The sequence below is a fragment of the Pseudophryne corroboree genome, chromosome 6 (genome assembly GCF_028390025.1).
Source record: "Pseudophryne corroboree isolate aPseCor3 chromosome 6, aPseCor3.hap2, whole genome shotgun sequence".
NCBI lineage: Eukaryota > Metazoa > Chordata > Amphibia > Anura > Myobatrachidae > Pseudophryne > Pseudophryne corroboree.
Window position 1 is genome coordinate 709,191,363 of NC_086449.1, and position 288,358 is coordinate 709,479,720.

The 288,358-nt window shown below is 45.4% G+C and overlaps 1 protein-coding gene and 1 non-coding gene across 4 annotated transcripts; both read right to left on the reverse strand.

Moving 5' to 3' along the window:
• Positions 1-60,389: 60,389 nt before the first annotated feature.
• Positions 60,390-209,285, reverse strand: LOC134933276 (LON peptidase N-terminal domain and RING finger protein 1-like). Of its 3 annotated transcripts, XM_063928352.1 has the most exons (12): positions 208,534-209,285; positions 160,237-160,355; positions 150,572-150,694; positions 147,863-148,009; positions 113,962-114,115; positions 109,363-109,465; positions 91,516-91,630; positions 91,267-91,388; positions 87,126-87,284; positions 77,322-77,634; positions 65,960-66,021; positions 61,506-61,589 (listed from the first exon to the last, which is right to left on the reverse strand). In XM_063928352.1, exons 1-11 carry the CDS (start codon positions 208,838-208,840, stop codon positions 65,998-66,000), a joined length of 1,686 nt encoding a protein of 561 aa, XP_063784422.1. In that variant the 5' UTR covers positions 208,841-209,285; the 3' UTR covers positions 61,506-61,589; positions 65,960-65,997. The 3 variants fall into 3 exon arrangements, with proteins under 3 accessions (XP_063784421.1, XP_063784420.1, XP_063784422.1); XM_063928351.1 differs by lacking the exon at positions 65,960-66,021 and having other exon boundaries at positions 60,390-61,589; positions 113,983-114,115; positions 208,534-209,281; XM_063928350.1 differs by lacking the exon at positions 65,960-66,021 and having other exon boundaries at positions 60,390-61,589; positions 208,534-209,281.
• On the reverse strand, positions 81,871-81,985 carry LOC134938668 (U5 spliceosomal RNA). Its single transcript, XR_010181182.1, has one exon. It is a non-coding gene; the product is annotated as a U5 spliceosomal RNA (small nuclear RNA).
• Positions 209,286-288,358: the final 79,073 nt, after the last annotated feature.

Genomic DNA, 288,358 nt, shown 5'->3' on the forward strand with positions numbered 1-288,358 from the left:
TGTTCATGGCTAGTGGTTCAGCTTCACATGAGGATGGAAGCACTCAGCCTCTCGCTAGAAAAAAGAAAAGACTTCAGCTGGCAAAAGCACAGCAAAGAACTGTGCGTTCTTCGAAATCACAAATCCCCAAGGCGAGTACAATTGTGTCGGCTGTGATGCCTGACCTTCCCAACACTGGACGTGAAGAGCTTGCGTCTTCCACCATTTGCACGCCCCCTGCAAGTGCTGGAAGGAGCACCCACAGTCCAGTTCCTGATAGTCAAATTGAAGATGTCAGTGTTGAAGTACACCAGGATGAGGATATGGGTGTTGCTGGCGCTGCGGAGGAAATTGACAAGGAGGATTCTGATGGTGAGGTGGTTTGTTTAAGTCAGGCACCCGGGGAGACGCCTGTTGTCCGTGGGAGGAATATGGCCATTGACATGCCTGGTCAAAATACAAAAAAAAATCAGCTCTTCGGTGTGGAATTATTTCAATACAAATGCGGACAACAGGTGTCAAGCCGTGTGTTGCCTTTGTCAAACTGTAATAAGTAGGGGTAAGGACGTTAACCACCTCGGAACATCCTCCCTTATACGTCACCTACAGCGCATTCATCATAAGTCAGTGACAAGTTCAAAAACTTTGGGCGACAGCGGAAGCAGTCCACTGACCACTAAATCCCTTCCTCTTGTAACCAAGCTCCTGCAAACCACACCACCAACTCCCTCAGTGTCAATTTCCTCCTTACCCAGGAAAGCCAACAGTCCTGCAGGCCATGTCACTGGCAAGTCTGACGAGTCCTCTCCTGCCTGGGATTCCTCCGATGCATCCTTGAGTGTAACGCCTACTGCTGCTGGCGCTGCTGTTGTTGCTGCTGGGAGTCGATCGTCATCCCAGAGGGGAAGTCGGAAGACCACTCGTACTACTTCCAGTAAGCAATTGACTGTCCAACAGTCCTTTGCGAGGAAGATGAAATATCACAGCAGTCATCCTGCTGCAAAGCAAATAACTGAGGCCTTGGCAGCCTGGGCGGTGAGAAACGTGGTTCCGGTATCCATCATTAATTCAGAGCCAACTATAGACTTGATTGAGGTACTGTGTCCCCGGTACCAAATACCATCTAGGTTCCATTTCTCTAGGCAGGCGATACCGAAAATGTACACAGACCTCAGAAAAAGACTCACCAGTGTCCTAAAAAATGCAGTTGTACCCAATGTCCACTTAACCACGGACATGTGGACAAGTGGAGCAGGGCAGACTCAGGACTATATGACTGTGACAGCCCACTGGGTAGATGTATTGCCTCCCTCTGCAAGAACAGCAGCGGCGGCACCAGTAGCAGCATCTCGCAAACGCCAAATCGTTCCTAGGCAGGCTACGCTTTGTATCACCGCTTTCCAGAATACGCACACAGCTGAAAACCTCTTACGGCAACTGAGGAAGATCATCGCAGAATGGCTTACCCCAATTGGACTCTCCTGGGGATTTGTGACATCGGACAACGCCAGCAATATTGTGCGTGCATTACATCTGGGCAAATTCCAGCACATCCCATGTTTTGCACATACCTTGAATTTGGTAGTGCAGAATTATTTTAAAAATGACAGGGGCGTGCAAGAGATGCTGTCGGTGGCCCAAAGAATTGCAGACCACTTTCGGAGTTCAGGCACCGTGTACAGAAGACTGGAGCACCACCAAACACACCTGAACCTGCCCTGCCATCATCTGAAGCAGGAGGTGGTAACGAGGTGGAATTCAACCCTCTATATGCTTCAGAGGATGGAGGAGCAGCAAAAGGCCATTCAAGCCTATACATCTGGCCACGATATAGGCAAAGGAGGTGGAATGCACCTGTCTCAAGTGCAGTGGAGAATGATTTCAACGTTGTGCAAGGTTCTGCAACCCTTTGAACTTGCCACACGTGAAGTCAGTTCAGACACTGCCAGCCTGAGTCAGGTCATTCCCCTCATCAGGCTTTTGCAGAAGAAGCTGGAGACATTGAAGGAGGAGCTAAAACAGAGCGATTCCACTAGGCATGTGGGACTTGTGGATGGAGCCCTTCATTCGCTTAACCAGGATTCACGGGTGGTCAATCTGTTGAAATCAGAGCACTACATTTTGGCCACCGTGCTCGATCCTAGATTTAAAACCTACGTTGTATCTCTCTTTCCGGCAGACACAAGTCTGCAGGGGTTCAAAGACCTGCTGGTGAGAAAATTGTCAAGTCAAGCGGAACGTGACCCGTCAACAGCTCCTCCTTCACATTCTCCCGCAACTGGGGGTGCGAAGAAAAGGCTAAGAATTCCGAGCCCACCCGCTGGCAGTGATGCAGTGCAGTCTGGAGCGAGTGCTGACATCTGGTCCGGACTGAAGGACCTGCCAACGATTACTGACATGTCGTCTACTGTCACTGCATATGATTCTCTCACCATTGAAAGAATGGTGGAGGATTATATGAGTGACCGCATCCAAGTAGGCACGTCAGACAGTCCGTACGTATACTGGCAGGAAAAAGAGGCAATTTGGAGGCCCTTGCAGAAACTGGCTTTATTCTACCTAAGTTGCCCTCCCTCCAGTGTGTACTCCGAAAGAGTGTTTAGTGCAGCCTCTCACCTTGTCAGCAATCGGCGTACGAGGTTACTTCCAGAAAATGTGGAGAAGATGATGTTCATTAAAATGAATTATAATCAATTCCTCCGTGGAGACATTCACCAGCAGCAATTGCCTCCAGAAAGTACACGGGGACCTGAGATGGTGGATTCCAGTGGGGACGAATTAATAATCTGTGAGGAGGGGGATGTACACAGTGAAAGGGGTGAGGAATCGGAGGATGATGATGAGGTGGACATCTTGCCTCTGTAGAGCCAGTTTGTGCAAGGAGAGATTGATTGCTTCTTTTTTGGTGGGGGCCCAAACCAACCAGTCATTTCAGTCACAGTCGTGTGGCAGACCCTGTCACTGAAATGATGGGTTCGTTAAAGTGTGCATGTCCTGTTTATACAACATAAGGGTGGGTGGGAGGGCCCAAGGACAATTCCATCTTGCACCTCTTTTTTCTTTCATTTTTCTTTGCATCATGTGCTGTTTGGGGAATATTTTTTTGAAGGGCCATCCTGCGTGACACTGCAGTGCCACTCCTAGATGGGCCAGATGTTTGTGTCGGCCACTTGGGTCGCTTATCTTAGTCACACAGCTACCTCATTGCGCCTCTTTTTTTCTTTGCATCATGTGCTGTTTGGGGAGTATTTTTTTGAAGTGCCATCCTGTCTGACACTGCAGTGCCACTCCTAGATGGGCCAGATGTTTGTGTCGGCCACTTGGGTCGCTTATCTTAGTCACACAGCTACCTCATTGCGCCTCTTTTTTTCTTTGCATCATGTGCTGTTTGGGGAGTATTTTTTTGAAGGGCCATCCTGCGTGACACTGCAGTGCCACTCCTAGATGGGCCAGGTGTTTGTGTCGGCCACTTGTGTCGCTTAGCTTAGTCACACAGCGACCTTGGTGAGCCTCTTTTTTTCTTTGCATCATGTGTTGTTTGGGGAGTATTTTTTTGAAGTGCCATCCTGTCTGACACTGCAGTGCCACTCCTAGATGGGCCAGATGTTTGTGTCGGCCACTTGGGTCGCTTATCTTAGTCACACAGCTACCTCATTGCGCCTCTTTTTTTCTTTGCATCATGTGCTGTTTGGGGAGTATTTTTTTGAAGGGCCATCCTGCGTGACACTGCAGTGCCACTCCTAGATGGGCCAGGTGTTTGTGTCGGCCACTTGTGTCGCTTAGCTTAGTCACACAGCGACCTTGGTGCGCCTCTTTTTTTCTTTGCATCATGTGCTGTTTGGGGAGTATTTTTTTGAAGTGCCATCCTGTCTGACACTGCAGTGCCACTCCTAGATGGGCCAGGTGTTTGTGTCGGCCACTTGGGTCGCTTATCTTAGTCACACAGCTACCTCATTGCGCCTCTTTTTTTCTTTGCATCATGTGCTGTTTGGGGAGTATTTTTTTGAAGGGCCATCCTGCGTGACACTGCAGTGCCACTCCTAGATGGGCCAGGTGTTTGTGTCGGCCACTAGGGTCGCTTAGCTTAGTCACACAGCTACCTCATTGCGCCTCTTTTTTTCTTTGCGTCATGTGCTGTTTGGGGAGTATTTTTTTGAAGGGCCATCCTGCGTGACACTGCAGTGCCACTCCTAGATGGGCCAGGTGTTTGTGTCGGCCACTTGGGTCGCTTATCTTAGTCACACAGCTACCTCATTGCGCCTCTTTTTTTCTTTGCATCATGTGCTGTTTGGGGAGTATTTTTTTGAAGGGCCATCCTGCGTGACACTGCAGTGCCACTCCTAGATGGGCCAGGTGTTTGTGTCGGCCACTTGTGTCGCTTAGCTTAGTCACACAGCGACCTTGGTGCGCCTCTTTTTTTCTTTGCATCATGTGCTGTTTGGGGAGTATTTTTTTAAAGTGCAATCCTGTCTGACACTGCAGTGCCACTCCTAGATGGGCCAGGTGTTTGTGTCAGCCACTTGGGTCGCTTAGCTTAGTCAAACAGCTACCTCATTGCGCCTCTTTTTTCTTTGCATCATGTGCTGTTTGGGGACAATTTTTTTGAAGGGCCATCCTGTCTGACACTGCAGTGCCACTCCTAGATGGGCCAGGTGTTTGTGTCGGCCACTTGGGTCGCTTAGCTTAGTCACACAGCTACCTCATTGCGCCTCTTTTTTTCTTTGCATCATGTGCTGTTTGGGGACAATTTTTTTGAAGGGCCATCCTGTCTGACACTGCAGTGCCACTCCTAGATGGGCCAGGTGTTTGTGTCGGCCACTTGGGTCGCTTAGCTTAGCCATCCAGCGACCTCGGTGCAAATTTTAGGACTAAAAATAATATTGTGAGATGTGAGGTGTTCAGAATAGACTGAAAATGAGTGGAAATTATGGTTATTGAAGTTAATAATACTATGGGATCAAAATGACCCCCAAATTCTATGATTTAAGCTGTTTTTTAGGGTTTTTTGAAAAAAAAACACCCGAATCCCGAATCCGACAAAAAATTTTCGGTGAGGTTTTGCCAAAACGCGTCCGAACCCAAAACATGGCCGCGGAACCGAACCCAAAACCAAAACACAAAACCCGAAAAATTTCCGGTGCACATCACTATCCAAATCATGTCCAATCAACTGAATTTACCACAGGTGGACTCCAATTAAGTTGTTGGAACATCTCAAGGATGGTCAGTGAAAACAGGATGCACCTGAGCTCAATTTTGAGCTTCATGGCAAAGGCTGTGAATACTTATGTACATGTGATTTCTTAGTTTTTTATTTCTAATAAATTTGCAAAAATCTCAAAAACACTTTTTTCACGTTGTCATTATGGGGTATTCTGTGTAGAATTTTGAGGGGGAAAAATTAATTTATTCCAGTTTGGAATAAGGCTGTAACGTAACAAAATGTGGAAAAAGTGAAGAGCTGTGAATACTTTTCGGATGCACTGTAGGGTCTAATTCAAGGTAGATTGCAAAACATTTTCCTCTAATGGGCAAAACCATGTGCACTGCAGGTGGGGCAGATATAACATGTGCAGACAGAGTTACAGTTGGGTGGGTTATATTGTTTCTGTGCAGGGTAAATACTGGCTTCTTTATTTTTACACTGCAATTTAGATTTCAGTTTGAACACACCCCACCCAAATCTAATTCTCTCTGCACATGTTATATCTGCCCCACCTGCAGTGCACATGGGCCCTCATTCCGAGTTGATCGCTAGCTGCCGTTGTTCGCTGCGTAGCGTTCGTTTAAAAAAGGGCAAAACTGCGCATGCGTATGCACCGCAATGCACAAGTGCTGCGTACGGGTACAAAGAGCATCGTGGTTTTGCACAGGTTCTAGCGCACTGCCGAATGCAGGGAGATTGACAGGAAATGGTAGTTTCTGGGTGGCAACTGACCATTTTCTGGGAGTGTTTGGAAAAACGCAGGCGTGGCCGGGCGTTTGCTGGGCGGGTATCTGACGTCATTACCGTGTCATCCGTTGCAGCAATCATCGCACAGAATAAGTAACTACAGGTCTGGTTTTGTTCTGCACAAAATGTGTTTGCTGCCGCTCGGTTGCACAGGCGTTCGCACTCCTGCAAAGCGAAATTACACTCCCCAGTGGGCGGCGACTATGCGTTTGCATGGCTGCTAAAAGTAGCTAGCAAGCGATCAACTCGGAGGGCCATGGTTTTGTTCATTAGAGGAAAATGTATTGCAATCAACCTTGAATTAAGACCATAATCTTTCACTGGAGCCAATATATTGTGGCTTTTACAGACAGTCAATTTATACCTGTTTGAGTGGGGCTTTAGGAGATGCTCGAAACAGAATAAAGCAATGGAACTACACCACAAAGATGAACAGATACAATATAATTTCAGTAGTATAAAACATTAGATTTTTATTTGTACCTAAGGTGTGACTACAGTGGTTTTATCCCAGACTTTAACATTATTTTGTAAACGTTGCAACTGAATGTGCTACTGATTACTTATGTTTTAACCAGCTATTGTCAACATTGTTATCCTATTATATTTCTTTAGGGCAACAAAAATAATTTTGAAGTTCTAAATAACTAAATGAAGCACCATTTAATTAGATTATTCGGAAAAAAAAGTAGGTGTTTAAAGGGACTACTTTTGTAAGCTTCTATCCAACTTGAGCTTAAACTTTAAAGAGGTAAATAATATTAATATTTGCGCTTAGCATTTTGTTTTATCACAGCCGCAGCATCTAACCGTGCGCTATTCAATGGTCTTTGGGCAGAAACTTGACATTGGAACAATTTTTGCTCACACCTCAGGAGGTTGCGGGCCGAAATCTATGATAAGTAACGGGCACCCAAAAATAATTCAACAGCTCCTGGCCACTGTAGACTGGAGCTGTGGCTGCGGTAAACAATTGAATTTCCCCTCTGAGCTCACACGAGCTATACGAGTACAAAAGTTCTCACTTAATAACTATATACCCAAGTTTTAGATGCAATCCCGGGGCCGAAACTAGGTTTGTGCAGAGTGTGCCACCACACATAGCGCTGCAGGGTAGGGGGCGTTTTTGACGGCACTTGTCAATTATCTGTTTTAATTTCTTTCATTTGCAGCTTCTTTTGAAGCCCAGTATCTCCTGACCGCCTTTGTCTCCTTCCCCCACTCCTTCCGCTGCTAATACCTATACAATATTCATGAACTTAACTTAAGAACTCTTTGTTATTCAGTCACACTGTCCTTTATTACATTTCAAGATGCTGACATACCCGGGATTCAAGCCCATTGCCCGTGGCATTGCAGTAAGGCAATCTATTCATTGAACTATCTTCCCTTGCATAGAAAGGTAGATCATTCTAAGCTAGAGAATTCTAACTATTTGAAGCTTACCTTGTAGACTCAACAAATGATCTGTATTGCCGATGAGCAGATCTATGTAGTGTGTGACTGCAAGTGATTGGTTTTGTGGCTGCACACTACATAGATCTGCTCAATTGCAATGCTAATTATTATTATTTTTACAAAGTACAAGTAGCTCATATAGTTAGAAATCTCATAGTTTTTATAGAAGATCAAGTAGCTCAATGAATAGGGTGTTTGACTGGAATGCAACAGATTATAGGTTTAAATCCTGGGTATGGCAGTATATTGAAATGTGTTACTTAATAAAGGATATTGTAACTGGATAATTACGAGCTCGCAAGTTAGGTGCATGAATGTGATATAAAGAGGATTTGTGTCCAAAGTTTATCATGCCCCTTCCTCAAGGGGGCATATGTCTTATGTCCCTATTGGAAAAATGTGTGTGTGGGGACGGGGGGGTCTGGGGGGAATCTTTTTCTGGTACAGGGCACCAAAAAGTCTAGTTACGGCTCTGTCCAATCCTATCAAGGTCACTTTACATATGCAATAAAACCTTTAATTATTTCATCAGGCTCATCCACGCTTGGATTTATATTTTCTGCCCAAGTTTACTTTTTCTGTGCAACCTTCCTACAGCTCTGTTTGGTTCCAATCCCCACTAAGCCTTACTTTGTTTACTAAATAAATATTTGGAAATGATCCATCCATAATGTAGGAATATAAGGATTATTAAAATACAAAATACGTCTCTATCCAGGGCATCTATACAGATCAGAATATGAATTTAACCAACACTAGATGGTTATTGAGGGTTTCAGCTAGGGGACCAACCACAACTTGCAAGCTCTTGAAATGCTCTCCCTAATCTCCCGCCATACTTAAAACTGCAGTAGAAATGAATACTCCCAAACTGAATTATGTCTGCATTCAACAGATAAAAATATAGGAACCAAAGGTTAAAAGTTTATTATATATGTAATAATAAATTATTAACTTTCCTTATGGAACAGGAGGAAGTGGAAAGTGAGCAGAGTGCTGCTAATCCACTACTGCAACCCTAAGCAAAAGCATGCGTGTCCTATCACATGTAATAATGTAAGCACTCTGTGACAAAGTAAAAGAGCGTACAATTGCAATTTTGTATGTTTGTCAATGAAGTGCCTGAACTGTTATTGCCCTTATGGCAGCACAGTTTTCTTCTGATCGGCTCCATAGATTTCAATCTCGTTAGTTTGTCACATTAAAGGTTATGTTCCCAAGATTATTAACAATCATCAGCAGATCACAGAATATATATATAGCAAAATTCTCAATGTATGTGGTTGGGGAAAAAAGGATTTAGAAAACCTCAATGCTTGCTCCATGTGTGCAGTCATTTTGAGGGCTGGACTAGTATGAGAATTCAGCCAATCAATTCACTAGGAACCAGTGATATCATAATCTCTCATTCATCAGTCCCTATTCCTTATGCTGTTTGGCTGCCTTTTAATCAATAATTATTCGTAAGAAACCAATTGTGGGTCTATGTTAATATCTTTCCTGTCTGGATAATAACAAACTATGGACAAATACGGATACATTTAAAACATCCTTTACAACAGATAGAAGTCTTTGCATTTTGGTTATCATGTCCAGACATAACATACAGTTCAGTTTATAAAGTCTATTAAAGGATAGCTTACTTACTATACATATTCCTTCAGTATGGCAAACTACATGGCCACATGGCCATTACTGCACACATGGCAGAATAGCTCTGATTTTCATACTGATTGGAAGTGTTAGTACATGGCTGAACAGTTTCTGTGTTTGAAAGAACTGCACTAATTTCCATGGTTTGATTACTGCCGTCCAGCCACTTTAGAGCCCCAGAGGGTAGGTGGGAAACCAGATGACTTCCCAGGGCCACTTTGGCTCTTCTCCCCGTCCGCACTGAGAGGACCAATGTGAGTCTCTTCTAAGTACATGTGGCTGGATGATGGCTGCCTCTGGGAAACTTTTGCCCAGTTTCCTTTGGGGCTTGGTCGTATTGTACCGCTGATAAAACTATGGCCCTCATTCCGAGTTGATCGCTCGTTGCCGTTTTTCGCAGCGCAGCGATCGGGTGAAAAATCGGCATTTATGCGCATGCGCATGGTACGCACAAAAGTTTGCAGTTTTACAGAAGCTCGAGTGACGTTTTTCTGTTGCTCGAGTGATCGTAGTTTGATTGACAGGAAGTGGGTGTTTCTGGGCGGCAACTCAGCGTTTTCAGGGAGTGTGCTAAAAAACGCAGGCGTGCCAGGAAAAAACGCAGGAGTGGCTGGAGAAACAGGGGAGTGGCTGGCCGAACGCAGGGCGTGTTTGTGACGTCAAACCAGGAACTTAACAGACTGCAGTCATCGCAAGATAGGAGTAGGTCTGGAGCTACTCAGAAACGGCATGACATTTTTCCTGTGCAGTTCTGCTAATCTTTCGTTTGCACTTCTGCTAAGCTAAGATACACTCCCAGAGGTAGGCAGCCTAGCGTTTGCACTGCTGCTGAAAGCAGCTAGCGAGCGATCAACTCGGAATGAGGGCCAATATGTACTGTATATTGAAGAAAAAAGGGGGGTGTTGTAGGTGCACTGTCTCTAGCATTACTGATATCATATAGCTTAGCATATAATAAATAGTGGAGTTTAGTTATGAAATGTACTGTATATTAGCTACTGCTTTTTTATATTAAAATAACAAACTTCAGTGAGTTGAGTTTATCCTTCTAGTTCCCTACTGCAAAATGATTACAGATCTCTAATCCATTCACTGGTAAGAATTTCAATGGGGTCGATTCTATTCGGCAACTAATGAATAGCGCCGGGAATTAGCTCCCGACGCTATTCAATTCAGCAACTAATTACCTGCAATTGTCGGGAATTCTTCTCTCATCCCCGGGGGATGAGAAGAGAAACCCGACAAAAGTGCTGCCTCGCGGCCGGCGCGAGGCTGATTCTGTCGGGAATCAGCCTCGCGCCGGGGAGTTAAGTCGGAGAATGCCCGTTCTCCCGACAAAACTACCTGTTTTGTCGGCGAGAACGGGCCATCGCCGACGTAACTAGTTGCTGAATTGAATAGCGTCGGGAGCTAATTCCCGGCGCTATTCATTAGTTGCTGAATAGAATCGACCCCAATGTATACTTTTTAAAACATCACCAATATAGTTGGAGGTAATTTTTTATTATCTTTCACCGTCACAAAAACATTACAGAAAATTGTGATTTTATCCGGAGGTGTGTCTACTGCATAGTAACATAGTAACATAGTTTCTGAGGTTGAAAAAAGACAGTTTGACCATCGAGTTCAACCTTTTTGTGGTCTTCTATACTGTATTATTTGTAGGACTAAATTTATCTGTTGTGAATGTCGGCCGTTCTGTTTATTCCTCTTTTTTTTTCTTAACTATAGTGCGTGATCTACCCACCATAACCCTGTATATCCTTATCCATTAGGAATTTATCTAGCCCATTTTTTTTAAAACAATAGTTTATTAAGGAACTGCATATGTACATAGAAGATTTTTGTCAATACAGATAGTCTATGTGACTTCAAATATATCGCATGGGTACATAATAGTGAACAATAGAAACAATGAATACATATAATGCCGTATTTATCATATAAAGACACATGTTACAGAAGATAGGAGTCATCTTCATATATTATCCAAAGCTAAGTTTGGTTAGAAAGGCCTATTGCCAGTAGCAAGTACCTCTAGGTTATACCATGAGGTCAGCTGTACGTAGGGAATATTTTAGTGGTGTGGGGAGAGATCTCACATGGGTCAACAATATGTAAAAAAAATTGTCCACCCTTTTCTCCTTATTAAGTGACATTTCAAGCCAGTCCATCGAAAACAGGTATGAAACCCTAGGTATAAACAATGATAATGTTAGTGTATCCGACAAAGGTGGTCATTCCGAGTTGTTCGCTCGCAAGCTGCTTTTAGCAGCTTTGCACACGCTAAGCCGCCGCCTACTGGGAGTGAATCTTAGCTTATCAAAATTGCGAACGAAAGATTAGCAATATTGCGAAAAGACATCTCTGTGCAGTTTCTGAGTAACTCGAGACTTACTTGGCATGTGCGATCAGTTCAGTGCTTGTCGTTCCTGGTTTGACGTCACAAACACAGCCAGCGTTCGCCCAGACACTCCTCCGTTTCTCCAGCCACTCCCGCGTTTTTCCCAGAAACGGTAGCGTTTTTTCACACACACCCATAAAACGGCCAGTTTCCGCCCAGAAACACCCACTTCCTGTCAATCACATTACGATCACCAGAACGATGAAAAAACCGTGAGTAAAATTCCTAACTGCATAGCAAATTTACTTGGCGCAGTCGCAGTGCGGACATTGCGCATGCGCACTAAGCGGAATATCGCTGCGATGCGAAGAAATTTACCGAGCGAACAACTCGGAATAACCCCCAAAATCCATTGTGATAATATGGTCTTTCGTCCCGCTGCTGCCAATAATAATCTTTGTCCCAATGTTGGCCTGTTCCCAATAGGGGTCGTGTATATGTCCCATAAAGCCCACTCTGCGGTAGGGAGAATTGTGATATTATAAGAATCTTTTATGTATTGGCCTATTGACATCCAGAATTTGTGAACCTCAGGACAGCTCTACATGCAGTGATATAAATCTGCATCTGGAGCTGCGCACTTGAAACACTTGTGGAGGCACCCATTAGTAGACGTCGTTTCGGGGTGTAATATGCTCGATGTAGTAACTTGTACTGCATCTTCATATAAGAGGCTGAAATTAAAGTTTTATTTAGTCATGTAAATGCAGAAAGGATGGACTCAAGGGGGACATTGGGTAAATCCATAGTCCATTTCGCCATTACACCCTGTAGACCCTGTAGAACAATTTATCTTTTGATATGTGTGTATAACAAAGAGGTGTTGCACTCTCTACCATCAACTTGACTAATCAATACATCTAATTTATTCGAGGAGTCTTTGTCAGTAAATTTGGAAAGGACACTGGAAGTATAACTTCTTATTTGATAATATACAAATAAGGGAATGGGCAAAGTTGGATATTTTTCTTTTAATTGTTGAAGAGAAAGCATTGTTCGACTTTCCTTATCTAAAACATGTAGCAGTAAACAAAGCCCTTCCCTGTTCCAGGCTATAGACAGTGGGGAGTTGTCGCATTAATGGGCTATGTGTATTAGTAGTACAGTAAAGTGGTAAGAATATGGTGTTGTGTGAGGAGAGTCCCTGGTTGGAGCGAGACAACTGCCAGGCGGTACAGGTGGTTGTAAGCAATAAATTACCGGTTATGTTATAGGGATATTTGGAAGGTTTCAAATGTAATAAACCAGATAGAGTGATGTTTGGCAGAAGGCTTGTTCTATGGCTGTGTTTGCATAATTGCTGGTGGTTTTGATGCAGTCTACCACATAACGATAGTTTGCTGCCAACGTATAGCTTCGTATGCAGGGTAAATTTATGCCACCTAGCAAAGTTGATTGACATAACTTAAACATTATGTGAATAAAGATTTAAAAACAAAGCTAATGTGTTTTTCCCTTCATATATTTTCCTGTGTTTATTTCAATTGTGCATTCAAATACATATATTGGTGCAGCACTGTATCAGTGCTATCTTTATATGAGACCTGCAGTTTTCATATTCATTGGAGCGTGTTATGCTGCGATAGAGGGAAATAGGCTGTCTTACTTAGAGGTTACAAAACTGTTACATCGAATTGTAACCAAATTTTTCCCCACTCCTACCCTTAGGGCTGTAATAATGATAACTTGATTGTAATGTTATGAATGGAGGAGTGAAACAATGTTGCTAAATATGTAACTTATGCCTGAAATCCTAGAGTGTCACATAATGCAGAAAATGCTAGTATGACATTATATAAATAAACTCAGTGTTTGAGATAACTGATGGGGATAAGCCTGGGTAAATAGTCTCACTGCCCTATATTAAAGGCTATCTACTTTATAGATCTTAATAATCTCTGACCCCAGTTACTGCTATTAATAATGCATGAATAAATGTGCAGGAAAGATGGGTTTAATATATCCTATATGATAAAGTTACAATAGTGTAGCTTGCACTGGCGCTCAGTTTTAAAAATGTATCCCTTAATTTCAATAGGGGATATGTGAACCAACAGGGAATTTATAACAAATAATTTGTTACAAAAAGAGTGTGTTTATTTAAACGCATAAAATCACTGACATTTACATACATAAAGTGCATAGGTGAATCTGGACCAGTTTAAAGTGACTGTGCAATAGATGTAAATCTCTCACCATATTGTGGGATTGCGGTGGGCTAGCTTAAAGAAGCAACATGGGTCCAAGGCTGAAAATAGCCTAGGCACCACCGCAGAGGGTTTATTCAGTGTATCAGTCCTTTTGCTTACTTCACTGGTCCTTGCCACCCGGTTCCTCCGTCCAAGAACAACGCGTTTCGGTCATGTAGCTATGACCTTTCTCAAGTTTTGGATGGAGACTACCTCTTCCTAGGGGTGTATTTATACCCCTGTTGATAATTACAAATATTTCCACCTGTTAGGACAAAGTCCGCGGTTGGCGGACGATCTATCCCGGAAGTATCGCGGTTTGCGTTCCAGCCGCAACCGGAAGTGACGTCCCGTGCGTTCCAGCATTACCGGAAGTTGTACGATTTACCTTACAACGCTGGTGCTGTTAGCCTGGCTGTTCTTATTCTTGCCATTCGTTTAATTAATTATGCACTGCAACACTTCTCTTATTCCTTCCACATGCAAATCCAGTCATTTATAAAGTAAATGAATAAACCTTTTAGGCTGATGTCAGTTCCGCCTTCTTTAAACAGGGAAAATAGCCATTTTCCTAGAACCATCATTCAGGATTGAGTAAATAAATGAAATCCTTTAGGTTGATGCCCATTCCGCCATCTTTAAGCAGGGAAAGTAGCCATTTTCCTCAAATCGTCATTTAGAAGAGATTTTCAATACTTGTCGGATTTTTGTCTCCTTACGTATTCAGGGACCCCCTCTGACCAAACTTTGTGGTACTTCATGTTCCCACTAGTCCATCCCTATTACCCGAGAGGGGTCCCTGTTTTCTTTGTAAGGAGTTCACCCCAATAGTTAGCATGAGATATGGTTCATAATATGTGGAAGAGAAAAAAGAAGAAATCATTTAAAAAAACTATTTGTAAACATACTGTGAGATGACCAACATCTAAAAAAGCATAATTAAAATGCATAATTAAAATGTATCATTACGATAAAATTCTATCATTAAAATATTGTCAAAGTCAGAAAAATATCCCTATACATGCTGCCATATTTGCACCTCACGCTGGTCCGCGCTGCGCATGCGTGCGCTTTCCCGTGATAGCGCATACCCGCTGATGCGTGCACCCGCTCGCATCGGTATGCGTATTTACGGTAAAGAGTATGTAGTCGTAGCGTGCGACCCAATCGTTACATATTTCCACAATTAACGTAGTTTATAGATCATGGTCCCTTTGATAGATTCTGAAAGTTTGGTTAATATAGAATGTCCCTGAACGGAGGAATCCCTCTTTGTATTGTAGGAAGGGTCTAACAGGAGTCATACAGTAGTGTTTGGTACCCGTCGGAAGAGTATTTAAATAGCAATATTCCGGTGTTGGTTTGGAGCGTATTAATCGCTCGTGCGAATAGTTATGGACATAAGAAGTTTATGTCCATTACTATTATTTACTCTTACTCAGGTATGCGGCGGGAAACCCAGTTTCCCACCCACCTGAGCTGTTTGAAATCGTCACAGCCCACCTGTATGAATTACCCAATGACCTTTTGTTATGATGCGAAGCTGAATTCCTGTGTCCAATGGACGACAAGATTGTAGGGACCATTGGATTGCATTGTGTGTGGAGCATAAAAGACGGGTCTGTGGCGTCCAGCTTTGACTTCTCATCAAACGGTTCTCATTGCTGATAATCGGGAAGCTGGATGTCCAGAAGCGCTTGCGATCGTTACCCTTGTGCGTAAGTTTTTCTCCGTGATCATATTGTCTTACTGTGAGCCATTTCTCTCGTCTCTATCTCTCTCTCTCTCTCTCTCTCTCTACTCTTTCTCTCGTATTTTCCCTTGATTAGATTGTATTGTATTTTATTGTATTTATAGTGTAGTTATTTGGTTAGGAAGTCTCTGTTATATTGTAGTGTATCATTTGTACTGTGATTCCTTTTTACAAGTATATTAGTTATAATACATTTAATAGGCTTTGGACCCTAAACAAGTATCTGTGTATTTTCTCATAGTGTTAAGTGTTCACAGAGCGTCGGTGACGCTCAAGCAGCTTTGTAGTTAATCAGGTTACACCAGGTTGCACTTACACACTGTCTCTACATAAAGGTATACTGTGTATCTCATTGTTATAGGTATAGATATCAAGGTATAGCGTTGTGAGCGTCTGCGCCGCTGGTGATCTCCTCGTGGTCTCGAGCGTCCGCTACGCCATAGCGAATCGTTACGTTTGCCTGTAGCCAATAGTGTGCCAGTCTGTGATCTCTGGGCCGTGAGCGAACGCGACGCTTGAGCGTCTCGTCTACGGCTGAGCGATCGTTACGCAAGTAGCGTACCCTTACGGTACTTCTTACGTAGTCAGCGTATAGTGTTCTTAGACCTCTTAAAGGGATATTTATACGATAAATAGATTCAGCTTTATCAATTGGCGGCTCGTCCTGTCCTTCACATATCTGCACTAGGTAGATCAGCAGACATTATCCCCCAGCAAAGGGTGGGAGGTTGTCTCGCAGTGCTGACGGGATAAGCGTCTGCTTCACTTAGATAAAGAGTGCTGAAGGAATCCGGGAACCGGAGGTAAGAACAAAACGCTTGTGTCTTTTAAAACTGTTTATTTGTCTTCTGTCTTGCGTACACACGCACGCATACATATATCTGCATTTCTTTTTCATTTTTCGTATATCACTATCCTGTTTGCCAATTTTATAGTTGATAGAAAAGTGCTAAAAGAGACTTGCTGTTATTTTATAGTTTAAGAATAGAGGTAATAGTTAAAAGTGTAGAGAAACACACAGGTTTGCCTGGGAGATAAGGCAAAGCCAGTGGGGTACGCGGTAGATGATCAGGGATCGTCTACATTGATAAAAGTACATTGTGTTACGGTGGATCTTTGCATTGCGTACACGTGTCTCTAACAAAGACTAGCGTACGCAATCCAAAGGCCGACGCACGCAGCGTACATTACGCAACGGAGCGTCCGGTTACGCCCACGTAGCTCAAATCACGAAAAGTTGAAATTTTAGCGCAAAGCGATAATTAACGCAAAGGCGATAGTTAGCGCTAAGCGGTAAATAGCGCAAAAGGCGATAAATAACGCAAGTCTATTTTTGGAAAATCTGAAATTTAGTTTAACAGATCCTGCTCCTAATTGGTAACACAGCTGGGCTGAAGAAAATTTCTGCGCAGAAATAGATATTGAAACGAAAGTGTACATGTGTTGAGTGAGTGTGTTTTTACCACATAAGAGGTTGAACCAAAAAGAAATCGGGTACTCGTAAGGGACATACGTGTAAGTGACATATACGGTGGCTAGGGAGGCATCCCTGGTTAAACATAATATTTGAGCATTAGAGTATAGCGGACCAGTACAAGACCAGGAGGTCAGACCAGGAGGTCGTACAGACAAGACCAGGAGGTCATAAGGAGACAAAGAGGTCCGCTATAAAGGTAAGAGGCACAACCCCGGGGGTTGGTGCAGAACCCATATAGGCCATATAAGCTCTGGCTGAAGGAATTCGCAGCCGAAATTTTCGATTCCACTGATCTCTCAGTACATAACAGGTAGTGTTTATGTACTGAACGATTGTACCGCACGTCATTGTGTGCATTAGTAAACCTGACTAGTATCATTTTGCGTACAAAAGTCATAAACGCTAGTTGTACATTCTGACGTGATTTGTGTAATTTTTTATTTTTGAAGGGAAGTTCGCTGGTCACTCAGGAACTATCTAACAACCCCACCTTTACTGGAAAGAGTAAGTGTCCTGCGGGTAACCCTCATATGTTCCAGTAAACAGAAGGTTTCTGGTAGGGCCCTGTATCGAGTACGCCAGCACCATATCGGTGTGATCAGGTCGTATTGGTCGAGGTGGGCGAGTGAGTGGGGTACTCGGTAAACCGCCACCGCCGGCCTATTTTGAATAATTTGGTTTGCTGTAAGGGTTCGCTGAAGACCGTGATATAAAGATCAAAGGAGTAGTAAGCAACACCTGCAGATTATGGGGGCCAGTTGTTCAGGTAGGGGGCGATCAACCTCGGTTCGGGTTGATTCAGAGAACCGACCAGTCGGGTCGGCAAGGTACATCATGTGTGAGAAATACGGAAGTCACACAGAGGTTTTATGTGATGAATGGGAGAGAATGACTGTACAAGACAGGGAGAAATTCCCAAGAATAGGTAGCTTCAGTCCAGAAGTGTTACAAAATTTAAGGAGGAGGATATGTCTCATAAAATCAACAAAGAGACGAATCCAGCATCATGATTATTTACAGTTATGGCAACAGGAAGGTGAGATACAGAGAGGTTTGGCTCTGGCGGCGGGATCTGGGGCAGTCAGGAAACTGATAGCCACAGCCCCGCCTCCACCATACATTGCAGGAGAGAAGTTGATTGCGGAGAAAAACGCACTGGGGTGTAAAACACAAACTCTTAGCAACCCTGTAAATGTTAATGATGTTAACCAAGTAACCCATGCAATTATTGACCCGTGCAAGTTGTACCCTGTTCTGAACTTTCCTCAGGAGTGTGATCAAGAAGACGATTCGGCAACAATTTCAGCGCTCTCTCTAGCGGCCACCATATCAGAAACCACAGTAGGAACTGCACCACTCACGAGATTAGTGAAGGCCCCTAGCGGAGGGATAGGTGAGGTCGTGTCAACGGGTAAGTACGGCACCATGCATTATACCGAAACAATCTCACCACAAGCTGTAGAATCTACACAGAATGAGGTTGTTAGAGTTAACCCTGTTAGAGTAATAGCAGTTCCCAATGGGAAAACAGATGTATCAGGAGCCACTCCCATAAGGAACATTGCCATGTACACACCATTTTCCCGAATGGAATTAAGAACCATAGTGTCCGAATTTCCTGACCCCAGGAAAGACTTAGTTGCTAGCCAAAAATACATCAGGGATCTAGGGAACACTGTAGAGCCCAACCACAAAGATTGGCAGATACTGCTAAGAGCTTGTTTACCTTCAAATGTCGACTCAGTTCAATTCTTGGCTGATTGTGGACTAGATAAAGATGTACCGCTTTCAGATGTGTACAACAAAGATAACGTAAAAAGGATAAATTTACAGCTAAAGGAGTATTTCCCAGCCGTTGTTAAATGGAACAAAATATTCTCCATTAGACAAAAAGAGTCCGAAACGGCAGCAGAATATTTTCACCGGGCACTATTAGAAATGGCAAAATACACTGGTATAGAAGACATTAGGACCAACCCAAACCATCAAGAAGTAGCAGTATCTGTACTGATGGATGGTTTAACGGAAACATTAAAGACTAGGGTACAGACCACGCAACCATGTTGGCGAGGTCTGTCAGTGTCCACTTTGAGAGAGGCTGCTATTGATCACGACAGAAACATCACCAGGCACAGAGAATCGCAAAGTGATAAGTTAATGTCAGTAAGTATACAGGCGCTGACCACAAAGCAGCCTGCGTATGTACCATCGAATCCTGTAAGTAAGTCAACTGAAATAACTTGTTATTCCTGTAACAGACAGGGACACTATGCACGAGACTGTAGAATAAAGAGTTTACAAAGATCTTTTCAACCCCCTAGACAACGACACAACACAAGACATTGGGAGCAGGGTCCACAGAGGCGGAGTTTTGAGCCACATACAGGGGAAACAAAAAGATACCCCCCGGACAGAGATTGGCATGCCTCTGGTAGTTCCCAGCTAACTCCCTCACAAGTAGTTGCTGCCAGCGGGATTCAGGGAGGTCAGCATACCCAATAGGGGTGTGGCCATACCTGTAATCTGCAGCCAGTTAAATTGATTGCCAGTCTTGGAAGTGAACCAGAGATTGCAATCAATGTAGCTGGTAAAACTTTAAACTTTTTTGTAGACACAGGGGCGGCCAAGTCAGTGATAAATTCGACAGTGGGCATGAGAACCACTGGTAGGACAATTCCAGCCATGGGAATAACAGGAGTAGTCCAGCACTACCCTGTTAGCAAACCAGCCGAGATTACAATAGGGCCTTTGCATACCAAGCATTCCTTTTTGCTGGCTGCATCAGCACCAACCAATCTCCTGGGAAGAGACCTACTATGTAAAATGGGGTGCGTCATTTATTGTACTTCTGAAGGTGTATTCTTGGACATACCTGAGAATCACGCTCAGGAAGTACGAGACATGTTAGACTCCCCATCAAAATTAATGTCACATTCCATTATGACAAATAGGAATCCATCCCAAGTAGAAGAGATGACATCTCAAATACCAGAGTCACTTTGGACAAAAGACGGACAGGACACTGGATTAATGGCAAACGTAGCTCCAGTAGTTGTACAAGTAAAAGATGGTAGGATAGCTCCAAAAATCCCACAGTATCCTCTGAAGCCAGAGGTGGAGTTAGGAGTTTTCCCAGTAATAGAGCGCTTGCTACAACAGGGCATTCTGGTAAGAACGTCCAGCACTGCCAATAGTCCCATCTTCCCGGTTAAAAAGAGTGGGGGGAGGGGTTACAGGCTAGTGCAGGATCTAAGGGGGATTAACAAAATAGTTGAGAGTCAGTTCCCCGTAGTGCCAAATCCAGCTGTCATCCTAATGCAAATTCCTCCCACTGCCAAATTTTTCACTGTTATTGACCTCTGCTCCGCTTTCTTTTCGGTACCTCTGCACCCTGACAGCCAATATTTGTTTGCATTCACATACAGAGGAGTCCAATACACGTGGACTCGACTACCCCAAGGTTTCATAGATAGTCCAAGTATATTTTCTCAGGCTTTGCATGATTGTTTACAGTCTTTCCAACCAGAGAGTGGATCAGTATTGATACAGTATGTGGATGATTTATTACTGTGTTCAGATTCACTGGAAGCATCCCTGAAGGATACGAAACAGCTCCTGTTTCATCTTTCAGACACAGGACATAAGGTTTCCAAAGACAAGTTGCAATTATGCCAAACTAAGGTAAAATATTTGGGACACTGTCTAACACAAGGACTGAGACACCTGACCGCTGATAGAATCCAAGCAATTAGAGACATGACTCTACCACAAACCCAGCAACAGATCAGAACGTTTTTAGGAATGTGTGGGTATTGCCGTAATTGGATCCCAGGGTTTTCCATATTGGCGTTACCTTTGCAGGAAATGGTCTCCTCAAACAAACCTGATAGGATTTCGCATACCGACGAATCCGAAACAGCATTTGAGAGACTCAAACAGTGCCTAACGCAGGCGCCAGCACTAGGTATGCCAGACTATGGGAAACCCTTTGAACTATACGGAACAGAAAGTGCTGGTTGCGCAGCAGGTGTACTAACCCAAAAACACGGTGATGCCAGCAGGCCAGTTGCATACTACAGCGCTCAGCTAGACACGGTAGCGCGATCCCTCCCCACATGCTTGCGAAGCGTTGCTGCAATAGCATTGCTAGTAACAAAAAGCGAAGATGTCGTGCTAGGCCACAACCTCACAATCCATACACCACATGCAGTGTCAGCCTTATTGAATTCTGCCCAAACCAGACACGTCTCATCAGCGAGGTTTACAAGATGGGAATTGGCACTAATGGCCCCAGTAAACATCACCATAAGGAGATGCAGTGCATTAAATCCTGCAACATATCTCCCAGGTGTGCCTGGTCATGCACAAAGGGTGGAAGGTGAGAGTGCTGGGGAAGGAGGATTTAATACAAAGGAAGATACACATGATTGTATGAAATATTTGACCCAAAATTTTACCGCAAGGCCTGACATCAGTGACAATCCACTGGAAGATGCAGAACTCACGTTCTACACGGACGGTAGTTGTCACAGACAGTCAGACTCGGGAGACTTGTGTACTGGATACGCAGTCGTAGATGACCAAGACACCATAGAAGCGGAACCGCTAGGCCCACCTCACTCAGCCCAGGTTGCTGAACTGGTCGCCCTAACCAGAGCATGTGAATTGGCTAAGGGTAAGTCAGCCAATATCTACACCGATTCTAGATACGCATTCGGGGTAGTCCATGATTTCGGAGCCCTATGGCGCCTCAGAAATTTCATGACGGCAGCTGGTACACCGATAGCGCATGCAGCTCACATAAAAAGGCTTCTAACAGCGATACAGGAACCCGACAGAGTGGCTGTTATCAAATGTAAAGCACATACATATAGTCAAGACCCAGTATCACTTGGTAACAGCCGAGCAGACGAAGCTGCTAAGTTAGCAGCTGCTACCCCCATACCGACAGACACCACACAACTGATGGTATTCAATACCATCAACACACAGAAGTTGTGTGAAATGCAGAATTTGTGTTCCGCACAGGAAAGAGCAGTCTGGAAGGCAAAGGGATATGGCCAGGAGTCCTCAGGGCTCTGGACGGATGGACATGGTAAACCAGTGGCCCCCAGGACATATCTTCCATGTCTGGCTGAAGCAGCTCACGGGCTGACTCATCTAGGCAAGGAGGGGATGTGCAAATTGGTAAGAGCATACTGGTGCGCCCCAGGATTCTCCTCTCATGCGAGTAAAAGAGCAATGTCATGCCTCACCTGTCTGAGAAAGAATATTGGAAAGGCAATACCTACAGAACCATCCCATATCCCACCTGCCGGCGGCCCTTTTCAAGTAATACAAATTGACTTCATTCAATTACCCCCATGTCGGAATTTGAAATATGTACTTGTTTGTATAGATGTTTTCTCGAATTGGGTCGAAGCATTTCCAGCGGCTACAAATACCGCTATGTTTACAGCTAAGAAAATTGTGCAGGAATTTGTATGTAGATATGGTATCCCTAGAATAATCGAAAGTGATAGGGGTACCCATTTTACAGGTGATGTCTTTCAAGGAATGTGTAAGTTGATGGGAATTGATAGCAAGCTGCACACTCCGTACCGTCCACAGGCGAGTGCGAAGGTCGAAAGAGTGAACAGCACTATTAAAAATAAATTGAGTAAAGTAATGGCAGAGACAGGATTGACATGGCCAGAAGCTTTACCCATTGTTTTGTATAGCATCAGAACCACTCCCAGGTCCCCTCTTAATCTGTCCCCTTTTGAAATCTTGTTTGGTCGACAACCGCATGTCATGATTAACCCTCAGGATGATTTGAAATGTAACAATGAAGTAACTGTAAAGTACTTAATTAACATGAGTAAACAGTTGAGGAATCAAAATGAGAATCTGAAGTTGGTGATTCCTGATCTACCTGATAGTAATTGTCATGACATTGAACCTGGGGATTATGTAATGATACGAAATTTTCTACGCTCAGGTTGTCTTATTGATAGATGGGAAGGACCATACCAGGTCTTATTGACTAGCACCACAGCATTGAAGGTTGCTGAGAGAGAGACTTGGGTCCATTCATCCCACTGCAAGAAGGTTGCTGATCCAGAGAAGTCCCGTGATAAGGAACAGACGGTAGAGGTTGTATCACTGGAGTGTCTGTTCCAGGAGGACTGAGGCGGCACCTGAGCCTTGAAGACCGAAAGCAGTTGTCGACTCCCCAATCCCTTTTATTGTTTTTCTCCACTTCCCATCCCCTCTCCCTTGAAATTTATTTTTCCCCCTTCTCATACTTCTCCATTTCCTCCTCAAAGATGGACTTGCCCCAAGAGACTGTGATCTGGATTTTCCTGTTGACCATGATGTTGACCAGAGCAGTCTGTTCCGGCGAGAGTACCATGGAGGTCGAGAGAGGTTCTGGAATGGGTTCCGATTATGATGATGAAGGCGTAGTTTTCCAAGATCAACCTAACCAACAAGCAAAGGCGAGTATCAGAAAACGATCCGATAGAAGAAATTGTGATGGATTGTTAGCTGAAGAAAACTGTATCTGTAGGCTCTGTGACAATTTGGTTGAGGATGGGTGCATAAAGAAATGCCAATCCAGTTTTAATATCCATATGGACCGGCATCCATTGAGTGACTATCACTCCTTAGCGGGTAATGTGTTAAACAAAACAGATTGTTGGGTATGCTCTCAAGTACCTCAGGGTCATAGCAAATCAGGGCTAGTACCATTTCCTTTAACGATAGGGGAGGTACTTGAGTTAAATGGTGGGAGACCGGTGGACAGGAGGTTTAATATCTCCAGCCCTCCTAGTTTGAAGCTCCACCAATACCATGTGGATAGGTCCCTCTTATGTTTCAACATCTCCAATCCCCGACAGCCGGGAAATTGGGAAGTGTCATGGAGCAACCTGACCATGACCTTCTCGCATAGAGCAGATAGAATGCCTACAGATACAGAGCTTGTACGCCACATAGCCAGTAGAGGAAAATCTTTCCGGTATAGATACACCTTAGGAAATAGGATTACTAGAGTTGGAGAAGTATCACCAGGATACTGTGCACATATCGTACAACCTGATACGTGCATTAAGCAGATGGAAGAATTAGGGCTAGGAGATTTCACCTGGAAGGTGTGTAATATGGTAATGTCCTACTCCGTCCCATATGTTCTCCCCGATGATGCATATTTCATATGCGGGAGAAAGGCGTACAAGTGGCTTGCCCCAAACTCTGAAGGATTGTGTTATATTGGAAGAGTATTGCCTGAAGTAATGACTGTAACACATGATAAAATGAAAGACATACACCGTGGTGCCCAAGCTCCTTATACTCACACTCATTACGAGCACCGAGTTAAAAGACACCTATCAGAAAGGTTAGAGCATCCGGCCTCTGATCTGATCCATGAATCCACCGGGATTCAGGTTCTGGTGGCGTTAGATTTCACTCGCACCGCTCGAGGAGTGATGAATTATAGATACATCTCTGCGCTTGCAAATTTGTTAGATAATATCACTGAAATGTATGATGACACGTTTAGATACACTGGAAGAGAACTCCAAGCTTATAAAACAGAACTGGTACAGCATAGAATGGTTCTTAATTACCTCACAGCAGTGACAGGCGGATATTGTGTTACATTGGCAACACAGTACGGCGTGAAGTGTTGCACGTATATCACAAATAGCACCGAGGATCCGGTCGAGGTCATAGACCAAAAGATGGACGATATTCTCCAATTGAAGTGGGAATTTCGCCGAAAACACAATCTCACTCTTGCTGCTGTAGGTAATGAGCTGACTGGTTGGGTGTCATGGTTGAACCCGCGAAATTGGTTCTCCGGTTTGGGAGACTGGGCTCAAGGAGTCATAATGGATGTTGGAAAGTTTCTCCTATGTATTTTAGGTGTCGTTATATCTATTGGATTGATATTTAGATGCGGGCAGGCTGTAATGAGGTGCAAACAAAGTACAAGAGTGATGAGTTTGAGGAGTGAGGAAACTGTAATTAACCTGGATTTGATTTATGACCCAATGATAGAAACCAGGATGTGATGAAAATGCGATTATACGGTCCGTTTCTTTCACCTGTTTTTCTGCTTTTCTCCTAGATAAAAAAGGACCCCCTTGGACGAGGAAGTTGACGAGACGCTATACAGACAACGGATGGACCAAAGAAAGAGTTTTGACCACTTGAGAAATGGACACTTGATGAACTTTGCCATGGATCCCCAGTTTCCCTAGTATTTTTAAACTCACGCTAGCCCAACATTTTTTGTAAATCTGATGGCACTGACAAAGCTTGTTGCTCATGCCTAAGGAGCAAAACAGCGCAAAGAAGACGACTTTCAACTGATACCGAACAAAACTTCGACGACAGATGTACATTTACCTGACATAGAATATCATTGCATTTTCCATAAGTGTTCTTCATCTTCATCTCTGCAACCCTCAGGTAATAACACACATAGTATAGGGAATACAGGCACAGATATCAGCAATCACATATTCCCCCATTCATGTATCATCAACTAAAATGTGCTCCCCATTTTGTTCAAAAAAAAAAAAAAAAAAAAACGAAAAGAGCTCGGTAAAGTTTGACAGCCCATCCACAGACCTGTACCACAGGATAAGAAGGAATTCAAATGTATACTTCGCAATACCTCGAAGCTTGATTTACAACACGTACGGCACGATGATACATGACCCCCCAAACATGGACTCATACACACATGCTTCTGCTATATCACTAGGTCATACCCTCTTCACACCTACTCCTCTCTCCTCCCCTACCCAACCATGGAAATGAATTAACCCCTGACATATATTTTTCTCCTTTTGAAATGTTTTAGAAGGTGGCAGTTATTATTGACTGCCAAAGGGTGGACTGTCAAAGTCAGAAAAATATCCCTATACATGCTGCCATATTTGCACCTCACGCTGGTCCGCGCTGCGCATGCGTGCGCTTTCCCGTGATAGCGCATACCCGCTGATGCGTGCACCCGCTCGCATCGGTATGCGTATTTACGGTAAAGAGTATGTAGTCGTAGCGTGCGACCCAATCGTTACATATTTCCACAATTAACGTAGTTTATAGATCATGGTCCCTTTGATAGATTCTGAAAGTTTGGTTAATATAGAATGTCCCTGAACGGAGGAATCCCTCTTTGTATTGTAGGAAGGGTCTAACAGGAGTCATACAGTAGTGTTTGGTACCCGTCGGAAGAGTATTTAAATAGCAATATTCCGGTGTTGGTTTGGAGCGTATTAATCGCTCGTGCGAATAGTTATGGACATAAGAAGTTTATGTCCATTACTATTATTTACTCTTACTCAGGTATGCGGTGGGAAACCCAGTTTCCCACCCACCTGAGCTGTTTGAAATCGTCACAGCCCACCTGTATGAATTACCCAATGACCTTTTGTTATGATGCGAAGCCGAATTCCTGTGTCCAATGGACGACAAGATTGTAGGGACCATTGGATTGCATTGTGTGTGGAGCATAAAAGACGGGTCTGTGGCGTCCAGCTTTGACTTCTCATCAAACGGTTCTCATTGCTGATAATCGGGAAGCTGGATGTCCAGAAGCGCTTGCGATCGTTACCCTTGTGCGTAAGTTTTTCTCCGTGATCATATTGTCTTACTGTGAGCCATTTCTCTCGTCTCTATCTCTCTCTCTCTACTCTTTCTCTCGTATTTTCCCTTGATTAGATTGTATTGTATTTTATTGTATTTATAGTGTAGTTATTTGGTTAGGAAGTCTCTGTTATATTGTAGTGTATCATTTGTACTGTGATTCCTTTTTACAAGTATATTAGTTATAATACATTTAATAGGCTTTGGACCCTAAACAAGTATCTGTGTATTTTCTCATAGTGTTAAGTGTTCACAGAGCGTCGGTGACGCTCAAGCAGCTTTGTAGTTAATCAGGTTACACCAGGTTGCACTTACACACTGTCTCTACATAAAGGTATACTGTGTATCTCATTGTTATAGGTATAGATATCAAGGTATAGCGTTGTGAGCGTCTGCGCCGCTGGTGATCTCCTCGTGGTCTCGAGCGTCCGCTACGCCATAGCGAATCGTTACGTTTGCCTGTAGCCAATAGTGTGCCAGTCTGTGATCTCTGGGCCGTGAGCGAACGCGACGCTTGAGCGTCTCGCCTACGGCTGAGCGATCGTTACGCAAGTAGCGTACCCTTACGGTACTTCTTACGTAGTCAGCGTATAGTGTTCTTAGACCTCTTAAAGGGATATTTATACGATAAATAGATTCAGCTTTATCAATATAAAGGTATCAATCTAAAAACCACTTCAGTTCGAAGTCAACATTGTGTCCATTTGGTCTCAGGGAATTAAGATCAAAGATCTGTCAAAGTCAGAAAAATGTCTCTATGCACGTTGCCATATTTGCACCGCACACTGGTCCGCGCTGCGCATGCGTACGCTCTCCCGTGAAGGCGCATACCCGCAATAGCGTGCACTCGCAGGCGCGGTATGCGTATTTACGGTAGAGTTTATGTAGTCGTAGCGTGCGACTCATTCGTTACAAATGTTCACAATTAATGTAGTTTGTAGATCATGGTCACCTTGATAGATTCTGAAAGTCTGGTTAAAATAGAAGGTCCCTGTTTAAAGGAATCCCTCTTTGTATTGTACGAAGGGTCTGACAGGAATCATACAGCAGTGTTTGGTACCCATCGGAAGAGTATTTAATTAGTAATATTCCGGTGTTGGTTTGGAGCGTATTAATCGCTCGTGCGAATAGTTATGGACATAAGAAGTTTATGTCCATTACTATTATTTACACATACTCAGGTATGCGGCGGGAAACCCAGTTTCCCACCCACCTGAGCTGTTGGAAATCGTCACAGCCCACCTGTATGAATCACCCTATGACCTTTTGTTATGATGCAGGGCCGAATTCCTTCGGCCAATGGACAATGGGATTGTAGGACCATGAGATTGCATTGTGTGTGGGGCATAAATAGGCAGGCCGACCACATCCAGCTCTCACTCTCTCATCAACGGTTATCTGCTGATAGCCGGGAGCTGGATATCGAGGCGCAGGCGATCATACCCTTTGTGCGTAAGTTTCTCTCCGTAATCATTGTCTTTCTGTGAGCCAATTTCTCTCATCTCTCTCTCTCTCTCTCTCTCTCTCTGTTCTGTTCTCTCATATCTCCCCTAGACTAGGCTAGTATTGTATTGTATTAGATAGTATTGTATTGTATTGCATTTAGGTCAGTGTAGTATTGTCTTTTTGTATTTATTGTTTAGTTCTGTGGTTAGGAAGTCTCTGTTATATTGTAGTGTATCATTTGTACTGTTATCCCCTTTTACAAATATATTAGATATAATACAGTTAATAGGCTTTGGAACCTAAACCAGTATCTGTGTATTTTCTATAGTGTTAAGTGTTCACTTGAGCGTCGGTAACGCTCAAGCAGCTTTGTAGTTAGTCAGGTTACACAAGGTTGCACTTACACCCTGTATTCACATTAAGTTATTCTGTGTATTTCATTGGTATAAGGTTTAAACATTAAGGTACAGCGTTGTGAGCGTCTGCGCCGCTGGTGACCTCCTCGTGGTCTCGAGCGTATGCTACGCCATAGCGAATCATTACTCTAGTCATAGCCAAAAACGTGTCCTGTGATCACTGGGCCGTGAGCGAACGTGACGCTTGAGCGTCTCGCCTACGGCTGAGCGATCGTTACGCAACTAGCGTACCATTACGGTACTTCTTAAGCAAACAGCGTACAGTGTTCTTAGACTTCATAAAGGGTTGTTTATACGACAAAGGAATATAGCATTGTCAATTGGGGACTCGTCCTATCCTTCTCATATCTGCACTAGGTAGATCAGCAGACATTATCCCCCAGCAAAGGGTGGGAGGTTGTCTCCCAGTGCTGACGGGATAAGCGTCTGCTTCGCTTAGATAAAGAGTGCTGAAGGAATCCGGGAACCGGAAGTAAGAACAAAACGCTTGTGTCTTTTAAAAAAACTGTTTTATTTCTCTTCTGTCTTGCGTATACACGCACGCATACATTTATCTGCATTTCTTTTTCAATTTCGTATATCACTATTCCTGTTTGCCAATTTTTATAGTTGATAGAAAGTGCTAAAAAGAGATTTGCTGTTATTTCATAATAGAGGTAATAGTTAAAGTATAGAACAACACACGATTTGTCTGAGATACAAGGCAGTCAGTGTGGATTGCGGTAGATGATCAGGGATCATTTACATTGATAAAAGTATATATTGTGTTACGGTGGATCTTTGCATTGCGTACACGTGTCGCTAACAAAGACTAGCGTACGCAATCCAAAAGGCAGACGCACGCAGCGTACATTACGCAACGTAGCGTCTGGTTACGCCCACGTAGCTCGTCACGAAAAGTTGAATTAGCGCAAAGCGATAATTAGCGCAAAGGCGATAAGTAACGCACAGCGGTAGATAACGCGAAGCGGTAAATAACGCAAATCTATTTTTGAAAAAAAAAAAAAAAATCTAAAATTTAGTTTAACAGATCCTGCTCCTAATTGGTAACACTGCTGGACTGAAGACAATTTCTGCGCAGAAATAGATATAGAAACAAAAGTGTACATGTGTTGAGTGAGTGTGTTTTTTTATACATAAGTTTATACAACTTTAAGGTGGAACCAAAAGGAAAGCCGGGTACTCGTCAAGGGACATACGTGTAAGTGACATATACGGTGGCTAGGGAGGCATCCCTGGTTAAATAATATTTGAGCATTAGAGTATAGCGGACCATAAGGTAACAAGACCAGGAGGTCATAAGGTAACAAGACCAGGAGGTCATAAGGTAACAAGACCAGGAGGTCGTAAGGTAAAAGGTCCGCTATAAAAGTCCAGTGGCACAACGCCTGGGGTGTTGGTGCAGAACCCATATAGGCCATAAGCTCTTGCTGAAGGAATCGCGGCCGGAAACATCGATTCCATTGATCTTTCAGTACATGACAAGTAGTGCTTATGTACTGAACGATTGGACCGCACGTAATTGTGTGCAGTAGTTAGTAATCTGACCTAATACCATTAGAGTAAAGTGGTCACAAACGCTATTTGTACATTCTGACGTGATTTGTGTAATTTTTTATTTTTGGAAGGGAAGTTCGCTGGTCACTCAGGAACTATCTAACAACCCCAACTTTACTGGAAAGAGTAAGTGTCCTGCGGGTAACCCTCATATGTTCCAGTAAACTGAAGGTTCCATAGGGGCCCTGTATCGAGTACGCCAGCACCACGTCGGTGTGATCAGGTCGTATTGGTCGAGGTGGGCGAGTGAGTGGGGTACTCGGTAAACCGCCACCGCCGGCCTACTGTGGAGTAATTTGGTTGTCTGTAAAGGCTTGCTGAAAACCTTGATACAGAGATCCAAGGAGGACTAAGCAACACCTGCAGACTATGGGGGCCAGTTGCTCAGGTAGGGGGCGATCAACCTTGGTTCAGGTTGATTCTGTGAACCGCCCAGTTGGGTCGGCACGATATGTAATGTGTGAAAAATATGGAAGTCACACCGAATCTTTATGTGATGAATGGGAGAGAATGACTGTACAAGACAGGGACAAATTCCCAAGAATAGGTAGCTTTAGTCCAGAAGTGTTACAAAATTTAAGGAGGAGGATATGTCTTGTAAAATCAGCAAAGAGACGAATTCAGCATCATGATTATTTACAGTTATGGCACCAGGAAGGTGAGATACAGAGAGGTTTGGCTCTGGCGGCAGGATCTGGGGCAGTCAGGAAGCTGATAGCCACAGCTCCTCCTCCACCATACATTGCAGGAGAGAAGTTGATTGCGGAAAGAAACGCACTGGGTTGTAAAACACAAACTCTTAGTAACCCTGTAAATGTTAATGATGTTAACCAAATAACTCATGCAAGTATTAACCCGTGCAAGATGTACCCTGTTTTGAACCTTCCTCAGGAGTGTGATCAAGAAGACGATTCAGCAACAATTTCAGCTCTCTCTCTTGCAGCCACCATAGCAGAGACCACAGTAGGCACAGCGACACCCACGAGATTAGTGAAAGCCCCTAGCGGAGGGATAGGTGAGGTCGTGTCAACGGGTAAGTACGGCACCATGCACTACACTGAAACAATTGTACCACAACAAGCTGTAGAATCTACACAGGAAGAGGCTGTTAGAATTGCTCCTGTAAGGGTAATAGCAGTTCCCAATGGAAAAACAGATGTGTCTGGAGCCACTCCCATAAGGAACATTGCCATGTACACTCCATTTTCCAGAATGGAATTAAGAACAATAGTGTCCGAATTTCCTGACCCCAGAAAGGACTTAGTTGCTAGCCAAAAATACATCAGGGATCTAGGTAACACTGTAGAACCCAACAACAAGGATTGGCAGATACTGCTAAGAGCTTGTTTACCTTCCAATGTTGACGCAACTCAATTTTTAGCTGACTGTGCATTGGATAAAGATGTACCGCTTACAGACGTGTACAACAAGGATAATGTAAAAAGGATAAATTTACAGCTAAAGGAGTATTTCCCAGCCGTTGTTAAATGGAATAAAATATTTTCCATTAAGCAAAAGGAGTCCGAAACGGCAACAGAATATTTTCACCGGGCACTATTAGAAATGGCAAAGTACACTGGTATAGAAGACATTAAGACCAACCCAAACCATCGAGAAGTAGCAGTATCTGTACTGATGGATGGTTTGAAAGAAACATTAAAAGCTAGGGTACAGACCACGCAACCATGCTGGCGAGGTCTGTCAGTGTCCACATTGAGAGAGGCTGCTATTGATCACGACAGAAACATCACTAGGCACAGGGAGTCGCAAAGTGATAAGTTGATGTCCGTAAGTATACAGGCGCTGACCACAAGGCAGCCTGCGTATGTACCACCGAATCCTGTGGGTAAGGCAAGTGTAATAACATGTTTTTCTTGTAACAGACCGGGACACTTTGCACGAGAATGTAGAACAAAGAATGTACAAAGATCTTTTCAACCCCCTAGACAACAACACAACACACGACATTGGGAGCAGGGTCCACAGAGGCGGAGTTTTGAGCCACATACAGGGGAAACAAAAAGATACCCCCCGAACAGAGATTGGCATGCCTCTGGTAGTTCCCAGCTAACCCCCGCACAAGTAGTCGCTGCCAGCAAGATTCAGGGAGGTCAGCATACCCAATAGGGGTGTGGCCATACCTGTAATCTGCAGCCAGTTAAGTTGATTGCCAGCCTTGGAAGTGAACCAGAAATTGCAATCAATGTAGCTGGTAAAACTTTAAACTTTCTTGTAGACACAGGGGCGGCCAAGTCAGTGATAAATTCGACAGTGGGCATGAGAACCACTGGTAGGACAATTCCAGCCATGGGAGTAACAGGAGTAGTCCAGCACTACCCTGTTAGCAAACCAGCCGAGATTACAATAGGGCCTTTGCATACCAAGCATTCCTTTTTGCTGGCTGCATCGGCACCAACTAATCTCCTGGGAAGAGACTTACTATGTAAAATGGGTTGCGTCATTTATTGTACTCCTGAAGGTGTATTCTTGGACATCCCTGAGAATCACGCTCAGGAAGTACGAGACATGTTAGACTCCCCATCAAAATTAATGTCACATTCCATTATGACAAATAGGAATCCATCCCAAGTAGCAGAGATGACATCTCAGATACCAGAGTCACTTTGGACAAAAGATGGACAGGACACTGGATTAATGGCAAACGTAGCTCCAGTAGTTGTACAAGTAAAAGATGGTAGGATAGCTCCAAAAATCCCACAGTATCCTCTGAAGCCAGAGGTGGAGTTAGGAGTTTTCCCAGTAATAGAGCGCTTGCTACAACAGGGCATTCTAGTAAGAACGTCCAGCACAGCAAATAGTCCCATCTTCCCTGTTAAAAAGAGTGGGGGGAGGGGTTACAGGCTAGTGCAAGATCTAAGGGGGATTAACAAAATAGTTGAGAGTCAGTTCCCCGTAGTGCCTAATCCAGCTGTCATCCTAATGCAAATTCCTCCCACTGCCAAATTTTTCACTGTTATTGACCTCTGCTCCGCATTCTTTTCGGTACCTCTGCACCCTGACAGCCAATATTTGTTTGCATTCACATACAGAGGAGTCCAATACACGTGGACTCGGTTACCCCAAGGTTTCATAGATAGTCCAAGTATATTTTCTCAGGCTTTGCATGATTGTTTACAGTCTTTCCAACCGGAAAGTGGATCAGTGTTGATACAGTACGTGGATGATCTACTACTGTGTTCTGATTCATTGGAAGCTTCCCTGAAGGATACGAAACAGCTCCTGTTTCATCTTTCAGACACAGGTCACAAGGTCTCCAAAGACAAGTTGCAATTATGCCAAGCTAAGGTAAAATATTTGGGACACTGTCTAACACAAGGACTGAGACACCTGACCGCTGATAGAATCCAAGCCATTAGAGACATGACACTGCCACAAACCCAACAACAGATCAGGACGTTTCTAGGAATGTGTGGGTATTGCCGTAATTGGATCCCAGGGTTTTCCATATTGGCGCTACCTTTGCAGGAAATGGTCTCTTCAAACAAACCTGATCGGATTTCGCATACAGACGAATCTGAAACAGCATTTGAGAGACTCAAGCAATGCCTAACGCAGGCACCAGCACTAGGTATGCCAGACTATGGGAAACCCTTTGAACTATACGGAACAGAAAGTGCTGGGTGCGCAGCAGGTGTACTAACACAAAAACACGGTGATGCCAGCAGGCCAGTTGCATATTACAGCGCTCAGCTAGACACGGTAGCGCGATCCCTCCCCACATGCTTGCGTAGCGTTGCGGCGATAGCATTGCTAGTGACAAAAAGCGAAGATGTCGTGCTAGGCCACAACCTCACAATCCATACACCGCATGCGGTATCTGCCTTATTGAATTCTGACCAAACCAGACACGTCTCATCAGCAAGGTTTACGAGATGGGAATTGGCATTAATGGCCCCAGTAAACATCACCATAAGGAGATGCAGTGCATTAAACCCTGCAACATTTCTCCCAGGTGTGCCTGGTCAGGCACAAAGGGTGGAAGGTGAGAGTGATGGGGAAGGAGGATTTAATGCAAAGGAAGATACACATGATTGTATGGAATATTTGACCCAAAATTTTACCGCAAGGCCTGACATCAGTGACAATCCACTGGAAGATGCAGAACTCACGTTCTACACGGACGGTAGTTGTCATAGACAGTCAGACTCGGGAGACTTGTGTACTGGATACGCAGTCGTAGATGACCAAGACACCATAGAAGCGGAACCGCTAGGCCCACCTCACTCAGCCCAGGTTGCTGAACTGGTCGCCCTAACCAGAGCATGTGAATTGGCTAAGGGTAAGTCTGCCAATATCTACACCGATTCTAGATACGCCTTCGGGGTAGTCCATGATTTCGGAGCCCTATGGCGGCTCAGAAATTTCATGACGGCAGCTGGCACACCGATAGCGCATGCAGCTCACATAAAAAGGCTTCTAACAGCGATACAGGAACCCGACAGAGTGGCTGTTATCAAATGTAAAGCACATACATATAGCCAAGACCCAGTATCCCTTGGTAACAGCCGAGCAGACGAAGCCGCAAAGCTTGCAGCTGCTACCCCCATACGGACAGACACCACACAACTGATGGTATTTAATACCATCAACACACAGAAGTTGTGTGAGATGCAGAATTTGTGTTCCACACAGGAAAGAGCAGTCTGGAAGGCAAAGGGATATGGCCAGGAGTCCTCAGGGCTCTGGACGGATGGACATGGTAAACCGGTGGCCCCCAGGGCATACCTTCCATGTCTGGCTGAAGCAGCTCACGGGCTGACTCATCTAGGCAAGGAGGGGATGTGCAAATTGGTAAGAGCATACTGGTGCGCCCCAGGATTCTCCTCTCATGCGAGTAAAAGAGCAATGTCATGCCTTACCTGGCTGAGAAAGAATATTGGAAAAGCAATACCTACAGAACCATCCCATATCCCACCTGCCGGCGGCCCTTTCCAGGTAATACAAATTGACTTCATTCAATTACCCCCATGTCGAAATTTGAAATATGTACTTGTTTGTATAGATGTTTTCTCGAATTGGGTCGAAGCTTTTCCAGCAGCTACAAATACCGCTATGTTTACAGCTAAGAAAATTGTGCAGGAATTTGTATGTAGATATGGTATCCCTAGAATCATTGAAAGTGATAGGGGTACCCATTTTACAGGTGATGTCTTTCAAGGAATGTGTAAGTTGATGGGAATTGATAGTAAGCTGCACACTCCGTACCGTCCACAGGCGAGTGCGAAGGTCGAAAGAGTGAACAGCACTATTAAAAATAAATTGAGTAAAGTAATGACAGAGACAGGATTGACGTGGCCAGAAGCTTTACCCATTGTTTTGTATAGCATCAGAACCACTCCCAGGTCCCCCCTTAATCTGTCTCCTTTTGAAATCTTGTTTGGTCGACAACCGCATGTCATGATTAACCCTCAGGATGATTTGAAATGTAACAATGAAGTAACTGTAAAGTACTTGATTAACATGAGTAAGCAGTTGAGGAGTCAAAATGATAATCTGAAGTTGGTGATTCCTGATTTACCAGGTAGTAATTGTCATGACATTGAACCTGGGGATTATGTAATGATACGAAATTTTCTACGCTCAGGTTGTCTTATTGATAGATGGGAAGGACCATACCAGGTCTTATTAACTAGCACCACAGCATTGAAGGTTGCTGAGAGAGAGACTTGGGTCCATTCATCCCACTGCAAAAAGGTTGCTGATCCAGAGAAGTCCCGTGAGAAGGAACAGACGGTAGAGGTTGTATCACTAGAGTGTCTGTTCCAGGAGGACTGAGGCAGCACCTGAGCCTTGAAGACCGAAAGCAGTTGTCGACTCCCTTCTCCCTTTTATTGTTTTTCTCCACTTCCCAGCCCCTCTCCCTTAAAATTTCTTTTTCCCCCTTCTCATTCTTCTCTATTTCCTCCTCAAAGATGGACTTGCCCCAAGAGACTGTGATCCGGATTTTGATGTTAACCATGATGTTGACCAGAGCAGTCTGTTCCGGCGAGAGTACCATAGAGGTCGAAAGAGGTTCTGGAATGGGTTCCGATTATGATGATGGAGGCGTAGTTTTCCAAGATCAACCAAACCAACAAGCAAAGGCGAGTATCAGAAAACGATCCGATAGAAGAAATTGTGATGGATTGTTAGCTGAAGAAAATTGTATCTGTAGGCTCTGTGATAATCTGGTTGAAGATGGGTGCATAAAGAAATGCCAATCCAGTTTTAATATCCATATGGACCGGCATCCATTGAGTGACTATCACTCCTTAGTGGGTAACGTGTTAAACCAAACAGATTGTTGGGTATGCTCTCAAGTACCTCAGGGTCACAGCAAATCAGGGCTAGTACCATTTCCTTTAACGTTAGGGGAGGTACTTGAGCTAAGTGATGGGAGACCGGTGGATCGGAGGTTTAACATCTCCAGCCCTCCTAGTTTGAAGCTCCACCAATACCATGTGGATAGGTCCCTCTTATGTTTCAACATCTCCAATCCCAGAAAACCGGGAAATTGGGAAGTGTCGTGGAGCAACCTTACCATGACCTTTTCACACAGAGCAGATAGAATGCCTACAGATACAGAGCTCGTACGCCATATAGCCAGTAGAGGAAAATCTTTTCGGTATCGATATACCTTAGGAAATAGGATTACTAGAGTTGGAGAGGTATCACCAGGATACTGTGCACATATCGTACAAACTGATACGTGCATTAAGCAGATGGAAGAATTAGGGTCAGGAGATTTCACCTGGAAGGTTTGTAACATGGTCATGTCCTTCTCCGTCCCTTATGTTCTCCCCGATGACGCATATTTCATATGCGGGAGAAAGGCGTACAAGTGGCTTGCCCCAAACTCTGAAGGATTGTGTTATATTGGAAAAGTATTGCCTGAAGTGATGACTGTTACACATGACAAAATGAAGGACATACACCGTGGTGCCCAAGCTCCTTATACTCACACTCATTACGAGCACCGAGTTAAAAGACAACTGTCAGAAAGGTTAGAGCATCCGGCCTCTGATCTTATCCATGAATCCACCGGGATTCAGGTTCTGGTAGCGTTAGATTTCACTCGCACCGCTCGAGGTGTGATGAATTATAGATACATTTCCGCACTCGCCAATTTGTTAGATAATATCACTGAAATGTATGATGACACGTTTAGATACACTGGAAGAGAACTTCAAGCCTACAAAACAGAACTAGTTCAGCATAGGATGGTTCTTAATTATCTTACAGCAGTAACAGGCGGATATTGTGTTACATTGGCAACACAGTACGGCATAAAGTGTTGCACGTACATCACAAATAGCACCGAGGACCCGGTAGAGGTCATAGACCAAAAGATGGACGATATTCTCCAATTGAAGTGGGAATTTCGTCGAAAACACAATCTCACCCTTGCTGCTGTAGGTAATGAGCTGACTGGTTGGGTGTCATGGTTGAACCCGCGAAATTGGTTCTCCGGTTTAGGAGACTGGGCTCAAGGAGTCATAATGGATGTTGGAAAGTTTCTACTATGTATCTTGGGTGTCGTTATATCGATTGGATTGATATTTAGATGCGGGCAGGCTTTAATGAGGTGCAAACAAAGTACAAAAGTGATGAGCTTGAGGAGTGAGGAAACCGTAATTAACCTGGATTTGATTTATGACCCAATGATAGAAACCAGAATGTGATGAAAATGCGATTATACGGTCCGTTTCTTTCACCTGTTTTTCTGCTTCTCTCCAAGATACAAAGACCCCCTTGGACGAGGAAGTTGACGAGACGCTATACAGACAACAGACAAGCACCAAAGAAGAAGATTTGACAACTTTAAATATGGACACTTGATGAACTTTGCCATGGATCCCCAGTTTCCCTAGTATTTTTAAACTCACGCTAGCCCAACATTTTTGTAAATCTGATGGCACTGACAAAGCTTGTTGCTCATGCCTAAGGAGCAAAACAGCGCAAAGAAGACGACTCTCAACAGATACCGAACACAACTTCAACAACAGATGTACATTTCCCTGACATAGAATATCATTGCATTTTTCGTAAGTGTTCTTTATCTTCATCTCTACAACCCCCAGGTAACGACACACATAGACGATAGGGAATACAGGCACAGATAGCAGCAACCACATACCTCCCCCATTCATGTATCATCAACTAAAATGTGCATCCCCATTTTGTTACAACTGGAAGCCGAAATGAGCTCGGTAGAGTTTGACAGCCCATCCACAGACCTGTACCACAGGATAAGAAGGAATTCAAATGTATACTTCGCAATACCTCGAAGCTTGATTTACCACACGTACGGCACGATGATACATGACCCTCCAAACATGGACTCATACACACATGCTTCTACTTTCTCACTAGGTCATACCCTTTTCACACCTACTCCACTCTTCTCCCCTACCCAACCATGGAAATCAATTAACCCCTGACTTACATTTTTCTCCTTAAATATTTTAGAAGGTGGCAGTTATTATTGACTGCCAAAGGGTGGACTGTCAAAGTCAGAAAAATGTCTCTATGCACGTTGCCATATTTGCACCGCACACTGGTCCACGCTGCGCATGCGTACGCTCTCCCGTGAAGGCGCATACCCGCAATAGCGTGCACTCGCAGGCGCGGTATGCGTATTTACGGTAGAGTTTATGTAGTCGTAGCGTGCGACTCATTCGTTACAAATGTTCACAATTAATGTAGTTTGTAGATCATGGTCACCTTGATAGATTCTGAAAGTCTGGTTAAAATAGAAGGTCCCTGTTTAAAGGAATCCCTCTTTGTATTGTACGAAGGGTCTGACAGGAATCATACAGCAGTGTTTGGTACCCATCGGAAGAGTATTTAATTAGTAATATTCCGGTGTTGGTTTGGAGCGTATTAATCGCTCGTGCGAATAGTTATGGACATAAGAAGTTTATGTCCATTACTATTATTTACACATACTCAGGTATGCGGCGGGAAACCCAGTTTCCCACCCACCTGAGCTGTTGGAAATCGTCACAGCCCACCTGTATGAATCACCCTATGACCTTTTGTTATGATGCAGGGCCGAATTCCTTCGGCCAATGGACAATGGGATTGTAGGACCATGAGATTGCATTGTGTGTGGGGCATAAATAGGCAGGCCGACCACATCCAGCTCTCACTCTCTCATCAACGGTTATCTGCTGATAGCCGGGAGCTGGATATCGAGGCGCAGGCGATCATACCCTTTGTGCGTAAGTTTCTCTCCGTAATCATTGTCTTTCTGTGAGCCAATTTCTCTCATCTCTCTCTCTCTCTCTCTCTCTCTGTTCTGTTCTCTCATATCTCCCCTAGACTAGGCTAGTATTGTATTGTATTAGATAGTATTGTATTGTATTGCATTTAGGTCAGTGTAGTATTGTCTTTTTGTATTTATTGTTTAGTTCTGTGGTTAGGAAGTCTCTGTTATATTGTAGTGTATCATTTGTACTGTTATCCCCTTTTACAAATATATTAGATATAATACAGTTAATAGGCTTTGGAACCTAAACCAGTATCTGTGTATTTTCTATAGTGTTAAGTGTTCACTTGAGCGTCGGTAACGCTCAAGCAGCTTTGTAGTTAGTCAGGTTACACAAGGTTGCACTTACACCCTGTATTCACATTAAGTTATTCTGTGTATTTCATTGGTATAAGGTTTAAACATTAAGGTATAGCGTTGTGAGCGTCTGCGCCGCTGGTGACCTCCTCGTGGTCTCGAGCGTATGCTACGCCATAGCGAATCATTACTCTAGTCATAGCCAAAAACGTGTCCTGTGATCACTGGGCCGTGAGCGAACGTGACGCTTGAGCGTCTCGCCTACGGCTGAGCGATCGTTACGCAACTAGCGTACCATTACGGTACTTCTTAAGCAAACAGCGTACAGTGTTCTTAGACTTCATAAAGGGTTGTTTATACGACAAAGGAATATAGCATTGTCAGATCCAACGCATCTCGGTCTGTGCGAGGCGTTTGTCAAGATCTCTATTTTTCCAGTTTGATTTGATCTGTTGAATACCCAAATATCTCACAATGTGCCCCTCACATTTATTGTGTACCTTACTGAAATGGTCTGAAAGGGGATGACTATCCAGACCTTTCCGAATATTGTACACATGTTCCGCCACTCGTGTTTTTAAGGGTCTGGATGTCTTACCCACATAAATCTGTCCACACCTGCATTCAAGTAAATATATGACATTTTTTGAATGACAGGTGATGAAGTCCCTAATTTTATACTTCTTTCCCTTCACTGTGAATTCTGTGGTTTTACGAGAAATATCTTTTTTGGTTGTGGTCTTGCACATCAGACAGGTCCCACATCTGTGAAATCCCTGGTTACACGTTCTAGCTAGAGAATTTTCAGGGAGACTACTTTTCACTAGCCTATCTTTCAAAGACTTAGCTTTTTTATAAATAAAAATGGGTTTCTTAGGGATAATTTGTCCAATGATTGGATCATCCTGCAATATTCTCCAATTCTGTTTAAAAATCCTTTCAATACGCTTGTGATGGGCCCCATACTGGGTGATGAATGCCCATTCGTATGGATTCTCGCTTGTCTCTGTGTTTACTTTCTCCTTTAATAGTAGGCTTCTATCTGTACTCCTCACTTGTTCCTCTGCCTTTACTAGAGTGGAATTTGGATATCCCTTCTCTCGAAAACGATCTCCCATCTCTCTTATCTGTACATCAAGAATGCTTGGATCCGTGCAGTTTCTCTTCAATCGCTTATACTGTCCCACCGGAATGTTCTCTAACCATTTTTGGTGATGCTCACTATCTATATTGATGTAAGCATTCGAATCCGTAGATTTACGGTGAGTTTGCGTAGAGATTGAGTTGTTTTCAATATAAATTTTGAAGTCTAAAAAAAACAACTATTTTTTACTCTGAGTGAAGGTTAAATGAATATTAAAAGTATTATGATTAAGAATTTCTAAAAATGGAAATAGACTTCCATCTGGTCCTTTCCAGATAAAAAATATGTCATCTATAAACCTCCACCATGGCGGATAGATTGGAGGACATGGTTGATTCATTCCTTCAACCTTTGGTTGCCAACACCCCTGCCTTTTTGAAAGACACAGGTGACGTGCTGAGGAAACTCGAAGCAATAATCTGGGAGGAGGGGTGCACCATGGTGAGTGCAGACGTGAGTACCCTGTACACCATAATCAATTGGAATGATGAGAAAAAAGCCATTGAATATTTCCTACAATGTAGTAACTATAAAGATGAGGTGAGGCTGTTCATTTTGGAATCAATTGATTTTATCCTTAGCAACAATTATTTTTATTTTGATGGCTCCTATTACCTCCAAATTAGGGGCACAGCCATGGGCACCAGGTTCGCTCCCAGTTATGCCAATCTGTACATGGCCTACTGGGAGATGCAAACAGTGGATCCCAGCAGGATACTGGGAGTGAACCTGGTGTCATAGTGGAGGTTTATAGATGACATATTTTTTATCTGGAAAGGACCAGATGGAAGTCTATTTCCATTTTTAGAAATTCTTAATCATAATACTTTTAATATTCATTTAACCTTCACTCAGAGTAAAAAAGAGTTGTTTTTTTTAGACTTGAAAATTTATATTGAAAACAACTCAATCTCTACGCAAACTCACCGTAAATCTACGGATTCGAATGCTTACATCAATATAGATAGGGAGCATCACCAAAAATGGTTAGAGAACATTCCGGTGGGACAGTATAAGCAATTGAAGAGAAACTGCACGGATCCAAGCATTCTTGATGTACAGATAAGAGAGATGGGAGATCGTTTTCGAGAGAAGGGATATCCAAATTCCACTCTAGTAAAGGCAGAGGAACAAGTGAGGAGTACAGATAGAAGCCTACTATTAAAGGAGAAAGTAAACACAGAGACAAGCGAGAATCCATACGAATGGGCATTCATCACCCAGTATGGGGCCCATCACAAGCGTATTGAAAGGATTTTTAAACAGAATTGGAGAATATTGCAGGATGATCCAATCATTGGACAAATTATCCCTAAGAAACCCATTTTTATTTATAAAAAAGCTAAGTCTTTGAAAGATAGGCTAGTGAAAAGTAGTCTCCCTGAAAATTCTCTAGCTAGAACGTGTAACCAGGGATTTCACAGATGTGGGACCTGTCTGATGTGCAAGACCACAACCAAAAAAGATATTTCTCGTAAAACCACAGAATTTACAGTGAAGGGAAAGAAGTATAAAATTAGGGACTTCATCACCTGTCATTCAAAAAATGTCATATATTTACTTGAATGCAGGTGTGGACAGATTTATGTGGGTAAGACATCCAGACCCTTAAAAACACGAGTGGCGGAACATGTGTACAATATTCGGAAGGGTCTGGATAGTCATCCCCTTTCAGACCATTTCAGTAAGGTACACAATAAATGTGAGGGGCACATTGTGAGATATTTGGGTATTCAACAGATCAAATCAAACTGGAAAAATAGAGATCTTGACAAACGCCTCGCACAGACCGAGATGCGTTGGACCTTTGATCTTAATTCCCTGAGACCAAATGGACACAATGTTGACTTTGAACTGAAGTGGTTTTTAGATTGATACCTTTATATTTTAATGATAGAATTTTATCGTAATGATACATTTTAATTATGCATTTTAATTATGCTTTTTTAGATGTTGGTCATCTCACAGTATGTTTACAAATAGTTTTTTAAATGATTTCTTCTTTTTTCTCTTCCACATATTATGAACCATATCTCATGCTAACTATTGGGGTGAACTCCTTACAAAGAAAACAGGGACCCCTCTCGGGTAATAGGGATGGACTAGTGGGAACATGAAGTACCACAAAGTTTGGTCAGAGGGGGTCCCTGAATACGTAAGGAGACAAAAACCCGACAAGTATTGAAAATCTCTTCTAAATGACGATTTGAGGAAAATGGCTACTTTCCCTGCTTAAAGATGGCGGAATGGGCATCAACCTAAAGGATTTCATTTATTTACTCAATCCTGAATGATGGTTCTAGGAAAACAGCTATTTTCCCTGTTTAAAGATGGCGGAACTGACATCAGCCTAAAAGGTTTATTCATTTACTTTATAAATGACTGGATTTGCATGTGGAAGGAATAAGAGAAGTGTTGCAGTGCATAATTAATTAAACGAATGGCAAGAATAAGAACAGCCAGGCTAACAGCACCCGCGTTGTAAGGTAAATCGTACAACTTCCGGTAATGCTGGAACGCACTGGACGTCACTTCCGGTTGCGGCTGGAACGCAAACCGCGATACTTCCGGGATAGATCGTCCGGCAACCGCGGACTTTGTCCTAACAGGTGGAAATATTTGTAATTATCAACAGGGGTATAAATACACCCCTAGGAAGAGGTAGTCTCCATCCAAAACTTGAGAAAGGTCATAGCTACATGACCGAAACGCGTTGTTCTTGGACGGAGGAACCGGGTGACAAGGACCAGTGAAGTAAGCAAAAGGACTGATACACTGAATAAACCCTCTGCGGTGGTGCCTAGGCTATTTTCAGCCTTGGACCCATGTTGCTTCTTTAAGCTAGCCCACCGCAATCCCACAATATGGTGAGAGATTTACATCTATTGCACAGTCACTTTAAACTGGTCCAGATTCACCTATGCACTTTATGTATGTAAATGTCAGTGATTTTATGCGTTTAAATAAACACACTCTTTTTGTAACAAATTATTGGTTATAAATTCCCTGTTGGTTCACATATCCCCTATTGAAATTAAGGGATACATCTTTAAAACTGAGCGCCAGTGCAAGCTACACTATTGTAACTTTATCTGAATTTTAGGGAATTCATGTGTTTTTCCTTTTTTGTGTAGAAGCAAGGCTGCTTTGGTTTATTTGTTGCGCATTACTGCTGTGGTACACCCATCATTTTATTTGTCAATATCCCATATGATGTTAATCCACAATGTTTTACACCGTATGTATAAGTTAGTATTATCAGCCGTCGTTACTGGTACTCAGTTACATTGAATTGTGTCCATGCAGGACATATTAGTAACACATAAATATTGCTAGTTAGATTCAAGTAACTTGTTATTTGTATAAGTATCAGAGGATCACGCCCCTGTTTACCGACTAACTGCAGTACACATACAATAGCACTAAATATCCGCCAGACACAGAGACAATCTTGTATCTGGCTTTAACCCCGTTGTTTCTCTTGTTTGATATTAATATCAGCTAGCCCACAGCATGCAAATGGAATTTCAGGTAAATATAAATACGTTCAAAGACTCCTCTCTAACATGAGCAGGTTTGGCTCCTAATAATACACTATAGGTCTCACATGTATGTTATATACCAATTGCACATTTTAAACATTATTACTGATACGGGAGCACATTGCTGAAGCCTATGCGCATTTCACTCTTAATGAGCTTCCTCAGGGCACTATAGGCACTATTAAGCACTCATTAAGAGTGAAATGCGCATAGGCTTCAGCAATGTGCTATTTTTCTTTAAATATTAATTAAATGCTGTATCCCTGGATATTTTTTTCAGCTAGGAATTTATCCAATCCATTTTTAAACGTATTTATTGTGATGATGATAATAAGCACCCCCCGTTTGGCAGTATAAGAAGCTGAAACGTAATCTGAAAACCAAACATCCTTAAGAGTATTGGGGTCCCCATCTTTCCAATGTGTCTTTTGCAGTACTGCAATATCTGGCTTGAACCGCTTTATATGTTGTTACACTTTCCTTTGCTTCAGCGGAATGTCAAGGCCCTCTACATTCCAGGTGAAAATTTTTTTTGTGTTCCCGTTTAGTGGGTACTGTTGTTTGTGTGTGTGTCATATTAACCAATTTTGGAAATATATAAACTGAGCCAAATATGAAAAAGGTGATTCCCCTTGTCCCAGCTAGCAGGGAGACCACCAAAGAAATTAACATGTGTACTTTGAATGAGAATGGAAATACTAAATAGATAATACATATTGCAGCCCTAACTAGAATTTTAATTTTAAGAACCCAGAAAGACGGCCAGGTGGATCGAACATAATAACAGTAAATTCGTTGAATCGGTGTATGGAAAGGGAAAAAAGGAAATAGTGGAAACCAACTGAACCTCAGCAGTTCAAATGTAAAATAGATTGTCAATAATAGCAAAACAATCTTTAAATACACAAGCATTAGCATCTTAAGCTGTGGATGCATTACTGTGCACAATATGGAAATAATACTTGCAAACACTTAACGGTGCCAGTCCGTATAAACAGACGGAGGAGTCGGCCTGTCTGAGAGAGAAGCGATAAATGATTTGGCAGGTGATATAGATTCGAAAAAGTACTGCTTGCCATCATGTTGGACTTTTAATTTGGCCGGATATAGGAGTGCAAAACGATTGCCTGCTTCAAACGATGATTTACACACAGGCGAGAACTCCTTCCTTTTCATCGCTACTTGGTTGGAAAAGTCCTGGGACAGGAGGAGCTTTTCACCATCATAATTCAAATCACAGAATTTTCTGTAGGCTTCTAACATGCAGACTTTATCTGTGTAATTTAAGAACTTAAAGATGACAGGACTTGGTCTGCGATGGTCAGTCTGCCGATCCGGGCCAATGCGATGTGCTCTTTAATTAACATGGCGCCAGATGCAGGTAGACACCTCAACTCCTTCGGAAGCCAAGTGGAAACTAGATCCATCAGGTCTTTCTGCTTAACTGACTTGGGGAGACCTATTAGACGGAGGATATTACGACGGTTTCTGTTCTCGCGATCTTCTAGTTTATCTTGTATCGCTACGAGAGAAGCTTCCTGTGAAGCAATGGTGGTTTTGGCTGCAATGAGATCATCTTCTACATTGGAGTTGCGTTGTTCTGCCTCCTCAAAATGAGTATCATGTTCCTTGAGTTGAGCCACCGTCGATTCAATGGCGTCTTTCAAGCCTGCTAATATTTTACCAAGCAGGGGTGATAATATATCAGAGATTTCCTGAGCCTTGGCAGTATGGAGGACTTGTCACTGATGCAATTGTGGCTCTTGTTTCTCGTGTTTTAGCAGCTGTCCCTCCTCTACCTCCTCTTTGAGGCTTGGCAACAAATTTATCCATAACAATAAAAGATAAGAGTTGAATGACAGGTAGATGACGTCCCTTTAGAATGGATCTGCAAAATGGAAAAAACAATATAAAGTTAGTTGCGGTGTGACCTGACCACCAGGTGGCAATGTGCCGTTGTGGAAAGCTGAATTTCCGGTATGTGCAGGTTATGAGAAATAGGTGTATGGTTTCAGGTGATGATATAGGAATCCGGAGAGATTGAGGAGTCCCTCAAATCATTTTTTAAAGGGACACACTCTGTGAATCAGATTATAACAAGGACAGGTATGTGAGGGTTGGAATGAAAGTGTCCCCTGCAGTGTAATCTGCCAGCACAGTCAGTTGAAGGATGGCCACTGTCAGCTCAGAAATGTGGTATGCACCAGTATCTGTGCAGTGAGAGCCCAGGGCTGTGACAGTGTAACGCTGGGCTGCTGACTCTGCTCTCACTGTTATCCGTGAAAGCAGAGTACTATGATTCAAGCTGCAAGACAGTGATGAGGCAGCGTTATTGTGGGTAGGGGGGCAGCAGGATGGCACCAGCTGCGCAGCTTCTCCCCAGGTGCCACAGCACCATTGCAGATAAGGCAGCCAACAGCAGGAGGAGAGCGGGGATTCATAGCCGGGAAGGTGAGAGACCAGCCCTCTCACCGCCTGTCACCTGCCCGCACAGAGGAAAGATGCGGCATCACAGCTCTAGCAGAGTGTTTGTGCAGGGGAGGATGGGGTCTGGAAGATGGCGCCTGCTGAGTGGCGTCTCTCCAGATGCCTCGATTCTGGTAAGGGGCAGTGGGGAGCTGGGAGCTACAGCCTCTTATCCACCACTATCTCCGGTGCCCGCTGGTGTTGCTTCTGGGCACTAATCCTGGCACTTACAGGCGTTATCAATGCAGAATACTGGAGTGCGGAGAGCTCAATAAAGTGCGGCCAGTAGCTTGGTCCGCCCACCGGAAGTCCCATCTAGCCCATTTTTAAAAGTAATGACGAGTCCGCCATTACTACCCTCCCAGGCATGGAATTCCAAATACGTATTGTCTTTACTGTGAAGAAACCTTTTCGTCTCTGTGCGCGAAATCTCCTCTCCTCTAACCTAAATGGATGACAACGTGTCCTTTGCATTGATCTTACCAAAAACAAATCCTCCGCAAGCTCTGTGTATTGTCCCCTTATATATTTGTAAATGTTAATCATGTCCCCTCTTAATCTCCTCTTTTCCAGTGTGAACATGCCTAGCCTATCAAGCCTTTCCTTGTATTCTAGCGTCTCCATCCCCTTAATCAATTTGGTCGGCCGTCTCTGAACCTATTCTAGGTACAGAATATCCTTTTTGAAGTATGGTGCCCACAATTGTGCACAGTATTCGAGATGTGGCCTCACTAGGGATTTATATAATGGGAGTATAACACACTCATCCCTTGCATCAATTCCCCGCTTTATGCATGCTAATACCTTGTTTGCCTTCTTCGATACAATCCTACTTTGGGTACTACTGCTAAGTTTGTTATCTATGTGAACACCTAAGTCTTTTTCCAGGACAGAACCCCCTAGTTTTACCCCATTTAGTATGTAGCTGGTATTTTTGTTCTTGCTACCAAAGTGTATTACCTTACACTTACCTGTATTGAACCTTATTCCCCATTTTGCTACCCATGTTTACAGTTTAATAAGTCGTTTTGCAGAGACTCAGCATCCCCCTCCGAATTTATAACCTTACACAGTTTGGTATCGTCTGCAAAAATGTACACCATGCTCCCAAGACCTACTGCTAGATCATTTATGAAAATGTTTAACAATAGTGGTCCAAGTACAGACCCTTGTGGCACACCACTTAGTACGTTAGTCCAATTTGAAAAAGTTCCATTTACCATAACTCGCTGCTCCCTGTTATCCAACCAATTTCCAACCCAAGTGCATATTGTGCTTCCTAGCCCAAGTTCTTGTAGCTTATAGATAAGTCTCATGTGCAGTACTGTGTTGAAAGCTTTAGCACAGTCTAAAAATATTACATCCACCTCCTTACCATGATCTAGGTTCACACTAACTGTTTCATAAAAGCCTAAAAAGTTTGTTTGGCATGATCTATCCTTCACAAATCCATGTTGGTTCCTATTAATAACATTATTGGCTTCAAGGAACTTCTGTATAGAATCCCTTAAAATACCTTCCAGTACTTTCCCCAGCTATAGCTGTAAGACTTACTTGTCTATTGTTACCCATTTCAGATTTACTTCCCTTTTTAAATATCGGCACAACTTCCGCTATACACCAGTCTTTGGTAACTATGTCTGATGTAAGTGAGTTATTGAAAATCAAAAAAAGTGGTCTTGCTAGTTGGGCGTGTAGCTCCATGAGAACCCTTGGGTGAATTCCATCGGGACCAGGTGATTTATTAATCTTAATTTTGTTTAATCTGTCACAGACTACTTCCTCACTTAAATAAGCATTTAGCAGTGGGACAATATTGTTGCTGAAGTTATGTACATACTTCCCTTCTTCCTGGCAATCAGAGAGACTTCAGAATTTTTAGTTCCCTCTGATCCACCCTCCCAGATCCCACACACTAGCCCAGTGAAGTGATGCAAATAATTTGCAAAGCATCACATATAACCCTGCAGAGCACTTTATACAATAAAACACGTGTCTGGCTGGCTGCTGTAGTAAAGGGCAAAAATTGTCCTTAATATTAATAATGTCCTTAAATAATAAGTATTAGGTTAAGTAAATACGATTTAGGGGTATATATACTAAAGTGTGGGTTTACAAAAGTGGAGATGTTCCCAATAGTAACCAATCAGATTCTGTCTATTATCTACAAGAAGATGCTAGATAAATAAATAAATAGAATCTAATTGGTTGCTATAACATCTTCACATTTGAAAACCCGCATTTTAGTAAGTATACTCCTTAGTGATAGCTAGAATGAGAGAGTAAATACAGCACTTCCCACTGCTACAGTACAAGGGAAATAGCAATTTTGACATAGAGATCTGTGAATCATAGATAGGGAGATAAAAAAGACTTGTTATAATTTCTGTAGTTGTGGATCATTAGGTCAGCGTAAATTAGGTCGACAGTCCTAGTTCAACTACATACGGTCGACATGCACATGATCGACAGGGTCAAAAAGTCAACAGGGTCAATTGGTTGGCATATAAACGGTAGACACCTAAACAGTTTGACATGTACAAAAAGTTGCTTTGAAAAATGGGCAACAGGATTTTTTCTATTTATAGGTGTCATTTTGTATGGTAAACCATGTAAAGTCATGGGCTCGCTATGCTTGCTGCACTTTGGGCAAGGTTACTATTCCTATTCATAATCCACGTGGATGGTAAAGTATGAAAAAGTTGAAAAAAATAAAATAAAAAAACTTATGACAATGGTTGACTAAATATGGTTGACACACCAATCATTTTTAAACCTATCAACTTTTTGAACCTGTCGACCTTAACCAATGTCAACATTTTTACATGCCGAACTTTTGACCCTGTCGGCCTAATGCATGACGACCATATGGGGTTGACCTATTCAATGTCGAGCTATCATCCGGATGCGATTTTCTGTGTATCACTAAAATATTACAACACATCTGATATAATTGAAGTTCTCACGGTTAATTAAATCTTTGTAGCACTGCACCCTTAGCAAAAAATCAGGCATTTTGAAATATCTCAAGAGAAGTGATCCGGTAAACTATGAGGCCGCGTGAAAGCCAGTCTGAGAGAGCAGTTTCCTATAAATGCTCCACATAGAATGGTCCACTCATTCACTGGGGTATAACCACTGTAGTTACTGTATGTAGCATAAAGCATTACTGCTATTTTAATTCTCTTTCCCATGACAGCACTGTTTGAGATTTAGAATTGTCATTATTTCTGAAGGAGGGTGAAGAGAATACCCCAGTGCACTTTACTTTTAGCACAGCTGCAGTGGAAAGACGGGGGGAACAGTTTGCCTTCCTGCTTCATCTGTGAACATTTCCAATTACTGCACTAGTTGCCCATATGTATGAATCATTTTGACATCTATTTTTGAGGTTCAGAATTCCTTTCTGCGACCCCAGTGTTATAGTAATGTTCTCAATCATATGGAAAACAGTGCAACCATCCCATCTGTATCTGTAAATTACAGCTTTGAAACACCAGCTTATATATATACTGTATATATATATACATATATATATATATATATATATATATATATATATATTGCACAGAATCAAAACCAATTTTATTAAACTAGCTTTAAATACAATTTGTTCTATATAAAAAAATGCCTTCATCAGATTATGGATTGGACTCCGATGTGCTCTGGCTGCTACAGGAAAAATGAATTTACTGCCCAGACGCTTTTATTAAAAATAGAAAATGATGGTTTGCAAAGAAATCAATGGAATATGTTTTAATGGCAAACGGAAAAGCATTTTAAGCATTGTTCTCGCTAAGCTGTATGCTCCAGAATGTTAAATGCTTTGTTAGTAATAATGAATAGTTCCAGTTGCAGGGAACAGCACATTATCATACCTCCTCACATTTGGGAGTCTGGAGTCGATATGTGAAGCGTGACTGAACAGTGAAGAGAGTGCTATGGGGGTGTGGCTGTGGCACACTAGGCATACCTCCCAACTGTCCCGATTTTCGCAGGACAGTCCCGTTTTTTTGGGACTGTCCCGCTGTCCCACCCGCGGGCCACAGTGTCCCGCGGTGGGGGGGGGGGGGCAGTTGGGAGGGTCCTGCACTCTCTGCTCTGCTAAGCAGAGCAGCGGTGAATAGACGCTGTGCGCGATCCAGTGCAGATAGGAGGAGAGGGGACATGCCAGCAGCTCACGGAGCGCTGGACATACCCCTCAGTGACGGAAATGGGGGCGTGGCTCGCGATCGTGGGTCCTCCCACGAAGCCACGCCCCCTGTTCACAGGCCACACCCCCTTTTCGGGAGCGCACTGAGGAAAGTTGGAAGGTATGCACTAGGTCAGGCCTGGCCAACCTGTGGCTCTCCAGCTGTTGTAAAACTACAAGTCCCATCATGCCTTGCCACAGTTTTGCTATTAGGGAATGCTAAAACTGTGGCAGGGCATGCTGGGATGTGTAGTTTCACTACATCTGGAGAGCCACAGGTTGGCCAGGCCTGCACTAGGTCAAGGCTGAAACTAGGATTCTTGTCAAACCCCCCCCCCCCCCCCCCCTGTCAGGTGTGTCTTCAGCAGTCTATTTCCACCACCCCCTTCCCATATCACCGCAGCAGCCTGCATCTCCCCCCCCCCCCCCTTTATCTCTGCTGCAGTAGCCTGTGCTTTTGTTACCTCTCCCCCAACCACTACTTACCCATACTTTCCTACTTTTAATTTCTCCTCTCCGGGAGAACCCGGGGAGGAGACGCTGCAGGGAACTTTGGTGTGCGGGGCCGGGCTGTGACATCATCAAGACCCACCCCCACATCGGGAAAATGCTGCTATTTGTGGGTCTGCGGGGAAGGGAGCAGGGCTAAAATGACACAATTTGTATAATTTTAGCCCCGCCCCACCCCACTGACTCGTGAATATGAAGAGTATCTCTCCATCCTGCACGCTTCACTAGGGTGCGGGCAGGATGCAGGAGATCTGCCTGCTCTTCCAGGGGTGTGGGGGCTTCCCTAAAAATCGGGAGCCTCCCGTAGCTTCCGGGACAGTAGGCAAGTATGCACTTACCTGGATCTTCTCCTTGCTCCTCCTTAAGGCAGCAGCAGGCTCCTCACATACTGTCCTTCAGCGGGTGTGACGGATAGGGGGAAAAAAAACTTTATTGTGCCGGGTAATTCTAGTCTTTCTATGCCTGCTAATTAGTCTAGCGGCATAGAGCCCAGTTACAATCACTGGACCGAACATCAGCTAAAGATGGGGCGGATGAGCACTGGCCATCTCGGTGTCCCCTCAAATTTGGTGCAAGAGCCCCCTTCTCGTTGTTGGTCTGACTATGCCAGTGACTGTGTCATGGTGGGCGCTATCATACACACCCAGGTAGCGGTTTTATTTATTTTTTAAATCATTTTTTCTCTAGCATCCATAAGGGATATTGGAGGAAACTTGTACGATGGGGTATAGACGGGGTCCAAAGGAGCCAGTGCACTTTAAATTTATTCAACTGGGTATTCTGGCTCCTCCCCTCTATGCCCCCTCCCACAGGCAGTTTAGAAAAAAGTGCCCTCAGGAGAGGATGCACATTCTTTAAACTTTTATTATTTTTCGGTATGCTGTCTGGGCAACAGCATACCTGCACCGTGGGAGTTAGGAAGGGGGAGGGGGGGCGGTCACCGACCTTACAAGGTGCAGTGCCGCTTCCCCGCTGCAGAACCACCATCCTGAGGGGTTGTTGTTCAACGGGGCACTGCGCCTTGGCTGTCACAGCCGCAGCACACCCCTAACGCTGCCTGAAGGTGACATCGGTGGTGAGTACAAACCGGGGGCCATGCTAGGGGGGGCCCCTGGTTCAAAGTGCGGCTGACCACGGGCGCGGCGTACGGGACCCTCCTGGGGGGTCCCGCTATGATCCCCCGTGTAGAACTGGCACAAAAGGGCTTGACTAACGCTTGTGTGATGTTTTAAGCTAAAACTGAGAATTTTGCAGAGTATAAAATATGTATGTAACTCCGGCGCCATTGGAGGGGGCTGAGCTACCTCAGAGCGGGACCTGAGGCGTTTTGGCACCTTCGTCTGCTTACTGCAGCCATTCTCAGCACACACATCGCTTCCTGACTCCTCAGCCAGGCTGGATATCTGGTACAGGGTGTAGCAAAGGGGGAAAGACGCTTATGAACACTATATAAATCCCTATTTAGAATAGAAATTGGTGGTGTTTACAGTATTATAGTGAGCTGACAGCCTCACTGGGGCTGCGCAGCTCAGGATGTGCTGGTGTCCTCTCTCTCTCTCTCTGTGTCTCCTCTCACATACAGAAGGGCAAGCTTGCATTATATAACGGTCTGTGTATGTTATTGTGCTTACTGTGAAATATGGGTAAACACAAATTGTGCAGTGTATGTCACACTAGATTCTCTCCATTATCAACTGACTCTGTTTCCTGTGAACAATGTCGTCAATCTTCACAAATCAGTGAAGGGGCTGGGGGAGAGGGTCCAGAGCCCCACTGGTTAGGGTCTCTTAAGACTATGATGTCTGATATGCAATCCCAGCTCACTGCTAATGTGCAGAAAACTCAGCTACTTCAACAAGCTGTTGCAGATTTAGCTGTTAGGGAAGATGCACAGCCCTCCCCCACTCTCTTATGCAGGTCCTCAGAAGCGGGGTTGACCCGCTATATTATCTGATACAGATGATGATATACAGGATGATAGGGATGACCTGGATCCCATTAGCGGGGATCCCGATGCTGCTCAGGGTATTGAACCCCTCATTTTGGCTATAAGTGATGTGTTAAAGCTCCCTGTAGAGGACGCTGCATCACACCAGTCGTTTTTCTTTGAACAAAACAAGCCCTATGTCACTTTCCCTGAATCTCCACAGTTAGATGACTTATTCAAACAGGCCTGGAAAAATCCATACAAAAAAACCCAATTATCCAAAAAGTGTTTGCTCACTTTCCCATTTCCTCCTGAAGGTAGAACATTTTGGGAGGAACCCCCTGGGGTGGATGTCTCAGTCTCTCGTCTGTCTAAAAAGGCGGTGCTGCCTGCCCCGGGCTCCTTTTCCATGAAGGATCCGGGGGATAGGAAGACAGAGACTACCTTTAAATCTATATACACAGCAGCCGAAGTATCACAAAGACCGGTCATTGTGGGTTCCTGGATGACCCATGCTATTCATTCTTGGGTCACTCAAATTCAGGGGGGCCTCTCAGGGGATATGCCCTTGGTTACTATGGTTACCCTCCTGAAGCACATTCAGGACACTACCCATGTCCCCTGCGATTCCCCCAAGGAGATGGGTAACATTAATGCTCGGACTTCTGCCATGGCAGTGTCGGCGCGCAGGGCCTTATGGTTGCGTCAGTGGGTTGCGGTCGCGGAATCCAAACGTAGTGTAGAATCCCTCCTTTTTTGGGGGAATGGCTTTTTGGGGTTGAATTGGATACTTGGATTTCAAAAGTTACGGCTGGGAAATCCACGTTTCTCCCCTCTGGGGCCCCATTGGTGTAACGCTCCTATCCGGGGCCGTCTGTCCAGTCATTTCGGTCTCACAGATTTCGGTCAAAGGCCAGAGGTGCCTCCAATGCATCTAGAGGCACCAGAGGTATGTCCAGAAAACCTGCAAGTAACAGTTCTCAGGAACAGTCCACCGGTTCTGCTTCCACAAAGGCCTCAGCATGACGGTGCCCACCCACCCCGACGGGATCCTGACGTGGGAGCTCAACTGCGTCACTTCAGCTGCATCTCGGAGACTTCCTGCCAAGATACCTGGGTCAGAGAGCTCGTTTCTCAGGGCTACATGCTGGAGTTCGATAGTACTTCCCCCCACCCCCCCCCAACTATTTTTTTAAATCAAGCTTACCAGCTTTGGAGGGAATGCAAGTTACATTGCAACAGGCTATCCGACAATTGATCCAGTCCCACGTCATTGTTCCAGTACCGCTATTACTACGCAGCAAAGGGTTTTACTCAAACCTGTTTGTGGTGCTGCAGCCAGACAGTTTGGTCAGACCCATTCTGAATCGGAAATTCTTTAAACCTTATTTGAGGGTGTTCAAGTTCAAAATGGAATCCCTGCAAGCAGTGATTGCAGGCCTGGAAGAACAGGAGTTTATGGTCTCCTTGAATATCAAGGACGCCTATCTCCATATTCCGATCTGGCCACCTCATCAGGCTGCTGGACGATCACTTCCAATTCCAGGCACTGTCCTTCGGCCTGTCTACAGCCCCAAGGGTATTCACGAAGGTGATGGTGGAGATGATGCTTTACCTCTGGGTCCAGGGGGTCAGTGTGGTCTCTTATCTGGACAACCTTCTGATAAAGGCAAGATCCAGGGAGCTTTTGTTGCTCCATATCGACCGCACCATCCATCTTCTGTCAGACCATGGGTGGATCCTCAACTTACAGAAGTCCCATCTGGAGCCAACTCAGAGGCTCCTGTTCCTGGGGATGTTGCTGGATACTGTGGCCCAGAAGGTGTTTCTACCAGAGCACAAGGCGAAAGCACTTCAGGAGATGGTCCGCATGGTGCTCCGACCTACTCGAGTGTCCGTACATCTTTGCATAAGATTGTTAGAAAAGATGGTTGTCTCATACGAGACGATCTAGTATGGGAGGTTCCATGCCAGAATGTTTCAGTTGGATCTCCTGAGCAAGTGGTCCGGTTCACATCTACAGATGTACTGGATGATTCAGCTGTCACCTCAGGCCATGATTTCCCTCCTGTGGTGGCTACAGTCCTCCAATTTCCTGGGAGACCGGAGTTATGGGATTCAGGATTGGACCCTCCTCACGACGGATGCGAGTCTGAGAGGATGGGGAGCTGTCACCCAAGGGGCACAGTTCCAGGGCAGGTGGTCAGACCACGAAAGCCTTCTTCCAATCAACATTCTGGAACTTTGGGTGATCTACAATGCTTTGCTTCAAGCCTCTCCTCTGCTCAAGGATCACGCGATCCAGGTACAGTGAGACACCACCACGGCAGTGGCGTATATCAATCGACAAGGAGGGACAATAAGCAGAGCCTGCATGTGAGAGGTGGAGGGGGAGTGGGGGCTCCACCATCTGGAGCCCCCGAACGGTGAGGTTGCCCACAAATAGACGTGATGGCTTCTCATCTCAACAAGAAACTTCCTTGGTATTGACACGAACCAGGGACCCTCAGACGAGGACAGTGGACGCACTGGCATCGCCTTGGCCGTACCGGCTGGTCTACCTGTTTCCTCAGATCCCAATGCTCCCAAGTGTGCTAAAATGAATTAGGAATCAAGGTGTCCAGGCAATTCTAATTGCCCCGGACTGGCCTCGGAGGGCGTGGTACGCAGATCTTCTGGACATGTCCGTCGAAGACCCTTGGCCTCTACCACTCAAAAGAGATCTTCTTCAACAAGGACCGTTCGTCTACCCGGACTTCGACTTCGTTTGACGGCATGGGGGTTAAGCTGAACATCCTAGCTCACAAGGGCCTTTCCAAAACGGTTACTGCTACCATGGTTGAGGCCAGGAAACCTGTGACGTCAAAACACTATCATGATATCTGGAGGAGATATGTCTCTTGGTGCGAGGAGCGCACGTATTCACCTGAGGAGTTCCACTTGGAATGTTTCTTACGTTTCCTGCAGGCTGGTGTGTATAAGGGCTTGCATCTGTGTTGCATTAAGGTCCAGATTTCAGCTCTCTCCATTTTCTTCCAGAAGTTCAGACCTTCTTACAAGGGGTTCTCCACATACAACCTCCTTTTGTGCTGCCTACAGCACCCTGGGATTTGGATGTAGTGTTGAAATTTCTACAGTCCTCCTGGTTTGAACCTCTGATGGTGGTAGAAGACAAGTACCTCACGTGGAAGTCGGTGATGTTACTGGCCCTGGCTTCTGCTCGTCGTGTCTCGGAATTGGGGGCCTTATTGTGTAAAAGTCCGTACATGGTCTTTTACGAGGACAGAGCGGAGCTCCGGACTAGACAGCAGTTCCTGCCGAAGGTTGTCTCTGCGTTTCACCTGAATCAACCTATTGTAATTCCATCCAGTTCTGATGCTTCTGCTCCTCCGGAGGCATTGGATGCTGTACGAGCCTTGAACATCTATGTCAAGCATACGGCTCGGGTCATAAAAACGGATTCCTTGTACGTGCTCTATGATGCGCAGAAAAAGGGTTGGCCTGCTTCAAAGAAGTCCATTGCTCGTTGGATTCGGCTTACTGTCCAACAGGCCTATGTGTCGGCAGCCTTACCTGTTCCTAAGTCTCTGCAGGCCCACTCTACAAGGTCAGTGGGCTCTTCCTGGACAGCTGCCCGTGGAGTCTTGGCCTTGCAACTATGCCAAGCTGCTACCTGGTCGGGGAAGAGCACCTCTGTGAAATTCTACAAGTCTGATACCCTGGCCAAAGAGGATACCCAGTTTGGGCAGGCGGTGCTGCAGAAGTCTCTGCACGTTCCCGCCCATTCTGGAAGATTTGGGACATCTCCATCGTGCTAGTTTTCCCCAATATCCCTTATGGATGCTAGAGAAAATAGGATTTTAATACCTACCGGTAAATCCTTTTCTCGTAGTCCATAAGGGATATTGGGCACACGCCTCAGTGCATTGACTTTTCTGCAGGTTCTTGTTTTATAGTTACCTGTTCAGCTGTTGCTGTTGTTAGCCATTGCTGGTTGTTCTATGTTAATGGTGTGCTGGTATGTGAATCTCACCACCTTTAGTTATCATGTGTCTTCTCTCATATATGTCCTTTTTCCTTCAGGCACGTTTTTACCTATAACTGCCTGTGGGAGGGGGCATAGAAGGGAGGAGCCAGCATACCCAGTTGAAGAAATTTTAAAGTGCACTGGCTCCTTTGGACCCAGTCTATACCCCATCGTACTAGTTTTCCTCAATATTCCTTATGCAATATGAGAAAAGGATTTACCGGTAGGTATTAAAATCCTATTATTGATCCACGTACTATAGGCACCTGCGGCAGGGGAATATCACCCAACCCCCAGACGCAAATTATGATAAATGCTTTGACTATGTATATCGCCTCAAATCTGTACTGTCATAGCGGAGTCAGGACAGCTTGGAGTTATGGATTCTCATTGTAGTCCAGATTGAGGATATTTTCATTTGATTCCAAATTTGTTACGCTTTAATTTCAGATAGCTCAGAGGGGACATTAATAGATCTGCCCCAAAATGCCCATTTCTGTGTAATTTCCACCAATTTTGAGGCTACCCCTCATGACCTTCGAACTCTTTCATACCAGGAAAACAAGCCTTTGTTTCCCTCAGATTCACCAGGTGTGTAACCGGAGGCAGAATGGTATAGGTAATTGGCATGGGCAGAAAGAACGGGGTGGGCCTGGCAGAAAAGAGGCAGACCTTGTGATAAATGTACATGCCAGAAAACTTGCACTGTTACTATAGTCACCACCCAGACTACTGTAAAAGCATAGCTAGTGAAAACCGGATTGGTGCTATTATTGTTTATTAACAGAAGAAAAACATACAATAAATATTACGGTCTGTATTTTTCCCTCAGAAAACATAACCCGAGCATTAAGCCACAGAAACCAATAACATATTTGCTTTAATTACTCTCTGTACACTAGCCAAGTAAAAGCTCTTAGCTGACTGATTGCTATTGGCTACAGCAAATTATTGTATTTTACCAAAGTATTTATCAGGTGAGAAAGATTTAAAAGTGCTAGTGAAGCGTCCCAGAATGTGCTAATACATCATTTATAGCTACATATTATTACTGTAATCTCTGTCAGTTGCCTTTACAGCTAGTGACTCCAGTGATGAAATAAGGCAGCGGTACTAGAATAAACAACAACTGTCTAGAATCCTAAAGGACACGCTTATAAACCTGAATATGAAGCATATAAATACAGGGCCCTTTCTTTTATAAAGTTTGCATATGCAAGTCTCTCAAGCAAAAAATGTGTTTAAAGCCCATAAAAAATAATCTATGTATAAAGCAGAAGTATTTGCTAACTTATCAGTATAAACAGCTGGTGTTATCTAATGTGCAGTTGTTGTTATATAGGCCCAAAGCCTAACTGGAATTGGCTCGCCAGCTAAACCTACTCCTGTTCTTCAGCCCTATCCTATCCTTCCCTCAATTAAATAACATCCCTTTGCGGAAACTGTAACTTCTGTTTGACAGAGTGTCAGTCAGTCAGCGCTTACAGCAAGCAACTGTTTCATGGAGTAATTCTGTTATGACTAACGTCAAGATGATTAACACGCCATTTGACTAGTGGTCAGTGCTGGTTGGTTGATGGCACCGGATCAGAGAGTAATGGTTAAAGATTTTGGGTGGGATGTACTAAGTATCACATCCGCGGTGCAGTACATCCTACCTCTTATTGCATACATACTTTTTGTGTATGTACTAAGAAATGCGGTTATGACCGCAACATAAAGACCATAGGCTTCTATTGGGTAACTCCAGCTACTCACCAAATCCAAGCCCCAGAATGTATACCATCCCGAAGCTTGGCACATATTGGGGGTTCTGTAGGGAATGCCAGCAGTCAGAATACCGACCGTGGCATCCCGAAGATCAGAATCCTGACAAGGGACTTCCACACATGGTCCCCTATCCCTAACTCCACCCCCACCCCACCCTGCAGCCTAACCCTCTGTGGTGGTGCCTGAACCTAATCACCCCTTCCCGCAACCTAAACCTAACCCTCAACAGCCAAACCCTAACCTCCCCTCCCCCCGCAGACTAGACCTAACCCCACCGGGCCAGGGCCTAAGCTTCCCCCCACAGTCTAAACCTAACTCCCCCCAGCTTACCCCTCCACAGTCTCAGCACTTGTTTGTTTGTGATTCCGGCGCCGGGCAGGTGATCCTATTTGGGATGCTGGTGTTGGAATTCCGAGTAGTGTCAGCATCCCGGTGTTGGTATTTAGGACGCCGGGATCCCAACCACCGGGATCTTGAACGGATCCCCATATGAGAAATGCGGCCAAAGGGCCTTCAGACCTGGATGCAGCCAGGTGGTCTGCGCACCGGCTGTTGTGCGCAACCTTACACACTGGGGCTGCATCCAATGTGATAGACAGGTGAGGGCGTAGCGGGGGTGGCGTCAGTAAAACAGGGTTGGTGCGGGCCGGGACCATTTTCGGGGCAGCTGTGTGATGTCAAACGCAGCCACTCAGGGGAAAAAAATGGCTGCTGACCGCCTGACAGAGCAGCCTGGGGTCAACCTTAGATCCAAAGCCTCCGCAATCTAATTGTGGACACATCAGGGGGGCAGCCTCATAGATTCTGGGCAGCCCGCAGCATGTGCGGAGATGAACACAGATCTGGCTGCGTATGCAGCGATCTGCGTTCATCTCTGAATAACCCCCAAAGTCTGAAAACAGCCATTTTGTGTTTTTTGGACACATTTTCCTTTTAGTACATCCCGCCCTCTTTCACTAAAATGCTACATTACATACTTTCGTATTTACCTTGTAAAAAAAAAAAGCACTGTTCAATTCAAGTTGTGCACGCAAACGTTCCCATGTGTATTCATTTTCACAGGAAAACATTTATTCCCACCCAAAACATTTTAACTTAGAAATGATTATCTCCCATAATACAGACTTCGGATTAAAAAGTAAGAGTAAGAAGGAATGGCTTTCTATACACTCTACCTTTCTTGGCACAAGAAGTAATAGGATGGATTTTCTGACTTCAAGACAGAACCGTGTCCCATGTTTTTTTGCTGCAAAACGATGGACGCCCTAACTAACAGGTACACATTGTATAACAGCTGCTTACAATAAATTTTTGCTTGCTTTTAAAAAGGAGTAATAAACAGGAGAACTCAATATTGTTACTGCACTGACAGAAAAACAGTGGCCATTTATAACAAAGTAGTTTCATAAAGTGCAAGAGTTACATCTAGACACTACTATAAGAAATGGTTACCCTGGTGTAACTAAGGGGTTGATGTATTAAGCAGTGAAAAGAGTGGAGAAGTTGCCATAGCATCCAATCAGCTTGTACCTATGATTTTATAGATTGTACTTGATAAATGCTACCTCGATGTTTATATGGGCAACTTCTCCACTAGTCCATTCTTTGCACTGCTGAATACATCAACCCCAGAGTTTTTTTTCTTTTTTCTTTCTTAGTAGTGTTAGCTGTACTCTTAATTTTCATTCCCTTCTACCAAGTGAAATTTTTACCTCGCAAAGAACTACATGTGCTAACAAGCCTTATCTAAAAACTAGAAATAAATATATAAAGAACAAAATAGCAGCTGGAGTTTACAATCACTTTGCAGAAGTTTGGCCACTGGCTCCTAGGTAATAAGAGTCCACTGCGAGTGTGAACAAAATGGCTGCCATGAGCCACAGTTTGCTTCTTTTTTTTATTATTCGTTTTAAAGTTGTTGATGGCTCAAAAAGGAAGAAAAACAATTTAGTAAACAGAGTGTCAACAAGTCAGTGACACAGACAATGAAATCCACTTTCTAAAAGGTATTAGAGTTTCCAGCAGTTGGGTGGTTTTGATGATTTGTTGGTGAGGATTCTGATTTATGGAAAGATTATACAAGCGTATTACTGTAAGTTTCCAGTGGATAATTAAAACTGACTTTTTACAGTGATAACACTTTATACTGTTAAACTAGTTTTCCAATTCTTGACTCCAATTTCAAGCTTTCCAGTAATTGCTCATGGTTGTGCACTGAATGGTAAATGACAGGAGCTCAGCCCAGGGAGCATGTAAATCCCTTATTTTTTGCTGGACGGATGTTGAAGAAGTCTTAGAATTTGTGCTTTTTGTTTGTATTAGGGTAATTAGGTTTGTAATTACAGTAGGTTGTGCAATCCTTCCTAAGACGTATTCTGAAGGAAAACAGACAGAATGTGCTTCAGGTGTAAAATCCTCTCCTTTAATGATGTCATGGAGAGAATAAGCATCTGGTACGTCGGGTCCAGGGGTAACACAGACAGCAGCCACCAACACCAGGATGGGCCATCTGGGGACGCCTGCAAAAGGGAAATAAAAAAGTGAAGGTAAAAAAGCAATAAAAAAATGCTATTATTTAGAAATCAATAGAACAAAGCAGTAACTTCTATACCCCAATATTCTACTCATTCTAGTTTGTGGCCTGAGAATGCCAATCGCAAGGAAGTCTTTGATCAGAAACTGTACAGGATATTTCTTTATATACTCCCAGCCCAACAATTTGATTAAATGACCTATATTCAGCTAGTAGGAGTGTGGCTTATTTAACAAGAAGAATATTTCAAACATTTTCAATTGAAACTTCAGTGCCAACGCTCATCTACTTTTTGTATCCTACCTGCATAAACTATCGAGTGGGAGGATCCGTGCAACATGCAACCCAGCGTCAAACTGCCGCAATTTGTGGCATCACGTCACAGGGCTGGACCATGATGATGTGATTCACAGGGAACTGCATAATCATAAACCCCCCACCACCACACCCCACCTTCTTCATTGGAGAAGCGGGTGTCTACATGGCTTCCATTGGTTGTTCTCCAGTTACAGGGATATTTTCCCATAATCAGGAGTAGTGTTTTCTTTTGTGGATATTAGGGAAATTTGATTCTGATTGGGACACAGTTGGTCTTAAAATTTGGTAAAATAAACTTTTCAGCTTTGTTTTTTAGGTTTGTTTTTCTGTACTTGTTTTGTTAGCTTTCATTTTTCTGTGCACCACAGTAGCAGGGCTGTAACTAGGGATGTGCAAGTGGTGCCGTCCCAAAGAGAAAGAACAGTAGACTCATACATTTTCAAGGAGTGTCGCCGACTCCCAAAAAAGTAGGTAATCCTCAGGCACCTCCTTTTGAAATGGGCAAGAGGAGGAGCATAATACTGTAAATCACAGTTCCATGAGAAGGGAGTGGGGAGTGAGAAGTGCTCCGCCCCCCGCACCACTCGCCTGCATCTCCCTTCAGGTACTCTCCCAGGGTGGAGAGTCAAACTTGCCAATCTTTTTTTGTGTTTCCTCATAGCTGGCCACTTTTGGGGCGGGGCTACACTGGTTCTCACATCACTAGGCCCCACCTTCTTCACAGGGCAACGGGGAGGAGCGGGACTAAAATTATGTGATTAGTGTGATATAGCTCCACCCCCTCCATATGGCGCCACAATTTCTTTGATTATTTCCCATTCACTAGGAAGTGGGCAGGATGCAGGAGATGCGCCTACTCTTTCGGTGGTGCAGGGGACTACTAAGGTAAGTACAGTATGCCTTAGGTGCTTTTCACTTTTTTACGTATTACTGTTCTGCCACCTTAGAATATCTATACAGCAGAACTGCCAGTAAAATTACTTCTGTCTATAAAAGATAATTGTAGGCACCAGTAAATATTACATTCTTGACACTGCTAAAATAACGGTTTCGGTAAGACCGTGAATGGCTTATTTATAATACAGTCCAGTCCTGCCTGTTGTAGATCTGGGTCAGTTTCTAAATGTATGTTTACACGGCAATATCATTTGTCAGCAAAGAAAGTGTTGTCTGTAATTTTCTCTAAAATTGTCAGCACAAAAAATATTTTCATACTTTGGCAACATTTGCTACACAGTCCTGCAGAGCGTGTTATCATTCTTATGTCACGAGATCCAGCATTATTGTACTGCAGGACATAAGTCACTTCTGCGGACATGTATGTGTTCAGGCAAGCTGGGTTTGTGAACGGAGAGTGCTCCTCCACCTTGGCATTTCTATTCTTTGCTTCCAGATTATTAAAGAAACAAAAATAAAAAAATAAAAGATACTAAAACAGTAACTTATAATCTCCTGTTTGGGTGGAAGTGTCCCCTCGGAGTCTTTAAGCATGCTATTTTGGTTTTTAGAACATTTTCCAGTCATTTGCTTGCAAGCACCTGGCGGCTTTTAATGGACAGCAGCATCAATCTCGCTTTCAAAACGCGCCTGTGTGGGCAAGGAGAAGCACTGCAGGGTGTAAAGAGAACAAGTGCACGGTGCAATGAGTTTGCTAACGGATGCCTTTAACCCCTGCACATCCAACAACAAAACGTATTCAATAAAAAAGGACCGCGAATTATACTAATTTCATGACCCAAATGTATTTTTTCATTTTACCTCTCTGAGACCACTTGAAGGAATTCAGATTTTCTAATCAACGTGTGCAATAGTTTTACAAGGCTTATACTGTATATAATGTATCCTTCAGCTATACATGGTGGAAGAAGCCATGCAGGGCTGGACCTGGGTATATTTTGGCAGTATGGCCCAATCACGGGAAGAGCCTCACCTGTCACACTCCAGAAAAATGATTAGAATAATACAACGGATATATAATTAACTATACTCATTTTTATAGTGAAAACTAACCATCATTCATATGTGTGTGTGTAAAGTTGGCTCAGATACTAACCAGTAACTCACCATCCACTGACCTCACCGCTCATTAATGGCGTGAAGGGTGGCCATGCAAAAAATAGGAAACGTGCTCAACAGGGAGAAGGTGTGTGTGTGTGTGTGTGTGTGTGTGTGTGTGTGTGGGGGGGGGGGGGGGGGGGGGGGGGGGGCGACATGGGCCCCACGGCCAGGGGCAAATCCAAGGAGGGGGTGGGGAGGACGGGATGGACGGACGGGTCAGTGTGATCACTCCCATCATGCACAAACAGAGGAGAATACTAGACTACTGCTGCTCAGTGTCAGCAGCTCTCTGGCCCCACTGCAGCCTGTGCTGTGCTAGGGAAAGAGGCTGCCACCAGGTAGGAGGATACAAAAGAAAAAGAAGTTGGTACTTAGTACCTCCTGGCGCCAATTTTAAATGCTCAGTCATTTAAAAACAGTCTGTCTGCAGCTCTCTTAAATTAGAGGGACCACCACGCCCTCCACAGGTATAGAAATACAAAGAAAAGCAAATAAGAAAGCGCTGACACACTACACAATATTAAAATACACTCACTTTTTAGTAAAATATGTAAAATACATAAGGACCGTTCCTAGACTACCTTTAAACTATATTACTACAGTATTCCTGTTCAATCCCTAACAGTAAATAGACAAATGAGTTCCCTATAATCACAACACTATAGATTTTGCCCAAAAAATAGATGTAATAAATTTATACAGCAGAATTAGTACACTTAATACAGCCAGATGTTTGGATGGCAGCAAAATATAATAAGTAACTTTGTAGTAGTAACTGTTGCGGTATTTGTTTCATATAGCACAAATGGTTACAAGTCCATGCAATTATTTCCAAGTATTGTAACAAGAGTTCCAGTTGTTAAGTGTTGGTTTGCCAAGCAAATTTGGAACTTTTATGCATGCAGAGTTGAAATGAATTAGAGTTATAATTGTTAAACTCTATTAGACATGGCCATGCTTTAAATATCTGATTTTTTTTACCACGACCGTCCTCTGGTAAACGGGTTCCTGTCCACTCCTGGCTCTGGTGCTCCACGACCTTTTATCAAGCCCTATCCGGAGTAAAGACGGTCCCAGAAGCAATAGAGGATAGCTGACTGATGAAGCCGCCGATGCTGAATTGCTCTAAGGTGGGGAAACGCGTCTCCTACGGACTGTGACCTGAGACTCGTACCGAGGTTCCCTCTTGTACCGCTGGATCGCTATCCTCTATTGCTTCTGGGACCGTCTTTACTCCAGATAGGGCTTGATAAAAGGTCGTGGAGCACCAGAGCCGGGAGTGGACAGGAACCCGTTTACCAGAGGACGGTCGCGGTAAAAACAATCAGATATTTAAAGCATGGCAATGTCTAATAGAGTTTAACAATTATAACTCTGTAATTCATTTCAACTCTGCATGCACAAAAGTTCCAAATTTGCTTGGCAAACCAACACTTAACAACTGGAACTCTTGTTACAATACTTGGAAATAATTGCATGGACTTGTAACCATTTGTGCTATATGAAACAAATACCGCAGCAGTTACTACTACAAAGTTACTTATTATATTTTGCTGCCATCCAAACATCTGGCTGTATTAAGTGTACTAATTCTGCTGTATACATTTATTACATCTATTTTTTGGCCAAAATCTATAGTGTTGTGATTATAGGGAACTCATTTGTCTATTTACTGTTAGGGATTGAACAGGAATACTGTAGTAATATAGGTAGGAGGATAGGTCAGCGGCTGCAATGCGGTTCATCTGAGGACTTGTGGCTAGGTTCCTCCATTAAGCCAGGCCCAGGTAATTAGTACCCACTTCCCTCCCCTCCCCCTTCTGCCTTTTGGTAGCCCTGAAGTTATGTTATGGTCAGAGCTGTTGAGACAGCCATGGGGCTAAGGTACTAAAGAGGATGTGACCACACCGTGTGTAGTATGACCACACTCCATCCACTGTGCACTGCTTTGGAGAACATTTGTTCCCTACAAGAGTTTACCTGAGACCCTGCTGAGCTGCTCCAACCGGCCTGGGAAATTAGTACTTCTTCTCTTGGTGCTCCTGGTTGTGGTCAGATCCAATATTCATGAAAATACAAAGGTAGCAACCACATTAAGGAAATGTCTGACATATAAAGCCTCAATTATAGGGAAGGGACAAATTTAAATTGTTCTGACTGATTGTGAGCTGGTGGAGGGTGGCCCTTGATTCATTGTAAATGGTTACGGAAAAATAAAGCTGTCCCTTATTTCTGTGCTGCATGTACATGCAAAAAGGAAATGGATTTGCTCCCCTTTATTTGGGGGGCAGCCACAGGTAGTGTTGTAGAAAACAGGGGGTGTCGGCCTAATTTTTCTGGGTGTGCCAAACTTGAGAGTTACTCGAATGTCAATGGTCACGCATTTGAGTTGATGGCTGCGTCTTTAGACTCAGCATTGCATCAGAGAAGCTGGCAGCGGGCAACTTTTTACTTAAGACGCCTCCTGTGGCTTTGCATATTTTAGCACAGTCACTGCAGTGCTATAGCATCCATCTCTGAATAGCTCCTTGTATTGTCCATGTGCTTACAAAATAGGAGACCATCAAATGAGGAAGCCACTGTCTACCCAGGGTAAAACTTTGAATAATAATAAACAAAAAAAACACAGCTTACATGTACAGCCCGGCTACTACTTCACATTTAGGGCGTATTTAATACCCCTGTTAGAATGAACTTGCATATTAGTATCGGTATACTCATACTATCCAATATCTTCTCTCCTGATTATGGCCCTCATTCCGAGTTGATCGCTAGCTGCTTACGTTCGCAGCGCAGCAATTAGGCAAAAAATAGGCACTTCTGCAAATGTGTATGGGGCGCAATGCGCATGCGTGTCGTACTTTCACAAAAGCCGATGCAGTTTTGCACAAGCTCTAGCGACGCTTTTCAGTCGCACTGTTGGCCGCTAAGTGATTGACAGGAAGTGGGTGTTTCTGGGTGGTAACTGACCTTTCTCTAACGTCCTAAGTGGATGCTGGGGACTCCGTAAGGACCATGGGGATTAGCGGCTCCGCAGGAGACTGTGCACAACTATAAAGAAAGCTTTTAGACTACTGGTGTGCACTGGCTCCTCCCACTAAGACCCTCCTCCAGACATCAGTTAGATTCTTGTGCCCGGCTGAGCTGGATGCACACTAGGGGCTCTCCTGAGCACCTAGAAAGAAAGTATATTTAGGTTTTTTATTTTCAGTGAGATCTGCTGGCAACAGACTCAATGCAGCGAGGGACTAAGGTGAGAAGAAGCGAACCTACCTAACAGGTGGTAGTTTGGGCTTCTTAGGCTACTGGACACCATTAGCTCCAGAGGGATCGACCGCAGGACCCGACCTTGGTGTTCGTTCCCGGAGCCGCGCCGCCGCCCCCCTTACAGAGCCAGAAGCACGAAGAAGGTCCGTAAAATCGGCGGCAGAAGACTTCGGTCTTCACCAAGGTAGCGCACAGCACTGCAGCTGTGCGCCATTGCTCCTCATGTACACCTCACACTTCGGTCACTGATGGGTGCAGGGCGCTGGGGGGGGGGGCGCCCTGAGGGCAATAAATAACACCTTGGCTGGCAAAATATACATCATATATAGCCCTAGAGGTTATATAGATGTAAAATTACCCCTGCCAGTATTACAGAAAAAGCGGGAGAAAGTCAGCCGAAAAGGGGGCGGGGCTTCTCCCTCAGCACACTGGTGCCATTTTTCCCTCACAGTTCCGCTGGAAGGAAGCTCCCTGGCTCTCCCCTGCAGTCTGAATACAACAGAAGGGTAAAAAAGAGAGGGGGGGCACTAAATTTAGGCGCAGTATAGATAATATATATGTATATATAATATATATATAAAAAAAGCAGCTATAGGGAAAACACTCATTAATAGTGGGATCCCAGTGTTATATAGCGCTCTGGTGTGTGCTGGCATACTCTCTCTCTGTCTCCCCAAAGGGCTTTGTGGGGTCCTGTCCTCTGTCAAAGCATTCCCTGTGTGTTTGCGGTGTGTCGGTACGGCTGTGTCGACATGTTTGATGAGGAGGCTTATCTGCAGGCGGAGCAGATGCCTGTAAATGTGATGTCACCCCCTGCGGGGTCGACACCTGAGTGGATGGTGCTGTGGAAGGAATTACGTGATAGTGTCGACTCTTTACATAAAAGGTTTGACGACATACCTAATGTGGGACAGCCGGCTTCTCAGCCTGTGCCTGCCCAGGCGTCTCAAAAGCCATCAGGGGCTCTAAAACGCCCACTACCTCAGATGGTTGACACAGATGTCGACACGGATACTGACTCCAGTGTCGACGACGAAGAGACTAATGTAACTTCCAGTAGGGCCACACGTTACATGATTGAGGCAATGAAAAATGTGTTGCACATTTCTGATCCCTGGTACCACAAAAAAGGGTATAATGTTTGGAGAGAAAAAACTACCAGTAGCTTTTCCTCCATCTGACGAGTTAAATGAAGTGTGTGAAGAAGCGTGGGCTTCCCCTGATAAAAAGATGGTAATTTCTAAGAGGTTACTAGTGGCGTACCCTTTCCCGCCAGAGGATAGGTCACGCTGGGAGACATCCCCTAGGGTGGATAAAGCGCTCACACGCTTGTCAAAAAAGGTGGCACTACCGTCTCCGGATACGGCCGCCCTGAAGGAATCTGCTGATAGAAAGCAGGAGGCTATCCTGAAATCTATATATACACACACAGGTGTTATACTGAGACCGGCTATTGCTTCAGCCTGGATGTGCAGTGCTGCTGCTGCGTGGTCAGATTCCCTGTCAGAAAATATAGATACCCTAGACAGGGACACTATTTTGCTAAACGTAGAGCATATAAAAGACGCACTTTTTTACATGAGGGATGCACAGAGGGATATTTGCCGGCTGGCATCCAAAATTAGTGCAATGTCCATTTCTGCCAGGAGAGGGTTATGGACTCGGCAGTGGACAGGTGATGCAGATTCCAAACGACACATGGAAGTTCTGCCTTATAAGGGTGAGGAATTGTTCGGGGATGGTCTCTCGGACCTCGTTTCCACAGCAACAGCTGGGAAGTCTACATTTTTACCCCATGTTCCCTCACAACCAAAGAAAGCACCGTATTATCAGGTACAGTCCTTTCGGCCCAATAGGGGCAAGCGGGTTAAAGGCGCGTCCTTTCTGCCCAGAGGCAGAGGTAGAGGGAAAAAGCTGCAGCATACAGCCAGTTCCCAGGAGCAAAAGTCCTCCCCCGCTTCCTCTAAGTCCACAGCATGACGCTGGGGCTCCACAGGCGGAGCCACGTACGATGGGGGCCCGTCTCAAAAATGTCAGCAATCAGTGGGCTCGCTCACGGGTGGATCCCTGGATCCTTCAAGTAGTATCTCAGGGGTACAAACTGGAATTTGAGACGTCTCCCCCCCGCCGTTTCCTCAAATCTGCCTTGCCAACCACTCCCTCAGGCAGGGAGGCAGTGTTACAGGCAATTCAAAAGCTGTATTCACAACAAGTGATAGTAAAGGTGCCCCTACTTCAACAAGGGAGGGGTTACTATTCCACAATGTTTGTGGTACCGAAACCGGACGGTTCGGTGAGACCCATTTTAAATTTGAAATCCTTGAACACATATATAAAAAAATTCAAGTTCAAGATGGTATCGCTCAGGGCGGTTATTGCAAGCCTGGACGAGGGAGACTACATGGTATCGCTGGACATCAAGGATGCTTACCTACATGTCCCCATTTACCATCCTCACCAGGAGTACCTCAGGTTTGTGGTACAAGATTGTCATTACCAATTCCAGACGTTGCCGTTCGGTCTCTCCACGGCTCCGAGGGTCTTTACCAAGGTAATGGCGGAAATGATGATACTCCTTCGAAGGAAGGGAGTTTTAATTATCCCGTACTTGGACGATCTCCTGATAAAGGCGAGGTCCAGAGAGCAGTTGTTGGTAGGGGTAGCACTATCTCGGGAAGTGCTACAACAGCACGGCTGGATTCTAAATATTCCAAAGTCTCAGCTGATCCCGACGACACGCCTGCTGTTCCTAGGGATGGTTCTGGACACAGAACAGAGAAAAGTGTTTCTCCCGGAGGAGAAGTCCAAGGAGCTGTCATCTCTAGTCAGAGGCCTCCTAAAACCAAAACAGGTGTCGGTGCATCATTGCACGCGGATCCTGGGAAGAATGGTAGCTTCCTACGAAGCAATTCCATTCGGCAGGTTTCATGCAAGAACCTTTCAGTGGGACCTGTTGGACAAGTGGTCCGGATCGCATCTTCAGATGCATCGTCTGATAATCCTGTCTCCAAGGACAAGGGTGTCTCTGCTGTGGTGGCTGCAGAGTGCTCATCTCCAAGAGGGCCGCAGATTCGGCATACAGGACTGGGTCCTGGTGACCACGGATGCCAGCCTTCGAGGCTGGGGAGCAGTCACACAGGGAAGAAACTTCCAAGGACTATGGTCAAGTCAGGAGACTTCCCTGCACATAAATATTCTGGAACTAAGGGCCATTTACAATGCCCTAAGTCAGGCAAAACCCCTGCTTCAAAACCAGCCGGTACTGATCCAGTCAGACAACATCACGGCGGTCGCCCATGTAAATCGACAGGGCGGCACGAGAAGCAGGACGGCGATGGCAGAAGCCACAAGGATTCTCCGATGGACGGAAAATCACGTGTTAGCACTGTCAGCAGTGTTCATTCCAGGAGTGGACAACTGGGAAGCAGACTTCCTCAGCAGGCACGACCTCCACCCGGGAGAGTGGGGACTTCATCCAGAAGTCTTTCAAATGATTGTAAACCAGTGGGAAAAACCACAGGTGGACATGATGGCATCCCGCCTAAACAAAAAGCTAGAAAAATATTGCGCCAGGTCGAGAGACCCGCAGGCGATAGCTGTAGATGCTCTGGTAACACCGTGGGTGTACCGATCGGTTTATGTGTTCCCTCCTCTTCCTCTCATACCAAAGGTACTGAGGATAATAAGGAGAAGAGGAGTAAGAACTATACTCATTGTTCCGGATTGGCCAAGAAGAGCGTAGTATCCGGAACTTCAAGAAATGATGTCAGAGGACCCATGGCCTCTACCGCTCAGACAAGACCTGCTGCAGCAGGGGCCCTGTCTGTTCCAAGACTTACCGCGGCTGCGTTTGACGGCATGGCGGTTGAACACCGGATCCTGAAGGAAAAGGGCATTCCGGAGGAAGTCATTCCTACGCTGATAAAAGCTAGGAAAGAAGTAACCGCAAACCATTATCACCGCATATGGCGAAAATATGTTGCGTGGTGTGAGGCCAGGAAGGCTCCAACGGAAGAGTTTCAGCTGGGCCGGTTCCTGCACTTCCTACAGTCAGGGGTGACTATGGGCCTTAAATTGGGTTCCATTAAGGTCCAGATTTCGGCTCTATCGATTTTCTTCCAGAGAGAATTGGCTTCACTACCTGAAGTTCAGACTTTTGTTAAGGGAGTGCTGCATATTCAGCCCCCTTTTGTGCCTCCAGTGGCACCTTGGGATCTCAACGTGGTGTTGGATTTCCTAAAGTCACATTGGTTTGAGCCACTGAAAACCGTGGATTTGAAATATCTCACGTGGAAAGTGGTCATGTTGTTGGCCTTGGCGTCGGCCAGGCGTGTTTCAGAATTGGCGGCTTTGTCATGCAGAAGCCCTTATCTGATTTTCCATATGGATAGGGCAGAATTGAGGACTCGTCCCCAGTTTCTCCCCAAAGTGGTATCAGCTTTTCATCTGAACCAACCTATCGTGGTGCCTGCGGCTACAAATGACTTGGAGGCTTCCAAGTTGTTGGATGTAGTCAGGGCCCTAAAAATGTATGTTTCCAGTAGTGATGAGCGAGGTTCGGTTTTACTCGGTTTTACTCGGTTTTACTCGGTTCTCAAAACGGCATCTTATTGGCTATCCAAAACACGTGACATCCGTGAGCCAATAAGATGCCGTTTTGAGAACCGAGTAAAACCGAGTAAAACCGAGTAAAACCGAATCCGCTCATCACTAGTTTCCAGGACAGCTGGAGTCAGAAAGACTGACTCGCTCTTTATCCTGTATGCGCCCAACAAGTTGGGTGCACCTGCTTCAAAGCAGACTATTGCTCGCTGGATCTGTAGTAGGATTCAGCTTGCACATTCTGCGGCTGGACTGCCGCATCCTAAATCAGTAAAAGCCCATTCCACGAGGAAAGTGGGCTCTTCTTGGGCGGCTGCCCGAGGGGTCTCGGCTCTTCAACTTTGCCGAGCTGCAACTTGGTCAGGGGCAAACACGTTTGCTAAATTCTACAAATTTGATACCCTGGCTGAGGAGGACCTTGAGTTCTCTCAGTCGGTGCTGCAGAGTCATCCGCACTCTCCCGCCCGTTTGGGAGCTTTGGTATAATCCCCATGGTCCTTACGGAGTCCCCAGCATCCACTTAGGACGTTAGAGAAAATAAGAATTTACTCACCGGTAATTCTATTTCTCATAGTCCGTAGTGGATGCTGGGCGCCCATCCCAAGTGCGGATTGTCTGCAATACTTGTATATAGTTATTGCTTAACTAAAGGGTTATGGTTGAGCTATCTGTTGAGAGGCTCAGTTGTTATCATACTGTTAACTGGGTATTGTATCACGAGTTATACGGTGTGATTGGTGTGGCTGGTATGAGTCTTACCCGGGATTCAAAATCCTTCCTAATTGTGTCAGCTCTTCCGGGCACAGTATCCTAACTGAAGTCTGGAGGAGGGTCTTAGTGGGAGGAGCCAGTGCACACCAGTAGTCTAAAAGCTTTCTTTATAGTTGTGCCCAGTCTCCTGCGGAGCCGCTAATCCCCATGGTCCTTACGGAGTCCCCAGCATCCACTACGGACTATGAGAAATAGAATTACCGGTGAGTAAATGCTTATTTTTTCGGGGAGTGTGTGAAAAAACACAGGCGTGCCAGATAAAAACGCAGGAGTGGCTGGAAAAACGTAGGCTGACCGAACGCAAGGCGTCAAAACAGGATTTAAATAGTCGGAAGTGATCGCAAGCTAGGAGTAGGTCTCGAGCTACTCTGAAACTGCACAATCTTTTTTTGTAGCTGCGCTGCGATCCTTTCGTTCGCATTTCTGCTAAACTAAGATACACTCCCAGAGGGCGGCGGCTTAGCGTTTGCACTGCTGCTAAAAGCAGCTAGCGAGCGAACAACTCGGAATGAGGGCCCATATCTGCAGGAAAATAAATGAGATTGTACTACCTGTAATCTAAGATTTACAATAATCAGAAAGATGAAAAGATTTGACTTTACCTGAACGTTCTCTTTTTTCTATACAAAACGAATTACATTAAAAAAGATATCCGATTGATACATACAAACAGAAGAGAACCCTATTTCTTCTGTTTAAAACAATATAACATTTTAGGGGGTAAACCGGGGGTAGGATCTCGTCTATTGCCGATTTCATGCCAACACAACCTTAGCCACTGTTTATTGTGAGACATAGGATTTACAGCGGGTGGGGGGGATTGTGTTAAGAGAGATAAAATATCAGCCAATCAGCTTCTGTCATTTTACAGGCTGTGCTTGAAAAATGACAGAAGCTGATTGGCTGGTACATTATCACTCTCCACTTTATCTCTCCCCCAGGTTTTGCACATCTCCTCCTGAGTATCTGGTCTTATTTATTGAAGAAGAGCCGCTTAATGTAAAAGACATGAGATAAGGATGTTCGGTGATAATCATACTTGCCTACTCTCCCGGAATGGCGCTCCTGCCTCCCTGGAACAATGGGTAAGTCTCCCACACACGACCACCACCTGCCTGTATGCCCACCACAGCTGCACACAACCTCCCTGGGACGGCTGGATAACACAATTTGCGGTGAATCAAGTCTTTGTGGCCCCACCACCTGCCTCACAATGGCTGTAATATCGGCATTTTACGATGACACGTTTTTACGGACACGCCCCCCACTTCGCCCCTACTTAGCATCACCCCCTCAACCACGCCCAAAATATACTGTACCATGCCCCACACCATGCCATGCTGGGAGCCAGAATACCGGCAAGTATGACATAGGTATTAGTCAACCAAGGCCCACTTGTACTGAACTATGTGAATCTGGTTTCCCCTTAGCAACGTGACATTTTTAAATGTGATCTTATAAAGTGATATTTTATACAGTATATGGAGTTTCTATTAACCATGCACAAAAAAACCCTAAAAATATTCAATGTAATGCTGGCCATACACTAGAACGATTTTAGGTACTGTACGAATACACAATTTGGACGCCCCAATCGATGCATCGGGTGCACATCGTGCATTATTTGGGTACGGTTATGATTTGATGCACGGTCCCTCAGGTCGAATGTCTCATCCTCTGATCATACGCACAGCAGCATCGCTGATGGAAAGAGACCATCCCTCGTAAGATCGTATGCACATCAAATGCACATTGTGTGTCATAAAACGCCCAAATCGTGAGAGCGGGACTGCCAGGGAGTTGAAGGGAAATTGCAAGACGACCTGCATCTGATGCTGGTCGTTCTAATGTATTGCCAGCTTAACTGAGATTTCTTTTGCTAGCCACGGTTTATAACATATTCAGCAAATTGGTTTCTAATATATAACACATAACCCTAAGTACGAGGGCAGTAATCCAGGAACCCCATTTGTGAGGAAGCACCTGCTTTCCATACACTTTGTATAGCCCACTTACCTTATCTTGGTAGTTACGTATAATATCAATATATAGTATACTACATAAAATCATTTTAAAGTTTTGCTAAACCTCAAATAAAAACTGTCATAAAAGAACGGCTGCCGTTCACAAATAAATAACACGTATACATTTTCTTTCCGTGGTAGAACTAGAGATATTGGACATTTTATTTTCAGTGACTTAACTGTAGTACCAGACATTTTTTCCCAAAAGTGGCTGCATATGTAAATAATAAGGGGCTACTAACAATGTTTAGTAGGCAAATTTTTCTGGCTTCTGGAATGGATGTCAATGCTCACCTAGCGTACGGGTGAAACAGTGATCCACAGGAATGCAAACGGATATCACGTGGGTGTGGCTAGTCGCAACCGCGATGTAGCCACATATGTGACCTGTTCCTGGGATGGATGACCGTGGACATATCTGTATTTCGTTCTGATAAGCTCCAGAAAGTTTTACGAATATGCACTGTAAATACTATTTGTGTTTTACTTGGTAGAGAATATGCTAGAGCTGTTATGAAACTACATATCCCAGCATGCCCTGACACAGTTTTGCTGTCAGACAATGCTAAAGCTGTGTCAGGGCATGCTGGGATGTGTAGTTTCTCAACAGCTGGAGGGCCACAGTTTGGACATGTCTGTGCTAGACCATAGATATAGCAGTATACAGTGCTCTTACCACGTTACTGTACATCTGACAGCAAGAATGTTCAACTGCAGATTAATTCCCAGCAATCAAATTACCACTTCTTCTCATTACCAGTGTAATTTAATAGAAAAATAAGTAGCAATATTTACATCATTTAAAACAACTGGGGTTTTTTCCCCCATTTGCAACTAATTTTTGGAATAAATGAGGTTTGTGTTTATGGAAAACAGCAGGAATATTTTGCCGCAGACACAGATAACAACTAATACAGCAGGACCAGATTAATGTGCAGCGCCAATACTGCATGCAGCCGAACGATCATTACTATACCTGAAGAGTACATGTGGGACATTAATAAAATACAGTGTGAGAACAGTGTGTGTTTAACAGAGAGTGATAGAAATCTGGGATGCAGGAACACAAATGTGTATGTGGAGAGATAAAGCATGAATTCAGTTCATCCCGTAATCTTTTCTGTTTCTAAAAGTACACAGTGGCCCCATGTGGTAGACTTGGAATCTGATATTGCTGAAAACTGGTACAAAGGAGACAGTTTGTGTTGCTTGCAGCAACCTATCCGATTCAACCGACCTCAATAGGGAATGCAGTAGGAAGATATGAAAAGTGTACACAATCTTATCTTTGGTACTATCCGTGATGAATGAAGTACGTCCTACCATGGCCAATGTAGTGACTGATACTGGGCAAGAGTCACATAGGAATGAGTTTTATGCTGTGACCTCATGGATTTTGTACTCTTATATAAACGCTCCAAACTTTCATGCAATCTTACTGTACTTGCCTACTTTTGAATACTACATAGAACGAATATAGAGATGTGTCCTCATACGCCTAGCCTTAATATACAATGTGGCGCGAGACCCTGATGCGGGTGAGCCTCGCCGAACGGTGTAGCGTCTTTCTTGTGTCTTTTTCGCCCAAATGTGCATCTTAGTCGGAATTACATGTGGTGAAATGAGACGGTGCTGATTAATTTGATATGCGACACTTATTTAGCTGTGTGCGATTGAGTCTTTATATGATGCACAATGGAACTAGGCATGAAAAAAATCTGGGACTGCTGCATCATTGCACTTCGTATACAGATTCAGACTCAGTTGCACACAGATATACAAGTGACACATAGAAACATTGAGAAGGGATGTATGAGGACAAATCTGTTGTATATTAGTTTTTATAAACAGCAAATTACTAAATTTATATTTCACAGCTGTTATGTGTATATTTCACAGTTCCTTATACATAGAAACATAGAATTTGAAGGCAGATAAGAATCACTTGGCCCATCTAGTTTGCCCATGTACACTTACACATTAGGGTTAATATTTGTTGGGATCCAATTAACATACCAGTATATTTTTAAATTGTGGAAGGAAACCGGAGCACCCGAAGGAAACCCACGCAAGCATGGGAAGACTAAACAAACTCAACACAGTTAGGGCCGTGTTGGGAATCAAACCCACGGCCTAAATACTGTGAGGTAGTAATGCTAACCATTACACCATCCATTCTGCCCGTAGCAGCATTAAAGAAAAAGGGGAAGGGGTAGGGGGAGAGAGCTACAGTAGGTAGTAAAGTAGCAAACACAGGGAGAAATGGGACAAGGAAAGAGGGCGGGGAAAAGATGGAGTGATGGGGGCTGCCCCTCCCCACACAGGGTGAACCATTTACGTGTGGATGAATTCCTACTATGCCCTTTTCAGAAAGCTGCCCAAAGTTGGGCTCTGATGCATCCAATTGATTATTAGATTTGTTCTACCATATCTTTTTATTTGGGGCAAGATTTATCAAATCATGGAGAGCGATAAAAGTCAGTTTTCTAGCACAGCCTGCACGTGAGTTAGAAGATGATTGGTTGGTACTATTTCTCTCACCCCTTTAACTCTCTCCAAGATTTGATATATCTCTCCCTTAGATTTGAGAGGAGGGTACAGTTATTCTGCTTGACAATTTCATGTTGGACACCTAAGGTTTTGTTTAAAAAACAAAAACCCTTTTTCCCAATACTGACCTGTATGTTGTCGTCTTTCGGAGGTGGGCTGGTATGATGCATGAAGATACGACGAGGAAGACTCCCTCTGTGCTGCGAGAAGCATTCCTCTAACTCTTGGTACACCATATCATGTAACCTCTGTACCTCCTGCAGTTCCTCACCCTCCAGCTTCTTGTCCACCAGGTATTCTATCTCCGCTTTGTGATATCCATCTATCTGACCCCTCTGCAACACTCGGAAACGTCTCCTACCAATTGTCTCCACCAGTGATCGCCCATCTGGCAAATAGTCCAAGTGCAAGATCTCCAACATGCAGCCAAAGTCTGAAAAACTATAGGGAGATAATGTAAATAATAAGGCTCACGCAGAAAAGTTTAAGTTTCAAACATATCAATAGGGTGGAAATGATTTTTTTTGGTTTCCTTGTATGTTTTTAGCAATATCTTTATACAATTTAAAAAGATTTTTTATTTTTGAGATCTTCATTTATTTGTAAGGCATCACAAAACTCTGCAGTGCCAAACACAACAAATCATACAAAAATAGGATTTTGGTACTTACCAGGTAAATCCTTTTCTTTGAATCCATAGGGGGCACTGGAGTACTCTTGGGATATGGACGGCGTAGCAGAAACAAAGGCACTGAATATTTAAATTTAGAACTCTCCACCCCTCCATATCCCAGAGTACCTCAGTGTACGACCTCAGTGTTTTTACTGAGCGAACTACTATAGAGAGGTTGACAATGGAGAATTCCTATAACATAACGGACAACAACAAAGTTGACCCATAACGTTACTGTCAACTAAACAGTTGACACCATAACCGATAGACCTTTATAATTTGAACCAATCGGTGAAAATGTGTTACCATAAGCTCCTTTGAGCTTAATACAAACCAGGTAAAATGTGTTACCCTAAGCTCCTGTGAGCTTAACACAACCCAGGTAAAACTGCTCTGGGTGGGCGTCCAGTGCCCCCTATGGATTCAAAGAAAAGGATTTACCTGGTAAGTACCAAAATCCTATTTTCTTTTTCATCCACTAGGGGTCACTGGAGTACTCTTGGGACGTACCAAAGCTTCCCTTGTGGGCGGGAGAGCTGTTTGACACTTGTAACAGTAGGCAGCCAAAGCTAGATGCTGATGCCGCAACCGTTTAATAACGTGTAAACGCGCACAAACGTGTGCACTGAAGGCTATGTAGCCGCGTCGTAGACGCTCCACGACCAGCTGGTCCTGACATTCCCACAGAACCTGTGGAATGAGCTATTACTGACGAAGGCGACTGTAACTTAGCCTTCAAGTAAGCCTGACTTGTAGTCATTTTGTTCCAACTGGATAATGTCTGCTGAGAAAACTGGCTAACCCCAGTTGGCCGCATTATAGAGAACAAACAACGTATCCGTATTACGTACTGTAGACGTTCGGGACATATAGACGCGTAATGCGTGTACCACATTCAGAATTCTAGAATGTGCTGTCAACACAGGAACCACTATTGGTTTATTGATGTGAAGAATAAGAAATCGGAATTCGTCCGAAGTTCTGCTTTGACATGAGAAAACTCAAATACGGTGGCTTGGAATACAAGGCACCCAAATATGAAAACAAAACCCTTGCCGAAGCTAAGGCTAGAAGAAAACGTTTTCCAAGTGAGAAACTTAATCCCCATTTGTTGTAAGGGTTCAAAATATGAAAACTGTAAGAAATCTGAACCCAGCCTCAAGTCGCATGGCGCTGTAGGTGGGATAAATGGAGGCTGCGTTTGATGACACCTTGTAGAAAAGGTGTGTACCGACGCAATAGAGTCAAACGTCTTTGAAAATAACTTGACCACACAGATACCTGCACCCTCAGTGCAGATAAACTCAGTTCTCCATCTCACCCCGTCTGTAAAATAACAGAATACGGGTAACTTGAAAGATGATGTCGGAAACTTCCGAGCTTCACACCCACCTATATAGGCACACCAAATTTTGTAATAATGAGCTGCCGTAAGCGGCTTCCTAGCTCGTAACATGGTTGGTATAATACTGTAATGCCCTATTTCTTTTCTTAAGAGGGCGGTCTGAACCCCCACCCCGTCAACCGCAGCCGCGGTACATAGGTAAATAAGGGTAACAGAACGGTCCCTGTTGTAACAGGTTGGACGTATTATGAGCGGGCCAAGATCGTGTGCAAGTATTCCTTGGAGATTCGAGAAGCAAGCTCTCCGAAACCCATGAGATATCACTAGTATGACTGTGACGAACTGTCCTATGATCCGTTTTAGCAACGGAGAGAGCAGCGGAAAATGGTGGAGCCAGATACACGAGGCTGTATGACCACACGAATGTGAGAAACTCCACCGCCACTGCCCTTGTGATCTGTCGTTCTGTACACATACTGAGCGTTTGAAATTGTGGCGAGATGCCCTCATGTATACCTGAGGGTAACCCCACCTGTGGATTCACATATGAAACACCTCTGGATTTAATGCCCAGTTTTCAGGATATAAATCCCGACGGGTGAGATCATCTGTCTAACAGATGTCCACTCGCGGAATGAACCCCGTTGACAACATCACATAATGGTGTTCTGGGCAATTGAGGATTCGAGCTACCTGCCGCATTGCCATGCGGCTTCTTGGTTCTCCCTGGTTGTTGTGTATGCAACTGCCGTTGCGTTGTCTGACTGCACTTGGTCAGAGTGAAAGCGAAGCATGTAGTGCATTGTAAATTGCACGGAGTTCCAGGACATTTATCGACAGCAATCTGTCGTGATCCGTTTTAGAACCCCTGTCGCTGATCTTTTTTAACTACAACTCCTGAACCTCTGAGACTCTCGTCCAGAGTATATACACCCTCGCCCCTCTGTGGGAAACGCGAGTGAAGCCCGGCGAACTAAAGCGCTTTGAAAACACATCATTATTCCTAACAGGCGAATACACCAATGTACCGCTAGTGTGCGTGGCTTTTGCACTAATTACTAGATGTACATTTGTTCTTGCTGGTGTAGTAGGTAAATGTCTTTGATTTACCGTATTTATAATCTTACCTAGGAATTGACGTCGTTTAGACGGAATTAGATGCGATTGTTTTTGAACTTGACCTGCCACCGCAGTATACATTAGTAGCGCAAGTTAGAGGAACTCTGTTGAGACAGAGTTCTTATGAGCAGATCGTCTAAGTATGGAACGATTGTCACTGGCAGGGCTCTGAGATGAGCTATCCTCACCAACATCACTTTGGTAAATACCCGAGGCGTTGACAAGAAGCCAAATGGTAGAACCTGAAATGGTTAATGGTTGTGGCGTTTTGCAAACGCTAGAACCTGTAATGACCAAACCGGAATGGGTAAATACGCATTGTGAAGATCAAGTGCAATTATGCAATTTTGTGGCTCCAAATATGCAAATACTAACCGCAGAAAATCCATTTTCAAACTGCAGTAAGTGACTTGCTGATTGAGACTGCGACGGAGCTGTCTGGTTTTGTTACCCCAAACAGAGGGGAATAAGTAACCCTGACTCTGTTGGTGTACTATGCCTGGAAATAAAAACAGCTGAAACCAGCAGAGACTAAATGGCAACCTGCCAAACCGTTCGACAGAGGCAGTCTTGTCCTTTAATCTGTAAATAGCGGAGACATCCATGCGTTGATGTCTGGAAACCCCGCAAATGTAACGTGTAAAGACGCGCTTCCACAATTGGAAAATGGAGATGACCTAATAGGTCGTCAAGCCACTGGCTTGTTGACTGTAGCGTCCTGTCGTTACAAGGCGTGACTGTTTTTGTACCACCGCCTTGAAAAAACTGAAGTCTAAAGGGATTAAACGCCGGCACAAGTATTTCCGTTTTGATACTGGATGCGGTAATGGCTGAATATCAAATTTAGGACCAAACAAGCTCTGGCCTTGTCGTGCTGAAACTAGCGACGATGAAAAGTGAGAATCGAAGTAACCGGCGTTAGCAGAAGCTTTACAGATATACTCTGCAGCTTCTCATTAACAGTGATCGTCATTGTTTCCATATATAGAGTCTAGTGAACCAAATGTATATTGGGTCTTTATAATGTTTGACACAGACGAATTCACCAATGGCGGATCGCGTCATTTAGATGTGGAAACGATTAAATAGTGGTTAGAGTCTACTCAGTCTCTGTAAAAATGGAGACATTGACTCACTGGGTTTTAGCAATGTATGGTTGTCAAAAACCCCGCACTATCTGAGTGCTGGTCTAATGTACCCTTCTCACTCGTAGTTATCGCTGTGAGATTTGACATAGAATCGTGCATTAAATTATAAGACCAGTTAAATAAACACCCTGGTACCCAAAGGGAAATTGGCCCTTTGGAAAGACTGTCCTTCATTAGAGCTGGCGGAGTAACTTCCGAGACTCCGATGTTACCGCTCCTTTAATTTGAATTGCCAATGCTTAACATAGGATCTTTAAAATTATTTTTAGTCTGCGCTAGAGCCTTACTCGCTATGCAGACAGACACCACAATAGGCAACGGACAGACACTTGCACGACTTATTGAAGTTATTATGTGTCATATATATATTTTTATTGCTGAAAAGCATATTAAGCCCAGCCGTAGGCAGGCATCAAAAAATTATATGAAACTCATGGTTGTTCCTCTCCACGGAAATCTTTAGTAAAAGGCGAAAGATTTATTCGATCTGAAGACAAACCAGAGTATTCTTTATGTGAAAAGCAGTTCACATGGGCAGCCTATGTGAAACCCGAACCAAATTCCCACTAACACCCCTGCGCCTCTGGTGGCTTAGAGATGTAGGGCAGGAATGTTCCAGAATTACAAACTGGAAAACAACAGGAAGCATGGTTAAAATGGCCCCTTTGCCATGCTGACCCTGATAATCACAGAACAAGTTACAATTGTTTCAGTGTTAATATAGCCTATTATACAGTGATAATCACAGGCAGGGTACAACACATGCTCTATGAATATAATTACAGACATTAATATAGGCTCAATAGCCTATTATACAGCAATAATATAGGCTCACTAGCCTATTATACAGTGATAATAACAGACATTAATATATAGGCTGAATAACCTATTATACAGTGATAATCACAGGCAGGGTACAACACATGCTCTATGAATATAATTACAGACATTAATATAGGCTCAATAGCCTATTATACAGCAATAATATAGGCTCACTAGCCTATTATACAGTGATAATAACAGACATTAATATATAGGCTGAATAACCTATTATACAGTGATAATCACAAACATTAATATAGGCTCAATAGCCTATTATACCGTGATAATCACAGACAGTAATATAGGCTCAATAGCCTATTATTGAGTGAAACTCACAGGACAGGTTACAATACATTATAAATACCTGTCACATATATATAGCTGCATATACACTGTGCTGCTGTTCATATAGGTATTTTACATACCCTTGCCGCTGTGATCCGCCAGATTCCACCGCCCCTCTTCCCCCCTGTAACGCTGTGTCTCTGCGGGAAGCCCGGGAAGACTTGCAGGGAGGCCTTCTTGCAGCCTCTTAGCGCTGGCACTGATCTGCGGGTGGATGGTGCTGGGCGGCCGGACGGAGCGGCGGCCCGGTTATCACCGTCTTAGTGCTGAGAACTGAGGGAGCGTCTGCGGCCGTATGGCGCTGGGCGGCTGGACGGAGCGGCTGGGACGGGCGGACGTAGCGCTGTATGGAGCTTGCAGACGTAGCGGCTGGGGCTGTGGCGGGCGGATGAGCGGCGGAAGCGGCATATTAAAACCAACATAGCGGGGCGGCAGCCTGCGCTGACCGCCCCGTTCCCCAGCCTACCTTGCTTGTATCCCTGATCATGGCTGCGACGGGGCTTCTTATGTGTAAGCTCCGTCCAGCTCTCCAGTGATCTTAGTCATGGCTGCGACGGGGCTTCTTATGTGTAAGCTCCGTCCAGCTCTCCAGTCATGGCTGCGATGGGGCTTCTATGTGTAAGCTCCGTCCAGCTCTTCAGTCATCCAGTCATGGCTGCGACGGGGCTTCTATGTATAAGCTCCGTTCAGCTGTTGCAGGAGCAGTGGGCTGCCTGTGGCTGTGAGGGTGCTCTTTGTGAGGACCGACACGCCATGCGCTGCCCGTGCAGCGGCACTATCCCGGACCCATGTTTTTCCTGAAACTGGGAAGGGATGTGCTTTTGAAAAAAGTAAAAAATAAAAAGTAAAAATGAAAAATTAATAAAATCTTCCACAAAGTGTGGGAACTCCCACAAGCCGATGTTAGTGCTTTGAGCACAGAAAAAACACTGAGGTCGTACACTGAGGTACTCTGGGATATGGAGGGGTGGAGAGTTCTAAATTTAAATATTCAGTGCCTTTGTTTCTGCTACGCCGTCCATATCCCAAGAGTACTCCAGTGACCCCTAGTGGATGAAAAAGAAATATAAATTGTATATAAAAGCAAGAGAAGTGCATATAAAAGTGACAAAGGACGTGCAGACAGAGGGCGGACAGACGTCATACTCATGAGAGCTTGTAGTATTGAGGAAGAGGGCTATAGTGAGACAATAGGAGCTATTGGGGCTCAGTGGGGATAGAGACAGACTGTTGGTGTGTTCAAATTACTGCCTCACAGCACTGTGGTCCTGGGTTCAATTCCCCCCTCCACTGTATGGAGTTTGTATATTCTCCCCCAGCACAAAGAGTGTGAGGTCCTCCCGATATTTCCATTACCAGCCAGGGCTAGTGGCACTATAGCAAGGAGGCCATAGAGCTAATCAGCTTTAAAGTAGTCAGCATTAGGGAGTGGGGACCACAAAAAAATTAAATATGGACACTGTTCCCTGGTAATAACCAGCTCCCTGCTGATAGCACTAGGGCTATTACCCACACACCTTGGGCACTGGCTGTGAAGTCAATAAATGTTTGTAAAAAAAAAACCAACATAAATATTGTTTGGTGTCAGATCATTGGTAGGACAGTCTCATGACACAGGCCAGGCATTTCCAACCACTGTCCTCAAGGCACACTGACAGTCCAGGTTCTAGTGATATCCATGCTTTAGCACAGGTGACTCAATAATTACCTCAGTTATTTTTATTTAATCATCAGTGTTGAAGCCTGATATCACTATAACCCGCAGTGAGAGTGTGCCTCGAGGACCGAGGTTAGGAACACCTGGTGTAGAGGGTGGAAGCCTGACTGAAGGGAGTCAAGGAGGCAGGGAGTGAGTGGATAGTAAGTGCAGGTGGTTGTACACATGGGGCCCGATTCAGATGTGGTTTGAGGAGGCATCCTTTGAAGCAGCAGTGATACTCTAACATGGTAATGCAGCAGGAGGTGTCAGATATAAGCAGATGCCTCCTGCGTGCATTAGTGATATGTGCTGCATCCTAGGAGGCAGCATCGGATCTCATGCAACACCATCGCCTGGCTGTGTGTCCCAGGGGGTCGCTCAATCTGTCCACCGCAGCAGTGCCGTAACTAGGTGTGTGCGGATGGGGCATTGCACACAGCACAGTTGCACTGTGGGCGCACCATCAGCATCCACACTGATTAGCTGCCACCAGCTGCTACGCTGCCCGCTGTAGTGTACAGTATATTAGTAGCGCTGCGCCCGGCTCCTTCCCTGCCGGAGGCAGCGCTGCTAATATAGATCACAGGCACAGCAGGCAGCGCTGGGCAATCTGTGTCTGTGAGTCTCTCCTCCGTGTGCTGTGCTCTGCTCCGCCCCCCCTCCTCCTGCACTGTACACTGGCTTCCGGGTACAGGAGAGACGGCTGCTGCTGCTGCTTAACACAGCAAGTGAAGTCTCTCCCTCCCACGGTAAGATTAGGTTTTTGTATACAAGGGAACTATCGTTCAGGCTAATACATGCAAGAGAATCTGCAGAACTGCAAGTACTGGGATCAGCAGCCAAATAACAGATCCTGTTATGTACAGTCCTGAGCGATCTTTTGCTTTCACATAAATGGTAATTACTTTTTCTTTGAGCAACATTAATCGTAACAGGTAAAAGACATTAAATTGATTAAATTCATGACTGTCAGAGACAGAGCCGTAACTAGGTATGGACGCTGTCTGCCGTAATGTGTAAAAAGGGGGACGCTGTCTGCCGTAATGTGTAAAAAAGGGGACGCTGTCTGCCGTAATGTAATGTGTAAAAAGGGGGATGCTATCTGCCGTAATGTGTAAAAAGGGGACGCTGTCTGCCGTAATGTGTAAAAAGGGGGACACTGTCTGCCCTAATGTGTAAAAAGGGGGACGCTGTCTGCCCTAATGTGTAAAGAGGGGGACGCTGTCTGCCCTAATGTGTAAAAAGGGGGACGCTGTCTGCCCTAATGTGTAAAAAGGGGGACGCTGTCTGCCCTAATGTATAAAGAGGGGGACGCGGTGTGCCGTAATGTGTAAAGAGGGGCTCTACCTGGTGTAGTGGCGCTACTGTGTGGCGTAATTTGAGTAATGGAGACTACGGCGCGCACTGCCCGTTTTGCATAAGGGGAGGGGCGTCGATGCCGTTTCTTGCACACAGCGATGAAATATCTAGTTACGGCACTGCACCGCTGTTCCTATAAAGAGGCCAGACAATCTCAGTCTTCTGACACTTCACTCTAGTGACATCAGTCGTAGTGAGCCCAACGATGCAGGACCTGTACTGCAGTATGAGTCAGGCACATGCACAAAGTATCAAACATCTGTACATTGCGCTATGTGACTCACATCCTTCAGGATCTGGATTAAATCCAAGCTATTCAAGCACTTTAGAAGCAAAGTCAGAAAGGCAAAGTGCCAGGTAGGCGAGCACTGGGTGGGAAGGGAGCAGAGAGGGTGAGAATGAATGTGATCGAGGGAAAGAGGAGAGGAGTTCTGGACCTGACTTGAGAAAATTAGGGGGTATCTACCAGTATGTTGGAAACAATGTTAAAAGTACATTACACTGCAATATTACTAGTCATAAGCAAGGACGGACTGGGACCTCTTTTCGGTCATGGCATCCGTGTGCGCGCGTATGTGAAAAGGGGCACGTGTGACGCAAAAGGGGTGCACGGACACTGCATATGGGGGCACTGCCATGAGTCGGGGGGCGTGGACTCGTGGCATGCCCCATATTGCTTAGCAACGGGGCAATACGGGCGGCAGTGGCAGCGGAGGACAACCAGAGAGCTGAAAGCTGCGCTGTACGCAGCCTTCCCAGATCTCTGTTAACCGGACCGGCCCACCAGCCCATCTAGCATTTGCCAGAAGTGCCAGGTGGGCAGTGCGGCCCTGGTCATAAGTGTACTTGTTAAATGAAGATTCTTAAGACTGTAATAACCACTGACATGAAGAAGGCATTTCATGCAGTTATTTTACGTGTACCTAGGGAGTTGAGGCTTCACTGTCATGGATATTGACTTAGGGCCTTATTCACTACCGTTTGCAAATGTGAGATTGCACGCAGTGAGCGATTATCGGCAGACTGTGCTGTGAACGCAAAGGGCAAAATCTGATGCGCTGCGGATGCAGCCCGATTGTAAAGACAACACATTTTTATTGACAGGAAGTGACTGCTTGTGGGTGGTAACATGGTGTTTGTGGGGAGTTGTTGGGAAAAAGCAGGCATGGTGGTTTTCAGGGCGTGTCTCTGAAGACGTCTGTGAATGTTGCGTTCAAAAACAAGTTTTTACCCTTTCTGGGCGGCTCTTCACGTGCGAAGCGGTAGCAGGTTAGTAAAAATTACTAATTCATCCTCAATAGCGATCCATAGTGAATCAGGCCCTTAGACCTTAAATAGCTGCTTCCCCTGTGTCTAGGTGACAAGGGAATTAGGAAGCTAGAAAGAAAGTATAATATAATATGAGTAATACCTGCTCAGTACCTCTTACCACTCTCATACAGGCACATTCCAAAACTTCTGGTCCCAGTTTCAAGGCAGCGTCTCATCATGAGGCGATAACGTGGTTCAAAAACATGGAGAGGACATGGGACTTCAGGAAAGGCTATTGTACAGACAAAGATCGGCACATTGCTGACCAGACTAAAAGGGAGAAAAATACTTGTCAGTGTTTTTGAACCTTAAAAAGATAAACAATGGAAGGGTCTTTAGAGTTACAAGTAGACATGTACGGTTCTGTTCTCCAGATTTTGTGGATCTGAATAGAACCAGAACCCAATCTGGATTTCCAGAGGAGATCCAATCTGAACCATGGGGGTAATTCAGACTTGATCGTAGCAACAAATTTGTTAGCAGTTTGTGAAAAACCTTGGAGGTCATTCCGAGTTGATCGCTCACTGCCGTTTTTCGCAGCATAGCGATCAGGCTAAAAAATCACCTGTTCTGCGCATGCGTATGGGCCGCAGAGCGCACGCACCAAGTAATTTCACACAAAACTAAGCAATTTTACACAGGGGCGAGCAACGCTTTTCAATCGCTCTGCTGATCGGTGAGTGATTGACAGGAAGTGGGTGTTTCTGGGCGGAAACTGACTGTTTTCCGGGAGTGTGCTAAAAAACGCAGGCGTGTCAGGCTAAAACGCAGGAGTGGCTGGAGAAACGGGGGAGTGGCTGGGCGAATGCAGGGCGTGTTTGTGACGTCAAACCAGGAACTAAACAGTCTGCAGTGATCGCAATCTAGGAGTAGGTCTGGAGCTACTCAGAAACTGCAGGAAAAGATTTGAGCAATTCTGCTAATCTTTCAGTCGCACTTCTGCTAAGCTAAGATACACTCCCAGTAGGCGGTGGCTTAGCGTTTGCACTGCTGCTAAAAGCAGCTAGCAAGCGATCAACTCAGAATGAGGACCCATGTGCACTGCAGGTGTGGCAGATATAACATTTGCAGAGAGAGTTAGATTTGGGTGGGTTATTTTGTTTCTGTGCAGGGTAAATGCTGCCTGCTTTATTTTTTACACTGCAATTTAGATTTCTGATTGAACACACCCCACCCAAATCTAACTCTCTCTGCACGTTATAACTGCCACACCTGCAGTGCACATGGGGGGTCATTCCGAGTTGATCACTCGCTAGCTAGTTTTAGCAGCCGTGCAAACGCGATGCCGCCGCCCACTGGGGAGTGTATTTTAGCTTAGCAGAAGTGCGAACGCATGTGCAGCCGAGCTCTGCAAAAACAGTTTGTGCAGTTTCAGAGTAGCTCTGAACCTACTCAGCGCTTGCTATCACTTCAGCCTATTTGTGTCCGGATTTGACGTCATACACCCGCCCAGCGAACGCCCAGCCACTGCGTTTTTTCAGACACTCCCTGAAAACGGTTAGTTGACACCCAGAAACGCCCCCTTTCTGTCAATCTTCTTGCGGCCATCAGTGTGACTGAAAACTTCGCTAGAACCTGAGCACAACCTCAAAGGGCTTTGTACCCGTACGTTGCACGTGCGCATTACGGGGCATACGCATGCGCAGAAATGCTGATTTTTAGCCTGATCGCTGCGCTGTGAACAACGGCAGCTAGCGATCAACTCGGAATGACCCCCATGGTTTTGTCCAACTGCAAATTTGCTGCTACGATCAGGTATGAATAACCCCCCAAGTCCTTGCTCAGATCTTCTCATGGTTCGGAATTCTGATTTTAAATCCAAATCAATGAAGTTTACTTTCTTTTGGATTTTTATCAATGATTATCTTTTTATTTTAGCAATTTTAAACCAAACCAACATCCGAATCCAAAACAAAAACAGTTGAGTGTGGTTTTGCAAAACCAAAACACACAGATGAATCCAGATCCAAAACATCTCTAGTTACAAGCAATAGATTAGGTAGATTTGTTTTAATTACACCTGAAGCTTTTCCTCCCATGTGTGTAAAAAACAAAAACTTTGAGCAATGCAGGTAAATCATACCAAGGCCATAGGGTAAATGTATCAAACCTTCTACAGAGTGGAGAAGTTGCCAATACCAACCAATCATCTTCGACTTATTTTTCTATGGACTGTACTTGATAAATGCGCTAGCTCAAAGCTACTGGCAACCTCTCCGTTCGCCAATCTTTAGTAGGCTTGATGCATCTCCCCATAATCATCAATGTCTAGACCTTCAGAAGGTAAGACTAAAGGCGGGTACACACGAGACAATGAAACATTGTCAGCGACAGGACCCGGCATCGGCAAGTGCATACACACGTCAATGCTGGCGAACGATGGCATGGGGGTGGGGAACGGAGGCCATGCTGGCATCGCTAGCGACAGCCTCAGATCTTCTTGCATGTACAAAAAATCTGAGGCTGTCGCTAACGACCCGCGTGTCATGTGCACGAGCGCAAATCTGCATCGTTATCTTTCATACACGCAGAACAATTTGAACGATTTGTCGTTCCGTTGCATCGGGAACGCCGACATCATTTGCTGAATCATTCCGTGTGTACCCACCTTTACAGTGATGCACCCACGGACCCTGCCGCTGCACAATACTTTTGTAATTAGAGACAAGGGGGACATGTACTAAGCAGTGATAAAAGTGGAAGAGTGAGCCAGTGGAGAAGTTGCCCATGGCAACCAATCAGCTGCTCTGTATAATTTTATAGTATACAAATTATAAATGTTATGTCAATGCTGATTGGTTGCCATGGGCAACTTCTCCACTGGCTCATTTCTCCACTTTTATCGCTGCTTAGTACATCTCTCCCTAAACTGTCTAAACATTTGAATTGTTTTTCTTTCACATTTTAACAATGCAAAAACAAAGACTACATGATCATTAGAAGGTTGTGTACCACAATCTTGTTGCACTTATTCGACATTAGTACTCTGGTGCTGTTATTAAAGCAGACGTGTATGCTTTGTCTACATGTTGTTATACTCCCTCTCACTTCACTTCAAATTTGCATATGCATTTTCACAGAGGAGTTGGCGGAGCTGAAATACTCAGGACTGCTGTTTTAACATTGTAATCTCTAATTGGCTATAGGTAGTGATAATCCTGCCCACTTTGAGTCAGACACATTTTTTCACAGCTGAAAATAGCGAGATTTTGCATACAAAGCATGCGCAGAAGTGAATTTATGCATTTTTGCGTATCTCTGGCTGATACTCTCTGACGGATCTTGACTAGATTTCTCTTCACTTGAAATGGTGCGTTTTGGGGCAGGAACTAGGCAGCGACTGCGTGACCACAATGAACTGTTCCACCTTAATGGAGTGTTATAGAAGTGTAGCTATTCAGAGTCATGCATATGGAGAAGGGAAGTCTGTTTTTGACAGGAATCATGGGGATGGTGCAAGTGACAATACTAACAATAATGGGTGCGGGCATGGACTGTGAAACATGTTAGAACAGTGGAGTGCGCTACTGGGCAGTCTACAACAAAATGGCTTCTCTAGGGAAATGTCATTCCCAATCCAAGATGGCTGCCGATAGTGTATCTGCGCATGGGCATTGCCATCTTGTCAGACTGTACACAAGTGACATGGTGGGAGGACGGACATCCTCCTTTAAGCTCCCGGGACCCGCTTGTTTACCGGTTTGTGACCACTGTTCCAGAACCCTGCACTGCTACCTATACCAAGAAGACTGTTGGTGAGCTTCCTATACACCTTCTCCAATACAGGCTCTGATCCATCTGTCATGCAAGCAGTGTAACAGTGTGTAATGCTGTTCAATTACTTGAGCCAATAAACCTCAAAGTCTGGCTAAGTCACTGGACTGTGACTTATATAACCACTGGTGTTTACAGCATTCTGTTTATCTACAAAACTGGACACAACAAAACAGTGGGTGGTGCAGCTTCCCGCATGAAGCCACGCGGATCCTCACATTTGCCCTACATAAACTCACATTAAATCTGGCTCCGTAGCTTCATGCAAAACAGCCATTTTGTCCGACTCAGCTTCAGACCACTTATCTCTAGCGCTCCGGCTTTTCACCAGTTTTAAATAAATACAATAAGTACTCTGACACTAGCCAAACATAGCTAAAAGTAAACAAATAGGAATATGTAAACAAGTATTTCAAGCACAATCCTTGGAGCTTTGGCTACAAGATACACCTACTATAAATATCTTCCAATAGCTTACTTGGACAGTTCAGCGATCTCCGAGAGATGAACTTGCTCTCTGTCAGTCATCTCTGATGGAAAGATGGCCATCATGAGGTTCTGCAGAAGGGTAGTGACTGAGTAACACCCTACCCTTAGGTACTGCAATAAAGATTAGACACATTCACTGATGTTCAAGTGGATAAAAAAAAAAAAAAATATATATATATATATATATATATATATATATATATATATATAAAAAAATTAAAAGTCAGCGTTACCTTACCTCTCTTAAACTCTGCTTGCATAGCGGGCAATACGGCTGGTGGTCCATGCAACGTTCTAAGCACTCCCTGCAGAAGGTGTGGCCGCAAGGGGTGGTAACCGGATCCAGGAACATCCTACCATGTGTCAATATTAAGAAAATAATGTCTTTAATCTGAATAAAATAATAGGTGGATAATTGATGAAAATAAAAATCACTAGATTTCCAGCTGATCACTGTACAGGGTCACCTGCTTTTTGGCCAGTTTTTAGACCCCAAGTATACGGACAAAGGATGTACTTTACAGTCTGACAGGACCGATTTAGCTTCCCTGTATCTATCAGGGAGATTATCCTCATCTAGAGAAACCACTGCAGAAGTTTCCAACACAAATGAACCATGACAAATAAATTGTTCAATACAAAATGTAACCTTTATTTCAGGCTCCCTGTATAGAACATAAAATAAAATTACAGTATGATTTGGGCCATTAAAACAGGTCAAGATAGGAAACTCTAAATGAAAGGTTATGAAATGATGTTTTGTTGTAACACAAATGTTCTGTGAACTGCATGAAGCTTTCATCAAGAATAATGACACTTAAAAAATAATTGGTTTGAGTGTATTGTGGCTAAATGAAAGTGTACCAAGGTCTACACATCATGGAACCAAATCAATATTCAATTTATGAATTTGCTAGGAAATACTGATTTCCCTAATTACTGGTCTCCCAACTCTCCTCCTGCTTATTCATTGGTTGGCACAGTGTAACAGTAAGACCACAGATAGCAGCATGCACAGAGGTATTGGGTCCTACTCCTGTACTTATATTCATACAGCAAGCCACCTTATTTATTATTTATTAGCAGTTTCTTATATAGCGCAGCATATTCCATTGCGCTTTACAATTAGAACAACTGTTATAGAACAAACCTGGGCAAAGACAGACAGACAGAGGTAGGAAGGCCCTGCTCGCAAGCTTACAATCTATAGGGAAATAGGCATTGATACACAAGGATAGATGCTACCTGTTACATAATGGTTCCTCAGATTGCTAGGTTCTTAATGGGTTGTATGATATGATCACCCAGCAATTTTGGAAGACAAAATGTGAGTTTATGTGGACTGTACAGAGGGGATGTAACTTGATAGGGAAGCATTGAAGGTTATGTGTGTGGGTCTGAAATTTGGTAGGCTTGTCTGAAGAGATGAGTTCTCAGGGAACGTTTAAAGGTTTGGAGACTAGAGGAGAGTCTTATTGTGCGTGGAAGTGCATTCCACAGAGTGGGTGAAGCCCGGGTAAAGTCCTGTAATTTTGAGTGGGAACAGGTAATACATGTGGATGAGAGACGCAGATCTTGTGCAGAGCGGAGAGGTCTGGTAGGGAGATATTTTGAGATGAGTGAGGAGACTATTACAATAATCAATGCGGGAGATGATGAGTGCATGGATTAGAGTTTTTGCAGTGTCTTGTGTAAGATAAGGGCGTATTTTGGATATGTTTTTAAGGTGCATGTAACATGATGATTTAGAGACAGATTGAATGTGTGGAACAAACGACAGTTCAGAGTCAAGGGTGACACCTAGGCAACGAGCTTGTGGGGTAGGGTGGATAGTTGCATTGTCAACAGTTATGGAGATATCAGGTTGGTAACTACTCTTAGCTGGTGGGAAAATAATTAATTCTGTTTTGGAAATGTTGAGTTTGAGGTGGTGAGATGACAACCAAGATGAAATGGGAGACAGGCATCCAGTGACATGAGCCAATACAGATGGTGACAAATCTGGGGAGGATAGGTAGATTTGAGTATCATCAGCGTACAAATGATACTGAAATCCAAAGGAGCTGATTAGTTTACCAAGAGAGGAGGTATAGATTGAGAAAAGCAGAGGACCTAAGACTGAGCCTTGCGGTATTCCAACTGATAGAGGTAGAGAAGAGGAGGTAGAATCAGAGAAGTGAACACTGAAAGAGCGATTAGAGAGGTAGGATGAGAACCAAGTAAGGGGTGTGTCCTGAAGACCCAGGGATTGTAGTGTTTGTATGAGAAGAGAGTGGTCAACAGTGTCAAAAGCAGCAGAGAGATCTAGAAGAATAAGTAGTGTGTAATGGCCTTTTGATCTAGCAGTGACTAGATCATTCACTACTTTGGTCAGTGCCGTCTCTGTGGAGTGTTGGGCACGAAAGCCTGACTGAAGTGGGTCCAATAAGTTGTGGGAGTTAAGAAAGTGTGTAAGGCGAGTGTAGGCAAGTCTCTCAAGTAGCTTGGAGGGACTGGGTAGCTGAGAAATGGGACGGTAGTTAGAGAGTGTGTTTGGGTCAGAGTTGCTAGAGCAGTGACTATAGGAGAGTGCTCATTGCGACACCGATCACATGCACTTCTATCTAAGGGCCTAATTCAGATCTGTTCGCTCGCTTGCGATTTTCACTGCGCAGCGATCAGGTAATTACTGCGCATGCGTATGCACCGCAATGCACAGGCGCGTCGTACTTGTACAAACCGGATCGTTGCTGTGCACTGGTTCTAGCGAAGAATCCATTCGCACAGCTGAACGCAAGGTGATTGACAGAAAGAGGGCGTTTGTGGGTGGCAACTGACCGTTTTCTGGGAGTGTTTGGAAAAACGCAGGCGTGTCGAGGCGTTTGCAGGGCGGGTGTCTGACATCAATTCCAGGCTCGAATAGGCTGAAGTGATTGCAGCGGCTGAGTAAGGTCAGAGCTACTCAGAAACGGCACAAACTGTTTTTGTACTGCTCGGCTACACATGCGTTCGCACACTTACAAAGCTAAAATACACTTCTCTATAGGCGGCATCTATCTGTTCGCAGCGCTGCAAAAAATAGCTAGCGAGTGAACATATCTGAATTAGGCCCTTAGTACAATCAGTGAACAACATGACTTGAGGGTGAGGTGGACCTGGAGCAGGTCAGAGAGAGGAAGTCAGGTGAGACATTTGTATTTTCTTCAAATAGATACAGTAGGGGTTGCCCAAGACAAGATGGGAGAAATGCAGTAGGCATGCAATGTCATTGGTTCAGATCACAGAATGGATGCTCTTTTGAGTACATTACCGGTGAAAGCAGTACAGTAGAAGCTAGTTATTCAATAATGTCTCTCTCTCTCTCTCTTTCTCTAGTACTGACTTGGCAACAAAAACACAAATACAGTATTGTGATAAACATGCATTTTTATAACAGCACAACTAGCAGCAGTGGGTCGATTATCAAGTGGTGATAGTTAGTTGCTACTCACTAAGAAAATGTTACTGCGTCTGCAGAGTAATATTCCGTCCAGTGGCTTGCAGTGGCAAGGCGGAACTTACTGCTTCGCTGAGCAGACACTGTGTATGGCCAAAATGTCGGCTTTATGACATACTAAAACACTGATTTTTGGGGGGGAAGATTACGAGTTTTGCGGTTTGCTTTACCTGATTCCTTATCACTGTGACCCACTGGGCACTGGAGCATTTTGGTTGTGGTTGTAGAGTTCTGGGCTACTTGGAATTTACAAAAATAAAAAAATCACAGGGTAAAGTGCAGTGGCCATTTTCCCAGTGTTTCACTAATGTGCAGTAGGAAACTTACTGGGGAAATGGTGCAGCGGTGCACTAGACTCTGGTACAGTGCTAGGGTCTACTAGTGACCCTGGTGCTCAGAGTATATGTGCTGCTGGCTAGAGAGGAATCGCAGTCATTTTCTACAATATTAGCTGTGTTAAGTGTGGGGAAAAGTGGGGAAATCAACCTGTACCCCAAAACAATTCAAACAAATATTAGATAACAGTATAGAGGTATATTAGGGAAAGCAACTGGGGCTATTGAAATGTGTGAAATGGCTGTTTGTTCTATTTTTCATAACATTGAAAAATAATAGAAAGCAAATGTTTTTCAGCAATTAAATGATCTAGAATAATTTGGGGGGTAGCGGTCGTTAGGCCGACATGCATTAGGTCGACAGGGTGTCTAGGTCGATAGGTTCATTAGGTCGACATGGGCAAGGTCGACAGGTCAAAAGGTCGACATGAGTTTTCAAGATTTTTTTCATTTTTTGACCTTTTTCATACTTTCCAATCCACGTGAACTACTAATGGGAACGGTAATCTGTGCCGAGCGCAGCAGTAGCGGAGCGAGGCACCTTGCCCGAAGCTCGCTAGCCATGCGAGGGGACGCGGTGCACTAATTGTGGTTCCCCGTCACTGTATGAATAAAATGACTCCAAAAACAGTCAAAAAACCCACGTCGACCTAACAACCCTGTCGACCTAACAACCCTGTCGACCTAGACACCCTGTCGACCTTTAGTGGTCGACCTAATGTGTGTCGACCCAACGACCCATACCCTACTTTGGGATGCTTTAAAATCCATGTACAGTAAGTTATTTTTTGTTTCATTTTAAACCTTTAACTCCCACCTGCAAGCCTTCCAGTGGGGTGTCAGAAGGGTGCCAGAGCAAGTCCCAGTGATTTTAGGAAAAATCAGACTTGCTCTGGGAATATATTATTAAAAAAAAAAAAGAATTTACTTACCGATAATTCTATTTCTCGTAGTCCGTAGTGGATGCTGGGGACTCCGTCAGGACCATGGGGAATAGCGGCTCCGCAGGAGACAGGGCACAAAAATAAAGCTTTAGGATTAGGTGGTGTGTACTGGCTCCTCCCCCTATGACCCTCCCCCAAGCCTCAGCCAGGATACCGTGCCCGGACGAGCGTACACAATAAGGAAGGATATTGAATCCCGGGTAAGACTCATACCAGCCACACCAATCACACCGTATAACTTGTGATCTGAACCCAGTTAACAGTATGACAAACGTAGGAGCCTCTGAACAGACGGCTTACAACAATAACAACCCGAATTTGTTTGTAACAATAACTATGTACAAGTATTGCAGACAATCCGCACTTGGGATGGGCGCCCAGCATCCACTACGGACTACGAGAAATAGAATTATCGGTAAGTAAATTCTTATTTTCTCTAACGTCCTAAGTGGATGCTGGGGACTCCGTCAGGACCATGGGGATTATACCAAAGCTCCCAAACGGGCGGGAGAGTGCGGATGACTCTGCAGCACCGAATGAGAGAACTCAAGGTCCTCCTCAGCCAGGGTATCAAATTTGTAGAATTTTGCAAACGTGTTTGCCCCTGACCAAGTAGCAGCTCGGCAGAGTTGTAATGCCGAGACCCCCCGGGCAGCCGCCCAGGATGAGCCCACTTTCCTTGTGGAATGGGCCTTGACAGATTTCAGTTGTGGCAAGCCTGCCACAGAATGTGCAAGTTGAATTGTGCTACAAATCCAACGAGCAATCGTCTGCTTAGAAGCAGGAGCACCCATCTTGTTGGGTGCATACAATATAAACAGTGAGTCAGACTTTCTGACTCCCGCCGTTCTTGAAATATATATATTTTCAATGCCCGGACCACGTCCAACAACTTGGAATCCTCCAAATCGTTAGTAGCCGCAGGCACCACAATAGGCTGGTTCAGGTGAAACGCTGACACCACCTTAGGCAGAAAATGAGGACGCGTCCGCAGTTCTGCCCTGTCCGTATGGAAAATCAGATATGGGCTCTTATATGATAAAGCCGCCAATTCTGATACTCTCCTGGCTGAAGCCAGGGCCAGTAGCATGGTTACTTTCCATGTAAGATACTTCAACTCCACCGATTTGAGCGGCTCAAACCAATGGGATTTGAGAAAATCCAAGACTACATTAAGATCCCACGGTGCCACTGGGGGCACAACCGGGGGCTGTATATGTAGTACTCCTTTTACAAAAGTCTGGACTTCAGGAACTGAAGCCAATTCTTTCTGGAAGAAAATCGACAGGGCCGAAATTTGAACCTTAATGGACCCCAATTTGAGGCCCATAGACAATCCTGTTTGCAGGAAATGTAGGAATCGACCCAGTTGAAATTCATCCGTGGGGGCCTTCCTGGCCTCACACCACGCAACATATTTTCTCCAAATGCGGTGATAATGTTGTGCAGTCACCTCCTTCCTGGCTTTTACCAGTGTAGGAATGACCTCTTCCGGAATGCCTTTTTCCCTTAGAATTCGGCGTTCAACCGCCATGCCGTCAAACGCAGCCGCGGTAAGTCTTGGAATAGACACGGTCCCTGCTGAAGCAGGTCCCGTCTTAGAGGTAGAGGCCACGGATCCTCCGTGAGCATCTCTTGAAGTTCCGGGTACCAAGTTCTTCTTGGCCAATCCGGAGCCACTAGTATCGTTCTTACTCCCTTTTGCCGTATAATTCTCAGTACTTTTGGTATGAGAGGCAGAGGAGGGAACACATACACTGACTGGAACACCCACGGTGTTACCAGAGCGTCCACAGCTATTGCCTGAGGGTCTCTTGACCTGGCGCAATACCTGTCCAGTTTTTTGTTGAGGCGGGACGCCATCATATCCACCATTTGTTTTTCCCAACGGTTCACAATCATGTGGAAGACTTCTGGATGAAGTCCCCACTCTCCCGGGTGTAGATCGTGTCTGCTGAGGAAGTCTGCTTCCCAGTTGTCCACTCCCGGAATGAATACTGCTGACAGTGCTATCACATGATCTTCCGCCCAGCGAAGAATCCTTGCAGCTTCTGCCATTGCTGTCCTGCTTCTTGTGCCGCCCTGTCTGTTTACGTGGGCGACTGCCGTGATGTTGTCCGACTGGATCAACACCGGCTGACCCTGAAGCAGGGGTTTTGCCAGACTTAGAGCATTGTAAATCGCTCTTAGCTCCAGTATATTTATGTGAAGAGACATCTCCAGGCTTGACCATACTCCCTGGAAGTTTCTTCCCTGTGTGACCGCTCCCCAGCCTCTCAGACTGGCATCCGTGGTCACCAGGACCCAGTCCTGTATGCCGAATCTGCGGCCCTCTAACAGATGAGCACTCTGCAACCACCACAGAAGAGACACCCTTGTCCGTGGCGATAAGGTTATCCGCTGATGCATCTGCAGATGTGATCCGGACCATTTGTCCAGCAGATCCCACTGAAAAGTTCGTGCGTGGAATCTGCCGAATGGAATCGCTTCGTAAGAAGCCACCATCTTTCCCAGGACTCTTGTGCATTGATGCACAGACACTTTCCCTGGTTTTAGGAGGTTCCTGACAAGTTCGGATAACTCCCTGGCTTTCTCCTCCGGAAGAAACACCTTTTTCTGAACCGTGTCCAGAATCATTCCCAGGAACAGCAGACGTGTCGTCGGGGTCAACTGAGATTTTGGAAAATTCAGAATCCACCCGTGTTGTTGCAGCACTAGTCGGGTTAGTGCTACTCCGTCCTCCAGCTGTTCTCTGGACCTTGCCCTTATCAGGAGATCGTCCAAGTAAGGGATAATTAATACGCCTCTTCTTCGCAGAAGAATCATCATTTCGGCCATTACCTTGGTAAAGACCCGAGGTGCCGTGGACAATCCAAACGGCAGCGTCTGAAACTGATAATGACAGTTTTGCACCACGAACCTGAGGTACCCTTGATGTGAAGGGCAAATTGGGACATGCAGGTAAGCATCCTTTATGTCCAGGGACACCATAAAGTCCCCTTCTTCCAGATTCGCTATCACTGCTCTGAGTGACTCCATCTTGAACTTGAATTTTTGTATGTACAGGTTCAAAGATTTCAGATTTAGAATAGGTCTTACCGAGCCGTCCGGCTTCGGTACCACACATAGCGTGGAGTAATACCCCTTTCCCTGTTGTAGGAGGGGTACCTTGACTATCACCTGCTGAGAAAACAGCTTGTGAATGGCTTCCAATACCGTCGCCCTGTCTGAGGGAGACGTTGGCAAAGCAGACTTTAGGAACCTGCGAGGGGGAGACTTCTCGAATTCCAACCTGTAACCCTGAGATACTACCTGCAGGATCCAGGGGTCCACCTGTGAGCAAGCCCACTGTGCGCTGAAATTCTTGAGTCGACCCCCCACCGCTCATGAGTCCGCTTGTAAGGCCCCAGCATCATGCTGAGGGCTTTGCAGAACCCTGAGAGGGCTTCTGTTCCTGGGCAGGGGCTGCTTGCTGCCCTCTCTTACCCCTTCCTCTGCCCCGAGGCAGATATGACTGTCCTTTTGTCCGCTTGTTCTTATAGGACCGAAAGGACTGCGGCTGAAAAGACGGTGTCTTTTTCTGTTGGGAGGGGGTCTGAGGTAAAAAGGTGGATTTTCCGGCAGTTGCCGTGGCCACCAGATCCGATAGACCGACGCCAAATAATTCCTCCCCTTTATACGGCAATACTTCCATATGTCGTTTGGAATCCGCATCACCTGACCACTGTCGCGTCCATAAACTCCTTCTGGCAGATATGGACATCGCATTTACTCTCGATGCCAGAGTGCAAATATCTCTCTGAGCATCTCGCATATAAAGGAAAGCATCCTTTAATTGCTCTATAGTCAATAAAATACTGTCCCTATCCAGGGTATCAATATTTTCAGTCAGGGAATCCAACCAGACGACCCCAGCACTGCACATCCAGGCTGAGGCGATGGCTGGTCGCAGTATAACACCAGTATGTGTGTATATACTTTTTAGGGTAGTTTCCAGTCTCCTATCAGCTGGATCCCTGAGGGCGGCCGTATCAGGAGACGGTAACGCCACTTGTTTTGATAAGCGTGTGAGCGCTTTATCCACCCTAGGGGGTGTTTCCCAGCGCGCCCTAACCTCTGGCGGGAAAGGGTATAATGCTAATAACTTTTTTGAAATTAGCACTTTTCTATCTGGGTTAACCCACGCTTCATCACATACATCATTTAATTCCTCTGATTCAGGAAAAACTACAGGTAGTTTTTTCACCCCCCACATAATACCCCTTTTTGTGGTACTTGCAGTATCAGAGATATGCAAAGCCTCCTTCATTGCCGTGATCATATAACGTGTGGCCCTACTTGAAAATACGTTTGTTTCATCACCGTCGACACTAGATTCAGTGTCTGGGTCTGTGTCGACCGACTGAGGTAAAGGGCGCTTTACAGCCCCTGACGGTGTCTGAGACGCCTGGGCAGGTACTAACTGGTTTGCCGGCTGTCTCATGTCGTCAACTGATTTTTGTAATGTGCTGACATTATCACGTAATTCCATAAACAAAGCCATCCATTCCGGTGTCGACTCCCTGGGGGGTGACATCACCATTATCGGCAATTGCTCTGCCTCCACACCAACATCGTCCTCATACATGTCGACACACACGTACCGACACACAGCAGACACACAGGGAATGCTCTTATCGAAGACAGGACCCCACTAGCCCTTTGGGGAGACAGAGGGAGAGTTTGCCAGCACACACCCAAGCGCTATAATATATATGGGAACAACCTTATATAAGTGTTGTTCCTTATAGCAGCTTAAATATATCAAAATATCGCCAAAAAATGCCCCCCCTCTCTGTTTTACCCTGTTTCTGTAGTGCAGTGCAGGGGAGAGTCCTGGGAGCCTTCCTCACAGCGGAGCTGAGCAGGAAAATTGCGCTGTGTGCTGAGGAGAATAAGCCCCGCCCCCTATTTCGGCGGGCTTTTCTCCAGGAGTTTTAGATATCTGGCATGGGTTAAATACATACATATAGCCTCAATGGCTATATGTGATGTATTCTTTTGCCATAAAGGTATTAAATATTGCTGCCCAGGGCGCCCCCAGCAGCGCCCTGCACCCTCCGTGACCGCTTGGTGTGAAGTGTGTGACAACAATGGTGCACAGCTGCAGTGCTGTGCGCTACCTTCATGAAGACTGAAGAGCCTTCTGCCGCCTGTTTCCGGACCTTCAATCTTCAGCATCTGTAAGGGGGGTCGGCGGCGCGGCTCCGGGACGAACCCCAGGGTGAGACCTGTGTTCCGACTCCCTCTGGAGCTAATGGTGTCCAGTAGCCTAAGAATCCAATCCATCTTGCACGCAAGTGAGTTGAAATTCTCTCCCCTAAGTCCCTCGATGCAGTGAGCCTGTTGCCAGCAGGACTCACTGAAAATAAAAAACCTAAAAACTTTTTCTAAGCAGCTCTTTAGGAGAGCCACCTAGATTGCACCCTGCTCGGACGGGCACAAAAACCTAACTGGGGGAGGGTCATAGGGGGAGGAGCCAGTACACACCACCTAATCCTAAAGCTTTATTTTTGTGCCCTGTCTCCTGCGGAGCCGCTATTCCCCATGGTCCTGACGGAGTCCCCAGCATCCACTTAGGACGTTAGAGAAAAAAAAAAAAGGATGCGTGCATCATCTTCTTTCATGCAAGTGAATTTATTTATTTATTACCAGTTATTTATATAGCGCACACATATTCCGCAGCACTTTACAGAGAATAATTGGCCATTCACATCGGTCCCTGCCCCAGTGGAGCTTACAATCTAAATTCCCTATCACATGTACACGTTCATACAAGGGTTAATTTTGTTGGGATCCAGTTGACCCACCGGTATATTTTTGGAATTATGGGAGGAAACCGGAGTACCCGGAGGAAACCCACGCAAGTACGGGGAGAATATACAAACTCCGCACAGGTAGAGCCATGGTGGGAATCAAACCCATGACCTCAGTGCTGTGAGGCAGTAATGCTAACCATTACACCATCCGTACTGCCCATAACCTTGCGTCTGAGGGAAAACCCCTGCACCGCAATGTTGTTTTTTTTGTTTTGTTTTTAATCACTCACGCTAAATTGAATTCCCCTACAAGTATAATCATGTGTGAATCCATTTGTTGTGCAGGATGCTACAACATTCAATTTTTTTCCGCCTTTTACAAGGGTTAACAAGACTAAATGCAACTTAATGTGGCCAGCCGCATGATTTATATAAGCCAATTAAGTATCAGGGCTTTGTTTGTGCCTATGTCCTAGCTGTACTTTTAATTGCATTTCATATAACTACCTCTGAACCCAATTGAATAAAAACACAACACACAATAGCTGGCGGGAAGAAGGTCCAATTTTCATTTATCATTTCCATAATACTGGTGGCCCAGGAAAAGCAATTACAAACATACTGTTCAAATTTGGTAATTGAGGTACTCCATCTACAGGTTCTAGTTGTACCTTGTAGTTACAACTAGTTGTAGCACCCCTTCCCCCCTCCCCCCTTACCCCCAGGACTAAATAAGCAATTCCAAGTTTCCAATTAGCTTAATATTAGTCAGCAATTACTCACCTTCCGAAGCAGTGTCCTCTTTCTCCAGCGACAATAGCTGATCTTCTGCAGCAGCAGTGTGTGTGAGTGTCTGTAATTATGTGTGAGTGCTTGTGAGACCACCCAAGGGAGGCAGCAGCAGGCAAAACTACATCTCCAGCAGACACCTCCCCTCCCAGCAGCTTCCTTCCCAGTGGTTAGATGGAGGGAAGACTTAACAGACCGTTAAGTATCCTTTTTCTTTGTGCAGCAGGGTGTTCAACGATGAAAACCTGCATGCATTTTTTAAATTGGATACCGTGGGTATCAGGAGTGTGCAAACCTGCGGTAATGTAAAATTGGGCATGAGGTCCACTGTAGGCATTTTCCAAGACAAGATGGGAGAAGTAGACATGCAATGTCAGATCACAATGGTTCAGATCACAAAATGGTTGCCTCTCTTGAGTACAAGACCGGTGAAAGCAGTGCAGAAAAAGCTATCCTTATAATAATAATAATAATAATAATAAGAAGAAGAAGAAGAATAAGAATAAGAATGTCTCTCTCTAGTACGAAAACACAAATATTGTAATAAACAGGCATTTATACAACAGCACAATTAGCAGCAATGGGTTTATTATCAAGTGGTAATAGTAAGTTGCTACTTAAGCTGGGTACGCACTAGCCAATGTTTAAATGCCGGCGATGAATGACTATACAGTTGAACGATATAGCGCGTACACACTGGACATGCAGCTCAGCCCAATACTGACGGGTTGAGCTGCATGTCAGCTCAATATTGGTGATCGCTGAACTGACGTGTGGGAGCACGCATCATTCACCAATAATACCCCCATACACACTGGACGATATAAGCCTAAAAATAAATGATAACAACATTTATATTGTTATCGTTTATTTTTCAGGCTGAAATCGCCTAGTGTGTACCCGGCTTTACTAAGAAAATATTACTGCGTCTGTAGAGTAATATTTCGCCCACTGATGAGCAGCGGCAAAGCAGAACTTACTGCTTCGTTGAGCAGACTGTGTATTCCCAAAAAACGTCAGCTTTGTGAACCCTAAAACATACCATACTAAAGTATGGTGATGCAATTCAGCTGACTTGTCCAAAGTAACCTGCTCCATGAATAGCATGAAGTAGAGAAAAGCCCTATTTTCCGCAAAACAGGGCTTTTCTCTGTTTTATGAATAGACCCCTTTGTCTCTCCACTTTATCACTCAGAAGGCTTTGTACATCTGCCCCTATATAAAAAAAAAGTCTAATATTATTAATAGTTATACTAAACCATCTGCAGTCCACCAATGCCAGATTAAGGTCCAATTTGGCCTGGATCTGAGATTTATGAAGGGCCTATTGTGTGTCTTCGCAGTGAAAGTAACTAGTGTGACTGATATGGGGGGCATGACCAGTGCTGAAGGGTGATTTTTGCACATGGGGTGTGGCTAGCAATATGGATTTCAACAAAAGGAAGCACCCCTTTTTAATGTAGCACTTATCTGAAAGAAAAAAAAAAAAAAAAAAGACACTCGGGTAAATTTACTAAAGCTTCGAAAACAGAGAATTGGTAATATTGGCCAAAGCAACCAATCAGATGCTGTCTATCATTTCTCTTTTGCTTTTTAGAAAATGATAGACAGCATCTGATTGGTTTCAATGGGCAGCATCTCCAATTCTCTGTTTTAGAAGCTTTAGTAAATTTACCCCTCATTGTTTACGGAAATGTGAAATGGGTAACTTAGCCCCAGATTTATCAAGCCTTGGAGAGTGATAAATAGCACGGTAATAAAGCACCAACCAACCAGCTCCTAACTGTCATATTACAGTCTGTACAACAAACAGGAAACTTGCACTTCAAAAGAATGGTGCAGCAACAGTTGCTGGGGTGGTCACCAACACCTCCACGGATAACTCTAAAAGTTCAAAGAGTGTTTGCAGCCGTGTGCACCTCTGGGACAACAGTCACGCATCCAATCTCAGTATTTTGTTAAGAGACTCTGGGTAATTACTCATAGAAAAGTAAGTTCATAGATTCCACTTATATATCTTTAACAATCTAAAATTCTATCCTTTTGGTGGTGTGACCTTTTCTCTGTTCCTTGGTCCACATGCATCCACATATAAAGGAAAGAATGACATATATAGTGAAGTACAGTCAAAAAATTACTAAATAAATTGAAACATCCAAAACATTAAGTTGGTACATATAAAATCCACCAATAAAATGCGTACCAGATTGTGTTGGGTGTTCAAGAATGCCCACCCAAAACAGCGTGATGATGTTAATCAGTCCCCTCCTGGGTTCAGGGTACTGAATCGACACTGGAATGGGAAACTCCTATTTCTCCACACAGGTAAGTCAGTCTGCCACCAACGCGTTTCTGCTCTCCTGGAGCCTTTTTCAAGGTGTATGGTAGATCAGGGTTACCTCCTGTATATACCCTTAAATGTGATCTGATTGGTCCAAACTAGACTAGACAAAATTACCTCCTTTACCCTCCTAATTGCACCCCTATGTTGGAGAAACATAAATACATATAGCGATTTCACTTTAATTATCTACAATCATATAGTTCCAAATAGTTAAAACCTGGAAAAAATGGAAAAGCCAAGCGTGCGTTCCGTAGACCCTGGAACGCACAATACTTCCGGTTCCCGTATTTAATCCTATTTCTGAAAGTGCGGCATACTTTCCCGTGACTGAGCAGCATTCTCCGGCGCCTGGAGCGCATGACGCGCTCCGTGCTCTGATACCCGGAAGTGCGGCTCACCTCCGGTGAATGGACCGCATCAATTTGACCCAGATCTGGTGCGTGAACCGCATGGCACTAATACTCTTCCGGAACTAGCATTCTCACAAGCCTAGTAAGGGAATATGTAAAACTACAACAAACCCTTATTAATATAGCACCATGATAAATGAACAGCATATTTAACACATGTATAGCAGCTTATAAGTACAAATACATTAAAAGTGGTATTATATATAAAATTCATCAAAATTTCATGAATCATAGTACCTCATCAACATATAAGTATAAATATATTAAAAGTTGTATTATATATAAAATGCATCAGAATTCCATGAATAAAACACCAACAGTATAAAAGATATAAAGAAAGAAACCACTTTAACTCAAAATCAAGATTTACATTTCTAGGGCATAGAGAACCCATGTAATAAATCCACTTCATCTCTACTTGGGCTAGCCTTTCTTCTATATTATTTTTCCGCCAATGGCTCTGTACACTGCTTATACCCATCACACTTCTTATCCCCAAACAACTCTTATTATGGGTTCCTTTAAAGTGGTTAGAGATTGAGTGATTCTCATATCCTCTACTATTATTACTTAAATGTTCATCCCATCGTTCTTTCAAGGGTCTTGAGGTTCTACCAATATATTGAAGTTCACAAGTACATTCGACCAGATATATACAATTTTTTGTGTTACAGCTTATGAAATCCAGAATCTTATATGGATTTCCCTGTGACAGTAGACGTAAAATTATCCAATTTACTAGGTTGAGAGGTATAACTCGTACATATCTTGCATAGTCCGCATCTATGGAAACCCTTAGTCTTTATCCGACCCGACGTTTTGGGTAATATAGCACTTTTTACTAATTTCTGTTTCAAATTAGAGCTTTCCTATAAATAAATTTAGGACGGTCAGATAGGATGGTTTTCAAAACGGGGTCGCTTGATAGTAAATGCCAATGTCTTTTTATTATCCTTTCCAAATCCTTGTATTGTGTATTATAAGTTGATATGAAAGGAAGGATAATTTGGCTTTTTGTTTCTTTATTGTTTGGTGCAAGTAAGGCGTTTCTATCAACTTCTAAAAGTTCCTTAATGTGTTGGTTCATGATTTCTTCCTTATACCCTTTTGCCAAAAATTTTCCTTTTAAATCTAGTGCTTGTTCATTAAATAATTCCACATCGGTACAATTTCGTCTCACCCTTTTAACTTGTACCTTTGGTACATTACTTATCCAATTTGGGTGATGATTACCATCAGTGGGGATATAGGAATTACTATCTGTGGGTTTAAAAAATGATTTGGTCTGTAGGCCTCAATTTTTAACATACAGAGTTAAATCATGGAAATTTATTTCAGTTTTACTTATATTAAAAGTTAAATTAATATTAAAATCATACCGATTTAATTCTTTACAGAAAATTTCCAAATCCTTTTGATCCCCTTCCCAAATAAAAATATCATCCATAAACCGGTACCACATCTTAATATTTCCCAAAAAAACTATTATTACCCCAAATTGGAAAAAGGGGATGTTGCAAACAAAATAGTCCCCTTTATTCTAGAAAGCATTGAATTCATTCTTAATAATAATGTGTTCTGGTTTAATGGTAAATTCTATAGACAAATAAAGGGTACCGCTATGGGCACGCGCTTTGCCTCGTCTTATACATATATTTTTATGAGCATGTGGACCAAGGAACAGAGAAAAGGTCACACCACCATAAAGGATAGAATTTTCGATTGTTGAAGATATATAAAAGGAACCTACGAACTTACTTTTCTACGAGTAATTACCCAGAGTCTTTTAACCGAATACTGAGATTGGATGTGTGACTATTGTCCCAGAGATGCGCACGGCTGCAAACATGTTACAGTCTGTGTCATTTTCAAACATAGCCTCTAACACAGGTTTTTTCAACCAGTGTGCCGTGGCACACTAGTGTGCCGCGACCAGTTACAAGGTGTGCCGCGGAGCCAGAGCAGCTTCCTGCACCTTCAGAGTGAACTGTTGGCCCGGGCTCTTCTTAGAGGATCATTCATGCTCCGGCTGTGACCTGTGCCTGGACGATGTGGTGGTGTGATATCATAGGTCACGGCCGCCGCATCTCACCACCTAGCCAACCCACCCGCCTGCATACATATCTTCCAGTTCCCGCCTGCATCCACAGCTTTCCTTGCCCACCCACATCCACACCTGCCCGACCGCCCGCTGCTCAGTATTCGCAGCAATCCACTATGAACAATCCCCACCACTGAGGGACAGGGAGGACAGCTGATCGGTAGGGTCTAATATCTGTTATGTTATCTCTTCTGTGGGGAGCAATAGGATTTATGGATTTATAGGGGGAACAATGTGAATTATTCATGTGGGGAGAAATGTGATTGATTTATGTGGGTAGCAATAGGATTTATGTAAGGAGCAACATGATTTATGTGGGGAACAATGTGATTGTTTTTTCTGTGTAGGCCGATGTATGTGTGGATTTTTTATTACTGTTAAGGCCAATGTGGTGTTTATATATTTTTTTCTGTGGGGAACGGATGGTGTGCCATGGCAATTTTAAAATCGTGTTCGGTGTGCCGTGAGTAAAAAAAAGGTTGAAAATCACTGCTCTAACAGGAGATGATTGAGTGGCACTTTATCTCTCTCCACTTTATCCCTCTCCAAGGCATAGCACATCTGTCCCTTTGTATGAAAAATAACAGCAAATGGTTTTGTTCTACAAGGACACAGTCTCTGCAGTTTCGGCATCTTGCAACAAATGAAACTTTTTCCTGCTTTTTTGTTTCCAGGGAAACATGCCAAACTCTCAGGGCACTTTCTGAGGAAACTGTTGCTACGGAGAAAAGTGTTAAGGGGTCTCCTATACCGCCTACAGCTCTCATATCACCGGCACAGCATCTTACTGTTCACCCGCAAGGTCAACCTATCCACCTGCATTGGACTCTGCATCACATCTGCCAGACCAGGAGCCGCACCCTCCCTCCCCAGCCAACAACACACTCCGCTGCTCCTGCACAGCGTACCCGTGACCTATACGGAATCTGAAGATTGCACATCTAGCTGGTGAGCCACATGCGGTAGCGGGGAGGTGGTAGCATAGCGCGGTCTCTCGCGGCTTCCAACGTTAGAGTCCGGGTGTTATCACATTACATTTAGTGCAAGCTGCACCCAAAGTATTCTGTGTACCGGATGGAACATTCTCCTATGTGAGCTTATCTACTGTTGCCAATTCCCATTTCACAGGAACTGTGTTGTAACAACTTTACAAACAACGCTACATAGTAGTTGTATCTATAACTGTATATTGCGGTTACGGAGCCATTGCATTTGATTCATTTATTTTAAATTGCATTTTAAATTACTGCTAATAAATGTGTATTATTAAGCAATATTAGACTGTTGATGCGCTCCCTCAGTTCACTAGTTGAATCATTTTTTGGAACCTCTCAGAGTCCCGCGAAATGTGTCTCTAAATAGACTGAAGGACTGTCAACTGTCCTGGGCAGTCAGAGGTCACATCATATAAAAATGATTGGTGAAAGACTTGGGCCCATAGAACTGTAACATGGTAAATTCTAATTTCAGCTGAATGAACTCAACTAAATATCTGTTAAATGCCACTACTGACGTTTACTTGTACATAGTTCAGCTATTTTCTAATTTGCATATAACAATACCTTTATTCCCTTCTAATTATTGTATTATTATTGTAAGGCGCTACAAATGGTTCCCTGCGCTGTACATAGTGGATGAAGAGAGAAATTATATTAAACAATAGTAAACAATGCACAGTAAAGAATACATATTTGCAAAAATGATGCAATAACCACCCAACAACAAATTCACGTCACAATTACAGTGTGTCCTAAAAATGTGCACATTTCACAACTTAAACTCATTCCTATAATCTTGCGTCACAAAAGGAAATCTTATTGCTTCACTGTATTCCATTTACAGGGCCAGAAATCGCATCAGTTGTATGTATTTTCTTATTTGTAACTCACCGGATACACAGTGAACATTCCACATCAGAGAGGCTCAGGAGGTCTTTTGGGGACGGATTGAGTGGGAGGCTGCTGTTGTGTTTCTCATCTTCTTCCTGAGAGTCTGCAAAAGATATTAGAGGTTTGTGTCATCTTCTACAATACATCTCCAGAATCACTAATTATCGCTGAGTATGGGAGTTACAGAAGCTCGAAGAAAATCCCAATGGCATAAAAGTTCAGACAAAGATATTTTTGACATGTAGCAATTGACAATGACAACACAATCAAACTTCTAGGTTAAACTAATTGATTTTATTCATTAATTGATTGGTTGTAAGACTTGAGGTACAGAAATGCAATACATCAGCTTAACTTGATATAATATAAAGAGTAATAAAATAAAAAAGTGTGTCAATATGATAATTGTAATTAAGGTTAAATATACATGTGTTACACTGGGTACACATTATACAATTCTCGGGCCGATTTGACAATAATAGGGTCATCCGCCTGTTTTACTGTGTAGCGTAAAGGCCCAAAGATCTTGAGAGGAAACCAGTCCCATTTAATTGTTCAGATGGTTTCCTCTGGGATAGACATCAGCCCTGCACAGACCATCTAGGGTCGGTTTTCACTGCACTAGGGGTCCCACTTATAATGGAAAGGCTGACTAGAATTGGATCTAATTAGAGATTTTAGGAGTTGTGCAAGCTGCTTGTTATTACTTTTTGTGCTCCATAGAACATCTGTGGAATAAAGGACAGAGTAGCAGCAATTCTATGCCATTCAGTCAACTGTATCTTTCAGCCAATAACTGAAACTTATGCTACATACTTTTTATTTATGTGCCATGCATAGGACAATTATGTCAAGATACCATCTGGTGGTAGAAAAATGTATTGCAGGGAATTGTATATTGCATATTGTACTTTGGGGAGTCACAACATAAGTGCTGAGATTCACTCCATCTACACTCAATGCATGTGTGTTATTCCTTCTATTGCCACAATATATGTGCTAGGGGGCGCACTCCATCTATTGTCAACATACGTCTTGATTATATTCTCACACTACATATGTGTTGTGGGTCAGTTATTCTGTTACCACTCCAAGTGTTAAGGGATCACTGGGAGTCATTACCACTATACTCTGCACTGCCACAATGCCACATGGGCCAGTAACATTTATTTACTGTATGTAAAATTTAAGTTTATTAAGTACTGTATATGATTTATCCTCAGCTTATATACGCATAGAAATGTTATATATACGGCACAGATGATGATGGTGATGAGTATGATGATGACAGGTATCAAACCAAGCATACACATAGGAGAGGTCCAGCCACAGATATACACATTTGGTTCTCTGGGCCTGATTCCAATTTGTAAGTATTACATTTGCTTCAATTTATTCAGGTTATGGACATGCTAAGCAACGCAGGTGAAGCAACTGCCCAGGGATGAATAGTCACACCCACCGGAGCCATCGCAAAGTTCTCAGAAACACAGAGACAAGGAACATTGACTCTCCGAGTGAGTCTATGGTCACACAGACTGGTTCCGGGAGCAGCGATGCTGGTGCCATTTTTCTCTACATACGTGATGGCAGCTGTAGGCAGACACCCCCCGAAAAACAGTCTGCGTTTTTGCAACCACTCCCCATTACCTCTATCACTCTACAAATGAGTCCTCACTGTAAGCAGCTTTGCTAAGGTGACTTGGCACCTCGGCACTGCGACAGAGACGCATGTGCAATCAACCAATAGACACTCAGTTGTATGAACTTGGCACCTTGAAAAAGTTGCATGAGCGCAACGAAACGCGTTGGTGAGATCTGTTGCTATGTGTCTACTCCTACCAATTGACAACCTGGAAGATCAAGACCTGGACCAAGTCCGTGATTGTTGCCTATCCACCGGACTCCACTTCACGAGGGACTCCTCACACCGTGTAATTTGGATCAATACCACCGAATAAGGAACTGCCACATGCGGACGCTGTTTCGCTTAAATACCTTTAAAGACACTGGTGGTAATTATATATTCACAGTTGTGATCTACATTGTCCTATTTGTGGAACTTATTGGGACTGTTTTAAATGGAACAGGTCGATTGAACTTTCCATTTTTGATCTCCATATACCAAAGTGGGAGTAGCACTTTATTCATTTTCAGTGTTTTTATTATATACATTTTAAACTAAGTGTGCACTATGATGTTTAACATTTTCTGCTCTCAATATTAAATTGTGTTGCTATTACGACCTACCTTTCTTATTGTTGACCTATTAGCGCTACATTTTTGCTTGTACCTATCTATTTGGGGTCTGACCAACCCTTTGTGTTTTGTCTGCTGGGGTGAACCTCTCCATCTAGCGCCAGGAACAGATCACCTAGGTGGTTTTCCTCCTTTTGCAGTCAGTTGTATGAACATCAGCATTGCTTACAAATCAGAATCAGGCCCTCTGTACATAACGCGAGACCAATTATCTCCCACTCGCTTTCAACTCTGCTCTGCCGCCATAGATTGCAAGGGATCTGTTACTACCAAGGTTTATTTTTCATAGTGATGGTTTCTATAAATGCTTGGGCTTTTAGAGAAGTTCAAGCTCAGTGAGGGGAATCATTACTGTTAGAAAATGTCAAGGTTCTGTTACGGAGTTTGTGTTGTAACTTCTTTTAGGTCAGCATTTATTAGACTCCTGCACATTTTTCAGTGACTGGTTACTATATTCAGCTGGTTGTATACAAGTCGCTGTTGGCAGCTTTAAATCCATTGTAAGATTCATCATGTAGGCCTATAATTAACAATTTAGCTTAACTAATAGGATACACCATGGATAGAAAATAACATATTTGAATGGTTACAGTAAGAGCTGGATTAAGGTTAGCCTGGGCCCCAGGGGAACTAGTTTTTGGCGCTCACCATCCATCCTCTCTGCTGTCCGTCTGCAGTCCTGGGTCACAGTGCAGGCAGCAGTCAGTGATGCCACGTGATGCTGCTCCTCTGATACCACTTGCATACAGAAAACCTGGCAATTACCCAGTGTTTCAGTGCCGGGTCGTTTTGCCGGTCTCTCTCTGACCCCCCTTTTCACACAGACAAGCAAATTACCAGGTCGAGAATTTCGAGCCAGTAATTTGCAGATCAACACGGGTATTTTGTCTGTGTGAAAGGGTCAACACAGGTCGAAATTCCCAGGTCTCCAACCCTGGTATATTCCAGGAATGAAGTCCCAGAAATTTCAACGCAGGTTGACCCTTTCACATAGAAAAACGACCCATGTTTTTCATGAAATTACCGGGTGGAACTGCTTCACCCGGTAATTTCAGTTTCTGTGTGAGAGGGGTAGGAGTCACAGCCGCACTGTGTGCAGGGTATGGGTGCCCTGGGGCAATCACCCTTTCCACTCTTCCATTAATCCAGCACTGGTTACAGCAATTCTAGGTTATTTGGTAGTACAGGTTGAGTATCCCATATCCAAATATTCCGAAATACGGAATATTCCGAAATACTGACTTTTTTGAGTGAGAGTGAGATAGTGAAACCTTTGTTTTCTGATGTCTCAATGTACACAAACTTTGTTTAATACACAAAGTTATTAAAAATATTGTATTAAATGTCCTTCAGGCTGTGTATATAAGGTGTATATGAAACATAAATGCATTCTGTGCTTAGATTTAGGTCCCATCGCCATGATATCTCATTATGGTATGCAATTATTCCAAAATACGGAAAAATCCGATATCCAAAATACCTCTGGTCCCAAGCATTTTGGATAAGGGATACTCAACCTGTATTACACATTGTACTAATAATAATAATAATAATAATAATAAATAATAATTTAGATAAATTTCTATATTTTGCAAGATATATATTTCTGAAACTACAGAAACTCTCAAATATGTAACTTGATTTCCTTTAAAAAAAAAAAAACACATGCTGCGCTATTAAATTATCTTGTGAGTAACATGTGTATTAACACAGATGGTGTTTGATACAGAATAACTGGACTGAGGAGATAAAGAGAAACATTTTATGGATATGTGCTACACTCACTAAATAAATACACTTTGTAAAAGATAAATTATTTCTGAGCAGTCGGCTCTCTGCTGTGTGATATAGCCACAGTATCATGAAGGGGAGGAGCTTAGGGACACACAATGAGTGCGGCTGGGCATGTGGCCCATCCCATTATCCATGTTTGAATGATGAAGAGTTCTGCTCGTTGTCTTGGCACACACACAGCCATTTAGAGCTGCCTGAAACTGCCAAATTGCTGTTCCCAACCACTGTGTGTCTGAGTAGTTTAAATCTGCATTTGTTAGCAGACACGTCCAATTATACTAATGACATGCTATTCCTGTCAAGTGGTCACGCATTTTATGAAAAATACAGAAGAGTCCACTAAAGGTCTGATTTTATAGATAAGAGACATTCAAATTCAGATCATAACTTCATCTGTGGTTACGGTGATAAATTTATGGTCTTTCGACAAAAAACAGTACACCATAAAAAAACATCAAAATGGTGCCAAATAAAGGCTGGAGGAAAATTATACAGTACATGCTAATGTAGTCCCAACAGACCGTACTTTAATTTCTATCGACTGACCTTTTAATTTCAAATGCTTACTTAATCTGTCCTTGTCTAGTGAGGCTGATTCATCGGTCTCCTTCCGTTTCATGTGCACTTGGTTTAAGGCAGAGGACTTTGCTGTCCCGTCAGAAGCGATCGCCAGAGGAAAAGTCTTATCATCTGCGTCAGCCTGTAGAACAGTAACAAACGTGACTTCGCCAAACAAATATTATAGTGCTTAGAATATACACATGGGAAGTATATCAAATCTAGATATTATGATGCATTTTACTTGAAAAAACAATGACTAATGTAAAAACATTTGAAGGAAACCATCTTAGAGAAACGTGTTACATAGACATTCTATGGTAGTCCTGTTTCTGTAGTGGTCTATGAGATACTGTAATTTAAAGCTATGCGACTACCTAAGTGGCAAAACATTAGTTTGCCCCCTTTAAAAGGCCATGGGGGCGTGTTAGCAAGAAAACCAATCAGAAACAACAATCTCCATGACTGTAGCTTTTCATTGGTCCTGTACTCAATCATCCCATATGGTTACAGGGCAGGGAAGTGCTATGGCATTCCTTGGTAATGTATCTATACAGCTTGTTACGGACATATCCAGTATCACAGCACAGTGTAAAATATGTGTCAATTACGAACTACAGAGAACTTCCAGCACACAATTATTTATTCATAACTACCATTTTTTTTCTACAGTATACCCATAATTCTCAAATGGAACTGGCTGTGACCATTTGCTGGCAAGGAAGGAACTATAGTCTAGTTTTAATAAAACTACTGGTGAGTTACTAGTGAATTCCAATATTTGATAATAGTTTGCTATACAGACTTTTTTTTAAAGTCAATTTGCTTCCTTGTATAGAAGTATATAAAGCAATTTTGGAATGTTGAAATAATTAAATTAAATAACGGTTTTGCTAGATTTTATTTTTACATAAAGATCATTGTAACATCACCTAATTGTCTTAACAGTTGGTGTGGTATGGACGGTCGACCACACTTAGGTCGACAGTGTCTAGGTCGACCACTATTGGTCGACAGTAAGTAGGTCGACATGGTTTCTATGTCGACAGGGACTCTAGGTAGACATGTACTGGGTCGACATGAGTTTTTTCACTTTTTTTGGTGTAGTTTTCTCCGTACAGTGACCGGGAACCCCAATTAGCGCACAGTGTCCCTTCGCATGACGAGCGAAGGAGCCTCGCTGCGCTCGACACAGGTTACCGTTCCCAATTGTAGTCCATGTGGATTGTAAAGTATGAAAAAGTTTAAAAATTTTTTAAAAAAAGTGAAAAACTCATGTCGACCTTTTGTCATGTCAACCTAGAACATGTCGACAGAGTCCCGATCGACCTTGAAACCATGTCTACCTACTTACTGTCGACCTATAGTTGTCGACCTAGGCATTGTTGACCTAAGTGTGGTCAACCTAGAGACCGGATACCCTTAACAGTAATTTAGGTTTCATACACAGCAAAAACATTTTTTTTTTATTCAAAGTTCTAGAAGACCAGAAACTAGAAAGTGGCCCTGAAATGTAAGACGTCTGGGCAATGCTTGGAATTATCTGCTTGTAACAGTTTATTGACCCACGGGACAGTGAAAGACAGAAGCTGAAGGACAGCAGCTGCTAATTATTATTACTATTACTATAATTTATTTATAAGCTCCACAGCAGTTCCATAATGCCATACTAGAGGAAAGACTTAGAGAAAACATAATTACAGACTATCACAGACATTCTATCCATTCATATACATAATAACAATGAGGGTTATTCAGATGTGGACAGAGGTGCTTTTCATGTCACAAAGTAGCGATTATCTGTACTTTGTGCATGCACAGCTCTGTCCCTGCTTACGCTTCCTGCACTTACCGGTTCCCTGTGAACCGTCTACACCAGTATATTCCTGCAAACAGTTACAGTACCACAGTCTGCTAATTCAGTGCAAGTTTCAAACAGTCGTTCAGTGTGCTTTCATTCCAGCTAAACTCCAGTATGCTGATTTCACCCAGCTTCCATTACAGATCCTACCTGCAGAGGGCGCATGAAATAGTGTGTATCCTGTTCTTCACGGTGTTATAACACACGGGCGCTCAGCGACGTCAGCAGTGCAGGGAGGTGCCAGGCTACAGAGGCGCGCTTTCTGCTCTGCTACTATCCACTGTTGCTTTGCTTGTCAAACTGTATAGCTGGGTACAGGGGTGTCGGGAGGGTGGCTCCAGTAGAGCGCGAGCTCCGGGCGCTGGAAAAGTTAGAGGGCGCGTTGCCGCCTGCCCACCCCCTCCTTCTGTCCGCTATACCACGAGCAGCTGTACAGGCAGCCGCAGAGCAGGAGGAGAAGCAGAGGGGTTACACACTCGGTGTACACTGTCCCTGTTTTAAACATGTGGGGTGCCCAAAGGAAACTTTTGCCCTGAGCTCCACAAGGTCTAGAACAGGCCCTGTCACCAATCTAGGATTTTTCAATATTTTTTTCTTTTCAAATGTAACATGTCCCCAATTCAGTACAGGGGAGGGGGCGCCGAAACATACCCTTACTCCAGGCACCATGGCAGCTAGCTACACCTGTGGCTGGGTACACACTAGACGACATGCACCATGTGCTATTTGTCAGTGTTTGCCCTTGAGTTCCTGGGCAAACAACATAGTGCATACACATTGAACGATATTGCCAATGATATAGTTCAGTGACGTCATCCTGCACAAACCTCGAACATGCAGTTTCTGATGATATTGTCAGATTGAACCGTAGGTATGGCCCACAGAACTCCTCGTTAATGACCCACGGGAGCGTGCATAGTTAACAATATAGTGCATACACACTGGATGATATTACAAACCATATTGCTCAGAAGGATCAAAATGAGCGATATCATTTAAAATATTGCCTAGTGTGTATGGGGCTTATGATAAGCAGCAGCATCAATGCGCCTCAGTGCCGATACCCCAGTACTGTAGCTAGGAAGTTTTTTCCTGCTACAGCAGCTATCTAGTAGCCAAGTCCCTGCCCCTTCCTGCAGTCCACGGCTGCCCCTAGTACAGACAGGGTAAGTTAGGAAAAGTTTCCCATTCCAGCACCACTTTCTTGCCACTCCGCTACCTGGTACGCAATAGTGTACTCGCCTCTCCAACCACTGCCTCCCTCCTTCCCTGCCCACTTCACTGGACACCAGCACATTACTAAAGCATTAATACTGTGGGCATTATGTGTAAGGTGCACTACTACTGTGGGTATTATGTGTGTAAGCGGCAATACTACTGTGGGCATTATGTAAGGAGCACTACTACTGTGGGCATTATGTAAGGGGTACTACTATTGTGGGCATTATGTGTATAAAGAGGATTTTGGTACTTACCGATAAATCCATTTCTCTGAATCTTCTAGGGGACACTGGAGTCCTATACAGTAGGGGTGTGAAGCCTTGAACCGGAGGTGTGGCACAATCTAAAATTAGCATTGTCTGCACAGCCGGCTCCTCCCCCTTCACATCCCTCGTCCCTCAGTTTGAAAAATTTGACTGAGAGAATAGGACATGACACTATAACACATGGCGAGGAACCGAACCGTGCAACATATCAAACAGCGGCCAAGAACTCTTAACCGAAAAAAAGGAACGCTGTTTATACGAACTGTTTTAAAACAAGAACTTAGAACACAGCAGGTTGACAGCACCGAGGCGGGCGTCCAGTGTCCCCTAGAGGATTCAGAGAAATGGATTTATCGGTAAGTACCAAAATCCTCTTTTCTCTTTCATCCACTAGGGGACACTGGAGTCCTATACAGTAGGGGACGTCCCAAAGTTTACCCCCAGGGTGGGAGTGCTGTCGGTGGCCTGCAAAACTAAACGTCCGAACTTAGATTCTCCGGACGCAAAAGTATCAGACTTGTAAAATTTTGCGAACGTGTGGGCTGAAGACCACGTCGCAGCTCTGCAAAGTTGAGTAGTGGAAGCACCCCTGGCAGCCGCCCACGAGGCACCCACTGAACGGGTAGTATGAGCACCCATCTGAACGGGAACCTGTTTGCCACAGGAAACATAAGCTTGCCGAATGGTAAGTCTAATCCATCTAGCCAAAGACTGCTTAGATGTGGCCAACCCTTCTTTGGCCCATTAAAGAACAAACAAATGGTCCGACTTTCTGAAGGACGACGTAACCTGTACGTATACCCGTAAAGCTCGGACAACATCCAAGGACACGTCCTCATCTGTGAGACCCTGGAAAGATGGAACCACTATTGGCTGGTTTACATGAAACCCCGAAACCACCTTCGGAAGGAAGTCCGCCCTTGTACGGAGTTCCGCCCTATCCTCATGAAAAACTAAGAAAGGACTCTTACAGGATAAGGCTCCCAACTCAGAAACTCGCCAAGGCAAGTAATAACGTGACCTTCCAAGAGAGATATTTCAGGTCTGTTCTTGTCAACGGCTCAAAAGTCGGTGACTTCAAATATTCTAACACCAAATTCAAGTCCCATGGTGCCGTGGGAGGACGAAAAGGGGGTTGAATCCTCAGAACACCCTGTAAAAAGGTTTGAATCTCTGGCAAGGATGCTAACCGCTGTTGAAAAAGGATGGAGAGAGCCGAAATCTGAACCTTCAGAGAGCCCAGTCTGAGGGCTCCCTCTAGACCGGCCTGAAGGAAAAGTAGAAGTCGAGATAAATGGAAGTTCGTTGAATTCAATCCCCGCTCCTGACACCAAGCCATGTACCGTCTCCAAATCCTGTAGTAGTGCCTGGCTGTGACCGGTTTTCTAGCGGCAATCATTGTAGGAATGGCCGTTCGTGGAATCCCTCTGTTTCTTAAGATCTGGGTTTCAATAGCCACGCCGTCAAACGCAGCCTGTTCAGGTCGGGGTGTAGGAACGGTCCCTGAGATAGCAGGTCCTCTCTCTGAGGTAACCTCCAAGGATCTTCCGCAAGTAACCCCCGCAGGTCGGAGTACCAACTCCTGCGGGGCCAATCTGGTGCGATTAGAATGGCCCACACTCGTTCCCGCTTTACCCTCTTCAGAACCCTGGGTATGAGTGGGAATGGTGGAAATATGTAAACCTTCCTGTAACACCAAGGAAGTGTTAATGCGTCCACTCCTTCTGCTGCTGGATCTCGCGTCCTTGACACATATCTGGGCAGCTGATGGTTTTGTCGAGACGCCATTAGGTCCACCTGAGGTAGACCCCATCTTCTCACAATCATGTTAAAAATCCGTGGGTGAAGGCACCACTCTCCCGGATGCATGTCCTGGCGACTGAGGTAATCTGCTTCCCAGTTCTCCACACCTGGAATGAACACTGCCGAGAGAATGATGTCTCTTCTTTCCACCCACAACAAGATCTTTGTGGCTTCCTTTAACGCCATCCTGCTCTTTGTTCCTCCTTGACGGTTTATGTAAGCCGTCGTCGTGACATTGTCTGACTGAATCCTGATGTGTTGATTCACGACTAGGTCTTCTGCTAAGAGAAGTGCATTGTAAACTGCTCTTAGTTCGAGGATATTTATGGGTAGTTTGCTCTCCTGTGTGGTCCACCGTCCTTGAAACTGATGGTCATTTAGGACGGCTCCCCAACCTCTGAGACTGGCATCCGTCGTCAGGATCCTCCAATCCCAAATGCCGCATTTTTTGCCGGCTGCAAGGTTCTTGTGTAATGACCACCATAACAGGGAGACCCATACCTGTGGGTGAAGTCGGATTCTCCGATGGAGAAGCCAGTGCGAGCCTGCTCCCTGAGCAATGAGGTTCATTTGGAATGGTCGTGAATGAAGTCTGCCGTACTGGAGAGCTTCGAACGACGCCACCATCTTCCTGAGAAGTTGCACACAGAGGTGCAGAGAAATGGTTTGCGTCCTCAGTACCTGAGCCACTAATCTCTGTAGGTCCTGGACCTTGTTCTCTGGTAGGAACACCCGTAATAGGACCGCGTCCAAGATGAGACCGAAGAATTGAATCCGTTGAGTCGGTATGAGGTTGGACTTTTGGAAATTGACAATCCATCCATGTTGAATTAGGAATTGATGGGATGTCTGAACATCCTTGAGCAGTCGATTCTGAGATGGAGCCTTGATCAATAAATCATCCAGATAAGGTATAATCGTGACCCCCAACAGTCTCAGTCCTGCAACCATGATCGCCATGATCTTTGTGAAAATTCTTGGGGCTGATGCTAGGCCGAACGGCAATGCCCGGAATTGGTAGTGATCCGCCACCAGTGCGAACCTTAAGTAAGCCTGGTGAGGAGTCCAGATTGGAATATGCAGATATACATCCTTTATGTCCATGGATACCATGAACTCGCCCTGTTCTAAGCCTGCAATGACTGATTGGATTGATTCCATCTTGAATTTGTAGACTCTTAAAAACTGGTTGAAAACTTTTAAATTGAGTATTGGTCTGACCGTCCCGTCTGGCTTTGGCACGACAAAAAGATTGGAATAGAACCCCGTTCCTCTCTGAGAAGCGGGAACCGGAATAATGACCTCTGCTTGTAGCAATTTGAGAATTGCTGCCCGTAGTGCCCTTGCTTTCTGAGGGCACTGAGGCAATCCTGTTGTAAAAAACTGACTGTGAGGCCTCTGTTGAAATTCCAGTTTGTATCCCTGAGAGATCAAGTTGTTCACCCAAAGTTCTGGTGAGGTTTTGGCCCAGAAGTCCTGAAAACCTTCCAGTCGGCCGCCCACCAAGGGGGACCCCAGGTGAGCTGGGAGGCCGTCATGCCACGGTCTTGTCAGCGGGTTTATCCTGCTTTCTGGTTGTTGCTTGTGAGCGGCCTCTACCTCTGCCCCCACGTGCTTGTGTACCGAAACCCCTTCCTCTGGCTCGAAAGGACTGAGATCTAAATGAAGTAAATGCTGGTCCCGAATAACCTCTCCTAGTTTATGGAGCGGTTCTCGTATAAGGAGTAGGCAGAAAAGTGGACTTCCCCGCTGTAGCCTGCGAAATCCACTTGTCTAATTCTGGTCCGAACAGCATTTCACCCCCAAAGGGGATGGATTCTACCGCCTTCTTGGTCTCAGAGTCTCCCTGCCATTCTCTGAGCCATAAAATCCTTCTAGCCGATATGGCCGATGCAGATATGCGCGATACTATTCTGCTAATATCCTTAGAAGCTTGACACAAGTACGATGCAGATTCTCGAATGTGTTCTGCCAGTTGGGTAATCTCTTCTAAGCTATTTTCCTCCTCAATAGCTTGTACAATACGGCCGGACCATGCACCCATGGCCTTGTTGACCCAAGCAAAGACGATCGCAGGTCTCTGCGCTGCACCAGCTGCAACAAAAATTGACTTTAACGCAGTGTCAACTTTACGGTCTGACGCATCCTTTAAAGTAGTTACGTTAGGAATTGGTAAAATTGTCTTTTTTGACAACCTTCCTAGGGAAGCATCCACTACCGGCGGAGTATCCCACTTGTCCATTACACCCTTAGGTAGGGGATAAGTTACCTGAAACCGTTTTGGAAATTGAAACCATTTGTCGGGTTGTTTCCAAGCCTCCTCTATCTGAGATTGGAGGGATTTAGGAATAGGAAACACTGCTGAACGCGGCTTCTGGGATTCGAACAAATCAAAATCCTCCGGCTCTCGTATTTCCTCGTCCTTAAAGCTTAGGATCTCTTTTAGCGCGTCAATTAAGGAGTCTAGACCTGAGATTGCCGAGTCCTCTTCTGGAAAGTCGGCGTCTAGGTTAGGTTAAATTAACTCACCTTCCTCCGTATCAAGAAGAAAACCCTCTTCCTCCTGTGATTCTGGTATCATAGGGAGAGTTCTTTTAACAGCTTTGCGCACACTCGTTTCTGCGTGTGCGGGCGGCGTTAACCTGATGAGAAATTCCTCCATCGTTTTTGAGAATCCCGCAGCCCATTCTGATTGCTGCTTGCGCGACTCAGCCATCTCCATGGAGATTCTATTAGCAAGGTTGTCGTCCCATGCCTTAGCCAGAGCACTGCTCCCAGGTGGAGCGTCCTTGTTTAAGCAGGAGTCGCACACCCCGGAGCTGCCAACCCGCGTGCTCTTCTTCTTACATTTCGTACAAACATAACAGGTATTGGAGGTCTTGGTTGCCTTAGACATGTTGTTTTGAAAACCCTGTACCAGGGTAGCCCGCCGCGCTTTCACCCTTTAAACTAGGAAGAGAAAGACTGGGAGATGACGGAAGCGAAGGTATTGGATCCGGCTGGAATTACCTGTCCTTTTCGTATATAAAAGGAGCAGGCCAATATCTTTACTTTAATTAACAATTAAAAAAAAAATTAAAAATTGATATAGAAAAAAAAAATTAAAACACCAGCCGACTCGCAATCCTCACACCCCAACTGTAAATCAGCTACGATGTTAGAGTTGGTATTCGCTTGCTTCCGTGTATTTTCTGCAGGATCTTTGAAACAGAAGTCCCTTGAAAATATAAATTGTAAAGTTTGATTACTTTTCAGGAGATCCTCATCTGTATATATATTATCCACCAGCAGAGGGAGCTGTTACCCAACGATCTCCCTGCTATATTATACTATGCACTATGCAGGCAGTGCAGCAGGGGGAGCTAATTCTTTAATGAACAACCTTCCCCTATGTACTCTACTGGGGGGGAGGACCCATCCATTACCTCAGCCTGGCGCCAGAATCATTAAATATGGCCCTCACCAAATGTCCTGCAAGACTGCATGGGAAAATATGCTGCTGGTCAGGAACCCTAGCCATTAGGCTATATGAGGTCCACTTGCTGCTGCCTCAGATGTCGCTGCCACCCCTTCCTCACGGTATATAAGAAGCACTTTTATCACTAGCCCCCTCCCGCTGGCCGGCGCGCGCCGAGTCCACTATTTGGCGCTCTGTGAGGTTTTTGGCGCGCTCCGGACCCGCTTGCCGGCGCGCGCCGGGACAGTTTCCCGTAGCGGCGCCTGTGCTCCGCTTCGGCTGTCAGTCTTCTCGCTGTGCAGCGCGCCGCTCTGCCGTCTCTCCCTGCTCACAGGGAGGAAAGGCCGAGTCCCGCGCCGCACTCTGCTCCCGCGCTCGCCGCTGTAGCTGCAATGTGAGGGGCTATATTACAGGAGGCAGCATTACATTGATATATTACAGGAGGCAGCAGTGATATTTTACAGGAGGCAGCTTTTTTTAGTGATATTTTAGTAAGGAAGGTATAAAAATAAATAAAAATACATGAAGGACCCTAAGCTACTTCTTTTTTCCTTCGACCAGTACTCACTGTTAGAAGGACTTGGAGGATCTCCTGTGGAGAGAGGCAGGTCCCTTCAATAGGGATCTTTGTCTCTCTGGTATTAGGCAGCCTTGTCCCCCTTTTATTAGGGTTACGCAGCCCCTTTTAGATTTTTAGTCAGGAGCTCAAGTGCTCCATGTGCTGTTACCTACAGCACAATTTTTCAAACTGAGGAAGGAGGCATGTGAAGGGGGAGGAGCCGGCTGTGCACACAATGCTAATTTTAGATTGTGCCACACCTCCGGTTCAAGGCTTCACACCCCTACTGTATAGGACTCCAGTGTCCCCTAGTGGATGAAAGAGAAAGTGGCATTACTACTGTGGGCATTATGTGTTAGGGGCACTACTACAGTAGGCATTATGTGTAAGTGGTAATACTACTGTGAGCATTAAATGTATAATGGGCATTACTACTGTGGGCATTCTGTGTGTAAGGGGCACTACTATTGTAGATGTATGTATAAGGGCACCACTGTGGGCACTGGTTATAAGGGCTACTACTATGTAGAGTAACATGGGTAAGTGGCACTACTGTGTGATGTAATGTGAATAAGGGGCATTACTGTGTGCCTTAATGTGACTAAGTGGCAATACTATTTGTGTAATGTAAATCAGGGGCACTACGTGCGGTGTAATGTGACTAAGATTGTGCTACTGTGTGGCGTAATTTTAATTGGTTTGCAGGGGGGTGCCAAATACTAGCTGGCAGCGGCGCATGTGCGGACACTGTATTTTTTGCAAAAAAATGTATTTGGAAATTTAACATTTGTATTTAAATTAAATAGTATTTGGAATTTTAACAGAATTCATTGGCGGGATGTAATGCCGCCCGAGTACGGTGGCTGTGCAGGATGCAGGCCAAACTCAGACGTTTTTTTTAAAGGGGTTTTGCCTTGTAAGTGATTGCCCCTTTAAAAAAAAGGTCAGAGTTCGGCCGGCATCCCGCACAGCCACCGTACTCGGGCGGCATTACATCCCGCCAATGAATTCTGTTAAAATTCCAAATAATATTATATTCCGCCGCATATTTGCTAATTGCTTATACATTAAGGCTACAGAGAAAAGTCCAAATTAACAGATGATCAGAAAGAAGTCTGAGTTGCAGTATGTTAGAATACTTGGAAGCATGGCCTAGGTACATAAGCCAAAAGAAAAGCACACCAGCACCACAGTCTGAGCCACAGTCATTGATGGACTTGCCAAGTTTCCCTGCATACAAAACGTAGACGGGTACTGAAGCTATTGGTAGAGCATTGAAATGAATCGGCCAACTCCAGAGCTCACCAAGTTACCGCCAGGCAAAGGAAACGGTTGGATGCAAATGGGTCCTAAAGACAAAAGTTCACAGATACTGTAAGTCACAAAAAGACATTTTTCAAAAAATGTAGTGAAGATTATGATGCAGCTTATGCATCAATTACTAAACAAAGAAAGATTGATCAGAACACCTTATAATGATGTGGATGTTGCTTAGTCTTGAAAGGACAGCTCATGAGCCTTAAAGCTGAAGTCAATGGGTTTTAGAAGCTAGAATGGTGAGGGAAGAAGCTGAAGTCAAAGGAATGGAGAGAGCTCAGGATAGTGATGGAAGCAGCTGAAGTCAGACACACGAAACAAGAGGCATGAACAGAAAAAATGTAAATCCAATCTTTGATCACGCAAAGCTGGAAAAGACTAAGGACCCTATAATGGCTGCACACTGATGAGATATCTTAGTCTTGATCAATAGTTCAAGTCTTAAGCCAGGTACACACTAGAGCAATGTGTACCCGGACAATGTGATGGCTGACATATTGTTACCACAGTACACATCACAACGATGTAATGAAGGACAGAATGATCCTTCATTATCTTGTACGGTGCACCATGCAATATCGTCCAGTTGGCTGTGCGGCACAGCCGACCTGATGATATCGCTAACAAGCCGACCTGATGATATTGCTGCTGGAGAGTGCAGATTGGCCGTACACACTGCACGATCTGGTCGATATGTCTTTTGGATTTGACCAGAAACAACATATTGGTCAAACATTGTGTAAGTGTGTACCAAGCTATAGTGTAAAAAATTGGAAAAAAAAATAAGAATTTACTCACCGGTAATTCTATTTCTCGTAGTCCGTAGTGGATGCTGGGAACTCTGTAAGGACCATGGGGAATAGCGGGCTCCGAAGGAGGCTGGGCACTCTAGAAAGATTTATGACTACCTGGTGTGCACTGGCTCCTCCCACTATGACCCTCCTCCAAGCCTCAGTTAGGACACTGTGCCCGGACGAGCTGACATAATAAGGAAGGATTTAGAATCCCGGGTAAGACTCTTACCAGCCACACCAATCACACCGTACAACTCGTGATACTATATCCAGTTTGACAGTATGAAAACAACTGAGCCTCTCAACAGATGGCTCAACAATAACCCTTTAGTTAACAATAACTATTTACAAGTATTGCCCAGCATCCACTACGGACTACGAGAAATAGAATTACCGGTGAGTAAATTCTTATTTTCTCTGACGTCCTAGTGGATGCTGGGAACTCCGTAAGGACCATGGGGATTATACCAAAGCTCCCAAACGGGCGGGAGAGTGCGGATGACTCTGCAGCACCGAATGAGAGAACTCCAGGTCCTCCTCAGCCAGGGTATCAAATTTGTAGAATTTTGCAAACGTGTTTGCCCCTGACCAAGTAGCTGCTCGGCAAAGTTGTAAAGCCGAGACCCCTCGGGCAGCCGCCCAAGATGAGCCCACCTTCCTTGTGGAATGGGCATTTACAGATTTTGGCTGTGGCAGTCCTGCCACAGAATGTGCAAGCTGAATTGTACTACAAATCCAGCGAGCAATAGACTGCTTAGAAGCAGGAGCACCCAGCTTGTTGGGTGCATACAGGATAAAACAGCGAGTCAGATTTTCTGACTCCAGCCGTCCTGGAAACATATATTTTCAGGGCCCTGACAACGTCTAGCAACTTGGAGTCCTCCAAATCCCTAGTAGCCGCAGGCACCACAATAGGCTGGTTCAGGTGAAACGCTGACACCACCTTAGGGAGAAATTGGGGACGAGTCCTCAATTCTGCCCTATCCATATGGAAAATCAGATAAGGGCTTTTACAAGATAAAGCCGCCAATTCTGACACTCGCCTGGCTGAAGCCAAGGCCAATAACATGACCACTTTTCACGTGAGATATTTCAGATCCACGGTTTTTAGTGGCTCAAACCAATGTGATTTTAAGAAACTCAACACCACGTTGAGATCCCAAGGTGCCACAGGAGGCACAATCGGGGGCTGAATATGCAGCACTCCTTTCACAAATGTCTGAACTTCAGGTACTGAAGCTAGTTCTTTTTGAAAGAAAATCGACAGAGCCGAGATCTGTACTTTAATGGAGCCTAGTTTTAGGCCCATATTCACTCCTGCTTGCAGGAAATGCAGAAATCGACCTAGTTGAAATTCCTCTGTTGGGGCCTTTTTGGCCTCGCACCATGCAACATATTTCCGCCATATGCGGTGATAATGCTTTGCCGTAACATCTTTCCTGGCCTTAATAAGCGTAGGAATGACTTCTTCCGGAATACCCTTTTCCTTTAGGATCCGGTGTTCAACCGCCATGCCGTCAAACGCAGCCGCGGTAAGTCTTGGAACAGACAGGGCCCCTGCTGTAGCAGGTCCTGTCTGAGCGGTAGAGGCCACGGGTCCTCTGAGAGCATCTCTTGAAGTTCCGGGTACCACGCTCGTCTTGGCCAATCCGGAACCACGAGAATTGTGTTTACTCCTTGCTTTCGTATTATTCTCAATACCTTTGGTATGAGAGGCAGAGGAGGGAACACATAAACCGACTGGTACACCCACGGTGTCACTAGAGCGTCCACAGCTACCGCCTGAGGGTCCCTTGACCTGGCGCAATATCTTTTTAACTTTTTGTTGCGGCGGGACGCCATCATGTCCACCTGTGGTTTTTCCCAACGGTTTACCAGCATCTGGAAGACTTCTGGATGAAGTCCCCACTCTCCCGGGTGGAGGTCGTGTCTGCTGAGGAAGTCTGCTTCCCAGTTGTCCACTCCCGGAATGAACACTGCTGACAGTGCTAGTACATGATTCTCCGCCCATCGGAGGATTCTTGTGGCTTCTGCCATCGCCATCCTGCTTCTTGTGCCGCCCTGTCGATTTACATGGGCGACTGCCGTGATGTTGTCTGACTGGATCAGCACCGGCTGGTGTAGGAGCAGGGATTTTGCTTGACTTAGGGCATTGTAGATGGCCCTTAGTTCCAGAATATTTATGTGAAGGGAAGTCTCCTGACTCGACCATAGTCCTTGGAAGTTTCTTCCCTATGTGACTGCCCCCCAGCCTCGAAGGCTGGCATCCGTGGTCACCAGGACCCAGTCCTGTATGCCGAACCTGCGGCCCTCTAGAAGATGGGCACTCTGCAGCCACCACAGTAGAGACACCCTGGTTCTTGGAGACAGGGTTATTAAGCGATGCATCTGAAGATGCGATCCGGACCACTGGTCCAACAGGTCCCACTGAAAGATTCTGGCATGGAACCTGCCGAAGGGAATTGCTTCGTAAGAAGCCACCATCTTTCCCAGGACCCGCGTGCAGCGATGCACTGATACCTGTTTTGGTTTCAGGAGGTCTCTGACTAGAGATGACAACTCCCTGGCTTTCTCCTCTGGGAGAAACACTTTATCCTGGACTGTATCCAGAATCATACCCAGGAACAGTAGCCGTGTCGTCGGAACCAGCTGTGACTTTGGGATATTCAGAATCCAGCCGTGCTGGTGCAGCACCTCCTGAGATACTATTTGAAGGATCCAGGGATCCACCTGTGAGCGAGCCCACTGATCGCTGAAATTCTTGAGGCGGCCCCCCACCGTACCAGGCTCCGCCTGTGGAGCCCCACCGTCATGCGGCGGACTTGGCAGAAGAAGCGGGGGAGGACTTTAGCTCCTGGGAACCTGCTGTTTGTTGCAGCCTTTTTCCCCTACCTCTGCCTCTGGATAGAAAAGAACCGCCTTTTCCACGCCTGTTTTTCTGGGTCCGAAAGGACTGAACCTGATAAAACGGCGCCTTCTTAGGCTGTGAGGGGACATGGGGTAAAAATGCTGACTTCCCAGACGTTGCTGTGGAAACTAGGTCCGAGAGACCATCCCCAAATAATTCCTCACCCTTATATGGCAACACTTCCATGTGCCTTTTAGAATCTGCATCTCCTGTCCACTGGCGAGTCCATAAGCCTCTCCTAGCAGAAATGGACAATGCACTAACTTTAGATGCCAGTCGGCAGATTTCCCTCTGTGCATCTCTCATATATAAGACTGAGTCTTTTATATGGTCTTTGGTTAACAGGATCGGGTCTCTGTCTAATGTGTCAATATTTTCTGACAGTTTATCTGACCACGCAGCGGCAGCACTGCACATCCAAGCTGACGCAATAGCTGGCCTAAGTATAATGCCTGAGTGTGTATATACAGACTTCAGGATCGCCTCCTGCTTTCTATCAGCAGGTTCCTTGAGGGCGGCCGTATCCGGAGACGGTAGTGCCACCTTTTTAGACAAACGTGTGAGCGCTTTATCCACCCTAGGAGGTGTTTCCCAACGTGACCTATCCTCTGGCGGGAAAGGGAACGCCATTAGTACCTTCTTAGGAATTACCAATTTTTTATCAGGGAAAGCCCACGCTTCTTCACACACTTCATTTAATTCATCTGATGGGGGAAAAACTACGGGTAGTTTTTTCTCCCCAAACATAATACCCTTTTTTGTGGTACCTGTATTTATATCAGAAATATGTAACACCTCTTTCATTGCCTCAATCATGCAGTGAATGGCCTTAGTGGGCATCAGGTTAGACTCATCGTCGTCGACACTGGTGTCAGTATCAGTGTCGACATCTGGGTCTGCGGTCTGAGGTAGCGGGCGTTTTAGAGCCCCTGATGACCTGTGCGACGCCTGGACAGGCACGAGCTGAGAAGTCGGCTGTCCCACATTTGGCATGTCGTCAAATTTCTTATGTAAGGAGTCTATACGTGCACTCATTTCTTTCCATAAGCTCAACCACTCAGGTGTCTGCCCCGCAGGGGGTGACATCCCTTCTAAAGGCATCTGCTCCGTCTCCACATCATTATCCTCATCAAACATGTCGACACAGCCGTACCGACACACCGCACACACACAAGGAATGCTCCAACAGAGGACAGGACCCACAAAAGCCCTTTGGGGGGACAGAGTGAGAGTATGCCAGCACACACCAGAGCGCTATATAATGCAGGGACTAACTGAGTTATGTCCCCTATAGCTGCTTTTTCTATATAATTTATACAGCGCCTAAATTTAGTGCCCCCCCTCTCTTTTTTTTTTTTTACCCTTTTCTGTAGTGTAGACTGCAGGGGAGAGCCAGGGAGCTTCCTTCCAGCGGATCTGTGAAGGAGAAATGGCGCCAGTGTGCTGCAGGAGATAGCTCCGCCCCTTTTCCGCGGCCTATTCTCCCGCTTTTTTCTGGATTCTGGCAGGGGTATTTTCCACATATATAGCCTCTGGGGCTATATATTGTGGTATTTTTGCCAGCCAAGGTGTTATAATTGCTTCTCAGGGCGCCCCCCCCCCAGCGCCCTGCACCCTCAGTGACCGGAGTGTGAAGTGTGTGTGAGGAGCAATGGCGCACAGCTGCAGTGCTGTGCGCTACCTTGGTGAAGACTGATGTCTTCTGCCGACGATTTTCCGAACCTCTTCTTGCTTCTGGCTCTGTAAGGGGGACGGCGGCGCGGCTCCGGGACCGAACACCAAGGACTGGGCCTGCGGTCGATCCCTCTGGAGCTAATGGTGTCCAGTAGCCTAAGAAGCCCAATCCGGCTGCAAGCAGGCGAGTTCGCTTCTTCTCCCCTTAGTCCCTCGCTGCAGTGAGCCTGTTGCCAGCAGGTCTCACTGAAAATAAAAAACCTAAATCTATACTTTCTTTCTAAGGGCTCAGGAGAGCCCCTAGTGTGCATCCAACCTTGGCCGGGCACAAAATCTAACTGAGGCTTGGAGGAGGGTCATAGTGGGAGGAGCCAGTGCACACCAGGTAGTCATAAATCTTTCTAGAGTGCCCAGCCTCCTTCGGAGCCCGCTATTCCCCATGGTCCTTACGGAGTTCCCAGCATCCACTAGGACGTCAGAGAAATGTATCTATGTATACAATCTTATCATGGGATACCTATGGCTTGTGGATAATCGGAATGTCCCCAAAAATAATGCGGACACAGAAGCCAGGATGTCGGCAAATGTGATGCTACTTAAAGCATTTAATTAATCCATCATGTTTACAACTGTACTGGCGGTGGGTGTAAAATGTTGTACATCGCATTTCACTCTTGCCGGCATCCCGGCTGCAGCACCTGCCTACCGGGTTCCCTTTAATGCTTGTCAACAAGCTACACTCCTCTTATCATGGTTCACAAGGAACTCAAACAAATCATAAAGAGAGCATAGCACGGGATTCACATGATAAGTTCTCGAGTAGGGCTGGCAGAATAATGTTTATTCATATGTGTAATTTGGCATCTAGCATACCTCCCAACTGTCCCGATTTGGCGTGGGGGATGGGGGAAGGGGGGGGGGGGGGGAGTTTGGAGGCTCCTGTCACTGCTGTGAATAGTCACTGCTGTGAATAGACGCTGTGACAGGGGCGACAGGGGGCATGCGAGCCCATAGTGACGTGGAATGGGGTGTGGCTCGTGATCGCGGCTTTCCCTGCGAGGTCACGCCTCTTTTCTGAGACCATGCCCAATTTTCCAGGCGGGTGCGGCTTTCCCGATAGAGGGAGTCCCTCTTTATACCTCCCAATAGTTCTGAGGTATGATCTAGTTTGCTGTACATGTTTTGTAGTTTAAAGATTGATAATAACTGTCTTTATAAAACTTACAGAAGACATACAATTAGAAACAGCTGACTAAAAGGAACATTGCCGCAATGTAAAAAGCAGAGGCAAATTTTTCTCTTTAATTAGAAAAAAGAACAACATCCTGGACTATCTGCTCCTAACAAAATGTTCTACAAACACTTTATTTTAATCAAGAGAACTTGTGACTGTTCCATATAGATGTGTCCTCATACATCCAGCCTCAATGCGCCATGCAGCGCGCCATGCCTGGTGTGAGACTCTGCTGATGTCGGGTGTCTTTTTCCCCCCAAAACTGACTAGGACACACGAGGAGACTGTGGGGGTGATTCAGACCTGATCGCTGGGCTGCTGAAATTGTTGCCCTGCGATCAGATAGTCGCCGTCCAAGGGGAGTATATATTCACCATGCATGTGTGCGATCGCATGTGTATGCAGAGCTGCTAAAAATCCCTCAGTCAGCGGACAGCTGCAAATCCGTTCGCACCTCACTCACCAGTGAATGTGTTTTCCAGGGTATGCAGTCTGTGCGCAGCCCAGGACTTACTCCTACAGTGCGATGAGAACGGGCTGTTCGGGTCCGGAGCTGACGTCACACACCCTCCCTGAAAATGCTTGGGAACGCTTTAGTTTTCCCTGGCACTCCCAGAAAACCTTGTTTGCCGACGCACGTGCGCATTGCAGTGCATACGCATGCGAACTCTATTGGTGATCGCCTACTGTGCGAAAATGCCACGATCAGATCTGAATCACCCCCTGTGATGATTAATCTGATATAGAACACTTGTATATTGGGCCTAATTTAGAGTTGATCGCAGCAGCAAATTTGTTAGCAGTTGGGCAAAACCCTACTACGATCAGGTCTGAAATACCCCCCATATTCCATTGCACTTTACAATTGTAGCTTTATATGTAAGTAAAAGTATTTTATACTGAATACAGTAGAATACAGGCAGCCAATGGAGGGACTGACAGAGCGGATCAGCAGATGTTGAACATCTAGCAAGGAAGATTAGCCTCGCAGCTGCATACAAAATGGATTGTAGTAGTGAGTCTTTTTTGGGTAAGACCAATAAGGAGACTATTGCAATAATCAATGCGAGAGATGATGAATGCATGGATTACAGTTTTTGCAGTGTCTTGTGTAAGATAAGGCCGTATTTTGGATATGTCTTTTAGATGTATGTAACATGATTTAGAGACAGATTAAATGTGGGGAGCAAAGGACAGTTCAGAGTCAAAGATGAAACCCAGGCAGCGAGCTTGTGGGGTAGGGTTGATTGCCAAGTTATCAACAGTGATAGAGATATCAGGTTGGTAACTACTACTGGCCATTGGAAATATAATTAATTCTGTTTTGGAAGTAATCAGTTTGAGGGCGAGAAGACATCTAAGATGAAACGGCAGAAAAGTATTCGGTGACGTGGACCAGTAGAGATGGTGACAAATCTGGGGTGGATAGGTAGATTTGAGTATCGTCTGCATACAGATGATACTGAAATCCGAGATAGCTGATTAGTTTGCCAGGAGAGGTGGTATAGATGGAGAAAAGCAGAGGTCCTAAGACTGAGCTTTGCGGTACTCCAACTGATAGAGGTAGTGAAGAGGACGTAGAATCAGAGAAGCAAACACTGAAAGAACGATTAGATAGGTACTGTAGGATAAGAACCAAAAAAGTGCTGTGTCCTGAAGACCTAGGGCTTGTAGTGTTCGTATGAGAAGAAAGTGGTCAACAATGTCAAGCAGCAGAGAGATCTAGAAGAATAAGAATTGAGTAATGGCCTTTAGACTTGCAGTGACCAGATCGTTTACTACTTTAGACAGTGTTGTCTCTGTGGAGTGTTGGGAACGGAAGCCTGACTGAAGTGAGTCCAATAAGTTGTGTCAGTTAAGTGTGTGAGGCGAGTGTAGGAAAGTCTGTCAGGTAGCTTGGAGAGGCATGGGAGCTGAGAGATCCGACGGTAGTTTGAGAATGAGTTAGGATCAGAATTGTGTTTTTTTCAGAATGGGAGTAATCACTGCATGCTTGAACAGTAAAGGAAAGATACCAGTAGACAGAGAGAGATTACAGATGTTAGTTAAGGTTGGGATGAGAACAGGAGACAGGAGATGTTCTTATCTGTGAGGGTATAGGATCAAGAGGAGAGGTAGTAGAGTAGCAGGATGAGAAGAGTGTTAATACTTCTCCGTTTGTGGAATCAATGAAGAGAATATGATAGCAGGTCACTGGCTGAGGAAGAAAATACCATTTCATTCAGGATCCTATCAATCTTGTCCTTGAAGTAGGAAGTAAGTTCTTGTACACTAGTAGCTGGTGGGTTGGGTGAGGGAGGGTTGAGAAGTGATTTAAATGTATTAAAAAGTCGATTGGGGTTAGCGGCTTGAGCAGAGATTAACAATTGGAAATATGTTTGTTTGGCATTACGATGAGAGTGGTAGCTATTCTTATATGTGAGGAAGTCACTAAGACTATGAGACTTAGGCCACTGAGTTTCTACTTTACTTGAGAGTTTTTGAAGGTGTCTTGTTAATGTAGAATGCCATGGGAGCTTGGAGAGGCATGGGAGCTGAGAGATCCGACGGTAGTTTGAGAATGAGTTAGGATCAGAATTGTGTTTTTTTCAGAATGGGAGTAATCACTGCATGCTTGAACAGTAAAGGAAAGATACCAGTAGACAGAGAGAGATTACAGATGTTAGTTAAGGTTGGGATGAGAACAGGAGACAGGAGATGTACTTATCTGTGAGGGTATAGGATCAAGAGGAGAGGTAGTAGAGTAGCAGGATGAGAAGAGTGTTAATACTTCTCCGTTTGTGGAATCAATGAAGAGAATATGATAGCAGGTCACTGGCTGAGGAAGAAAATACCATTTCATTCAGGATCCTATCAATCTTGTCCTTGAAGTAGGAAGTAAGTTCTTGTACACTAGTAGCTGGTGGGTTGGGTGAGGGAGGGTTGAGAAGTGATTTAAATGTATTAAAAAGTCGATTGGGGTTAGCGGCTTGAGCAGAGATTAACAATTGGAAATATGTTTGTTTGGCATTACGATGAGAGTGGTAGCTATTCTTATATGTGAGGAAGTCACTAAGACTATGAGACTTAGGCCACTGAGTTTCTACTTTACTTGAGAGTTTTTGAAGGTGTCTTGTTAATGTAGAATGCCATGGTTGGCCTTAGCTAAGCCTAAGTGGAGTGTTACAGGTAGCAGGAGCTAATTCATCAAGGGCTGTTACTAGAGTTTGGTTCAGGTGTGATACAGCTGACTCAGGAGAGGTGAATGCAGAAATAGGTGAGAGTAGCTGTTGCAGAGCAGTGGAAAGTTGTTGAAAATTAATACTGTTAATATTTCTGCTGGTTTCAGGAGGCTTGGTAGACTTCAGGTGACAGTGAGTTTGAAGAAATGGGGGAGGCATGTAAGGTTGTGATCTGAGAGAGGGAAAGAAGTATTAGTGAATTCAGAAACTGAGCTTAGTCTGATGAATACAAGATCAAGGCAGTGGCCCTACTGATGAGTAGAGGAGTCAGACCATTGGGAGAGGCCGAGAGAGGAGGTTAGAGAGAGTAGTTTGGAGGCATGAGCAGCAGATTTCAGACTATGTCAAATTCTATTATTTATTATTCTGTTAATTTATACTACTCTTTTAGTCCTGTGTTTTTCCTGTGAAGCTACAAAAATACAAATAGAATCTTAAGGTGTGTACACACGGTGAGATCGTTGCTATGTCCGATTTAGACTATGTGATATCCCTTGAATTCCCCCAGAGCCCAGATAGCACAGATAGTACAGATTTTGACTATCTGTGCTTAAGATTTTGTCTATGGGGGTAATTCCAAGTTGATTGCAGCAGGAATTTAGTTAGCAATTGAGCAAAACCATGGCCCTCATTCCGAGTTGTTCGCTCGCAAGCTGCTTTTAGCAGCATTGCACACGCTAAGCCGCCGCCCTCTGGGAGTGTATCTTAGCTTAGCAAAATTGCGAACGAAAGATTCTCAAAATTGCGAATAGAAATTTCTTAGCAGTTTCTGAGTAGCTCGACACTTACTCTGCCACTGCGATCAGTTCAGTCAGTTTCGTTCCTGGTTTGACGTCACAAACACATCCAGCGTTCGCCCAGACACTCCCCCGTTTCTCCAGCCACTCCCACTTTTCCCCCAGAAACGGCAGCGTTTTTTCACACACTCCCATAAAACGGGCAGTTTCCGCCAAAAAAACCCACTTCCTGTCAATCACACTCCGATCACCAGAACGAAGAAAAAACCTCGTAATGCCGTGAGTAAATTACCAAACTTCATTGCAAATTTACTTGGCGCAGTCGCAGTGCGAACATTGCGCATGCGCAGTTTGCGGAAAATCGCTGCGATGCGAAGAAAATTACCGAGCGAACAACTCGGAATGAGGGCCCATGTGCACTGCAGGGGAGGCAGATTTAACATGTGCAGAGAGAGTTAGATTTGGGTGTGGTGAGTTCAATCTGCAATCTAATTTGCAGTCTAAAAATAAAGCAGCCAGTATTTACCCTGCACAGAAATAAAATAACCCACCCAAATCTAACTCTCTCTGCACATGTTAAATCTGCCTCCCCTGCAGTGCACATGGTTTTGCCCAATTGCTAACTAAATTCCTGCTGCGATCAACTTGGAATTACCCCCAATGTACGATTTTGACTATACTTTGTACTAGATAGTACACTAGATAGTCAATATTGACTTGCCTGCACAGTCTATCTAGCCTTGCGATACCGACCCCACGGGAGCGCGCATCGGGATCAAATCTGTATCGCAAGCTGCCTAGCACCATGAGATATGCACTAACTTTTCATAAGATTTTATCTCACCGTGTACACACCTTTAGAAAAGTCAGTTAATGAGCAAATTAGGCATTCTGTAAATAAATAATATATTGTATACACTAGAGGGCTCCACTAGAACAGCAATTAATTTGACTAGAGATTTTACATTTGAATTGAAACCTTTCGTTTGTTATACAATACAAACTCGCATGCCAATTTTTTTTAAATTTGATGATTTTAACCACTTGCCTAGCATGGTCGCATCAGATGCAACCATACCTGCAAGTGCTTTATATGACCAGGTCACATAGGATGCGACCAGTCAGATAAACAGTGTTAGCAGTGGCAGGGAAGGGAAACTTCCCTCCGTTGCTGCTGTCAGAGGCCTCTGCCTCCCTGCACTCTCCACTACTGTTTGCTATGCTGCCGATCACTGCTGATTGGTTAGCATGGCAGGACCCCCCCACATCCAGCGATTGCAGACAATAGCAGCTGCTGTGGAGTGTAAATTAACCCCCCAAGCCCCACCTGTGTACCTGGAAGCTGTTCCGGCTTTTAAAATGAAACCTGCGATGGTCACGATGTTCCCATCGATGTTTCGATGTTTAGAAAAAATAGGATTTTAATACCTACCGGTAATTCCTTTTCTCTTAGTCCGTAGAGGATGCTGGGGACTCCGTAAGGACCATGGGGTATAGACGGGATCCGCAGGAGACATGGGCACACTAAAAGACTTTGACTGGGTGTGAACTGGCTCTTCCCTCTATGCCCCTCCTCCAGACCTCAGTTAGAAAACTGTGCCCAGGGAGACAGACATTTCGAGGAAAGAATTTATTGTGTAAACACGGTGAGTGTCATACCAGCTCACACCACGAACACACCGTAGAACGTGGCATTCAATAGAATCCCAGCCAACAGCATGAACAATACACAGCGCCATGCTGAGAGAATATGTAACACAACCAGTGTGTCAACACAACCAATAATAAGACACCGCATGCCCTGGCATGCACAACGTCAGCAACAGCCTGACAGAAAAGAAACACCACAAGAGTGTAACCATAACCAATAACTGCAGAGACAGTACGCACTGGGACGGGCGCCCAGCATCCTCTAATGACTAAGAGAAAAGGATTTACCGGTAGGTATTAAAATCCTATTTTCTCATTTGTCCTAGAGAATGCTGGGGACTCCGTAAGGACCATGGGGTTTATACCAAAGCTCCAGACCGGGCGGGAGAGTGCGGACGACTCTGCAGCACCGATTGAGCAAACATGAGGACCCCATCAGCCAGGGTATCAAACTTGTAAAATTTAGCAAAAGTGTTTGAACCCGACCACGTAGCTGCTCGGCAAAGTTGAAGTGCCGAGACCCCTCGGGCAGCCGCCCAAGATGAGCCCACCTTCCTGGTAGAATGGGCCTTTACTGACTTCGGCAACGGTAGCCCAGCCGAAGAATGAGCTTGCTGGATCGTATTACAAATCCAGCGTGCAATAGTTTGCTTAGAAGCAGGATTTCCAATCTTGTTGGAAGCATACAGGACAAACAGAGCCTCGGTCTTCCTAGTAAGAGCCGTTCTGGCGACATAAATTTTCAAAGCTCTTACAACATCAAGAGACTTTGGGACCGCCAGAGCATCCGTAGCCACAGGCACCACAATAGGTTGGTTTATGTGAAACGAAGAGACCACCTTCGGCAGAAATTGTTGACGAGTCCTCAATTCCGCTCTATCCGAATGAAAAATCAAATATGGGCTCTTGTGAGACAAGGCCGCCAACTCGGACACTCGTCTGGCAGACGCCAGAGCCAAAAGCATGACCACTTTCCAAGTGAGAAACTTTAACTCAACCTTACGCAAAGGCTCAAACCAGTGAGACATAAGAAACTGCAACACCACTTCCAGATCCCACGGCGCCACTGGTGTGACAAATGGAGGATGAATATGCAGCACTCCCTTAACGAAAGTCTGAACCTCAGGAAGGACGGCCAATTCCTTTTGAAAGAAAATAGATAAGACTGAAATCTGCACTTTGATGGAACCCAACTTCAGGCCTGCATCCACGACTGCCTGCAAAAAATGGAGGAAACGACCCAAGTAAAACTCCTCCGCAGGAGCTGCTTTGGTTTCACACCACGACACATATTTTCTCCAAATACGGTGATAATGTTTCACCGTGACCTCCTTCCTAGCCTTAAGGAGAGTGGGGATGACCTCCCCGGGAATACCCTTCGGAGCTAAAATCTGGCGTTCAACTTCCACGCCGTCAAACGCAGCCGCGGTAAGTCCGGAAATAGGCAGGGCCCCTGCAGTAAGAGGTCTTCTCTTAGAGGAAGCGACCAGGGATCTTCCACTAGTAATTCCTGAAGATCTGGGTACCAGGCCCTCCGTGGCCAATCTGGAGCGACGAGTATTGCCCGAACCCTTGTTCGCCTTATGATCCTCAACACCTTTGGAATGAGAGGAAGTGGAGGGAAAACATACACCGACTGAAACACCCACGGAGTTAGGCTTGGGGGTCTCTTGACCTGGAACAATACTTCGGAAGTTTCTCGTTGAGGCGAGACGCCATCATGTCTATCAGAGGAGTTCCCCAACGCCTTGTCACTTCTGCAAATATCTCTTGATGAAGAGCCCACTCTCCTGGATGGAGATCGTGTCTGCTGAGAAAATCTGCCTCCCAGTTGTCCACGCCCGGGAGGAAGACTGCTGACAGAGCGCTCACGTGCTGTTCCGCCCAGCGGAGGATTCTTGTGGCTCCCGCCATTGTCGCCCTGCTCCTTGTTCCGCCTTGGCGGTTTACATACGCCACCGCTGTTATGTTGTCCGTCTGGATCAGTACCGGGAGACCCTGAAGAAAGTTCTTCGCTTGCAGGAGGCCGTTGTAAATGGCTCTTAACTCGAGAACATTTATGTGGAGAGAAGATTCCTGGCTTGACCATTCTCCCTGGAAACTTCTACCCTGCGCGACTGCGCCCCAGCCTCGGAGACTTGTATCTGTGGTGAGCAGGACCCAGTCCTGAATTCCGAAACGGCGTCCCTCTGGGAGGTAAGAGCTTTGCAGCCACCACAGGAGAGAGATCCTGGCCCTGGAAGATAGACTTATTTTCCGGTGCATGTGTAGGTGAGACCCGGACCAATTGTCCAGCAGGTCCCACTGAAACACCCTGGCATGAAACCTGCCAAACGGAATGGCCTCGTAAGCCGCCACCATCTTCCCTAACACTCGAGTGCATTGAAGAATCGACACTCTTGATGGTCTCAAAAGCTCCTTGACCATGGTCTGTATTTCTAGAGCTTTGTCCTCCGGAAGAAACACTCTCTGAAGCTTTGTGTCTAGGATCATGCCCAGGAAGGGCAGCAGAGTCGTCGGAATTAACTGAGACTTTGGCAAATTTAAAATCCAACCGTGATGTTGCAAAACTGTCAGGGAGAGTTCCACATTCTTTAACAATTGTTCCTTTGACCTCGCCTTTATCAGGAGATCGTCCAAGTATGGGATAATTGTGACCCCTCGCTTGCGAAGGAGTACCATCATTTCTGCCATAACCTTGGTGAAAACCCTCGGGGCCGTGGAAAGCCCAAACGGCAACGTCTGAAATTGGTAATGACAATCCTGCACCGCAAATCTCAGGAAGGCCTGATGTGGAGGATAAATCGGGACGTGTAACTAGGCATCCTTTATGTCGACTGACGCCATAAAATCCCCCCCTTCTAGGCTGGAGATCACAGCTCGAAGAGATTCCATCTTGAACTTGAAAGTTTTCAAGTATGGATTGAGGGATTTTAGGTTCGGAATCGGTCTGACCGAACCGTCCGGCTTCGGTACGACAAAGAGGCTCGAATAGAACCCTTCCCCCTGATGGGACGGGGGAACGGGAACAATGACCCTCTGTTGACACAACTTTTGTATCGCAGCATTTACTACTTCTCTTTCTGGAAGAGAAACTGGCAAGGCCGATATGAAAAAGCGGCGGGGGGGCATCTCCTGAAACTCCAGCTTGTACCCTTGGGACAAGAATCCAGGTCTGATTGAAAACAGACCTGACTGAAGATCCGGAGACGGCCCCCCACCGGCACGGACTCCCGCAGGGGAGCCCCAGCGTCATGCAGTGGACTTGGTAGAGGCGGGGGAGGACTTTTGGTCCTGGGTGCCTGATCCTACAGGCGACTTCTTTCCCCTTCCTCTACCCTTTGAAGCGAGGAAGGATGAGCCTTTACCTCGTTTGTATTTATTAGGTCGAAAGGACTGCATCTGTTGATGGGGTGCCTTTTTCTGTTGTGTGGGAACATAAGGAAGAAAAGATGACTTACCCGCAGTAGCGATAGACACCAGGTCAGCCAGGCCGTCACCAAACAAGACACTACCTTTGAAGGGGAGAGCTTCCATATTTTTCTTGGAGTCGGCCTCAGCATTCCATTGATGGATCCACAGCGCCCTCCTGGACGAGACCGCCGTGGTATTGGCTCTTGATCCCAAGAGGCCAACATTCCTCGCCGCATCCTTTAGGTAATCTGCAGCGATCTTGATATAACCAAAAGTCAAAAGAATATTATCTTTATCAAGGGTATCCATATCAGAAGCTAAATTGTCAGCCCATTTAGCAATAGCACTACTCACCCATACCGACGCCACAGCAGGTCTGAGCAATGCACCAGTATTAACGAAAATGGCCTTCAAAGACGTCTCCAGCTTGCGATCCGCCGGATCCTTGAGAGCAGCCGTGTCAGGGGATGGAAGCGCCACCTTCTTGGACAAACGTGACAGAGCCTTGTCGACATTCGGAGACGACTCTGATTTTTCCTTGTCATCAGAGGGGAAAGGATATGCCATAAAAATTATCTTGGGAATCTGCCACCTTTTGTCCGGCGACTCCCAAGCTTTTTCACAAAGAGCATTCATTTCATGAGAGGGGGGAAACTTCACCTGAGGTTTTTTCCCTTTAAAAAGGCAAATCCTTGTTTCCTGAACAGCCGGTTCATCAGAGATACGTAAGACATCTTTAATAGCCACAATCATGTACTACCCTTAACTACCCTTGGGTGTAAAGTAGCCTCATTAAAAATCGACATCAGAATCAGAGTCCGTGTTGGCATCTATATCTACCATCTGGGTAAATGAACGTTTTTGTGACCCTGAGGGGGTCTGCACCTGAGCCAAAGCATCCTCCATGGATTTTCTCCATGTTTGTGTCTGATAATCAGATTTATCAAGCCTCTTAGACAACAAAGCCACATTAGCATTAAGTGTACTTAACATAGCAACCCAATCAGCAGTCGGCTGGGCCGACAGAGCCATTTCCAGCTCCTTTTCTGCGCGCCCAGAACACTCAGCCTCAGACATGCCGACACGAAGTACCAACACCCAACACACACACTGGCCAAATAAAGGGGACAGCCTACAGGGAAGCCCGGAGAGAGAAACACAGAGGGAGCATGCCAGCTCACACCCCAGCGCCCATATACTACACCACAATAATATATGTCAGTAGCGCTGTATAATAATAATAAAAGCACCAAAATTATTTGTGCCGTGCCCCCCCCCCCCCTCCCGATTTGCTCCCTTTTACTTGCGAGGAGCCTGGAGGTCCGGGCCAGCGTTCTCTGCAGTGGCTGTGGAGAGAAGAAAATGGCGCTGGTGAGCTGTGCGGCTAAGCCCCGCCCCTTCCCGAGGCGCTTCAGTCCCGCTCAAATTTAAATTCTTTATACTGGCGGGGGTCTTATATACGGTGCCCGGGCACCGAATATGGCTTTCACCAGTTCCAAAAAACCTCAGTAACTGCTGCCCAGGGCGCCCCCCCAGCGCCCTGCACCCTGTAAGTGCCGATGGTGGTGTGTGTGGGAGCATGGAGCGCAGCGCTACAGCTGCGCTGTACATCCGTTACTGAAGTCTTCTGCCGTCTGAAGTCTTCGGTTCTTCTAATACTCACCCGGCTTCTGTCTTCTGTGAGGGGGGTGACGGCGCGGCTCCGGGAACAAGCAGCTAGGCGCACCAAGTGATCAAACCCTCTGGAGCTAATGGTGTCCAGTAGGCTAAGAAGCAGAGCCCTTCAACTAAGAAGAAGTAGGTCTGACTTCTCTCCCCTCAGTCCCACGATGCAGGGAGCCTGTAGCGAGCAGGTCTCCCTGAAAATAAAAACCTAACAAAAGTCTTTCCAGAGAAACTCAGTAGAGCTCCTCAGAGTGCTTCCAGTCGACCTGGGCACATTTCTAAAACTGAGCTCCCCTAGTGTGTGTCCAGTCACTCCTAGGCACAGAGTCTAACTAAGGTCTGGAGGAGGGGCATACAGGGAGGAGCCAGTTCACACCCAGTCAAAGTCTTTTAGTGTGCCAATGTCTCCTGTGGATCCAGTCTATACCCCATGGTCCTTACGGAGTCCCCAGCATCCTCTAAGACGTATGAGAAAATATTTAAAAAAATATCTTTTTTTTAACTAAAATCGTTTTGGATAGGGTTAAATTCATGTCCTTCACCTAATTCACTCATAATAAAACCCGACAATTTCGGAGAGTTTTTTGGGGGAAATATTGTCAGTTAAGTGGTTAAATCATTAGATTGAAAGGGTCTGTGCATTAGTGATTTCAAACCTTCTGATATTGGGCATAATGACGTGGTGGAGGGGGTCAGACATCTCCAAAGGGCTGTAGGACATCCTACCACCCTTACTAGAACAGAATTAATATGAAAAGCAATGTCAGATACAATACAGTACATCACAGAGTATATCTAACCAACTGATAAAGCGGAGAATCAACTTGTATTTACAGACTACACACTTTTGGGTGTATTGTGGCTAGTTCATTGTAGAACACTAGTGCACAAGTGAGCAAAAGTGGACTTACTGTACAATTTAAATACAATGAAAACATGTATGTCACAGCCAGTCACCCTCTGCAGCCTAACCCTCCCCGGGGATGTTTAAACCTAACACCCCCCCCCCCCCCCCACACACACACACACACACACGCCGGCGGCCACTAGACAGCGCCCAACGGACCAATTCAATTGGTGCTCCATTCAGATTAACGCAGCTGCCAGTGCTGATATTACTGTTATGTTGTTCTGTCATGTTGATGGACTTGTGACTAGTCCCTTATAATTATGACAAGTCCCAAAGCTCCTCTACTGTACAACCCTATCAATACCAATTTATGCAGGACAAATAAAATGATAGGAAACGGTTCAGGACATTTGTCCTAACTCCATGGCAGTGGGAAGGTATATTCCATTAAAAGATGCCACATCAGTGCTGCACGTACAGGGAAAGTGAGCTGCAGTGGACGAGCACTGTACTAGGGTTACAGGTACACTCTTGTGTAATGTGAATATGTCCCCTTCCTGCAAAAGCAAATCGGAGGCTGAGCTCTGTGCTGATTCTTTAATCAAATGGTCGGGAAGTATGATATCGTGACAGCATAATCGCACCTTAAACAAGGAGAGAAAAGGACGGACGTACGTACAAGGAGCCAGAGAGAAGATAATGGGTAACACATTCTTTCAGTTTGTAAATGACCCTTTCTGTTTCCCGGCCTTCATCTGTCCTTTCATCCATTCCACTGTCCTTCAATCAAGCCTAAGCCCTGCAGTTTCTGAATTACGTATGAGATGATAAAGGGGCCCATTTAGCAAAGGATAATTGCAGCATATCCCCAAAAAAACACTGGGGTTTCTGCAAATATTAAGTATCCCCAATATACAACAAGTAGGGATGCCTCAAATTTTTGCTGCAGTCCTTCCATTTCCAACAGCAACCGCAGCCCCCATAGGTTTCTATACTGGCTGCTCTGCTGCCGGATTTGCAAAGCCCCAGTCACTAACGCCATCGTTTGAGGCCTAGGCTTATGCAGTAGAGCAGGCATGTCCAAACTGCGGCCCTCCAGCTGTTATGAAACTACATATCCCAGCATGCCCTGACACAGTTTTGCTGTTAGAGAATGCTAAAGCTGTGTCAGGGCATGCTGGGATGTGTAGTTTCTCAACAGCTGGAGGGCCGCAGTTTGGACATGCCTGCAGTAGAGCATCTGAGAGCAAAGCAGGAAGTAATGTGCTTGTAATATAAATACGCTACATCACACTGATCGCTGGGATGAAGCTCCTATCAAAGCTTCTGAACCAGTGACTCACTAATGGAACAATAAGGTGAATACAGAATAATGAATTGCGACGATAAAGAATCTTTATTTGTAGCTGCTGGCTGCAAATTACAAAAAATATGCCCCAAAGAAAGAAATTCCTCTCTAAGCTCTAGGTAAGTGATATCCACTATTCTCTATTGTCTTCACCCTTTTTTAATACACCTGTCAATGGGGGTCATTCCGAGTTGATTGCACCAAACAACTTTTTGCTGCTGGTGCGATCAACTAATCTCCGCCTATGGGGGAGTGTACTTTAGCATATCAGGGCTGCAATCGCTTGTGCAGCCCTGCTATGCTTAAAAAGTTTTGTGTAAAAGAAGACCAGCCCTGGACATACTTACCCTGTGCGTTAATCTCAGCAATGATGGGGCCGGCTTTAATGTCAGACATCCGCCCTCCGCTCTCCTGGACACATCTGCGTTTTCTTCTCCACTCCCCGAAAACAGACGCCAACGGACAGGTGACGCCCCGGAACGCCTTCCTTCTGTCAATCTTCTTGCGGTCAACTCTGCGACCGCTTTCTTCGTAACCAGCGTCATTGCAACGACGCGCGTGCCCAATGCGCACACCGCGCATGCGCATTTCAGACCTGTTCGCACCACAGTGAAGAACCGGGTCGGAATGACCCCCAATATCACTTGGTTGAACGTTTGGGCAATAGTATGTATACATCTGCACCTATTGGCTTATGTAAGGTTAGTTTTCAGTTGATCAAAATAGTTACCTGTAGTGTAAGCGACCCCTTTTCTCCAGAAAAAGTAATATTTAGCAATCTAGAATTTCTTTGGGGGAGATTTACTAAGCCTTGAAGAGAGAGAGATGAAGTACCAGCCAATTAGATCCTAACCGCTATGTTTCAGGCTGTGTTTGAAATGACAGGAATGATTGGCTGGTACTTTATCTCTCCACTTTATCTTTCTCCAAGGCTTAGTACATCTCTACCCCTTTTATTTCATAACATAAGCAGTCTTGTTTATTTTACGGTTACATATCCTCCTACTGTGTTACTCTTACAACTGCGGAAATTAAGGGGAAGTTGCTGAGTCAGACACAAAGGGGGAGATTCAAATGTTTGAAAAGTCAGTTGCGAGTCTGTTTTTTCCTATCTAATAAACAGGGAAAAACAGAAACCCAACCGACTTTTCAAACATTTTAATTCCACCCAAAGTGGCTATGTTTGCCGGATAATGCGGGTGACAGATTTACTGCCTTATGCTAGAACGAGGTTCCATAGGGCTAATGCGAGGATCCGTGTGGCTCAATCGGGAAGCTGCTCCGCCCACAGCCACAATAGTCATCATGAGTATTGACACTTGCTGGGTGCAAGAGATCCATCTGAAACAGGCTTCCCTTACCCATACACATGACTCGCATGGAACTCTGGATACACTGCCATACACTCCCACAAGATAGAACAGTTCCGTGCGATCACATTGTTGTTGCCCAGTTCCTGCCCCAAACGCCCATTTCATGAAAAAATAGATCGGGCCAAGATCCAATCAACTCAGAATCAGACGGATATATATAGAAAATATGTAAATTTGCATCTGCACATGTACTATATGCTAAACTAGCAACTATACAAGGAGATCCAAAATAAGCCCCAAAGTGTTGTATTATTATCATCATTATTATTATTTACTTACATGCAGTGCATCCAGAAAGTATTCACAGCGCTTCACTTTTTCAACATTTTGTTATGTTACAGCCTTATTCCAAAATGGGATAAATTCATTTTTTCCCTTACAATTCTACACACAATACCCCATAATGACAAGGTGAAAAAAAGTTTGAGAATTCTGCAAATTTATTAAAAATAAAAAACTGAGAAATCACATGTAAATAAGTATTCACAGCCTTTGCTCAATACTTTGTTGATGCACCTTTTGCAGCAATTACAGCCTCAAGTCTTTTTGAATATGATGCCACAAGCTTGGCACAACTATCTTTGGGCAGTTTCGCCCATTCCTCTTTGCAGCACCTCTCAAGCTCCATCAGGTTGGATGGGAAGCGTCGGTGCACAGCCATTTTCAGATCTCTCCAGAGATGTTCAATCGGATTCAAATCTGGGCTCTGACTGGGCCACTCAAGGACATTCACAGAGTTGTCCTGAAGCCACTCCTTTGATATTTTGGCTGTGTGCTTAGGGTCGTTGTCCTGCTGAAAGATGAACCATCACCCCAGTCTGAGGTCAAGAGCGCTCTGGAGCAGGTTTTCATCCAGTATGTCTCTGTACATTGCTGCATTCATCTTTCCCTCTATCCTGACTAGTCTCCCAGTCCCTGCCGCTGAAAAACATCCCCACAGCATGAAGCTGCCACCACCATGCTTTACTGTGGGGATGGTATTGGCCTGCTGACAAGCGGTGCCTGATTTCCTCCAAACATGACGCCTGGCATTCACACCAAAGAGTTCAATCTTTGTCTCATCAGACCAGAGAATTTTGTTTCTCAAGGTCTGAGGGTCCTTAAGGTGCATTTTGGCAAACTCCAGGTCGGCTGCCATGTGCTTTTTCATAAGGAGTGGCTTCCGTCTGACCACTCTACCATACAGGCCTGAGTGGTGGATTACTGCAGAGATGGTTGTCCTTCTGGAAGGTTCTCCTCTCTCCACAGAAGAATGCTGTAGCTCTGACAGAGTCACCATCGGGTTCTTGGTCACCTCACTGACTAGGGCCCTTCTCCCCCGACTGCTCAGTTTAGACGGCCAGCCAGCTCTAGGAAGAGTCCTGGTGGTTCCGAACTTCTTCCATTTACGGATGATGGCGGTCACTGTGCTCATTGGGACCTTCAAAGCAGCAGATATTTTTCTGTACCCTTCCCCAGATTTGTGCCTCGAGACAATCCTGTCTCAGAGGTCTACAGACAATTCCTTTGACTTCATGCTTGATTTGTGCTTAGACATGCACTGTCAAGTGTGGGACCTTATATAGACAGGTTTGTGCCTTTCCAAATCATGTCCATTGAACTGAATTTACACCACAGGTGGACTCCAATTAAGCTGTAGGAACATCTCAAGGATGATCAGTGGAAGCAGGATGCACATTAGTTCAATTTTGAGTTTCATGGCAAAGGCTGTGAATACTTATGTACATGTGATTTCTTAGTTTTTTATTTTTAATAAATTTGCAAAAATCTCAAAAAACTTTTTCACGTTGTCATGATGGGCTATTGGCCCTCATTCCGAGTTGATCGCTCGCTGCCGGTTTTCACAGCATAGCGATCAGGCTAAAAATCGGCTGATCTGCGCATGTGTATGGGCCGCAGGGTGCACGCGCGAAGTAATTTCACACAAAACTATGCAATTTTACACAGGGGCGAGCAACGCTTTTCAGTCGCTCTGCTGATCGGTGAGTGATTGACAGGAAGTGGGTGTTTCTTGGCGGAAACTGACCGTTTTCCGGGAGTGTGCTAAAAAACGCAGGCGGGTCAGGCTAAAACGCAGGAGTGGCTGGAGAAACGGGGGAGTGGCTGGCTGAAAGCAGGGCATGTTTATGACGTCAAACCAGGAACTAAACAGTCTGCAGTGATCGCAAGGAGTAGGTCTGCAGCTACTCTGAAACTGCAGGAAAAGATTTTTTAGCAATTCTGCTAATCTTTCGTTCGTACTTCTGCTAATCTAAGATACACTCCCAGAGGGCGGTGGCTTAGCGTGTGCAATGCTGCTAAAGCAGCTAGCGAGCGATCAACTCGGAATGAGGGCCTTTATCTGTAGAATTTTGAGGGCAAAAATAAATGTATTCCATTTTGGAATAAGGCTGTAACATAATAAAATGTGAAAAAAGTGATGCGCTGTGAATACTTTCGGGATGCACTGTAGTTTGAACATAATACTCTGCTCTTTACTGAGAATCACAATCAGTCATATCTTCTTGCCATACAATAAAATCACAGCACTCATTTACCTTCACATTGGCAGTGTTTTCTTGGGAACTGATGGTCTGTGCTTGGGGAGCGGAGGGGTCTGCGCTGGACAACTTCAAGTAACGAGACACCTCCTCCAGTAAATCTTCCAGTGATGAAGGCACAGGACAATCAGAATCCTTCAGCAACTAAGACAGGAAGAACGGTCAGTGGCATGTAACAATGCTAAGCAATATGTAAGGAGCTTACAGTTCCAAGGTGAGGACAACGCATACTGGGTGATCTGCAAAGCGGCACATATCCTGGGTAGACTCTTTCATAATGCGTATAGTTTATAGAGTCAAAATCTGCATCCACTGCAAGCTTCATCACAATCGTCATCATCCTTAACTGTACTGTAGGTGTAGAGTTTATACTTTGAAAGGAGCTTCTAACAAACTTACATGTAAATCAAAATAAGATGCATCTGGAAGGGCAGCTCTATCTGCATGCGTCTATGCAACCTTACTATACTCCATTTGCATCTGACCACCCCAGATCTGTCTCCCAAAGGGTCGCAAGTGACAGATAAGTTACTCACACTTACTGCTTGACCCATTCCAGTCTGGCTTCCGTCCTCTCCACTCCACTGAAACTGCCCTTACTAAAGTATGCAATGACCTCCACGCTGCTAAATCTAAGGGACACTACTCTCTACTTATTCTACTTGATCTCTCTGCTGCTTTTGACACTGTGGACCATCCTCTCCTACTGCAAATTCTTCACTCCATTGGTCTACGTGACACTGCCTTCTCTTGGCTGTCCTCCTACCTTTCTGACCGTTCTTTCTCTGTCTCCTCTCATGACTCCACCTCCCCCTCACTTCCACTAACTGTAGGGGTACCCCAAGGTTCTGTCCTTGGTCCTCTTCTCTTCTCTCTCTATACGTCCTCACTAGGTAAGCTCATCAGTTCTTTTGGTTTCCAATATCATCTCTACGCTGATGACACCCAAATCTATCTTTCCTCTCCAGACCTCTCCCCTGCTCTCCTCACTCGTATCTCCAACTGTCTATCTGCTACCTCTTCCTGGATGTCCCAGCGCTTTCTTAAACTTAACATGTCTAAGACCGAGCTGATCATCTTCCCTCCCTCCCGCATAACCTCACCTCCTACAATCTCATTATCTATTGATGGCACTACTATCTCCTCTAGCCCCCAAGTGCGCTGCCTTGGAGTAATCCTTGACTCCTCCCTTTCCTTCAAACCACACATTCAGCACCTCTCACAAACCTGCCATTTTCATCTAAAAAATATTTCCAGGATCAGACCTTTTCTGACCCAGGATGCTACTAAGACTCTTATCCACTCACTGGTCATCTCCAGACTGGACTACTGTAATCTGCTCCTGACTGGCATTCCTGACAAATACCTCTCTCCATGCAATCTATCCTCAATGCTGCTGCCCGGCTCATCTTCCTCACCAAACGCACTACGTCCACCTCTCCTCTCTTACTAGACCTTCACTGGCTCCCCTTCCCTTTCAGAATCCATTTCAAGCTTCTCACACTCGCTTACAAAGCCCTCACCCACTCCTCTCCCATCTACATCTCTGACCTTATCTCCCTTTACACTCCCACCCGTCCTCTTCGCTCTGCTAATGCACGCTGACTCTCCTGCCTACGGATTACTTCCTCCCACTCCTACCTCCAAGATTTTTCACGTGCTGCACCACTTCTTTGGAATTCCCTACCTCTCCCCCTCAGACTCTCCACCTCTCTACAAAACTTCAAACGGGCTCTCAAGACCCACTTCTTCACCAAACCCAGCCAAATCTCATCCTAACCCTCTGTTCTACGCTCTCTATGTACCCCAACTGTGTCACCCCTGTCTGTCTACCCCTCCCCTTTAGAATGTAAGCTCTCACGAGCAGGGCCCTCTTCCCTCATGTGCTTATCCTTTCTTACTTTAATAATCTTCAACTGCACCAATTCCATCAGTCTTCTGCCACCTGATACTTATTCCAGTGTCATCTGCTGATGTAACTATGTTTATTTACCCTGTATTTGTCCTATATTGTCATCAACTGTAAGTTGCTGTTTTCCCGTTTGATTATTTGTTTATGTACTCTGTAATTGGGCGCTGCGGAACCCTTGTGGCGCCATATAAATAAAGGATAATAATAATAATAAAGTGCAAGTGCAGTCTGACTAATGTTTACATGAAGAATGATATTTTGTTGGCTAAGCAGTGCCCGGTTATCAAAGGGTCTGGGATGGGTGCCCAGGGGCCTCCACACATAGCTACATCACCAGTGCTGGGGGGACTGTGGCATTATGTGAACTTGGGTTTCTGTGTGGCATATTGTGTAAATAACACATTTGTGGTGCTGGGAGTATTTACACAGTATACTTTTAATAACATCACTAGAATATGATACTGACAACTTTATTTGTAGGGGCCCCAACAAGTTAGATGCCCTGGGGCACCCACAAATCTGAATCTGGCCCTGTGTACATGCATACTGTAAATTAAGCTCTAAGGGGCAGATGTATTAAGCCTGGAGAAGTGATAAAGCAGTGATAAGTGGAAGGGGATGACACATCAGCCAATCAGCTCCTAACTGTTCATTTACATATTGGAGCGGATTGGCTGGTGCGTTATCATCTTGCACTTATCACTGCTTGATCACTTCTCCAGGCTTAATACATCTGCCCCTCAGTCGAAAAGTGGATTCAAGATATAGTAACCCATTGTAAGAGTAAAAGTCACCTGCTCGATCTCATAACGGGCTGCAGAGTACTGTGAATTCAGCGTTAGGCACTGTTGGAACTGCCCAAGAGCTTCCTCCTTATTATCCATATGGATTAGAGCCAAACCCTTTCTGTAGAATCCCTGCAGGGGAAAGGAAACCACAGTGAGAAACACTGTACAGTATATAGTTTAGTTCTGAGTGTGAGTGTCCTAAGAGATGCTAACACCTAATGTTCTACTCTCCTTCTGCCATCTTCCACCTTGGGGGCTATTGTACCGGCACTGCACTCCTCTCTCCTGCTACCACTTTACCAATTAAAGCAGGCTGCACTGTGACAAGCGCTCGTCTCCTCTTATATTACCTTAATAATCATTGTGGTAAGCTTTTATTTATATAGGGGGTCATTCCGAGTTGTTCGCTCGTTATTTTTTTGCCGCAACGGAGCGATTAGTCGCTAATGCGCATGCGCAATGTCCGCAGTGCGACTGCGCCAAGTAAATTTGCTATGCAGTTAGGTATTTTACTCACGGCATTACAAGGTTTTTTCTTCATTCTGTTGATCGTAATGTGATTGACAGGAAGTGAGTGTTTCTGGGCGGAAACAGGCCGTTTTATGGGTGTGTGCGAAAAAACGCTACCGTTTCTGGGAAAAAAGCGGGAGTGGCTGGAGAAACGGAGGAGTGTCTGGGCGAACGCTGGGTGTGTTTGTGACGTCAAACCAGGAACGACACTGACTGAACTGATCGCAGATGCCGAGTAAGTCTGGAGCTACTCAGAAACTGCTAAGAAGTGTCTATTCGCAATTTTGCTAATCTTTCGTTCACAATTTTGATAAGCTAAGATTCACTCCCAGTAGGCGGCGGCTTAGCGTGTGCAAAGCTGCTAAAAGCAGCTTGCGAGCGAACAACTCAGAATGAGGGCCATAGCACCATTCAGGGGATGACAATACAATCGCACAATGGCCCTCATTCGGAGTTGATCGCTAGCTAGCTGCTTTTAGCAGCAGTGCAAACGCTAAGCCGCTGCCCTCTTGGAGTGTATCTTAGCAGAAGTGCGACCGAAAAGGATCGCAGCATTGCTACAAAAAAAGATTGTGCAGTTTCAGAGTAGCTGCAGACCTACTCCTACCTTGCGATCACTTCCGACTGTTTCGCTCCTGTTTTGATGTCACAAACACGCCCTGCGTTCGGCCAGCCACTCCCCCGTTACCCCAGCTACTCCTGCGTTTTTAACTGGCATGCCTGCGTTTTTACACACACTCCTCGAAAACAGTCAGTTTCCGCCCAGAAACACCCACTTCCTGTCAATCACTCAACAATCAGCAGTGTGACTGAAAAGCGTCGCTAGACCTTGTGTGAAACTACATCGGCTTTTGTGAAAGTACGTCGCGCGTGCGCAGTGCGCAGAAATGCCGATTTTTAGCCTGAACGCTGCGCTGCGAACATCGGCAGCTAGCGACCAACTCGGAATGACCCCCAATATACAGTCAGTGAACAGTCAGTCAGTGGATTACATGAGTAAAGTGACTCATTGCGGCTAGTGCATGCAAGTAATAAAAATTACATGTGGGGGGGGGGGGGGGGGGAGTAGGAATTAAGTGACTAATTCATCTTTGTATGCACATGCCTACGTAGATGAGATTTTTCAGGCTACGGAATTGCTAATCATTTAAAATGAAGCTGCCGCTCAGACTAGAATATAGATGCCCACCGTAGCCATTGCAAAGTCCTCAGTAACTCTGTACACATACACAGCACTGCAGCAATACTGAGGAAAGAGCCTACGGCCACGCAGACTGGCTGCAGCAGTAGAGACGCTGGCGCCAACTTTTTCGAAACAATCACAGCCGAAGGCAGTTACACGCCCCGAAAATGGACGTGACCCATCTGTGTTTCTGCCGCGACTCCCCGTTACCTCCCCCAATTAACTCCCCCTGCTTCTCATTCATTCTGTGATCAAATTCCCACTGCTATTTGAGTGAAAACACTAATTGTACTTTCTGGGGGGAAAAAAACACATGGTATAATTGGTGTGGATTCTACATATAAAGAGAATAAAATCAGCGATATGGATTGTGGAATGTGATGAGTGCTACATTGAAAAATGGCCTCAGCGCTAGGTTGAGAAAATCCCAAGCAGTGAAGGGGTTAATACACCTGTTACAATACAACCTTCCTCCCCCCCTCCTTTCCCCCACAAATAAAATGTGATGAAATGAGATGGAGCAAGTACAAAATCCCCATATGTGGTAATGTCATAGCTGCATTACATAGTATAACCAGCTTTTCAAAGAGTATGGCACTCTCTCGCCACTATATACCCCCAACTAGCCCTAATACCCTAACCCAAACATAATACCCTAAGCCCATCTCCTAAACTAACCCTAATACCCTAACACTCTATACCTAATGCTCTAACCCTAAAGGGCAGACTGGATTGGCCAATTGGTTCTTATCTGCCATCAAATTCTATACAATTCTACTATAGGTTGTATCTATGATGCTATTCTATGGAGCAGTTATGTATTCAGTACAATTCCATGAATATAGTAGCTTTGGCTTCCTGCCAAACTTACTGCTTATTTGAAGCAGATATTCTTGTTTTTTCTCTGGTACTAAGGTCATTGCTGGTGTGAAGCAGACAGGCAGTTGTGTATGTAAATTATCTGATGTCAGCCTCCAGTTACACACAGCTTAACATAAAAACTTATCTAAAATAAAGACATGGAGACATATTGCCAGAGAAAAGGGTCAGCTTTATTTAGTTATAAGTAGTGATGAGCAGGTTCGGTTCCTCGGAACCCGAACCCCCCCGAACTTCACCCATTTTACACGGGTCCGAGGCATACTCGGATTCTCCCGTATGGCTCGGTTAATCCGAGCGCGCCCGAACGTCATCATCCCGCTGTCGGATTCTCGCGAGATTCGGATTCTATATAAGCAGCCGCGCGTCGCTGTCATTTTCACTCGTGCATTGGAAATGTTAGAGAGAGGACGTGGCTGGCGTCCTCTCCGTTTATTAATGTTGATGCAAATATTTGTGCTTATTGCTTAATTGTGGGGACTGGGGAGCAGCTGTATTATATAGGAGGAGTACAGTGCAGAGTTTTGCTGACAGTGACCACCAGTATACGTTGTCTGCCTGAAAAACACTCCATATCTGTGCTCACACTGCTTAATTGTGGGGACTGGGGAGCAGCTGTATTATATTGGAGGAGTACAGTGCAGAGTTTTGCTGACAGTGACCACCAGTATACGTTGTCTGCCTGAAAAACACTCCATATCTGTGCTCAGTGTGCTGCATATATCTGTGCTCACACTGCTTAATTGTGGGGACTGGGGAGCAGCTGTATTATATAGGAGGAGTACAGTGCAGAGTTTTGCTGACAGTGACCACCAGTATACGTTGTCTGCCTGAAAAACACTCCATATCTGTGCTCAGTGTGCTGCATATATCTGTGCTCACACTGCTTTATTGTGGGGACTGGGGACCACCAGTATATTATATAGGAGGAGTACAGTGCAGAGTTTTGCTGACCAGTGACCTCCAGTATACGTTGTCTGCCTGAAAAACACTCCATATCTGTGCTCAGTGTGCTGCATATATCTGTGCTCAGTGTGCTAATTGCTTTATTGTGGGGACTGGGGATCAGCAGTATTATATAGGAGGAGTACAGTGCAGAGTTTTGCTGACAGTGACCACCAGTATATATAGCAGTACGGTACGGAAGGCCACTGCTCTACCTACCTCTGTGTTATCAAGTATACTATCCATCTAGATTCTATACCTGTGGTGCATTTTAGTTTTGCAGTTTGCTGACAGTGACCACCAGTATATATAGCAGTACGGTACGGAAGGCCACTGCTCTACCTACCTCTGTGTCGTCAAGTATACTATCCATCTAGATTCTATACCTGTGGTGCATTTTAGTTTTGCAGTTTGCAGACAGTGACCACCAGTATATATAGCAGTACGGTACGGAAGGCCACTGCTCTACCTACCTCTGTGTCGTCAAGTATACTATCCATCCATACCTGTGGTGCATTTCAGTTGTGCGCAGTATATATAGTAGTAGGCCATTGCTATTGATACTGGCATATAATTCCACACATTAAAAAATGGAGAACAAAAATGTGGAGGTTAAAATAGGGAAAGATCAAGATCCACTTCCACCTCGTGCTGAAGCTGCTGCCACTAGTCATGGCCGAGACGATGAAATGCCATCAACGTCGTCTGCCAAGGCCGATGCCCAATGTCATAGTAGAGAGCATGTAAAATCCAAAAAACAAAAGTTCAGTGAAATGACCCAAAAATCAAAATTGAAAGCGTCTGATGAGAAGCGTAAACTTGCCAATATGCCATTTACGACACGGAGTGGCAAGGAACGGCTGAGGCCCTGGCCTATGTTCATGGCTAGTGGTTCAGATTCACATGAGGATGGAAGCACTCATCCTTTCGCTAGAAAACTGCAGTGCCACCCCTAGATGGGCCAGGTGTTTGTGTCGGCCACTTGTGTCGCTTAGCTTAGTCACACAGCGACATTGGTGCGCCTCTTTTTTTCTTTGCATCATGTGCTGTTTGGGGACAATTTTTTTTGAAGTGCCATCCTGCCTGACACTGCAGTGCCACTCCTAGATGGGCCAGGTGTTTGTGTCGCCCACTTGTGTCGCTTAGCTTAGTCACACAGCGACCTATGGTTACGAAGAAAGAATGGCCCTACACGCAGTGCTGCATCTGTTAAAGTGAGTCAGCCTTAAATAGGGGCCAAATGCAAGCTCATAGCATGTAATTCACAAATGTCTAGATGGGGGACAACTGCCAGCTCATCACAAACCCAGGGGCTGATTTATCAGTCAGTTTTATCACACGCAATTATTGCTGTATGGTATATCCTTCTTAACCCTAATCTAATCCTAAAACAGAAAAAAAGATCATGTGTTGACATTGTGACTGTCGACATTCTGAAATGTTGACATACATCACATGTAGATATTATGCTGTTGTCATTATGAATGGCGACGGACTGATTGCATACCCTCTCTCTGCTGTCTTTGACCCATAACGTTAATTAGCAAATAATTCAGGTCTATCCAGCCTGGCATGTTCACATCAGATTCGACCACACTGGCAAGTGTGTTATCTGATCTGATGTGACCAGTCAGATACACAGCATGTGCAGCTGCAGGGAAGAGAAACGTCCTGCAGCTACTGCTCTCAGAGGGACCGGAAGGTCCCTCTGCCACCCTGCACCCTCCCCCAGTGTTTGCAGTGCTGCCGATCACTGTTGATCGGTCATCATTTCTGGACCCCCCATCCGGCGACTGCAGAAATTAGCAGCCGCTGAGGAAGTGTATATTAACCCCCACAAGCCTCCCCCATGCACCGTGATGTTTCCGATGGTGACAACCAATGGCCCTCATTCCGAGTTGATCGCACAAAGCTGCTTTTTGCAGCCCATGCGATCAACTAGTCGCCGCCTAGGGGGGAGGGAGTTTTTGCATAGCAAGGAAGCGAACGCTTGTGCAGCCCTGCTATGCAAATAGATTTTTTGCAGTTTCTAAGTAGGTCCTGACATATTCACCGGCTGCGATGTCTTCAGCGTGACTGGTCCCGGAGTTGACGACAGACACCTGCCCTGCAAACGCCTGGACACGCCTGCGTTGGACTCACCACTCCCAGAAAATGGTGAGTATCCGCCCCGGAACGCCTTCCGCCTGTCAACCTTCTTACGAATGTCGCTGCGATCACTTTCGTTGCTGTCCCTGTTGTTGCCCATCGCTGGGCAACGACGCGCCTGCGCAATGCGGCCGCGCATGCGCAGTTCCGTCCTGATTGCACGGCTGCGAAGAAGTGCAGCGTGCGATTGGGTCGGAATGACTCCCAATGTTCCAATGTTTAAAATAAACAGATTTTTAAAAATATTAAAATATATATATATATATATATATATATATATATATATATATATATAATTATTTTTTAATTTTTTTATATTTTTTTTTATAAAATAATTTGACACGTTTAAATACATGTTCTTCACCGACTTCACTCATTACTCAATTTGCAATTTCTAAGTGTTTTGTTTTTTAAATAATCACCAGTTTAGCGGTTAAGGAATATGTTTATATAGCAACCTTAAAAACTGCCTATAACACAGCAGCAACACATATCTCACAACCTGACAATTTCTATACTTTTTCCAAGCCCAAAAAACTGAATATTGAGGTGAGAAAATTACAACGTTAAGTGTAAACCTAAAACCTGTATTGTACAGTATGTACAAATGAGTCGCGTACGGTAAAATATATGGGTCTAAAGGACTGGCTGTAAGAACTCGTGTAAACTCCTTGGAGCAGGGCCCTCTTCCCTCCTGTTCTCATAGCCCTCTTCTCTTGCACTTAAATTACAGCTCTCTCCTACTCAGCCATTGTCTACACCTGCATCTCCTCCCCCTCGTAACCGTTCATCTCTCCCAACGGCTGTATACCCTTAGTAGCACTTCAATTACTCCTTTGCTTCCTTACATATCGGCTGTAGTGTATACTGAGAACTGCGGTGCTAATTGTTACCTGTGCTCTGTTGTAGCTTTTCTGTAACGTTAAGTTCTATGTACCCTGCATTGGTCTCATGTGTGCTGTATGTACGGAGCTGCGAACCACATTTGGAGCCTTATAAATAAAATGAAATAATAATAATTAATGCAGCCCGGCAATGACCGTCCATTGTCATCGCATAATTGGATTTTTCAACAGTCCTGATCAATATCTATTCAATCATTTTGGACCCATACACACAGAAATTTGTGGATACTTTTTACTTAAGCATCTAAATTAGCCATTGCAGTTAATGTGTGTATAGCAGCTTCACAGAAAAGCAATGCTGATTTTGATTACAGTGCCAGCAAAATAGAATTTGCAATCTATCTTTGGGAAATGTCAGCTGTTATGAAATATGTAAGGGTGGGATGCAGTTAATACACTGGCTGTCAGCATCCCAGTGTTTAGGCATCCCAATAGCCGGTGAAATGCCGCTGTCCGGAATCCCAACAAACGCTGTGTCCGCCAACTGAGTGAGAATATAATCTGTGAAGAGCGAAGCGAGCCACCGGGCCCAAAGCGCGGAGAGCGCAGCGAGACCGCGAGAGGACTCACTGCCTCTATTCCGACATATGGGATGTCGCTGTTGGTATAGTGAGAGCCAGCATTCCGTCTGCCGGTCAAACATATGTATTCCGTAAGGATCACACACTCATTTATAATAGGAATACTGGTGGTATCCGGACTCCAGGTCAACACCAAAAAGGTCGACACCACTTAGGTCAACACCAAATGGTCAACACACCTTAGGTCGACCCCTGAAATAGGTCGACATGGACAAAAGGTCGACATGAGGTTTTTTTTTCACTTTCTTTTTTTTCTTCATTTTTTTTAAACTTTTTCATACTTTACGATCCACGTGGACTACGATTGGGAACGGTAACTTGTGCTGAGCGCAGCGGTAGCGGAGCGAGGCACCTTGCCCGGAGCCATGCGAGGGGACACAGTGCACTAATTGGGGTTCCCGGTCAATTTATGGAGAAAACGACACCAAAAAACACATTAAAAAAACTCATGTCCACCTTTTTCCATGTCGAACTTGATCATGTCAACCTTTTGACCATGTCGACCTGTATCAGGTGTTGATCTTTGGTGTGTCGACCAATTGGTGTCAACCTAAGTGGTGTCGACCTGGAGTCCCATACCCAATACTGGTAAACTTTTATTTAAGTTATTGCTTAAATCATTAATTACAATATTGTAGTAGAATGTGGCTCTGTGTCGGCCTTTCACAGTCAGTTCATCTTCACACCAATGGGTCAATATCCCAAAGGCTGGTTAACTATTGGTGTCTGCAGGCTAACTGTAGCAGGTGCAAACTCGTGGTTTAAACGCATTCATTAGTACATTACAGTATTGTTCACAATCATTTCAGTTTACACAGCATAGATGTTTGACTTCTTGCAAAGACGCAAACCTATGAATCATTTAACAGAGAGGTCAAAATGCCTTCGGCTTCAGCTTGGAAGAAGCTGCCACAGGCTGAAAACCGAATCCTAAACTAAGACGGACGCTTTATTCTCTTTTCAACGCACAACTAGAATGTGGCAGGCGTATGGGGCAACTGCAGCCTGTTATTGTCTGCATTACATGCATCCTCTACTGCAACTGTGTAGAGTGCTGCTTGCAGTAATATTTAATGCATTAGTGTCTAGAGGGGTCTATTCAGACCCAAACGCAGCCGCGTATCTGTACACAGCGGCTGCATTCAGGGGGTCTGCGCATGTGCACTGGCCATAGCGGGGGTGATTCCGACCCGTTCGCAGGCTGCGGCTCATCGCAGTGGTGCGAACGGGTTGGTTCTGCGCATGCACGGCGGACGCAATGCGCAGGCATGCCATTGCTGAGCGACGGCAGTCGCTGGGCAACAACGCCGATTACGAAGAAAGTGGTCGCAGCGCGGATTGCGAGAAGATTGACAGGTGGGAGGCAGATCGGGCGTCTACTCACCGTTTTCCGGGCGTGGAGATCCAAACACAGGCGTTTCGAGGCATTTGGAGGGCGGATGTCTGACATCAATTCCGGGACCTTCATGGCTGGATCCATCGCACAGGGTAAGTAACTGCAGGGCTGGTCTTGTTTTACACAAAACTTTTTTAGCATAGATCGGCTGCACAAGCGATCGCAGCCCTGCTATGCTAAAATACACTCCCCCATAGGCGGCGACTAGTTGATCGCACGAGCAGCAAAAAGTTGCTACGTGCGATCAACTCGGAATGACCCCCAGTGAGCGACCCTTCTCCTCAAGGTGATTGACAGCGACGGCGGTTGCGGTGCAGTCTGTCAGCCAGTGAGAGATGTGAGGGGAGGTAGGGTGTGGGGCCCCCTAGCTGCAGAAGATTATATAATACATTAGTCACATGTATCTCCATCTATCCTCTACAGGTCAGAATTAACATTCAGCATACAAGTAAGTATACACAAAAGAGGGAAAAAAAAACACTTTATACTTGCTGATCGTGGTTCAAATTCTGCCCCAAACCTTACTAGATATGTATGAATCACATGCTGGCCAGTGAAGATTCATCACGTCAGTTACTGTTAGCAGATCATATTCTCACACTAGTAGGGAGATGTATCAAGCCTTGGAGGGCCATGTTACAGGCTGTGGGCAAGATGCATCAATCAGTATTTTGCGGTCAAAAGGTTTAGCCGCTTACTGTATATGGGATACCCACCAGGTCCAAGCTGAGGAATGTAACGCCATCTTTATATGGTGTACCCACTACAAGCCTATAGGCTACTATTAGCATCTTTCCCTGAGAGGGATCCCAGCACCCCTTCTGCGCGCTCCAACCCAGAAGTCCCCACAACACAAAGGACAGTTCTCATCGGGAGAGCTGTCCTTTGCTTAAATCTTAATGCATACGAAGTAAATAAAAGCTGACATGCATGATAGCAAAGCCTGATACATCTCCTCCTAGCAGAGAAATGTAATAGCCTTTAATTTAAATTCCGTTGAGTTAGCACAATGTTGTAAAGTGGCAATCACTTAAAAAGGTAAAACTTAAAACATCAGCCAGAGTCAGCGGAAACTCGCCAATGTCTACAAGTCACAGGTTGCAGTAGAGTTAATGTGCACTTACCTCTGGATTCTGTGGCTGCAGATTACAGATCACTTCCGCTTCCCGCAGAGATTCAGGATATTGCTTTAATGACAAATACACCTGTGAGCGAAGTACCCTCAAGGGAACGTCCTCAGGAGCTGTAAAAACAAAATATATTTCTGCATTGTACTTCACTGTAAGAACCTTGTAAATTCCCATAAAACCTGCTACAGCCACTTTATAAAAGAAAGTGTTTCGCACAAGTGCTAAAATGTTATAAATAAATAACCAGCACATTTAGGTAACAACATTTACAAGGCACCCGGGTTTATTTTTTTATTTATTATTTTACACACACACACACACACACACACACACACACACACACACACACGCCCACATAAACACACACACACTTAGTTAGCACCGATCATCTTTTAGTGCAACTTTTTAACATTAAAGTGCATCTTATTTGCAAAACAATGTGAATAGGGCACATACAGTATGCAGCTTTTGCGGATTATAATAATCTTATGCGGCATGCCTATATTCTGTGTGCGACCGCAGCTGTATCTACATACAAAATGCTATGCTACAGTACAGTGTTTTCCTAGAGAAATATGCATGCCACATACAATTTTATTGCGACGCCCAACTCTTATGGAGCTCCACAGGACCTATCAGCTCACTCACACCAGGCATCTCCCGTTGCAAGGTGTATTGTGGCAAGATGTACGAGGACACACCTGTGTGTGTGTGTGTGTGTGTGTGTGTGTGTGTGTGTGTGTGTGTGTGTGTGTGTGATATATATATATATATATATATATATATATGCGGGTTCGGTTCTCCGAGATCCGAAACCCCCCGAACTTCACCCATTTTACACGGTTCCGAGGCAGCCTCGGATCTTCCCGCCTTGCTCGGTTAACCCGAACGTCATCATCCCGCTGTCGGATTCTCGCGAGATTCGTATTCTATATAAAGAGCCGCGCGTCGACGCCATTTTCACTCGTGCATTGGAGATTGAATGGAGAGGACATGGCTGCGTTCTCTCCCTGAAAAGCTCCATAATCTGTGCTCAGTGTGCTGCAAATAATCTGTGCTCAGTGTGCTGAAAATATCTGTGCTCAGTGTGCTGAAAATATCTACGTTCTCTGCCTGAAAACGCTCCATATCTGTGCTCAGTGTGCTGCAAATATCTGTGCTCAGGGAAGCAAATCCCGGGCCATTTTTTCAATCCCGGGTATCGGGATTGAAAAATGGCCAATCCCGGGATTCCCAGGATACCCGGGACTGGCTTTTAGCTAGGTGGCCGCCCCCACGCCCCACCCCGCCCATATAACTCACCATATACTGGGGGAGGGGAACATCATTTGAACGCTGCTGGCGGCTCCCAGCAGCGGCTGACAGCGCAGCGTGACCTCTTACACTGTGCTGGGGACCCGGAAGGAGGAAGCCGGGCAGCGTTTGAGCGTCCTGTGGATGCTCAATGCTGATCCCTCAATCCCCGGGATTGGATCTTCCAATCCTGGGATTGAATCCCGGCCATTTTTGGCCCTAAATCCCGGGATCCCGATCCCAGGATTGGCCACCATGGTGCTCAGTGTGCTTTATTGTGGGGACTGGGGACCACCAGCATATAATTATACTTATAGTAGTGCAGTACAGTAGGCCATTGCTGTATCTTGCAGCTCTGTGTCACTGCAAGTATCCATCCATTCCATTTTCTTCCAGTGATTTGGACCAATAATACCATTGATTAGAACAAATAATTCCTGTGATATTGAGGTGTTTGCAGTGGCGGATTTAGGGGGGGGGCACCAAGACACGTGCCCCCCCTGTCATTTTTAGTGCAGACTGACATGCGGACGAGTGTCCGCATGTCAGTCTGCGGTCTCGTTTCGTCCCCTGCTGTTAGGAGGGACACGGAGGGCACAGTGCGCGCCTCTCCTGTGTCCCTCCTGTGTCTCCGGCGGCCGCTGGTCTCATAAAGGAAGTGCCGTTTGTGAGCACTTCCTTTATTACAGTGACCCGCGGCCGCCGGAGACCCAGGAGGGACACAGGGAGGCGTGCACTGTGCCCTCCGTGTCCCTCCTAACAGCAGGGGAGCGGGGGGAGCAGCGGCGGCGGAGGAAGGGGGGGGGACGGGGGACGCACTGGGGGGGAATATCTGGCACTGGGGGCATATTTGCAGGGAGGGGGGGGGGGAGAATATCTGGCACTGGGGACATATATGGCACTGGGGGGAATATCTGGCACTGGGGGCATATCTGGCACTGGGGGGGGGGATATCTGGCACTGGGGGCATATGTGGCACTGGGGGGGGGGGGGATATCTGGCACTGGGGGGAATAACTGGCAGGGAAGGGATATCTGGCACTGGGGCATTGTCTGGCACTGGGGGCATATGTGGCACTGGGGGGGGGGAATATCTGGCACTGGGGCATATGTGGCAATGGGGGCATATATAGCACTGGGGGCATATGTGGCACTGTCGGGGAATATCTGGCACTGGGGGTATATGTGTACCTGGCACATGGGGGGGCTATATTTGGCACTGGGGGCATGTGAGTACCTGGCACCGTGGGGGAATATCTGGCACTGGGGACATATGTGGCACTGGGAGCACAGCCCTAGCAACAAGGACTACCTCCTAGCAACGAGCATGACACCCAGTGCATGAAACCCCTGGCAACGAGCATGACACCCTGAGCATGAAAACCCCTGGCACCGTGCATGGAACCAAGAGCATGAAACCCCTGGCAACGAGCATGACACCCAGTGCATGAAACCCCTGACAACGAGCAGGTATTTGAAAAGTAATTAGAAGCCTTACTGTAGGACTTAATGTGTAATGGGCATTACGGTGTGTGGCATAATGTATCACGGACATTGCGGTGTGTGTCATAATGTGTCGCAGGCATTACGGTGTATGGTATACTCTATCGCTGGCATTGTGATATGTGGTATAATGTCTCAGGGTCATTGCAGTGTGGGGCATAATGTATCACGGACATTGCGGTGTGTGTCATAATGTGTCAGGCATTACGGTGTGTGGTATACTATATCACGGGCATTGTGGTATGTGGTATAATGTCTCAGGGTTATTACAGTGTGGCATAATATATAACGGGCATTGCGGTGTGTGGCATAGGGTATAACGGGCATTGCGGTATGTGTCACAGGCATTACGGTGTATGGTATACTATATCACGGGCATTGTGGTATAATGTCTCAAGGTCATTGCAGTGTGTGGCATAATGTGTCCCAGACATTGTATGTGCTATAATGTATCAGGGGCAGTGCAGTGTGTAGCATAATGTATAACGGGCATTGCGATTCCTGTCATAATGTGTCACAGGCATTACGGTGTGTGGCATAATGTGTCTGGGGCATTACAGTGTGTGCATATTGTGTCATGTGCATTATTGTGTGTGGAATAATGTCTAAGGGCCATTGCAGTATGTGGAATAATGTATACTGGGCATTACTATAAGGAGGAAAAATGACAAATAATGTAAGGGGCATGAATCAGGATTATTTTTCTTTTCTGTGGTGGCCAACGTCTGGGCGTGCAGGTTGCAAAACTGGGGTATAAGGTAGTCTTTTCCTGCAATACCACGCCCATTCCAACGAAGCCACGCCCATTCCAACGAAGCCACGTCCCTTATGGTGCCCCCCCTGTAATTTTTTTCTGGATCCGCCCCTGGGTGTTTGTGTCGCTTAGCTTAGCCGTCCAGCGACCACAGTGCACCTCTTTTTCTCTTTTCTTTGCATCATGTGCTGTTTGAGGCCAATTTTTTGAAGTGCCATCCTGTCTGACATTGCAGTGCCACTCCTAGATGGGACAGGTGTTTGTGCCGCCCTCTTGGGTCGCTTAGCTTAGTCATCCAGCGACCTCGGTGCAAATTTTAGGACTAAAAATAGTATTGTGAGGTGTGAGGTGTTCAGAATAGACTGGAAATGAGTGGAAATTGTGGTTATTGAGGTTAATAATACTATAGGATCAAAATGACCCCCAAATTCTATGATTTAAGCTGTTTTTGAGGAGTTTTTGGAAAAAAAAAAACACCTGAATCCAAAACACACCCGAATCAGACAAAAAAATTTCAGGAAGGTTTTGCCAAAACGTGTCCGAATCCAAAACACGGCCGCGGAACCAAATCCAAAACCAAAACACGAAAAATGTCCGGTGCACATAATAATAATAATTATTCTGTAGTCAGTGCTTGTACAATACAGTACTGGGGCAGTTAGATAACTTTAGGCGTACAGCCCTCACCTACAGTAGCTTTCAGCGGTGAGGTTTCTCGCGGTCACCCACTGACCACAAAGTTCTCACCATTGAATATAATGGAGCGGCATAGTGCTATGCGCCGCCTGACAGCTCAGACGCGCACAGCCAATCAGGAGAGTGCCATGACGTGGCGCTCACTGATTGGCTGAAGGGACCCTCTGTGACAGGAGTCACGGGGGGTCCCGCATTCGGGGAAAGGGGTCCCATGTGTAAACATGGGACCACTTTCAGTGCGTGGTCCGGGATTTTCGTTTTGTTTTTTTGCCAAGTACGTGGATTACAAGTAGAAGAGGACAGATCTACACTGGATTTTGGCGAGTATAATTTTATTTTCAGGTACCCCGTGTATTCTACTTGGAGAAGGGGGCCGAGTCGGCGTGTCAACATAGGTAAGTATGTGTGTGTCAGCGTGCATGTATGTAATAAAGTTTTACTATCACAATGTCTGTGTACTGTTTTTATTTGGGTATTTTTTTTGCAGTAGAACTACAGGTACCAGCGGGCCCGTTTCCCCCCCGCATGCTGGTACTTGTGGTTCTCCAAGTACCAGCTTGCGGGGGAGGCGTCCTGGGACTTGTAGTTCTGCTACAAAAAAAACAATATTCTTTATTTTTGTCACTTGGCTATCAGCCTCCCATCCGCAGCCCTTGGATGGGGGGGGACATCCTCGGGCTTCACCCCTGGCCCTTGGGTGGCTGGAGGGGGGGACCCCTGATTTAAGGGGTCCCCACTCCTCCAGGGTAACCCGGCCAGGGGTGACTAGTTGGGTATTTAATGCCACAGCCGCAGGGACCGATATAAAAGTGTCCCCCGGCTGTGGCATTATCTCTCCAGCTAGTGGAGCCCGGTGCTGGTGTGAAAAATACGGGGGAACCCTACATCTTTTGTCCCCCGTATTTTTTGCACCAGGACCAGACGCAGAGCACGGTGCTGGGTGTGAAAATACGGGGGATCCCCTGTCATTTTTTCCCCCGTATTTTTACAACCAGGACCGGCTCAAAGAGCCCGAGGCTGGTTATGCTTAGGAGGGGGGACCCCACGCATTTTTTTTTCAGGATTTTTAACCCATTCCCACCCCTTCCCACTGAAAAACATGCTCTGATTATTTTAGTCAGTAAAATAAAAAAATATTCTTTTAAAAAATATTAAACAATACTTGTGGCTCCTAATACACAAACCCAAGTAGATAATCCCTTCTAATATAAATAGATATGCAATAAAAAAACACCAAAAAAAACATGTTTTTAAAATTTTTTATTAGATCCCGCCAGCAAAATGAGGCGGACTGAAATTGACGAAATTACTGTCGAAAAGCACGGTTGTCGAATCGACATTCTTCAATTGAATATACTTTTGTCGAAAAGCCGCATTTTTACCATTGCAGACATGTCGAATTTAACAACTGTAGATTTGCAAAAAGTCGAATTTGAAACGGCCGTTTTTTTGTCGAAAAGTACTGTATTGCATTGTCTAATCATTTTTTTGTGTCGAAAATGCCCCGTTTTTCGACATTTGCGGCAATTCGACCACAATTGCATATGGCCCATAATGTCTACAGTAGTGCAGTGCCAGACAGACATGATATACCCCGCAGCAGTGCCAGCTACACATGACATGCCCCCCAGCTACACATGACATGCCCCCCAGCAGTGCCAGCTACAAATGACATGCCCCCCAGCAGTGCCAGCTACACATAACATGCCCCGCAGCAGTGCCAGCTACACGATAGTGTTCACTAGGATTTTTTTAGGGCAGGGTGCTGATCACGTGGAGGGCACATTTTTACGTTAGAAGGGCAAGATTCTGTACATACCGTAATGCTTGGTGCTGCCCTAAAGAAACATGGACAGTGCGCGCCGCAAAAATTTAGGGGCGTTGCTTCGTGGGGAAGGGGCGTGGCCACATAATAGTGGCAATTCGCATTACACCACACAGTAGTACAGCTAACACACATTGTACCAGGTAGAACCTCCTATACACACTGCACCAGACAGAGCACATTATACACTTTGCGCCAGGCAGAGCACGTTATACACTTTGCGCCAGGCAGAGCACGTTATACACTTTGCGCCAGGCAGAGCACGTTATACACTTTGCGCCAGGCAAGCACGTTATACACTTTGCGCCAGGCAGAGCACGTTATACACTTTGCGCCAGGTAGAGCACTGAGACATGGGAACACTACATGATATGCCCCCCAGCGTGCCAGCTACACATGATATGCCCCCCAGTAGTGCCAGCTACACATGATATGCCCCCCCCAGCAGTGCCATATGCACATGACATGCCCCCCCAGCAGTGCCAGATGCACATGACATGCCCCCCCCCACAGTGCCAGATACATTAATGCCCCCAGTGCCAGATATGCCCTCACAGTGCCAGATACATAAATGCCCCCACAGTGCCAGATACATAAATGCCCCCACAGTGCCAAATATGCCCCCGCAGTGCCAGATAGATAAATGACCCCATAGTGCCAGATACATTAATGTCCCCCGTAGTGCCAGATACATTAATGCCCCCACAGTGCCAGATACATTAATGCCCCCCACAGTGCCAGATACATTAATGTCCCCCACAGTGCCAGATACATTAATGCCCCCAGTGCCAGATATGCCCCCACAGTGCTGGATACATGAATGTCCCCCATAGTGCCAGATACATAAATGCCCCCACAGTGCCAGATACATTAATGCCCCAGTGCCAAATATGCCCCCACAGTGCCAGATAGATAAATGACCCCACAGTGTCAGATATGCCCCCACAGTGCCAGATACATTAATGCCCCCCACAGTTCCAGATACATTAATGCCCCCACAGTGCCAGATACATTAATGCCCCCCACAGTGCCAGATACATTAATGCCCCCACACAGTGCTAAATACATTAATGCCCCCAAAGTGCCAGATACATTAATGCCCCCCACAGTGCCAGATACATTAATGCCCCAGTGCCAAATATGCCCCCACAGTGCCAGATAGATAAATGACCCCACAGTGCCAGATACATTAATGCCCCCACAGTGCCAGATATGCCCCCACAGTGCCAGATACATTAATGCCCCCAGTGCCAGATACATTAATGCGCCCACAGTGCCAGATACATTAATGCCCCCCACAGTGCCAGATACATTAATGCCCCCCACAGTGCCAGATATATTAATGCCCCACACAGTGCCAGATACATTAATGCCCCCCACAGTGCCAGATACATTAATACCTCCCACAGTGCTAGATACATTAATGCCCCCACAGTGCCACATATGCCCCCACAGTGCCACATATGCCCCCAGAGTACCTGCTGTGCCGGCGATGAGGGAGGGGGAGTGCTGCTGTAGGCATTCCTATGCTAAAGTGATCTGTGCGCGCTGTGCGGCGCAGGTGTCTGACATCAGACGCCTGCACCGCACAGATCACTTTAGCATAGGACAGGACTGGCTCCAGGCTCCAAAATGGCGGCGCCAGCGTGCGGCGCCCATTAAGGGTGGTGCCCTGCGCGGGCGCTCGAGTTGAACATGCCTGGAGCCGGCCCTGCTTGCGTGGATGGTGTCATAATCGGGAAACAGATATGTTAGACGGCATTAAAAGGGCGGATTTGTTAAAGTTAGTGCAAGATATTCAACTTGCTGTGGAATTCATGTGTGATGCATCAATGGATTCAGTTAGACTAACAGCCAGAGACGGTGCTACTGCAGCAGTAGTTAGAAGAGCACTGTAGTTAAGGCCTTGGGCAGCTGACGTGCAGTCCAAGAATAAGCTTCTTTCATTGCCCTTTCAGGGCAATTACCTTTTTGGTCAAAAACTGGATGAAATAATTAATAAAATTTCAGGTGGCAAGTCAGTATGGTTGCCACAGGATAAAGGGTCAAGAAGAAATTATTTTAATAGATCTTCAAAAACGCAGTCTGAAGAATACAGAGATTCCAGGGGTTATGGGCCAGGAAGGAGTTACAGAAGAGGACAATGGGGCGGTTCTCATTCCAATTTTTGCAGCCAAAGAGGCAAGGATAACAGACCGTTTTTTTGTCAGTCTACCCAATGATGCCAGCATAAAGGAACCAGAGGCTGTAGGTGGAAGACCGTTGAAGTTCAAAGAAATATGGGAAGATTCTACCACAGACAAGTGGGTATTGAAACCGGGAGATTATTTTCTAAGTTCTCCTGTTCCAGAGGGGTGGTCAAAAAGGCATTCCTTGATGTTGAGTTTGCAAACAATGATAGACCAAAAAGTCGTTGTAGAGGTTCCGCCCCATCAGATAAACCTGGGTTGGTATTCCAGGTTTTTCATGATAAAAAAGCCTCAGGAGGCTACAGAACTATACTGGACTTGAGATGCCTCAACAAGTTCATCAGGCCAAAAACGTTCAAGATGGAATCCATACAGTCAATTCTCCCGGATCTGCACCAAGGGTCGTTCATGACATCCATCGATCTAAAAGATGCATATCTTCATGTTCCCATTTTAGAAGGACATCAAAAGTTTCTCAGGTTCCACGTTTTAGGGAAAAGTAACCAGTTTAGAGCTCTCCCATTTGGACTGGCCAGCTCTCCAAGGACATTCAAAGATTCTAGTGGTAGTCATTGCACATTTAAGACAAAAGGGCATCATGGTATGGCCATATCTGGATGATATACTAGTAGCAGCAAATAGAGAGTCAGAAGTAAAACAAAATACAAGAGAAGTATTGAAGTGACTGAAAGAACACGGATGGTTAAATCAACAGAGACAAAAGTCAATAGACTCCTACAAGACAAATAAAATATTTAGGAGTTCAAATAAATACGGAGACTATGGTAGTGAAGTTAACTACTATAAGAAGAAAAAAGTTGATAAAACAATTGCGCAGCCTATTAAGAAAGTCTAAGGTAACGTCAGGAGACTGTTTCAAAAGTATGGGTCTCATGACAGCGGCACTGGACACAATTCCTTGGTCGAGGCTACATATGAGGGGTCTACAAAGATGTTTCTTGGCCCAATGGAACAGAAACAGCAAAATCTTCACACATAAGATTGTACTGTCAAGAGGTGCAAAAGTGGACATAGAGTGGTGGTTAAACACCCAAAGTCTGGAGAGAGGAAAATCTTTCAGTGTGGCCCAGCAAGTAGTAGTCACCACAGATGCCAGTCTCTCAGGCTGGGGCATACCTCCCAACATGACCCTCTCCAGGAGGGACACAATGCTCTGCTTCAGGTTGTAATATAACAAAACAGGAAAACAGTCAAGGGCGGTGAATACTTTAGCAAGGCACTATATATAAACCATCAAGGAGGAACGAAAAGCATTCGTATGATGGTAGAGGCAAGATGTTTGTTAGAGTGGGCAAAACAAAATGTGTTAAGCATTGCAGCAGTGTTTATAGCTGGAAAGGAGAATGAGGTGGCAGACTTTCTAAGCAGACATACCATCCTCCCAAGGGAGTTGGAGATGAGTGACGAATTGTTCGCAGTTATAGTAAAAAAGTGGGGAATGCCTCAGGTGGATCTGATGGCCACAGCTCGCAACAGAAAAGTTATGATTTTCTTTCCCAGGTAGCGGGAGCCTCAGGTGGCTTAGGTGGATGCTCTTACAGCTAGGTGGGATATGTCCCTGGCGTATGTGTTTCCTCCTTTTCCCCTCATTCCAAGAGTTTTGAGGAAAATACAAAAGGAGAAGGTGACAGTTATAGTGGACTTTTCATACTGGCCAAGACGGGAATGGTTCCCGAAAGTCCTGCGGTTGTCTGTAAGGAGGCCCTGGAAGTTACCAGCAGTTCCCGACCTTTTGTCACAAGGTCATGTGTATTAGCCTCAGTCCAAGTCATGGAACCTGACGGCATGGCTGTTAAAATCAGAAACTTAAAGCAGCTGGGTTTTTTAACAATGTGATAACAACGCTGCTTAAGGCCAGAAAATTGTCCACTTGTAAGACGTATTACAGAATATGGAAGAAATATGTTTTCTGGTGTAAAGAGAGAGAAAGGAAACTAGATGAGATTCCTGTGGTACTTAATTTTTTGCAAATGGGTCTGGAAACGAAGTGGTCTGTAAGTTCTTTGAGAGTGCAAATTTTTACATTAGGGGCTATGCTGGATAAGAATATTGCAGCTAATAAGTATATAGGCCCTCATTCCGAGTTGTTCGCTCGGTAAAAATCTTCGCATCGCAGCGATTTTCCGCTTAATGCGCATGCGCAATGTCTGCACTGCGACTGCGCCAAGTAAATTTGCTATGTAGTTAGGAATTTTACTCACGGCTTTTTCATCGTTCTGGCGATCGTAATGTGATTGACAGGAAATGGGTGTTACTGGGCGGAAACAGGCCGTTTTATGGGCGTGTGGGAAAAAACGCTATCGTTTCTGGAAAAAACGCAGGAGTGGCCGGAGGAACGGAGGAGTGTCTGGGCGAACGCTGGGTGTGTTTGTGACGTCAAACCAGGAACGACAAGCACTGAAATGATCGCAGATGCCGAGTAAGTCTGGAGCTACTCAGAAACTGCTACGAGGTGTGTAATCGCAATATTGCGAATACATCGTTCGCAATTTTAAGATGCTAAGATTCACTCCCAGTAGGCGGCGGCTTAGCATGAGCAAATCTGCTAAAATCCGCTTGCGAGCGAACAACTCGGAATGAGGGCCCTAATGCGATTTGTACAGGCAGCTAAGAAAGTGAGCCCACTATTTCGTTCACCTCTGGCGCCGTGGGATCTACTGTAAATCTAGTTCTGAATGTGCTAACAGACTCTCCGTTCGAGCCCTTGCAAGAGGCTTCGTTTAAATTTTTGACATGGAAAGTAGTCTTCCTGGTGGCCATTACATCAGCAAGGAGGGTCTCTGAACTGAAAGGTTTTTGGGTAGAGCAACCGTTTATCAATTTCTTTGAACATAAAGTTGTAATGCGTACGAATCCCCAGTTCCTTCCTAAAGTGGTTTCTAATTTCCATATAAACCAGGAAATAGTTTTACCTTCTTTTTGACCAAATCCGAAGAATGAGAAGGGGGAGAAATTTTATAAATTAGATCTTGTTAGGGCACTTAGGATCTATGTAGACAGGTCTGCTGCAATTAGGAAATTTAAGCGCCTGTTTATGTTAATAGAAGGAAGGAACAAAGGGGAAGGTGCATCAAAGGCTACTATTGCAAGATGAATTAAGTCTTGTATAATTGAAGCATACAAAATGAAGGAGTTGGAGTTGCCCAGAAGTCTGAACGCGTACTCTACAAGGACAATGGGAACGTCCTGGGCAGAAAAACAATCTGCATCGATTGATGAACTCTGTAAGGCCACAGCTTGGGCCTCAGTGCATACATTTGAGAAGCATTATAGAATCGATGTGCACGCATCTGCACAGTGATATGAAATTTAAAAAAAGAGAAAAGAGAATTTTATTTTTTTAAAGGGGAGGGGGAGGGGGAGGGGTTTGAGCCCACCCAGGGAGGTAACTGCTTGGGTATGACCTAGATGTAGGCTGCCATGGGGAGGTAAAGGAAATAACAGATTCTTACCTGTTAATATGTTTTCCTTTACGCATCCATGGCAGCACATATATTCCCACCCAGGAGTTTTGTGTTTAGTATGTATACTTCGACTATTTTGTTAACTAAATTATGTTTATTTTGAGCTTGAAAATTGGAAGACACAGAGGTAAAGGGGGAGTGCCTTATAAAGGGCCGATGTCTTTTCTTCTTTGCTGTCTTCTACACAATGAGGAATATACCCAGATGTAGGCTGCCATGGATGAGTAAAGGAAAACATATTAACAGGTAAGAATCTGTTATTTTTCCATAAGATAAGTTTCTTTTAAAGTCCCTTTTGAGTGCCTTCTTTTTTAAATACTATCAGGTTTTTTGTTTTTGTTTTTTTTTAATAGCTCCACCACCAACCCAGAGTTCCTGAACCTATTTTTCAAGAAAAATAGTGATAGATAGATAGATAGATAGATAGATAGATAGATAGATAGATAGATAGATAGATAGATAGATAGATAGATAGAGCACAAGTAATGCACACTCAAATGTATAATTCATTTGCTGGGTGCTGGGTGCCTAGTTATAAAAGCAAGCATATGTCCATAAATAAACCACCACACAATATTTGCAAACTAGAATAAGGCATGCAAAAATGCTGTATACTCATCATGTCACAGGGCACAGCGATCATGCACCTTTAAGCACCTTCTTCACAAGCATAATACCTTGCTTAAAAGGCAATTTACATCCCATATACTGTATATGTGTTCCCAAAGCGATGGAACTAGGAAGCACCAGGAGACTGTGCTAATTAATTTGATATGCGACACTTGTATTACTGTATGTGTGTGACTGAGTCTGTATATGAAGCGCAACAGAATTTTTATTGTAAAAAAGCTAAAGCTGTTATACTGTAGCACTTTGTATACAGATTCAGAGCCTCAGTTGTACACAGATATACAAGTGTCGCATATCAAATTAATCGGCACAGTCTCCTTATGCGTCCTAGCCACATCCTGTTGCGACTAAGACAGGGGTGTTTGGTGTGACTGCAGCAAATATGTATGAGGACACATTTGTAAATGCATCAATTTGACCTTCATCTCTACTAATTAAGGCAGTGAACACATTGTATTCTACCCACTTTACCCATCAGCTTGATCTACAGTACTGCCCATTCTCTTGAATGGAACATAGTGTAACTCAATGCTAACTACTGTATAAAGGCACAAGAGGATGACAAAGTATATACATAGACTATAGTTGCCATCTTTCTGGTTGCTCCCTCTGGGAGGGGGCAGCCAGGCTGGCACAGAAATGGGAGATGCGGGTGCACGGCTTGGCATAGCAGGTGGGAAGGTGGCGTGACACGGCAGAAGAGGCTGTGGATGGGGGTGTGGCTACATGATTGTTCATTGTAACCACGCCCCCACTATACAATGCCGAGATTATCGGCATTGTGCACCGGGGGCGTGGCTACGATGACGCAACTCATTGCAAATTGCATCATCTGCCATCCAGTCCACACACTTTACTCAGTAATTGATCGGCTGGAAGCCAGCAGGTCGGGAAACTTGCCCACTTTCCCTGGGGTGCCAGGAGTTCCACCCAATTTTAGAGAGCCCCCTGGCAGTTCTGGGAGAGTAGCAAGTGTATATAGGTAGACAATGGAGGTAATACAGGGCAACAGCTTCACAGGACATACTGTAGATGCAGCTTACAGTACTCTTTTCTGTCTATGCTCTGTAGGACATTTACTATGCCTGGACTGGCTGTATGAACAGCCAATGCAATCCATATTGACATCAGTTAATCCATATTAAAGTTCTATTTGAGCTGCATTCTATTTGATGAAGAAGAATAAGCAGACACTTCAAAGACAGGTTTTAATGTATGAATACATTATTTCGGCGCTAGCAGCAGACTAATGTCATTTTAGGTTACTTTTCCCGTTTGGTTTCTCAGTAGACTGAAACAAGTAGGTTTACTCGTGATGGGTGTAGCAGCATCTTGCAGTCAAAACACTAATCAAACAGCATGAAGCCTACGGCACACATGCAAAGAAAACAAAATAGCATTTATTATTTTTGGGGAGTGATTTTATAACAGCGTGTTGATCAGTGATGGGCGAAGGTCGACCTTCTGACCTGCATATTTGCCAAAAAGAATTAATGCAAAGTTCAAATGTTAAGGTAAATGGGTCAGAAGGCAAAAATAAAAAAAAAACAAAGAGAGCTAAGGCCAGGACATACAGTAAATAGGGATGACATGGGGGCCGTAGGCGAAGGACCACTTGCAGACCTAGGGCCAACTGTTGACTATCACTGGTGTGGTAGCATCTTCGTGCACGTCTTGTAACTGTTTCACATTCTATTGAGTACTTGAGTTTACCAGAGCTCACTTCGGGCAGTGAGATGGCTCCTTACTAGGCCTTCAGGCTATTTTCTTAGAATGACTAAAACAGAACATAAATAATCTGTAGGTTAGAGATGCAGCTTTCTGACAGGAGTGATACAACGCCCCAAGATGAAAGAAGTGTTTAAAAGAGAGAGGGTGAGTCATATTAAAATCTCATTGTATGCAGCACAACACACCTGTACATACAACGGTGCTTCTCTATTAGTGGTCATCACATAAGTGGTGGCCAACACTGAGCCCATGCAAGATCCAACTACGCTTGCATTGCATAGAAGTCTGCAGCATGGAAGATGCTTCTCCACATGACATGTGTTGCACAGAATGCAGGAGAATCACAGATTTGCAACAGAACTAATGACTTGTCACCTGGTCGCCGGGACCAAGAAAAAGAAACTAGAGCCGCCACTCTGGCCAGGACAAGGTAAGAGGCAACTAGACCATCTGGTGCCCGTCAACAGTTCAGCCATGCAGACATTCTCATGTCCACCTGACAATTCATAATACACCCGTCCAAACGCTTATATTGCCAATTCCCATCATCTGGAAATAATTGCACTGGCCTAAATTTAGTGCAAGTGATATGCCTGGACACAGCATATTTAAGCTCTGTCTAACTGCATACAGTAGGCCACAACATTGTAGATACTCCATTACTGAAATCTGCCTTCCTGAGAACGCCCCATTACAGTTCCCGTTATTCCCATTCAGTTGCAAGCGTAAATGTAATAGACATGTGAACCACTCTGCATTGCTCATACTTGCATACGATTGGTTACAGGAAGAGAAATGCCGACCGGCGGTGGATGAACCCTATCACAGCAGGCAAGCAGCAGCCCATAGTGCCCCACCACCCCCACACGGCCTCTCACTTACTGTTTGGCGGACTTCTGGTAGGAGAGAGGAGGATTCTGCGGCTGCAATTCGCGCATTAAGTACAGGGTGGTCGGGGAAGCCATCATCTTCCTTTCTGATGGGACGGCTCCGAGAAGTAAGCTGCACTGTGATGCGGCCACTGACACAGCCAATAAGTTGCGCTGCGCTGATGTTTCTATATGAAACATGTCACAGTGCCGCATGGGAGGGATATTTTGCCAGGCGGACCGCCTGAGAAGTATAGTGTGGGGAGAACACTGAACAGGCATATGTATGGCTCAGCATCATGTCCTGTTTGCGTGGATTACAGGGCATGGAACCAATCGGCAGTTCCCAATACTAAGGAGCAAATTCATTAACCCTTATGGGGTGGTTACATACAGTATGTGGAAACATTTGTTTTTACATGTATTGAGCTACAGGCTCATTCATTACTAGAGACCCAATGTGACGGAGCAATTAAGTATTGCTCTGGTAATTAAGTATCCACCACAAATTCTTGTTGGAAACTTGATTATTGAGGCTAAAAAGGGCTCCGGTAAAGAATAGGCCCCTAAAATTGGTTAAAAATACTTTCATTTACAAGGTAGGTAATATAATTTGTTATAATGCTCTTACTAATAATAATAATAATAAATAATTTTATTTATATAGCGCTCTTTCTCCAAACAGGACTCAAGGTGTTTTACAGACATCAAAACAATGCACATAATACAGAAGCTTAATACAGCAATGCACAAGCCACAGAGACATAAAAATGAAAACCTAGAACGCATAGAGTAATCATAATGCAGGCTTGGTGTATGCATTTTGGGTAATAACTTCCATGACTTGTGTATTCCACCCTCACAAGGTACCAGGTGAGGCAGCTATCTTGGGCGCACTGTGTAGGATTACCCTGGGTGGAACAGTCAACCCCTAGAAGAGATGACACAAAATGGGGGTGATTGCAGCATCCTAACGTTCAGAGCAGGGTCCCAACAAAACTATCAGGTCCGTGTATTTTTCATCCCGACCACAAGCATACCAGATAAGGCAGCCATGTTGGACGCACTACAAAGGCTACACTGTGGGAGGTGAGCCATACACGGGTCCCATGCATATATGGGAAAACGGACACTTGTGTAGTCGTATTATATAACCTGCATGGAACAATCCACACGAGGAACATCCTGCCCGCAGAGGAACCATCCAAGGCACACATCGCTGGCAGGGTGTGCAAACAGTGGAGGTACACCTCACAGAGGTGGAAGTAAGCAGTATATATATATATATATATATATATCAAATACAAAAGAAATGTCCTTAATCTGCGCACTTCTCTCAGCAGCACCACAGGAGGAACCTCTGTTAGCAGGAAACTCTGAGGTATGGAATAGAGGGTACCTATTGATAAAGCAGAATCTATTTATCGTATATATAACCCTTTATGAGGTCTAAGAACACTATACGCTGTTTACTTAAGAAGTACCGTAAGGGTACGTAAGTTGCGTAACGATCGCTCAGCCGTAGGCGAGACGCTCAAGCGTCGCGTTCGCTCACGGCCCAGAGATCACCAGACTGACACACTATTGGCTACAGACAAACGTAATGATTCGCTATGGCGTAGCGGACGCTCGAGACCACGAGGAGATCACCAGCGGCGCAGACGCTCACAACGCTATACCTTGATATCTATATCTTTAACAATGAGATACACAATATACCTTTATGTAGAGACAGTGTGTAAGTGCAACCTGGTGTAACCTGATTAACTACAAAGCTGCTTGAGCGTCACCGACGCTCTGTGAACACTTAACACTATGAGAAAATACACAGATACTTGTTTAGGGTCCAAAGCCTATTAAATGTATTATAACTAATATACTTGTAAAACGGAATCACAGTACAAATGATACACTACAATATAACAGAGACTTCCTAACCAAATAACTACACTATAAATACAATACAATACAAGTCGAGATACTTTAAGGAAAATATGGGAGAAAGAGTAGAGAGAGAGAGAGAGAGAGAGATGATATGAGATGAGATGAGAGAGATGGCTCACAGTAAGACAATATGATCATGGAGAAAAACTTACGCATAAGGGGAAACGATCGCATGCGCCTGGACATCCAGCACCCGATTTTCAGCAATGAGAACCGTTGAAGAGTGAGAGCTGGATGTGGTCGGCCTGCCTATTTATGCCCCACACACAATGCAATCTAATGGTCCCTACAATCTTGTCGTCCATTGGACACAGGAATTCGGCTTCGCATCATAACAAAAGGTCATTGGGTAATTCATACAGGTGGTCTGTGACGATTTCAAACAGCTCAGGTGGGTGGGAAACTGGGTTTCCCGCCGCATACCTGAGTAAGAGTAAATAATAGTAATGGACATAAACTTCTTATGTCCATAACTATTCGCACGAGCGATTAATACGCTCCAAACCAACACCGGAATATTGCTATTTAAATACTCTCCCGATGGGTACCAAACACTACTGTATGACTCCTGTTAGACCCTTCCTACAATACAAAGAGGGATCCCTCCGTTTAGGGACATTCTATATTAACCAAACTTTCAGAATCTATCAAAGGGACCATGATCTATAAACTACGTTAATTGTGGAAATATGTAACAATTGGGTCGCACGCTACGACCACATACTCTTTACCGTAAATACGCATACCGATGCGAGCGGGTGCACGCATCAGCGGGTATGCGCTATCACGGGAAAGCGCACGCATGCGCAGCGCGGACCAGCGTGAGGTGCAAATATGGCAGCATGTATAGGGATATTTTTCTGACTTTGACAGTCCACCCTTTGGCAGTCAATAATAACTGCCACCTTCTAAAACATTTCAAAAGGAGAAAAATATATGTCAGGGGTTAATTCATTTCCATGGTTGGGTAGGGGAGGAGAGAGGAGTAGGTGTGAAGAGGGTATGACCTAGTGAGATAGCAGAAGCATGTGTGTATGAGTCCATGTTTGGGGGGGGGTCATGTATCATCGTGCCGTACGTGTTGTACATCAAGCTTCGAGGTATTGCGAAGTATACATTTGAATTCCTTCTTATCCAGTGGTACAGGTCTGTGGATGGGCTGTCAAACTTTACCGAGCTCTTTTCGGATTTTTGAACAAAATGGGGAGCACATTTTAGTTGATGATACATGAATGGGGGAATATGTGATTGCTGATATCTGTGCCTGTATTCCCTATACTATGTGTGTTATTACCTGAGGGTTGTAGAGATGAAGATGAAGAACACTTATAGAAAATGCAATGATATTCTATGTCAGGTAAATGTACATCTGTCGTCGAAGTTTTGTTCGGTATCAGTTGAAAGTCGTCTTCTTTGCGCTGTTTTGCTCCTTAGGCATGAGCAACAAGCTTTGTCAGTGCCATCAGATTTACAAAAAAATGTTGGGCTAGCGTGAGTTTAAAAATACTAGGGAAACTGGGGATCCATGGCAAAGTTCATCAAGTGTCCATTTCTCAAGTGGTCAAAACTCTTTCTTTGGTCCATCCGTTGTCTGTATAGCGTCTCGTCAACTTCCTCGTCCAAGGGGGTCTTGTTATCTTGGAGAAAAGCAGAAAAACAGGTGAAAGAAACGGACCGTATAATCACATTTTCATCACATCCTGGTTTCTATCATTGGGTCATAAATCAAATCCAGGTTAATTACAGTTTCCTCACTCCTCAAACTCATCACTCTTGTACTTTGTTTGCACCTCATTAAAGCCTGCCCGCATCTAAATATCAATCCAATAGATATAACAACACCTAAAATACATAGGAGAAACTTTCCAACATCCATTATGACTCCTTGAGCCCAGTCTCCCAAACCGGAGAACCAATTTCGCGGGTTCAACCATGACACCCAACCAGTCAGCTCATTACCTACAGCAGCAAGAGTGAGATTGTGTTTTCGGCGAAATTCCCACTTCAATTGGAGAATATCGTCCATCTTTTGGTCTATGACCTCTACCGGATCCTCGGTGCTATTTGTGATATACGTGCAACACTTTACGCCGTACTGTGTTGCCAATGTAACACAATATCCGCCTGTCACTGCTGTGAGGTAATTAAGAACCATTCTATGCTGTACCAGTTCTGTTTTATAAGCTTGGAGTTCTCTTCCAGTGTATCTAAACGTGTCATCATACATTTCAGTGATATTATCTAACAAATTGGCGAGTGCGGAAATGTATCTATAATTCATCACTCCTCGAGCGGTGCGAGTGAAATCTAACGCCACCAGAACCTGAATCCCGGTGGATTCATGGATCAGATCAGAGGCCGGATGCTCTAACCTTTCTGACAGTTGTCTTTTAACGAGGTGCTCGTAATGAGTGTGAGTATAAGGAGCTTGGGCACCACGGTGTATGTCTTTCATTTTATCATGAGTTACAGTCATCACTTCAGGCAATACTTTTCCAATATAACACAATCCTTCAGAGTTTGGGGCAAGCCACTTGTACGCCTTTCTCCCGCATATGAAATAAGCATCATCGGGGAGAACATATGGGACGGAGTAGGACATTACCATATTACATACCTTCCAGGTGAAATCTCCTGACCCTAATTCTTCCATCTGCTTAATACACGTATCGGGTTGTACGATATGTGCACAGTATCCTGGTGATACTTCTCCAACTCTAGTAATCCTATTTCCTAAGGTATATCTATACCTGAAAGATTTTCCTCTACTGGCTATGTGGCGTACAAGCTCTGTATCTGTAGGCATTCTATCTGCTCTATGCGAGAAGGTCATGGTCAGGTTGCTCCATGACACTTCCCAATTTCCCGGCTGTCGGGGATTGGAGAGGTTGAAACATAAGAGGGACCTATCCACATGGTATTGGTGGAGCTTCAAACTAGGAGGGCTGGAGATATTAAACCTCCTGTCCACCGGTCTCCCACCATTTAACTCAAGTACCTCCCCTATCGCTAAAGGAAATGGTACTAGCCCTGATTTGCTATGACCCTGAGGTACTTGAGAGCATACCCAACAATCTGTTTTGTTTAATACATTACCCACTAAGGAGTGATAATCACTCAATGGATGCCGGTCCATATGGATATTAAAACTGGATTGGCATTTCTTTATGCACCCATCCTCAACCAAGTTGTTACAAAGCCTGCAGATACAGTTTTCTTCAGCTAACAATCCATCACAATTTCTTCTATCGGATCGTTTTCTGATACTCGCCTTTGCTTGTTGGTTAGGTTGATCTTGGAAAACTACGCCTTCATCATCATAATCGGAACCCATTCCAGAACCTCTCTCGACCTCCATGGTACTCTCGCCGGAACAGACTGCTCTAGTCAACATCATGGTTAACAGGAAAATCCGGATCACAGTCTCTTGGGGCAAGTCCATCTTTGAGGAGGAAATGGAGAAGTATGAGAAGGGGGAAAAAGAAATTTCAAGGGAGAGGGGATGGGAAGTGGAGAAAAACAATAAAAGGGATTGGGGAGTCGACAACTGCTTTCGGTCTTCAAGGCTCAGGTGCCGCCTCAGTCCTCCTGGAACAGACACTCCAGTGATACAACCTCTACCGTCTGTTCCTTATCACGGGACTTCTCTGGATCAGCAACCTTCTTGCAGTGGGATGAATGGACCCAAGTCTCTCTCTCAGCAACCTTCAATGCTGTGGTGCTAGTCAATAAGACCTGGTATGGTCCTTCCCATCTATCAATAAGACAACCTGAGCGTAGAAAATTTCGTATCATTACATAATCCCCAGGTTCAATGTCATGACAATTACTATCAGGTAGATCAGGAATCACCAACTTCAGATTTTCATTTTGGTTCCTCAACTGTTTACTCATGTTAATTAAGTACTTTACAGTTACTTCATTGTTACATTTCAAATCATCCTGAGGGTTAATCATGACATGCGGTTGTCGACCAAACAAGATTTCAAAAGGGGACAGATTAAGAGGGGACCTGGGAGTGGTTCTGATGCTATACAAAACAATGGGTAAAGCTTCTGGCCATGTCAATCCTGTCTCTGCCATTACTTTACTCAATTTATTTTTAATCGTGCTGTTCACTCTTTCGACCTTCGCACTCGCCTGTGGACGGTACGGAGTGTGCAGCTTGCTATCAATTCCCATCAATTTACACATTCCTTGAAAGACATCACCTGTAAAATGGGTACCCCTATCACTTTCGATTATTCTAGGGATACCATATCTACATACAAATTCCTGCACAATTTTCTTAGCTGTAAACATAGCGGTATTTGTAGCCGCTGGAAATGCTTCGACCCAATTCGAGAAAACATCTATACAAACAAGTACATATTTCAAATTCCGACATGGGGGTAATTGAATGAAGTCAATTTGTATTACCTGAAAAGGGCCGCCGGCAGGTGGGATATGGGATGGTTCTGTAGGTATTGCCTTTCCAATATTCTTTCTCAGACAGGTAAGGCATGACATTGCTCTTTTACTCGCATGAGAGGAGAATCCTGGGGCGCACCAGTATGCTCTTACCAATTTGCACATCCCCTCCTTGCCTAGATGAGTCAGCCCGTGAGCTGCTTCAGCCAGACATGGAAGATATGTCCTGGGGGCCACTGGTTTACCATGTCCATCCGTCCAGAGCCCTGAGGACTCCTGGCCATATCCCTTTGCCTTCCAGACTGCTCTTTCCTGTGCGGAACACAAATTCTGCATCTCACACAACTTCTGTGTGTTGATGGTATTGAATACCATCAGTTGCGTGGTGTCTGTCGGTATGGGGGTAGCAGCTGCTAACTTAGCAGCTTCGTCTGCTCGGCTGTTACCAAGTGATACTGGGTCTTGACTATATGTATGTGCTTTACATTTGATAACAGCCACTCTGTCGGGTTCCTGTATCGCTGTTAGAAGCCTTTTTATGTGAGCTGCATGCGCTATCGGTGTACCAGCTGCCGTCATGAAATTTCTGAGGCGCCATAGGGCTCCGAAATCATGGACTACCCCGAATGCGTATCTAGAATCGGTGTAGATATTGGCTGACTTACCCTTAGCCAATTCACATGCTCTGGTTAGGGCGACCAGTTCAGCAACCTGGGCCGAGTGAGGTGGGCCTAGCGGTTCCGCTTCTATGGTGTCTTGGTCATCTACGACTGCGTATCCAGTACACAAGTCTCCCGAGTCTGACTGTCTGTGACAACTACCGTCCGTGTAGAACGTGAGTTCTGCATCTTCCAGTGGATTGTCACTGATGTCAGGCCTTGCGGTAAAATTTTGGGTCAAATATTCCATACAATCATGTGTATCTTCCTTTGTATTAAATCCTCCTTCCCCAGCACTCTCACCTTCCACCCTTTGTGCATGACCAGGCACACCTGGGAGATATGTTGCAGGATTTAATGCACTGCATCTCCTTATGGTGATGTTTACTGGGGCCATTAGCGCCAATTCCCATCTTGTAAACCTCGCTGATGAGACGTGTCTGGTTTGGGCAGAATTCAATAAGGCTGACACTGCATGTGGTGTATGGATTGTGAGGTTGTGGCCTAGCACGACATCTTCGCTTTTTGTTACTAGCAATGCTATTGCAGCAACGCTTCGCAAGCATGTGGGGAGGGATCGCGCTACCGTGTCTAGCTGAGCGCTGTAGTATGCAACTGGCCTGCTGGCATCACCGTGTTTTTGGGTTAGTACACCTGCTGCGCAACCAGCACTTTCTGTTCCGTATAGTTCAAAGGGTTTCCCATAGTCTGGCATACCTAGTGCTGGCGCCTGCGTTAGGCACTGTTTGAGTCTCTCAAATGCTGTTTCGGATTCGTCGGTATGCGAAATCCTATCAGGTTTGTTTGAGGAGACCATTTCCTGCAAAGGTAACGCCAATATGGAAAACCCTGGGATCCAATTACGGCAATACCCACACATTCCTAAAAACGTCCTGATCTGTTGCTGGGTTTGTGGTAGAGTCATGTCTCTAATTGCTTGGATTCTATCAGCGGTCAGGTGTCTCAGTCCTTGTGTTAGACAGTGTCCCAAATATTTTACCTTAGTTTGGCATAATTGCAACTTGTCTTTGGAAACCTTGTGTCCTGTGTCTGAAAGATGAAACAGGAGCTGTTTCGTATCCTTCAGGGATGCTTCCAATGAATCAGAACACAGTAGTAAATCATCCACATACTGTATCAATACTGATCCACTCTCTGTTTGGAAAGACTGTAAACAATCATGCAAAGCCTGAGAAAATATACTTGGACTATCTATGAAACCTTGGGGTAGTCGAGTCCACGTATATTGGACTCCTCTGTATGTGAATGCAAACAAATATTGGCTGTCAGGGTGCAGAGGTACCGAAAAGAAAGCGGAGCAGAGGTCAATAACAGTGAAAAATTTGGCAGTGGGAGGAATTTGCATTAGGATGACAGCTGGATTTGGCACTACGGGGAACTGACTCTCAACTATTTTGTTAATCCCCCTTAGATCCTGCACTAGCCTGTAACCCCTCCCCCCACTCTTTTTAACAGGGAAGATGGGACTATTGGCAGTGCTGGACGTTCTTACCAGAATGCCCTGTTGTAGCAAGCGCTCTATTACTGGGTAAACTCCTAGCTCCACCTCTGGCTTCAGAGGATACTGTGGGATTTTTGGAGCTATCCTACCATCTTTTACTTGTACAACTACTGGAGCTACATTTGCCATTAATCCAGTGTCCTGTCCGTCTTTTGTCCAAAGTGACTCTGGTATTTGAGAGGTCATCTCTTCTACTTGTGAGGGAGTCCTATTTGTCATAGTGGTATGTGACATTAATTTTGACGGGGAATCTAACATGTCTCGCACTTCCTGAGCGTGATTCTCTGGTATGTCCAAGAATACACCTTCAGGAGTACAATAAATGACGCACCCCATTTTACACAGTAAGTCTCTTCCCAGGAGATTGGTCGGTGCCGATGCAGCCAGCAAAAAGGAATGCTTGGTATGCAAAGGCCCTATTGTAATCTCGGCTGGTTTGCTAACAGGGTAATGCTGGACTACTCCTGTTACTCCCATGGCTGGAATGGTCCTACCAGTGGTTCTCATGCCCACTGTCGAATTTATCACTGACTTGGCCGCCCCTGTGTCTACAAGAAAGTTTAAAGTTTTACCAGCTACATTGATTGCAATCTCTGGTTCACTTCCAAGACTGGCAATCAATTTAACCGGCTGCAGATTACAGGTATGGCCACACCCCTATTGGGTATGCTGACCCCCCTGAATCCCGCTGGCAGCAACTACTTGTGGGGGAGTTAGCTGGGAACTACCAGAGGCATGCCAATCTCTGTTCGGGGGGTATCTTTTTGTTTCCCCTGTATGTGGCTCAAAACTCCGCCTCTGTGGACCCTGCTCCCAATGTCTTGTGTTGTGTCGTTGTCTAGGGGGTTGAAAAGATCTTTGTACACTCTTTGTTCTACAGTCTCGTGCATAGTGTCCCTGTCTGTTACAGGAATAACAAGTTATTTCAGTTGACTTACTTACAGGATTCGATGGTACATACGCAGGCTGCTTTGTGGTCAGCGCCTGTATACTTACTGACATTAACTTATCACTTTGCGATTCTCGGTGCCTGGTGATGTTTCTGTCGTGATCAATAGCAGCCTCTCTCAAAGTGGACACTGACAGACCTCGCCAACATGGTTGCGTGGTCTGTACCCTAGCCTTTAATGTTTCCTTTAAATCATCCATCAGTACAGATACTGCTACTTCTTGGTGGTTTGGGTTGGTCTTAATGTCTTCTATACCAGTGTATTTTGCCATTTCTAATAGTGCCCGGTGAAAATATTCTGTTGCCGTTTCGGACTCTTTTTGTCTAATGGAGAATATTTTGTTCCATTTAACAACGGCTGGGAAATACTCCTTTAGCTGTAAATTTATCCTTTTTACGTTATCTTTGTTGTACACATCTGAAAGCGGTACATCTTTATCTAGTCCACAATCAGCCAAGAATTGAACTGAGTCGACATTTGAAGGTAAACAAGCTCTTAGCAGTATCTGCCAATCTTTGTGGTTGGGTTCTACAGTGTTCCCTAGATCCCTGATGTATTTTTGGCTAGCAACTAAGTCTTTCCTGGGGTCAGGAAATTCGGACACTATGGTTCTTAATTCCATTCGGGAAAATGGAGTGTACATGGCAATGTTCCTTATGGGAGTGGCTCCTGATGCATCTGTTTTCCCATTGGGGACTGCTATTACTCTAACAGGGTTAACTCTAACAACCTCATTCTGTGTAGATTCTACAGCTTGTGGTGAAATTGTTTCGGTATAATGCATGGTGCCGTACTTACCCGTTGACACGACCTCACCTATCCCTCCGCTAGGGGCCTTCACTAATCTCGTGAGTGGTGCAGTTCCTACTGTGGTTTCTGATATGGTGGCCGCTAGAGAGAGTGCTGAAATTGTTGCCGAATCGTCTTCTTGATCACACTCCTGAGAAAAGTTCAGAACAGGGTACAACTTGCACGGGTCAATAATTGCATGGGTTACTTGGTTAACATCATTAACATTTACAAGGTTGCTAAGAGTTTGTGTTTTACGCCCCAGTGCGTTTTTCTCCGCAATCAACTTCTCTCCTGCAATGTATGGTGGAGGCGGGGCTGTGGCTATCAGTTTCCTGACTGCCCCAGATCCCGCCGCCAGAGCCAAACCTCTCTGTATCTCACCTTCCTGTTGCCATAACTGTAAGTAATCATGATGCTGGATTCGTCTCTTTGTTGATTTTATGAGACATATCCTCCTCCTTAAATTTTGTAACACTTCTGGACTGAAGCTACCTATTCTTGGGAATTTCTCCCTGTCTCGTACAGTCATTCTCTCCCATTCATCACATAAAACCTCTGTGTGACTTCCATATTTCTCACACATGATGTACCTTGCCGACCCAACTGGTCGGTTCTCTGAATCAACCCGAACCGAGGTTGATCGCCCCCTACCTGAACAACTGGCCCCCATAATCTGCAGGTGTTGCTTACTACTCCTTTGATCTTTATATCACGGTCTTCAGCGAACCCTTACAGCAAACCAAATTATTCAAAATAGGCCGGCGGTGGCGGTTTACCGAGTACCCCACTCACTCGCCCACCTCGACCAATACGACCTGATCACACCGATATGGTGCTGGCGTACTCGATACAGGGCCCTACCAAAAACCTTCTGTTTACTGGAACATATGAGGGTTACCCGCAGGACACTTACTCTTTCCAGTAAAGGTGGGGTTGCTGGATAGCTCCTGAGTGACCAGCGAACTTCCCTTTAAAAATAAAAAATTACACAAATCACGTCAGAATGTACAACTAGCGTTTATGACTTTTGTACGCAAAATGATACCAGTCAGGTTTACTAATGCACACAATGACGTGCGGTACAATCGTTCAGTACATAAGCACTACCTGTTATGTACTGAGAGATCAGTGGAATCGAAAATTTCGGCTGCGAATTCCTTCAGCCAGAGCTTATATGGCCTATATGGGTTTTGCACCAACCCCCGGGGTTGTGCCTCTTACCTTTATAGCGGACCTCTTTGTCTCCTTATGACCTCCTGGTCTTGTCTGTACGACCTCCTGGTCTGACCTCCTGGTCTTGTACTGGTCCGCTATACTCTAATGCTCAAATATTATGTTTAACCAGGGATGCCTCCCTAGCCACCGTATATGTCACTTACACGTATGTCCCTTACGAGTACCCGATTTCCTTTTGGTTCAACCTCTAAGTTATATAAACTTATGTGATAAAAACACACTCACTCAACACATGTACACTTTCGTTTCAATATCTATTTCTGCGCAGAAATTTTCTTCAGCCCAGCTGTGTTACCAATTAGGAGCAGGATCTGTTAAACTAAATTTCAGATTTTCCAAAAATAGACTTGCGTTATTTATCGCCTCTTGCGCTATTTACCGCTTTTGCGTTAATTATCGCTTTGCGCTAAAATTTCAACTTTTCGTGATTTGAGCTACGTGGGCGTAACCGGACGCTCCGTTGCGTAATGCACGCTGCGTGCGTCGGCCTTTGGATTGCGTACGCTAGTCTTTGTTAGAGACACGTGTACGCAATGCAAAGATCCACCGTAACACAATATACTTTTATCAATGTAGACGATCCCTGATCATCTACCGCGTACCCCACTGGCTTTGCCTTATCTCCCAGGCAAACCTGTGTGTTTCTCTACACTTTTAACTATTACCTCTATTCTTAAACTATAAAATAACAGCAAGTTTCTTTTAGCACTTTTCTATCAACTATAAAATTGGCAAACAGGATAGTGATATACGAAAATGAAAAAGAAATGCAGATATATGTATGCGTGCGTGTGTACGCAAGACAGGAGACAAATAAACAGTTTTTTAAAAGACACAAGCGTTTTGTTCTTACCTCTGGTTCCCGGATTCCTTCAGCACTCTTTATCTAAGTGAAGCAGACGCTTATCCCGTCAGCACTGCGAGACAACCTCCCACCCTTTGCTGGGGGATAATGTCTGCTGATCTACCTAGTGCAGATATGTGAAGGACAGGACGAGCCGCCAATTGATAAAGCAGAATCTATTTATCGTATATATAACCCTTTATGAGGTCTAAGAACACTATACGCTGTTTACTTAAGAAGTACCGTAAGGGTACGTAAGTTGCGTAACGATCGCTCAGCCGTAGGCGAGACGCTCAAGCGTCGCGTTCGCTCACGGCCCAGAGATCACCAGACTGACACACTATTGGCTACAGACAAACGTAATGATTCGCTATGGCGTAGCGGACGCTCGAGACCACGAGGAGATCACCAGCGGCGCAGACGCTCACAACGCTATACCTTGATATCTATATCTTTAACAATGAGATACACAATATACCTTTATGTAGAGACAGTGTGTAAGTGCAACCTGGTGTAACCTGATTAACTACAAAGCTGCTTGAGCGTCACCGACGCTCTGTGAACACTTAACACTATGAGAAAATACACAGATACTTGTTTAGGGTCCAAAGCCTATTAAATGTATTATAACTAATATACTTGTAAAACGGAATCACAGTACAAATGATACACTACAATATAACAGAGACTTCCTAACCAAATAACTACACTATAAATACAATACAATACAAGTCGAGATACTTTAAGGAAAATATGGGAGAAAGAGTAGAGAGAGAGATGATATGAGATGAGATGAGAGAGATGGCTCACAGTAAGACAATATGATCACGGAGAAAAACTTACGCATAAGGGGAAACGATCGCATGCGCCTGGACATCCAGCACCCGATTTTCAGCAATGAGAACCGTTGAAGAGTGAGAGCTGGATGTGGTCGGCCTGCCTATTTATGCCCCACACACAATGCAATCTAATGGTCCCTACAATCTTGTCGTCCATTGGACACAGGAATTCGGCTTCGCATCATAACAAAAGGTCATTGGGTAATTCATACAGGTGGGCTGTGACGATTTCAAACAGCTCAGGTGGGTGGGAAACTGGGTTTCCCGCCGCATACCTGAGTAAGAGTAAATAATAGTAATGGACATAAACTTCTTATGTCCATAACTATTCGCACGAGCGATTAATACGCTCCAAACCAACACCGGAATATTGCTATTTAAATACTCTCCCGATGGGTACCAAACACTACTGTATGACTCCTGTTAGACCCTTCCTACAATACAAAGAGGGATCCCTCCGTTTAGGGACATTCTATATTAACCAAACTTTCAGAATCTATCAAAGGGACCATGATCTATAAACTACGTTAATTGTGGAAATATGTAACGATTGGGTCGCACGCTACGACCACATACTCTTTACCGTAAATACGCATACCGATGCGAGCGGGTGCACGCATCAGCGGGTATGCGCTATCACGGGAAAGCGCACGCATGCGCAGCGCGGACCAGCGTGAGGTGCAAATATGGCAGCATGTATAGGGATATTTTTCTGACTTTGACACTATAATGACATACCCTCACACCAAAAAATCACCTAACAAATAGAAGCCCAAAGGCTGAATTAGTGGTTAACAATACTTGAACATTTATAATAAAAATACATAAAATAGTATACACTGGTTAGATTACAACTGGCAAAAACATAGAAACATCAACGGTCCCTACAATTACAGTAATAATAAAATTAAATATCTTGGTAGGGTTGGGATGTAACTGAGTAATAAATATATAAGCATTAAGTCTAGGGATGATAGCCCCACTCATTACTCATTACTATGTAATTTTACCAGCTTCAGATGTCACGTGTTTTTTAATTTTTAACATTTATGTTTATTTTCATTTTTGCATTCTTTGTGGTAGTTTGGTTATTATTTTGTACACTCGTTTGTGCCCCTAGGTTGCTATGGGGACGTGGTGTGCGGACGTGCATCACGCGGACGCATGATGACGTCATCAGACTTCACTGCCGCCGGGGTGATCCAGGAAGGAGGGCGCCTGTCTGATGCGGAAGTGTGGCGACCACCCAGTGCCAGGACGAGGGAGGTGTTCGTTGGGCACAGCGTTGAATGGGGCCCAGTGACGTCATCAGATGGCGCCGCCAACCGGACGGATTCCCGCGCTGAGCAGCGTTCACTTGGTGGTGGGATGCTTTATAAGGTAAGAGCAATCATTGCACATGTTGTAACCTGATGAAAATCTTGATTGATTGATTGATTGAAACGTTGTTTGCCGACATGGTGGTCACTTTATTTATTGTCTCATCCTGAGCCTTGAGTGCCGTACCTCTGCTCGAGTACATTCACCCCAAAAGTAAGGTCACCGGGTCAAGGTAATTACTACATGGGAGTGCCGGACATACCGTATATTGCATTGAATGACAGTCTCACCAACTGTCTTTGGTCAAGGCACCCTGAATTGATTTGGACTTAAGCATTTTTGCCTCATCAAGTTAAAGTCTGTATTTGTTTGCACGGAGCACTGAGCACTTTAAACACGTGACATATCTGCTTTTAGTAATAGGGGAGTATTCCATTTGTTCATTGTGGATTCCCATGAAATATCCCTCTACTCTGTTATTACTGGCACATTACGGTCTGTGCGGCTTGAAGTTCACATGAGACTGGTTGTAACAGCTGTGATAGTTAGTGTGGATAACTAGTCATATAAGAATTAGCCATACAAGAATTAACAGCGTTTGGTGGATCAACATTTATTGTTTCATCTGATTGTTTTTTCCTCATATATTGAGCATGATGGCTGAATCAGTGGGAGAAGATGTTGCATTTAATCCTCTATTGTTTCCTTTGGATGTTCAGCTATTCGGAAACGGAGGCAGACATGATTTTATTGAATGAACAGATGGATGATCAGATTGAAGCCTTGCCATTAGAAAATAAGATTTTACTTACCGGTAAATCTATTTCTCGTAGTCCGTAGTGGATGCTGGGGACTCCGTAAGGACCATGGGGAATAGACGGGCTCCGCAGGAGACAGGGCACTTTAAGAAAGAATTAGGACTACTGGTGTGCACTGGCTCCTCCCTCTATGCCCTTCCTCCAGACCTCAGTTAAGGAAACTGTGCCCGGAAGAGCTGACAGTACAAGGAAAGGATTTTGGAATCCAGGGTAAGACTCGCACCAGTCACACCGTATAACTCGTGATAAACTTACCCAGTTAACAGTATGAACAACAACAGAGCATCAGACAAACCTGATGCAACCATAACATAACCCTTATTTAAGCAATAACTATATACAAGTATTGCAGAAGAAGTCCGCACTTGGGACGGGTGCCCAGCATCCACTACGGACTACGAGAAATAGATTTACCGGTAAGTAAAATCTTATTTTCTCTAATGTCCTAGTGGATGCTGGGGACTCCGTAAGGACCATGGGGATTATACCAAAGCACCCAAACGGGCGGGAGAGTGCGGATGACTCTGCAGCACCGAATGAGCAAACTCAAGGTCCTCCTCAGCCAGGGTATCAAACTTGTAGAACTTTGCAAAGGTGTTTGAACCCGACCAAGTAGCTGCTCGGCAAAGCTGTAATGCCGAGACCCCTCGGGCAGCCGCCCAAGAAGAGCCCACCTTCCTTGTGGAATGGGCTTTTACTGATTTTGGATGCGGCAATCCAGCCGCAGAATGAGCCTGCTGAATCGTGTTACAGATCCAGCGAGCAATAGTTTGCTTTGAAGCAGGAGCACCCAGCTTGTTGGATGCATACAGGGTAAACAGCGAGTCAGTTTTCCTGACTCCAGCCGTTCTGGCTACATAAATCTTCAAAGCCCTGACTACATCTAGTAACTTGGAATCCTCCAAGTCACGAGTAGCCGCAGCACCACAATAGGTTGGTTCAAATGAAAGGATGACACCACCTTCGGCAGAAATTGCGGACGAGTCCGTAACTCTGCCCTGTCCATATGAAAAACCAGATAGGGGCTTTTACATGACAAAGCCGCCAATTCAGACACACGCCTAGCCGAAGCTAAGGCCAATAGCATGACCACTTTCCACGTGAGATATTTTAACTCCACGGTCTGAAGTGGCTCAAACCAGTGAGATTTCAGGAAACTCAACACCACGTTTAGATCCCAAGGTGCCACAAAAGGGGGCTGAATATGCAGCACTCCCTTTACAAACGTCTGAACTTCAGGAAGAGAAGCCAGTTCCTTTTGAAAGAAAATGGATAGGGACGAAATCTGGACCTTAATGGACCCTAATTTTAAGCCCATAGTCACTCCCGCCTGTAGGAAGTGAAGGAAACGGCCCAGTTGGAATTCCTCTGTAGGGGCCTTCCTGGCCTCACACCAAGCAACATATTTTCGCCATATACGGTGATAATGTTTTGCTGTCACGTCCTTCCTAGCCTTTATCAGCGTAGGAATAACCTCATCCGGAATGCCTTTTTCCGCTAGGATCCGGCGTTCAACCGCCATGCCGTCAAACGCAGCCGCGATAAGTCTTGGAACAGACAGGGCCCCTGTTGCAACAGATCCTGTCTGAGAGGCAGAGGCCATGGGTCCTCTGTGAGCATTTCTAGCAGTTCCGGATACCAAGCCCTTCTTGGCCAATCCGGAACAATGAGTATTGTTCTCACTCCTCTTTTTCTTACGATTCTCAGCACCTTGTGTATGAGAGGAAGAGGAGGAAACACATAAACCGACTGGAACACCCACGGTGTCACTAGTGCGTCCACAGCTATCGCCTGAGGGTCTCTTGACCTGGCGCAATACCTTTGTAGCTTTTTGTTGAGGCGGGATGCCATCATGTCCACCTGTGGCAGTTCCCAACGATTTGTAATCTGTGTGAAGACTTCTTGATGAAGTCCCCACTCTCCCGGGTGGAGGTCGTGCCTGCTGAGGAAGTCTGCTTCCCAGTTGTCCACTCCCGGAATGAACACTGCTGACAGTGCTTGCACGTGATTCTCTGCCCAGCGAAGAATTCTGGTGGCTTCTGCCATTGCCACCCTGCTTCTTGTGCCGCCCTGGTGGTTTACATGAGCCACTGCGGTGATGTTGTCTGACTGAATCAGCACTGGTTGGCTCCGCTTGACTCAGGGCGTTGTATATGGCCCTTAGTTCCAGGATATTGATGTGCAGACAAGTCTCTTGACTTGACCACAGCCCCTGGAAGTTTCTTCCCTGAGTGAATTCCCCCCACCCTCGGAGGCTTGCATCCGTGGTCACCAGGACCCAGTCCTGTATGCCGAACCTGCGGCCCTCAAGAAGGTGAGCACTCTGCAGCCACCACAGAAGAGACACCCTGGCCCTGGGGGATAGGGTGAGCAGCCGATGCATCTGAAGATGCGATCCGGACCACTTGTCCAACAGATCCCACTGAAAGGTCCTCGCATGGAACCTGCCGAAGGGAATGGCTTCGCATGATGCCACCATCTCTCCCAGGACTCGCGTGCATAGATGCACCGACACCTGTTTTGGTTTTAAGAGGTCTCTGACCAGAGTCACGAGCTCCTGGGCCTTCTCCTCCGGGAGAAACACCTTCTTCTGGTCTGTGTCCAGAATCATGCCCAGGAAGGGCAGACTCGTCGTAGGAATCAGCTGCGACTTTGGAATATTCAGAATCCAGCCGTGCTGTTGTAACACCTCCCGAGAGTGTGCTACGCTGATCAGCAACTGCTCTCTGGACCTCGCCTTTATGAGGAGATCGTCTAAGTATGGGATAATTGTAACTCCTTGCTTTCGCAGAAGCACCATCATTTCTGCCATTACCTTGGTAAATATTCTCGGTGCCGTGGACAGACCAAACGGCAACGTCTGGAATTGGTAATGACAGTCCTGTACCACAAATCTGAGGTACTCCTGATGAGGTGGATAAATGGGGACATGCAGGTAAGCATCCTTTATGTCCAGAGACACCATAAAATCCCCCTCTTCCAGGCTTGCAATGACCGCCCTGAGCGATTCCATCTTGAACTTTAACCTTTTCAGGTAAATGTTCAGGGATTTTAAATTTAATATGGGTCTGACCGAACCGTCCTGTTTCGGAACCACAAACATTGTGGAATAGTAACCCCTTCCCTGTTGAGGGAGGGGAACCTTTACCACCACCTGCTGGAGATATAATTTGTGAATTGCCGCTAACACTACTTCCCTTTCTATGGGTGAAGCTGGCAGGGCCAATTTGAGGTAACGGTGAGGGGGCATCACTTCGAATTCCAGCTTGTATCCCTGAGACACAATCTGTATAGCCCAGGGATCCACCCGTGAGCGAACCCACTGGTGGCTGAAATTTCGGAGACGCGCCCCCACCGCTCCTGGCTCCACCTGTGGAGCCCCAGCGTCATGCGGTGGATTTAGTGGAAGCCGGGGAGGACTTCTGTTCCTGGGAACTAGCTGTATTGTGCAGCTTCTTTCCTCTACCCCTGCCTCTGGCAAGAAAGGACGCACCTCTGACTTTCTTGCCTCTTTGTGATCGAAAGGACTGCATTTGGTAATACGGTGCTTTCTTAGGTTGTGAGGGAATATATGGCAAAAAATTTGACTTCCCAGCCGTAGCTGTAGAAACTAGGTCCGAGAGACCGTCCCCAAACAATTCCTCACCCTTATAAGGTAAAACCTCCATGTGCTTTTTTGAGTCGGCATCACCTGTCCATTGCCGAGTCCACAGGACCCTTCTGGCAGAAATTGACATTGCATTTATTCTAGAGCCCAGTAGGCAAATGTCTCTCTGGGCATCCCTCATGTATAGGACAGCGACTTTTATATGCCCCAGGGTCAGCAAAATAGTATCCTTGTCCAAGGTATCAAGCTCCTCAGACAGAGTATCTGTCCATGCTGCTACAGCACTACACATCCAGGCCGACGCAATTGCCGGCCTTAGTAGGGTACCTGAATGTGTATAAACGGACTTCAGGATACCTTCCTGCTTTCTATCCGCAGGATCTTTTAGGGCGGCCGTATCCTGTGACGGCAGGGCTACCTTCTTAGATAAGCAGGTCAAAGCTTTGTCTACCCTAGGGCAGGATTCCCAGCGTAACCTGTCCGTTGGCTGGAAAGGATACGCCATAAGTAACCGTTTGGAAATCTGCATTTTCCTATCAGGAGAATCCCAAGCTTTTTCACATAACTCATTTAACTCATGTGAAGGGGGAAAAGTCACTTCTTGCCTTTTCTCCCCAAACATATAAACCCTCTTGGCAGGGACAGGGTTTTCCTCTGAGATGTGCAATACATCCTTCATTGCTATAATCATGTAGCGGATGGCTTTAGCCATTTTAGGCTGCAACTTTGCATAATCGCCATCGACACTGGAGTCAGAATCCGTGTCGATATCCGTGTCAACAATTTGGGATAGTGGGCGCTTCTGAGACCCTGACGGCCTCTGCGCTGTAGGATCAGGCATGGGTTGGGACCCTGACTGTCCCAAGGCATCAGCTTTATCCAACCTTTTATGCAAGGAGTTTACATTATCATTTAACACCTTCCACATATCCATCCAATCAGGTGTCGGCGCCGTCGGCGGAGACACCACATTCATCTGCACCGCTCTGCTTCCACATAGCCTTCCTCGTCAAACATGTCGACACAAGCGTACCGACACACCACACACACAGGAGATGCTCTATTTGAGGACAGAACCCCCACAAGGCCTTTTGGAGAGACAGAGAGAGAGTATGCCAGCACACACCCCAGCGCTATATGACCCAGGAATTACACAGTAACTTAGTGTTTACCCAGAAGCTGCTGTATATACTGATATTGCGCTAAATTTATGTGCCCCCCCTCTCTTTTTACCCTCTTTCTACCGTGAATCAGCAGGGTAGAACCTGGGGAGCTTCCTCTCAGCGGAGCTGTGGAGAGAAAATGGCGCTGGTGAGTGCTGAGGAAGAAGCCACGCCCCCTCAGCGGCAGGCTTCTGTCCTGCGATTTTGTGTAAAATAATGGCGGGGGCTCATGCATATATACAGTGCCCAACTGTATATTAGAGATGAGCGCCTGAAATTTTTCGGGTTTTGTGTTTTGGTTTTGGGTTCGGTTCCGCGGCCGTGTTTTGGGTTCGAACGCGTTTTGGCAAAACCTCACCGAATTTTTTTTGTCGGATTCGGGTGTGTTTTGGATTCGGGTGTTTTTTTCCAAAAACACTAAAAAACAGCTTAAATCATAGAATTTGGGGGTCATTTTGATCCCAAAGTATTATTAACCTCAAAAACCATAATTTACACTCATTTTCAGTCTATTCTGAATACCTCACAATATTATTTTTAGTCCTAAAATTTGCACCGAGGTCGCTGTGTGAGTAAGATAAGCGACCCTAGTGGCCGACACAAACACCGGGCCCATCTAGGAGTGGCACTGCAGTGTCACGCAGGATGTCCCTTCCAAAAAACCCTCCCCAAACAGCACATGACGCAAAGAAAAAAAGAGGCGCAATGAGGTAGCTGTGTGAGTAAGATTAGCGACCCTAGTGGCCGACACAAACACCGGGCCCATCTAGGAGTGGCACTGCAGTGTCACGCAGGATGGCCCTTCCAAAAAACCCTCCCCAAACAGCACATGACGCAAAGAAAACAAAGAGGCGCAATGAGGTAGCTGTGTGAGTAAGATTAGCGACCCTAGTGGCCGACACAAACACCGGGCCCATCTAGGAGTGGCACTGCACTGTCACGCAGGATGGCCCTTCCAAAAAACCCTCCCCAAACAGCACATGACGCAAAGAAAAAAAGAGGCGCAATGAGGTAGCTGACTGTGTGAGTAAGATTAGCGACCCTAGTGGCCGACACAAACACCGGGCCCATCTAGGAGTGGCACTGCAGTGTCACGCAGGATGTCCCTTCCAAAAAACCCTCCCCAAACAGCACATGACGCAAAGAAAAAAAGAGGCGCAATGAGGTAGCTGTGTGAGTAAGATTAGCGACCCTAGTGGCCGACACAAACACCGGGCCCATCTAGGAGTGGCACTGCAGTGTCACGCAGGATGGCCCTTCCAAAAAACCCTCCCCAAACAGCACATGACGCAAAGAAAAAAAGAGGCGCAATGAGGTAGCTGTGTGAGTAAGATTAGCGACCCTAGTGGCCGACACAAACACCGGGCACATCTAGGAGTGTCACTGCAGTGTCACGCAGGATGTCCCTTCCAAAAAACCCTCCCCAAACAGCACATGACGCAAAGAAAAAAAGAGGCGCAATGAGGTAGCTGACTGTGTGAGTAAGATTAGCGACCCTAGTGGCCGACACAAACACCGGGCCCATCTAGGAGTGGCACTGCAGTGTCACGCAGGATGTCCCTTCCAAAAAACCCTCCCCAAACAGCACATGACGCAAAGAAAAAAAGAGGCGCAATGAGGTAGCTGACTGTGTGAGTAAGATTAGCGACCCTAGTGGCCGACACAAACACCGGGCCCATCTAGGAGTGGCACTGCAGTGTCACGCAGGATGTCCCTTCCAAAAAACCCTCCCCAATCAGCACATGATGCAAAGAAAAAGAAAAGAAAAAAGAGGTGCAAGATGGAATTGTCCTTGGGCCCTCCCACCCACCCTTATGTTGTATAAACAAAACAGGACATGCACACTTTAACCAACCCATCATTTCAGTGACAGGGTCTGCCACACGACTGTGACTGATATGACGGGTTGGTTTGGACCCCCCCCAAAAAAGAAGCAATTAATCTCTCCTTGCACAAACTGGCTCTACAGAGGCAAGATGTCCACCTCATCTTCACCCTCCGATATATCACCGTGTACATCCCCCTCCTCACAGATTATCAATTCGTCCCCACTGGAATCCACCATCTCAGCTCCCTGTGTACTTTGTGGAGGCAATTGCTGCTGGTCAATGTCTCCGCGGAGGAATTGATTATAATTCATTTTAATGAACATCATCTTCTCCACATTTTCTGGATGTAACCTCGTACGCCGATTGCTGACAAGGTGAGCGGCGGCACTAAACACTCTTTCGGAGTACACACTTGTGGGAGGGCAACTTAGGTAGAATAAAGCCAGTTTGTGCAAGGGCCTCCAAATTGCCTCTTTTTCCTGCCAGTATAAGTACGGACTGTGTGACGTGCCTACTTGGATGCGGTCACTCATATAATCCTCCACCATTCTATCAATGTTGAGAGAATCATATGCAGTGACAGTAGACGACATGTCCGTAATCGTTGTCAGGTCCTTCAGTCCGGACCAGATGTCAGCATCAGCAGTCGCTCCAGACTGCCCTGCATCACCGCCAGCGGGTGGGCTCGGAATTCTGAGCCTTTTCCTCGCACCCCCAGTTGCGGGAGAATGTGAAGGAGGAGATGTTGACAGGTCGCGTTCCGCTTGACTTGACAATTTTGTCACCAGCAGGTCTTTCAACCCCAGCAGACCTGTGTCTGCCGGAAAGAGAGATCCAAGGTAGGCTTTAAATCTAGGATCGAGCACGGTGGCCAAAATGTAGTGCTCTGATTTCAACAGATTGACCACCCGTGAATCCTTGTTAAGCGAATTAAGGGCTGCATCCACAAGTCCCACATGCCTAGCGGAATCGCTCCCTTTTAGCTCCTTCTTCAATGCCTCCAGCTTCTTCTGCAAAAGCCTGATGAGGGGAATGACCTGACTCAGGCTGGCAGTGTCTGAACTGACTTCACGTGTGGCAAGTTCAAAGGGCATCAGAACCTTGCACAACGTTGAAATCATTCTCCACTGCACTTGAGACAGGTGCATTCCACCTCCTATATCGTGCTCAATTGTATAGGCTTGAATGGCCTTTTGCTGCTCCTCCAACCTCTGAAGCATATAGAGGGTTGAATTCCACCTCGTTACCACTTCTTGCTTCAGATGATGGCAGGGCAGGTTCAGTAGTTTTTGGTGGTGCTCCAGTCTTCTGTACGTGGTGCCTGTACGCCGAAAGTGTCCCGCAATTTTTCTGGCCACCGACAGCATCTCTTGCACGCCCCTGTCGTTTTTTAAAAAATTCTGCACCACCAAATTCAAGGTATGTGCAAAACATGGGACGTGCTGGAATTTGCCCATATTTAATGCACACACAATATTGCTGGCGTTGTCCGATGCCACAAATCCACAGGAGAGTCCAATTGGGGTAAGCCATTCCGCGATGATCTTCCTCAGTTGCCGTAAGAGGTTTTCAGCTGTGTGCGTATTCTGGAAAGCGGTGATACAAAGCGTAGCCTGCCTAGGAAAGAGTTGGCGTTTGCGAGATGCTGCTACTGGTGCCGCCGCTGCTGTTCTTGCGGCGGGAGTCCATACATCTACCCAGTGGGCTGTCACAGTCATATAGTCCTGACCCTGCCCTGCTCCACTTGTCCACATGTCCGTGGTTAAGTGGACATTGGGTACAACTGCATTTTTTAGGACACTGGTGAGTCTTTTTCTGACGTCCGTGTACATTCTCGGTATCGCCTGCCTAGAGAAGTGGAACCTAGATGGTATTTGGTAACGGGGGCACACTGCCTCAATAAATTGTCTAGTTCCCTGTGAACTAACGGCGGATACCGGACGCACGTCTAACACCAACATAGTTGTCAAGGACTCAGTTATCCGCTTTGCAGTAGGATGACTGCTGTGATATTTCATCTTCCTCGCAAAGGACTGTTGAACAGTCAATTGCTTACTGGAAGTAGTACAAGTGGGCTTACGACTTCCCCTCTGGGATGACCATCGACTCCCAGCGGCAACAACAGCAGCGCCAGCAGCAGTAGGCGTTACACGCAAGGATGCATCGGAGGAATCCCAGGCAGGAGAGGACTCGTCAGAATTGCCAGTGACATGGCCTGCAGGACTATTGGCATTCCTGGGGAAGGAGGAAATTGACACTGAGGGAGTTGGTGGGGTGGTTTGCGTGAGCTTGGTTACAAGAGGAAGGGATTTACTGGTCAGTGGACTGCTTCCGCTGTCACCCAAAGTTTTTGAACTTGTCACTGACTTATTATGAATGCGCTGCAGGTGACGTATAAGGGAGGATGTTCCGAGGTGGTTAACGTCCTTACCCCTACTTATTACAGCTTGACAAAGGGAACACACGGCTTGACACCTGTTGTCCGCATTTCTGGTGAAATACCTCCACACCGAAGAGCTGATTTTTTTGGTATTTTCACCTGGCATGTCAACGGCCATATTCCTCCCACGGACAACAGGTGTCTCCCCGGGTGCCTGACTTAAACAAACCACCTCACCATCAGAATCCTCCTGGTCAATTTCCTCCCCAGCGCCAGCAACACCCATATCCTCCTCATCCTGGTGTACTTCAACACTGACATCTTCAATCTGACTATCAGGAACTGGACTGCGGGTGCTCCTTCCAGCACTTGCAGGGGGCGTGCAAATGGTGGAAGGCGCATGCTCTTCACGTCCAGTGTTGGGAAGGTCAGGCATCGCAACCGACACAATTGGACTCTCCTTGTGGATTTGGGATTTCAAAGAACGCACAGTTCTTTGCGGTGCTTTTGCCAGCTTGAGTCTTTTCAGTTTTCTAGCGAGAGGCTGAGTGCTTCCATCCTCATGTGAAGCTGAACCACTAGCCATGAACATAGGCCAGGGCCTCAGCCGTTCCTTGCCACTCCGTGTGGTAAATGGCATATTGGCAAGTTTACGCTTCTCCTCCGACAATTTTATTTTAGGTTTTGGAGTCCTTTTTTTACTGATATTTGGTGTTTTGGTTTTGACATGCTCTGTACTATGCCATTGGGCATCGGCCTTGGCAGACGACGTTGCTGGCATTTCATCGTCTCGGCCATGACTAGTGGCAGCAGCTTCAGCACGAGGTGGAAGTGGATCTTGATCTTTCCCTAATTTTGGAACCTCAACATTTTTGTTCTCCATATTTTAATAGGCACAACTAAAAGGCACCTCAGGTAAACAATGGAGATGGATGGATTGGATACTAGTATACAATTATGGACGGGCTGCCGAGTGCCGACACAGAGGTAGCCACAGCCGTGAACTACCGCACTGTACTGTGTCTGCTGCTAATATATAGACTGGTTGATAAAGAGATAGTATACTCGTAACTAGTATGTATGTATAAAGAAAGAAAAAAAAACCACGGTTAGGTGGTATATACAATTATGGACGGGCTGCCGAGTGCCGACACAGAGGTAGCCACAGCCGTGAACTACCGCACTGTACTGTGTCTGCTGCTAATATATAGACTGGTTGATAAAGAGATAGTATACTCGTAACTAGTATGTATGTATAAAGAAAGAAAAAAAAACCACGGTTAGGTGGTATATACAATTATGGACGGGCTGCCGAGTGCCGACACAGAGGTAGCCACAGCCGTGAACTACCGCACTGTACTGTGTCTGCTGCTAATATATAGACTGGTTGATAAAGAGATAGTATACTCGTAACTAGTATGTATGTATAAAGAAAGAAAAAAAAACCACGGTTAGGTGGTATATACAATTATGGACGGGCTGCCGAGTGCCGACACAGAGGTAGCCACAGCCGTGAACTACCGCACTGTACTGTGTCTGCTGCTAATATATAGACTGGTTGATAAAGAGATAGTATACTCGTAACTAGTATGTATGTATAAAGAAAGAAAAAAAAACCACGGTTAGGTGGTATATACAATTATGGACGGGCTGCCGAGTGCCGACACAGAGGTAGCCACAGCCGTGAACTACCGCACTGTACTGTGTCTGCTGCTAATATATAGACTGGTTGATAAAGAGATAGTATACTCGTAACTAGTATGTATGTATAAAGAAAGAAAAAAAAAACACGGTTAGGTGGTATATACAATTATGGACGGGCTGCCGAGTGCCGACACAGAGGTAGCCACAGCCGTGAACTACCGCACTGTACTGTGTCTGCTGCTAATATATAGACTGGTTGATAAAGAGATAGTATACTCGTAACTAGTATGTATGTATAAAGAAAGAAAAAAAAACCACGGTTAGGTGGTATATACAATTATGGACGGGCTGCCGAGTGCCGACACAGAGGTAGCCACAGCCGTGAACTACCGCACTGTACTGTGTCTGCTGCTAATATATAGACTGGTTGATAAAGAGATAGTATACTCGTAACTAGTATGTATGTATAAAGAAAGAAAAAAAAACCACGGTTAGGTGGTATATACAATTATGGACGGGCTGCCGAGTGCCGACACAGAGGTAGCCACAGCCGTGAACTACCGCACTGTACTGTGTCTGCTGCTAATATAGACTGGTTGATAAAGAGATAGTATACTACTAATATTATATACTGGTGGTCAGGTCACTGGTCACTAGTCACACTGGCAGTGGCACTCCTGCAGCAAAAGTGTGCACTGTTTAATTTTAATATAATATTATGTACTCCTGGCTCCTGCTATAACCTATAACTGGCACTGCAGTAGTGCTCCCCAGTCTCCCCCACAATTATAAGCTGTGTGAGCTGAGCAGTCAGACAGATATATAATATATATAGATGATGCAGCACACTGGCCTGAGCCTGAGCAGTGCACACAGATATGGTATGTGACTGACTGAGTCACTGTGTGTATCGCTTTTTTCAGGCAGAGAACGGATATATTAAATAAACTGCACTGTGTGTCTGGTGGTCACTCACTATATAATATATTATGTACTCCTGGCTCCTGCTATAACCTATAACTGGCACTGCAGTAGTGCTCCCCAGTCTCCCCCACAATTATAAGCTGTGTGAGCTGAGCAGTCAGACAGATATATATAATATTATATATAGATAATAGATGATGCAGCACACTGGCCTGAGCCTGAGCAGTGCACACAGATATGGTATGTGACTGAGTCACTGTGTGCTGTGTATCGCTTTTTTCAGGCAGAGAACGGATTATAAATAAAAGTGGTGGTCACTGGTCACTATCAGCAAAACTCTGCACTGTACACTACTGAGTACTCCTAATGCTCCCCAAAATTAGTAAATCAAGTGTCTCTCTAATCTATTCTAATTCTAAACGGAGAGGACGCCAGCCACGTCCTCTCCCTATCAATCTCAATGCACGTGTGAAAATGGCGGCGACGCGCGGCTCCTTATATAGAATCCGAGTCTCGCGATAGAATCCGAGCCTCGCGAGAATCCGACAGCGTCATGATGACGTTCGGGCGCGCTCGGGTTAACCGAGCAAGGCGGGAAGATCCGAGTCGCTCGGACCCGTGAAAAAAAACATGAAGTTCTGGCGGGTTCGGATTCAGAGAAACCGAACCCGCTCATCTCTACTGTATATATGCCCTTTTATGCCAAGAGGTACTTAATTGCTGCCCAGGGCGCCCCCCCCCCCCCTGCTCCCTGCACCCTACAGTGACCGGAGTGTGTGGGTTTGATGTGGGAGCACCTCATATGAAGACTGGAGTCTTCTGCCGCCGCTTTTGACGTCTTCTTGCTTCACACGCCGGCTTCTGGCTCTGCGAGGGGGACGGCGGCGCACCTCCGGGATCGGACGACCAAGGGTGCGTACCCGTGTTCGATCCCTCTGGAGCTAATGGTGTCCAGTAGCCTAAGAAGCATGACCTATCCGCAGTTAGTAGGTCTGCTTCTCTCCCCTCAGTCCCACGTAGCAGAGAGCCTGTTGCCAGCAGATCTCTCTGAAAATAAAAAATCCTAACAAAATACTTTCTTATTAGCAAGCTCAGGAGAGCTCACTAAAGTGCACCCAGCTCGGCCAGGCACAGATTCTAACTGAGGTCTGGAGGAGGGGCATAGAGGGAGGAGCCAGTGCACACCAGTAGTCCTAATTCTTTCTTAAAGTGCCCTGTCTCCTGCGGAGCCCGTCTATTCCCCATGGTCCTTAGGGAGTCCCCAGCATCCACTAGGACGTTAGAGAAATCATGTTTATAGATCTGCTAAGGTTGAAGAGAAAAGAGGTGGATTACCACTTGCATGGGGTCTCTTTAAGTGATTATTTTCGTAAGAAAAAAATTCTTAGAGGCCTTAGAGTGCGCAATTGTCCAACTATAGGACGCAATGATCCAGCTTTTTGCAAAAGATGGATTTCTATCCTAAATAAGTGCTCTTTTGATTTAATATTGCTAATTATTGAGCAAACTAAGAAAGAACTGGGTATGCTTAAAGAAAAAATTGCCTCTTGTGAGAAAACATATTTGAGCAATTTACAAGCAGACACTGAGGTTGACTGGATGAGCAAAATGGCCAGTCAACTAGCCGTGTATAAGAGGGATCTGGTGAAATTTAAAAGAGAAAAATTACAAAAAGTGGAAGGTGATTATGAATACCACCAGATATATCAGTGGCTCACAGGGGGTCGACAGAATGAACGTAGAAAACCTTTTTTCAGACGGGATCGTTACCCGAGAACAATAGCAGACACTGGGGTATATTTACTAAGCTCCCGATTTTGACCGAGATGCCGTTTTTTCTTCAAAGTGTCATCTCGGTAATTTACTAAGCAAAAATCACGGCAGTGATGAGGGCATTCGTAATATTTTGGAAGTCCTAGGAAAAAATCCCGAATCAATACACCATCGGTCAAATACGCCAGCAATTTGGTAGAAATCGGTCATTTACTAAAAAGTGCAAATCACAAACACTGCCGACAATAGCCAAACACTGCCGTGCTGAAATACAATTCGTGAAAAAGTGCTAAAAAAAAACAGACCTGCTTTTTTTTTACCGTGATTGGATAGGCATGCACGGATCCATGAGATCCGTGCATGTTTTTCAGTGGGAAGGGGTGGAAAATGTTTGAATTTGTTAAAAAAAAAAATGCGTGGGGTCCCCCCTCCTAAGCCAAACCAGCCTCGGGCTCTTTGAGCCGGTCCTGGTTGCAAAAATATGGGATGGGGGGCTGATAGCCTTTGTTGAAAGTGTTGAATATTGTTTTTAGTAGCAGTACTACAAGTCCCAGCAAGCCTCCCCCGCAAGCTGGTACTTGGAGAACCACAAGTACCAGCAGGCAGTGGAAAACCGGGCCCGCTGGCACCTGTAGTACTACTACTAAAAAAATACCCCAATAAAGACATAAGACACACACCTTGAAAGTATAACTTTAATACATACATCCACACCACCATATACACATACTTACCTTATGTTCACACGAGGGTCGGTCCTCTTCTCCATGTAGAATCCATGGTGTACCTGTTGAAAAAATTATACTCACAAAATCCAGGGTAGAAGGCTCTTCTGCTTGTAATCCATTTGTAATCCAGGTACTTGTCAAAATAAAAAAACGGACACCCGACATCGAACTGAAAGGGGCCCCATGTTTTCACATGGGACCCCTTTCCCCGAATGCCAGAAACCCCCTCTGACTGATGTCTAAGAGGGTTTCATCAGCCAATCAGGGAGCGCCACATTGTGGCACCCTCCTGATTGGCTGTGTGCTCCTGTAGTGTATGACAGGCAGCACAAGGCAGTGTTACAATGTAGCGCCTATGCGCTCCATTGTAACCAATGGTGGGAACTTTGTGGTCAGCGGTGAGGTTACTTTCGGTCCTCTTCTACATGGAGAAGAGGACCGACCCTGTGAACATAAGGTAAGTATGTGTATATGGTGGTGTGGATGTATGTATTAAAGTTATACTTTCAAGGTGTGTGTCTTATGTCTTTATTGGGGTATTTTTTTAGTAGTAGTACAACAGGTACCAGCGGGCCCGGTTTTCCGCTGCATGCTGGTACTTGTGGTTCTCCAAGTACCAGCTTGCGGGGGAGGCTTGCTGGGACTTGTAGTACTGCTACAAAAAACAATATTCAACACTTTCAACAAAGGCTATCAGCCCCCCATCCGCAGCCCTTGGATGGGGGGGGGGGGGGGCAGCCTCGGGCTTCACCCCTGGCCCTTGGGTGGCTGGAGGGGGGGTACCCCTTGATTTAAGGGGTTCCCACTCCTCCAGGGTAGCCCGGCCAGGGGTGACTAGTTGGGTATTTAATGCCACGGCCGCAGGGCGCTGTATAAAAGTGACCCCCGGCTGTGGCATTATCTGTCCAGCTAGTGGAGCCCGGTGCTGGTTTCAAAAATACGGGGGACCCCTACGCTTTTTGTCCCCCGTATTTTTGGAACCAGGACCAGGCGCAGAGCCCGGTGCTGGTTGTTTAAATATGGGGGAACCCCTGTCAATTTTTTCCCCATATTTTTGCAACCAGGACCGGCTCAAAGAGCCCGAGGCTGGTTTGGCTTAGGAGGGGGGACCCCACGCAATTTTTTTATTAAGTTTAAACATTTTTTTATTTTTTTTTACAAGGTGCACAATGAAGCCCAGCACGGATCTCTCAGATCCGTCCGAGATTCATTGTATTAAAGTCGGCAGTGTTTTACAAGTCACTCACGTAAAACAGTGCCTAAAAAAACGAATGACATCGACATCGGAAAAAAACGAAAATGCAGAATACGGCAGCTTAGTAAATTAGTCGTAATAAATTCAAAAAGTTGCATATTTACACTTTCGATGTCATTCGTGATTGAACTTTGACCTCAAACGGAAAATTACAAATGTTAGTAAATTTACCCCACTGAATCTAGATGTAATTAGGAGACACAAAAGATCGCTATATAGCGTAGTAATTTTTCAGTATGTAGGGTTAAATTCAAGTCTCACGCAAAATTTCTCAGAAAACTGACCTGCTGACTCATCATTGCTGACATTCCATGTCATTGAAGCTAAGCTATATATTTTAATTTTTTTATTTATTTCTTATGTATTTAATAAATTAGGTTTTTTGGTATAAGCTTTTTGAATTGAGCCTTGATATATCATCCAAGGGCCGTTTTGACTACCATTCCCTGATAAAGACCAGGATACAGTACCTATATTGATAAGCGAAAATGATTGTTTTATCTGGTACGCATGCAATTTTGCGTGAGACTTGAATTTAACCCTACATACGGAAAAATTACTACGCTATATATCGATCTTTTGTGTCTCCTAATTACATCTAGATCCCAGCAGAGACCTGGACTAAAGAACGGGGGATTGATAGGCCTCATGTCAAGCCGCAATCCGGTACGCAATATTACTCTTGCGTGTGAAAAAACTGTTTAAAAAGTACTACACCATAGGTGCTCTGTTGTTTCTTCCTTCGTTTGCAGATATATATATATATATATATATATATATATATATATATATAATTTAAAGGCACATGGTAACAACACCTTTGCAGGTAACAAACGACAGGAGAGAAATGATCCTAGTCTCACAGGAGCAGTATGGGTGGGTGTGAAAAATGTGGGGAGCACACTAGGCAGCGAAAGCATTCTGTTATGTAGCCTACAAAATGTGTTGCATAACATAAACACAGAATGTAATCTGCAATAAACAAGTTTACAGACTAAAGATCACACTGATCCGTCGGTGGTTTGTGGGCGGGCTGGGTGTTTCATAACTTCATATGCTAATTTATCAACAGGTGCACCTCGCGATATCCAGAATGTAACCTTTACTGAGCCAGACAATTATTTATTCTAGCACAAAGTTCCCCGAGCATCTAAGAAAACTTTTGGAACTTTTCATACTATAGTTGTTGCAAAATGTATTTTGGAAAGAAGAGCTGCAACCAGCAACCTGATTAAGCATCCCAAAGGCATAATATAAGGTACTTGTTAAACTCCACCAAATTAGTCCGGAAACCCTGCAAATAAATTCACATTATGCAGCATAATTCTTATTGGATAATTGGCGGCCCAGAGGCCCAAACAAGGCTTTCCATAACTTTTCTGAAGGACTTAATTTTCCTGAGAATCAATACACCAGTGCTTCTCAAACTCAGATGCACTAACAGTCCAAGTTTTAAGGATATCCATTCTTGAGCACAGATAGTTTAACCAAAATGACTGAGGTACTTAATAACATAACCTGTGCTCGATCATGGAAATCCTAATATTTTTACACAGTTGAGATTGCCCAAGTGCACATGCATCTCGCTCTGCGCATGTGGTGCGATAGTATTGTGATTCTAGTTGCAGAAAGGATTTATTTGGGGGTGGCAACGTCGCGGACGCTTACAGGGCATGTCTCAGCCTGCATCCGCAAATCTGTAACAGGTAAAATGTCTCCAATGGCTTGCGTCATGATGTGCGGCCATAGGGCTACGCAAAAATTCAATAATCGGCTGATCTGTGACAGACGCTGTGTCTATGAACGCAGCCGCTGGGACACGCATAGGCTTGGTGGGAGTGTTAATACTAATCCAAGCGGCTGCTGCATTTTCAGATTTTTGCTCTGTCGCTGCATACACAATTGCGGCTGCATTAGAGTATATCTTTGAATCAGGCCTGGAGTTTGAGAAGCATTGTGATATACCATGGTATGATTTTAAATAGCATCGCTGGCCTAACACCTAGGGTCAATTCAAAAGGGTCCAAGTGGCCGGAGGTCTGGGATTTCGTTCGAGAATGGCTATATTTTTAAAGCTGTAATCATTTACAAGGCAAAACCAGATTGCCACTTTAAAAATACAGCCATTCTCAGATGAAATCTCAGACCTCCGGCAACTCTGACCCTATGCATAGACCCCCTAAATCAGACCCCTCCAGCTGTTGCTGAACTACACATCCCAGCATGCCCTGCAACAGTTTTAGCATGGCCAAATAGCAAAAGTGTAGCAAGGCATGCTGGTATGTATAGTTCAGCAACAGCTGGAGGGCCGAAGGTTCCCCATCCCTACCCTAAATAAAATCTAATTGCACATTACTCCCTTATGTATTAATATAACCACTCACTCCTTAGGTCCTTAGAAGCCCTGTACACTGCTTTGTGGTCTCTCACAACAAGTTACAAAAAATAAATACGAAATCACTGTAACATAATGATCAATTCAAGTCATTATAATAAATACTGTAACTCATCCACACCAAAACTGTTACTGACAATTAGATCTTTTTTTATAGCAGCCATTTGTATTTATCCTGGCCAAGGACTATTATATAGTTGCTAAAATAAATATACATTATCCGTCTCCAAGATGTGGCCTTTTTTTTTCTTTTTCTTTTTTTAAACGCTTTCAGGTGTCTCTTACCCATCACAATTCCTTTGCAGGCGACTGTCCCAGCCTCTTCATACTGCTCCATACTGATCAAGTCCTCCAGGTCCTTTGTGATCCTGATAACTTTGTTTTCTGTGCTCAGGCACTTCTCCAGCAGGGTGGATAATAGAGTGTTACACCTCAGGTCATGGAAACCCCTGATCTTTAGACTCTGCTTACAGACATAGCACCTGCTTGGAGCTGATCCTTTGAGACATCTCCTGCAGAAAGTGTGCCCACAGCGCACCGTCACTGGGTCCCAGAGGGGCTGTTGGCAGCACATGCAATTGAATAGCTCCATGAGGGGGGGTGATTCAATAGTAGCCAGAGGGCACAGAGTAAAGACCCTGAGTAGAGGCTTTCAGCACCAGCAGCTACCCCAATGGGGTAGCAGACACTAATCTGTAACTAGCAAGGGTGCATGCTGAGGTCAGCAGCAGGTGAGGGCATCCTGGCATCTAGTGCACACAGCAGCTGCTGCCATCCTGATGTGGGCTGGATAGATGTGGGAAAAAAAAATAACTACAAATAAAAAAATACAAGTCTGGAGCTATCAGCTGCCCTATGGCACACACAGAGCAATGCTGAGACAGCTTTCCCCACAGCCCAAGCAACACAGCACACTGTCTCCTCCTAATAACCAACCACTGTCAGGAGGAACAAAGTAACTACACAAAAGGAAAATAGAACCCTGATATAACATGTGCAGTACCATTACATAAAGTCTGCGGTCACGTGGGCCGGCAGAGCGGCCTCCCATTGGCTGCAGCCAGACTCCCCTCCCTTGTTGTGAAACAGCCAGGATCCTGTGTTTCATAATGCTCACATATTGAGGAGGGGGGAGGATGGATTACTGCCGTGGGGTGGTCTGTGTGTGTGTGTAGCTACAGCATAGATATGATTATATCTATGCCTGGTGTCATGATACAGACAGCCTGCTATAAGCAGCTTGCCAGTGTGTGTGGTGCTTGCTGCTGTAGTATCACTGGGGCTGGCAGCCTAGCTAGGCTGAGTGTAATGCCGTGGGGGGATTTACTTTATAGCATCTTTAAAATAAATCCATGTTTACTGTGTGTAAAGGTTAGCGTCTTATAGCCAATTGATGTATTTGTTATTATTATGTAGACTAGGGGGTGTGCATTTTGGGGACTTTTTGCTCATGGGTACAGTGTTAGAAAGGTATCCGGACTCTAGGTCGACACTGTCTAGGTCGACACACATTACGTCAACACCTATTGGTCGACACGTATTAGGTCGGTGCAGGAAATTGGTCAACATTAGTTTTTAAATTTTTTTAAAAAATTTGAACTTTTTCATACTTTACGATCCACGTGGACTACAATTGGGTAACGGGACCCTGTGCCGAGCGCAGCGGAGGGAGACACCTTGCCCGACACCGTGCACTAATTGGGGTTCCCCGTCACTCTACGGAGAAAACTACACCAAAAAAACATTAAAAACTCATGTCGACCTTTTTCCATGTCGACCTTGTTCATGTCGACATAATGTCTGTGTTGGCCCATTTCCTGTGTCGACCTAGTCACTGTCGACCAGTAGGTGTTGACCTAACGTGTCGACCTAGACACTGTCGACCCTGAGTTCCATAAACCGTTAGAAATTGGTGTATAGTAATAACTGGTCAATCCTATTACCCGGGAAGGGTGCGATGTGCTGTTGCTGCGGCATTTAAACACTTGCACCTTTCGTGGGCTGGTTTCTGCCAGAACTTGCACAAAAGTGCTCGGAGCCCTACAGGGCAGCGACCACTTTTGTGCAAATTCAAGCAGCCGTAAAGTGAGCTGGGTGCCGCGATGATTCGCACCCGCGATATAATCGCGGCTAGTAGGATCAACCCCTAAGTGTAAAGTGTAACACTGTGCTGCCTATTCAAACAATTCAGGCTTTTCTCTCTGTACCTCCCCTCTTCATTTTCTGGAGAGTAAATATTAAACATAGGCATGTATGAAGAAATTAGTTAATTATTTATTTACACATCGGGTTAAATATTGTTAATATATTTTTGTGGGTTTAAGCATGAAAACAATACAATTTGTAAATTCATCCCATAGGAACTATAACACAATTACCTGTTGTCTATCTCTAGAAAAGTGTATTACTAAAGGTAGAAACACAGTCAGAAAAAAACTCACCATCAGACAGACCAACCAATTATCTGGCATGCAGGGATGTATCTAGGAGTACGAGAGCCCCTGGCAAAGTAAGGGACTGCCGCTCTTCAACCCCACCCCTCCTGCCATATTTAAAATGCGGAAGGCCAAAAATAGGATTTTAATACCTTTCTCTTAGTCCGTAGAGGATGCTGGGGTCACATTAGAACCATGGGGTATAGACGGGATCTGCAGGAGACATGGGCACTTTAAGACTTTGAAAGGGTGTGAACTGGCTCCTCCCTCTATGCCCCTCCTCCAGACTCCAGTTATAGGAACTGTGCCCAGGGAGACGGACATTTCGAGGAAAGGATTTATTGTTAAACTAAGATGAGATTCATACCAGCTCACATCTCAAGCATGCAGCACAACGTGGCATTCAACAGAACACAAGCCAACGGCATGAACAATTGCAGCAACATGCTGACAATAAACGTAACACAACATGTGCGTAACCACAACTAATAACTGCAGATACAGTACGCACTGGGAGGGCGCCCAGCATCCTCTACGGACTAAGAGAAAAGGATTTACATCCTACAGGATGCTGGGGTCACATTAGAACCATGGGGTTATACCAAAGCTCTAGAACGGGCGGGAGAGTGCGGATGACTCTGCAGCACCGATTGACCAAACTTGAGGTCATCATCGGCCAAGGTATCAAACTTGTAAAACTTAGCAAAAGTGTTTGATCCCGACCAAGTAGCTGCTCGGCAAAGCTGTAACGCCGAGACCCCCCGGGCAGCCGCCCAGGACGAGCCCACCTTTCTAGTAGAATGGGCCTCCACCGATTTCGGTAATGGCAATCCTGCCGTGGAATGAGCATGCTGAATCATACCACAGATCCAGCGCGCAATGGTCTGCTTGGAAGCAGGACACCCAATCTTGTTGGGAGCATACAGGACAAACAGAGCCTCTGTTTTCCTAATCTGAGCCGTTCTGGCGACATAAATCTTCAAAGCTCTGACCACATCCAGAGACTTTGACTCAGCGAAAGCATCAGTAGCCATAGGCACCACAATAGGTTGGTTCATGTGGAAAGAGGAAACCACCTTCGGTAGAAATTGTTGACGTGTCCTCAATTCAGCTCTATCTTCATGGAAGATCAAATAAGGGCTCTTGTGAGACAAGGCCGCTAACTCAGACACCCGCCTTGTAGATGCCAAGGCCAACAGGATGACCACTTTCCAAGTGAGGAATCAACTCCACCTTCTGTAAAGGTTCAAACCAATGTGGTTGAAGGAACTGCAACACCACATTAAGATCCCATGGTGCCACTCTGGAGGCACAAATGGAGGTTGGATGTGCAACACGCCTTTCACGAAAGTCTGAACTTCTGGAAGGGAGGCCAATTGTTTCTGAAAGAAAACCGATAAGGCTGAAATCTGTACCTTAATTGAGCCCTTTTTTAGGCCCGCATCCACACCTGCTTGTAGAAAATGGAGAAAACGACCTAGCTGAAACGCTTCCATAGGAGCCTTCTTGGATTCACACCAAGAAACATATTTTCTCCAAATACGGTGGTAATGTTTAGACGTTACCCCTTTTCTGGCCTGAATAAGTGTGGGAATGACTTCACTGGGAATACCCTTACGGGATAGGATTTTGCACTCAACCGCCATGCCGTCAAACGTAGCCGCGGTAAGTCCTGATACACGCACGGCCCCTGTTGTAACAGGTCCTCGCGCAGAGGAAGAGGCCAGGGATCTCCTATGAGTAATTCCCGAAGATCTGGCTACCAAGCCCTCCTTGGCCAGTCTGGGACAATGAGGATTGCCCGAATCTTTGTTCTTCTTATGATCTTTAGAATTTTTGGAATGAGAAGAAGTGGAGGGAATACATACACTGACTGAAACACACACGCTGTCACCAGTGCATCCACTGCTATTGCTTGAGGGTCCCTTGACCTGGAACAATATCTCTGAAGCTTCTTGTTGAGACGAGATTCCATCATGTCTACTTGAGGAACTCCCCAACGACTTGTCACCTCTGCGAAGACTTCTTGGTGGAGGCCCCACTCTCCTGGATGGAGTCTGCTTCCCAGTTGTCCACTCCTGGAATGAAGATCGCTGACTGAGCGCATGTATGTTTTTCCGCCCAGCGGAAAATCCTTGTGGCTTCTGCCATTGCCGCTCTGCTTTTCATTCCGCCCTGACGGTTTATGTACGCTACTGCTGTTACATTGTCCGACTGGATCAGTACGGGTAGATCTCCAAGAAGACGTTCCGCTTGCAGAAGGCCGTGGTAAATGGCCCTTAACTCCAGAACCTTTATGTGGAGACAAGTTTCCTGACTTGACCATCTTCCTGGACGTTTTCTCCCAGCGTGACTGCCCCCTCAGCCTCGGAGGCTTGCATCCGTGGTTACTAGGATCCAGTCCTGAATCCCGATCCTGCGTCCCTCTAGCAGGTGAGAGCTGTGCAACCACCACAGGAGTGAAATCCTGTTTTTTTTTTACGACAGGATTATCTTTCTGTGCATGTGTAGGTGTGACCCCCGACCACTTGTCCAACAGCTCCCACTGGAATACTCTGACATGGAACCTGCCAAACTGATGGATCGACACACTTGATGGTTTCAATATCTGTTTTACCATTTTCTGGATTTCCAGAGCCTTTTCCAGCTGAAGAAATACTCTCTGAACTTCTGTGTCCAGAATCATCCCGAGGAAAGACAACCTTGTCGTCGGTTCCAACTGTGACTTTGGGTGATTTATGATCCACCCGTATTGTTGGAGTATTGACAGGGAGAGGGATATGTTTTGTAATAACTGCTCCCTGAATCTCGCCTTTATCAGGAGGTCATCCAGATAAGGGATTATATTGACTCCTTTCTGACGAAGGAGGACCATCATCTCCGCCATCACCTTGGTGAATACCCTCGGCGCCGTGGAGAGACCGAAAGGTAACATCTGGAATTGGTAATGGCAATCCTCAACCGCGAATCTCAGATAAGCCTGGTGAGGAGGATAAATGGGAACATGCAGATAAGCATCCTTTATGTCCACCGACACTAAGTAGTCCCCCTCCTCCAGACTGGCAATCACCGCCCGAAGTGATTCCATCTTGAACTTGAACCTTTTCAGGAAGAAATTCAGATCTTTTAGATTTAGGATCGGTCTGACCGAGCCGTCCGGCTTCGGAACAACAAAGAGGCTTGAATAAAAAACCCCACCCTTGTTGTGACAACGGTACCAGACTATACCTGGTCTTGACATAATTTTTGGATTGCCGCTGTTACTGCTTCTCTCTCTGGCAGAGAAGCTGGCAAGGTCGATTTGAAAAATCGGCATTGGGGAACGTCTTGAAACTCTACTTTGTATCCCTGGGATACTATTTGCAACACCCAGGGATCCAGGCCAGACAGAATCCAATCCTGGCTGAAGACTTTGAGACGTGCCCCCACCCGAGCGGCCTCCCACAAGGGAGTTCCAGCGTCATGCTGGGGATTTGGCAGAATTAAGGGTAGACTTCTGTTCTTGGGAACCTGGAGCCGGTGTGGGCTTCTTTCCCCTTCCCCATCCCCTACCTGCAAAGAAGGGGGAACCTATCGCCTTTTTGTATTTATTGGGCCGAAAGGACTGCATTTGCAGGTGATAGGTCTTTTTTGCCGGTGCAGGCACACAGGTCAAAAATGTTGACTTACCTGCGGTAGCCGCCGAGACTAACGCATCCAGGCCATCGCCAAATAAGACCTCACCTTTATATGGGAGAGCCTCCATGTTTCTTTTGGAATCTGCATCCACGTTACACTGGCGAATCCATAAGACCCACCCAGCCGATACTGCTATGGTAGCGGCTTGTGAACTCAAGAGTCCAATATCCTTCATTGCTTCCAGCATGTAGGCGGCATGCATCCTTGATATTCCCTAACTTAAGGAGTATCTCATCTTTATCAATCGTGTCAATTTCTGATGACACGCTTTCTGACCATTTTTCAGTAGCGCGACTCACCCATGCACAGGCAATAGTGGGCCTGAGCAGTGTACCATTGGTAACATAAATGGATTTCAATGTCGTTTCCATTTTGCGGTCTGCTGGCTCTTTAAGAGAAGCCGTGCCTGCAGCAGGGAAAATTACCTTCTTTGTCAACCTGGAAAGTGCACTGTCTAACACAGGGGGTGACTCCCATTTTTTCCTGTCTTCAACCGGGAAAGGATAAGCTATGTGAATCCTTTTGTCAATACGAAATTTTTTATCAGGATTCACCCACATCCCTTCAAACAGAGCATTTAATTTGTGTGAAGGAGGGAACGTGACTTTGGATTTCTTTTCCTTACATAAATAAGCTTTCTCCTGAGGTACAGTAGTGCTTTCTGTAACCTCCAACGCGTCCCTTATAGCCACAATCATATATTGTATACTTTTTGCCAATTTATGATCTATCTCTCTGGATTCACTATTGTCGACACAAGAATCAGAATCCGTGTCGGTATCAGTGTTTAAAACATTTGCAAATGGTCTCTTATGTGACCAAGAGGGGCCACTCGCATAAGGAATAACAGCATCCTGAAAAATCACATCTTCCACAGATTTTTTCCAGCATGCAGCCTTAATCAGATGCATACTGTCACATAGCTCTTTCACCCATGCAGGCTCTTGGTGTGCCGGTAGCGCCACCACATTACAACTCTGTGTCCCTAAAATGGCTTCCACCGGGGAAGAACTCCCTGCCTCAGACATGCCTCACACGTGTACACCACACTCACAGACACACTGGGACTTATTTTGGGGACAGACCCACAATAAAATCTGTCAGAGGGACACAGGATAGGAGCAGCCAGTTCACAAACCCAGCGCCAGTATTGCCTGTGAACACAGTATGTCCACAGCCCAAAAGCGCTTTTAAATAGTAATATACACTATCAAATGCACCACAATCGCTTTGTGCCCCTCCTTTATAGCACCCTGTACTTGTCAGAAGTGGAGGAGAGGACCAGCGTGTTCTCTGCAGGCTGAGGAGAGAGAGAAAATGGTGCTAAGTAGTGTGCTGGCTGCCTGAGGAAGAAGCTCCGCCCCTCAGTTTCCATGACAATATACTGGTGGGGGTAGAGCTATGCCAGCGGCATCTTATGCCCCCTTTTAGCCAGTTTGAGGTATTTTTCTTGCTGCCCAGGGCGCCCCCCCCCGCGCCATGCACCCTGCAGTGCCTGTGTGTGTGGGCAGCAATGGCGCGCTGCGCTCCCGCCAGCCGCGCCGCGCCTCAGCCGTCACTTACTTGATTGAAGATCATTCTTCTCATACTCACCTGTCTTCAGACTTCTAGCTCTGTGAGGGGGGTGACGGCGTGCTATGGGAGTGAGCATCTAGACATGGCTAGCGTTCAGTTCCCTTCAGGAGCTAATGGTGTCCTGTCAGCCAGAAACAGAGCCATGAAACTCTGAGGAAGTTGGTTCTGCTTCTGCCCCCTCAGTCCCACGAAGCAGGGAGTCTGATGCCAGCAGATCTCCCTGAAAATAAAAAAACCTAACATAAGTCTTTACAGAGTGCATCCAGTTGACCTGGGCACATTTCTAAAACTGAGGTCCGGAGGAGGGGCATAGAGGGAGGAGCCAGTTCACACCCAATGAAAAGTCTTTAGAGTGCCCATGTCTCCTGCGGATCCCGTCTATACCCCATGGTCTTGATGTCGTCCCCAGCATCCTCTAGGACGTATGAGAAATATATATTGTGGTGAGAGGGCTTGTGTCTCACCACAATTGCCCACATTCTGGTGGGATCAGCTCCCTCCAAGCGAGAAAGTAAACAAGTCCTGTATATTCTGCACAGCTGCAGCTGGAGTAACAGACGTCTGGGATTTCCAGCTCACCAGGAGACAGCAGGAAGTCAGGTGCAGGAGAGGGGTTTAAAAATCCCATTTACCCACAATGCACTGCGCCATAGTTGCCTACCCTCCCTCACTCTGCAGGAGACTCCCTAAAATAGCAGCAATCTCCCTCACTCCCTGAATAGTCCAGCAATCTCCCTGATTGCACTTTAACCCCATTATGGAGCTGTTACATTCTTGAGGGAAACAAATAAATCACAGATACACACATTCAAATGGGAGCATCAGTGCCATTTCCGTGCATTGGTTATAAGGCACAATGATCCCTATGGCTACATGCATTTTAAATAAAGTTTCTCATGGCCACTTACAGTATATGGAACCTCTTTTAAAGCACAATACATGACCAATTTCTGCAAAATATAAGTGTCTTTTCTTCAACAAGTAGATCTTACTAACTTTGGGGCTCATTTACATTTGGATGTAAGTCATTTGTATGACACACCTCTCAGATGTAGTAGTACACATCCGCACTGATAGGTGTTACTTTTACATCTCCCTGAAATGCTTTTTCAAAAGTAGGCAAGTATGCATTGCGCTGATGCCTGTTAGAGGCCAGTGAGCAGGGCTGAGTTTATAGTGCCAGGGAATGTGGACATTGGTCGTGCCAGGAGAGCATGGCATGTGTAGCTGCAAGCCACTGCAGCAAAATGACTTTTGAGCACAGGAAGTGCTTGTTTGTTTTATTTTTCTGTTTGTACATGTGTGAATAGGCCCAAGCCTGTGTATGCTGTACTACAGTGTCTGATGCCAGTAAAGACACTGTGGTTGTAACTGGAAAACCTGCCTGCGAGTCTTTATTTACAATACCCCTGTTACATATATATATATATATATATATATATATATATATATAAAAACAATATGCGGGTCCGGCTCTCCCAATAGTGGGTACAATATCTTCCGATATCGTCATGTACTGTCGTTACATCGACGACTTACTAATACTATGGAAGGGCTCTCAGGAACGGCTAGTTCAAATCTTAGAGACACATAATAGCCGGAACCATCCAGTTAAATTTACATATAATTTGAGCACTAACTCAGTGAATTACCTGGATGTGGAGATCTCAATTAGGGATGGTTATATTCATACATCAGTATTTACCAAACCAACTGACAGAAACAATCTGTTGCACTATTCCAGTTTCCACCCTACACCATTGAAGCGAGGCCTGCCTTTTTCTCAGCTACTCAGGGTCCGCCGTATCACGTCTGACCCTGCATTAGCTGAGATCCAAATGAACAGTATGATTAGTAAATTTGTAGCTAGAGGGTACCCATTGTCTTTGCTTGAGCAGACTAAAGCAAGGGCATTGGCTGCAGATAGGACAAAGTTATTACAGGCGAAACCTCAAGACACTGAATCCAACAATATCCTGCCATGGGTGGGCCAATTGAGCCCTGCTAGCAGCGGCATTAACCAGATCTCTAAGAGCATGTGGCATATAGTTCAATCTGACAAGGAATTGAACTTAGGCCAGACTAGATTACTGTCATGCTACACTAGACGGCTGAACATCAGGGACATGCTTGTCAAAGCTGACATCTCCCCAAACCCACAGGTGTTAATGCAGGCCAACTCTAGAGGATGTATTAGATGCACATGCATCACATGCCAATTTATGATCAGTGGTAAAAATTTCCCACATCCACTTACTGGTAGAATTTTGACTATTAACTATACCCTGACGTGCTCATCCAAGTTTGTAGTTTACCAGCTATTGTGCCCGTGTGGGCTGTCATATATAGGCAAAACGGTGAGAATGTTTAAAGAACGGATGGCAGCTCACTGTTCGGCAATTAAAGCAGCAATTGCCAAAGGTTCAAGTGATCAACCAGTCGCCCGGCATTTTGCGGCAGCACGACACCCATTGGTGTCTCTACGCTACCGCATGGTTGATCATGTTCCCCCCCCTGATTCGGGGTGGTGATAGGGGTATGAAACTGCTTCAGCTTGAAACTAGATGGATCCATCGTCTGGGGACACTACACCCTAGGGGTTTGAATGAGCACCTAGGGCTAAATGTATTCTTATAAGTTCTGCTGTTAAAAATAAATATAAATTCTGCTGTTACCTGTATAGCTGTGGGGTTCGGTCTGTAGGATACTATGTTATTGCGTGTATCTTATCTGGCCAAGTGTTTTTCGGTCCAATTTACATCCAGTATATGAGCTCCTTTAGTTTAAATGCAGTTGCATTACAGATACTTACATGTACTGTGTGTAAGTAACGCTATGGTCTGACCTAAGATGCTGGCAGACCGATGTAGTTGTACATATATGTATATAGTATGGTGTCTTATGTGCTGGATGATTTAGGCTATATGCTTTTCTGATATCACAGATGTACATATTTTAGACATAGGCCATTATGTTTTGAAATTTGCATAAGCTTTGTTTATGTGTATTCTATTGAAACTGGATATTAGACTGTGGTAATCCATACTTTGCACTCTGCGTGTATTCTGAATGAACTCATTATGCCCGTATGATTCTGTTTACTGTCTAGTGATGTTACCATGACTACCGGCAGTGGGTAGTGACGTCATTGGTGAGCGCCGACGGACCAGGCGGGTGTCTGGGATCCGGAAGTGCGGTCATGGCGTTCTGCACACACAGTATATAGGTAAGCACTGTTTGGTTTTCTGTCACTTGACCTGATGAAAATGCATAATTAAAATTGCATTGAAACGTTGTCACTACTTCAACTGTAAGTGTTCTGATTATTTCGTCGCATGGAGTGCCGCACCCGTTGTTGGTTTTATATATATATATATATATATATATATATATACATACAGTATATATAAATACATTATTTATATTTTAGATACTATAGCGCTATATGAGATACTTACATTCTTGCATAGTAGAGGCAGTAAATAATAATAATTTTATTTATATAGCACTCTTTCTCCAATATGACTCAAGGCGCTTAGCAGATACATAGCATAATATAGTACAGAAAATAATGAAGTACAGAAAAGCTTTTCATAAAATACAGAAGCATGTAGATACTAAAGGGACATTACAGAAATGCTTGAATAAACAGGAAAGTCTTGAGTCTACTTTTGAAGGATTCTATAGTTGGAGCCTCTCGCACTTTGCAGGGAAGTGAGTTCCAAAGAGTCAGAGCCGCATGACTAAAAGCTCGACCCCCAGATAAATTATGGGAGATTCTAGGTACTGCTAAAAGTCCTTCATCTACAGATCGCAGTAATCGAGTGGGGCAGTATGGCGTCAGAAGCTGCTTCAGCTATCTTGGGCCCTGATCATGTAATGCTTTGAAACTCAGTAAGCCAATCTTGAAGATGATTCGCCATCTTACAGGCAGCCAGTGAAGGGAGTAGAGTGTGGGTGTTATGTGGCTAGAACGGGGCTGGTCGGCGAACAGCCTGGCAGCTGTGTTTTTTCCCTTATCAGGGAATAACAACGGCTAACTGTCCCAAAATTGCCGAATCAAAATACTGTAGGGGGTCTCTCCAAAGCGTAATTTTACTATAAACAAGGATGGTATGACCAGGGACTTACAACTTCCAGATTAAAATGGTATCAAGGGGGCCGTGTCTTCCTAAATTCACACCATACTGCCCATTTTGCGGTTTGCTTGGCGTTTCCTGAAGTAAAAGTTACGCCCGCCATCTCAAACTCAAAATGAGACTGAACAGCGGCTTCAATAGCAGAATGCTATTCAAGGTATTGCATGCCAATAGCGACTTTGTAGTGGATAGAATGTGGCCCAAGACATATCTAGTGTGATGAGGGATATACCCGGGAAAGAGGTGTAGTAGGGCTAATGTAGGTTGGGGAGATATTTGAAAGCCCACAATCTTAGAGATGAGGTCAAAAACATGATACCAGAGGGTCGAGACCGAAGGGCATAACCAAAACAGCGTCCCAACGTTACCACATAAGTGCCAGCAATCATTAGAGGTAGTTGGCCATATGGAGTGGAGGAGGGCCGGTGTGAAATATTGGCGATGTATTAGTTTATAAAACTGTTCTATGTGTGATACACATTTAGACAAATGAACACAGGAGGCAAATATCAAACGCCTTTCATCCTCTATCAGGACACTATTCAAGTCGGATTCCCACTTCACCTGAGACTTAAGTTTAGTCTGGGAGGGGGGGCAGTTGAGAAGGGCATACCATCTGGAGACTGTAACTTTGCGGTCAGTTCTCACAATCAGGGAGTGAACATATTTGGGGGTTGGTAGTAATCTGTCATGTGGCATAGGTACACTCTGCAACCAGTGTCGGAGCTGAAGATATTTATAGAAATCTCCCTTGGGGAGAGAAAACTTAGATTGCAGTTGGGCATATGACATTAAAATACCCCCTTCCGTTACATCTTGAAGGGTCCTAACCCCCTGGGAAACCCACAAGCGAAATGATAAATCTGGAACTAGACCCGCCACTCCGTCCAGTGGGAAATCTAGCGGGGGGAGAGAGATTTCCGGTAATATCCCTACCAAGGTCAGCCAAGATTTACGTGTGGATTGCACCATAGCCGATCTCAAAAATAGATTCGACCTCTCAGTAACGGGCATTCCCAAGACACTAAATAAAGGAAGGGGAGATAAGAGGCCCCTTTCCAAGGAGACCCATATTTTAGGAGCATCCATCTCAGTCCACGCTCCCAATGGGGCCAAAATACACGCTATCTGGTATAAATGTAAATCGGGAAAAGCTAAACCACCCCTCGATTTCGGTAAGGACAAAATTTTACGAGCTAGTCTTGGTTTTTTTCCTCTCCGTACATATCGGATTAGTACAGAATTAAATTTGGTCAATAAGGCATTAGATAATAGGATGGGGATAGTCCTAAATAGATAAATCAGTTTGGGGAGCAGGACCATCTTCAAAGCTGCTATGCGACCCACCCACGATATGTTATATAACATCCAGTCTTTCGTTAACATTGATAGTTTAGTCAAAAGGGGGGGGTAATTACAGCCAATAATATCCGAAACTTTTGGGGAAATACGGATGCCTAAATAGTTCAGGCAATCCACTTGCCAGGCACAAGTATATTGAGACTTCAATTGGTCGAGAAGGGCAGTGGAGCAGTTAATCGGGGGCGCTTCTGTTTTAGATGCATTGAGTTTGTAATAAGAGACCAAAAAGTAGGCCTGCAAGACGTCATGGAGGGCCCGGAGAGAATCGTGAGGGTCGGCAATGGTGAGAAGGACATCATCCGCAAAGAGACATATCTTGTACATATGACCAAACAAAGCCAGACCTCTCACCCTGGGATTAATGCGGATAGTCTCCGCCAAGGGTTCTATGGCCAATAAAAAAAACCAAAGGGGATAGCGGGCAACCCTGGTGAGTACTGTTTGAAATTGTAAATATGGGAGAGAGCATACCATTTATAAATACTCTAGCTGAAGGGACAGAGTAGAGTGCAGTAATTGAGCATAGGGCCCTACCAGAAATACAAAATTTTATCAAAACTGCTTTCAGATAGCCCCAGTGTAATCTGTTCGGTTCTGAACAAAGCCCACTTGGTCTTGGTTAATAGGGGATGATAATAGCGGATTTAATCTATTAGCTATTAATTTTGCATAAATTTTAACGTCTGAATTTAAGAGGGCTATAGGGCGGTAGTTAGATAGCATAACTGGGTTCTTACCAGGTTTGGGGAAAGATACTATTCTGGCTTCCAGCATTTCCGATGGAAACAAGCCCGTTGATGTAGCCTCATCAAAAACCGTCCTCAAGACTGGGGCCAGGGTCTCTCTAAAACATTTTAAAAATCCATTCGTGAAGCCATCTGGGCCAGGGGCTTTATCTGACGGGAGGCCATCAATTACTCGACTAATCTCCTCTAAGGTCCAGGGGCGTTCCATCAATTGAAGGGATTGGGGATCTAAGATGGGCAAATTCAGCGTACTTAAAAAAGCGTCAATCTCAGAACTAGTCGGTTGCGGGGAGGAAGGGTCCGAGCGGAATTATATAGGGCTGAAGAGTACTCTGCGAAGGCATTGGCTATGTCCGAAGGGTCAGAGACTTTCAAGCCTTTAGCATTAAAAACCTTCTTAACTCTCTCAGTTGACATTTTGCTTCTCAGCTTCCTGGCTAACATTCGTCCCGCCCTATCCCCGTGGGTATAGAATTTTTGTTTCAGCCTAACGAGGTTCTTATGCACCTCTTTTAGGGTTAGGATATTCCATTCTTCCCTAACGCGGAGCAGCTCCTGATAGAGTGATTTATTATCGGGGGAGGATTTGAGTCTATGTTCCAGGTCTGCTAAGCGCGCTTCTACGTCATCTTGTTGCTTTCGCAACAGCTTACGGTGTCGGGCTGTCGCTTGGATAACTGAGCCCCTAAATACCGCCTTTAATGCACACCAGTTGTTAAACACAGATGTGTCAGCTGGATCATTGCATTCTAGGTAGGAGGATAAGGCTTGAGAGATACATGATTTGGCTTCTTTATCCGTGAGGAGGTACTCGCCAAGGCGCCACGGTCGAGACGAGGACTGAAGGGAAATCAAATCCAAACGTAATTTTAAGGCTGAATGGTCCGACCAAGGGATTGGTCACTTTATTTGTTGTAACGTCCATTTGTCTGACAGCGCCAAGTCAATCCTGGAGAATGATCCATGAACTTGGGAATAGAAGGTGTAATCTATACAGTTAGTATTCCGTGCCCTCCAAACGTCATACAAGCCATAATCATGTAGTATGCATCTAAATGTTTGGGAATGATCCCGAGTCGGGAGAGTGTGCAGGGGTTGTCGGGTAGATGGCTTATCTAAACGTGGGTCTAAAACCAAATTAAAATCTCCCACCAACAATAATGCTCCACTGAGGCAAGATTGAAGGGTAGTACAGAATTTCCAAATAAATGTGGTTTGCTTGACATTAGGAACATAAACCACCACAAATGTTACCGGTTTGTCATTCAACGTCCCAGTAAGAATCAGGTAGCGGCCGTCAGCATCAGTGAACTTTTTATTCAACACAAAATTACACGAGCGGGAGAATAAAAACGCCACTCCAGCCTTTTTCTTAGGCCCGTTAGACGTGTAACAGCTTGGGAAATTGTGGTTCGAAAACTGAGGGGGGGAGGATGCCATAAAGTGAGTTTCCTGCAAGGCAATCACTTGTGCCTTAAGTTTGGCAAAATGACATAAAGCAAGCCTCCATTTATTTGGGGAGTTAAGGCCTTTAACATTGAGGGATATTACATTAACCATTTTGTGGGTAGAGGAGAGAAAGCTGGAACACAGGACTGATTTGAAGATGAAGACCTGAGAACATGTCTAATGGTAAACATTTGCTATACACATTGCAGTGTTCGGGGGGGGGGACATAAGGGGACAAGAAATGGTAAAAACAAAAGAAAAATGAAGGGAAAAATAGGTTGAGCGCCTCGCTAGCGCAACTTGGAGCCACCTAACATAGCGGCACATAGAAGGTAGTGGCCAGAATAGCCACCCCTACACTCCGAACTCAGAAAGACTCCGCGGTCCAAATCAGGCTATAACTATAGCGCCTGCACCTGTCGGGCTGATTGAATATTAATTGAGCAATATAACCGAGACCGCGGGTCTGATATAAACAACAATATAGCAAACAGTAACAGAACACTCTAGAAAGAGAAGAAAGAAGAAAAAAAAACACCAGTGAACACATACCTAATAGGTAGAGACCGGTAAATCAGCCATGTGGCCGATCACACACCTATCAGCATAATGAAATTAAAATAAACACATAACATATGTAACTAAAATATATGAGTAGAATGTGCAGTATATGAAGTAACGTAGCAAAACATACGACCGTAATGGACGTCAGGGCTGAGCTACATCGACACTAATACACATGTCGCATTCTGCCATCACGGAGGATGAGTCTTAGTAGCCCAATCGGGAGAGATTTTATGATCTGTGGCCTTTACAGAAGAATCGACTTCCAAATTCCAGGAACGGAGAAGTTGGGAGCCGGCCACCGGTGTGGAGACTACATTCGTGGCCCCATTCCTCCTGATGATTAATTTGGTTGGGAATCCCCAGCGATAGGGAATGTCAGCCTTCCTCAAAGCCTTGGTCACCAGGTAAAAGGAGCGACGAGATGCCAACGTGGCAGCGGATAAATCACAGAATATCTGGAGATCACCGAGGATGTCTTCGGAGGTGTCTGACGGGCGGGCTGCACGAAGTACCATGTCTTTGACGTGGTAATAATGAAACCGCATTATAGTGTCTCTTGGGGCATCTTTTGGGGCATTTTTGGATTTAGGGAGATGGTGAATTTGATCCAGTAGAAAGTCTGTTATCGTAACTGTCTAAAGCAATTTAGTGAACACGTCCGTAACGAACTCAAGCAGGTCAGTTGCCGCAACAGATTCCGGGATGCCCCGTATTTTGATATTGTTCCTGCGCGATTTGCCCTCAAGGTCTCCAAGTTTAGCACAGAGTTCAGTGATTTCCGACTGCATATCATCATGAAGGGTAATAAGCCCGTTGTGGGATGAAACCACTTCTTCCAATTTGGTTTCCAACCAGTCAGTGCGTTGACCTACTTCATCTATGGATTGTTGACAAACCTGCAGCGCTGATCTGAAGTCTGCTGAGATATCCGCTTTAAAGGAAGCCAACAGCTGTTTCATTGATCCGATCGTCAGCGGAGCATCATCTCCCATATCGCCTTGAATAGTCGGAGTCGTAGGAGAGGTCTCAAAGGGAGAGCTCAAAGCAGATAGCTTATGGGTTTTTTCGGTAGAAGAGGTGTTTTTATTCGCACGCGTGGGAGAGTGCGGTTTAAAGAAATTGATGGGGGGACTCCGGCCAGGTCCTTCTGTCGTTTGGGCGGCATTATCCCAGGTAGTGTATGTGTATATCAAATCACACTGGTGAACTATGTTATATTCAAGCACACAGAGGTAAATATGGAGGGTGGTAATAAGCGTTACATCAGAATGTTACTGTAAATATGATTTCGGAGTGGAAGGGGGGCCGTGAGTGTTCACATATGACGTTGACGAGTCACCGGCATGGTGAAGCCTGCAGACATCAAGATCAGCAACTGTTGAGATCCGTAGAGTATTTTCAAGGTCATAAACTCAGCAATAGTATAGGTGGAAATTTTTACGTATTCAATAGGCAGGATAGATGTACAGTAGATGAAGCAAAATCTCCTGCTATAATTAGAAATATCCACCAGGTGGCAGCATAGACTGATGTGGGGATCGAGTACCCCCGAAGTCTCCTCTATGAACCCAGATGACCCGGTGCTGTAAGGTTCTGGGTGATGCAGAGCAGTGGGTACTGAGGGGGGGGGGGGGGGGAAGGGCCCAGCTGGAGTAAAGACCTATGCCCGTATATGCAGCCCCCCTCTCACCTCTCTTCCTACGAACCCCGCTTCCTATCCGCTCTCTGCAGTCTGCTGTCTGGGGTAAAGGTGCAGGGGCTAAGGTTCTTGAGAGACCGAGGCTGCAGGCTGGAGGTACACGCCCCCCCCCCCCATAGGAAAGCAGAGGGCACCCGGCCGCCGGGAAGCGCCGACCGGAAGTCGCACTGTCCATCCTCCCGGCTACCGCTACACAGGGTCCAGACGGCACCTTTCCCCGCCGCAGCGCCGCGGTCTTCAGTTCCCCCAGTCCAGCGGCAGGTGACAACGTCTGTGGGGGTGCGCGTCGGCTATCCGGGGTCTTCAATCCGGGAACGCTGGCAGCTTGGCGGCTCTGATCCTCCTGGCCGGCCACCACGCGCACTCCACTCCCCGGCTCCGAAGGCTATGCAGGCTGCAGTGTGCGGACCACATGGGGCACCACAGAGGTAGCAGGGGAAGACCCACCGCATAGAGGGGGTCCCCGGAGGCCACCAGGTCGGCACAGATGGAGCAGTCAGGCAGAGATGGGCTATAAAACCCTTAATTTACTGAGGGTTTGCAGAAGCCTTCCTAAAAACAAGGCCCTATGCTTAGGCTGTCGGGCCACGCCCCAGCGTGCAATTCTTTTGATGGGAGACCAAGGTAGAGGGAATTACAGTAGTCTAATCGAGATGATACAAATGCATGGATGACTTTTGCCAGATTATCTGAGGGAATTAAGTACCTGTGTGCTCTCCTGGGCAGTGCCTTGGCTGGAGACTAGCACAGTAGGCAGCAGTCGCTGTGACTGGAGCTGGTGTCCAGCACCATGCAGCGGGCACACTACAGTAAAAAAATGCTAAAAACTAAAGCTTCCAGCACCCCTTGCTGCTGGGAGCTTAAGTTTATTTACAGTTTCTTCACTATAGTGCGGCCGTGGTGCCGGACTCAGTCTCCGAGCCAGGCACTATCCAGGAGGGCACACAGGTAGTGCTTCTACTATGTCATTCTACCTCCTGGCCGCAGGTGGCAATGCCAGATGGTGCCCCTCCTCTGCCGCCTAGTGGTGCCACAAGGGGTAGATATGCCCTACTGGCATGATAAAAACCATAGCGCCTAATTCTGACAATCGCGTCCGTTTCTGGGTCCTTTGTTGGTGTTGCGTCAATGATTTTATGAAAATTCCACTATACAGCCATGTGTCCGCATGTGCAAGCACTGAAGCGTCCACTGTCAGCCTTCGTAGACACTAAAATAGCACTAGATGCGTATTTAGATGCAACATCGAAACTTCCACCTGCCTTTTGGTGGGTGCAGATTATCTCACTGAATATGACCTCCTGAATGAATTGTTCTGTGTCTGACGCAACCGCTATCAGGGACATGCTGTGATGCTCCTATATCCGATCGTTTTATGGAGTAAAAGGACTGAGTTTTCTATACAATGAATATTGAGTTATTTAAGAAAGTAGGACTGAGTTAACCTATCCAAAGAACCCTCTCTACAGAGTAAGCTGCTTTTGTTAGGGACACTATGATACCTTTGTTATCTACATTCTCTTTGCATAATGACTCACAGTGATATTTCTATAAAATCCAGGACGGACTTATCTGCTTTACAAGTGCTGTTACCACTGTATTGCAAAACTGTGGCACTTCAGGATAAAAAGAGAGCTCCAACATAATTTGCCAGTGAAGATTTAAACATCATTATTAGGGAAAGTTAGGAATATAGAAACTGTCATTGAGAATCGTATTTTTCATCATGCTCCTTCTCACCCTCATTATTGTTGTGTTGTTTAAATATGCATGTATCTGTGATCAGATTGATTGTTCTTTTAAATTACTAAATGTTCCAGTGTATTGTAAGCTATGGTCAACTATGATTTGCTAATCTTCTTTAATGCCGTCTTATTCTTGTGATTGTCTAATTTTTGCCAAATAACTAATCATCCTCTTTAATCAGGAGTTCTTTGCAGCTCCATAAAAAAGACATCCTGTTGGAATTGCTGTCTATACAGCACATTCCTGTTGCATAACAATCTATCCTACCTCTCTGAGAAAGGTACTACAGACAAGGTACGGGGGAGAAGACTTTAAGGAAAAGGAATGTCACATAGCCACAGAACATCTGTGATATCTCTTCCAACCACTTACAAATACCTGCCAACCCCAGGGTGTTACATACCTACCTGCCGTTTTTAGTATCAGTCATGTGGTGTTGGACACAGTTGTACTTCTGTTTGTCCATGCTGCTTCTGATTGTCACAAGCACTGGTTTTACCTAACACTTGGAACATATGAGGAGAAAGGCATGAAGGATGAGATGTGTAAATGTAAAAAATGTGGTAAAACCTCAGAAAACTAGCTTGCCATATGTATTAAAAAAAAAGGCAGCAGCAAATATTAGATACCCGCTGCAGATCAGCAGCACACCCATGTGCCCGTATGCAACAAGCTCCAGAAAACATAACTTTCTGGAGCCTCTGCATGATAGGCAATGCCATCTATAGATCTATAGATGATGTTGCCTATATGACTACAGGCTTCTTTTCGCAAAAAATAATTACCTCCCAACCCCAGAGAATTACTTCCCAACCTATCAGGGGCAAACGCAGGATTTAGCAAAAGGTGTTTCCGTTGGTGGGTGTGTATGTATATATCCATGTATGTGTAATATAAATATATATATATATATATATATATATATATATATAGTAATAAAATCTCAGGAGCACTCACCAGTCTCTGTTTGTCTTTTTATTGTTAATAGCCTCAACAAATCAGCATAGGGGTATCAACGTCAAGATCACAAGCCAGAGTGGGAAACCCATATTTATACCCATATAGCCCTCCCTCTCATTAACCAACGAGAAACACCTGTGCAGTATTTAAAAATGTGCAGAGAGCACTGAATAGATCAGTACAAGCACTAATGGACATGACAAAACAACATATAATACCATACAAACCACATAAATAAAAACGATTATGCAAAGACCACAGTATAAAGTAGTGATGTGCACCGGACATTTTTCGGGTTTTGTGTTTTGGTTTTGGATTCGGTTCCGCGGCCGTGTTTTGGATTCGGACGCGTTTTGGCAAAACCTCACCGAAATTTTTTTGTCGGATTCGGGTGTGTTTTGGATTCGGGTGTTTTTTTACAAAAACCCCTCAAAAACAGCTTAAATCATAGAATTTGGGGGTCATTTTGATCCCATAGTATTATTAACCTCAATAACCATCATTTCCACTCATTTTCAGTCTATTCTGAACACCTCACACCTCACAATATTATTTTTAGTCCTAAAATTTGCACCGAGGTCGCTGGATGACTAAGCTAAGCAACCCAAGTGGGCGGCACAAACACCTGGCCCATCTAGGAGTGGCACTGCAGTGTCAGACAGGATGGCCAATTTAAAAAATAGTCCCCAAACAGCACATGATGCAAAGAAAAAAAGAGGTACACCAAGGTCGCTGGATGGCTAAGCTAAGCGACACAAGTGGCCGACACAAACACCTGGCCCATCTAGGAGTGGCACTGCAGTGTCAGGCAGGATGGCACTTCAAAAAAATTGTCCCCAAACAGCACATGATGCAAAGAAAAAAAGAGGCGCACCAAGGTCGCTGTGTGACTAAGCTAAGCGACACAAGTGGCCGACACAAACACCTGGCCCATCTAGGAGTGGCACTGCAGTGTGAGGCAGGATGGCACTTCAAAAAAATTGTCCCCAAACAGCACATGATGCAAAGAAAAAAAGAGGCGCACCAAGGTCGCTGTGTGACTAAGCTAAGCGACACAAGTGGCCGACACAAACACCTGGCCCATCTAGGAGTGGCACTGCAGTGTCAGGCAGGATGGCACTTCAAAAAAATAGTCCCCAAACAGCACATGATGCAAAGAAAAAAAGAGGCGCACCAAGGTCGCTGTGTGACTAAGCTAAGCGACACAAGTGGCCGACACAAACACCTGGCCCATCTAGGAGTGGCACTGCAGTGTCAGGCAGGATGGCACTTCAAAAAAATTGTCCCCAAACAGCACATGATGCAAAGAAAAAAAGAGGCGCACCAAGGTCGCTGTGTGACTAAGCTAAGCGACACAAGTGGCCGACACAAACACCTGGCCCATCTAGGAGTGGCACTGCAGTGTCAGACAGGATGGCACTTCAAAAAAATTGTCCCAAAACAGCACATGATGCAAAGAAAAAAAGAGGCGCACCAAGGTCGCTGTGTGACTAAGCTAAGCGACACAAGTGGCCGACACAAACACCTGGCCCATCTAGGAGTGGCACTGCAGTGTCAGGCAGGATGGCACTTCAAAAAAATTGTCCCCAAACAGCACATGATGCAAAGAAAAAAAGAGGCGCACCAAGGTCGCTGTGTGACTAAGCTAAGCGACACAAGTGGCCGACACAAACACCTGGCCCATCTAGGAGTGGCACTGCAGTGTCAGACAGGATGGCACTTCAAAAAAATTGTCCCCAAACAGCACATGATGCAAAGAAAAAAAGAGGCGCACCACAGGTATAGAATGTAGATGGATAGTATACTTAATTACGACACAGAGGTAGGTACAGCAGTGGCCTTCCGTACTGCTATATATAGTATACTGGTGGTCACTGTGTCAGCAAACTGCAAAACTAAAATGCACCACAGGTATAGAATGTAGATGGATAGTATACTTAATGACGACACAGAGGTAGGTACAGCAGTGGCCTTCCGTACCGTACTGCTATATATAGTATACTGGTGGTCACTGTGTCAGCAAACTGCAAAACTAAAATGCACCACAGGTATAGAATGTAGATGGATAGTATACTTAATGACGACACAGAGGTAGGTACAGCAGTGGCCTTCCGTACTGCTATATATAGTATACTGGTGGTCACTGTGTCAGCAAACTGCAAAACTAAAATGCACCACAGGTATAGAATGTAGATGGATAGTATACTTAATGATGACACAGAGGTAGGTACAGCAGTGGCCTTCCGTACCGTACTGCTATATATAGTATACTGGTGGTCACTGTGTCAGCAAACTGCAAAACTAAAATGCACCACGGGTATAGAATGTAGATGGATAGTATACTTAATGACGACACAGAGGTAGGTACAGCAGTGACCTACTGTACCGTAATGCTATATATTATGTACTGGTGGTCACTGGTCAGCAAAACTCTGCACTGTACTCCTCCTATATAATATTATACTGGTGGTCCCCAGTCCCCACAATAAAGCAGCACACTGAGCACAGATATGGAGTGTTTTTCAGGCAGACAACGTATACTGGTGGTCACTGTCAGCAAAACTCTGCACTGTACTCCTGCTATATAATACAGCTGCTCCCCAGTCCCCACAATTAAGCAGTGTGAGCACAGTTATATGTAGCACATTGAGCACAGATATGGAGCGTTTTTTTCAGGCAGAGAACGGATAACTGGTGGTCACTGATCAGCAAAACTCTGCACTGTACTCCTCCTATATTATACAGCTGCTCCCCAGCCCTCCCCACAATTAAGCAATAGTGCACAATCAAGTTCAACAATAATGGAGAGGACGCCAGCCACGTCCTCTCCCTAACATTTCCAATGCACGAGTGAAAATGGCGGCGACGCGCGGCTGCTTATATAGAATCCGAATCTCGCGAGAATCCGACAGCGGGATGATGACGTTCGGGCGCGCTCGGGTTACCCGAGCCATACGGGAGAATCCGAGTATGGCTCGGACCCGTGTAAAAAGGGTGAAGTTCGGGGGGGTTCGGTTTCCGAGAAACCGAACCCGCTCATCACTAGTATAAAGCGCTTGGAGGGCACAGCAGAGCGGCGTGCATTCCACTGCGCCGCACTTGCGGTGTTTGGAACGCATCTCCCAGTCACATGACCGGAAGTGCGTGTCCAGAGACAGTAAACAGCTCAGTGAGCATCCCCATGGTAACCCGGTTACCATCAGAGATGCAAAAGCAGTTAAATGTCACAATGTTGGTGTTCAGGGAGCAAATACATATGAATAAAAATTCACAATATACATCTCATGCAATGCTGCATTCCTAGGCATATAATCTTATGTTATAATATACTGTGGTCACATAATCATTAAAGTGCACTATAACAGGTAGCATACATGTAGCAGTACACAGAAAATATCCCCAAAGAAGTTATATATGTACATAAATATAAACTGTATATGGATACACATATCCATACACAGATGCACAATGGTATTTGCGCATCTGTGTATGCATATGGTCCAGGTGACACATGTCTAATTATGGATGCAACCCCAGCAGTTTATTTATAAGGCTAGAGTGTGGACTGCTGAAAAGTATTTATGGTTGCAGAAATTTTTTTTGCTACCGATTGTCCGGCACCAAGCAAAAAGGATTGATTATTTGAATGCTGATTTCTTTCATATGCTTATATGGATGGACTGTGATGTGGCTCCAGATGGAATGAGCCCATCCTGGATGTGGACAGTGATACACAGACTTATGATTTAACTTTTTCTTGTTTTTTTCTGATTACTTTTTCATTTTTTCTGATTTTGTATTTTTTATGATTTTTCTATTTTTCTGATTTTTTCTATTCGGTGGCATAGACAGCCTGACATACTGTTACTAGTTGAGTGGACTGCCAATTTTCCCTGTGATGTTAGTGTATTAGAATGCTTAATATTTGTAGACACTCCCTTACTAACATGTGTAAGCCTGAATCTTCAGTGATGGTCCCTAGGACCAGGGGGATGCTGGGAAGTGGGTGGTCCAGTGTGCAGTGTGTCTGGAGTTGGTGATGGAATAAACAGCACAGCAGTGAACTCACATGTCTCTGTGTCCTGATGACTGGATTTACAAACATATGAACAAAACATGGTGTCAGAAGAAGTTTAACTTGGACTGCTAGTGCTCTCAGAGTGTGAAAGAATCCTGCAGCAGTCTGTAAGGCTGTGATACTCTGTGTCTGCAAAACCTGCCGTGTGCTCCTATCTTCAAACAGTGAGTAACCATGGATAAACTAGCTCCTCCAACCGGCATGCTGATGTCTGGTAACTTGTCTGAAAACTGGAAAAGATTTAAGCAAAGGTTTAATATATATCTTGCTGCATGTGGAGCTGATACAGAGTCTGACAAAACGAAGGCATCCATTTTCCTCCAGGTGATAGGAGAGGATGTGCTGGACATTTGTAATAGTTTTCAGTTTGCTGAGGGGCAGAATATGGTGCTATCTTCTATAAAGCAAAAGTTTGAAGATTACTTTGTGCCAAGGAAAAATTTGACATATGAAAGATATAAGTTTTTCACATGTGATCAGAAGTCTGTAGATGGATTTGATCAGTATGTTACAGAGCTGCAATCACTCAGTAAAAACCTGTGAGTTTGGTGATTTAAAGGATTCACTGATTAGAGATCGTATTGTCTGTGGAATACCTGATAATGGACTCAGAGAGAGATTGCTGAGAGAGCAAGACCTAACACTAGAAAAGGCAGTGACTATGTGTAGATCTGCAGAAATAATTAGATTTCAAGCCAAAACCTTACACAAGGAAGCTGATGCTGATGTACATATAGTGCAGAACACAGAGCCAAGCAAACCTCCATTCTCAAGAATGAAGCAGTCTAAGCCACAGTCTAATAAGGAAATGTGTAGTAGATGTGGAAATGCTCACAATCCTAAAATGTGCCATGCTTATGGTAAAACCTGCATGAAATGTGGCAGACTTAATCATTTTGCCAAATGCTGTAAAATGAAAAGGGGAACAAGCAATGTGCATGCTGTTAAACAAACAGAGGAATTCTTTGTGGATTGCATTGAACTTTGCAGTGCAGATAAGAAAAAATGGATTGTCCCTTTAACTGTGAACGAGATTGTCATTCCCTTTAAGCTTGATACTGGTGCGCAGGTGAATTTAATATTGTTTCAAGACTATAAGACTTTTAGAGTAAGACCTAAAATTCATTCAGCCAAAGTGAAAGTTACAGGGTACACTGGGGAGGAAATTCCTGTGAAAGGTACATGCTTAGTGACACTGAAATATAAGGGACAACAGTTTAAAACATCTCTACTGATTGTGGATAAAAATGTGCAACCGATTCTAGGATTAAGTTCCTGTGAGAAACTAAGCTTGCTAAAGAAAGTTTTTATGGTGACATCACAAGTAGAAGATGACTGCAAATCTATGTTAACAGAATACAGAGACTTGTTTGAAGGTCTAGGTTGTTTGCCTGGAGAGCATAAAATAAATATAGACACGCAAGTTTCTTCAGTGATACACCCCTGTAGAAAAGTGCCGTTTGCGCTGAGAGAAAAACTGAAACAAGAATTAAATTGCATGGAAGCCTTGGGTGTGATACAGAAAGTTGATGAGCCTACTGAATGGGTAAGCTCCTTAATAATTGTTGAAAGAAAAATGGAAAACTCAGAATATGTCTAGACCCCAGAGATTTAAACAAAGCTATTAAACGAGAACATTTCAAACTACCAACCAGAGATGAAATCATGTCGCAATTTGCGGGAGCAAAATGGTTCAGTAAATTGGACGCATCTTCAGGATTCTGGCAAATGAAGCTAGATGAGGCCAGCTCAAAGCTTTGTACATTTAATACACCAGAAGGTCGATACAGATTTCTTCGCCTACCATATGCAGAGCCGGCCATAGGCATAGGCAAACTAGGCAATTGCCTAGGGCATTTGATATGCCTAGGGGCACCAGCAGCTTCTGCTGATTAAAATGATATGCGGCATGCCTATATTCTGTGTGTTGCATTTCATATGCAGATACAGCCACAGTGTCACACAGTATATAGGCATGCTGAATATCATTTTAATCGGCAGAAGCTGCTTGTGCATCCTAGCCACATAGCAATGCAAATAAGATGCATTTTCATAAGAAAAGGTGCCCGTCGCTAGCATTGAGGCAAGATTTATGAGGACACATCTGTATCCAAGCAGAGGCAGAGGTCACAGTGTTAGTGGCAGTGTGAGTGTGGTGTGCATGTGAGTGGGTTGGTTGTGCAGTAGTGTTCGGAATATGTGTAAGGAGCATTATGTGTGTCATGTAAAAATGCATTAATAATGTGCAACATATGTGTAGGGAGCACTATGTGTGTCATTATGTCATAATGTGCGGCATATGTGTAACAGGGTACTACTGTATGTGTGTCATTATGTGTATAGGGGCACTAATAATATGCAGCAAATGTGTAGGGGGCACTATGTGTGTCATTATGTGTATAAGGGCATTAATAATGTTTGGCATATGTGTAAGGGACATTATGTGTAAAAGGGCATTAATAAAGGTTGTCATAATGTGTAAGGCACATTATGTTTATAATGACATTAATAATGTGTCTCATATGTGTAAGGTGCATTACTGTGTGGAATTATGTGTATAAATGCATTACTAATGTGTGGCATTATGTGTATAAGGTGCTCTACTATGTGGCGTAATGTATAGAATGGGCACTACTGTGTCATCTAATGTGAATAAAGAACAATATGGTGTGGTGTAATGTGAATAAGGAGCAATTCAGTGTGATGTAATGTGAATAAGGGGCTCTACTGTGAGGAGTAATGTTTAAGGTAAAGTGATACTACTGTGGGATGTAATATGAATTATGGACATTATCACATGATCAAATAAGAATAAAGTTGCAGCATTGTGTGGCGTAATTGGAATTGGGGTTACTATTGTGTGGTCATGCCTCTTGCCAGCAAAAACACACCCCTTTTTGGGCTGTGCGCCAAATGTGCGAACTGTTCATATTTAAAATATAGGGGGTACAAACACCAAAATAAGGACTGCTATGGGTGAGGGGTGATGGTGCTGGGAAAGAGGTGCAAGATCAGAGGCGGAACCAGCGGTGGAGCTAGGGGGCACCAGTCAAAATCTTGCCTAGGGCATCATATTGGTTAGGGCCGGCTCTGACCATATGGAATATTGTCTGCTCCAGAAGTATATCACAAAAAGATACACATGATTTTTGAACATATTCCAGGTGTTGAAACAATGATGGATGACATTGTTGTCTGAGGATCTACAAAGGATGAACATGATTCTAGATTGAGACAAGTAATGGAACTTGTCAAGAAAGTGAATCTAAAGCTAAACAAGGACAAATGTGAATTTGGCGTGAATACACTTACCTTTATGGGAGACGTGGTCTCGGATCAAGGTGTAAAACCTGACCCAAGGAAAATATCAGCCATAGTGAACATGGAACATCCTAACAACATAGACGACGTGAGAAGATTCCTAGGAATGATTACTTACTTAGGAAAGTTTATTTCTCAACTTTCTGAACGAACAGCCCCTCTTGATGGTTGTTGGACAAAGATAACGAGTGGATGTGGTCACATGAACAAGAAGAAAGTTGGCAAAACTTGAAACAGGTAATTACAGAGCAACCAGTGCTAAAATTCTTTGATCCTGTGAAAAGAATAAGAATTTCAGCAGATGCTTCGCAATTTGGCCTAGGCTCAGTGCTGTTACAAGAACATGAGGATACATGGCAACCAGTAATCTATGCATCAAGAGCACTGACAAGTGCTGAAACAAGGTATGCTCAGATAGAAAAAGAACTTCTAGGGTTCACATATGCATGTGAGTGATTTAATCAGTTTGTGTATGGTCAAACATTTACAGTGGAAACTGACCACAAGCCATTGGTAGCTATCATGACTAAATCATTACATGACTGTCCCATGAGAATTCAACGAATGCTTATCAGACTAGAGAAATATGATGTACACTTGCTGTACTGTCCCGGCAAATACATGTACATTGCTGATACACTTTCTCGTGCTGTGGACAAAAGTGAAGGTTCCAAAAGTCTGATGGATGAAGAGATAGAGACCTATGTTAATTTGATCGTAGCTTCTCTACCAGTGTCTCTTGCAAGACAAGAACAGATTAAGAAAGAAACTGAGACAGATGACACAATGAAAGTGTTGAAAGATATCATTCTGAAAGGTTGGCCAGCAGAAAAACATGCGTGCCCGCTGTCTATCCATGATTATTGGATGTACCGCAGTGACCTTACAGTTGTCGATGGTATTATTTACAAAGGTAATAGGTTTGTCATACCTGTACGACTAAGAAAAACTATGCTGTGCAAGATACATGAAGGCCACTTAGGAGAAGAAAAATGTAAGCAAAGAGCGCGTGAAGTTATGTATTGGCCAAGAATGAACCAAGACATAGCACAGACTACAGCTACATGTGAATTATGTCTTACGTATAGACCGAAAAAACAAGTCGAGCCACTGAGTCCTCACGCAGTGCCAGAGAGACCATACCAGAAAATTGGTGCAGATTTGTTTGATTGTAATGGGAAAACGTACATTGTCGTGACTGATTATTACTCTAACTACCCTGAGGTGAAGACACTACATACAACTACTAGTATAGCCATAATCAATTGCATGAAGTCAATCTTTGCAAGGCATGGTGTTCCTATGGAAGTGTTCACTGACAATGGTCCTCAGTTTTCCAGTGCTGAATTTAGACAATTTGCTGATGAGTGGGAATTTGTCCATACTACGTCAAGTCCCCACTATCCACGCTCAAATGGGTTGGTGGAAAGTTCAGTAAAAACTGTAAAGAGACTCATGAAAAAAGCTCAAGAAGGTAAAGAAGATTTCTACAAAAGTCTTTTAATCTACCGCAGTACACCTTTACAGAATGGACTTTCTCCTGCACAAATGCTGATGGGAAGGAGGATTAGAGCAAATCTCCCGATACATGATGAACTGCTTAATACACATAACTGAGCGTTGGTCAGACTCAGTAAGGAATGTCAACAGGCGAAACAGAAACTGTTCCATGACAGGCGAGCAAAAAGCTTATCTGATCTAAAATTGGGTGACCAAGTCCGTCTAAGCAGAGCCGGCCATAGGCATAGGCAAACTAGGCACTTGCCTAGGGCATTTGGTATGCCTAGGGGATATGCGGCATGCCTATATTCTTTATGTAGCATTTCATATGCAGATACAGCCACAGTCTCACACAGTATATAGGCATGCTGCATATCAATTTAATCAGCAGAAGCTGCTTGTACATCCTAGCCACATAGCAATGCACATAAGATGCATTTTCATAAAAAAGGTGCCCAACGTTAGCATTGAGGCAAGATTTATGAGGACACATCTGTATCCAAGCAGAGGCAGAGGTCACAGTGTTAGTGGCAGTATGAGTGCTGTGTGCATGTGAGTGGGTTGGTTGTGCAGTAGTGTTTGGAATATGTGAAAGGAGCATTATGTGTGTCATTTAAAAATGCATTAATAATGTGCAACATATGTGTAAAGGGGCACTATGTGTGTCATTATGTGTATAAGGGCATTAATAATGTGCGGCATATGTGTAACAGAGTACTACTGTATGTGTGTCATTATGTGTATGGTCGCACTAATAATGTGCAGCAAATGTGTAGGGGGCACTATGTGTGTCATTATGTGTATAAGGGCCTTAATAATGTGTGGCATATGTGTAAGGGACATTATGTGTAAAAGGGCATTAATAACGGTTGTCATAATGTGTAAGGCGCATTATGTTTATAAGGACATTAATGTGTCTCATATGTGTAAGGGACATTACTGTGTGGAATTGTGTATAAATTCATTACTAATGTGCGGCATTATGTGTATAAGGTGCTCTACTATGTGGCGTTGCGTACAGAAAGGGCACTATTATGTCGTCTAATGTGAATATAGAGCAATAGGGTGTGGTGTAATGTGAATAAGGAGCAATTCAGTGTGATGTAATGTGAATAGTGAAAAGTGATACTACTGTGGGATGTAATATGAATTATGGACACCATCGCATGATAAAATGTGAATAAAGTTGCAGTACTATGTGGCGTAATTAGAATTGGGGTTACTATTGTGTGGCCATGCCCCTTGCCAGCAAAAACACACCCCTTTTTGGGCTGTGCGCCAAATGTGTGAACTGTTCCTATATAAAATATAGGGGGTACAAACACCAAAATAAGGACTGCTATGGGTGAGGGGTGATGGTGCTGGGAAAGAGGTGCAAGGTCAGAGGTGGAACCAACGGGGGGTGCTAGGGGGCACCAGCCAAAATCTTGCCTAGGGCATCATATTGGTTAGGGCCGGCTCTGCGTCTCAGAGATCACGAGAAAGGTATTTGGGGGCAGAAAGGTATTGTGCAAGCACAAGTAGTACCAAGATCTTATACTATACGTACAGAGCGTGGAATGGAAGTAAGAAGAAATCGGGTGGATTTAAGATCTCAACCTAACCATAATGAAGACAACATGACTGAAGAATACCCTTCATCTGACATGTATGATGATCCTGATAATGGTAAACAAACCACGATTCTAGAAAGGTCCAACATGGTCGATGAAACACAGACTGTGTATGAAAGACCCAAAAGGGAAATACGCAGACCTGAGAGACTCATTGAAATGTTTTATATGATGTTCTTAATATGACGTTGTTAATTGTTGCATTGAAGCGTATAGGGCTTATCTTTAAAGAAAAGAGGATGTGATGTTAGTGTATTAGAATGCTTAATATTTGTAGACACTCCTTTACTAACATGTCTAAGCCTGAATCTTCAGTGATGGTCCCTGGGACCAGGGGGATGCTGGGAAGTGGGAGGTCCAGTGTGCAGTGTGTCTGGAGTTGGTGATGGAATAAACAGCACAGCAGTGAACTCACATGTCTCTGTGTCCTGATGACTGGATTTACAAACATATGAACAAAACATTCCACTATTGCTCTGATACTGTTTCTGTATGGAGAATTTAGTGTCTGCTGAACTGCTGTTCTCAGCTGAACATGAAGTGCTTGCTTTGACTGATGACGATGCAAATCGGGTTCTATCTGAATTTAGTGACTTTGAACGTCTACCAGCTGAGAGTGCAATTGATCTGTACCATAAATTGCTCAACTTGCAAAAGAAGGAGGTGGACCTACTGCTGCACGGGCAATTTCTTTCTGATTAATATCGGAAAAAACAGTTGCCAAGGGGCTTTCGTATAAAGAATATCCCTACGATTGGGAGGAGCAATCCAGCCTTTTGCAGCAGGTGGTGCACTGTTCTTAATAAATGCTCCTTTGATCTTCTCCTACTCGTCATAGAGGAGGTGGGAGCTGATCTTAAGAAAGTAAGAGCAGATATAGCTATATCACGCAGCCAAACAACAGATATTTTTCAAGCTGACACTTCACAGCAATGGCTGAGTAAACTCAAGGAACAGGTGGACAAATATCATAAGGAGCTGGTAGTGTTCAAAAGAGCTAAATTGACTAAGGTAGAACGTGATTACAAAGATCACTGTGTTTATAGATGTCTCACCGGTAGTGAGAATTCCTTTCCATCTAGTTTTAAGAATAGCAGATACCGGTATAATCAGTCTCAGTTTGACAGCTACTCTTCCTCAGAGAGGGAATCCTCTGACTCTCAATTAACCACTAAACCCCCATTGCCGAGAGCTAACACCAGGTCTAAAAATAGTGATTTACCTTTAAACGCATATGGCCCCACCTCCAGCGGGGCAAATTCAAAAGAAAAAAAGAAGCAGGCAAAGAGTCAGAAGAATCTGTAATAAACCTGTCGTCACACACACTGACTGAATCAGAAACTAGTTTGCTTTCGAAGGGGCTTAGCTTTATACCGACCCCTAGGTTTGAAAAATTTCAGTGCTCTGTTGACAGATTTAAACTAGGCCGGAAATTAAGATTTACTGAGAAGTTCCAGAGCACGGGGGGTATGGATTATGTAGACACTACATTTAAGAAAAAGAGTAGATATGATCCTCCCTCACAAAATTCTAGCATAAAGACATTTACTAGATTCCTAGATTTTAATGTTCAAAATTCATTGAAGAAACAAAGGTTTATAAGGTATAATCTGAAACCTCTTGAAAGGAGAGCCCTTAAGGATCTTAGAGATAACAGCTCACTCACCATACGGCCTGCAGACAAAGGGGGCGCAGTGGTGGGGTTGGATACTAGGGATTATGATGAGGAGGCTCTTAGGCAATTAACGGATGCTAAGACCTACAAATTGCTAAGTGGGGACCCGGTTGAAGCCTTTAAAAAGCGTTTGGATGCTGTCCTAGATATTGAATTGCTGAATGGTTGGATTAAGGAGGAGGTGTTGACCTTTCTCAAGACTGACTTTCCCATTTGTCCTGTTTTGTATTTGTTGCCTAAAATCCACAAGACCTTGGTTAAGCCTCCGGGTCGCCCAATAATATCGGCTCGCAATTCATTGTTTTCCTCTATTGCACAGTATCTTGATAGCTTTCTGCAGGTCTGTAAGGACACTTCGAGTTATCTACAGGACATTGGTGACTTCTTGAGAGTGGCTGACACCCTACCTGCCCCACAGCATAATATCCTGGTAACGATGGATGTTACCTCGCTGTATGCGATAATACCTCATAATGAAGGTATAGCGGTTGTTCGACGGGCTTTGGCTCGCCTACATACTGCTCCACCACCCATTGAATTTCTGATTGAATTGTTAGAACTTGCATTAACATGTAATTATTTTCAGTATGGGGGCCGATACTATCTCCAGACGGCGGGGACAGCGATGGGTAGTAACATAGCTCTGGCTTATGCCAATCTGTATATGGATGCCTACGAAAACACACACATCCTCCCGCTGTTTGGGGATAGTATCGGCTTCTATCGTCGTTTTATCGACAATGTATTTTTTCTTTGGTCAGGCAGCGAAACTGCACTTCTGAATATGATTGACCATCTGAATAATCTGGAATCACCTGTTAGATTCACTATGACATATAATAGGGAGGAGATTAACTTTCTAGATGTGACTGTCTATGCCAACGAGGTGGGGTATGGATACAGGCTGTTCAGGAAGAGTACAGACCGGAATACGCTTTTGCACTTTGAGAGCTACCATCCAGGTTCTCTCAAACAGAATTTACCAGTTTCACAATTCCTCCGGGTGTTGCGGAACAACTCGGAGCCTGAGAGATCACACATACAACTAGAAGAGATGAAACAAAGATTCTCTGCACGGGGGTACAGCGACCATGTCATTAATAGATGCTTACACAAAGCCTTAGATATCTTTGCTAATGGCAGTGCAAAGAGGAGACGAAACATACAAACTCCATTCGTTGTAACAATGACTTTTGATATTCCTGGCCCCACCATAAGACATGCTGTGAAAAATCTTTGGCCGATGGTCAAAAGCGACCCGGCACTGTCCAAATATCTACCAGATAAGCCTCTAATCAGCTTTAAGAGGGGGCGTAACCTGAAAGATATGCTGATGCAGCCTATGAGGACACTAACACCAGGACATGAATCGTGGCTTAGACCACAGAAAACCGGATGCTTCCGTTGTATTAACTGCACGACGTGCAGAAGTATGACATCAGGTGAATATTTCCACCATCCACACACTGGACGTAAAATCAAAATCCGCCACAGGATAAGCTGCACCTCAGACTTTGTGGTGTATACACTCACGTGCCCGTGCTCCTTAATGTATGTGGGGAAAACCATCAGGCCATTCCGTGAGAGGATGGCGAATCATCGCCTATCCATTAGGACAGCATTGACGGATGGACATTCCGATAAACCGGTTGCCAGCAGGGCCGGTGCAAGGTTTCTCGGCACCCTAGGCAAAATTTCTGCCTACACCCCCGAACCCCCCCACCCGGTTCCCGCTCCCGGCCCTCCCCTTCCCCTGTTGCTTGGACAGTGGAGTGGTCATGTTATCTAGAGGCTGTGTTAACAGTATGTTGATCCTCCTGAAGCAGCCAAGTAACAGCAAAAGAAAACCTGATAAATATTATATTAAATGCACACAAGTTAAAAAGCATCCAGCCCCACATCCATATATAGTATAATACCACAGTCTGTTGTTTTATACAGTATTATAGATAGGCAACAGGGTTGTAACTAGAACTTTGTGGCAGTGACGTGCGGTGTGGTCATTGGCTGGGGAGGCACTGAGATTATATATATACACATACATATACAGTGGTCGAAGTGGACATTTTGAAGTGGGGGTATGGAAAAGTGAAGGTTGCAATTATGCGCGTGCCTCCGGAAGAGGGGGTGTGGCCACTCAAATTGGGGCGTGTCCTTCAGTGTAGTAGGACCCCTTATACTATCTAGTACTGGCGCCCCTTTCACCTGATACCACACAGTATGACCCGAAATTCACATTACAGCACACGGAATGAGCCGAAATTCACACTACAGCACATGGTATGAGCCAAAATTCACATTACAGCACACAGTATGAGCCGAAATTCACATTATAGCACACGGTATGACCCGAAATTCACACTACAGCACACGGTATGAGCCAAAATTCAGATTTTACCAGACTGTATGAGCCGTAATTCACATTATAGCAAACGGTATGACCCACAATTCAGGGACAGGGAAAGAGAGTAACAGTAGTGACAGAGAGTGACAACAGGGACAGGGAAAGTGACTGCAGAGGACATAGGGAAGCAGGGGAACATTACCTGATATGTGCAGCAGAGGTGCGGAAGGGACTGTGGTTGTCGGTGGCAGATGAGCCCATGGTCTGCGGGGGATGCAGCGGTACTAAGCTGTCCTTCGTCGCTGCGGCGTTGATGTCCCTCTGATCGCCGCCAGTTGTGGTCTGCGGTGGTCAGCTTTCAGTGGCGGTGCAGCGTGCAGCAGTGAGCGCTGGTCAGCGGCGGGCAGCTGTGATATAAATATATCATTTTTTTACATTTATTTTATTTATTTTTTCCATGTCCCTGCGTCCAAGTGATCTGGGGGTGAGCTGGAGTCCAAGTGATCTTGCCCAGATCACTTGGACTGCAGCTCACCCCCAGATCACTTGGACTGCAGCTCACCCCCAGATCACTTGGACTGCAGCTCACCCCCAGATCACTTGGACTGCAACTTACCCCCAGATCACTTGGACTGCAGCTCACCCCCAGATCACTTGGACTGCAGCTCACCCCCAGATCACAAGGGGGGGAGCTACAGTCCAAGTGATCTGGGGGTGAGCTGCCCAGACACTTACCACCAAGCACAACTCCCCCCCCCTTAGTGGTCCTGGTTCCTCAGTCCCGGAGGAAGCAGATGCTGCCGGAGATGCTGAGGACACGGAAATAAAGGTAACAGCGCTGCCCATTGTCTCCGGAGCTGCCGCTGCTGTAGGCAACTCCAACATCGGGTGAAGTGGCAGGCAGCTCCACTGTAGCGTCGGGTCCCGCCGCAGCTTGACCTCAATGCCTATGGGTGATTGGACCAGCGGATCCAGTACTGGATACGCTGTCCAATCACATCTACCTCGCTGACAGGGGCAGGTTTTCCCTGTCAACGAGGCACTGGCATATGTGCCGCTTCCCCCGCAGTTTTTTAATGGGTTTTTACAACCCTGTGCTTGGCCCCGCCCCCCTTTCTCTCCCATTCCAATTGTTAACGGGAGGCACTGCTATCTGTGCCTCCCAAAGTGATTTAAAGATTTAAAATGCTTATCATAATATAAAGAGATCACTTATGACACAGAATATGTGTCATAAGTATCTTCTTTATATTATTTTAATCATTAATGGTAGGGATGGCACTGCCTCCCCTGACTACACATTCCTGCTTTGTGGGCCCCCGTAGTAGAATCTTGAAAGGGCAGCATTTAGGGGATAGGGAGACGCAGGATGATAGGGAGACGCGGGGCGGCAGAGAGTGGATAGGGAGACGCGGGGCTGCAGGGAGGTGATAGGGAGACGCGGGCGGCAGGGAGGGGATAGGGAGATGCGGGCGGCAGAGAGTGGATAGGGAGACGCGGGGCGGGAGGGGATAGGGAAACGCGGAGCTGCAGGGTGGGGATAGGGAGACGCGAAGCTGCAGGGAGGGGATAGGGAGACGCAGGGCGGCAGGGAGGGGATAGGGAGACGCGGAGCTGCAGGGAGGGAATAGGGAGACGCGGAGCTGCAGGGAGGGGATAGGGAGACGCGGGGTGGGAGGGGATAGGGAGACGTGGAGCTGCAGGGAGGGGATAGGGAGACGCAGGGTGGGAGGGGATAGGGAGACGTGGAGCTGCAGGGAGGGGATAGGGAGACGCGGGGCGGCAGAGAGTGGATAGGAAGACATGGGGCGGCAGGGAGGGATGGGATAGGGAGATGCGGGGTGGGAGGGAGGGGATAGGGAGACGTGGAGCTGTAGGGAGGGGATAGGGAGACGCGGGGTGGGAGGAAGGGGATAGGGAGACGTGGAGCTGCAGGGAGGGGATAGTGAGACGCGGGGCGGCAGAGAGTGGATAGGGAGACATGGGGCGGCAGGGAGGGATGGGATAGGGAGACGCGGGGTGGGTGGGAGGGAGGGGATAGGGAGACGTAGGGCAGCAGGGAGGGAGGGGATAGGGAGACGCGGGGCGGCAGGGAGAGAGGGGATAGGGAGGTGCGGGGCGGCAGAGAGGGAGGGGATAGGGAGGCGCGGGGCGGCAGGGAGGGAGGGGATAGGGAGGCGCGGGGCGGCAAGGAGGGAGGGGATAGGGAGACGCGGGGTGGGAGGGAGGGGATAGGGAGACGTGGGGCAGCAGGGAGGGAGGGGATAGGGAGGCGCGGGGCGGCAGGGAGGGAGGGGATAGGGAGGCGCGGGGCGGCAGGGAGGGAGGGGATAGGGAGACGCGGGGCGGCAGGGAGGGGATAGGGAGACGCGGGGCGGCAGGGAGGGAGGGGATAGGGAGGCGCGGGGCGGCAGGGAGGGAGGGGATAGGGAGACGCAGGGGGGCAGGGAGGGAGGGGATAGGGAGGCGCGGGGCGGCAGGGAGGGAGGGGATAGGGAGACGCGGGGCGGCAGGGAGGGAGGGGATAGGGAGACGCGAGGTGGCAGGGAGGGAGGGGATAGGGAGGCGCGGGGCGGCAGGGAGGGAGGGGATAGGGAGACGCAGGGTGGCAGGGAGGGAGGGGATAGGGAGACGCAGGGTGGCAGGGAGGGAGGAGATAGGGAGGCGCGGGGTGGGAGGGAGGGGATAGGGAGACGCGAGGTGGCAGGGAGGGAGGGGATAGGGAGGCGCGGGGCGGCAGGGAGGGAGGGGATAGGGAGACGCAGGGTGGCAGGGAGGCTTCTCTTGCCTTTCAGATGCAGTAGACATCACCATCCGCAGCGTCTCCCCTCTGCCCATTCTATGCTCATCTTGGGGCTTCCGGCAGCAGTAGTGACGATAATGTTAGGGGGAGGGGAGGGCTTGTCGATGGCAGCCAGAGGGGAGAACTTGAAATGCTGTCTGGAGCGGAATCCTTCCTAATGACGCCTCTGACTCTCCTCCGCATAATGCCGACAGCCCTGCCCCTGCTCCTCCTCTCTAAAAATTATATTTTGCTAAGTAAGCCCAGACCAGGGGCGGCCGCGGCGAGGGTCTAGCCTGCTACAGCCGTCACTCACCTCACCTACGCCAGTGTGTTGATTTCCCTGCTCCATGTCTCTAACAGAAATAGAGGGAGCTGCGCGGATGAGAGAGCAGGTCAGGAGACGGGCGCCACACAGGGTGTTATTCACAAGCGCACGGCATGTTAGTGCTGACGGCGCCTAGGATGCGTGTTAGGCTGTCAGTGTGGGCGGCGCCTGTCTCCTGACCTGCTCTCTCATTTGCGCAGCTCTGTCTATTTCTGTTACAGACATGGAGCAGGGAAATCAACACACTGGCGTAGGTGAGGTGACTGACGGCTGTGGCAGGCTAGACCCTCGCCGTGGCCGCCCCTGGTCTGGGCTTACTTAGCAAAATATAATTTTTTTAGTAAAATATATGTAAGTGGAGCATGCCGCCCTCCAGTGGCCAGCGCCCATAGGCAGCTGCCTAAAGCTGCCTAATGGTAGCGCCGGCCCTGGTTGCCAGACATTTCCATGAGGCGCACCATACTTTGGCATCATTGAAGTGTATGATTATTGATCGTGTTGCTCCCGTAAGTAGGGGCGGGGATAGATCTAAGCTACTACTCCGCCGCAAAGCGATGTGGATTCACCACATAGGGTAGGGCAATCTGCTACCGGGACCGTGATCGCCATATGGTCTGTTGTCTCCCTGGTGCTCGGGTATGGCACATTGCGGACCGGGTAGATAGATTGTTGGGAGGGGCTGGGAAAGACCCGGCGGTCTTGGTGCACGTTGGCACCAACGACAAAGTTAGTGGTAGGGGGGATGTCCTTAAGAAAGATTATAGGGACTTAGGACAGAAACTAAAAAAAAGGACATCTAAGGTAATTTTCTCTGAAATATTACCAGTGCCACGCGCTAGCCCAGGGAGACAGAGGGAGATTAGGCTCAGAGACTGGTGTAGGAAAGAGAGGTTTGTGTTCTTGGAACACTGGGCGGACTTCTCAGTCAGGCGCCATCTTTTTTCTCGAAACGGATTGCACCTGAATGAGCAAGGGGCTGCGGTGCTGGGGGGGTAGGATGGTTAGTAGGTTGGAGGAGCTTTTAAACTAGGAGCCTGGGGGGAGGGTTTAGCTAGAAACTATGGGTCATGCAGCGAGTATAGTGGGGATGGTAGTAGTAGTAGTAGTGAGATAAAAGGGGATGGAGAAGGGGGAGGGAAAGTGCAGCCAGTAAGGGTATTTACATGGGTTCTAATAAGGGTGTTAAGAAAGGTATTGCTAAAGCATTAAATAATAACAATTATGTGTCATCATTACAGCCTATAGAAAATGTTGTACGGGACTTAAGGGAAAATACTTATGTCAGGGCGGTGAATTTAGACGGGAACATTGGATTGACCAAAGAGAAAAGTATGGTGGGCAATACTAAGTACGGTGGGGTTGGAGAGGGAGCAAGAATGACAGTCTGTATCAGTAACTCTACGGATGCACTAGTTAACCAGGATGGGAAATCTTTAGGAAAACAAAGAAACCGATAAACTAAAATGTATGCTTGCAAACGCAAGAAGTCTAGCAGGTAAAATGGGGGAATTGGAATTGTTAGCATCAAAGGCTGAGTATGACATTATAGGTATTACGGAAACATGGTGGGACGACTCTCACGACTGGGTTGCTAACTTGGATGGGTATTCTCTTTTCAGGAGGGACAGGGCTAACAAAAGAGTAGGAGGTGTATGTCTTTATGTTAAACCATCACTTACACCATACCTAAAGGAGGTTATCTATGAGGAGACCGGCGATAACGTGGAGTCACTATGGGTTTAAATCTCAAATGGGGGAATTGATGCAAAAAAACTAGTCATAGGCACATGCTACAGACATCCAGATATTCGCATACATGAGGAAGAACAACTATTGCAGCAAATCAAAACGGCTGCGGGATTGGGGGATATCCTTGTGATTGGGGATTTTAATTACCCGGATATAAACTGGAGTAATGATTCATGTGCTAAAGCGAGGGGCAGCAGGTTCTTAAATATGTTTAGGGATCACTACTTGTCTCAATTAGTCGAGGACCCAACTATCGGTAAAACTACCCTGGATCTAGTAATTACTAATAATGTGGACATTATATCAAACACTAAAGTTGGGGAAACTTTGGGTAACAGTGATCACTATATGATCACATTCGACATCAGTTTCAGGAAACATAGCTACAGGGGTTCCACCAAAACTTTTAACTTTAGGAAGGCTAATTTCAGTATGCTTAGATGTGCACTTAACGACATAGAGTTTAACAACATTCTTGTTTAATAACAAGAACACTTCGGAAATGTGGGATGTTTTAAAAGGGTTGCTGGATAGCAATATTCATAACTTTATTCCCATGGGCAGTAAATGCAGGAGTATTAAACTCAAACCGATGTGGCTTAACAGGAAGGTTAAGGCAGAGATGGATAAAAAAAAGCGGGCTTTCAAAGCATTTAAATCTAATGGAAAGGATGAGTCTTTCAAGTATTACAAGGAGTGTAATAAGAAATGCAAAAAAGCAATAAGAGCAGCTAAACTGGAAAATTGAAAGCAAATCGCTATAGAGAGTAAAACCAATCCAAAAAAGTATATTAAATACATAAACTGTAAAAGGTTAAAAAAGGAGAATATAGGTCCATTAAAAGATGAATTAGGAAAATTGATAAATGATGACGAAATAAAAGCGGAAATACTGAACAAATTCTTTTCATCAGTATTCACCAGTGAAGAACTGATGGTGGGAGTAGAGCATAACGATTGTGACAGTAATGATTCATGGTTAGATACTTGTTTAAGCGAAGATGTAGTCTGGGAGGGATTAAGCATAATTAAGATTAATAAATCACCTGGTCCTGATGGACTTCACCCGAGGGTTCTTATGGAGCTTAGTTCACAACTAGCATGACCCCTATACTTGATTTTCAATAGTTCAATTAGATCAGGCATGGTACCGAAGGATTGGCGTACAGCTGAGTTAGTGCCATTATTTAAAAAGGGATCCAAAAATCTTCCGGGAAACTACAGACCAGTTAGTTTAACATCTATAGTGGGGACAATATTGGAAGGAATTCTAAGGGACAGCATACAGGAGTATCTACAGTCTGCTAGGATTATTAGCAAGAACCAGCATGGGTTTGTGAGGGACAGATCATGTCAGACTAACTTAATTAGCTTCTACGAGGAAGAGAGCAATAATCTTGATCAAGGAAAAGCAGTGGATGTGGTCTTCCTAGATTTTGCAAAAGCCTTCGATACAGTTCCTCACAGGAGACTGATGATCAAATTAAAGGAGATTGGCCTAGGAAAAACTATTTGCACATGGATAAGCAGCTGGTTGGATAGCAGGGTACAGCGAGTAGTGGTCAATGGGAAGTCCTCAACCTGGTCCCTAGTAGTCGGCGGAATACCACAAGGGTCCGTACTCGGACCACTACTGTTCAACATATTTATCAATGACCTAGAAATAGGCCTGGAAAGCACAGTGTTAATCTTTGCAGATGATACTAAATTGTGTAAGGTAATTAATTCAGAATTGGATGTGGAGTCTGTCACACACCAGAGGCGGCGTTCGCCGCGCTTACTCCTGCGTGTCTGCTGGTCGCTGTTGCGGCCTCTGCCTTCGGTGGGCCACGGGCTCCGGAGTCTGGTTGGCGCGGCTACCGGCGGCTCTCCAAAGCATGGGCGCCGCCATGACACCCGGCGTTGCGTGGACGGGGGGCGGGTGACGTCATCAGACTGCTCTGCCAATCCAGGGCTGGCGGGAGATTCAAAGTCGGACGCCAGACAGAGCTTCAGTGCCTGAGTATCGTTTTTCCTGACGTAGATGCCAGTGCTCCTGTTTCCGGCAAGGATTCCTGCAGTCGTGCCCCAGTGCCTCTGGCATTTCCAGCTGCCAGTTCACTGCTCCAGCTTCGGTGTATTCAGCGGCCGGAAACCTTCCTGCGTTCCAGTCATCCGTGCTCCTAGGAATCAGCGTCTCAAGTCTCTGTTCACAAGTTCCATACTCTCACAGCGTCTCAAACCCCTGCACTTCAATTCCTCACTTCATCAGCATCTCAGTCTCCGTTCTCAAGTTCTACAGATCCGCAGCGTCAGAAACCCCTGCACTTCAATTCCTCACTTCATCAGCGTCTCAGTCTCCGTTCCCAAACTCTACAGATCCACAGCGTCTAAAACCCCTGCACTCCAACTCCTCACATCCACAGCGTCTCAGTCTCCATTCACAAGGTCTACAAACTCAAAGCGTCTAAAACCCCTGCACTTCAGTTTCTCACATCATCAGCGTCTCTGTCACCATTTACAAGTTCTTCAACCATCCGTGCTAATAATCATCACTCATAAGGTCCACAGGTTATCAGTGACCTTCAATTACCAGCATCCCCATTACTGCTCACTTAACCCTCCATTGGGTCTGGACTTTCCCTTCATTTATTTCGTTGACATTTGACTTTAAGTTGTTCTCTTTCGCAATAAAGCTCTTTCTTATTTCATCAAATTCCACTGTCAGTGTCCTGTATGAGGAGATCCTATATCAGGCCCTCCCTTCTCCAACTCAGTCGTGGTTCCTCTTCCCAACCATCGGAAGAATCCCCGAGTTCACAACACTCTCAGTCTAGGCCAGTGACAGTATACTCAGGCCACATGGACCCGGGGAATCGGAACCCAGAGGCAAGCGCCATGCAGGACCTAGTTTCCCGAGTGCAGAGTCAGGAGGCAGCACAGAATCAGGTGATGCATTATCTCCAGGAGTTGTCTGGTCGGCTGGATCAAATTCAGACTTCACTAGCTTCAGTGGTTCCAGCTCCAGTTCCAGTATCCGCTCCAGTAGTTGTCTCTGGCAATGTCTCCTCCTTGTCTGGAACCAGGTCACGCCTTCAGCTTCCCACTCCTCCTCGTTATAATGGGAATCCAAAGAATTGCCGTGGATTCCTTAATCAGTGTGAGGTACATTTCGAACTCCTCTCACACAACTTCCCTACTGATCGGTCTAAAGTGGCATATATTATCTCATTACTTGAAGGTTCAGCGTTGGAGTGGGTGTCACCGTTGTGGGAGCGTTCTGATCCGTTAGTTTCTAGTTATACCAACTTCCTGGCCTCGTTCCGAAGGATCTTTGACGAGCCTGGCAGGACGACTGCTGCCTCAGCTGACTTGCTCCGAGTTCGACAAGGCTCTCGTACTGTGGGACAGTATGTAATTCACTTTCAAACTATAGCTTCTGAACTGAGCTGGAATAATGATGCCCTTCGGGCTGCTTTTTGGAACGGGCTCTCGGATCGTTTAAAAGACTAATTGATTACTAGAGATTTGCCAGATTCCTTGGAACAGTTGATTTCACTCTGTGTAAAGGTGGATCTTCGTATGCAGGAACGAGCTGGTGAATGTAGTCGGTCTGACCGGTCGAGGCTCCGATCTCTTCCTTCTAAGCAGACAGTTAAATCCAGTCCAGACGAACCCATGCAGATTAATCGGTCTCGGCTATCCCCAGAAGAGCGTCAACGTCGGCGTGAGGGTAGACTTTGCCTCTACTGTGGAGCCGCTGATCATTTGCTCAAGTCTTGCAAGTCTCGCCCGGGAAACGGGCAGTCCTAGCCTGTTCCGGAGAAGTCAAGCTAGGAGTGGTTTCTCAATCTTCTCCTGCAGTGGGTTGTTTACTTACAGTGTCTTTGTTTTCTGAATCAGAAGTCAAAACCGTTAAGGCTCTGTTGGACTCAGGAGCTGCGGGGAATTTTATTTCCATTTCCTGCGCCCAGAATTTGGGCTTGAAGTTACAGTCGGTCGAACGACCTATTACGATAACTGCTATTAATGGTGTCCAAATTCCTAATGCTTTGATTACAAGTCAGACTATGCCAATTAAGCTGCAAGTGGGAGCTTTGCACCAAGAACAACTGGAGTTCCTTGTGATTCAGGAGATGTCTCACGATCTCGTCCTTGGTCTTCCCTGGCTCAAGCTTCACAACCCTCATGTCGACTGGAGGTCGACTCAGATAATTTCTTGGAGTCCTTTCTGTCACTCGAATTGTCTTACTCCTGTCTTCCCACTTCGTGCATCAGCTAAATCGGACGTGGGGTCTATTCCAGAGGCTTACCGAGAATTTACAGATGTCTTCTCGGAACAGGCGGCTGATAAATTACCTTCGCATAGACCCTGGGACTGTCCTATTGAGCTTATTCTGGGGAAAATGCCACCTCGAGGTCGTACCTATCCTTTGTCAGTTCCTGAGACACAAGCCATGTCAGAATATATCAAGTCTAATCTGCAGAAGGGATTCATCCGTCCCTCCACTTCCCCAGCGGGAGCAGGCTTCTTCTTCGTGAAAAAAAAAGATGGAGGCCTGAGGCCATGTATCGATTATCGTGGTCTAAATGAAGTCACCATAAAGAACAAGTATCCTCTGCCGCTCATCACAGAGCTTTTTGATAGAGTTCGTGGAGCTCGAGTCTTTACTAAGCTCGATTTAAGAGGAGCATATAATCTAATACGTATCCGACAAGGGGACGAATGGAAGACGGCCTTCAATACTAGAGACGGGCATTATGAGTACCTGGTAATGCCGTTTGGCCTCAGCAACGCCCCCGCCGTCTTCCAGGGATTCATTAATGAAGTTTTCCGGGACATGTTGTACCTAAATGTGGTGGTATATTTGGACGACATCCTGATATTTTCAAAGAATCTCTCTGAGTACAGATTACAAGTTATGGAAGTACTCCTTCGGTTGCAAGAGAACCATCTTTATGGCAAAATTTCCAAGTGCACCTTTGAGGTCCCTTCTATTCCATTTTTGGGCTACATTATTTCAGGAACAGAGTTGCGTATGGATCCGGAGAAACTTTCTTCCATTCAGGACTAGACTCAGCCTCTTACCCTGAAAGCAGTGCAACGATTTCTAGGATTCGCAAATTACTACCGGAAATTTATAAGGGGTTTCTCTACTATTGTGGCGCCTATTACTGCCCTAACCAGGAAAGGGGCTGACCCAAGCCTTTGGTCCTCTGAAGCAGTAGCAGCGTTCGCACAGTTGAAAGCAGCCTTTATGTCCGCCCCGGTACTTCAGCAGCCAGATTTCCTAAAACCATTCTTCCTGGAGGTGGATGCTTCTACGGTAGGCATAGGTGCCGTACTTTCGCAGTACGCCCCAGATGGGAAGTTACATCCGTGTGGTTTCCATTCTCGCAAGTTCTCCCCTGCTGAATTTAATTACTCCATTGGAGACAAAGAGCTGCTGGCAATTAAATCTGCCTTAGAAGAATGGAGATATCTTCTGGAGGGTGCTAAACACTTAATTACAATTTTTACGGATCACAAGAATTTACTGTATCTCAAGACGACCCAGTGCTTGAATCCCCGTCAAGCAAGATGGGCACTCTTCTTTGCTAGATTTTCGTTTATCATTAAGTACCGAGCTGGAACTCTTAACACCAAGGCGGATGCCCTATCCCGTTCCGTAATGGCTTCGGATGAGGAGAATACAGTCGAAAAAGCATTAATTCTCAGTCCCGTCTCTATCTCTGCGGCTCCCACTGAGTTGGGTCCTCCTCCTGGAAGAATGTCTGTGCCAGCTAAATTTCGACCAAGACTGTTGCAGTGGGCTCACATTTCTAAGTTTTCTGGTCATCCGGGAGTTCAAAAGATGTGGGAATTTCTGCGAAGATCTTACTGGTGGGACACTATGAAGAAGGACGTCCAAGAGTATGTCAACTCGTGTCCTCAATGTGCTCAGCACAAAACTCCACGTCTGCCGCCTGCGGGATTGTTGCATCCACTGTCCATTCCTAAAAGGCCTTGGACCCATATCTCTATGGACTTTGTTACTGATCTACCTCCCTCTAAGGGTCATAACACCGTCTGGGTGATTATTGACCGATTCTCTAAGATGGCACATTTTGTTCCGTTGACCGGATTACCATCAGCTCCTAAGTTGGTTTTGTTATTCATTCGGGAGCACTTCCGCCTGCACGGGTTACCTCTAGAAATAGTCTCGGATCGAGGAGTACAGTTTACGGCGAGGTTCTGGAGAGCCCTCTGCTCGGCTCTACAAATAAAACTCAAGTTTTCATCTGCCTATCATCCGCAGACCAATGGGCAAACTGAACGCGTCAATCAAGATTTAGAGACTTTTCTCCGTGTTTACCTCTCTCCCTCACAAGATAACTGGGTGGAGTTGTTGCCTTGGGCCGAGTTCGCCCATAACCATCTATATCACTCTTCGTCTGGTGAGTCTCCATTTTTTATTAATTACGGATTTCATCCCCAAGTTCCGGAATTACCCATTTGTCCTCCAGAAGAAGTTCCTGCTGCAGCCTCTACTCTCCAGCATTTCAGCCAAATCTGGAGTCGAGTTCATGCCAATCTCAAGAGAGTTTCCGGTCGCTATAAGTTCTTTGCGGATAGGAAGCGACGGGCAGCTCCTCAATACAAGGTTGGTGACAGGGTATGGCTCTCTACCCGCAATCTTCGTTTAAAGGTGCCCACTATGAAGTTCGCTCCAAGGTTCATCGGTCCTTATCCCGTGTTACAAGTCTTGAATCCGGTTGTCTGCAAATTGGGATTGCCTTCCCATCTCCGGATACCAAATGCCTTCCATGTCTCTCTTCTTCGGCCTCTTGTTTTGAACCGGTTTCATTCCAAGTCCCCAAGGCCAACCTCTGCAGAGGCTGAGGAGGGTACGGACTTCGAGATCAAAGCTATTCTTGATTCCCGCTATCTTCACAAGAATCTACAATATTTGGTGGAATGGAAAGGTTTTGGCCCCAAGGAAAGGAGCTGGGTCAAAGCTACCGAAGTTTCGGCTCCTCGACTGGTGCGGATGTTCCATTCCAGACATCCAACAAAACCTGGAAAGTGTCCAAGGGCCACTCCTGGAGGAGGGGGTACTGTCACACACCAGAGGCGGCGTTCGCCGCGCTTACCCCTGCATGTCTGCTGGTCGCTGTTGCGGCCTCTGCCTTCGGTGGGCCACGGGCTCCGGTGTCTGGTTGGCGTGGCTACCGGCGGCTCTCCGAGGCATGGGCGCCGCCATGACACCCGGCGTCGCGTGGACGGGGGACGGGTGACGTCATCAGACTGCTCTGCCAATCCAGGGCTGGCGGGAGATTCAAAGTCGGACGCCAGACAGAGCTTCAGTGCCTGAGTATCGTCTTCCCTGACGTAGATGCCAGTGCTCCTGTTTCCGGCAAGGATTCCTGCAGTCGTGCCCCAGTGCCTCCGGCATTTCCAGCTGCCAGTTCACTGCTCCAGCTTCGGTGTATTCAGCGGCCGGAAACCTTCCTGCGTTCCAGTCATCCGTGCTCCTAGGAATCAGCGTCTCAAGTCTCTGTTCACAAGTTCCATACTCTCACAGCGTCTCAAACCCCTGCACTTCAATTCCTCACTTCTTCAGCGTCTCAGTCTCCGTTCTCAAGTTCTACAGATCCACAGCGTCAGAAACCCCTGCACTTCAATTCCTCACTTCATCAGCGTCTCAAGTCTCTGTTCTCAAGTTCTACAGATCCGCAGCGTCAGAAACCCCTGCACTTCAATTCCTCACTTCATCAGCGTCTCAGTCTCCGTTCCCAAGCTCTACAGATCCACAGCGTCTAAAACCCCTGCACTCCAACTCCTCACATCATCAGCGTCTCAGTCTCCGTTCTCAAGGTCTACAAACTCAAAGCGTCTAAAACCCCTGCACTTCAGTTTCTCACATCATCAGCGTCTCTGTCACCATTTACAAGTTCTTCAACCATCACTCATAAGGTCCACAGGTTATTAGTGACTTTCAACATCATCCACAGTTCTTCAATTACCAGCATCCCCATTACTGCTCACTTAACCCTCCATTGGGTCTGGACTTTCCCTTCATTTATTTTGTTGGCATTTGACTTTAAGTTGTTCTCTTTCGCAATAAAGCTCTTTCTTATTTCATCGAACTCCACTGTCAGTGTCCTGTATGAGGAGATCCTATATCAGGCCCTCCCTTCTCCAACTCAGACGTGGTTCCTCTTCCCAACCATCGGAAGAATCCCCGAGTTCACAACACTCTCAGTCTAGGCCAGTGACAGAGTCCTTGCAGAATGATCTATCTAAACTTGAACTCTGGGAGTCTAAATGGAAAATGAGGTTCAATACAGACAAATGCAAGGTTATGCATTTTGGGACTAAAAACAAACTTGCATCCTACATATTAAATGGGGAACGCCTAGAGGAAACAGAGTTGGAAAAAGATTTGGGGGTATTCATTGATAATAGGCTTAATAACCATACACAGTGTCAAAACGCAGTAAAGAAGGCAAGTAAGGTGCTAGCGTGCATAAAAAGGGGAATTGAGACAAGGGACTCGGATGTAATCATGCCGCTGTATAAGGCATTGGTACGTCCGCTAGAATACAATGGGGTGTGTCTGTGCGCTTCAGTGACTCCAATTCCAGTGATAATATGTAAGTAATTGCCTTTACTAAAAAAACCAAGAGACTTGTTACTCTCTATTATTTTACTAGAAACAAATCACATTACACTTGGATAAACACATTTGTAAAAACATATAATAAAATGTATCAGCTCAATTGCTAGTATATTTCAACCGGAATGCATTCCTTAATTTAATAGAGATCTAAGGCTGCTTTAGCTTAATTGATTAAACCTGTAGATCTTGCAAAGGTAACCAATTTGTATAAAACATTAATCATCTGGTTTATTTTGCCGTTAGTGCCACATTATTTCTCATCACTGTATGATAGCTTCTATATAAATAAATGATAATATAAATATAAAAATTCTCCACTTCTCCTGTTACTGGCGTCCCAGTGCAGGATTAGTCCTTCCTGATGTGTTTTGCCCAATTAAATGGGGTTATATTTATTTACCCTTTTCTTGGGAATGTCCTCCGTTTAAGCACTATAGCACAAGTGCAAGGATTGTTATAGGTAAATACCTTTAGGAGTTTCCGGCTGTCGGGCAGCGTTTACAAGCACACAGTCAGCGGTGGTGGAGATTTTGACAGGTTGTCAATGCTGCACTCGGCAGCGTTCAGGGAGCCACAGTGGTAATGAGCCGTAGGTATAAGTGTCCACTAAGTATCGGCAGACTGTGAGCGGCAGGTGTCCCCAATGTACTAGTCCACTGTGAGCAGCAGGTGTCCTCAATGCATCAGTACACCGTGAGCGGCCGCCAATTGGCACACAGGATGCAGCAAGGTGAGCGGCAGGAATCAGCACAGCACGAACGGCAGGAGCGGTATGAGCGGCCAGAGACAAATCACATATGCGGCGGTTGAAAACAGGTGATGACGTCAACGCGTTTCGTCCCGTCAATTCTCGGGACTTCCTCAAGACCGCACCTGGAATATTGTGTTCAGTTTTGGGCACCATTGTATAAAAAAGACATCAGTGAGCTCGAAAGTGTTCAAAGGCGAGCTACTAAATTGATTAAAGGCCTAGAAGGACTGGACTATAAGGAAAGACTTACTAGGCTGAATATGTATCCACTAGAAAAGAGGCGCCTAAGAGGAGATATTATTAATATCTTCAAATATGTAAAGGGACATCACAAAGAGTTATCAGAGGAATTATTTATTAAAAGAACACAGTTTAGGACACGTGGGCACTCGTTGCGACTGGAGGAGAGAAAGTTCCGAACGCAACGGAGGAAAGGGTACTTCACTGTTAGGGCAATCAGGATGTGGAATTCCCTGCCAGGGAAGGTGGTAATCGCGGACTCTGTAATTGGATTTAAAAAAGGAATGGATACATTTCTGAATGAAAAAGCTATCCAAGGTTATAATACTTAAAATATCAACGTGGTTAATCCGGGGGTAACATGAGTTATGGGGTATATGCAATTCCGGACGAATTGCGCCTTTTTTTCGACCGTTTTAGGATTCGACACTACTCGACAGCCCAAACCCTCCACCCGGGACCATGAATTCGACATATTCAATTCATAATGGATTTGACACTCCCCTTGTCGAATAATGGACCAATCGTCGAGCAGTGGGCATCCTGGATTCGACTTCCCGCCGTTTGGAGCCTTATATAGGGCTTGTTTGCTGCGTGCTCAGCAGCCATTTTGTGAACCTGCAGAGAGGTGTGTGGAGGTGCAGAGCTAGCAAATTGGTTGTTTTTTGCTGTGGTATCATTTGTACATCCAGCAGGCTTTAATCCAGGATGGACAGGATACCTGTTACCCCGGAGGAGAGTCGTTTTTGGAGCGATTTCTACATTTGTAGGTAAGTACCACATGTGGTCTGGTGTTGCATGTATGTGTTTGTGTAGTGGGGGGGTGCCATGAGGTGTACATGTGGCGTTGCTTTGGGGTGTTTGGGGTATGTATATGTGTGTAGGTATGTGTATATAGCTCCTGTTTCGATTGCTGCAGGTCCTGCTTGTATTGCTGCATGTTTTTTTTTTTAGTTTTGTGTTTGGGGGTAGTTTTTCACGTTTTTTTTTTTCATAAAATGTTTTTTTGGGTCATGATTTTGCATTGGTGTACCTCCAGCATGTGTAGGAATGCTTTTTGGCTTGTTTGGGGTGATTTTAGAGCATGTCGGTATCATCCATGTGGTCGACATGTGCTGTCGTTTGTTTCCAAAACATGTTTTTTTGATCCTATTTTAGCACTGGTGCATCCCTGCACATGCTGGAGGTACCTTTTGGCTTGTTTGGGGTGACTTTGAGCATGTTGGTATCATCCATGTGGTCGACATGTGCTGTCGGTTGTTTGCCAAACACGTTTTTTTGCTCCTACTTTAGCACTGTTTGACCTCCAGCATGTGCAGGGATGCTTTTTGGCTTGTTTGGGGTGATTTTTGAGCGTGTCGGTATCATCCATGTGGTCGACATGTGCTGTCGTTTGTTTCCAAAACATGTTTTTTTGATCCTATTTTAGCACTGGCGCATCCCTGCACATGCTGGAGGTACTTTTTGGCTTGTTTGGGGTGACTTTGAGCATGTTGGTATCATCCATGTGGTCGACATGTGCTGTCGGTTGTTTGCCAAACACGTTTTTTTGCTCCTACTTTAGCACTGGTTGACCTCCAGCATGTGCAGGGATGCTTTTTGGCTTGTTTGGGGTGATTTTTGAGCGTGTCGGTATCATCCATGTGGTCGACATGTGCTGTCGTTTGTTTCTAAAACATTTTTTTGCTCCTATTTTAGCACTGGTGCATCCCTGCACATGCTGGAGGTACTTTTTGGCTTGTTTGGGGTGACATTGAGCAGAGCCGGTCCTAACCAATATGATGCCCTAGGCAAGATTTTGGCTGGTGCCCCCTAGCACCACCGCTGGTTCCACCTCTGACCTTGCACTTCTTTCCCAACACCATCACCCCTCACCCATAGAAGTCCTTATTTTGGGGTTTGTACCCCCTATATTTTAAATAGGAACAGTTCGCACATTTGGCGCACAGCCCAAAAAGGAGTATGTTTTTGCTGGCAAGGGGCATGGCCAAACAATAGTAGCCCCAATTCCAATTACGCCTCACAGTACTGCAACTTTATTCACATTTTATCATGCGATAGTGTCTATAATTCACGTTACATCACACAGTAGTACCACTTTACCTTATAAACGTTACTCCCAGTCCTCACAGTATAGCCCCTTATTCACATTACATTACACTGAATTGCTCCTTATGCACATTACACCACACCTTATTGCTCTTTATTCACATTAGGCGACACAGTAGTGCCCTTTCTATACGCAACGCCACATAGTAGAGCACCTTATACACATAATTCCACACAGTAATGCATTTATACACATAATTCCACACAGTAATGCCCCTTACACATATGAGATACATTATTAATGTCCTTAGAAACATTATGACAACCTTTATTAATGTCCTTTTACACATAATATCCCTTACACATATGCCGCACATTATTAACGTATTAACGCCCTTATACACATAATGACACACATAGTGCCCCTTACACATATGTTGCACATTATTAATGCATTTTTACATGACACACATAATGCTCCTTACACATATTCCGAACAATACTGCACAACCAACCCTCTCACATGCACACAGCACTCACACTGCCACTAACACTGTGACCTCTGCCTCTGCTTGGAAACAGATGTGTCCTCATAAATCTTGCTTCAATGCTAACGTCGGGCACCTTTTTTATGAAAATGCATCGTATTTGCATTGCTATGTGGCTAGGAAGCACAAGCAGCTTCTGCTGATTAAAATGATATGAAGCATGCCTATATTCTGTGTGAGACTGTGGCTGTATCTGCATATGAAATGCTACACACAGAATATAGGCATGCTGCATATCATTTTAATCAGCAGAAGCTGCTGATGCCCCTAGGCATATCAAATGCCCTAGGCAATTGCCTAGTTTGCCTATGCCTATGGCCGGCTCTGACTTTGAGCGTGTTGGTATCATCCATGTGGTCGACATGTGCTGTCGGTTGTTTGCCAAACACGATTTTTTGCTCCTACTTTAGCACTGGTTGACCTCCAGCATGTGCAGGGATGCATTTTGGCTTATATGGGGTGATTTTTGAGCGTGTCGGTATCATCCATGTGGTCGACATGTGCTGTCGTTTGTTTCTAAAACATGTTTTTTTGCTCCTATTTTAGCACTGGTTGACCTCCAGCATGTGCAGGGATGCTTGTACGGGGTTTTGGCTTGTTTGGCTGAGGTTTTTACAATTTTTAATTTTTTTTTTTTTTTTTGGTGTGTTTGGTCCTGCTTGAGCACTGGGGTCCCAGCAGCATGACGTGTGGTTGCATGTAATTATGTAATGTGTGTTAAATTTGTAAAAAATAAGAATTTACTCACCGGTAATTCTATTTCTCATAGTCCGTAGTGGATGCTGGGGACTCCGTAAGGACCATGGGGATTAGCGGCTCCACAGGAGACTGGGCACAACTACAAAGAAAGCTTTTAGACTACTGGTGTGCACTGGCTCCTCCCAATAAGACCCTCCTCCAGACCTCAGTTAGGATACTGTGCCCGGAAGAGCTGACACAATTAGGAAGGATTTTGAATCCCGGGTAAGACTCATACCAGCCACACCAATCACACCGTATAACTCGTGATACAATACCCAGTTAACAGCATGATAACAACTGAGCCTCTCAACAGATAGCTCAACAATAACCCTTTAGTTAAGCAATAACTATATACAACTATTGCAGACAATCCGCACTTGGGATGGGCGCCCAGCATCCACTACGGACTATGAGAAATAGAATTACCGGTGAGTAAATTCTTATTTTCTCTAACGTCCTAAGTGGATGCTGGGGACTCCGTAAGGACCATGGGGATTATACCAAAGCTCCCAAACGGGCGGGAGAGTGCGGATGACTCTGCAGCACCGAATGAGAGAACTCAAGGTCCTCCTCAGCCAGGGTATCAAATTTGTAGAATTTAGCAAACGTGTTTGCCCCTGACCAAGTAGCAGCTCGGCAAAGTTGAAGAGCCGAGACCCCTCGGGCAGCCGCCCAAGAAGAGCCCACTTTCCTTGTGGAATGGGCTTTTACTGATTTAGGATGCGGCAGTCCAGCCGCAGAATGTGCAAGCTGAATCGTACTACAGATCCAGCGAGCAATAGTCTGCTTAGAAGCAGGTGCACCCAACTTGTTGGGCGCATACAGGATAAAAAGCGAGTCAGTCTTCCTGACTCCAGCTGTCCTGGAAACATAAATTTTTAGGGCCCTGACTACATCCAACAACTTGGAAGCCTCCAAGTCATTCGTAGCCGCAGGCACCACGATAGGTTGGTTCAGATGAAAAGCTGATACCACTTTGGGGAGAAACTGGGGATGAGTCCTCAATTCTGCCCTATCCATATGGAAAATCAGATAAGGGCTTTTACATGACAAAGCCGCCAATTCTGAAACCCGCCTGGCCGAAGCCAAGGCCAACAACATGACCACTTTCCACGTGAGATATTTTAAATCCACGGTTTTCAGTGGCTCAAACCAATGTGACTTTAGGAAATCCAACACCACGTTGAGATCCCAAGGTGCCACTGGAGGCACAAAAGGGGGCTGAATATGCAGCACTCCCTTAACAAAAGTCTGAACTTCAGGTAGTGAAGTCAATTCTCTCTGGAAGAAAATCGATAGAGCCGAAATCTGGACCTTAATGGAACCCAATTTAAGGCCCATAGTCACCCCTGACTGTAGGAAGTGCAGGAACCGGCCCAGCTGAAATTCTTCCGTTGGGGCCTTCCTGGCCTCACACCACGCAACATATTTTCGCCATATGCGGTGATAATGGTTCGCGGTTACTTCTTTCCTAGCTTTTATCAGCGTAGGAATGACTTCCTCCGGAATGCCCTTTTCCTTCAGGATCCGGTGTTCAACCGCCATGCCGTCAAACGCAGCCGCGGTAAGTCTTGGAATAGACAGGGCCCCTGCTGCAGCAGGTCCTGTCTGAGCGGTAGAGGCCATGGGTCCTCTGACATCATTTCTTGAAGTTCCGGATACCACGCTCTTCTTGGCCAATCCGGAACAATGAGTATAGGTCTTACTCCTCTTCTCCTTATTATCCTCAGTACCTTTGGTATGAGAGGAAGAGGAGGGAACACATAAACCGATCGGTACACCCACGGTGTTACCAGAGCGTCCACAGCTATCGCCTGCGGGTCTCTTGACCTGGCGCAATATTTTTCTAGCTTTTTGTTTAGGCGGGACGCCATCATGTCCACCTGTGGTTTTTCCCACTGGTTTACAATCATTTGAAAGACTTCTGGATGAAGTCCCCACTCTCCCGGGTGGAGGTCGTGCCTGCTGAGGAAGTCTGCTTCCCAGTTGTCCACTCCCGGAATGAACACTGCTGACAGTGCTAACATGTGATTTTCCGCCCATCGGAGAATCCTTGTGGCTTCTGCCATCGCCGTCCTGCTTCTTGTGCCGCCCTGTCGATTTACATGGGCGACTGCTGTGATGTTGTCTGACTGGATCAGTACCGGCTGGTTTTGAAGCAGGGGTTTTGCCTGACTTAGGGCATTGTAAATGGCCCTTAGTTCCAGAATATTTATGTGCAGCGAAGTCTCCTGACTTGACCATAGTCCTCGGAAGTTTCTTCCCTGTGTGACTGCTCCCCAGCCTCGAAGGCTGGCATCCGTGGTCACCAGGACCCAGTCCTGTATGCCGAATCTGCGGCCCTCTTGAAGATGAGCACTCTGCAGCCACCACAGCAGAGACACCCTTGTCCTTGGAGACAGGGTTATCAGACGATGCATCTGAATATGCGATCCGGACCACTTGTCCAACAGGTCCCACTGAAAGGTTCTTGCATGAAACCTGCCGAATGGAATCGCTTCGTAGGAAGCTACCATTTTTCCCAGGATCCGCGTGCAGTGATGCACCGACACCTGTTTTGATTTTAGGAGGCCTCTGACTAGAGATGACAGCTCCTTGGCCTTCTCCTCCGGGAGAAACACTTTTCTCTGTTCTGTGTCCAGAACCATCCCTAGGAACAGCAGGCGTGTCGTAGGGACCAGCTGTGACTTTGGAATGTTTAGAATCCAGCCGTGCTGTTGTAGCACTTCCCGAGATAGTGCTACCCCTACCAACAACTGCTCTCTGGACCTCGCCTTTATCAGGAGATCATCCAAGTACGGGATAATTAAAACTCACTTCCTTCGAAGGAGTATCATCATTTCCGCCATTACCTTGGTAAAGACCCTCGGAGCCGTGGAGAGACCGAACGGCAACGTCTGGAATTGGTAATGGCAATCCTGTACCACAAATCTGAGGTACTCCTGGTGAGGATGGTAAATGGGGACATGTAGGTAAGCATCCTTGATGTCCAGCGATACCATGTAATCTCCCTCGTCCAGGCTCGCAATAACCGCCCTGAGCGATTCCATCTTGAACTTGAATTTTTTGATATATGTGTTCAAGGATTTCAAATTTAAAATGGGTCTCACCGAACCGTCCGGTTTCGGTACCACAAACATTGTGGAATAGTAACCCCTTCCTTGTTGAAGTAGGGGCACCTTTACTATCACTTGTTGTGAATACAGCTTTTGAATTGCCTGTAACACTGCCTCCCTGCCTGAGGGAGTGGTTGGCAAGGCAGATTTGAGGAAACGGCGGGGAGGAGACGTCTCGAATTCCAGTTTGTACCCCTGAGATACTATTTGAAGGATCCAGGGATCCACCCATGAGCAAGCCCACTGCTTGCTGAAATGCTTGAGACGGGCCCCCACCGCACCTGGCTCTGCCTGTGGAGCCCCAGCGTCATGCTGTGGACTTAGAGGAAGCGGGGGAGGACTTTTGCTCCTGGGAACTGGCTGTATGCTGCAGCTTTTTCCCTCTACCTCTGCCTCTGGGCAGAAAGGACGCGCCTTTAACCCGCTTGCCCCTATTGGGCCGAAAGGACTGTACCTGATAATACGGTGCTTTCTTTGGTTGTGAGGGAACATGGGGCAAAAATGTAGACTTCCCAGCTGTTGCTGTGGAAACGAGGTCCGAGAGACCATCCCCGAACAATTCCTCACCCTTATAAGGCAGAACTTCCATGTGTCGTTTGGAATCTGCATCACCTGTCCACTGCCGAGTCCATAACCCTCTCCTGGCAGAAATGGACATTGCACTAATTTTGGATGCCAGCCGGCAAATATCCCACTGTGCATCCCTCATGTATAAAAGTGCGTCTTTTATATGCTCTACGTTCAGCAAAATAGTGTCCCTGTCTAGGGTATCTATATTTTCTGACAGGGAATCTGACCACGCAGCAGCAGCGCTGCACATCCAGGCTGAAGCTATAGCCGGTCTCAGTATCACACCTGTGTGTGTATATATAGATTTCAGGATAGCCTCCTTCTTTCTATCAGCAGATTCCTTCAGGGCGGCCGTATCCGGAGACGGTAGTGCCACCTTCTTCGACAAGCGTGTGAGCTCTTTATCCACCCTAGGGGATGTTTCCCAGCGTGACCTATCCTCTGGCGGGAAAGGGTACGCCATTAGTAACCTCTTAGAAATTACCATCTTTTTATCAGTGGAAGCCCACGCTTCTTCACACACTTCATTTAACTCTTCAGATGGAGGAAAAGCTACTGGTAGTTTTTTCTCTCCTAACATTATACCCTTTTTTGTGGTACCGAGGGTAACATCAGAAATGTGCAACACATTTTTCATTGCCTCAATCATGTAACGTGTGGCCCTACTGGAAGTTACATTAGTCTCTTCGTCGTCGACACTGGAGTCAGTATCCGTGTCGACATCTGTGTCAACCATCTGAGGTAGCGGGCGTTTTAGAGCCCCTGATGGTTTTTGAGACGCCTGGGCAGGCACAGGCTGAGAAGCCGGCTGTCCCACATTAGGTATGTCGTCAAACCTTTTATGTAAGGAGTCGACACTATCACGTAATTCCTTCCACAGCACCATCCACTCAGGTGTCGACCCCGCAGGGGGTGACATCACATTTACAGGCATCTGCTCCGCCTCCACATAAGCCTCCTCATCAAACATGTCGACACAGCCGTACCGACACACCGCAAACACACAGGGAATGCTCTGACAGAGGACAGGACCCCACAAAGCCCTTTGGGGAGACAGAGAGAGAGTATGCCAGCACACACCAGAGCGCTATATAACACTGGGATCCCACTATCAATGAGTGTTTTCTCTATAGCTGCTTTTTTTTATATATATTACATATATATATATATCTATACTGCGCCTAAATTTAGTGCCCCCCCTCTCTTTTTTACCCTTCTGTAGTTTTCTCAGACTGCAGGGGAGAGCCAGGGAGCTTCCTTCCAGCGGAACTGTGAGGGAAAAATGGCGCCAGTGTGCTGAGGGAGAAGCCCCGCCCCCTTTTCGGCGGACTTTCTCCCGCTTTTTCTGTGATACTGGCAGGGGTAATTTTACATCTATATAGCCTCTGGGACTATATATGATGTATATTTTGCCAGCCAAGGTGTTATCTATTGCCCTCAGGGTGCCCCCCCCCTGCGCCCTGCACCCATCAGTGACCGAAGTATGAGGTGTACAATAGGAGCAATGGCGCACAGCTGCAGTGCTGTGCGCTACCTTGGTGAAGACCGAAGTCTTCTGCCGCCAATTTTCCGGACCATCTTCGTGCTTCTGGCTCTGTAAGGGGGACGGCGGCGCGGCTCCGGGAACGAACACCAAGGTCGGGTCCTGCGGTCGATCCCTCTGGAGCTAATGGTGTCCAGTAGCCTAAGAAGCCCAAACTACCACCTGTTAGGTAGGTTCGCTTCTTCTCCCCTTAGTCCCTCGCTGCAGTGAGTCTGTTGCCAGCAGATCTCACTGAAAATAAAAAACCTAAATATACTTTCTTTCTAGGTGCTCAGGAGAGCCCCTAGTGTGCATCCAGCTCGGCCGGGCACAAGAATCTAACAGGTCTGGAGGAGGGTCTTAGTGGGAGGAGCCAGTGCACACCAGTAGTCTAAAAGCTTTCTTTGTAGTTGTGCCCAGTCTCCTGCGGAGCCGCTAATCCCCATGGTCCTTACGGAGTCCCCAGCATCCACTTAGGACGTTAGAGAAATAATTTTTCTTTTTACAACAGAGATGTCCAGGGACAAGCGGCCCCGATCCCCCCCTTCCCCCCACCCCTCAGAAGAATTTTCCCTGCACAGCAATGAGGAGTGGGAGCCGACCCAGGAGGAGGATACGACCGAGCAGGCATGCAGTGACCAGCCACGGTCGTCAAGGGACCAAAGGGAGAAGCAAAAGCAAAAGAAAAGGCCTAGAAAGGTAAATACTGACAACACCTGCAGACACAATAGCATCTGCCATGCACACCTACAGGTATCTTTGCACACTGCCAGGGATACTGACACTCACAGGTACATACCGATCATATTAATTGCATGTTTTTTTTATTCCTAAAGGCAAGAAGCCAGCCAGAGGATCAGTCGGAGGAGGAAGCCTTTGGTGAAGACGCAGGACAGAAGAAGCCGCGTGGACCCAAATACACTGAGGCAGAAAACTGTGCCCTAGTGGATGGCGTCGACAGGTCCTACGACGTTCTGTATGGACCAAGGGCACAGACCACAGCAGCTAAGACCAAGCGAAACATCTGGGATGCCATCGCGAGACAAGTCACTGCAGTATCTGGAAACCGCCGGAGCACCAGAAACTGCATGAAGCGGTACAGTGATTGCCGCAGACAGACCAAGAAGAAGATGGGGATTCAGCGCAGACATGAGACAGCTACGGGAGGTGGTCCGGCTCTCAATCTGAAGTGGCTACCCTGGGAGAACGTTATTAAAAGGCGCATGAACCCTGTCATGGTCCAAGGAGTTCGCGGAGGTGTGGACTCTAGCCGTCCTGCTGGCTTTCCCGAGGAGGAAGAACCGCCCAGAAAACAGAAGACGGCGGGAGACAAGCAGTCCAAAAGGAGGCCTGATGGTAAGAATACATTCAGATGAGCTGTACTAAATCTTTTTTTATTTTTTTGTATTTGCTAATGTGTTTGTTCTTTTTCCCCAGACACGCTTGCCCAGAGGACATCACCTGCGCCCAGGACATCGTCAGCGCGCTGACCATCACCAGCGCAGCAGGCATCGGCAGCAGCGCGCGGACCATCACCTGCGCAGCAAACATCAGCAGCGCACAGATCATCACCACATCGTCAGCGTACAGAAAGTCACCTGCGCGCCAGACGTCATCAGCGCGCAGAAAGTCACCTGCACGCCAGACATCGTCAGCGTGCAGACCATCACCTGCGCGCCAGACATCAGCACGCAGAACGTTACCTGCGCACCAGACACCGTCGGCGACCACACCACCAGCTGGGCGCCAAACTACATCTCCTGCGCGCAGGCCATCACCAGCTCGTCATGTCTCCAGGAGCTCTGGGACTGTGACTGAAGAGCCTCAACAAGACACTACCCTTGTGGACCCATCACCCAAACTGTTTGAGTCAACAGGGTTAACGGATGAGACTTTTCTTGGGTTTGAAGACAGCCGTGCAGACGTATCCAGCCATACCCTTAAAAAGTCTCCAGAATTGAGGACAAGTGAAGCTCCTGGAGCAGCGGCACCACCGGATGGAGAAAGTTTTTATTTTTGGGGTTTTTTTGGGGGGGAGGGGGGGCGCCATTTTTGTATAGTTTATTAACTTTATTTTTTTTTCTTTTGCAAACAGAGGTACCACGGACCAGCAGCGGACTTGCGTCGGGGATTGGTTCCTACTTCAGGCCGGATCTCTTACAGGATTCGTCGGACGACGAGGTGGAAGTGCAGCAGCCCGCTGTTTCTACATCCCTGTGTGAGTAATTATCAAATTGTGAACCTTCAAACAAATGTATCAATGTGTATACTAATTTCTAATTTTTCTTTTCAGCTTCACAAATGCAATTGGTGGCAGACGTACAGGAAGGGCAGGATCCCTCAAATGTTCAGAGGGTACACACCCTGGCAGCAGAGATGACTGCCCGCCAGGATAGTTACATGAATGTCATTGAAACCAGACTGGACGCCATTGAGAAGACAATGGAGAAGATGGCAAACGGTCTGGTTGAAATGCAAAAGGCTCTTGCCGGCAGCACGGCAGAAACGCAAAAGACCAGATGAGAAGATCACAGGGAGACTATGGACATCCTTCAAGTTCTGGCCACATCCATCAACCGGCTGGTGGATAACATATGCCTGGCACACAGCGTTGACAACATGTCGGAGAGCCAACGACATTCAGCAGCCAGCCACCAGATCATCGCAACCACGCTGCAGATGATGTACGATAAGCTCCCAGAGCCAGCTCATCAACACGCTGGTGAACCACCACATCCGCCATCACAAGCCACACGGACGCCTCCTGCCCTTCCTCCACCACCATCCTGGTATGGACGGTCACAGCTGTACCAAGGATATACAGGGATGTACCCCACCTACCAGGTGCCTCCACCACCAACACTGGCCGCATCATCTACACCAGCACGGCCACCGAGGCCAATTCAACGTACTCCACAGCCGCCATGGGCATCGACGCCCCATCAGGAGGAAGAAGAGGATCCGGACGGACAACCACCATAAGCCAGGTCGTATTGTTTTATTATTTACTCTTTATGTTTTTCATGTTTCCCTTTCTCCCCCTCCCATTAGTTTTTTTTTCTTACTATTGTTTTATATTTGTGTTGGGCTCCCCCACCCCCGACCGGATACTACCAAGGAGCTTTATGTCTAGGCATACATGCGCGGGCATGTATGCGGGCGCGTGTGGTAACTGATGAAAGCTCCTTGTGGTTACATATATGATGGGCCAAAGAGCTATTCTGATACCACTTTTTTTTTTTTTAAACAAACTCCTTTTTGTATTGGTGTAAATTAGGCTTTCACTGTTGTGTGAATTTACTATTCACTAGTGTTTATTTTTGGCTTCTTCATAGGATTGGGTGGAAAATTGAAGTGGACGGCGTAGTTCGTGTTGTGCGTACCAAGGTGAGCAAAGCCATGTTTCAATGTATATATTCAAGAAACTTTGGACCGCCTGCCCTTGGGGAACAACACAGTCCAGCAATGGGTCATGCTGGACTGCGTGGTTCCACAAGTGCAGGCGTGTCAAAGTGCTGACCACTGTCTTGACTCTGGCACTTTGGACCATCTGACCCTGGGGAACAACACAGTCCAGTAATGGGTCATGCTGGACTGTGTGGTTCCACAAGTGCAGGCATGTCAAAGTGCTGAACACTGACACCACTCTGCCACTTTGGACCTCCTAACCTTGGGGAACAACACAGTCCAGCAATGGGTCATGCTGGACTGTGTGATTCCACAAGTGCAGCCGTTTCAAAGTGCTGACCACTGTCTTGACTCTGGCACTTTGGACCGTCTGACCCTGGGGAACAACACAGTCCAGCAATGGGTCATGCTGGACTGTGTGGTTCCACAAGTGCAGCCATGTCAAAGTGCTGACCACTGTCTTGACTCTGGCACTTTGGACCGTCTGACCCTGGGGAACAACACAGTCCAGCAATGGGTCATGCTGGACTGTGTGGTTCCACAAGTGCAGCCGTGTCAAAGTGCTGACCACTGTCTTGACTCTGGCACTTTGGACCGTCTGACCCTGGGGAACAACACAGTCCAGCAATGGGTCATGCTGGACTGTGTGGCTCCACAAGTGCAGCCATGTCAAAGTGCTGACCACTGTCTTGACTCTGGCACTTTGGACCGTCTGACCCTGGGGAACAACACAGTCCAGCAATGGGTCATGCTGGACTGTGTGGTTCCACAAATGTTCTTGGGAAAGGAATGAACATGACATCATTAATGTCTTTACTTAATATGGAATTTCTTTTTTTTCCACAGATCTCTACACAAGAAAAGAATGTAAAGAAGAACAAACACTACTTTTTTGTTTTTATTACATTTTATTTTTTAATCCAAAATAAAATACAATTTTAATTCTTCAATAAATTTTTAAAATGAGAAGTTTTGTGTGGTTTTTCTTTAAATTATTAGTTAATAAAATGTAAAATATGACATTTCAGAGATGCAGTGGTATTGTGGTAGGTCGCCCATGGTACAGCAGGGGAACTGTCGTGTCCCTTGACATCCACGCTGGTTCCTGCACCTTGGGAAGGATACTCCGCAAGACCTGTGGAAGAGAATAGTATGGTGTCATCCAAAGACAAGGTACAAGCATCACTTGGAAACAAGCAGGTTGCATCGGCCTTTGTCCCAAATGCAACCCTCAGGCACTTGAGAAACTGCACATCCAAGCATGCCCTGACACAGCGTAAGCATTGCTGTGTCAGGGCATGATTGGATATGCAGTTTTGCAAATGCCGGAGAGCCGCAGTTGGGACATGCCTGGCTTACTTAGACAAGAGGGAGTTTTGGGCAATACATCTCACCTGAGGGAGGGGTGTCTGCTACATGGCGGAGGTTCAGGTCCACATCACAAGTAGGTCGCCCATGGTACAGCAGGGGAACTGTTGTGTCCCTTCAAATCCAGGCTGGTTCCTGCAAATCGGGAAGGATACTCCACAAGACCTGCGGAAGAGAATAAGGAGGTAATTTGAGAGTGTTTCCTCCACCCTGGGAAAGAACAAAAGGTCCCAGCAACACTGCGCATATACACAGGTTACTCAGACAAGATGGAGTTTTGGCCAATACATCTCACCTTAAAGAGTGACTCTAACATGGCGGTGGTTCAGGTCCACATCACTGGTAGGACGTCCATGGTAGAGTGGGGTAAACTGGTCCAATACTGGAGTGGCTTTGCAGAAGTGTATCCTGGGTAAAACTGTTGAATCATGGGTACATTCCCCTCAGCAGAGTGAAGAAAAAAATATTCTTTTTAAAAATCTATTAAAAAATACATGTGGGTCAAAAATTTACAAACCAAGTAGATAATCCCTTCAAATATAAATAGATATGCTATTATCAATCCAAAAAGCTAAAAAAAATATGTTTTAAAAAAATGTAATCAGCTCTCGCCAGCAAAGTGAGGTGGAATGAAATTGACGAAATTACTGTCGAAAAGCACTGTTGTCGAATCGACATTCTTCAATTGAATATTCTTTGAATATACTCGAAAAGCCGCATTTTGACCATTGTGTCACGATCCGGGTATCTGGACGCCATTTCTTACCTATCAGATGCCTCCTAAGGCTGGCTCAGCGCTCCAGGACCGGATCCCATCTGTTATCCTGATGTGCACATTCCCGCATCCTCTCCTGTCTCTCTGGACGCAGTCACAGTAACGCCTTATACATCTGGCATGGCGTCTCCCGCGGCCTCCGCCGCCGTCCCTGAGCTTCTGCATTCAGAGTGGCGATTACGTCAGCCGCGGCCTCCGCTGTGTCCGCGTGGTCGGATGTGCATCTGTCAGCCTGACGTCTCCTGTCTCCGGTGGCCGGCGCCGCCATTACTGTTTTCCAGACCACATGGATTACAATCCAAACTTCCCTCCAAGTGTCTGCATGGGCGCAGCCATCTTGGATTCTGTCAGCTGATCATTCCTACCAATCCGTTGTCAGTATTATTAATTTGCATAATTGCCTAGCCAATGCCTTCCTTGCTGCAGGTATAAATAGGTTGTGCCTGAGCAAGGAAGGCGTCAGTGCTTTGGTTGTCAAACCTAGTTCCAGTTTGTCTCTCTCCTGTGATTGTCTTCCAGGTTCCAGCTCCTGTCTCCAGACTTCTGCTATAGAGACCCGCACCAGCATTCCATCTGCGGTGTAGCCTGACTCTCCGATCCATTCTGGACTCACCTGTTTCCAGCTACAACATCACCTGCTTCCAGCTCAGCTTCCAGCAGTGTACAGCTTCTCTTAAAGGGCCGGTGTCCTTTCTGCAGTTTACCACTCTCCACCGGTATTATTATTTCTCCGCTCTCAAATTCTACATTTCATCTATATTGCATCGCTCTCAAGCTTTATTTATTATTTAACTGGTTCCAGCCAGTATCCACTCCGTGCCAACACCTGTCTGGTTCTAACCAGTACCCACAGCAGCATTTTATCTACAGCAGTCCAGCTTTCCCTGGAACACCAGCTGGTACGACCCTGGGCTTTCCTCATTGCTACAGTTGAGCCTGGTAAGGACTTTCCAACTTGCAGATAATAATAACTGTCTCATACCACCAGAGCTCTGTGGCCCCTGCCACCCTGTAGTACCCAGGAACTGTATTATTATTTCTCTGCTGATTTTTATGTTTCTTTTACTGCTACTGTGATGCATGGAGTTTGTCATAAATAAATATCATTGACTTTTACTCAAGTTGTCGTGGTCACGCCTTCGGGCGGTTTCTCTTCATGTTACTTACATGTCCAGGGGTCTGATACAACCTCCCAGGTTCCGGTACATCTCAGCCCCTACAACTGAGGCTGCCGTCCGTCAGCTCAGGCCCTCAGTTGTGACAGTAAGCACTGACCTAATGAATCCAGCCGGAGACCAGGATCAAGCGGCCAGGCCGATGCAAGAACTGGCAGCCCGACTCGAACATCAGGAGGCTGCACAGGGCCACATCATCCGCTGTCTCCAGGATCTCTCTACTCGGCTGGATGGGATTCAGACAACTCTCCGTGGATCAGACGCATCTGGGGCGTCATACCACAGTGACTCCAACTATAACCCCACCCACCTTACCCGTTTCTGCTCCACGTCTTCATCTTCCAACGCCAGCAAAATTTGACGGATCTCCAAGATTCTGCAGGGGATTTCTCAACCAGTGTGAGATTCAGTTTGAGCTACAACCTGGCAATTTTCCCAGTGACCGTACAAAAATTGCCTACATCATCTCTCTTCTCAGTGGCTCAGCCCTTGACTGGGCATCACCGTTATGGGAGAGGTCCGACACCCTGCTATCTTCTTACACTGCATTCGTGTCAACATTCAGGCGCATCTTCGACGAGCCAGGCCGGGTAACTTCAGCTTCGTCTGAGATTCTCCGTTTACGCCAGGGATCACGTACTGTAGGACAATAGTTCCAGATCCTGGCATCTGAACTGGCATGGAACGACGAGGCCCTGTATGCTGCATTCTGGCATGGTTTATCCGAGCGTATTAAAGATGAGTTAGCTACCAGAGACTTACCCTCCAAGTTAGATGAGCTAATCTCACTTTGTACGAAAGTTGACTTACGTTTCAGAGAGAGAGCAACTGAGCGTGGAAGATCATCTGCTCCAAAATCTTCTGCTCCTCCTCCTCGCCAACTGTCACCAACTAAAGATGAACCCATGCAAATTGGCCGTTCCCATTTAACTCCTGCTGAGCGCCGAAGACGTCTCTCTGAGTCTCTTTGTCTGTATTGTGCAGCTCCGTCTCACACTATTAATGCCTGTCCCAAACGTCCGGGAAACTCCAAATCCTAGCTCGCCAAGGAGAGGGCCGGCTAGGAGTAATGATCTCCTCTCCATCTCCTCAAGATTGTAATCTCCCAGTCTCGCTTCAAGTTGCTCAACGTTATCAGAACGTCATTGCCCTCCTGGATTCCGGAGCAGCTGGGAACTTTATTACCGAAGCCTATGTTAAACGGTGGTCCCTACCCACCGAGAGACTTCCTTCCTCCTTTTCCTTAACTGCCGTGGATGGCAGTAAAATTTTTGATACAGTTATTGCTCTAAGGACTCTACCAGTTCGTCTGAGAGTGGGAGTTCTTCATTCCGAACTTATTTCACTTTTAGTGATTCCAAGAGCCACACATCCTGTGGTCCTGGGCCTTCCATGGCTCCGTCTTCACAATCCTACAATTGATTGGACGACTACGCAAATTCTGGCATGGGGTTCCTCCTGTGCTGAGACATGTTTGTTTAAAGTGTTGCCTGTCTGTTCTTCCTCCCCCAGGTCGTCTGATGTTCCACCTCCTCCATATCAAGATTTCACGGATGTGTTCAGTAAAGCTTCTGCTGATATCCTTCCTCCTCATAGAGAATGGGACTGCCCGATTGATCTCGTTCCAGGGAAGGTTCCACCTCGAGGCCGAACTTATCCGTTGTCTCTGCCTGAGACGCATTCTATGGAGGAATACATTAAAGAGAACCTAGCAAAGGGGTTCATTCGACCTTCTTCTTCTCCAGCCGGCGCAGGCTTCTTTTTTGTAAAAAAGAAAGATGGTGGTCTGCGGCCGTGCATCGACTACAGAGGTTTGAACGACATTACCATCAAGAACCGTTATCCTTTACCCCTAATTACTGAGCTCTTTGACAGAGTTAGCGGAGCTACCATCTTTACAAAGCTGGACTTGAGAGGTGCATACAATCTCATCCGGATCCGTGAGGGTGACGAGTGGAAGACCGCATTTAACACCCGTGACGGACATTATGAGTACCTCGTCATGCCCTTCGGATTGAGCAATGCTCCAGCTGTCTTCCAGCATTTCGTCAATGAGATCTTCAGAGACATTCTATACCGTCATGTCGTGGTCTATCTAGATGATATCCTCATTTTTGCCAACAATTTAGAGGAACATCGTTTTTGGGTAAAGGAGGTTATGTCCCGTCTCCGTGTCAATCATCTCTATTGCAAATTAGAGAAATGCGTCTTTGAAGTCAAGTCCATTCCGTTTCTAGGGTACATTGTGTCCGGTTCCGGACTAGAGATGGATCCTGAGAAACTACAAGCAATCCAGAATTGGCCGGTACCCTTAACCCTCAAAGGGGTCCAGAGGTTCTTAGGGTTCGCCAATTATTACCGAAAGTTTATACGAGACTTTTCCACCATTGTGGCGCCTATTACTGCTTTCACCAAGAAGGGTGCTAACCCGTCCAAGTGGTCTGAAGAAGCCATGCAAGCTTTTCATCTTTTAAAACAGAGGTTCATCTCTGCGCCTGTCCTGAAACAGCCTGACATCGACTCTCCTTTCCGTTGGAGTAGGAGTGGTGTTATCTCAGAGGGCTAAAGATGGCCATTTACATCCTTGCAGTTTCTTCTCACGGAAGTTCTCCCTAGCGGAGCGCAACTATGCCATTGGCGACCAGGAGTTGCTAGCCATCAAGCTCGCTCTAGAGGAGTGGAGATATCTGTTGGAGGGAGCTTCTCATTCAATCACCATCCTTACAGACCACAAGAACCTTCTATATCTGAAAGGCGCACAATGTCTCAACCCTCGTCAGGCCAGATGGGCACTTTTCTTTTTCAGGTTCGACTTTAAACTCCAGTTCTGTCCGGGCTCTCAGAATCGCAAGGCCGATGCCCTTTCCCGCACATGGGAGCAAGAAAATGAGTCAGAGTCTTCAGACAAGCATCCTATTATAAATCCGTTGGCATTCTCCACGGTAGGGATGGACTCTACGCCCCCATCAGGGAAAAGTTTTGTGAAGCCGACACTAAGGAAGAAGCTCATGCATTGGGCCCATACTTCCCGCTTTGCCGGACATACAGGTATCCAAAAAACCCTGGAGTTTATCTCTAGGTCCTATTGGTGGCCAACTCTGAAAAAGGACGTTTTGGAGTTTATTGCATCTTGCCCAAAGTGTGCTCAACATAAAGTATCCCGCCAGTCGCCTGCGGGGCAACTGGTTCCACTATCTGTTCCCCGTCGACCATGGACCCATTTGTCGATGGATTTTATTACAGATTTGCCCATGTGCAACAAGTTTAATACCATCTGGGTGGTAGTTGACCGGTTCACAAAGATGGCACACTTCATTCCTCTCACCGGTCTTCCGTCAGCTTCCAAGTTGGCTCAAATATTCATACAAGAGATCTTCCGACTCCACGGTCTTCCTGAAGAAATCATCTCAGATCGAGGAGTTCAATTCACAGCCAAATTCTGGCGAAGTTTATGTCAAGTCCTCCAAGTCAAGCTAAAGTTTTCCACGGCTTACCATCCTCAGACCAATGGTCAAACTGAGAGGGTGAATCAGGACTTGGAGGCCTTCCTCCGCATCTATGTGTCCTCCTCTCAAGATGACTGGGTTCAATTACTTCCCTGGGCCGAGTTCTGTCATAACAACCAGTATCATTCTTCATCTGCTTCAACACCATTCTTCACTAACTTTGGATTCCACCCTAAAGTCCCTGAGTTCCAACCGCTTCCAGCAACTTCTGTTCCCGCAGTGCATATCACCTTGCATCAGTTTGCCAATATCTGGAAGAGCGTACGATCAGCTCTGCTCAAGGCATCGTTCAGGTACAAGAAGTTTGCGGATAAGAAGCGTCGAGCAGTTCCTGCTCTCAAGGTGGGTGATCGGGTATGGTTATCCACGAAGAATTTGAGGTTAAGAGTTCCCAGTATGAAGTTTGCACCTCGCTACATCGGTCCTTTTAAAATTGATCAAGTCATCAATCCTGTTGCTTACAGACTCCAGTTGCCTCCCTTCTTAAAAATACCCAGGACATTCCATGTTTCCCTGTTGAAACCGCTAATCTTGAATCGGTTTCATTCCTCACTTCCTCCAACTCCGAAAGTCCAAACTCAACGAGGCGTTGAGTATGAAGTAGCCAAGATCCTGGACTCACGTCACCGTTACGGTCAACTTCAGTATCTTATTGACTGGAAGGGTTATGGCCCTGAGGAACGTTCATGGACCAATGCTTCTGATGTCCATGCTCCTGCCTTGGTCCGGAGATTCCATTCCAAGTTTCCTCAAAGGCCAAAGAAGTGTCCTGGGGCCACTCCTAAAGGGGGGGGTGCTGTCACGATCCGGGTATCTGGACGCCATTTCTTACCTATCAGATGCCTCCTAAGGCTGGCTCAGCGCTCCAGGACCGGATCCCATCTGTTATCCTGATGTGCACATTCCCGCATCCTCTCCTGTCTCTCTGGACGCAGTCACAGTAATGCCTTATACATCTGGCATGGCGTCTCCCGCGGCCTCCGCCGCCGTCCCTGAGCTTCTGCATTCAGAGTGGCGATTACGTCAGCCGCGGCCTCCGCTGTGTCCGCGTGGTCGGATGTGCATCTGTCAGCCTGACGTCTCCTGTCTCCGGTGGCCGGCGCCGCCATTACTGTTTTCCAGACCACATGGATTACAATCCAAACTTCCCTCCAAGTGTCTGCATGGGCGCAGCCATCTTGGATTCTGTCAGCTGATCATTCCTACCAATCCGTTGTCAGTATTATTAATTTGCATAATTGCCTAGCCAATGCCTTCCTTGCTGCAGGTATAAATAGGTTGTGCCTGAGCAAGGAAGGCGTCAGTGCTTTGGTTGTCAAACCTAGTTCCAGTTTGTCTCTCTCCTGTGATTGTCTTCCAGGTTCCAGCTCCTGTCTCCAGACTTCTGCTATAGAGACCCGCACCAGCATTCCATCTGCGGTGTATCCTGACTCTCCGATCCATTCTGGACTCACCTGTTTCCAGCTACAACATCACCTGCTTCCAGCTCAGCTTCCAGCAGTGTACAGCTTCTCTTAAAGGGCCGGTGTCCTTTCTGCAGTTTACCACTCTCCACCGGTATTATTATTTCTCCGCTCTCAAATTCTACATTTCATCTATATTGCATCGCTCTCAAGCTTTATTTATTATTTAACTGGTTCCAGCCAGTATCCACTCCGTGCCAACACCTGTCTGGTTCTAACCAGTACCCACAGCAGCATTTTATCTACAGCAGTCCAGCTTTCCCTGGAACACCAACTGGTACGACCCTGGGCTTTCCTCATTGCTACAGTTGAGCCTGGTAAGGACTTTCCAACTTGCAGATAATAAGAACTGTCTCATACCACCAGAGCTCTGTGGCCCCTGCCACCCTGTAGTACCCAGGAACTGTATTATTATTTCTCTGCTGATTTTTATGTTTCTTTTACTGCTACTGTGATGCATGGAGTTTGTCATAAATAAATATCATTGACTTTTACTCAAGTTGTCGTGGTCACGCCTTCGGGCGGTTTCTCTTCATGTTACTTACATGTCCAGGGGTCTGATACAACCTCCCAGGTTCCGGTACATCTCAGCCCCTACAACTGAGGCTGCCTTCCGTCAGCTCAGGCCCTCAGTTGTGACACATTGCAGACATGTCGAATTTTGAACATGTCGATTTGAAAAAAGTCGAATCTGAAACGGCAGGTATTTTGACAAAAAGTACTGTATTGCATTGTCGAATCCAATTCGACAGGGTTTTTTTGTCAAAAATGCCCCGTTTTTCAACATTTGCGGCAATTCGACCGCAATTGCATATACCCCATAGTAGCTAACTAGTCATAAAACATTATTCAGCAAGTATGTAGAATCATCACAACTTAATACAGGATGAACACGATAGGCAATTTGCCTCTATTCAACCTCAAATACTATGTTACCAACTGGATACGATACGACCCTGTGGTCTGAATGAGGGCATATATTATGGCATCTTTTTGGATTGATGTGATAGATCTCTCAGTTGGAGGACTGTGACAATTTTTTATTTATTTTTTATTTTTTCTCATTTTTTATTTTTTGATTTTGATGTCTGTACTCTGGGTTACGGCCTGTGTCCTGCCCCGCTTGTCAGAATGGATTAATGGATGAATACCTATTGAATCCAGTGGGATAGATAATTTGCCGTATTGCATTACAATTTTTTGCACTTTTTATGTATGTGGATACACGTACGTATATGTGGGTGTGCGCGCCTTTTGGTATTTGCGCATCTGTATATGCATATGTGTATCCATATACAGTTTATATTTATGTACATATATAACTTCTTTGGTGATATTTTCTGTGTACTGCTACATGTATGCTACCTGTTATAGCGCACTTTAATGATTATGTGACCACAGTATATTATAACATAAGATTATATGCCTAGGAATGCAGCTTTGCATGAGATGTATATTGTGAATTTTTATTCATATGTATTTGCTCCCTGAACACCAACATTGTGACATTTAACTGCTTTTGCATCTCTGATGGTAACCGGGTTACTATGGGGATGCTCACTGAGCTGTTTACTGTCTCTGGACATGCACTTCCGGTCATGTGACCGGGAGATGCGTTCCAAACACCGCAAGTGCGGCGCAGTGGAATGCACGCTGCTCTGCTGGGCCCTCCAAGCGCTTTATACTGTGGTCTTTGCATAATTGTTTTTATTTATGTGGTTTGTATGGTTTTATATGTTGTTTTTGTTGAAATATGGACAACAGACTATGGTTTCGTTTATATGCATGTAGTTACCGTACAGGGGCAGCAGATGGCGCTGTATACTTACAGAGATGTAGTGTTTGTCTGTTGCATATGTTATGTACTTGTTTGTTTTACCTCACATGTGTCTTTCTAGAAGAGTCTCTGAGGGAGAAGGACATAAGCTGATGATACTGAAACCTGTTGTATTGATCCTGCTATTTCAGTACTATATAAACAAGATATACATCTCAAGTCTCGTTCTGTCTGTATACAAGGTAACTCCTGAGGTAATACTTTATCTAAGGCTCCCCACTGCACACCTATGGTATCGATCCATCGCACTATACCAACAGGTTATGGGCCCAGACTGGAGTCTGTACAAGATAAAGTTTTCAGGAGTGCATCCTAAGCAGCATCCAGATCATGAGTCGCACTGCAAGTCCCAGCAGGCGCAGACAGCAGACTGTGTAACACACAAGAAACAACCCAGGAAAACCTTGGAAAGAAAACTGTGAGTAAAACAAGTTTAATACCACAGAAGAATAGAGAGATCTATACAAGGAAGGGTTATGGCAAATTACACAGATCTCAGACTAGCTGCAAGCAAGCTTTCTAATGAGAACTATCAAACATGGAAGTTTAAAGTAGAAATGCTATTAACCAGAGATGATTTATGGGATGTTATAAATGCAGACAGACCTGAAGGAGAGGATCAGCAGTGGATTAAGAAGGACAGACAGGCAAGAGCCACTATAAGTTTACTAGTGGAAGATGAACAGCTTATACACATAAGACAAGAGAGTACAGCTAAAGGCATGTGGTGTGCTTTGCAGAGAGTGCATGAAGGAGCAAGTTTGAACAGCAAACTATTCCTATTAAGAAAATTATATCAAATGAGATTTAATAAAGGCAAGACAATGCAAGAACACATCAGTGCACTACTAGAGATAACCATACAGCTCAGGTCAATGGGAGAAGAAATCAAAAGCAACCACATAGTAGCCATCCTCCTTTGCAGTTTACCAGATACATACAGTGCACTAATAAACGCACTAGAAATGAGACCTGAAGCAGAAATCACACCAGACTTTGTGAAGAACAGGCTCATAGAGGAGTATCAACGCAGAAAGGAGCTTACAGAGTGCAATACTGAAAGTGACACAGAGAAAGCACTTAAAATGGCGGACACTAAGCCACACACCAGGGAAACAAGAGCATGTTTCAGATGCAAGAAAGTGGGTCACCTGAAAAGAGATTGCACCATATGGAAGACAGAGCAGCACAAACCACCAGAAAGATTACACAAACAAAGAGCCAAAGCCACACTTACAGATACAGGAGCACACAATTGGAATGGAACATTTAAAGCGACAGTAACCCAATTATCAGAAAAGTGGTATGTAGACTCAGGAGCGACTAGTCACATGACAAATAACAAGGACTTTTTTACTGAACTTGATTTGAACCATAAAGAAACAATCTACCTAGCAGATGGAACAAATATCATTGCAGAAGGGAAAGGGAATGGTCAATTCCTATGCTCCAAGGGTAATGGCAGCTATACAGAAATACCCGTAACAGATGTGCTATATGTTCCCAAGCTTGAGGGAGCACTGCTATCAGTAAAGAATCTAGTAGAAAAAGGACTTACTGTAAAGTTTCAGAATAATAAGTGTTTTATCCAAAACGGAAGAGAAACACTAGCTACAGCCAGAATAAAAGAACATTTATACTGTCTGGATATCGCAGCACAGCAGGCAAAGCTGAGTACACAGAAACACGCTGACTGTATTCACAAGTGGCATAGAAGATTAGGACACAGACACCCAGATTGCATAAAGGAAATGCAGAAGAGAGACCTAGCCAGGGATCTCAAAGTGTCAGACTGTTCAGAAATGATGAAGTGTCAATGCTGCATAAAAGCGAAAGCGACAAGGACAACAATTCCTAAGAAAAGTGAAAACAGAGCTTCCAGACCACTAGACCTGGTACATAGTGATGTATGCGGACCTATGAAAACGCGAACCGTAGGAGACAAAAGGTATATACTGACATTCATTGACGACTACTCCAGGTTCACAGTCACTTATCTAATAAAAAGTAAAGATGAAGTCTTTGAAAAGCTGCAAGACTATGTGAACATGACCAGAAACAGGTTCAAGAGGAATATGCTAACTCTTCGCAGCGACAATGGAGGTGAGTTCACAGGACAGAAAATAGAACGGTACTTAAGAGGACTCGGTATTGAGCATCAGAAGACAGTACCATATACACCAGAGCAAAATGGCGTATCTGAGAGGAAAAACAGATCACTAACAGAAATGATAAGGTGCATGCTTACAGATTCAGGACTACCTGATAAATATTGGGGTGAAGCAGCAGCAACAGCCACCTATCTTCAAAACAGACTACTTTCCAAAGCAGTAAGGAAGACACCATATGAGCTGTGGCACGGTAAGAAACCCAGCTTAAAGCACATTAGAGTTTTTGGATGCAGAGCCTTCGTTTACATTCCTGCTGAAAAACGAAGCAAGTTGCAGAACCGAGCAGAAGAGGGAGTTCTAGTCGGCTATAGTGAACATTCAAAAGGCTACAGAATCTTAAATCCAAGAACTGGAAAAGTAGTTATAAGCAACAGTGTGACATTCATAGAAGAAACACGAGATGATGTCATAATTCCAGTAGACTCTACTGAAGAAGAAGAAAGCACCAAATCCAAAGAAACAGATGAAGTAGAGATCATTCAAGAAGTTGAAGTACAACACAAGACAAATACCAGTGACACTCATGAGAGTGCATCCGAGGGTGTGAGACGCTCTTCAAGAGAAAATAAGGGAAAAGCACCTACACGTTTATCTTACAAAGCAAAAGCCATTAACATACAAGAACCTGCATCATGGGAAGAAATTGCAAATTTTTCTGAAAGAGAAGCACAGAAATGGCTAGGAGCCGCAAAAGAAGAAATGGAATCAATGGAAGACAATCAGACATGGACATTGACCAGACTACCATTAGACAAAAAGGCCATAGGATGTAAATGGACTTTTAAGGTCAAGTATGATTCTGAAGGAAAAATAGAAAGATACAAGGCAAGACTTGTTGCTAAAGGATATTCACAGAAATTTGGAGAAGATTATGATGAAACGTTTGCTCCAGTTGTGAAGCACACTACCATTAGAACCTTACTCCTAACAGCAGCCATAAAGGGTATGCAAGTGAAACATTTCGATGTAAAGACGGCTTTCCTACATGGTGAACTAAAGGAAGATATATACATGGAACAACCACCAGGCTTCGTGAATTCTCAGAACCCAGATCATGTATGTAAACTGAACAAGAGTATATACGGTCTTAAACAAGCAGCAAGAGCATGGAATACAAAGATAAATGGAGTTCTGACAGAAAAGGGATTCATCAGAAGCAAAGCAGACCCATGTCTCTATACGAAGTTGATAGAGGAAAGATGGTTCTATGTATTAATTTACGTGGACGATTTGCTAGTTTGTTTCGAACAAGAAGGGGACGAAGTTGAATTGTTACAAGAACTAAACAGTCAGTTTGAAACAAAAGACCTCGGCCACATAACGCATTACTTGGGAATGCAAATTTCAAGAGAAGGTGATGGAACATTCACACTAAGTCAGAAATACAAAATTCAGGAAACCATTGAGGAATTTGGTATACAAGATGCAAAGACAGCAAGCACTCCTATGGAGACAAGTTATGAAAAGGAACCAAATGATCAGAGCAACCTGTTAGAGGATAACCATCTATACAGAAAAGCCATAGGAAAATTGCTATACATTGCAACCGTCACCAGACCAGATATCTCCACAGCAGTCGGGATTTTAAGCAGAAAAGTCTCTAAACCAACAAAGATGGATTGGAATGCAGTTAAGAGGGTAATTCGTTACTTAAAGGGAACGATTAACAAGAAGCTTAAGCTCTCAGCAAACACAAGTCACAAGTTAACAGGATACGTTGACGCAGATTGGGCTGGAGACACAAGTGACAGAAAATCCACAAGTGGATATCTATTCTCTATTGGAGAAGGATTAATCAGCTGGACAAGCAAGAAGCAGTCTACCGTAGCACTATCTTCTACAGAAGCTGAATATATTGCAGCAGCTCACGCCAGTCAAGAAGTGGTATGGTTAATGCAACTACTATCAGACCTAGGAATGCCTCAAGAAGAACCTATCAAGATATATGAGGATAATCAAGGATGCCTTGCATTAGCGCAAACAGAAAGAGTGAACCCAAGAACCAAGCACATTGATGTCAAGCATCACTTCCTGAGGGATCTACAGGAACAAGGTCTTATAGAGTTGAACTATTGCCCAACAGAAGATATGACAGCTGATATCATGACTAAGCCTCTTACCAGAGAGAGACATTGGAGACTTACGTCAAAGATGGGTCTAACTGAAGAAACCCAGTCTGTTGAGAAGGGGTGTTGAAATATGGACAACAGACTATGGTTTCGTTTATATGCATGTAGTTACCGTACAGGGGCAGCAGATGGCGCTGTATACTTACAGAGATGTAGTGTTTGTCTGTTGCATATGTTATGTACTTGTTTGTTTTACCTCACATGTGTCTTTCTAGAAGAGTCTCTGAGGGAGAAGGACATAAGCTGATGATACTGAAACCTGTTGTATTGATCCTGCTATTTCAGTACTATATAAACAAGATATACATCTCAAGTCTCGTTCTGTCTGTATACAAGGTAACTCCTGAGGTAATACTTTATCTAAGGCTCCCCACTGCACACCTATGGTATCGATCCATCGCACTATACCAACAGTTTTGTCATGTCCATTAGTGCTTGTACTGATCTATTCAGTGCTCTCTGCACATTTTTAAATACTGCACAGGTGTTTCTCGTTGGTTAATGAGAGCAGAGGCGGAACTACTGCCAGTGCAACCAGTGCGTTGCACTGGGGCCCGCCTCTGTCCAGGGGCCCAAAGCATGTAATGAGTCAAACTGACTCATTACATGCCGCTGTGCGCTGCGGGCAACCGCTGCCCGCAGCGCACAGCCGCCCAGAGAGGAGAGGAGCAGCGGTACGAGGGAAGGAGGAGGAGGGAGGCGGAGGAGGGAGCCGCAGCAGCGCTTTGTTACTGGTTGAGGCGCTGCTGCTGCTGCTGCCCCTCTGCTTCACTATAGGCTGTCTTCCGAGAACAGCCTATAGTGAAGCAGAGGGGCAGCAGCAGCAGCGCCTCCACCAATAACGCAGCGCTGCTGCGGCTCCCTCCTCCACCTCCATCCTCCTCCTTCTCTCCTGCCCGGGAATCGTGAGTGACCAGAAGCTGCACTGAGGAGCCTGAGCCAGCGGAGAGGGTAAGTATAATTCTTCTTTCTTTTTCTTTCTTTCTTTCTTTCTTTCTTTCTTTCTTTCTTTCTTTCTTTCTTTCTTTCTTTCTTTCTTTCTTTCGACTGTCTGCCGCAATGTGTAAAAATGGGAAATCTGCCTGCTGCAATGTGTAAAAATGGGGAATCTGCCTGCCGCAATGTGTAAAAAGGGGGAATCTGTCTGACGTAATGTGTAAAAAGGGGGAATCTGCCTGCCGCAATGTGTAAAAAGGGGGAATCTGTCTGCCGCAATGTGTAAAAATGGGGAATCTGCCTGCCGCAATGTGTAAAAAGGGGGAATCTGCCTGCCGCAATGTGTAAAAATGGGGAATCTGCCTGCCGCAATGTGTAAAAAGGGGGAATCTGCCTGCCGCAATGTGTAAAAAGGAGGAATCTGCTTGCCGCAATGTGTAAAAAGGGGGAATCTGCCTGCCGCAATGTGTAAAAAGGGGGAATCTGCCTGCCGTAATGTGTAAAAAGGGGGACGCTGTCTGCCGTAATGTGTAACAATGGCACGCTGTCTGCCATTATGTGTAAAAAGTGTACACTGTCTGCCGCTATGTTTAACAAGGGCACGCTATCTGCCGTTATGTGTAAAAAGTGTACGCTGTCTGCCGCTATGTGTAACAATGGCACGCTGTCTGCCGCTATGTGTAACAAGGGCACGCTGTCTGCCGTTATGTGTAAAAAGGGGACGCTGTCTGCCGTTATGTGTAAAAAGTGCACGCTGTCTGCCGTAATGTGTAAAAAGGGGGACGTTGTCTGCCGTAATGTGTAAAAAGGGGACGCTGTCTGCCGTAATGTGTAAAAACTTAAAGAGGAATCTGTCCGCCGTAAGGTGCAAAAGGGTCTCTACCTGGTGTAGTGGTGCTACTCTGCGGCGTAATTTGAATAATGGAGACTACTGTGCACCGTTTTATGAATTGGTATTATTTTGTGGCCACACCCCTTCCCCACGAAGCCACGCCACTATGTATTTTTGAACGCGCCTACGGCGCGCACTGCCCCTGTTTTGCATGCAGGGGTGGGGCTCCAATGCCGTTTCTTGCTACAGTGCTAAAATGTCTAGTTACGGCACTGTTGCTAGGTAACCATTTCTCTGGCCCTGAGCAGGTCCCCCTCACCAGATCCTCTCCAGGGGTGAGGGGGTGGACTTGGATGGGATGGGGGGCCCAAAGCATTTTGTCGCACCTGGGCCCACCGCTCACTAGTTCCGCCACTGAATGAGAGGGAGGGCTATATGGGTATAAATATGGGTTTCCCACACTGGCTTGTGATCTTGACAAAGGTCCCCACATGGGACCGAAACGTTGATACCCCTTTGCTGATTTGTTGAGGCTATTAACAATAAAAAGACAAACGAAGACTGGTGAGTGCTCCTGAGGTTTTATTACTATATTGGAATGGACTGGTCCAGGTGACACATGTCTAATTATGGATGCAACCCCAGCAGTTTATTTATAAGGCTAGAGTGTGGACTGCACAAAAGTATATATATATATATATATATATATATATATACACTAAAAAGGAATGAGGGCGCACTCAGTGAGATATAAATGTCAGAACGTTTTACTACACATAACATATGCTCACATACATCATAGTTTAAAAGCACCAGTGTGAAGAAGAATCGCTGCCGTCTCCGGATCACAGCCTGCGGCTCATCCTGCACAGTTCTGGCTGCAGTCTCCAATGGGTCAGCGTCTCAGTTACGGACTCAATGCTCACAATTGGCAAATCAAACACGTCCTAAGTTGGCCACGCCCAATGCGTTTCATCACCGTTGGACTTCGTCAGGGGGTGTGGTCTCCATCAATACGTCTCTCCTTTTTAAGGCCATCACTTAATTATCACAGCTGATTGCCAAGTGCAAATTGATTCCATTGCTTATACAATTAACACAAGTAATTATTAAACATCTAAAAAACATTTATCATAGCATAACAATAAAACTATTTATTCAGTTAAAAATAGTGATTATTAATTATAAATCACTGAATATACTATCTATAAAATTGAACTAGGCAATACTGAGGTATCTTTACAAAAAGCTACAAATTAGTAACATATTGGGCACATACCCTTCAGCATAGTAATCACAATAAAATCCAACTTAATATCAATATACTACATAAAAAACATACGGACGTACACCTGCTATTGCAGGCGTCCGCAAGAAGGGGATCGGTCCGCGCCGCTACCACGACCGCCGGAAGTACATGGAGCAGCGCCGAAACAAACCCCCAACCCGCAAACGCCGCAACAGAAGTAGACTCAACCAATCCAAATGTACGCCCGCATTTAACTGAACATTTTTATATACAATATAGAGAAGAAAATAAGATTTTACTTACCGGTAAATCTATTTCTCGTAGTCCGTAGTGGATGCTGGGGACTCCGTAAGGACCATGGGGAATAGACGGGCTCCACAGGAGACAGGGCACTTTAAGAAAGAATTAGGAATACTGGTGTGCACTGGCTCCTCCCTCTATGTCCCTCCTCCAGACCTCAGTTAAGGAAACTGTGCCCGGAAGAGCTGACAGTACAAGGAAAGGATTTTGGAATCCAGGGTAAGACTCATACCAGCCACACCAATCACACCGTATAACTCGTGATAAACTTACCCAGTTAACAGTATGAACAACAACAGACCATCAGACCAACCTGATGCAACCATAACATAACCCTTATGTAAGCAATAACTATATACAAGCATTGCAGAAGAAGTCCGCACTTGGGACGGGCGCCCAGCATCCACTACGGACTACGAGAAATAGATTTACCGGTAAGTAAAATCTTATTTTCTCTAACGTCCTAGTGGATGCTGGGGACTCCGTAAGGACCATGGGGATTATACCAAAGCTCCCAAACGGGCGGGAGAGTGCGGATGACTCTGCAGCACCGAATGAGCAAACACAAGGTCCTCCTCAGCCAGGGTATCAAACTTGTAGAATTTTGCAAAAGTGTTTGAACCCGACCAAGTAGCTGCTCGGCAAAGCTGTAATGCCGAGACTCCTCGGGCAGCCGCCCAAGAAGAGCCCACCTTCCTTGTGGAATGGGCTTTTACTGATTTTGGAGGCGGCAATCCAGCCGCAGAATGAGCCTGCTGAATCGTGTTACAGATCCAGCGAGCAATAGTTTGCTTTGAAGCAGGAGCACCCACCTTGTTGGATGCATACAGGATAAACAGCGACTCAGTTTTCCTGACTCCAGCCGTTCTGGCTACATAAACCTTCAAAGCCCTGACTACCTCTAGTAACTTGGCATCCTCCAAGTCACGAGTAGCCGCAGGCACCACAATAGGTTGGTTCAAATGAAAAGATGACACCACTTTTGGCAGAAATTGCGGACGAGTCCGTAATTCTGCCCTGTCCATATGGAAAACCA

Excerpts from the sequence above, each read along its gene's own strand:
- LOC134933276 (XM_063928350.1), bottom strand. The coding sequence starts at position 208,840 with ATGGAGCTATTCAATTGCATGTGCTGCCAACAGCCCCTCTGGGACCCA. Across the intron at positions 114,116-147,862 it reads AAAACACTGCCAATGTGAAG|GCTGACGCAGATGATAAGAC; the intron begins GTAAATGAGTGC and ends ACTGTTCTACAG. Across the intron at positions 91,631-109,362 it reads GAATGTTCACTGTGTATCCG|GATGTTCCTGGATCCGGTTA; the intron begins GTGAGTTACAAA and ends GACACATGGTAG.